Genomic DNA, 288358 nt, shown 5'->3' with positions numbered 1-288358 from the left:
TCTGTCTGTCTGTTGCCAGTCCGTCTTGTTTTGGCAGGTCTTACCAGCGTGTTTCCCGTTTCTACAGTTCTCTAGCTCTTGTTTTCTAGTCTTCCCGGTTCCGACCTTTCTGTCTGTCCTGACCCTGAGCCTGCCTGCCGTTCTGTCCTTGATTGACTCTGCCTTGGATTACGAACCTCTGCCTGCCCTTGATCTGCCCTTTGCCTGCCCCTTTGTTTATAATAAATATTCAGAGAACCGAACTATCCGCCTCCTGTGTCTGCATCTGGGTCATATCCTGAGTCGTGATAGAAAGGGCCTTCCCCAAACTGTTGCCACAAAGTTGGAAGCACAGAATTGTCTAGAATGCCATTGTATGCTGTAGCATTAAGATTTCCCTTCACTGGAACTAAGGGGCCTAGCCCAAACCATGAAAAACGGCCCCAGACCATTATTCCTCCTCCACCAAACTTTACAGTTGGCACTATACATTGGGACAGGTAGTGTTCTCCTGGCATCCGCCAAACCCAGATTCGTCCATCGGACTGCCAGATGGTGAAGCGTGATTGATCACTCCAGAGAACGCGTTTCCACTGCTCCAGAGTCCAATGGCGGCGAGCTTTACACCACTCCAGCCAACGCTTGCGCATGGTGATCTTAGGCTTGTGTGCGGCTGCTCAGCCATGGAAACCCATTTCATGAAGCTCCTGATGAACAGTTCTTGTGCTGACGTTGCTTCCAGAAGCAGGTTGGAGCTCGGTAGTGAGTGTTGCAACCGAGGATAGACAATTTTTATGCGCTTCGCACTTCAGCACTCGGGGTCCCGTTTTGTGAGCTTGTGTGGCCCACCACTTCGTGGCTGAGCCGTTGTTGCTCCTAGACGTTTCCACTTCACAATAACAGCACTTACAGTTGACTTGGGAAGCTCTAGCAGGGCAGAAATTTGACAAACTGACTTGTTGGAAAGGTGGCATCCTATGCCACGTTGAAAGTCACTGAGCTCTTCAGTAAGGCCATTCTACTGCCAATGTTTGGCTATGGAGATCGCATGGCTGTGTGCTCGATTTTATACACATGTCAGCAATGGGTGTGGCTGAAATAGCGGAATCCACTAATTTGAAGGGGTGTCCACATACTTTTCTATATATAGTGTATGTACATATAGGTAGGGATAAAGTGACTAGGCAACAGGATAGATAGTTAACAGTAGCAGAAGCGTATGTGATGAGTCAAAAGAGTTTGTGCAAAAAGGGTAAATGCAGATAGTCTGGGTAGCTATTGGTTAACTATTTAACTAACTATTTAGCAGTGTTATGGCTTGGGGGTAGAAGCTATTCAGGGTTCTGTTGGTTCCGCTTGCCGTGCGGTAGCAGAGAGAACAGTCTATGGCTTGGATTGCTGGTGTCTTTGACATCTCTTAGGGCCTTCCTCTGACTCTGCCTGGTATAGAGGTCTTGGATGGCAGGGAGCTCAGCCTCAGTGATGTACTGGGCCGTATGCACTACCCTCTGTAGCACCCTGCGGTCGGATGCCAAGCAGTTGCCATACCAAGCGGTGATGCAGCCAGTAAAGATGCTCTCAATGGTGCAGCTGTATACGTTTTTGAGAATCTGAGTGCCCATGCCAAAGCTTTTCAGCCTCCTGAGGGGGAAAAGGAGTTGTCTTGCCTTCTTCACGACTGTGTTGGTGTGTGTTGACCATGATCATTCCTTAGTGATGTGGACACCGAGGAACCTGAAGCTCTCGACCCGCTTCACTACAGCCCTGTTGAAGTGAAAGGGGGCATGCTCGGCCCTCCGTTTCCTGTAGTCCACGATCAACTCCTTTGTCTTGCTGACGTTGAGGGAGAGGTTGTTGTCCTGACACCACACTGCCAGGTCACTTACCTCCTGCCTATACGCTGTCTCATCATCGTGGGTGATCAGGGCAACCACCCTCGTGTCGTCAGCAAACTTAGTGATGGTGTTGGAGTCGTGCGCGGCCACGCAGTCATGGGTGAACAGGGAGTACAGGAGGGGACTAAGTACGCACCCCTCAGGGTACCCTGTGTTGAGGGTCAGTGTGGCGGATGTGTTGTTACCTACCCTCACCACCTGGGGGCGGCCTGTCAGAAAGTCCAGGATCCAGTTGCAGAGGGAGGTGTTCAATCCCATGGTCCTGAGCTTAGTGATGAGCTTGGATGGCACTATGGTGTTGAACGCTGAGCTGTAGTCAATGAACAGCATTCTCACGTAGGTGTTCCTCTTGTCCAGGTGGGAGAGGACAGTGTGGAGTGCAATAGAGATAGTGTAATCTGTGGATCTTTGGGGGCGGTATGCGAATTGGAGTGGGTCCAGGGTGTCTGAGATGATGGTGTTGATCTGAGCCATGACCAGTCTTTCAAAGCATTTCATGGATACAGATGAGAGTGCTACGGGGCGACAGTCATTTAGACATGATCTTGGGCACAGGGACTATGGTGGTCTGTTTGTAACATGTAGGTATTACAGACTGGGTCAGGCAGAGGTTGAAAATGTCAGTGAAGACACTTGCCAGCTGGTCAGCGCATGCTCTGAGTACGCGTCCTTGTAATCCGTCTGGGCCCGCAGCCTTGTGAATGTTAACCTGTTTAAAGGTCTTACTCACATTGGCTATGTATAACGAGATCACACAGTCATCCGGAACAGCTGGTGCTCTAATTCATGGTTCAGTGTTGCTTGCCTCGAAGGGAGCATAGAACAAATGTAGCTCATCTGGTAGGCCTGCGTCACTGGGCAGCTCGCACCTGGATTTTCCCTTTTTAATCTGTGATAGTTTGCAAGCCCTGCCACATCCCTGCCATAGTCCTGTATTGACGTTTTGACTGTTTGATGGCTCGTCGGAGGTTGTAGCGGGATTTCTTGTAAGCGTCCGGATTAGTGTCCCGCTCCTTGAAAGCGGCAGCTCTAGCCTTTAGATCAGTGCAGATGTTGCCTGTAATCCATGTTTTCTGTTTGCGATGTGTACATACGGTCACTGTGGGGACAATGTCGTCGATGCACTTATTAATGAAGCTGGTGACTGATGTGGTAAACTCCTCAATGTTATCGGATGAATACCGGAACATATTCCAGTCTGTGCTAGCGAAACAGTCCTGTGGCTCAAGGTTACCCAATGAGCAGTACATCCACAGCTGCCGAGTCGTTCAAGTAGAAATCTTCGTCCAAATCGAGGTTAGTGATCGCTGTTCTGATGTCCAGAAGCTGTTTTCGATCATTGGAAATATTATGTACAAAAAAAGTGAAGATCAGTGTAAAAAAACACAAAACAGCAGAATTGGTCAGGAGCCCGTAAGACGGCAGCTATCCACTGCGGCGCAATCTTCTTATTTTGTGTGTGTATGTGCGTGTGCACGTGTGTGTGTGTGTGTGTGTGTATGTGAGGGAGGGAATGAGGGCAGGGGAAGCCTGTCATTAGCTGGGCAGTAAAGGCCCTGCATATGTGGCTCCTCAGTTATAGTCAGGCTTTAGCACCAAGCCAAGCTCCATATCCACAGTCTGACTGTCCCCATGCCAGCAGCTCCCAATGGAGATACCATACACACATACACAAACAAACACACACACTTGCACGTACACACTCAAACTAAAGTTCCTCAAGGAATGGTAAGTGTATAACAGGTTGGAGTCCCTCCTGCAATCTCAGCATTACAGTGAATTTGTTTCAAACTGCCCCGTACATCATAAGTCAACCCTAAGATATGACATTCCTTCCTTCCTTGTCTGTGTGTGCGTGCGTGCATGCGTGCTTTCCTCCCTGCATGTGTTTTCATAGCATTTTTGCCGTTCAATTGTGTGGTCATGTGGCATATCTATGTATACAGTAACAAGCAGTGCTTTGAGTGGCTGTCTTAGGAGAGTAGATGCGAGCTATAAACAGAGCTGTTGAAAGCAACATTTATGGTAAGTAAACACTATCAAGACCTAAAATATTACTTAAGACATAAAAAAAATATGTTTAAACCTCTCGGCAGGGTCATTGTGGATTTTACATGCAGTAAACCAGTGTCTCTGTGGAGCGTGGAGAGAGTTGGGTCTCTATATAAGGAGGCCTCCTGTGCCTCACTCTGTTTTTGTCCCAAATGGCACCCTATTCCCTATATAAGGCCCTGGTCAAAAGTAGTGCACTATATAGGAAACAGGGTACCATTTGGGACACAGATTCTCTCTCTGGCCCTGGCCTCAGGGTAAGTAAGGAATGCTACCCAGTGATGGCTGGGCCTGGGCAGAGAGCCATGCAGAGACCGGCTGTCACAGCACAGCAGTAGGACTACCACAGTCTCCTCTCAAGGCTAGTCCACATCAGGCCCTGTCTCTGTCTCCCTGTCCTGGCATCATCCCTACACCACCATCTGTCTCTCTGAGAATACAGCAATACAGAGACCAGTACAGACTAGAAGAGATACCAGCACAGATCAGTACAGATACCAGAGTGGACTAGTTAGAATAGCAAAGACCAGCATGGAACTTCACATACTAGACAGACCAGACACAAAGACCAGAACGGTCCACTTCAGAGACCAGCATAGAAGAGTGAACAGCAGCACATACCAACCAGCACAGAAAAAGCCCAGACCACAGTGACCCATTGGATGAAGATAACAAGTCCAGCTGTTTGTTTCTCATGGCAACAAAACTTCTGTTGGTTGTTGCTATAATTCTGGAAATCAAGGAGCTTTTAGCGCTGTGTTCTTGAATAGAAAAATGGCCAATCTCTACCCCTCCACAGAATGGGTGACCGCATGCTTCTATTTCCACACTTACATGCCTACTGTCACAAACACACACTCTACTATTAAGATGCCACTCTTCACCACATGTTGAGTACTAATTACTCTGAGGTGAATACAAAACACACACAGACACCGTCTCCAAAAACAGAATGGGAGAGAGTGTTATCCACATGTTGACCGACATACAAACACACACATTACATTTCAGTATGTTTCATGTCTTTTGCACGCAGGGAGGAGTCAAGAGTGTGTCTGGTGTGTGCGTGTGTGTGTGTTTGCCACTGTGCATGCTATGAGGAATGTCTGTGATCATGACCTTCCTGTGGACCACTGACCTGAGAGGCTAACCCTTTATGTGTCTGCTCCACGCCTGGCTTCACACACACACACACACACACACACACACACACACACACACACACACACACACACACACACACACACACACACACACACACACACACACACACACACACACACACACACACACACACACACACACACACACACACACACACACACACACACACACACACACACACACACACCCACACACCCACACACACACACACACACACACACACACACACACTGCTCCACTCCAGACACAGACACACACACACTCTTGACCCTTCCTGTCCCCTGCTCCTCGGATATACACCACAAACGGCTCAAACTAAATAAACACACATACAGTTTATGTAGCTAAGCTCCCCTGCTCTCTGTTATCACATGGGCAGATACAGGCTTAGAGGACAACATTGGCTTTTTCCATAATATCCCTGATAACTGAGACCCAGAGTCTCAGCTTAGTCACCTTTACAACAAAAGAGAGGAAGGTTGGGGCTGGGATGATCAATTTGTTTAGGATGGGTAAGAAAGGATGAAAAATCTTTAGTGGGAGAGATCCAAAGCTATTTGGAGACTGAGGTATGTCAGAGGATTGCTGTTTGTGAGTGTGTGGGTCTTTCGAGAGAGAAAAAGAGAGAGAGAGAGTGTGTTAGTGTGTGTATGTGTGTGTTTCAGTACGTTTTCCTGTTTTAGTCTTGCATGAGCATAAAGCTGGACCTTATAATAGCCCATTGTCTCTGGTCCACGCCACATTTCCTTCCAGGTCAGAATTCACGGAAATAGGGACACAGTCCAAACAAATACCAACAGCTACACCTCCATCCCTAACTCACTACTGCATCACTGGAGGAACTCTGTGCCTACAGGGGTCTTGTTCCCCAGAGGAAGCTAATCAACATCACACCCTGACCTGAGAAAAAGCCACATGCAATTGTGCCTGGGTTTGGGTACATAGAGATAAATGGGCGGATGAGGGTTATAAAATGAAACCAAGACTGTGATATTCAATAGTAGCCCATGTAGCATGTTTGGTCCTAATCCAGGGTAAGGATTTGAGGAAGGTAAAGTGATCCTAGATCTGTGCGTACAGGCACCATCCACCCAGAGAGGTTCCACAGCAGATTACTGGACTCAGGGATATAGACTGGGTACCAGGGATACAGGCCCCTCCTGTTGGGCTCCCGAGTGGCGCAGCGGTCTAAGGCACTGCATCTCAGGGCTTGAGGCGTCACTACAGACCCCCTGTATCACAACCGGCCGTGATTGGGAGTCCCATAGGGCTGTGCACAATTGGCCCAGCGTCGTCCGGGTTTGGCCGGTGTAGGCCGTCATTGTAAATAAGAATTTGTTCTTAACTGACTTGCCTAGTTAAATAAAGGTTTTTAAAAAATAAAATAATAATCCCCTCCACCTCCCTCCTTCCCTTCTGAAGGCAACAGCTGGGACTTATAATAACCATATCCAGCTCTGCTCTCCAGCTCCTAATAGAGCTCAAATACCGCGGCTGCATGGCCAAGGGTCTCTAGGTCTATGCTTTGGCTGCTCTGGCTGCTCCATTACATAAATATTTGCTTTCTGGGAAAACAAAAGAAGGAGACAATTACCCGACATGTTAACTGTTGATGTCCCTGCTGTTCAGAGACTAGAAAAACAGAAAGTGGATATAGAGAAGTTTCTTTTATGATGTGAATGTAAACATATAAACACACACAAACCTTTCCTCTACTAAGCCCATAGCAGTATAGGAAAGGAAAGAGTAGGTCAGGATACAGACTTCATGAAAACAAGATGTTTGGGATTTTTCCTCTGGCCACTTAGATTTCACTGCTACTGCAGTCAGTCACTCCAAAACATATCAAACCCTGTGCCATACTCCTGGAGAAAGTGTACCTGTGTCTACGGCTCCTTCCAGACTTCTCCCTCCCTCAGATGGCTGAAAAACACAGTAGCTGCTGCTATTTTAGGAGTCAAATTAGTTTGGGCCTCAACATGGAACCTCATTGCAGCTCTAGATGAGTAATTCAAAAGAGTTCAACCAATGGGAATAAGTTCAATAGTAACTGAGAGTATTATTTACAGTTGTTAAGCCCCCAATTAAGCATTCACTACAATAAAACTAGGAGGATATTGGTTAGCTGGATAGTTAAGTTACATTTGTGTGTAAATTGCACTTTAAAAGGATAGTCTTATCATTGCACTTATTAGTGGTAGACCCAGTCTACTGTGTGTCTATGTTATTAGCAAACTGTTGCTGGACCATTTACAACGCCACCTTTTTTCAAACCATTAAATATACATTTGTGAAGTTGTTTATTACCTGAACATTTTAAATGATGCAGTAAGATAAGCATCCTGCTAAATCCTGAAGTAAATCATTAAATTTAATAAAACATGTGAGGAGGAGTTTGGTAAAAGGGTTTCAACATAGCTGGCAGACCTTCTACACTGTGTGAAAGTCATTTCCTGGAAAGACATCCTTGTTCTGTCTGGGAAATATTCATAATGTTTTACTGGCCCCCTTGAAGAACGTAATAATATCCAAACTGTTCTTCTATCCAATTACAATGACACAAACTCAAGACACAAATCACAAGCAAAGGTTTGCAAAAAGATTGGCACAATTTCACTTCCAGGCACAGAACTCAAGAGACATTAGGAGACAACAAGGGGTAATACTATGAACAAGACATACAGAGAGAGAGAGAGAGAGAGAGAGAGAGAGAGAGAGAGAGAGAGAGAGAGAGAGAGAGAGAGAGAGAGAGAGAGAGAGAGAGAGAGAGAGAGAGAGAGAGAGAGAGAGAGAGAGAGAGAGGAGGTATAGAGACGTAGACACGGAGAGAGAGAGGGAGAGAGGAGACAGAGGTATAGAGATGTAGACACAAGACAGAGCGGAGCAAAAGAGGGAGAGAGGAGTCAGAGGTATAGAGACATAGACACAGAGACAGAGAGGAGAGAGAGAGGGAGAGAGGAGACAGAGGTATAGAAATGTTGACACAGAGAAAGAGAGGAGAGAGACGAGACAGAGGTATAGAGATGTAGACACAGAGACAGAGAGAGAGAGGGAGAGAGGAGACAGAGGTATAGAGATGGAGACACAGAGAAAGAGAGGAGAGAGAGGAGACAGAGGTATAGAGATGTAGACACAGAGACTGAGAGAGAGAGGGAGAGAGGAGACAGATGTATAGAGATGTAGACACAGAGACAGAGAGGAGAGATAGAGGAAGAGAGAAGACAGAGGTATAGAGATGTAGACACGGAGAGAAAGAGGGAGAGAGGAGAAAGAGGTATTTTGATGTAGACACAGAGACAGAGAGGAGCGAGAGAGGGAGAGAGGGAGAGAGGAGACAGAGGTACATAGAAATGTACACACAGAGACATAGAGGAGAGAGAGAGGGAGAGAGGAGACAGAGGTATAGAGATCTAGACACGGAGAGAGAGAGGGAGAGAGGAGACAGAGTATTAGGGATGTAGACACAGAGACAGAGAGGAGCGAGAGAGGGAGAGAGGAGCAGAGGTATAGAGATGTAGACACAGAGACAGAGGAGTGAGAGAGGATGCAGATGTATAGAGATGTAGACATGGAGAGAGAGGGAGAGAAGAGACAGAGGTATAGAGATGTAGACACAGAGACAGATAGGAGTGAGAGAGGGAGAGAGGATGCAGATGTATAGAGATGTAGACACAGAGAGAGAGAGGAGAGAGGAGACAGAGGAATTGAGATGTAAACACAGAGACGGAGAGAGAGATGAAGAGAGGAGACAGAGGTATAGAGATCTAGACACAGAGACAGAGAGAGAGAGGGAGAGAGGAGACAGAGGTATAGAGATGTAGACACAGAGACAGAGACGGAGAGAAAGGGAGAGAGGAGACAGAGGTATAGAGATGTAGACACAGAGACAGAGAGGAGAGAGAGGAAGAGAGGAGACAGAGGTATAGAGATGGAGACACCGAGACAGAGAGGAGAGATAGAGGGAGAGAGGAGAAAGAGGTATATAGAGATGTAGACACAGAGACATAGAGGAGAGAGAGAGGGAGAGAGGAGACAGAGGTATAGAGATGTAGACACAGAGACAGAGAGGAGAGAAAGAGGGAGAGAGGAGACAGAGGTATAGAGATGTAGACACAGAGACAGAGAGGGAGAGAGGAGACAGAGGAATTGAGATGTAGACACAGAGACGAAGAGAGAGAGGGAGAGAGGAGAAAGAGGTACAGAGATGTAGACACAGAGACAGAGAAGAGCGAGAGAGGGAGAGAGGAGACATAGGTATAGAGATGTAGACACAGAGACAGAGAGGAGCGAGAGATGGAGAGAGGAGACAGAAATATAGAGATCTAGACACAGAGACGGAGAGAGAGGGAGAGAGGATACAGAGGTATAGAGATGTAGACACAGATGGAGAGAGGAGAGAGAGAGGGAGAGAGGAGACAGAGGTATAGAGATCTAGACACGGAGAGAGAGAGGGCGAGAGGAGACAGAGGTATAGATATGTAGACAGAGACAGAAAGAAAGGGAGAGAGGAGACAGAGGTATAGAGATGTAGACACAGAGACAGAGAGGAGAGAGAGAGAGGGAGATAGGAGACAGAGGTATAGAGATGTAGACACAGAGAGGGAAAGAGAGAGACGGAGAGAGGAGACAGAGGTATAGAGATGTAGACACAGAGACAGAGAAGAGCGAGAGAGGGAGAGAGGAGACATAGGTATAGAGATGTAGACACAGAGACAGAGAGGAGCGAGAGATGGAGAGAGGAGACAGAAATATAGAGATCTAGACACAGAGACGGAGAGAGAGGGAGAGAGGATACAGAGGTATAGAGATGTAGACACAGATGGAGAGAGGAGAGAGAGAGGGAGAGAGGAGACAGAGGTATGGAGATCTACATTTTACATTACATTTACGTCATTTAGCAGACGCTCTTATCCAGAGCGACTTACAAGTTGGTGCATTCACCCTATAGCCAGTGGGATAACCACTTTACCTAAAAAAATTTTTAGGGGCGGGGGGGTAGAAGGATTACTTTATCCTATCCCAGGTATTCCTTAAAGAGGTGGGGTTTCAAATGTCTCCGGAAGGTGGTGAGTGACTCCGCTGTCCTGGCGTCGTGAGGGAGCTTGTTCCACCATTGGGGTGCCAGAGCAGCGAACAGTTTTGACTGGGCTGAGCGGGAACTATGCTTCCGCAGAGGAAGGGGAGCCAGCAGGCCAGAGGTGGATGAACGCAATGCCCTCGTTTGGGTGTAGGGACTGATCAGAGCCTGAAGGTACAGAGGTGCCGTTCCCCTCACAGCTCCATAGGCAAGCACCATGGTCTTGTAGCAGATGCGAGCTTCAACTGGAAGCCAGTGGAGTGTGCGGAGGAGCGGGGTGACGTGAGAGAACTTGGGAAGGTTGAACACCAGACGGGCTGCGGCATTCTGGATGAGTTGTAGGGGTTTAATGGCACAGGCAGGGAGCCGAGCCAACAGCGAGTTGCAGTAATCCAGACGGGAGATGACAAGTGCCTGGATTAGGACCTGTGCCGCTTCCTGTGTAAGGCAGGTCGTACTCTCCGAATGTTGTAGAGCATGAACCTGCAGGATCGGGTCACCGCCTTGATGTTAGCGGAGAACGACAGGGTGTTGTCCAGGGTCACGCCAAGGCTCTTCGCACTCTGGGAGGAGGACACAATGGAGTTGTCAACCGTGATGGCGAGATCATGGAACGGGCAGTCCTTCCCCGGGAGGAAGAGCAGCTCCGTCTTGCCAAGGTTCAGCTTGAGGTGGTGATCCGTCATCCATACTGATATGTCTGCCAGACATGCAGAGATGCGATTCGCCACCTGGTTATCAGAAGGGGGAAAGGAGAAGATTAGTTGTGTATCGTCAGCGTAGCAATGATAGGAGAGGCCATGTGAGGATATGACAGAGCCAAGTGACTTGGTGTATAGGGAGAATAGGAGAGGGCCTAGAACTGAGCCCTGGGGGACACCAGTGGTGAGAGCACGTACACACGGAGAGAAAGAGGGCGAGAGGAGATAGAGGTATAGAGATGTAGACAGAGACGGAGAGAAAGGGAGAGAGGAGACAGCGGTATAGAGATGGAGACATGGAGCGAGAGAGGGAGCGAGGAGACAGAGTATTAGAGATGTAGACACAGAGACAGAGGAGAGAGAGAGGGAGAGAGGATACAGAGGTATAGAGATCTAGACACGGAGAGAGAGAGGGCGAGAGGAGAAAGAGGTATAGAGATGTAGACAGAGACGGAGAGAAAGGGAGAGAGGAGACAGAGGTATAGAGATGTAGACACAGAGACAGAGAGGAGAGAAAGAGGAAGAGAGGAGACATATGTATAGAGATGGAGACACAGAGAGGAGAGGAGAGATAGAGGGAGAGAGGAGACAAAGATATAGAGATATAGACACAGAGAGAGAGAGGAGAGAGAGAGGGATAGAAGAGACAGAGGTATAGAGATGTAGACACAGATGGAGAGAGGAGAGAGAGAGGGAGAGAGGAGACAGAGGTATAGAGATCTAGACACGGAGAGAGAGAGGGCGAGAGGAGACAGAGGTATAGAGATGTAGAGAAAGAGACAGAGAAGAAGATAGGAGACAGAGGTATAGAGATGTAGACACAGAGACAGAGAAGAGCGAGAGAGGGAGAGAGGAGACAGAGGTATAGAGATGTAGACACAGAGACAGAGACGAGAGAGGGAGGGAGAGAGGAGACAGATGTATAGAGATGTAGACACAGAGGGAGAGAGGAGAAAGAGAGGGAGAGAGGAGACAGAGGTATAGAGATCTACACACAGAGAGAGAGAGATGAGAGAGGAGACAGAGGTATAGAGATGTAGACACAGAGAAAGAGAGTAGAGAGAGAGGGAGAGAGGAGGCAGAGGTATAGAGATGTAGACACAGAGACAGAGAGGAGATATAGAGGGAGAGAGGAGACAGAGATATAGAGATGTTGACACAGAGACAGAGAGGAGAGATAGAGGGAGAGAGGAGACAGAGGTATAGAGATGTAGACACAGAGACAGAGAGGAGAGATAGAGGGAGAGAGGAGAAAGAGGTATAGAGATGTAGACACAGAGACAGAGAGGAGAGAGAGAGGGAGACAAGAGACAGAGGTATAGAGATGTATACACAGAGACAGAGAGGAGTGAGAGAGGGAGAGAGGATGCAGAGGTATAAAGATGTAGACACGGAGAGAGAGAGGGAGAGAGGAGACAGAGGTATAGAGATGTAGACACAGAGACAGAGAGGAGAGAGAGAGGAAGAGAGGAGACAGATGTATAGAGATGGAGACACAGAGACAGAGAGGAGAGATAGAGGGAGAGAGGAGAAAGAGGTATAGAGATGGAGACACAGAGACAGAGAGGAGAGATAGAGGGAGAGAGGAGAAAGAGGTATAGAGATGGAGACACAGAGACAGAGAGGAGCGAGAGAGGGATAGAGGAGACAGAGGTGTATAGAGACAGAGACGGAAAGAGAGAGGGAGAGAGGAGACAGAGTTATAGAGATGCAGAGAAAGAGACAGAGAAGTAGGTAGGAGACAGAGGTATAGAGATGTAGACACAGAGACAGAGAAGAGCGAGAGAGGGAGAGAGGAGACAGAGGTATAGAGATGTAGACACAGAGACAGAGAGGAGAGAGGGAGGGAGAGAGGAGACAGAGGTATAGAGATGTAAACACAGAGACAGAGAGGAGAGATAGAGGGAGAGAGGAGACAGAGGTATAGAGATGTAGACACAGAGACAGAGAGGAGAGAGAGGGAGAGAAGAGACAGAGGTATAGAGATCTAGACACAGAGACAGAGAGGAGAGATAGAGGGAGAGAGGAGACAGAGATATAGAGATGTAGACACAGAGACAGAGAGGAGAGATAGAGGGAGAGAGGAGACAGAGGTATAGAGATGTAGACACTGAGACAGAGAAGAGAGAGGGAGGGAGAGAGGAGACAGATGTATAGAGATGTATACACAGAGGGAGAGAGGAGAGAGAGAGGGAGAGAGGAGACAGAGGTATAGAGATCTAGACACGGAGAGAGAGAGGGAGAGAGGAGACAGAGGTATAGAGATGTAGACACAGAGAAAGAGAGGAGAGAGAGAGGGAGAGAGGAGACAGAGGTATAGAGATGTAGACACAGAGACAGAGAGGAGATATATAGGGAGAGAGGAGACAGAGATATAGAGATGTTGACACAGAGACAGAGAGGAGAGATAGAGGGAGAGAGGAGTCAGAGATATAGAGATGTAGACCCAGAGACAGAGAGGAGAGATAGAGGCAGAGAGGAGACAGAGGTATAGAGATGTAGACACAGAGACAGAGAGGAGAGATAGAGGGAGAGAGGAGACAGAGGTATAGAGATGTAGACACAGAGACGGAGAGAGAGAGGGAGAGAGGAGACAGAGGTATATAGTGATGTAGACACAGAGACATAGAGGAGAGAAAGAGGGCGAGAGGAGACAGAGGTATAGAGATGTAGACACAGAGGGAGAGAGGAGAGAGAGAGGGAGAGAAAGGGAGAGAGGAGACAGAGGTATAGAGATGTAGACAGAGAGATAGAGAGGAGAGAGAGAGGAAGAGAGGAGACAGATGTATAGAGATGGAGACAGAGAGAGAGCGGAGAGAGAGGGAGAGAGGAGACAGAGGTATAGAGATGGAGACACAGAGACAGAGAGGAGCGAGAGAAGGATAGAGGAGACAGAGGTATATAGAGACAGAGACGGAAAGAGAGAGGGAGAGAGGAGACAGAGTTATAGAGATGCAGAGAAAGAGACAGAGAAGAAGATAGGAGACAGAGGTATAGAGATGTAGACACAGAGACAGAGAAGAGCGAGAGAGGGAGAGAGGAGACAGAGGTATAGAGATGGAGACACAGAGACAGAGAGGAGATATAGAGGGAGAGAGGAGACAGAGATATAGAGATGTAGACACAGAGACAGAGAGGAGAGATAGAGGGAGAGAGGAGGCAGAGGTATAGAGATGTAGACACAGAGACAGAGAGGAGTGAGAGATGGAGAGAGGAGACAGAGGTATAGAGATCTAGACACAGAGACGGGGAGAGAGAGGGAGAGAGGATTCAGAGGTATAGAGATGTAGACACAGAGACGGAAAGAGAGAGGGAGAGAGGAGACATAGGTATATAGATGTAGACACAGAGACAGAGAGGAGTGAGAGAGGGAGAGAGGAGACAGTGGTGTAGAGATGTAGACACAGAGACGGAGAGAGAGAGGGAGAGAGGAGACAGAGGTATAGAGATTTAGACACAGAGACGGAGAGAGAGAGGGAGAGAGGACACAGAGGTATATAGAGATGTAGACACAGAGACATAGAGGAGAGAGAGAGGGAGAGAGGAGACAGAGGTATAGAGATGTAGACACAGAGACAGAGAGGAGAGATAGAGGGAGAGAGGAGACAGAGATATAGAGATGTAGACACAGACAGAGAGAGGAGAGAGAGAGGGAGAGAGGAGAGAGAGAGAGGAGTCAGAGGTATAGAGATCTAGACACGGAGAGAGAGAGGGCGAGAGGAGACAGAGGTATAGAGATGTAGACAGAGACGGAGAGAAAGGGAGAGAGGAGACAGATGTATAGAGATGGAGACACAGAGACAGAGAGGAGAGATAGAGGGAGAGAGGAGACAGAGATATAGAGATGTAGACACAGACAGAGAGAGGAGAGAGATAGGGAGAGACGAGACAGAGGTATAGAGATGGAGACACAGAGACAGAGAGGAGCGAGAGAGGGATAGAGGAGACAGAGGTATATAGAGACAGAGACGGAAAGAGAGAGGGAGAGAGGAGACAGAGTTATAGAGATGCAGAGAAAGAGACAGAGAAGAAGATAGGAGACAGAGGTATAGAGATGTAGACACAGAGACAGAGAAGAGCGAGAGAGGGACAGAGGAGACAGAGGTATAGAGATGTAGACACAGAGACAGAGAGGAGAGATAGAGGGAGAGAGGAGACAGAGGTATAGAGATGTAGACACAGAGACAGAGAGGAGAGAGAGAGGGAGAGAAGAGACAGAGGTATAGAGATATAGACACAGAGACAGAGAGGAGAGAGAGAGGGAGAGAAGAGGGAGAGGTATAGAGATGTAGACACAGAGACAGAGAGGAGTGAGAGAGGGAGAGAGGATGCAGAGGTATACAGTGGGGGAAAAAAGTATTTAGTCAGCCACCAATTTTGCAAGTTCTCCCACTTAAAAAGATGAGAGAGGCCTGTAATTTTCATTTTCAAATCACATTGTAGGATTTTTAATGATTTTATTTGCAAATTATGGTGGAAAATAAGTATTTGGTCAATAACACAAGTATCTCAATACTTTGTTATATACCCTTTGTTGGCAATGACACAGGTCAAACGTTTTCTGTAAGTCTTCACAAGGTTTTCACACACTGTTGCTGGTATTTTGTCCCATTCCTCCATGCAGATCTCCTCTAGAGCAGTGATGTTTTGGGGCTGTCGCTGGACAACACAGACTTTCAACTCCCTCCAAAGATTTTCTATGGGGTTGAGATCTGGAGACTGGCTAGGCCACTCCAGGACCTTGAAATGCTTCTTGCGAAGCCACTCCTTCGTTGCCCGGGCGGTGTGTTTGGGATCATTGTCATGCTGAAAGACCCAGCCACGTTTCATCTTCAATGCCCTTGCTGATGGAAGGAGGTTTTCACTCAAAATCTCACAGTACATGGCCCCATTCATTCTTTCCTTTACACGGATCAGTCGTCCTAGTCCCTTTGCAGAAAAACAGCCCCAAAGCATGATGTTTCCACCCCCATGCTTCACAGTAGGTATGGTGTTCTTTGGATGCAACTCAGCATTCTTTGTCCTCCAAACACGATGAGTTGAGTTTTTACCAAAAAGTTATATTTTGGTTTCATCTGACCATATGACATTCTCCCAATCCTCTTCTGGATCATCCAAATGCACTCTAGCAAACTTCAGACGGGCCTGGACATGTACTGGCTTAAGCAGGGGGACACGTCTGGCACTGCAGGATTTGAGTCCCTGGCGGCGTAGTGTGTTACTGATGGTAGGCTGTGTTGCTTTGGTCCCAGCTCTCTGCAGGTCATTCACTAGGTCCCCCCGTGTGGTTCTGGGATTTTTGCTCACCGTTCTTGTGATCATTTTGACCCCACGGGGTGAGATCTTGCGTGGAGCCCCAGATCGAGGGAGATTATCAGTGGTCTTTTATGTCTTCCATTTCCTAATAATTGCTCCCACAGTTGATTTTTTCAAACCAAGCTGCTTACCGATTGCAGATTCAGTCTTCCCAGCCTGGTGCAGGTCTACAATTTTGTTTCTGGTGTCCTTTCACAGCTCTTTGGTCTTGGCCATAGTGGAGTTTGGAGTGTGACTGTTTGAGGATGTGGACAGGTGTATTTTATACTGATAACAAGTTCAAACAGGTGCCATTAACACAGGTAACGAGTGGAGGACAGAGGAGCCTCTTAAAGAAGAAGTTACAGGTCTGTGAGAGCCAGAAATCTTGCTTGTTTGTAGGTGACCAAATACTTATTTTCCACCATAATTTGCAAATAAATTCATAAAAAATTCTAAAATGTGATTTTCTGGATTTTTTTTCTTCAATTTGTCTGTCATAATTGATGTGTACCTATGATGAAAATTACAGGCCTCTCTCATCTTTTTAAGTGGGAGAACTTGCACAATTGGTGGCTGACTAAATACTTTTTTTCCCCACTGTAAAGATGTAGACACGGAGAAAGAGAGGGAGAGAGGAGACAGAGGAATTGAGATGTAGACACAGAGACGGAGAGGAGAGAGAGAGGGAGAGAGGAGACAGAGGTATAGAGATGTAGACACAGAGACGGAAAGAGAGAGGGAGAGAGGAGACATAGGTATAGAGATGTAGACACAGAGATGGAGAGAGAGAGAGAGGGAGAGAGGAGACAGAGGTATATAGAGATGTAGACACAGAGACATAGAGGAGAGAGAGAGGGAGAGAGGAGACAGAGGTATAGAGATGTAGACACAGAGACGGAGGGAGAGAGGAGACAGAGGTATAGAGATGTAGCCATTTGCTACAGCCTGTCAACTATGCCTCTGCCTATCCCTGTTCTCTCCTCTCTGCACAGGCTACACAAACGCCTCACACCGCGTGGCTGCTGCCTCTCTAACCTGGTGGTCCCTGCACGCACCCCACACCTGGAGTTCCAGGTCTCAGGCAGCCTCTGGAACTGCCGTTCTGCTGCCAACAAAGCTGACTTCATCCCAGCCTATGCTAACCTCCAGTCCCTCGACTTCCTGGCGCTGACGGAAACATGGATTACCACTGAAAACACTGCTACTCCTACTGCTCTCTCCTCGTCTGACCATGTGTTCTCGCATACCCCGAGAGCATCTGGTCAGAGGGGTGGTGGCACAGGAATCCTCATCTCTCCCAAGTGGTCATTCTCAATTTTTCCCCTAACCCATCTGTCTATCTCCTCATTTGAATTCCATGCTGTCACAGTCACTAGCCCATTTAAGCTTAATATCCTTGTCATCTATCGCCCTCCAGGTTCCCTTGGAGAGTTCATCAATGAGCTTGACGCCTTGATAAGTTCCTTTTCTGAGGATGGCTCACCCCTCACAGTTTTGGGGGATTTCAACCTCCCTACGTCCACATTTGACTAATTTCTCTCTGCCTCCTTCTTTCCACTCCTCTCCTCTTTTGACCTCACCCTCTCACCGTCCCCTCCTACTCACAAGGCAGGCAATACGCTTGACCTCATCTTTACTAGATGCTGCTCTTCTACTAATCTCACTGCAACTCCCCTCCATGTCTCCGACCACTACTTTGTTTTCTTTTCTCTCTCGCTCTCCTCGAACACTACTCACTCTGCCCCTACACAGATGGTAATGCGCTGCCGCAACCTTCGCTCTCTCTCTCCCACTACTCTCTCCTCTTCCATCCTATCATCTCTTCCCTCTGCTCAATCCTTCTCCCTCCAATCTCCTGATTCTGCCTCCTCAACCTTCCTCTCCTCCCTTTCTACATCCTTTGACTCTCTGTGTCCCCTATCCTCCCGGCCGGCTCGGTCCTCCCCTCCAGCTCCGTGGCTTGATGACTCATTGCGAGCTCACAGAACAGAGCTCCGGGCAGCGGAGCGGAAATGGAAGAAAACTAAACTCCCTGCCGACCTGGCATCTTTTCACTCCCTCCTCTCTACATTTTCTTCATCTGTTTCTGCTGCTAAGGCCACTTTCTACCACTCTAAATTCCAAGCATCTGCCTCTAACCCTAGGAAGCTCTTCGCCACATTTTCCTCCCTGCTGAATCCTCCCTGGGATAGGATTACTTTATCCTATCCCAGGTATTCCTTAAAGAGGTGGGGTTTCAAATGTCTCCGGAAGGTGGTGAGTGACTCCGCTGTCCTGGCGTCGTGAGGGAGCTTGTTCCACCATTGGGGTGCCAGAGCAGCGAACAGTTTTCACTGGGCTGAGCGGGAACTGTGCTTCCGCAGAGGTAGGGGGGCCAGCAGGCCAGAGGTGGATGAACGCAATGCCCTCGTTTGGGTGCAGGGACTGATCAGAGCCTGAATGTACGGAGGTGCCGTTCCCCTCACAGCTCCGTAGGCAAGCACCATGGTCTTGTAGCAGATGCGAGCTTCAACTGGAAGCCAGTGGAGTGTGCGGAGGAGCGGGGTGACGTGAGAGAACTTGGGAAGGTTGAACACCAGACGGGCTGCGGCATTCTGGATGAGTTGTAGGGGTTTAATGGCACAGGCAGGGAGCCCAGCCAACAGCGACTTGCAGTAATCCAGACGGGAGATGACAAGTGCCTGGATTAGGACCTGTGCCGCTTCCTGTGTAAGGCAGGGTCGTACTCTCCGAATGTTGTAGAGCATGAACCTACAGGATCGGGTCACCGCCTTGATGTTAGCGGAGAACGACAGGGTGTTGTCCAGGGTCACACCAAGGCTCTTCGCAATCTGGGAGGAGGACACAACGGAGTTGTCAACCGTGATGGCGAGATCATGGAACGGGCAGTCCTTCCCGGGAGGAAGAGCAGCTCCGTCTTGCCGAGGTTCAGCTTGAGGGGGTGATCCGTCATCCACACTGATATGTCTGCCAGACATGCAGAGATGTGATTCGCCACCTGGTTATCAGAAGGGGGAAAGGAGAAGATTAGTTGTGTGTCGTCTGCGTAGCAATGATAGGAGAGGCCATGTGAGGATATGACAGAGCCAAGTGACTTGGTGTATAGCGAGAATAGGAGAGGGCCTAGAACTGAGCCCTGGGGGACACCAGTGGTGAGAGCACGTGGTGCGGAGACAGATTCTCGCCACGCCACTTGATAGGAGCGACCGGTCAGGTAGGACGCAATCCAAGAGTAAGCCGCACCGGAGATGCCCAGCTCGGAGAGGGTGGAGAGGAGGATCTGATGGTTCACAGTATCAAAGGCAGCAGACAGGTCTAGAAGGACAAGAGCAGAGGAGAGAGAGTTAGCTTTAGCAGTGCGGAGAGCCTCTGTGACACAGAGAAGAGCAGTCTCAGTTGAATGACCAGTCTTGAAACCTGACTGGTTTGGATCAAGAAGGTCATTCTGAGAGAGATAGCAAGAGAGTTGGCTAAAGACGGCACGCTAAAGAGTTTTGGAGAGAAAAGAAAGAAGGGATACTGGTCTGTAGTTGTTGACATCAGAGGGATCGAGTGTTGGTTTTTTTGAGAAGGGTGCAACTCTCGCTCTCTTGAAGATGGAAGGGACATAGCCAGCGGTCAAGGATGAGTTGATGAGCGAGGTGAGGTAAGGGAGAAGGTCACCGGAGATGGTCTGGAGAAGAGAGGAGGGGATAGGGTCAAGCTGGCAGGTTGTTGGGCGGCCGGCCGTCACAAGTCGCAAGATTTTATCTGGAGAGAGAGGGGAGAAAGAAGTCAAAGCATAGGGTAGGGCAGTGTGAGCAGGACCAGCAGTGTCATTTGACTTAACAAATGAGGATCGGATGTCGTCAACCTTCTTTTCAAAATGGTTGACGAAGTCATCCACAGAGAGGGAGGAGGGGGGAGGAGGATTCAGCAGGGAGGAGAAGGTGGCAAAGAGCTTCCTAGGGTTAGAGGCAGATGCTTGGAATTTAGAGTGGTAGAAAGTGGCTTTAGCAGCAGAAACAGATTAAGAAAATGTAGAGAGGAGGGAGTGAAAAGATGCCAGGTCCGCAGGGAGTCTAGTTTTCCTCAATTTCCGCTCAGCTGCCCGGAGCCCTGTTCTGTGAGCTCGCAATGAGTCATCAAGCCACGGAGCAGGAGGAGAGGACCGAGCCGGCCGGGAGGATAGGGGACATAGAGAGTCAAAGAATGCAGAAAGGGAGGAGAGGAGGGTTGAGGAGGCAGAATCAGGAGATTGGAGGGAGAAGGATTGAGCAGAGGGAAGAGATGATAGGATGGAAGAGGAGAGAGTAGCGGGAGAGAGAGAGCGAAGGTTGCGACGGCACATTACCATCTGAGTAGGGGCAGAGTGAGTAGTGTTGGAGGAGAGCGAGAGAGAAAAGGATACAAAGTAGTGGTCGGAGACATGGAGGGGAGTTGCAGTGAGATTAGTAGAAGAACAGCATCTAGTAAAGATGAGGTCAAGCGTATTGCCTGCCTTGTGAGTAGGGGGGACAGTGAGAGGGTGAGGTCAAAAGAGGAGAGGAGTGGAAAGAAGGAGGCAGAGAGAAATTAGTCAAAGGTAGACGTAGGGAGGTTGAAGTCACCCAGAACTGTGAGGGGTGAACCATCCTCAGGAAAGGAACTTATCAAGGCGTCAAGCTCATTGATGAACTCTCCAAGGGAACCTGGAGGGCGATAAATGACAAGGATGTTAAGCTTGAATGGGCTAGTGACTGTGACAGCATGGAATTCAAATGAGGAGATAGACAGATGGGTCAGGGGAAAAAGAGAGAATGTCCACTTGGGAGAGATGAGGATTCCTGTGCCACCACCCCGCTGACCAGATGCTCTCGGGGTATGCGAGAACACATGGTCAGACGAGGAAAGAGCAGTAGGAGTAGCAGTGTTTTCAGTGGTAATCCATGTTTCCGTCAGCGCCAAGAAGTCGAGGGACTGGAGGGTAGCATAGGCTGAGATGAACTCTGCCTTGTTGGCAGCAGAACGGCAGTTCCAGAGGCTGCCTGAGACCTGGAACTCCACGTGGGTGGTACGTGCAGGGACCACCAGGTTAGAGAGGCAGCAGCCACGCGGTGTGAGGCGTTTGTATAGCCTGTGCGGAGAGGAGAGAACAGGGATAGACAGAGGCATAGTTGACAGGCTACAGAAAATGGCTACAATAATGCAAAGGAGATCGGAATGAAATGAACTAAACATCTGGGAAAGGAGAGAGCGGGGCCTCCCTCACTTACGTTTCACTGAAACACTCAAATATAACTCTCCCAACTTCCACCTCAGAAACTATAATTGTTGTAAACTACAGCGGTTCAATGTTTTCTAGGAATAGACTAACTTAGTTTATTCAGCTAGCTAACTTGGTACAGTATTCTTCCGTGAAAATTGTCCAGGGCACCTAGTCATATGACGCCACAGCCAACTAGCATGCCGGACTCCAACAACACGGTTTAGCACCAATACTCGGCCACAACAAACCACCAGTGTGTCAACACGCCAAGCAGATCATTCGTGTCCGTGTCTAACGTTGTGGGTTAGTCCCGACAGCTTGAGCGAGACCGTCGTCATCTTATTCAGCCAGTTAGTTAGCTAGAATAGTTAGCATACTAGCTAGCCATTGCTTTCAGACAAAGAAGAAACCCCTCCTCCCACGGCACGAACACACAGAGAGAGCCAAGCTAACGTTAACTAGTCACCCATGTCCCGAATTCCCTTGAACGACTCTGGCTACCAGTATGTAAAAACAAAACACAAATGTAGGTTATAACTTACCCCTAGCAGCTACTGTTAACTAGCCAAGTGCAAAGCTAGCCACTGAATTGACTCAGCCAGTTCGCGTCTGTTCGCTAGGTCGTTCCAGCCATTGTTTAGTAGCTATCCAGGTAGCAACAAGCTAGCTAAATTTCAAGCACAGTAGCCACTTACTACCTAACGTTAACGCTTCAGACAATGAGGTTAGAAAAACAGCTGAATGGTAGGCATTATTGTATGTAACTATTGTAGGCAGCTAGCTGGCGTAATTACAGGTACTCTCAGGCGTGAAACAACTATCCACAGTTGCAAATAGTTACCAGTAGCTACCCGCCAGCTAGTCCAGGTAGTGGGTTAGCTAGCTTCGTGCTTCACCGGGCTCAGCCGAATACAATACTAACCCACAATAATTACATACAACAACCCACAATAACTACCTACAATACCTAACTACAATCTAAATACATACAGTGGGGAAAAAAAGTATTTAGTTAGCCACCAATTGTGCAAGTTCTCCCACTTAAAAAGATGAGAGAGGCCTGTAATTTTCATCATAGGTACACGTCAACTATGACAGACAAAATGAGAAAAAAAAATCCAGAAAATCACATTGTAGGATTTTTAATGAATTTATTTGCAAATTATGGTGGAAAATAAGTATTTGGTCAATAACAAAAGTTTCTCAATACTTTGTTATATACCCTTTGTTGGCAATGACACAGGTCAAACGTTTTCTGTAAGTCTTCACAAGGTTTTCACACACTGTTGCTGGTATTTTGGCCCATTCCTCCATGCAGATCTCCTCTAGAGCAGTGATGTTTTGGTGCTGTCGCTGGGCAACACAGACTTTCAACTCCCTCCAAAGATTTTCTATGGGGTTGAGATCTGGAGACTGGCTAGGCCACTCCAGGACCTTGAAATGCTTCTTACGAAGCCACTCCTTCGTTCCCCGGGCGGTGTGTTTGGGATCATTGTCATGCTGAAAGACCCAGCCACGTTTCATCTTCAATGCCCTTGCTGATGGAAGGAGGTTTTCACTCAAAATCTCACGTTACATGGCCCCATTCATTCTTTCCTTTACACGGATCAGTCGTCCTGGTCCCTTTGCAGAAAAACAGCCCCAAAGCATGATGTTTTCACCCCCATGCTTCACAGTAGGTATGGTGTTCTTTGGATGCAACTCAGCATTCTTTGTCCTCCAAACACGACGAGTTGAGTTTTTACCAAAAAAGTTCTATTTTGGTTTCATCTGACCATATGACATTTTCCCAATCCTCTTCTGGATGCACTCTAGCAAACTTCAGACGGGCCTGGACATGTACTGGCTTAAGCAGGGGGACACGTCTAGCACTGCAGGATTTGAGTCCCTGGCGGCGTAGTGTGTTACTGATGGTAGGCTTTGTTACTTTGGTCCCAGCTCTCTGCAGGTCATTCACTAGGTCCCCCCGTGTGGTTCTGGGATTTTTGCTCACCGTTCTTGTGATCATTTTGACCCCACGGGGTGAGATCTTGCAGGGAGCCCCAGATCGAGGGAGATTATCAGTGGTCTTGTATGTCTTCCATTTCCTAATAATTGCTCCCACAGTTGATTTCTTCAAACCAAGCTGCTTACCTATTGCAGATGCAGTCTTCCCAGCCTGGTGCAGGTCTACAATTTTGTTTCTGGTGTCCTTTGACAGCTCTTTGGTCTTGGCCATAGTGGAGTTTGGAGTGTGACTGTTTGAGGTTGTGGACAGGTGTCTTTTATACTGATAACAAGTTCAAACAGGTGCCATTAATACAGGTAACGAGTGGAGGACAGAGGAGCCTCTTAAAGAAGAAGTTACAGGTCTGTGAGAGCCAGAAATCTTGCTTCTTTGTAGGTGACCAAATACTTATTTTCCACCATAATTTGCAAATAAATTCATTAAAAATCCTACAATGTGATTTTCTGTAAAAAAAAATCTCAATTTGTCTGTCATAGTTGACGTGTACCTATGATGAAAATTACAGGCCTCTCTCATCTTTTTAAGTGGGAGAACTTGCACAATTGGTGGCTGACTAAATACTTTTTTTCCCCACTGTAGTTTAAGCTTTACTCGACAAAGCCCAAACTATGTATATAAGCCATATAAGCCATGCTTACCTCCTTAAAGTCACCAGGGCTATATCCTCTCCTTAAAGACACCAGGGCTATGAGGAGAGATAGAGGGAGAGACGAGACAGAGGTATACAGATGGAGACACAGAGACATAGAGGAGAGAGAGAGAGGGAGAGAGGAGACAGAGGTATATAGATCTAGACACGGAGAGAGAGAGGGAGAGAGGAGACAGAGTATTAGAGATGTAGACACAGAGACAGAGAGGAGCGAGAGAGGGGGAGAGGAGAAGGAGGGAGAGAGATGTAGACACAGAGAAAGAGAGGAGAGAGAGAGAGGGAGAGAGGAGACAGAGGTATAGAGATGTAGACACAGAGAGGGAGAGAGGAGACAGAGGTATAGAGATGTAGACACAGAGACGGAGAGGAGAGAGAGAGGGAGAGAGGAGACAGATGTATAGAGATGTAGACACAGAGGAGCGAGAGAGGGAGAGAGGAGACAGAGGTATATAGAGATGTAGACACAGAGAAATAGAGGAGAGAGAGAGGGAGAGAGGAGACAGAGGTATATAGATCTAGACACGGAGAGAGAGAGGGCGAGAGGAGACAGAGGTATAGAGATGTAGACAGAGACGGAGAGAAAGGGAGAGAGGAGACAGAGGTATAGAGATGAAGACACAGAGAGGGAGAGAGGAGTCAGAGGTGTAGAGATGTAGACACAGAGACAGAGAGGAGAGAGAGAGAGGGAGAGAGGAGACAGCATTATATAGAGATGTAGACACAGAGACATAGAGGATAGAGAGGGAGAGAGGAGACAGAGGTATAGAGATCTAGACACGGAGAGAGAGTGGGGTTGGGGGAAAAACATACGACATTATAAAATCCATGTACACAAACAACAAGTGTGCGGTTAAAATTGGCAAAAAACACACACATTTCTTTCCACAGGGCCGTGGGGTGAGACAGGGATGCAGTTTAAGCCCCACCCTCTTCAACATATATATCAACGAATTGGCGAGGGCACTAGAACAGTCTGCAGCACCCGGCCTCACCCTACTAGAATCTGAATTCAAATGTCTTCTGTTTGCTGATGATCTGGTGCTTCTGTCACCAACCAAGGAGGGCCTACAGCAGCACCTAGATCTTCTGCACAGATTCTGTCAGACCTGGGCCCTGACAGTAAATCTCAGTAAGACAAATATAATGGTGTTCCAAAAAAGGTCCAGTTGCCAGGACCACAAATACAAATTCCATCTAGACACCGTTGCCCTAGAGCACACAAAAAACCATACATACCTCGGCCTAAACATCAGCGCCACAGGTAACTTCCACAAAGCTGTGAACGATCTGAGAGACAAGGCAAGAAGGGCCTTCTATGCCATCAAAAGGAACATAAAATTTGACATACCAATTAGGATCTGGCTAAAAATACTTGAATCAGTTATAGAACCCATTGCCCTTTATGGTTCTGAGGTCTGGGGTCCGCTCACCAACCAAGAATTCACAAAATGGGACAAACACCAAATTGAGACTCTACATGCAGAATTCTGCAAAAACATCCTCCGTGTACAACGTAAAACACCAAATAATGCATGCAGAGCAGAATTAGGCCAATACCCGCTAATTATCAAAATCCAGAAAAGAGCAGTTAAAATCTATAACCACTTAAAAGGAAGCGATTCCCAAACCTTCCATAACAAAGCCATCACCTACAGCGAGATGAACTTGGAGAAGAGTCCCCTAAGTAAGCTTGTCCTGGGGCTCTGTTCACAAACACAAACAGACCCCACACAGCCCCAGGACAACAACAACAACAACAACACAATTAGACCCAACCAAATCATGAGAAAACAAAAAGAGAATTACTTGACATATTGGAAAGAACAAATAAAAAAACTGAGCAAACTAGAATGCTATTTGGCCCTAAACAGAGAGTACACAGTGGCAGAATACCTGACCACTGTGACTGACCCAAACTTAAGGAAAGCTTTGACTATGTACAGACTCAGTGAGCATAGACTTGCTATTGAGAAAGGCCGCCGTAGGCAGACCTGGCTCTCAAGAGAAGACAGGCTATGTGCACACTGCCCACAAAATGAGGTGGAAACTGAGCTGCACTTCCTAACCTCCTGCCAAATGTATGACCATATTAGAGACACATATTTCCCTCAGATTACAGCGATCCACAAAGAATTCGAAAACAAACCCAATTTTGATAAACTCCCTTATCTACTGGGTGAAAAACCACAGTGTGCCATCACAGCTGCAAGATTTGTGACCTGTTGCCACAAGAAAAGGGCAACCAGTAAAGAACAAACACCATTGTAAATACAACCCATATTTATGTTTATTTATTTTCCCATTTGTACTTTAACTATTTGCACATTGTTACAACACTGTATATATACATAATATGACATTTGAAATGTCTTTATTATTTTGAAACTTCTGAGTGTAATGTTTACTGTTAATATTTATTGTTTATTTCACTTTTGTTTACTATCTACTTCACTTGCTTTGGCAATGTTAACACACGTTTCCCATGCCAATAAAGCCCTTAAATTGAATTGAATTGAATTGAGAGAGAGGGCGAGAGGAGACAGAGGTATAGAGATGAAGACACAGAGACTGAGAGGAGAGAGAGAGGGAGAGAGGAGACATAGGTATAGAGATGTAGACACAGAGAGAGAGAGGAGATAGAGATGGAGAGAGGAGACAGAGGTATAGAGATGGAGACACAGAGACATATAGGAGAGATAGAGGGAGAGACAGAGGTATAGAGATGTAGACACAGAGACAGAGAGAAGAGAGAGAGGGAGAGAGGAGAAAGAGGTATAGAGATGTAGACACAGAGACAGAGAGAAGAGAGAGAGGGAGAGAGGAGAAAGAGGTATAGAGATCTAGACACGGAGAGAGAGAGGGAGAGAGGAGACAGAGGTATAGAGATGTAGACACAGAGACAGAGAGGAGAGAGAGAGGGAGAGAGGATACAGAGGTATAGAGATCTAGACACGGAGAGAGAGAGGGAGAGAGGAGACAGAGGTATAGAGATGTAGACACAGAGACGGAGAGGAGCGAGAGAGGGAGAGAGGAGACAGAGGTATAGAGATGTAGAGAGAGAGACGGAGAGAGAGAGGGAGAGAGGAGACAGAGGTATAGAGATGTAGACACAGAGACATAGAGGAGAGAGAGAGGGAGAGAGGAGACAGAGGTATAGAGATGTAGACACGGAGACAGAGAGGAGAGATAGAGGGAGAGAGGAGACAGAGGTATAGAGATGTAGACACAGAGACGGAGAGAGAGAGGGAGAGAGGAGACAGAGGTATAGAGATGTAGACACAGAGACATAGAGGAGAGAGAGAGGGAGAGAGGAGACAGGGGTATAGAGATGTAGACACAGAGACATAGAGGAGAGAGAGAGAGGGAGTGAGGAGACAGAGGTATAGAGATCTAGACACGGAGAGAGCGAGGGCGAGAGGAGACAGAGGTATAGAGATGTAGACAGAGACGGAGAGAAAGGGAGAGGAGACAGAGGTATAGAGATGAAGACACAGAGAGGGAGAGAGGAGACAGAGGTATAGAGATGTAGACACAGAGACAGAGAGGAGAGAGAGAGGGAGAGAAGAGAAAGAGGTATAGAGATGTAGACACAGAGACATAGAGGAGAGAGAGGGAGAGAGGAGACAGAGGTATAGAGATGTAGACACAGAGAGGGAGAGAGAGAGGAAACAGAGGTATAGAGATGTAGACACAGAGAGAGAGAGGGCGAGAGGAGACAGAGGTATAGAGATGTAGACAGAGACGGAGAGAATGGGAGAGAGGAGACAGAGGTATAGAGATGAAGACACAGAGACAGAGAGGAGAGATAGAGGGAGAGAGGAGACAGAGGTATAGAGATGTAGACACACAGAGAGAGAGAGGAGATAGAGATGGAGAGAGGAGACAGAGGTATAGAGATGTAGACACAGAGACAGAGAGAAGAGAGAGAGGGAGAGAGGAGACAGATATAGAGATGTAGACACAGAGACATAGAGGAGAGAGAGAGGGGGAGAGGATACAGAGGTGTAGAGATGTAGACACAGAGACAGAGAGGAGAGAGAGAGGGGGAGAGGAGACAGAGGTATAGAGATGTAGACACAGAGACAGAGAGGAGAGAGAGAGAGGGAGAGAGGAGACAGAGGTATAGAGATGTAGACACAGAGACATAGAGGAGAGAGAGAGGGAGAGAGGATACAGAGGTGTAGAGATGTAGACACAGATACAGAGAGGAGAGATAGAGGGAGAGAGGAGAAAGAGGTATAGAGATGTAGACACGGAGACAGAGAGGAGAGAGAGGGAGAGAGGAGACAGAGGTATAGAGATGTAGACACAGAGACAGAGAGGATAGAGAGAGGGAGAGAGGAGAAAGAGGTATAGAGATGTAGACACAGAGACAGAGAGAGGAGACAGAGAGGGAGAGAGGAGACAGAGGTATAGAGATCTAGACACGGAGAGAGAGGGAGAGAGGAGACAGAGGTGTAGAGATGTAGACACAGAGACAGAGAGGAGAGATAGAGGGAGAGAGGAGACAGAGGTATAGAGATGTAGACACGGAGACAGAGAGGAGAGAGAGAGGGAGAGAGGAGACAGAGGTATAGAGATGTAGACACAGAGACAGAGAGGAGAGAGAGAGGGAGAGAGGAGACAGAGGTATAGAGATGTAGACACAGAGACAGAGAGGAGAGAGAGAGGGAGAGAGGAGACAGAGTATTAGAGATGTAGACACAGAGAAAGAGAGGAGCGAGAGAGGGAGAGAGGAGACAGAGGTATAGAGATGTAGAAACAGAGACAGAGAGGAGAGAGAGAGGGAGGGAGGAGACAGAGGTATAGAGATGTAGACACAGAGAAAGAGAGGAGCGAGAGAGGGAGAGAGGAGACAGAGGTATAGAGATGTAGACACAGAGAAAGAGAGGAGCGAGAGAGGGAGAGAGGAGACAGAGGTATAGAGATGTAGAAACAGAGACAGAGAGGAGAGAGAGAGGGAGGGAGGAGACAGAGGTATAGAGATCTAGACACAGAGACGGTGAGAGACATGGAGAGAGGAGGCAGAGGTATAGAGATGTTGACAGAGAGACAGAGGAGCAATAGAGGGAGAGAGGAGACCGAGGTATAGAGTTGTAGACACTGAGAAAGAGAGAGAGAGAGAGAGAGAAAGAGAGAGAGAGAGAGAGAGAGAGAGAGAGAGAGAGAGAGAGAGAGAGAGAGAGAGAGAGGGAGAGAGGAGACAGAGGTATAGATATGTAGACATACAGAGATTGTTTAAAGTCAAGCCAAGTACCAAAGATAACCAAGAAAAAAATCAAGACAATTATTCAAACCTAAAAGAGAATGTAGTGTGTTACCTCCAACTGTGTTATTAAAGTGTGTGTGTGTGTGTGACTGTGTGTGTGTTCGTGCATATGTATGTGTGCTCTTGTGGGACTTTACTGAAGTTTAGCCATAGCTTTGAAGCCTGAAAACCAGACGTTTTCCCCTTATGCTAATTTAGGGAGAGTGTTGAAACCTCTGGACAGCCATTGAAACATATCAGTGATGGTTAAACATTGAGGGAGAGGGGGACTTGATACAGTAGAACTGCTGGGCTATAGAGAGGGTGTGCGGGTCAAATGTAAGGGTGCCAGTACGACGGTACTGGGTGTGATAATTACTCAAATTTTGAGTCCACAGGGCCCTTTGAATGATTGACTAAAACCTCATGTGAGAGAGTGAGGGAACGAAAGAGTTAGTCAGACAAAGGGAGATCGAGAGAAACATAGAAAGCACTACATATGTAATCTTGCCTCCCTGTGGGGACCCATATATCTGAACAGTGTCCAAAATCTGTGGGCTTTTTTGGACAAATAGCTGGCATGCTTCAGCAGGGGGTTGTTTATCTTGGGACGGAGAGGAGGGTTAGTACGGAGGGATTCAGTGAAAGCCTGTGAGAAAAGAGGAGAAAACAGACCCAAAGAGATGGATTTGAAGATACAATATGAGCTTATACAAAGGCAACAGAAGAAAGAAAGATGGAGAGGGAGAAATGAGAGAGATGAGAGAGAAAGATTAAGTAGTAGGCCTAAACCTGATGCTATCCCTTCATCCATCCCGTGTTAAACCAGATTGGAAAGCCGGATCGGTTTGTTTCAAATTGCTGATGTAACAGCAGTGAAAAATGCTCTTTGTCACAAGATAGATCACAATATCGATCAGGCATTGAACCTAGTCAGGGGGTGAAACAAAGACCCATTTGGGCTATGGCACTGAGAGCTGTGCACAGAAAGTGGTTTGTATAATTACCAGCCTTATCAACGCCTCATGCCACACCATTTGAATCAGAGAAGCGTGGGTTGAGGTGGCAGCTGAACACAGCACAGACCATATACAGCCCTGCCATCCTCACATGCCCTGCTCTACTTGTTTATACTGATACAGGTTTGTGTTGGTGTTTGTGCGTGCGTGTGTGTGTGTTGGGGAAGAGGTAAAACATGAAGAGGGGGTGTCATCATCACTCTAACAGCCTTGCCAGAAGCTCAGGCCACCTGGGAGTTGTAACTACTTAGCGGCCGACACATGAAATACTTTGAGGACCGTCTGAGGATACTTCTGTGTTCCTGTCGATAAGAACGTAGTATCCTGTTGAACAGGTCAGCATTGGAAACTGCTCTCTTTTAACCCACAGCGTCAGTGGGCTTTGGCTGCCTCTCTGGTGCTTTCTAAAGAGGTACTGGAAATCGGTTTCATTACTGTGTGTCATGAAAATTTAATGAGGAATTATAGAAATCAATCATCAATTTTGTATAATCTGTTGAAGACTTCTTAGACAGAGGATAGAAGCAGACTTAATAGTTTAATTTGACATCAGGCGAGGGGCACCTGTCATGATCGTTGAGAGACGGGTCAGACCAAGGTGCAGCGTGGTATGCATAAATATTTATTAATGACGATAAATACTTGACAAAACAACAAAAGCAACGTAACGTGAAGCTCAAACAATGGCTACACACTAACAAGCCAAACACGAGTCAAGATCCCACAACTAAGGTAGGCAACATGGCTACCTAAGTATGATCCCCAATCAGAGACAACGAGCGACAGCTGCCTCTGATTGGGAATCACACCCGGCCAAACATAGAAATATACATTCTAGATCCTAAACATAGAATCTAATAACATAGAGCTCAACCTGAACTCACACCCTGACCCAACCAACAAGAGTTCTCTCGATCAGGTCGTGATAGTACCACCCCCCAAAGGTGCGTATTCCGGCCGCACCAACCTGACTCATTAGGGGAGGGTCCGGGTGGGCATTCAGCCTCGGAGGCGGATCCGGCTCCGGGCGTGATGACCTCTCCCTCTCTGCCTCCCCGTTGCGCCCCTGGTCTGGTCTGGACCTCGGCGCGATGCTTCCCCTCTCCTTGCTCCCACGATGCACCAAGCCCTGTTTGGACCCTGGTGTGGGAGACCCCGAACCTGGAGAGGGGCTGACATCTGGGCCTGGATCGGCAATCCTCCCGCGATGTACCTAGCCCTGTCTGGACCCTGGTGTGGGAGGCCCCGACCCTGGAGAGGGGCTGACTTCTGGGTCTGGAGTGGAGCCGCTGACCGGAGCTGGACTAGGCACCGGTGGAGCGGACTGCTCTGGCTCCGGAGTGGATCCGCTGACCGGAGCTTGACTGGGCACCGGTGGAGCGGACTGCTCTGGCTCCGGAGTGATCCGCTGACCGGAGCTGGACTGGGCACCGGTGGAGCGGACTGCTCTGGCTCCGGAGTGGAACCGCTGACCGGAGCTGACTGGGCACCGGTGGAGCGGACTGCTCTGGCACTGGACTGGAGCAGCTGACCGGGGCTGGACTAGGCACCGGTAGAGCGGACTGCTCTGTCTCCGGAGTGGAACCGCTGACCGGAGCTGGACTGGGAACACGCACCACTGGTCTGGTGCGAGGAGCAGGCACAGGTCATGCCGGACTGGAGACATGCACCACTGGTTTGGTGTGGGGAGCCGGTACAGGCCGGACTGGACTGGATACGCGCACCACTGGTTTGGTGCGGGGAGCAGGTACGGGCCGTACCGGGCTGGAGACACGCACCACTGGTTTGGTGCGGGGAGCAGGTACGGGGCGTACCGGTCTGGCGACACGCACCACTGGTTTGGTGCGGGGAGCAGGTACGGGGCGTACCGGGCTGGCAACAGGCACCACTGGTTTGGTGCGAGGAGCTGGCACAGGCCGTACCGGGCTGGTGACAGGCACCACTGGTTTGGTGCGAGGAGCTGGCACAGGCCATACCGCAACTAACTAAGGTAGGCAACATGGCTACCTAAGTATGATCCCCAATCAGAGACAACGAGCGACAGCTGCCTCTGATTGGGAATCACACCCGGCCAAACATAGAAATACACATTCTAGATCCTAAACATAGAATCTAATAACATAGATCTCAACCTGAACTCACACCCTGACCAAACCAACAAGAGTTCTCTCGATCAGGGCGTGACAGCACCTGAGGGGTTAAAATGGTAGCTATACCTACAGTCAGATCAATGGATAACTAGTTTTAGCAGATTAAGCGTTTCCTATATGAAGGGACAGATAACGAACAATTCCTCATAAAATCATAAAATAAATAAACTTGTATTCGTCACATGCTTCGTAAACAACAGGTGTAGACTAACAGTGAAATGCTTACTTACCGGCCCTTCCCAACAATGCAGAGAGAAAGAAAATAGAGAAATAATAGAAAAGAAATAAAAGTAATAATAAAAGTAATAATAAATACACAATGAATAACGATAACTTGGCTATATACATGGGGTACAAGTACCGAGTCGGTGTGCAGGGGTACGAGGTAACTGAGGTAGATATGTACATATAACTTGGAATAAAGTGACTAGGCAACAGGATAGAAAATGAACAGTAGCAGCAGCGTATGTGATGAGTCAAAAAAGTTAGTGCAAAAAGGGTCAATGCAGATAGCATTGATTAACTATTTAACTAACTATTTTGGAGTTTTATGACTTGGGGGTAGAAGCTGTTCAGGGTAGCAAAGAGAACAGTCTATGACTATACTGTAAGCCAACCCTTTGTAGTGTATTAGGATTATGTCTTTGTTAATGTTTTTCATGTGGAACTGAACGGATGTTTATTTTAGTTCAAAAGTAGCCATTTGTAGGGTGACGCCCCAGGGGAGACAGGTGATTGGACAGCAGAGGGAGCAACCCATATTTTTGCATTGTTTATAAGTATATGCTGGAGGCAGAGGGGGTTAGAGCAGACATTACAATTCGAGGACACTGCTCTCCGGGTGTCATGACATCCGTCACTTATGCTGAAATCTTGTGATATGAATAAAACTTATGATCAAAGGTTCAGTATGAGCGGACTCCTTTGTTTGACAGCAATGAGCACCAGCAGCGACAAGATACACTACAAATGGGGGCTCGTCTGGGATTGGTCTGCAACTTCCCTTTGTTTCATTCATGAGCCACGAGGTGACTCCCGCTATAAGGTGAGATTCCTCACAAAGTTTGGGCGTTAGTTGTTTGGCTTATGGATGTGCGCTGGTGAAGGTGTACCATGTAAAATTACTTGGGTGTGTGCTGATGTGGTGTTATTGCTGTCGACTAGGGGTCTGTCATAATTATTCTAAAATTGTACAGCAATTGATGATAGTGAATAAAGGCAGATGAATAAGGCAGATATACAGTGGGGAGAACAAGTATTTGATACACTGCCGATTTTGCAGGTTTTCCTACTTACAAAGCATGTAGAGGTCTGTAATTTTGATCATAGGTACACTTCAACTATGAGAGACGGAATCTAAAACAAAAATCCAGAAAATCACATTGTATGATTTTTAAATAATTAATTTGCATTTTATTGCATGACATAAGTATTTGATCACCTACCACCCAGTAAGAATTCCGGCTCTCACAGACCTGTTAGTTTTTCTTTAAGAAGCCCTCCTGTTCTCCACTCATTACCTGTATTAACTGCACCTGTTTGAACTCGTTACCTGTATAAAATATACCTGTCCACACACTCAATCAAACAGACTCCAACCTCTCCACAATGGCCAAGACCAGAGAGCTGTGTAAGGACATCAGGGATAAAATTGTAGACCTGCACAAGGCTGGGATGGGCTACAGGACAATAGGCAAGCAGCTTGGTGAGAAGGCAACAACTGTTGGCGCAATTATTAGAAAATGGAAGAAGTTCAAGATGACGGTCAATCACCCTCGGTCTGGGGCTCCATGCAAGATCTCACCTCGTGGGGCATCAATGATCATGAGGAAGGTGAGGGATCAGCCCAGAACTACACGGCAGGACCTGGTCAATGACCTGAAGAGAGCTGGGACCACAGTCTCAAAGAAAACCATTAGTAACACACTACGCCGTCATGGATTAAAATCCTGCAGCGTACGCAAGGTCCCCCCTGCTCAAGCCAGCGCATGTCCAGGCCCGTCTGAAGTTTGCCAATGACCATCTGGATGATCCAGAGGAGGAATGGGAGAAAGTCATGTTGTCTGATGAGACAAAAATATAGCTTTTTGGTCTAAACTCCACTCGCCGTGTTTGGAGGAAGAAGAAGGATGAGTACAACCCCAAGAACACCATCCCAACCGTGAAGCATGGAGGTGGAAACATCATTCTTTGGGGATGCTTTTCTGCAAAGGGGACAGGACGACTGCACCGTATTGAGGGGAGGATGGATGGGGCCATGTATCGCGAGATCTTGGCCAACAACCTCCTTCCCTCAGTAAGAGCATTGAAGATGGGTCGTGGCTGGGTCTTCCAGCATGACAACCACCCGAAACACACAGCCAGGGCAACTATGGAGTGGCTCTGTAAGAAGCATCTCAAGGTCCTGGAGTGGCCTAGCCAGTCTCCAGACCTGAACCCAATAGAAAATCTTTGGAGGGAGCTGAAAGTCCGTATTGCCCAGCGACAGCCCCGAAACCTGAAGGATCTGGAGAAGGTCTGTGTGGAGGAGTGGGCCATAATCCCTGCTGCAGTGTGTGCAAACCTGGTCAAGACCTACAGGAAACGTATGATCTCTGTAATTGCAAACAAAGGTTTCTGTACCAAATATTAAGTTCTGCTTTTCTGATGTATCAAATACTTATGTCATGCAATAAAATGCAAATTAATTACTTAAAAATCATACAATGTGATTTTCTGGATTTTCTGGATTTTTTCTGGATTCCGTCTCTCACAGTTGAAGTGTACCTATGATAAAAATGACAGACCTCTACATGCTTTGTAAGTAGGAAAACCTGCAAAATCGGCAGTGTATCAAATACTTGTTCTCCCCACTGTACGTACAATTAGGGCATTGTGAATCTGAAAAGACCTCGAAACGAGGCCATCATAGGATGGGCCATAAAATCATCTAACGCATTAGGTGTTGGAGGTCAGTCTGGGACTGGGGTTTTTGGAATATATTCAATTGCATGTTACCGCTCAGCGGGTGGTTGACGAAGCATTTTGTTTGATGTAACCTCTCATAGGATATCCATGAACTCACGGCAGCATAAAGTTAGTGGTAAAGGAAAAATAATTTAGGCACAATGCAGGTTCTTGTTGCATGTTGCACGCCACATGATAAATGCTAATGCTAAATGCTAATGCTAAATGCTAAATGCTGATTGTGTTTCATGCCACATTGTACATAAAGGCTAATGCTAAATGCTAATGCTAAATGCTAATGCTAAATGCTAATTGTGTTGCATGCTACATGCTAACGTGTGACCTTAGAGGGCCATTGCGATGGAATAAAGCCTCTTAAATTATGTTTGTGTGTGTAGAATTCAAGTTCTATGCGTTGTGAGCTCTGTTAAGTGTTATTGTTTGACTATAAGGGGTAAAAGAGAGGAGCTGTGGCAGAATGCTAACGTTCTATTGTCTGGAAATCGTATCGTTGAATGTATTGCGCATGCGTTTAATTTTACGACACTACACTACAACACGTTGGAGTTTACGGCACTAGATTATGACACGTTTGTTTTACGGCACTAGACTACAACACGTTGTTTACTAAAACTACAACACGGGGGATTTTGGGTAAATCGGTCATACTTCTGTTGGACTGTGCTGCAGGGGGAGACAGAGAAACAGACGAGAGGGAACAAAGAGAAAAGATTTGAAAATGAATGGAATCTTCTAGTTGTTAAAGCGGCTGTTGGTTAAAGATGAAACTGGTTTTGTGACCTATTGAATTTATAAATTAGATATATGTTGACGGATTAAAATAAATAAAATAAAATGACGGATTAAAATAAATAAAAATGTTATTGAGCTATTTAGTCCTGAGTTGATTCTTAGAGCGAATGGGAGTGGAGGAATATTGAATGGTTGAAGTGACTCAGTGACTGCATAGACTGCTAAATTCTTTTTCTGTGTCTCTGTTCTTTTGTCATATGAGAGGAACGATGGGGCGAGAGGAGAGAGAGAGGGAGAAAGAGAGGAGGTGCTGACGTGTACATCACGTGACGCGACAGAGGATCGAGTCAAAAGGTTTCTTTGGTGCTGTTCTGTTTACAAAATCTTCCCCTACAGGATATTTGATGTTATGACAATTTCACAGAGGCTTGGCAACAGACTGATCAATTTGAATAAAATTTGCATTTTGGAGTTTCTGTGCATCACTTGGGTTGATTAGGGTTGTGTTGGAAATCGAGTACTGACATTATTCTGTAAAATTAAGATAATTAGGTGCTTATAGAGCAAGGGGTTTATGGGTATTGTAGTGATTGTAGGGTTAGAGGGCTTTGTTTTTAGGATTGCTGTGAAGTTGACTACTTGCATTTACTTTCCTGATGGGTTGTGGTAAGATAGCCACTAATTGATAAATTGGTAAGATAGGATATAGAAATAAAAAATTGGTTTTAATTATTCATAAATTTTAATTTATTTTTTAATTTATTTTTTATTTTAATTAAAAATATTTTTAGAATAAAAATTTTTTTATTTATTTTTTTATATTCATATTTTTGTTGATTGATTAAAAAAAATGGTTGTTTGGTTTATATTAATAATTAAAGGGGGGAAGCCATAGGCTATATAGTCTAAAATAAAATAATTCACAATAAAGGAATATAAAAGGGTTGTTACAATGGGGAAAAACGACATCAAGGCTATGAAGGTAATTACACCTGTTGATATAGTACAAAATAGTAATCCTTTAACTAAAGTATTGCTAGGTTATCCAGCAAATGAAACAAAAGTTGCCCTTCATTCTCAAACAAAAACTGATAAAAGATTCCAGCGATAAGATAAACAAAGGTATAGAGAAAAGGCTAAAGGAAGAGAAGGCGACAGAAAAACTAATGGCAGAAGTTAGTACACCTTTCTCACACACGGATTCAGCAAAAAGACACCCACCTTATGAGAAGGAAGTAGAGCTTAGGGATGTTTATCCTCAGCTTCCAGTGATCATCCAGGAGGGTGATTATTGCATCAGAGATGAAGATGAACGAATAATAGATAGAGGACAAGCAGAAACGACCAGAAAGATTAATCCAAAACTCCAAAAGTAAGAAAAACCGAGATGTCTGGAAACTAAGAGAAGAATACAGTGAGGCCAAGGAAAAAGGCCACTAGTAAGAAGATGATGGAAGATGATATTTCGAGGACAGAACTTAGAATATAAGCTGTTGAAGAATCCTGATATGTCAACAACAAGAAAGAACAGGACGAAGAAACTCTCAGAAAACTCAATCAAATACAACTGGTGAGAAGGAGAAGAGAAGCTTTGGTTATGAAGAATCAGGGTGAACCAAATCAACAATCACTGCTACAGCTTCAACTGAACAAGGTCAAATGCAATTGTACCAACCACCAAGGGCGGTACCAGTTGTTTCATATCCACAGCCAGTTTCTGGACAGACACAGAATTGGAGAGGAAGAGGACGAGAAGGCTTAGAAGGAGGAGGAAGATTCCAGCTACACTTCCAGCAACTTTCAGAAGAGTGTTATAATTGTGGACAGATTGGTTACTTTACCTGTGATTGCAATGCGCCAGGAGGAAACAACAGAGGAAATTTCTGAGGAAGATAAAGGAGCAAGTGAAGATCACCTGTTCTCTAGGTGAACCCTTCAAGGATTCTAGAGTGCCTAGAAGATACGAAGGGGGGTGTCAGCTGATAGCACCGATTAGAGAAGAAGAGAAAATATCTAACAATTGAAGTAAAAACAAAGGACTAGGAGAGGTGAATAGTGGAAAAGCTTTTATCTGTGTTGAGCCTAAAGAGGTTAAACATCTCATTATGTAAAATTAACTAATTAGGATAGGGATTTGAGGTAGTAAAACAGCTGATTACTCTTAAGGAACCAATTGGGCTCTGCTATAAAAATCAAAGACAAATTAAAATAGACATACTAATATTAGAACATATACCTATTGCATTGTTGGGAAGAGATGCATTGTGTAAATTGAACTGTACAATAAGATGTACACTAAACGGCTGTCTGGTAGAATATTTTAAAAGAGTAGGGTTTTTGGGAATCTATTAGACTGCCTATTAGACAATCTGTCTGAAAAATAAAGTTAAAAGGGGTGATTTATTCTGGGTTACATTCCTACACCAAGAGATTTCAGGCTGGGCTAAAAGATGTTTAGTCGTTTGCCAAGTCTGTGTGTGAAGAAGTCAGAAGCAGGTGGGGACTTCCCGATCACATATTCTAAAAATTGGTGGTAAAGGGATTTTGTGAATAAATCAGTGGAAAAGGTTTTTAAAGGTTAGGAGAAAAGATTAGATTAAAAAAGTTAGGAGAACTAGGGTTGAAGGAGCTCTAGGGTAGTAAGCTAAGTTTCAAAGTTAGTAGTAAAAGAGAGAACAGTGGTGAAGGACATTTTAGAGTTTAGTGGGAAGATAGATATGGTAGGAGTTTAGATCTGTTAGGAGCAGATGCATTGAGAAAGTATGCGTTGCTGAATGATAAGAGAAGATTGAGGGTGATTGAGTATCTATACTTACAGTTCCCAGCAGGAAGATCAAGGTAATTGTAGGTGTATTTTTTAAAAACAAAAGTTTGAAAGGCAGGGATTTAGAGGTAGGACTGAGAGCTAAAAAAAGTGACACTAGTGGTGATAGAGGGAAATACAAGTAAGGAGTTAAAAGTCTTAGGGAAAATAGATGAAGTAACAACAATGACATTAACACTTCAGCATATTAAAACAACAGTGAGAAGCAATTTAACTCTTTCAACATTGATAGTTATTAAAGCCATAAATATATCGCATTTGATTATAAGGGAACCAATAGCTCCAGCACCAATTTTAGGGGGAAAAAGACTGTTATTAGGGTTAGGATGGGGACGTTCCTCCCACATGGAGAGATAATTATGGAGAAGAAGTATTGTTATCAGGACCAGAAGTAGAAGCTGTTGCACCTAGTCAAAGGAAGTATATTTTGTACAACGGTATGAAGTGGAAGAGGGTTATGAGTGATTGTTCATTTATTTTGCGTAATGTTACAGAGAAAGATCAGGGAGAATATATGTGTACTTATCTAGTGCAAGCATTAAAATGTGTTCCGTTTAAGAATTATTGGTTAAAAGGCTATGTAATTCGTAAAGTGACGCTTATCAGGAGAAGTATATTACAGTAGTCACTCCAACAGTAAATAATACACAGAGGATATCGGTAGATTTCCCACTAGAAGTAGTTAAGGGTGTTAATACATCAACTAAATCAACTACTTTAATGGTAACTTTGAAAGGGATTAATGGTACGACGGCAATAGCAAATGTAGGAAGTATGACACAGACATCAACAACAACTTTTCTAAAATTAAAGCATGTAGCAAGAGTGACTCGGGAGTTTATGGTACGGATGGAGAGTGCTGTCAATGATAGTAAGGATAGGGTTAAAATAGGAGAGCAGATAGTGGTAGAGAACAATATAGATTCATCTGAAATAGTGAAGGATACTATCATGGAGGTACAGGATGAGGTCTTTGATTTTAATGACAGACAAGGAGAGGTATCTGATCAGTACCGCTCGTTAGGGAAGAGAGAAACTAAATGGAAGGCATATGGTTTGATTCTTCTGTTGTGAAAATTAAAGATGGATGGGCAGGTAGGAATCTTTGGTTCCAGCAGCTAGCTCATTCTGTAAGATCAGGGAGGAATCTTGAGGGTCCATGTCTGTTGAGAATTCCAGCACCAGACACGTGGGGTTCGACCTCTATCGAGTATGTGTCAATCTTATGCTTTGTCATGGCTGTTGTATCAGCAACAATCATTAACAGATAAAATAATGTCGTTGTCAAAACATTTGTTTAAGCCTAGGTTTAGGTGTTCTTGGTTAAATGAATTAACTTATGTGAATTTGTTAGATGGGAAGGAAAATCAGGTAACAGCGAACCCTGAAGCATTGGAGGTGAAACCAGTGAGGGCTAAAAGTTGGTTTTGTTCTAATAAAACATATGATGTAAGGGGTATGTTTATGGGAATATCAGATTGTGATGATTATATGATGACTTTGGGTAAGCATTAACATAAGGTTAGTAATGAGAAATATAATGTTACTTTTTATGTTCCAGTTAGTAAGAAGAGCAGGACTTTGATGGTGAAAGATTAGCTTTTGCCTGGCAATGTGACTATTGGGAATTTTAGAGATATTTGGAGGGTTTGTGGTGATAAAGCGTATATATTTTTACCCTATGGATGGACAGGATGTTGTTACATGTCAACGTTGAAGCTTCCATATGAGGCTTTTACCATTAAAAGAGGGGTAGCACCGGACACAGATAAATCTGAATCTAGGTTTGGAAGTAGGGTGAAAAGGGACATGGCGACATGTCATAGTCTTGAAGCCTATCATTGGAGGATAAGTCTAAGAGAGAAGGGGGGACTTTTTCCATGGTATGGTGTAACATTTTTGGCAGATCATATTGATAATATTACCTATACTTTGATTCCAGATAGTTATAGTTGCATTGAAATATATAAGGGATGCGTTTGGTAGATCTGAAGGAGCTGGATGGTCAGCGAAGTCTTGGTTGCAAGATCAGTTAGGCCCAGTAGGAGCAGTGATGGATTAGATTTTAATGGCAGTTTTGATAGCACTGTGTGTGATGTTTGTAATTTGTTACTGACCTTTGAGAAAGCTATGATATTGAGATAGGTTGGAGTTGTGATGCCTGGAGACAACGCTCAGATGCCGTTGTTGACTGTTCCTGATCTGGATGAAGATGGACAAGTGGGACTGGATTGATGGATAAATATCCTTTTTGATTATTTGATCATTTTTCAAATTTTTTTTTTCAATATTAGTGTGATTTTAGTATGATGTTATGAATCAAAGGGGGGAAGTGTATGAATGAATCACATTATCCTATTTCATTATTCTATCATTTATATTGATTCATACATCATTTATATATAATTTTTATATTCTTAGTTGATATTGATGTTTAATTTGAAAGTGTTGTTTTGCAAAAGATACTGTTTGGTCTTTTCTTTTCTTCCAGAAGCATTTGGGGGAATATGTAGAGATTGAAATACTCAAACAAGGACAATATGAAGGGACAATATGAAAGGAGAATGACTGGAGGAGATGGAACAAGGAAGGGGTAGAAAGGTTCCGATTCCATTATCAACAATGCATTGGAAGAGGAGACTACGGAGGAGATGAAGTGTAGTGGACTACATTCCAGTGTCTGCAATGAAATATAGACATATTTGCATGTGTAATGCATAATTTGTGCCATATTCTTAGGTATTAATTTTTGTAGAATGATATTTGATGTTATTGGATACATGTGGGGATCTTAGATGTTTTTGTTTATTTCGTGAATGCTTAGGGACAGGGAGTCAAGGCAGGGATAGAGGTCCACGGTAGGGTCCGATGGGTTGACCAGCCTTAGAGTGGACATTTTGGATAGTATTTTGTTTGCAGGGGCTTACATGTGTATTTAATTGCATCATAGTTTCAAATGCATTGATAAAGATTTATGAATTCATCGGGAGTACCTAGGTGGTTGCCTGGGGCAGAGGGACCGTGAGAGAATTTTACTGTCTTGATTGATGGATGGATATCTGGAAAGATGGCTGCCAGACAGTTTTTTGCTCTCACACTCCATAAAGATTTGTTCATATTTCATAGTAATGTATTCACACTTCATAAACATTTATTCATATTTCATGGAAAGGTATTTACACTCTAGAGAATAATGTTTTTTGGTTTAATGTTAAAGATACTCAATAAGATAAATTGTTACTTGTCATAATCCTGTTTTGTTTGTTTTCGAGACTTTTAGTTCGTCTCGAAGGGGGGAATGTAGTGTATTAGGATTATGTCTTTGTTAATGTTTTTCATGTGGAACTGAACGGAAGTTTATTTTAGTTCAAAAGTAGCCATTTGTAGGGTGACGCCCCAGGGGAGACAGGTGATTGGACAGCAGAGGGAGCAACCCATATTTTTGCATTGTTTATAAGTATATGCTGGAGGCAGAGGGGGTTAGAGCAGACATTACAATTCGAGGACACTGCTCTCCGGGTGTCATGACATCCGTCACTTATGCTGAAATCTTGTGATATGAATAAAACTTATGATCAAAGGTTCAGTATGAGCGGACTCCTTTGTTTGACAGCAATGAGCACCAGCAGCGACAAGATACACTACACCTTCTAAATCTTTGCATAGATATCTATATTTAGATACAGACCATTTATGTCATACATTTAGTAGCCTCTTCAGAGTCCCCAAGAACCGGATGTTCCGGTTTCTCGGGAAAATGGAAAGAAAGCCAGTGACATGACTTCACTGTTATTCTATAATGTAGAAAATAGTAAAAAATAAAGGAAAAAAAACCTGGAATGAGTAGGTGTGTCCAAACTTTTGACTGGTACTGTACAGTCGTGGTCAAAAGTTTTGAGAATGACACAAATACTAATTTTCACAAAGTCTGCTGCCTCAGTTTTGATGATGTCAATTTGCATATACTCCAGAATGTCATGAAGAGTGATCAGATGAATTGCAATTAATTGCAAAGTCCCTCTTTGCCATGAAAATGAACTTAATCCCCAAAAAACATTTCCACTGCATTTCAGCCCTGCCACAAAAGGACCAGCTGCCATCATGTCAGTGATTCTCTCGTTAACACAGGTGAGAGTGTTGACGAGTACAAGGCTGGAGATCACTCTGTCATGCTGATTGTGTTAGAATAACAGACTGGAAGCTTTAAAAGGAGGGTGGTGCTTGAAATCATTGTTCGTCCTCTGTTAACCATGGTTACCTGTAAGGAAACACATGCCGTCATCATAGCTTTGCACAAAAAGGGCTTCACAGGCAAGGATATTGCTGCTAGTAAGATTGCACCTAAATCAACCATTTATCGGATCATCAAGAACTTCAAGGAGAGAGGTTCAATTGTTGTCCAAGAAAGTCCAGCAAGTGCCAGGACCGTCTCCTAAAGTTGATTCAGCTGCAGGATCGGGGCACCACCAGTGCAGAGCTTGCTCAGGAATGGCAGCAGGCAGGAGTGAGTGCATCTGCACGCACAGTTAGGCGAATACTTTTGGAGGATGGCCTGGTGTCAAGAAGGGCAACAAAGAAGCCACTTCTCTCCAGGAAAAACATCAGGGACAGACTGATATTCTGCAAAAGGTACAGGGATTGGACTGCTGAGGACTGGGGTAAAGTCATTTTCTCTGATGAATCCCCTTTCCGATTGTTTGGGGCATCCGGAAAACACCTTGTCCGGAGAAGACAAGGTGAGCGCTACCATCAGTCCTGTGTCATGCCAACAGTAAAGCATCCTGAGACCATTCATGTGTGGGGTTGCTTCTCAGCCAAGGGGGCGGGCTCACCCACAATTTTGCCTAAGAACACAGCCATGAATAAAGAATGGTACCAACACATTCTCCAAGAGCAACTTCTCCCAACCATCCAAGAACAGTTTGGTGACGACCAATGCCTTTTCCAGAATGATGGAGCACCTTGCCATAAGGCAAAAGTGATAACTAAGTGGCTTGGGGAACAAAACATCGACATTTTGGGTCCATGGCCAGTAAACTCCCCAGACCTTCATCCCATTGAGAACTTGTGGTCGATCCTCAAGAGGCGGGTGGACAAACAAAAACCCACAAATTCTGACAAACTCCAAGCATTGATTATGCAAGAATGGGCTGTCATCAGTCAGGATGTGGCCCAGAAGTTAATTGACAGCATGCCAGGGCGGATTGCAGAGGTCTTGAAAAAGAAGGGTCAACACTGCAAATATTGACTCTTTGCATAAACTTAATGTAAATGTCAATAAAAGCCTTTGACACTTATGGAATGCTTGTAATTATACTTCAGTATACCATAGTAACATCTGAAAAAAATATCTCATAACACTGAAGCAGCGAACTTTGTGAAGACCAATACTTGTGTCATTCTCAAAACTTTTGACCACGACTGTATATATACAGTGGGGAGAACAAGTATTTGATACACTGCCGATTTTTGCAGGTTTTCCTACTTACAAAGCATGTAGAGGTCTGTAATTGTTATCATAGGTACACTAAAACAATCATAGGAATCTAAAACAAAAATCCAGAAAATCATATTGTATGATTTTTAAGTAATTAATTTGCATTTTATTGTGTGACATAAGTATTTGATACATCAGAAAAGCAGAACTTAATATTTGGTACAGAAACCTTTGTTTGCAATTAGAGATCGTTTCATACGTTTCCTGTAGGTCTTGACCAGGTTTGCACACACTGCAGCAGGGATTTTGGTCCACTGCTCCACACAGACCTTCTCCAGATCCTTCAGGTTTCGGGGCTGTCGCTGGGCAATACGGACTTTCAGCTCCCTCCAAAGATGTTCTATTGGGTTCAGGTCTGGAGACTGGCTACGCCACTCCAGGACCTTGAGATGCTTCTTACGGAGCCACTCCTTAGTTGCCCTGGCTGTGTGTTTCGGGTCGTTGTCATGCTGGAAGACCCAGCCACGATCCATCTTCAATGCTCTTACTGAGGGAAGGAGGTTGTTGGCCAAGATCTCGCGATACATGGCCCCATCCATCCTCTCTTCAATACGGTGCAGTCGTCCTGTCCCCTTTGCAGAAAAGCATCCCCAAAGAATGATGTTTCCACCTCCATGCTTCACGGTTGGGATGGTGTTCTTGGGGTTGTACTCATCCTTCTTCTTCCTCCAAACACAGCGCAGTGGAGTTTAGACCAAAAAGCTCTATTTTTGTCTCATCAGACCACATGACCTTCTCCCATTCCTCCTCTGGATCATCCAGATGGTCATTGGCAAATTTCAGACGGGCCTGGACATGCGCTGGCTTGAGCAGGGGGACCTTGCGTGCGCTGCAGGATTTTAATCCATGACGGCGTAGTGTGTTACTAATGGTTTTCTTTGAGACTGTGGTCTCAGCTCTCTTCAGGTCATTGACCAGGTCCTGCCGTGTAGTTCTGGGTTGATCCCACACCTTCCTCATGAGGTAAGATCTTGCATGGAGCCCCAGACCGAGGGTGATTGACCGTCATCTTGAACTTCTTCCATTTTCTAATAATTGCGCCAACAGTTGTTGCCTTCTCACCAAGCTGCTTGCCTTTTGTCCTGTAGCCCATCCCAGCCTTGTGCAGGTCTACAATTTTATCCCTGATGTCCTTACACAGCTCTCTGGTCTTGGCCATTGTGGAGAGGTTGGAGTCTGTTTGATTGAGTGTGTGGACAGGTGTCTTTTATACAGGTAACGAGTTCAAACAGGTGCAGTTAATACAGGTAATGAGTGGAGAATAGGAGGGCTTCTTAAAGAAAAACTAACAGGTCTGTGAGAGCCGGAATTCTTACTGGTTGGTAGGTGATCAAATACTTATGTCATGCAATAAAATGCAAATTAATTACTTAAAAAATCATACAATGTGATTTTCTGGATTTTTGTTTTAGATTCCGTCTCTCACAGTTGAAGTGTACCTATGATAAAAATTACAGACCTCTACATGCTTTGTAAGTAGGAAAACCTGCAAAATCGGCAGTGTATCAAATACTTGTTCTCCCCACTGTATATATATATATAATATACACTACATGACCAAAAGTATGTGGATACCTGCTCGTCGAACATCTCATTCCAAAATCATGGAGTTGGTCCCCCCTTTGCTGCTATAACAGCCTCCACTCTTCTGGGAAGGCTTTCCACTAGATGTTGGAACATTGCTGCGGGGACTTGCTTCCATTCAGCCACATGAGCATTAGTGAGGTCGAGCACTGATGTTGGGCGATTAGACCTGTCTCGCAGTTGGCATTCCAATACATCCCAAAGGTGTTCGATGGGGTTGAGGTCAGGGCTCTGTGCAGGCCAGTCAAGTTCTTCCACACCGATCTCAACAAACCATTTCTGTATGGACCTCGCTTTGTGCACGGGGGCATTGTCATGCTGAAACAGGAAAGGGCCTTCCCCAAACTGTTGCCACGAAGTTGGAAACACAGAATCGTCTAGAATGTCATTGTATGCTGTAGCATTAAGATTTCCCTTCACTGGAACTAAGGGGCCTAGCTCGAACCATGAAAAACTGCCCCAGACCATTATTCCTCCTCCACCAAACTTTACAGTTGGCACTATGCATTGGGGCAGCTAGCTTTCTCCTGGCATCCGCCAAACTCAGATTCGTCCGTCGGACTGCCAGATGGTGAAGCGTGATTCATCACTATAAATACAAAACTGAAATAATAACACAGTAAAAGCAATAACGAGGGTATATATACAAGGAGTACCAGTACAGAGTCAATGAGCAGGGGTACGAGGTAATTGAGGTAATACAGTATGTACATGTTGGTAGGGGTAAAAGTGACTAGGCAATCAGGATATATATTAAATAGAGTAGCAGCAGCATATGTGAAGTGTGTGTGTGTGTGTGGAGTGTCAGTGCAGTATGTGTGAGTGTGTGGGTAGAGTCTAGTGAGTGTGCATAGAGCCAGTGCAAGGGAGTCAGTGCAAAACAATTAAGATAAATACATATATAATAAAGGGGGTCAATGTAAATTGTCTGGGTAGCCATTTGATGAACTGTTCAGCAGTCTTATGGCTTGGGGGTAGAAGCTGTTCAGGAGCCTTTTGGTCCCAGACTTGGCGCTCCGGGACCACTTGCCGTGCGGTAGCAGAGAGAACAGTCTATGACTTGGGTGTCTGGAGTCTTTGACACTTTTTAGGGCCTTCCTCTGACACGGTACTGGGCCGTACCCACGACGCCTTGCGGTCAATGCCGAGCAGTTGCCATAGCCAACAGCGATGCAGCCAGTCAAGATGCTCTTAGTGGTGCAGCTGTATAACTTTTTGAGGATCTGAGTGTCCATGCCAAGTCTTTTCTGCCTCCAGAGGGGGAAGAGGTGTTGTCGTGCCCTCTTCACAACATTGCTGGTGTGTTTGGACCATGATAGGCCCTTAGTGATGTGGACACCGAGGAACTTGAAGCTCTCAACCCTCTCCACTACAGTCCCCATTTTCCTGCCCATTCCCAAAAGCATTTGGCGTTTGGCATGTAGGCTGTTTGGCATGGGTACAGTTAGGCCCTAAAGCTCAGGCTTAAGCACTAATGCCAGATATCCTACAAATAATGAAAGAACCTCAATGTAGCCTATAGATATAAATTGCACAATAATTATACATTTATGGATGTTTTTAAATATTGTTTTATCTTTATTCAACCCCCTTGCCACCCACCCATCTGCCCTTCATCCACACAATACTTAATGACCCTAAACCCGCCTGCCCCGCGGATATAACTGCGGGACTGCAGGTTATGAGTCAACCCGTGTATCACTAGCTCCTTCATACAGTAAATTCCCCTTGACTGTTTCGCTGCTGCTGATTCGATGATGGCCTCGTCATCAGTTTTTGACTAGCCCGCCCCCTTCTTCACTGCCTACTCAAACTCATTCTAGTGAAGCTGAACGCACTAGCGGCACTTGTCCCGCTACAAGACCGGCGACTAGAAATCACAATACTTCATGATACTACGGATTTTGTGGGTTATCATAAAAAGTACTGGTTTTTAATCGTATCCTGTCTGTGTGAACGTCTCTTAGTCTACTTGCCCAGGTAAGTTTTTCTTTACACTCAACTTTTTTATTTTGCTCATGTAGCCTCTCATTTCATTAGGCTATTTGTTTAATTATTACGTCTATTAATTAGCCTTCTATAAATGTAATCTCTCAAATATCAATAGACTCTGTGTCAACTGAAAGTAAAGTATGGAGGAAAGCTTTTTTTTTGTTAAAATGTTTGATGTTCTCTTGCTGTCTATTCACAATCAAGTCTTCATATTTGATATCCGAAACTATGAAGGCTGCCTATGTATATGGTTCTATGGCTCTGTAGCCTAACTGTAGCCTAACATGCACATTTGTTATTGTGGTAAAAGTGTTGTGGGTGACTGTCCATAGATCATTTGGCATGAAACATAATCTGTCATGCATTATATTTAGGGTTGCTTGTGTTGCAATATATCACTGGTCTATGCTTAGGTCTTAGCAGATCAACAATATTGTCCACAAATTATATTAATCTATCCTCTCCTGTGGTCTGCATTCAGCATATATGTTCATCTGATGTTTAATGGGGTGAATCAGAAAATGTACCATTGAGGATTCAACAATTAATCAAAATGACTTGTGTAACAGCACTGTTATTAAACTGTAGGGGGACCCCCTAACTCACATATCAACAAGTTAATGATGTAGCCCCTGCTCCAAATGTCAAGGGTAGCAACACTACATAACAGAGGTCTCATTACTCTGACCTCATTAGGGAGATCAGACAATACAATTGATTGGAGAGCTTGTTAGCTTCACACACCAGGCAGATCAATGGAGAGAGCAGGCTCTGTGATAACGTGTGTGTTATTCAATAGCAATGTTTTCCTGGCGCTCTGCCTGCAACACCAGGCAGGTCTGATTGATCTACTCTAGCTTACGCATGGCCACAGTAGACCTGTTTGACCATCTCATGCCTCTATTGATTTTGGGTTTTCAATTTTGTCCTGCAGCCGGCTTTACTCGTGCATATTTAACCAGAATAACCATCAAACACCTAGAATCAGAATCTGATGATGCGGTATTGGAATGTAGAGTTGGGGCATTCCTTCCCTGTTGGCCTCATCCAATGAGATTCCTTAATTTTAACTCTGGACAATTGTACCTGTGCCCCACAATCCTCCCATGTGACCCCTGTGTCATTGACGCCAGAGACGGAAGAAGAAGCGAGACACCCCACTCGCAGGTTTTTTCTGGTTACATTGAATTCAATTACCTAATCAGACCAGACCCAGCTGCTATCGTATTTGTGTCTATGGGAGAGCCATCCCATTAAGCAGAGAAAAAAATCCAATGGTAAATGGTCTGGGTGAACTATCTTCATTTATCCACCATCTTTGTTTGACGCAACCAGGAAAGAGGTCAGTTTAGGAGGTGTGAATTCCCAGTATGGACGCACTGTCTGTTTTAACACCTGAGGCTACTTGTTGTTGGTGTCTTGGTTGCCACACATAAAGAGCAAAGGGATACATGCTCCATCATGACCTGTCAACGTCACCAAATGGGCCTGACTCATTCCCTCCCTGACCCCTTCAAAGTCTGTCCACAACAGCATGGCAAATGCCAAATGGAGAGAGAGAGAGAAAGAGGTGTAGAGAGAGAGTGAGGGGGGAGGGTGGGAGAGAGAGCGATGAAAGGGGGGCAAAGAAGGACAAAGGATAAAGGAAGGATAGACGCTTCAAGAACCTATGCCTATGGATGTTTGTTGAAGAAGCATTACAAAAAAATATTGTCTTAGGGGAAGTGTTGCTCTAGTTTCCTTGGATTCAAATAGAGTACAGCTAAGAGGAAGAACAATTATTTGGATGTTGCAGGGGGAGTGAAAAAATGCAGCCTTATCTTGTATGTTTGTTCACCTGGTTAACTTAGTTAGTGAGTAAGTGACTTAAAATAGGACTGGAGTTTGGAAAGGAGGAGAGGGGTCAAATGAATACTGGTTGGTATACCCAACAAAACATAATTCTGTATAAAATCCTGACTCATTCAATTCAATAAAATATTATTGATAGTACAGTACAGTATCTCTCCAGTCCATTGATCTAGCCGTGTGTTTTTTGCATGTGTGTGTGCCAGCTGTATCTTTCCAAACCATGAGATCTTCATACAGTACTGTAATATAGCCAACCAGCCTCAGAGAAGGAAAGGGGGATTAGACTTAAAGGTGTTTCTAATCAGGGATGTGGTTGGGTTCTTCTCTTCTCTCTCTGATGTGATGGTTGTAATGGAGAGAGAGAGTCCAGTGATGTTGTTCCCAGGAATGTGTTCACACACACGGCTCCTATTAGAGCCTGGCTTCTCTGGGTAACATCTAGAGTGTGTCCCAAATGGCACCCTATTCACTACATAGTGCACTACTTTTGACCAGAGACATATGGACCCTGGTCAAAAGTAGTGCACTATATAAGTTATAGGCTGCCATTTGGGATGAAAGCATACCATACCTCACAGGCCAGGCAGTGAACATCTACCATACCTCACCTTGGCTCACAGGTATGGCAGCTACATGGTGGAGGGGGTGGATTGGCTGGATGGGTCTGTGATGTAGCCTACAGAAGAGATATTTGGGAAACCCCCTTAATACTCAGCTTGTGTAATTTTGGAGTTTTGCCGTTATGAGATTTGTTTAGAAATGTTGAGCCAGTTGAATTACAATCAAACATAATCTATTATATAGTTACTACTTGGGTAGTGGCAGGAAAAGGAGTGGAAAAAATGTGGAATACAAATGAAACGTTTAATTAAACTTTGAAAACAACTGTCAGTAACAGCTGCACTCCAAATACCAGAGGATTTATGTTTCATTATATTTCTATGTCTGCCTTACCTATGTACCAGTACCATGCCCTACCATGTCTAACTCCCTGTGTCCCCCTCTCTCTCTCTCTCCCACAGCAGACAGCATGTTTTCAGTGAGGCCAAGGTAGCCTCTCAGACCCAGATAACCAGCAGATAACCAGCAGGTCTGGCTGAGAGAACCAGTACAGACCCAGAGAGCGTGAGGTCAGAGCCAGGACAGAGCCCAGAAAGAGGGAGGAGAGAGCCCAAAAAAAGAGGGAGTCTGGACGGACGGGCAAGGAGAAGAAGAGATCCAGGGATTAGGGGCTAATCTAGGCCACGACCAATCCCCTGAGGAGACCCCCCTTTTTCCTTCTGAAGACACAGACAGCTGCCCGGATTACTGCATTAAACTTATTACCTTTTAGAGACTTAACTTCTGTTTTTGTTATTTTTTCTGAAACCAACCAGTGCTCGGTTTCAGCCCTGCTCTATCAGATGCCTGGAGTGTGGGCGGCTGGATTTGCGTAACTCTGAAAACAAAGGATCAGAAGGAGAGGAGGAGGACAGGGCATGGGGGGGATGCTGGAACGTATAGGAGACATATAGGACCATTCCGTAAAGACGTGTGGGGATAAACCTTCTGGCTCCAGCTGTGTCTGCGGGAGTCAGACGAGAGGTCAAAAAGTCTCTCTCTCTCTCTCGCTCTCTCTCTCCGTGCCCCTCAGGACAGTAAGGACAGACTCGACCCCCACTGAGCATGGGCCAAAGATCCTCCGACTGACACAGGATTACAGTAAAACAGAGCTCCATGCCCTTCTGTTAGTACAGTGTGACGGGGGTTGAGGTATCTCTCCTCCACTTGAAATACATGGTTGAAACTGAGGAGTATCTGCTTTGCCTCACATTCACACACAAGCTGACCAGTGCATGATTGCTTTTGCCTTTGCAGCTCACAGTCACACAGGAGAGTTAGTAAGGGATGTTGAGGTGGTGGCTTGAACTCTCAGTATATGAAGTCTGGTTATGAGTGTCTGGTTCATGCTCTCTAGAAGTTAAGACTATCTCAAATTCAACATTACACCTAATAGTTACACACACCTAATAGAAGTCTGTTGGTCTGGTAAGTGAACCCCTGGTACTGCTCTCTCTCTCTCTCTCTCTCTCTCTCTCTCTCTCTCTCTCTCTCTCTCTCTCTCTCTCTCTCTCTCTCTCTCTCTTTCGCTCTCTTTCCAGTCTGTGGTATGAGGCATACTTCCTCCCTCTGTGCTGCTCCCAGCTTCCCCTCTTAAAACGCCAGCCAGTGGAGACCTAAAGGAGAGGGCCTGGGACTGTGGTCAGGAGCAAACTAAAAGGCTGCTTTAACCCTGACGCAATCCCATTCAGAGGTCTGCTTCAAGTCATTAATAAAGCCAGGCTATCGCGCGTTGGAGGGCCTCGGCAGTGGAAAGCTCTTAAAAGAACAGTGTACGTTACACTATCAAATTATTACAGAAAGCGATATCCATTACTTTGCTGGCTAAAGAGAACAAAGGAAAAGTCCATTATTTGTACACCTCCTGCCAGTGTTGACTTACTGGGGTATTTTGTGCAATAAAAGTCGGCTAAGTGATTTTCTTATCAGGATATTTGTCAGTATTTTATGCATTTATGGCAAAAAATAGAGCAGTATGTTTTTATCTGGTGGCACATACTTTGCATGTTTGTAAACAAGATTTGGGGCTTCTGGTCAGATCAGTTTGAAGTGTTGAATGAGGGTCTCTGCTCTGCTTTTGAAGACAGATAAAAAGTATTTTGGGGAAATATGTGATATGATTAAGTAGCACTCGTGTTGTAGCTAAGCGCAGGATGAGAGAGAGACAAAATATCCTTAAACTCTCAGACAAAAAACAGACTTACATTGAATTTGTTCTCGAGAGAAGTGTCAGGAGAGTTACTGTGGTCTACATTTAGAAGGTTCCAGAACAGTGGACTTTGAAACCCGGAACATTGAGGACTAACAGAAGGCAAGGGTCTGTAGAAAAACCTGATCCAGTTACTTTATGACTGAATGTTCCAGATAGTGATGTGTTCTGCCAGACCCCTTACCTGGTTCTATATCAATACACCAAATCAGTCTCTAGCAAAGAAAGTCCCCTCAAGGTTACTGGACTGTTATAGCTGCATTTGAGCCTCTCCTAGATGGAGAATTGAATACATTTTTGTGCTTTCTTTTAATAAATGGTTCCAGTGTACAACCGCAGGAGGGATATTTGCAGCTGGAACTGGGGTTATTCCTGAGCTGATGTTTTATAAACCCAAAGCCTAAAACAACTGTCGAGCCCAGCGTCTCTGACCACACTCAAACTGTCAGTGGATTCCAGGAACTGAGCTGCATACTTTTTTCCTCCATTTCTCTTGATTTAATCCAGCTGGATATGGATGACAACAAACAGCAGAAAATGGGACTGAAATTGCAAACAGCACATGATAACAAGAGAATACAATAGACTGCTCCATTACTGAAGTTGACTCTACAAGACCTGGTGGTGGAATTCTATTCAAAACCTAAACGATCACAATCATTACTTTTGAGGCACACAATCCCCCTGGGAGCATTTCTAAAGCAAATCTCCACTAACAGTTTCGCCAAAGATATTTAAATTCCATATCCATCCCCACTTTCAGTGGATTTAAACAGATTTTTGTAATTTTTTAGAAGACCATACCCTTGGCCATCGCCATGAACCTGGGTAAGATCCCTGGGCTAAAGGGCCTGGTGGCCGGCTCTCAGGGTAAACGTAGTTTCAAAGGTGACCTCACCTTGGACATGATCAGCCCTCCGCTGGGAGACTTCCGCCACACCATGCACGTGGGCCGCGGAGGGGATGTGTTCGGGGACACTTCATTCCTTAGCAACCACGGTGGGGCCGCCAACGGAAACGGGGATGATGATTCCGTCACAAGTCCTGACAACAAGATCGGGGCTTTCTTCTCTCGGACCCTCCGGCATGTTCGGAAGACACCAGAGCGTCCCAGGGGGGGGTCGAAGGACCTGTCCCCGACACCCCCTCCCATCTCCCCCATCATCAAGAACGCAGTGTCCCTCCCCCGGCTGGATGTGGACGGCTGCCCTATTAAAAACCTCTTCCACACCTCTCCTACCTCCCTGGAGGAGACCACTTATGGTTATGGTGAGTCTTACTGTACACCCACACACATACACAAACATATGGACGCATCCACACAATAAGTGAACATGCAACCGTACCTGTGAAGACTTGCAGTATGTCCTGGACGTAAGGTCTAGGCTTAAGCTCAGCAGGCTAACACCGTCTTGTGGCATACATGAGACTTGGATTTGATACATGGTCATGTATCAAACATAGAAGCAGGAGCTGCCATTGGACATGCTGTGAAAACATGCTCTCATTTACACAGTAATTCAGACAGATTTTCCACAGCTGTCATGATGAATCACCTTGACTGACACACAACAACCCTCACACTCTCTCTAGCTTGTTATGTGATGATAAGAGAGAGACGCATTACTGTGCTGTTGTGTGTCTTTTCTGAGGCCCTGTGTGACTGACTGCCCCACATTAATATCCTCATGTTTCACTGTCTGACCTCTCTGCTGTATTATTATTATATATTTTTTTACCCCCTTTTTCTCCCCAATTTCGATCTTGTCTCATCGCTGCAACTCCCCAACTGGCTCGGGAGAGGCGAAGGTCGAGTCAGACTGCCTTAGGCACTCTTTCCGAATAGTTAAGGTAAGGGTTAAGGTTTGGGATAGGGTTAAAACCCCAAAATAAAAAAACAGTGTCCACGACTGGGATCGAACATACAACCTTCTGATCCAGAGTCATGGGAGAGAGGTTAAGGTAAGGGTTAACGTTTGGGATAGGGTTATAACCCCAAAATAAAAAAACAGTGTCCACGACTGGGATCGAACATACAACCTTCTGATCCAGAGTCATGGGATAGAGGTTAAGGTAAGGGTTAAGGTTTGGGATAGGGTTAAAACAAACTAATTTAAAACCAGTGTCCATGACTGGGATCGAACATGCAACCTTCTGATCCAGAGTGGCCGGTTTTGATGGCATTTCCCGATGGCCTCAGGACATGGATAGACGATCTCCCCTGACATCAAGTTCTTATACATGTGTAGTAAGTAGTTGCAACATTGTTGTTACATAGGACTTTGGAAATTGCTTTATAATTGCTAAGCATTCAATGTGCTGTTTGCAATGTTTGCAAACATAGCCACGGGAAGTAGGGGTGCTAAGGGTGCTGCAGCACCCCCTGAAAAATCCCTCGCAATTTTATATATATATATATATATATATATATATATATATATATATATATATATATATATTGGGGACCACCACAGGAATGGAAGACCCAGAGTTACCTCTGCTGCAGAGGATAAGTTCATTAGAGTTACCAGCCTCAGAAATTGCATCCCAAATAAATGCTTCACAGAGTTCAAGTGACAGACACATCTCAACATCAACTGTTCAGAGGGGACTGTGTGAATCTGGCCTTCATGGTCGAATTGCTGCAAAGAAACCACTACTAAAGAACACCAATAAGAAGAAGAGACTTGCTTGGGCCAAGAAACACGAGCAATGGACATTAGACCGGTGGAAATTTGTCCTTTGGTCTGGAGTCCAAATTGGAGATTTTTGGTTCCAACCGCCGTGTCTTTGTGAGATGCGGTGTGGGTGAACGGATGATCTCCAATTGAGATGGTTTGGGATGAGTTGGACCGCAGAGTGAAGGAAAAGCAGCCAACAAGTGCTCATCATATGTGGGAACTCCTTCAAGACTGTAGGAAAAGCATTCCAAGTGAAGTTGGTTGAGAGAATGCCAAGAGTGTGCAAACCTGTCATCAAGGCAAAGGGTGACTACTTTGAAGAATCTCAAATATAAAATAGATTTTGATTTGTTTAACACTTTTTTGGTTACTACATGATTCCATATGTGTTATTTCATAGTTTTGATGTCTTCACTACTATTCTACAACGTAAAAAATAGTACAAATAAAGAAAAACCCTTGAATGAGTAGGTGTGTCCAAACTTTTGACTGGTAGTGTATATTCATCTTTTTTACTTTCTTTGCTTTCAGGCCCACGGGGGAACGGGTGGTATAGGGAGGGGTTTTACTCGTCGCCGAGAGGGGGAGCAAGGGGTGGTGGGTGACTTATAAGCAACCCTAGTCGCTAGGTGGGGTGGGAAGGGGTGGGAAACATGGTTTCCAGGAGTGGGGGGAGGTTGTGGGTGGAGGTTGGGGGTGGAGGTTGAGGGTGGAGGCCCACTTCTTTTTTGTTTTCTTTTCCTGTTTATGTGGAATTCATCACTTAAACTCTGTATGTATTTGTGGCAGCCTACGGGTACATGTTTAATAAACAAATCATTTTAAATGAATAATGTATATAGTGTTTTGGAACTAAATGGTTCAAATATGACTGTCAGATCGATTGCAATAGTATAGGAGATTGTGTGTGCTCTATTCATTCTATTTATCTTCAACATGCAGTTCCAGATACAGCCCTGCCATTAGTTCAAAGCAGCCAATCCGATAGTTTCCTGAGTCACTTCCTGAGATCTGTATTCAAGTATTTTACAAAAGTAGTTAATTTCTGAGAACTGTATTCAAATATACTGAACAAAAATATAAACGCAACATGTAGTTGGTCCCATATTTCATGAGCTGAAATTAAATATCCCAGAAATGTTCCATACACACGAAAAGCGTATATCTTTCAAATTTTGTGAACAAATTTGTTTACATCCCTGTTAGTGAGCATTTCTCCTTTGCCAAGATAATCCATCCACCTGACAGGTGTGGCATATCAAGAAGCTGATTAAAACAGCATGATAATTGCACAGGTACACCTTGTGCTGAGGACAATAAAATGCCACCCTAAAATGTGCAGTTTTGTCACAAAACACAATGCCACAGATGTCTCAAGTTTTGAGGGAGCGTGTAATTGGCATGCTGACTGCAGGTATGTCCACCAGAGCTGTTGCCAGAGAATTTAATGTTCATTTCTTTACCATAAGCCGCCTCCAATGTCGTTTTAGAGAATTTGGCAGTACGTCCAACCGGCTTCACAACCGCAGACCATGTGTAACCAAGCCTGCCCAGGACCTCCACATCTGGCTTCTTTATCTGCGGGATCGCCTGAGACCAGCCACCCGGACATCTGATGAAACTCTGGGTTTACACAACCGAAGACTTTCTGCACAAACTGTCAGAAACCGTCTCAAGGAAGCTCATCTGCGTGCTAGTAGTCCTCACTAGGTTCTTGACCTGACTGCAGTTCGGCGTTGCAACTGACTTCAGTGAGCAAATGTTCACCTTCGATGGCCATTGGCACACTGGAGAAGTGTGCTCTTCACGGATGAATTCCGGTTTCAACTGTACCAGGCAGATTGTGTAGTGTGGGCGAACGGTTTGCTGATGTGAACGTTGTGAACAGAGTGCCCCATGGTGGGGTTATGGTATGGGTAGGCATACGGACAACGAACACAATTGCATTTTATCGATGGCAATTTGAGTGCACAGAGATAGCATGACGAGATCCTGAGTCCCATTGTCGTGCCATTCATCCGGCGCCATCACCTCATGTTTCAGCATGATAATGCATTGCCTCATGTCGCAAGGATCTGTACACAATTCCTGGAAGCTAAAAATGTCCCTTTTCTTCCATGGCCTGCATACCCACCAGACAGGTCACCCATTGAGCAGGGATGTTTAGGTATGCTCTGGATCGACGTGTACGACCACTTGTTCCAGTTCTCGACAATATCCAGAAACTTCGTACTACCATTGAAGAGGAGTGGGACAACATTCCACAGACCACAATCACCAGCCTGATCAACTCAATGTGAAGGAGAATGCCTGTCACACCAGATACTGACTGTTTTCCTGATCCACACCCCTACCCCTTTTTTTAAAGGTATCTGTTACCAACAGATGCATATCTGTATTCCCAGTCATGTGAAATCCATGGATTATGGCCTAATGATTTCCTTATATGAACTGTAACTCAGTAAAATCTTTGAAATTGTTGCATGTTGCGTTTATATTTTTGTTCAGTGTAGTTTTGAAAAGTATTCACTTTCTGAAATCTGTATTCAAATAGCTTTAAAAAGTAGTTATTTTTCTGGATTTGTATTCAAATAGTTGTAGTCACCTCCAAAGTAACTATTTTTTCCCCCGGAAACAAATGTTACCATCCACAAAGAATAGTTAAAACTATAGTTATCCCAGGTCTGGTTTCAGCTATGGAAGCAGTAGGTCATGAGGGCACTAGTGTGTGACATGTCATGTGAGTAACCTGTCCTGGGAACAGCATGCCTGAGAGATGATGTCTAACTCAGAGATAGAGATAGAGCTGGAGTTGTCAGCATTTTGAAACTGTCAGGACTCACTATTTGATGACATAGTTTACACTGCCCTCTGTTGGTGATTGGAGAGCATCTACAGTGCGTTCAGAAAGTATTCACACCCCTTGACTTTTTCCACATTTTGTTGTGTTACAAAGTGGGATTAAAATGGATTTAATTGTGGGAATAAATACTAACATTTGTAAAAAATTATAATAACAAATAAAACACTAATATACAGTATGTTGATTAGATAAGTATTCAACCCATGTTAGAATCACCTTTGGCAGCAATTACAGCTGTGAGTCTTTCTGGGTAAGTCTCTCTTAAGAGTTTTCCATACCTGGATTGTGCAACATTTGCCCATTGTTCTTCAAAAAAGTATTTAAGCTCTGTCAAATTGGTTGTTGATCATTGCTAGACAACCATTTTCAAGTCTTGCCATAGATTTTCAACCAGATTTAAGTCAAAACTGTAACTCGGCCACTCAGGAACATTCACTGTCTTCTTGGTAAGCAAATCCAGTGTAGATTTGTCCTTGTGTTTTAGGTTATTGTCCTGCTGAAAGGTAAATTCATCTCCCAGTATCTGGTGGAAAGCTGAATGAACCAGGTTTTCCTCTAGGATCCTGTGCTTAGCTCCATTCCGTTTCTTTTTTATCCTGAATAACTCCCCAGTCCTTAACAATTACAAGCATACCCATGATATGATGCAGCCACCACTGTGCTTGAAAATATGGAGAGTGTTTTATTGGATGTGCCCCAAATATAACACTTTGTATTAAGGACAAAAAGTTAATTGCTTTTCCACATTTTTTGCAGTATTACTTTAGTGCCTTGTTGCAAACAGGATGCATGTTTTGGAATATTTGTATTCTGTACAGGCTTCCTTCTTTTCACTCTATCAATTAGGTTAGTATTGTGGAGTAACTACAAAGTTGTTGATCCATCCTCAGTTTTCTCCTATCACAGCCATTAAACTCTGTAACTGTTTTAAGTCACCATTGGCCTCATGGTGAAATCCCTGAGCGGTTTCCTTCCTCTCCGGCAACTGAGTGTATTGATACACCATCCAAAGTGTAATTAATAACTTCACCATGCTGAAAGGGATATTCAATGTCTACTTTTTTATTTTATTTTACCCATCTACCAATAGGTGCCCTTCTTTGCGAAGCATTGGAAAATTTCCCTGGTCTTTGTGGTTGAATCTGTGTTTGAAATTCACTGCTCGACTGAGGGACCTTAAAGATAATTGTATGAGTGGGGTACAAAGATTTAAAAATCATGTTAAAAACTATTATTGAACACAGAGTGAGTCTATGCAACTTATTATGTGACTTGTTAAGTACATGTTTATTCCTGAATGTATTTAATGGTAAAACTAGGGTGCCAACTGAAATTCCATGTATTATTTTAAATTATTTTAAACTCCCTGTCTCTGCTCCACCTCAGGTCTGGAGTCAGGTTTCGTCACTCTGCCTCGCCTCTCCTGCTCAGCGGAGCGTCAGTTGCAGCAGGGAGGCTCCTGTACCCCCAACACCCACGGCGGCTCGCTCACCGACGTCTCCGCCCTCCTGTCCTCCTCTGCTGACCCGACCCTGACCTCTGACCCTGGTCACATGACCCGGTTCGACTCCTTGTCCTCCATGGCATCCTTCACCTTCGACCTGGGGCCCTCCCTCATGAGCGAGGTGTTCGGTTTGATTGACAGTCCCAATGGCCACCCAGAGCCCAGCCACGCCTGGGAGGCAGAGGAGGCGGAGGAGCCAAGCGGCTCTGCGTTCGGGTTTGCGACCAATGAAGGCTCGGAGATGGACTCGGAGATGGATGCCACCACTGCCTCATTGGTGGATTCTCTGCTTCGAGAGGACTGTAGTAGTAGCAGGAAGAGTCCATATGGGATGGAGTGGGAAGAGGAGGAAGAGGAGGCTAGGAGAACGAATGTGGATGGAGGTGAGCAGCATCTTAAAGGGGCGGTGCCTGATTTAGTGATGGGCTCCCCCTCTAGACAGAGGCCTGCTATGGAGAGTGAGAGGTTCCAGGGTTCCACTGATGTGCTGGGGGTGCTCTACGAGGGTTGGAGGGCTCCTGAAGGGGCAGCAGAGGATGGATCTGGAGGGAAAGGTGACCATGTGCCAGACCATGAAGAAAACCCCTTACATTTGCATTACACCTGATGAGGAGGAGGAGGAAATCAAAGTCTGAACTATAATGACAGCCTAAATTGTGTTTAACCAGAAGTACCTACTACAGATTTCCCACTGGGCACACACTGGTTGAATCAATGTTTTTTCCATGTCATTTCAATTACATTACGTTGAAACCAACATGGAATAGACGTTGAATTGATGTCTGTGGCCAGTGGGTTGTGATTATTGGTTAATTCCTTGTAAAGTCTTTTGTCTTAAGAAACTGCCTCTATTGACCCTTCTTCTTCATAATTTTCAAATATTCCTTGGAGAAATTGAATGTTATGTCGTCAGAAGACTCACTTAAAGAATTTGATATTGTTCCCGAATTCTCCCAAATGTGGTGGAAAGTATATTTGTTGAAAGACTCATTGAAAGATGATGGATGCTGAAAGTTCCCCAAGCAAACATACATTATGGAAGGAGCTAGAACAGGCTAATAATAGCTAACTACATGTGCTTTTAAAAGAGGTCACTGGAACCAGTGGCGAACAAAGAAACAAAGAGATGGGGTAGAAAGTGTGAGAATATACCACAGAAAGTGGTCTGATGCAGAGGAGTTACCATGGAAACCACCGGAGGTTGGTGGCACCTTAATTGGGGAGGACGGGCTCGTGGTAATGACTGGAGTGGAATAGGTGGAATGGTATCAAATTCATCAAACACATGATTTCCAGGTGTTTGATGCCATTCCATTTGCACCGTTCCAGCCATTATTATGAACTGTTCTCCTCTCAGCAGCCTCCTGTGATGGAAACACCAAAGACGTTGCACAACAATGTGTAAGTCTGTTAACAGCTGGTTAAATATACTGTGTGCTTTCTAAGAAAACTGCTCAATGTGTGATTTCATATAACTATCCAAGGCAACAAACAGGACACGAAGACAAGGCAGTAGCGGTTTCAACCCAACTTCATCTTTCCCTCACCACCAACCAGTCCCATGGAAACACACTACACCAAGAGAGAGATCTTAACTCTTAGCACGTGACGTTAACTACAGGAAAACAATCCTCTTTTGCCTGAAGATTACACCCAAGACAAACACTTCATTTCTGCTTATTCTACAGATACAGTATGAAGCACAAACCATGAGAAATTTACTCAGAAGTTAAATGGAAGAAGATAATTTTGTACAATGTAATATTCACAAGTATAATGTTTTTACTGTAAGTTTGTTAATTCACATATTTACATCATACCCCATTTAGACATGTTTCCCAAATTCATTATGGGTCTAGCTAACTCTCATATTGCTTTTCGATATGATAGTCACCTGCTTGTCTGCTATTGTGTCAACCAATGGTTGAATCCTCTTTTTAGACTATATTATGAAAAGCAGTGTCCCCCATCCGCATAAATGTGCTGCTATTGATACCAATGATATTTCTATAATGATAAATGAAATAAAATGTTTTTAATAAGCATGGGCATTAATACTTTATTTACGTGTCTGAAAACGTTCATACAACTGTAATACAAAACATGCACTAAATAAATCACAACATATAATGGACGTATGATAGCTCTCAAACCACAGAGCAGGCTGAACTGGCTGCAGAAGCCCAATACATCTCTGGCCTTGATATGCAACCCAAAACAGGTTACACTAAATGTCAGGTTACAGTCAACATAAGCATAAGAAAACTTCTTTACACAGGCTTAGATGATACACTATACACTAATGTATGCACACGACTGTAAGTCGCTTTGGATAAAAGCATCTGATAAATGGCATATTAATATTATTAATTACATGACCAAAAGTATGTGAACACCTGCTCGTCGAACATCTCATTCCAAAATCATGGGTATTAATATTGAGTTGGTCCCCCCTTTGCTGCTATAACAGCCTCCACTCTTCTAGGAAGGCTTTCCACTAGCTGTTGGAACATTGCTGCAGGGACTTGCTTCCATTCAGCCAAAAGAGCATTAGTGAGGTCAGGCACTGATGTTGGGAGATTAGGCCTGGCTTGCAGTCTGCGTTCCAATTCATTCCAAAGGTGTTCGATGGGGTTGAGGTCAGGGCTCTGTGCAGGCCAGTCAAGTTCTTTCACACCGATCTCGACAAACCATTTATGTATGGACCTCGCTTTGTGCACGGGGGCATTGTCATGCTGAAACAGGAAAGGGCCTTCCTCAAACTGTTGCCACAAAGTTGGAAGCACAGAATCGTCTAGAATGTAATTGTATGCGGTAGCATTAAGATTTCCCTTCACTGGAACTAAGGGGCCTAGCCCGAACCATGAAAAACAGCCCCAGACCAAACAGCCTCCTCCACCAAACTTTACAGTTGGCACTATGCATTCGGGCAGGTAGCATTCTCCTGGCATCTGCCAAACCCAGATTCGTCCGTTGGACTAACAGATGGTGACGCGTGATTCATCACTCCAGAGAACGCGTTTCCACTGCTCCAGAGTCCAATGGCGGCGAGCTTTACATCACTCCAGCCGACGCTTGGCATTGCGCATGGTGATCTTAGGCTTGTGTGTGGCTGGAAACCCATTTCATTAAGCTCCCGACAAACAGTTATTGTGCTGATGTTGCTTCCAGAGGCAGTTTGGAACTCGGTAGTGAGTGTTGCAACCGAGGACAGACGATTTTTACGTGCTACGCGCTTCAGCACTCAGCGGTCACATTCTGTAAGCTTGTGTGGCCTACCACATCGTGGCTGAGCCATTGTTGCTCCTAGACGTTTCCACTTCACAATAACAGTACTTACAGTTGACCGGGGCAGCTCTAGCAGGGCAGAAATTTTACGAACTGACTTGTTGAAAAGGTGCCACGTTGAAAGTCACTGAGCTCTTCAGTAAGGCCATTCAACTGCCAATGTTTGTCAATGGAGATTGCATGGCTGTGTGCTCGATTTTATACACCTGTCAGCAATGGATGTGGCTGAAATAGCCGAATCCACTAATTTGAAGGGGTGTCCACATACTTTTGTATATATAGTGTATCTCTAACCCCTCACTACGCTATAGAGGTCACCTGTTTGCTTTCCAGTACTGGGGGCTTGGGTGGTGGGATTTGGGGGGGCCTGATTGCACCCTTTTTGCTTGGGGTTTTCTTCAGGACCGGAGTTAGGGGCTTGGGTGCAGGTTGTGGCTGGGTTTTGGGTGCCTCTGCTGGGGCTAGAGGTGCTGGGGCCCTGGGTTTGGAGTATGTAATGGCCACCTGCTCTTTACTCTGGATGGGCGGCTTGTGTTGAAGGAAGGATCTCCTCGCTGTGAAAAGAGAAAAAGGAGAAAGGGGTAGTTGGGTGTTGAGGATAAGTCTTATTGGGACTATAGATGTGTATCATTATATTAGAGTATTTGGGGTATGTATTTACATCTACTTGAAACTACACTGCTCAAAAAAATAAAGGGAACACTTAAACAACACAATGTAACTCCAAGTCAATCACACTTCTGTGAAATCAAACTGTCCACTTAGGAAGCAACACTGATTGACAATACATTTCACATGCTGTTGTGCAAATGGAATAGACAACAGGTGGAAATTATAGGCAATTAGCAAGACACCCCCAATAAAGGACTGGTTTTGCAGGTGGTGACCACAGACCACTTCTCAGTTCCTATGCTTACTGGCTGATGTTTTGGTCACTTTTGAATGCTGGTGGTGCTTTCACTCTAGTGGTAGCATGAGACGGAGTCTACAACCCACACAAGTGGCTCAGGTAGTGCAGCTCATCCAGGATGGCACATCAATGCGAGCTGTGGCAAGAAGGTTTGCTGTGTCTGTCAGCGTAGTGTCCAGAGCATGGAGGCGCTACCAGGAGACAGGCCAGTACATCAGGAGATGTGGAGGAGGCCGTAGGAGGGCAACAACCCAGCAGCAGGACTGCTACCTCTGCCTTTGTGTAAGGAGGAGCAGGAGGAGCACTGCCCTGCAAAATGACCTCCAGCAGGCCACAAATGTGCATGTGTCTGCTCAAACGGTCAGAAACAGACTCCATGAGGGTGGTATGAGGGCCCGATGTCCACAGGTGGGGGTTGTGCTTACAGCCCAACACCGTGCAGGACGTTTGGCATTTGCCAGAGAACACCAAGATTGGCAAATTCGCCACTGGCGCCCTGTGCTCTTCACAGATGAAAGCAGGTTCACACTGAGCACATGTGACAGACATGACAGAGTCTGGAGACGCCCCGTGGAGAACGTTCTGCTGCCTGCAACATCCTCCAGCATGACCGGTTTGGCGGTGGGTCAGTCATGGTGTGGGGGGGCATTTCTTTGGGGGCCGCACAGCCCTCCATGTGCTCGCCAGAGGTAGCCTGACTGCCATTAGGTACCGAGATGAGATCCTCAGACCCCTTGTGAGACCATATGCTGGTGCGGTTGGCCCTGGGTTCCTCCTAATGCAAGACAATGCTAGACCTCATGTGGCTGGAGTATGTCAGCAGTTCCTGCAAGAGGAAGGCATTGATGCTATGGACTGGCCCGCCCGTTCCCCAGACCTGAATCCAATTGAGCACATCTGGGACATCATGTCTCGCTCCATCCACCAACGCCACGTTGCACCACAGACTGTCCAGGAGTTGGCGGATGCTTTAGTCCAGGTCTGGGAGGAGATCCCTCAGGAGACCATCCGCCACCTCATCAGGAGCATGCCCAGGCGTTGTAGGGAGGTCATACAGGCACGTGGAGGCCACACACACTACTGAGCCTCATTTTGACTTGTTTTAAGGACATTACATCAAAGTTGGATCAGCCTGTAGTGTGGTTTTCCACTTTAATTTTGAGGGTGACTCCAAATCCAGACCTCCATGGGTTGATAAATTTAATTTCCATTGATAATTTTTGTGTGATTTTGTTGTCAGCACATTCAACTGTGTAAAGAAAAAAGTATTTAATAAGATTAATTCATTCATTCAGATCTAGGATGTGTTATTTTAGTGTTCACTTTTTTTTTGAGCAGTGTAGAACTGTAGGTTGTGGTAGTGCTTGAAACTAGAACTGTAGGTTGTGGTAGTGCAACAGTTATTTACTAGGACATTTTTGTCATTAGAAGCCGTTGGTTATTTTAGCCACTGCTGCTGCGGATCGCAGCTTCCTTGTACTAAAGTGGGGCAGTGGTTTGTCACTTATGCTGGGTGGACCGTAACGCAACATGAGTGCTATGAGGGACTTTAGTACCGTCTAAATAAGTATTGTCTTCCCTACTGTCTAAGCATTAGATATCATTAGCTAGCATGAGTTACAGCACCAGTCAAAAGTTTGGACACACCTACTCATTCAAGAGTTTTTCTTTATTTTGACTATTTCCTACATTGTAGAATAATAGTGAAGACATCAAAACTATGAAATAACACATATGGAATCATGTAGTAACCAAAACAGTGTTAAACAAATCAAAATATATTTGAGATTTGAGATTCTTCAATGTAACCACCCTTTGCCTTGATGACAGCGCTGCACACTCTTGGCGTTCTCTTAACCAGCTTCACCTGGAATGATTTTCCAACAGTCTTGAAGGAGTTCCCACATATGCTGAGCACTTGTTGGTTGCTTTTCCTTCACTCTGCATTCCAACTCATCCCAAACCATCTCAATTGGGTTGAGGTCAGTGGATTGTGGAGGCCAGGTCATCTGATGCAGCACTTCATCTCCTTCCTTCTTGGTCAAATAGCCCTTACACAGCCTGGAGGTGTGTTGGGTCATTGTCCTGTTGAAAAACAAATGATAGTCCCTCTAAGCGCAAACCAGACGGGATGGCGTATCGCTGCAGAATGCTGTAGTAGCCATGCTGGTAAAGTGTCCCTTGAATTCTAAATAAATCATTGACAGTGTCACCAGCAAAGCACCCCCACACCATCACACCTCCTCCTCCATGCTTCACGGTGGGAACCACACATGCGGAGATCCTCCGTTCACCTACTCTGCGTCTCACAAAGACACAGTGGTTGGAACCAAAAATCTCACATTTGGACTCATCAGACCAAAGGACAGATTTCCACCGGTCTAATTTCCATTGTGTTTCTTGGCCCAAGCCAGTCTCTTCTTATTATTATTGGTGTCCTTTAGTAGTGGTTTCTTTGCAGCAATTCAACCATGAAGGCCTGATTCACACAGTCTCCTCTGAACAGTTGATGTTGAGATGTGTTACTTGAACTCTGTGAAGCATTTATTTGGGCTGCAATTTCTGAGGCTGGTAACTCTAATGAACTCTGCAGCAGAGGTAACTCTGGGTCTTCCTTTCCTGTGGCGGTCCTCATGAGAGCCAGTTTCATCATAGCGCTTGATGGTTTTTGCAACAGCACTTGAAGAAACGTTCAAAGTTCTTGAAATGTTCCATATTGACTGAACTTCATGTCTTAAAGTAATGATGGACTATTGTTTCTCTTTGCTTATTTGAGCTGTTCTTGACATAATATGGACTTGGTCTTTTACCAAATAGGGCTATCTTCTGTATACCACCCCTACCTTGTCACAACACAACTGATTGGCTCAAACGCATTAAGAAGGAAAGAAATTCCACAAATGAACTTTTAACAAGGCACACCTGTTAATTGAAATGCATTCCAGGTGACAACTTCATGAAGCTGGTTGAGAGAATGCCAAGAGTGTGCAAAGCTGTCATCAAGGCAAAGGGTGGCTATTTGAAGAATCTCAAATATAAAATATATTTTGATTTGTGTAACACTTTTTTGATGTCTTCACTATTATTCTACAATGTAGAAAATAGTAAAAATAAAGAAAAACCCTGGAATGAGTAGGTGTGTCCAAACTTTTGACTGGTACTGTATGTGCTTTACATTTTAGTAATTTAGTAGATGCTCAGATCCAGAGGGACTTACAGTGGTGAGTGCATACATTTTAATACTTTTTCGTACTGGTCCCCCGTGGGAATCGAACCCACAAGTCTGGCGTTGCAAGCGCTGTGCGCTACCAACTGAGCCAGGCGGCACTGTTCACATGTCATGGACCTGTCGTGGACAGCCACCTACGTTTGTATGATGAGGTGATCTTCAGTATAGCTCTGGGGGAGTCCGGTGGGGCCTCTAGGATGGATTCTAGTGAGCCCGATTCAGGACTCTGCTTCTGGGTCGGATTGCAGACAGACACTGGTGGTAGGGAGGGAACCAGGCTTGGGCCAGGTGCCAGTTTGGGGCTGGGTAGTGGGGATGGGTTGTGAACCAGTGTCGGGCTTGGGACAGGGGACGTGTTCTGGGTCTGGACTGGGGTAGGGTTAAGTGGGGTTGAGCATGGTGGGTCTGAGGCAGGGTTCCCCCAGGTGGTGGTTCTACGACCAATGGAGCCTGACTTGATGATGAAAAGACCTCCACTGTCCTGAGACGCTGAGCTGTGGAGGAGACAGTCGGTGTTAGATAACACACTGTTATAATAGAAAGTGAACATACAAATTCTGTTCAAATGCCATTTCTTATGAATATTGGAAATGTTTCATTCCTGTTCAGTCTGTGTGTGTGGTACCTGACTGTTTTACAGAGAGAGGAATGCGAAGAGGAAGAGGAAGCACATGATGAAGAGGAGGAGGTAGTTCTGGCAAGGTTCTCTTTCCCAGTCTCTGAAGGTTGAGGTTCTGACATTTTCAAATCTGGGACCCCAGGAAGCTCAGGAATCTCAAAGTCCACCTCTGGAGAGGAACACAACATAGGCCTACTCTCAGAAACTGTGTTGCATAAAAAATCCATAGACCTACCTAACATACAGTAGCTCAACATAGTAAGAAAAATTAGTGAATTAATAAAAATACTATCCAAAGGGGTTCAGGCAGCTCTCTCAGTTATCTAGTGGCTAACTTCCACACATTTCATGCAAATCAACTGATCACTAAAAGGACTCCCACTGCTCCTCCCTCGAACACACAAACATCACATTGAAGGTGGTACTGTACCTTCTGGAAACAGGCTGCTGGAGTTTTGTATGAGAGGCTCAACCACTCCCATCACTTGGACGGAGGAGGCAGATGCCATGTCCAACAACGCTGCCTCCCTGAAAGAGAGGGAGAGAGATTGATGGAGAGATGTGAAGAGGAAAATGTATGATGGTACAGAATTGGACGGGGGAGAGGGAAATTGAAAGGAAGAAAGAGAAGTGGGATGAGGGGTGAGAGATGAGAAAGTGAGACGGAAAGAGAGGGAGAGAGAGAAAGAAAGAAACATAGGTTAAAGTAAAGTACTAAAGAACACAGAGACATAGCTAAACAGAGACCTAATCAGATTAATAACAATCATGTAATAATAGAAAGTGACACCAGGAACAACATTGAGACATAGGGCTATTATGACAGACTAATAGAGTGGTTCAGTTTCCTCTCTCTGTCAGTATGTCAGTAGTACCCACCCCTCCATGCGAGGCCACAGCAGGTTGGGACCCAGTACTATGGCAATGTTCCTGGGACTCATCCTGTTAACCGCCTGCTGCTCTGACAGACAAGACAGGAACTGTACCAGGTACCTAATAGGGGTGTGTGGGGGGAGAGGCAGATACAGTGGTGTGTATTCATGGATGCCAAGGGGAGCCAGGCTTCCCCAAAAAATGTACAAAGAAAAAAAGACAAAAACATACAAAATCATTTATCTTTCGTCTCTCTGTGTTTCATACATTTCCTTCAATTCTGATTCTGTCTGGTCAAAAATAGTATGACATTGTTGCTGCCCGTAGCATTGAATGCAAGGGAAGCCAGTGAACATTTGGCCTCCCTTGACAAAAAAAGATAAAATAATAGCCAATCAGCGTTGAGCTAAACTGAGTGAGCTCAGCTGTAAAATGGTCCCGGCACACCAAAAAAAAGTGTCAAGGGAAGCCAGTTTGGATTTGGCTTCAGACCAATCACATCACATCAGAAGCCATCTCGTTGTGTCATTGTCCTCCGGTGGCTAGCTAACTAGCTAAAATCAACCTTTCCTAAATTAGCCATGGATGGAGATAGGGATTTGGACGTGTGGTTTTACTTAACTTTCCGTACTGGCCAATGATTATAACGGTGATTCAGATCCAACCAAAAATGCATACATTGTGCCCCTGGCCTGAGAGGATGGAAGTTCAACGTGTAGCTAGATGTAGTATGCTAATGTTAACTAGCTGGCCTGGCGTATCGTTGCCCATGAAAGGAAGTTAGGCTAGCGAGCAAGCATTTTAGCCAGGTAGCCTAGGACAACAAAAACTAAAAGAGTGTACTGTATGACAGAGTCATAGACCGTTTAGGCAACATGAGGAGGATTGCATTGGCGTTTCTCTATAAGTAGGGTGAGTCAACATGTTTTTCTACTTGCACACACACACACCACACACACAGAAATCAGTACCATGGACAGCCACATCATATTTAGCTTACATTGGTTGAACTAAATAGTTTTTGGCATTTTTGGCATAGGTGATTAGATGATGTTGAAATGTTGAAGTTGAAATGGTACAGGAATAGTGGAGGCAGCTCCTGTTTCTTTGCGACAACTCTCCGTGGTTCTAAATCAATAGTTGTTTAGTAGTCCGAAAATGTCGGAAACATTACCTTGCTTGACCGTGCTCTAGGTCATGTAACTGTTTGTTAGATGCAATATGTTTTGTGGACTTCACCGGACAGATGTTGCTCTCCGGTTTTGTAATGAAACAAATGTGTGGTTGAATTTGTTCTGCCACTGTGTCTTCTAATTGTCTCGACCTTAGGCCTATATATCACGGTGTCAAGGCATATGAACTAACAGGTTATAGAGCAAGCAACACAATTATCACAACACATAGCTTTTTTTGGGGGGGGGGCTTGGATTCCGCAGTGATTTTCCCCAAGCACCGCTACTGGGCAGATAGGGAGATATTCACAATCACACACCCTGCATCATTCTTGAGTGTTTATAACTTCACACACGAATCGGTCAAGATCAGAGAGAGCTATGGGTTACAGAGATATGGACATACCGGAGGTTGTTGTAGTTTTCTGATGGTAACTTCTTCAGCACAATTTTAAACTGCTCAAGTTTGTCTGTCAATTCTTTCTCCCTAAATAAAGAGAGGAACAGAGAGATATTTAATGAGGAGAAATTAGGGGGGAGCGAAATCATGTAATGACACTATGTACTGTATGCTTTTAAGATGTAGACCAATCAAGGACCTTACCCTGCTGCTTGAAACCAATCATTGTAGAGTTCAAAGGTCATGAGGGGTTCAGGCAGCTCTCTCAGGTAGCTTTTCAAAGCCCCTACATGGATAAAAGAGAAAATGCTGCTTAGTGCCTACGTGTTGTTTAACTGTCAAGTAAAGACATTTGAAACTTGAAAACCTTGAATAAGGGGTACTGTCAACAGGGACGGTCTCTCTGACCTGCGACTGCATGAGGGTCATTGAACTCGCTGTGGTTCACGACCCCTCCATCCAGACTGCTCTTCAGTCTCTTCACTACCGAGGCTGCTGCCGCCAGACGAAACAGACCCTGGGAGAGAGATGGAGGGAGAGATAGACTGATTTTATCCAAGCGGGCAAACATTATCGTAGACTGACTACAGAGTCCTTTCACCTGCTCAGTTAATTAAAAATATCCCATTCACACGAATACCATGTAATAGATGAATAATCCCAGTCCTCACCTCCTCCCTCATGCCGGTGTGCAGCAGCATGTGAACACACTCCTGGATGGGAACAGCGATCTCCCTGCCGCTGTTGTACAGATGAGTCAGCAGGGGCTCCCCGTAGACCTTCTGCTTAGAGTTATTCTCCTGGGAGTCTGTGTTAACACACATACTGGTGACACACTGGACAAATACTAGGCAAGTGGGTGCTACACATTGGATAGGGGGAGTTACCCATGTACACTAAGTATGGCCTGGGTATTGTAATTGCAAATACACACACACATACATACAGTACATACATACACACACCCTATTCACCTGTTTGACTGTGGTTCTCTTTCAGCTCACTGATGTTTCGTTCGAGGAAGTCATGGGAATTCTTATGATGTTCTGCTTGTAGTTCCAGCAGCTGAGAGAGCACAACCCAGGCACTTATCAATTATACTTTTTGTGATTTTATCAAGTCTAATTCCTAATAGCTAATAGCACATGATAATTAACAAAAGTACAGCTTGAAAGAGAGGACAATTAGTAGGCCACACTCACACGAATGAAGTAGTTGGCATAGTCATCTTCTTTAGTGGCGAAGAGATACAGATCTGCAGAGTATTGGTCCTGCAGAGAACGTATAGCCATACAAACAGTTATTATGTAAGAGGCTGAAACTACTGCATAAAACAACAAAGTGTCTGAAACAGTAACATCCAACATCATCCAACACCTTGATGCTCTCCAGTTTCCTCCAGGCCTCTTCCACTTCCTCTTTCAGCCCATTATGCTTTGCCTGAGGGCCCGTACTGGCCTGGGACCTGAAGGGGCAAAGTCATCCATGATCAGAAGCCACAAAGCAAAAGAATGGACACAATGGAGATACTGACTAAAGGTAGTTATTATATATGTATAAAGGAACTGTGTACTTTCTGTAGCATATAGGGTCTGTCAAATACAAACACAAAGAATGTGTGACCCACTTGTTGCGTGCATTGTGCCAGTCCATTGTGAGTTTGGCAAACTGCTTCTTGTTTTTGAGAATCTCTGGAAGGTCTTCCTACAGATAGAAACAGTTAGTATTCGTATGTAATTAAACCTCTCACTAAAAGCTTCACTAATACATAAGTTATTCTCCAGTAGATTACTAAGAAAGGCTCATCCTTTGTTAAAAAATGGCCTTTTTGCCTTTATACAGATTACAACTTCTCATTTTTGGTTAATTGAAAATGAAACCGTGTTCAAATATCGCCCTTCCTTAAACAAGTCATACAAAGCTGGTTACAATTTCAATATTATCCTCCAGAAAAGACAGAACAAATATTAGAACAAATATTATGGTTCAACACAAATATACTGATTGAAAAAAAAACATTTTCCTGCATTTTTTAAAATGGTATTATATATATTAAAGATATTATGAATAGGAATGGTGTAGTTCTCTTTCAGCTCACTGATTTGCAGCTCACATTTGCAGCTATCGAAAATATATGGAAATGTTTGCTCAATCCAAAGTTATACTGATTGCAGCATTAACTCAAAAATTGAGGAGACAAGTGGAAGGGGGAGAAGGTAGGGAACTTGTCTGTCTGCCATACTGTATATTAAAGACCAAAATTGGTTGAAAAAGGTTGGCATAAATAGAAAAATATAACAGTTTCATTTGAGGACAAATATATTGACAGCTGCGCCATACAAGTTTCAAAAATAGCTAGGAAGAGATTTTCGGTGTACCGATTCCATGCACATGGTGTATGAATTGATATACAAAACAACGCTTGATTCAACATTGGGTTTTTCAATTTAAATTATTATACAAAATTCTTGCCACTAACAGAATGTTATATATATGGGGCACACAACAATCTCTGCTCTGCATATTTTGCTGTGAAGAAACAGAATCCTTAGATAATTTATTCTGGTATTGTCCCCATCTAGCTTGTTTCTGGTCACATTTTCAGGAATGGCTGAAAAATCACTACATTCTTTTAAAATTATCCTTACAAATAGCAGTGTTGGGCGATTTGGAAAGCCATAGTCAATCAATCAACAATATAATAATACTCTTAGGAAAAATGTTCCTCTTTAACTCACAGTCTGTGGATACTATGCGATTAGAAAGGTTCAAAATTCATGTAAAACGTCACAGCACAGTTGAAAAATATATGGCACGTGGAAATCAAAAGAGGATGGTCTACGGAGATAGGTGGGATGGGCTGAGAGTAGCCCAAAATGTAATATGTATAATCAAAAAACAATATCTTCGTTGTGTAATTACTGTGTGTAAAAGTACCATGTATGTAAAATGTGTGTAAAATGTACACTACCGGTCAAAAGTCTTAGAACACCTACTCATTCAAGGGTTTTTCTTAATTTTTTACAATTTTCTACATAGTGAAGACATCAAAACTATGAAATAACGCATATGGAATCATGTAGTAACCCAAAAAGTGTTAAACAAATCAAAATATATTTTATATTTGAGATTCTTCAAATAGTCACCCTTTGCCTTGGTGACAGCTTTGCACACTCTTGGCATTCTCTCAAACAGCTTCATGAGGTAGTCACCTGGAATGCATTTCAATTAACAGTTAATTTGAGGAATTTCTTTCCTTCTTAATGCGTTTGAGCCAATCAGTTGTGTAGTGACAAGGTAGGGGGGTATACAGAAGATAGCCCTATTTGGTAAAAGACCAAGTCCATATTATGGCAAGAACAGCTCAAATAAGCAAAGAGAAACAACAGTCCATCATTACTTTAAGACATGAAGGTCAGTCAATAGGTGTTACGGATACAGGTATCCTGTGTTTTTGTGTGTTCCTACTCTTTCTGCCCTAATCACAGGTGTCCTGTATGTTCCTGATTGGTGGTCGTTGAGGTGTCTGCTGATTGGACCAATCAGTGAACATTCCTGTTAATTGCACCACCTGTTATTCGTTTGTTCAATCACACATCCCATTTTATAAAAACTAGACTTGTGTTTGTTGAGAGAGAGAGACTTTTGCCATATGTGAGTATGGACACGGTGGTGTCCTGTGTGTTGTGTACTCGCTAGTTGATGATTACCCTGTTTAGTAGCTTTGTGTGTTTTTTTGGGAAAGGGGGGTTTAAGCTAGATGCCCTTGGGCGTACATTACCCGTAGGACGAAATCTGTCTATAAACACCAGTTAGACCTGAGCGGACCACCCACTGTATTTTTGTATGGTAGCAGTAGCCTAGCGGTTCTTTAGGCAGGCTAGATCAGTTTAGGGGTTTTACACTATTGTTTCATTTCTTGGGTCCTGCTCAGCCCTTTTTCCCAAACCCTTACCGTGTGTTCATAAATAAACACTTTGTGTTTGACGGTAGTTCATGGTAGTTGTGTCTTATTTGTTCTCACTATTCCATGTCACACTTATAATTTACATGAATTTATGTTACGGGTCTCATGTCCATCCACCCTAGATGTTTAGAGCCACGGGGTTCGTAACATAAAGTGGGGGCTCGTCCGGGATCCTATCTATCCCATGCTACTCATGTAAATTAGTTAGTGTCTGGTTCAGTGTTGAGCTTAGCAGCTGTAACTACCTGTTTTTTTTTGTGTGTTCAGTAGTCGAGCGGCTCGTGTTGCTAGTAGGATGGCTACTTTTGAGTTGGAGGCATTTTTGGAAAACCCCTACGTGGGAGGTTTTTGATAATTGCCGTAGAGTGGATCTACAGGCTTTGGCTGACCACTTTTCTGTACCCATACCAGGGGTTTAGTGAAAGCAGAAGTTAGGGGAAGTAGTGTTAGCGATATTGTTAAACGAGCGAGTGCTTGAGTTACCGCCGCCTGAGTCTGCTGCTCCTGTAGGGGATGTGGTTGCTGTTCCTGTAAGCCCATCAGTGTCTGAGGACGAGGCTAAGGCTCCAGCCACATTGCCCCGTTATGACCCACTCTCCCCACTGACTGACAGTGATGCCAGGATGGATGTCCGCTCGACACGGCTCCAAATAGAGGCGGAAGAGCGGGGCACAAATCAGGCAAGACAAGCTGGAGATGCGTAAATGGAACTAGAGGCAGAACAGGAGACGCGTAAGATAGAACAGGAGACGCGTAAGCTAGAGGCAGAACAGGAGACGCGTAAGCTAGAGGCAGAACAGGAGACGCGTAAGCTAGAGGCAGAACAGGAGACGCGTAAGATGGAACTGGAGACGCGTAGGCTTGATCAAGAACTGGAGACGCGTAAGATGGAACTGGAGATGCGTAAAATGGAACTAGAGGCAGAAACAGCGAGGTTAGTCTCTGCTCATACTATGCCTGCTAGTGAGCCAGCCTCACCAGCGGTGTCGTCTGCTACATTTGATATTAGTAGACAGATCACCTTGGTACCTGTGTTTAGGGAGTCAGAGGTTGATTCCTATTTCAGTGTGTTTGAGCGTATAGCGGTAGCATTGAAATGGCCCGACGAGGTATGGTGCCTATTACTTCAGTGTAAGCTAACAGGTAAAGCCCAAGAGGTTCTGGCAGCGCTACCTCTTGAAGACAGTTTGAATTATGAAGTGGTCAAAGCTACTGTTCTTCGTGCCTATGAGCTTGTTCCTGAGGCATATCGACAGAGATTTAGGTCTCATAAAAAGTCTCCTACTCAGACTTATGTGGAGTTTGCTAGAGACAAAGGAAATCTGTTTGACAAATGGCACAGTGCTAGTAAGGTAACTGATTTTACCTCTCTCACGGGAGTTAATCTTGTTAGAAGAGTTTAAAAATTGCTTACCGGAACGCATTGTAGTTTATCTGAACGAACAGAAAGTATCCTCACTGTCGGAAGCGTCTGTATTGGCAGACGAGTTTGTGTTGACGCATAAGAGCGTGTTTTCGGCTCGTACGGAGAGCAGGGCTGCGGAGTTGCTAACTTCTAGTCCTAGTCGACCAGCAGTACATCCAGCACGCCCAAAAGATGTGCGTCACTGTTTCTATTGTCATAAGGTGGGACATATAGTTAATGATTGCTTTCTGCTAAAACGCAAACCGGGGATGCCTCAGCACGCCAGGCCGCCAACGGGTGTTGGGCTGATTCGACGCGGTTGTAGGGCCGAATCAAGACAGAAGCCTCATAGTGAATGTGGGTTGAAAGTCCCTGTCCCAGATCACAGTTATGAACCGTTCATTTTTGAGGGGTTTGTTTCTATATCAGATGACGAAGCGTCTCAGCGTCCAGTTAGAATCCTCAGAGATACTGGTGCGGCGCAGTCGTTCATACTAGCTGATGTGTTGCCCTTGTCCAGTAATACATATTGTGGTTCCAGTGTGTTAGTACAAGGAATTGAAATGGGTTTCGTCCCAGTGCCATTGCACTTTGTGAACGTACACTCTGAGTTAGTCAGTGGATTGTTCAGAGTGGGCGAACGTCCCTATGTTGCCAGTAAAAGGTGTGACATTTATAATGGGCAACGATATTGCCGGAGGAAAGGTAATACCCATATTGGAGGTATTGGATAAAAGTGACCAGTCTCTCTCCGAGGAGCTGGCACAGGGTTATCCAGATGTGTTCCCCGCTTGTGCTGTCACACGTGCTCAAGCACGACAAGTGGGTGAAGTGGTAGATTTGTCAGACACGATTCTATTCAGAGAGTGTGACCCAGAGGATAGTTCGGGTGCTACCTCTGGTAAGCTGGTGCAGTCTGACCAACAGCCCAGAGAAAGGAAGAAGGATGTGGAACTTGTTGCTGAAGCAATACAGTTACCAGTTACTCGTGAGCAGCTGATCGCTAACCAACAGGTTGACATTAGTCTGGCTAAATGTTTTCTAGTGTTGTCTCAGAGGACGAGCTAAAGAAGAAAAACATGGCATACTTCATTGATGGTAATCTCCTCATGCGTAAATGGACATCCCATGTTGACGCTGGCGGAGATTGGAATGCTGTTTACCAAATAGTGATTCCTACAGCCTTTCGACAAAATGTTTTATCCCTCGCTCATGATCACCAGTGGTCCGGACATCTGGGAGTCACCAAGACTTATGATCGTGTTTTGCGACATTTCTTTTGGCCTGGTTTAAAACAAGATGTGGCTCAGTTCTGTCGGACTTGCCACACCTGTCAAGTAGTTGGGAAAACGAACCAGGTTATTTCCCCCCGCGCCTCTTTGTCCCATACCGCCATAGGTGAACCATTCGAACATGTGATGGTTGATTGTGTTGGACCATTACCAAAAACAAAATCTGGTAACCAGTTTATGTTGACAATTATGTGTGTGGCCACCAGGTACCCAGAGGCCATTCCTCTGCGAAGGATTACTGCTCCGGTGGTGAGTAAAGCGTTGATCAAATTCTTCTCAACTTTTGGATTACCTAAGGTGATACAAACTGATCAGGGTACGAATTTCCTTTCTAAACTTTTCAAACAAGTGTTAAAATCCTTGTCAGTTACACACCGTGTGTCAAGCGCATATCACCCAGAGTCTCAGGGTGCGCTTGAACGTTGGCATCAGACCCCGAAGTCTATGCTCCGTAAATATTGTTTGGAATCTGAGAAAGATTGGGATGAGGGAGTTCCTCTAGTGTTGTTTGCTGTCCGTGAGACAGTACAGGAATCCCTTAGGGTTCAGCCCAGCTGAACTGGTGTTTGGACACACCATGAGAGGACCTATGAAAGTCCTTAAGGATCAGTTTTTGTCACCAGAGTTGTGTGTGAAAGAAAATGTGTTGGACTACGTTAGTCGCTTTCGTGAGCGCCTACATGCTGCCTGTGCTCTAGCAAAGGAAGCGCTGTCTTCCTCACAGAAACGGATGAAACGACACTATGACACACAGGCTGTTTCTCGTTCACTGCAGCCAGGTGACCGAGTTCTTGTGTTGTTGCCTGTGCCAGGAGCGTCATTGTCAGCACGTTTCTCTGGTCCTTATGTCATTGAAAAGAAACTAACTGAAACTGACTATGTGATACAGACTCCTGATAGAAAACGCCAATCTCGTGTGTGCCACGTTAACATGTTGAAGACATACCACAACAGACCCGTTACTCAGGTAGACAGTCCAGAGAAACTGGCCGAGTCGGCTGTCTCTGTTGCTGCTACGGCTGTAGTGGGAGGTCATGTTAATGATGTGGACGGAGATGGTTTGGAGTTGCGCAATACTCAGCAGCAGTGTGCTAGATTGCCCAATTCAGAGATGCTGCTGTCTCTCCCCGTCAAGCCTGATTCATTTAACGGACAGACAGGCAGATGATATTGTGAGACTATTACACAGCTTTCCATGTCTTTTTAATGATGTTCCTACATGTACAAATGTGTTAGAACATGACATTAATGTTGGAAACGCTGCACCTATCAAGCAACATCCTTATCGTGTCAACGTCGCTAAGAGAAAGATAATGAGGGGTGAGGTCGGTTATTTGCTGGAGAATAACCTGGCTATGCCAAGTTCAAGTCCTTGGAGTTCTCCGTGCATTCTGGTTCCTAAACCTGATGGGACATCCAGATTATGTACGGACTATCGGAAAGTCAATGCTGTCACAGTGCCCGACTTCGTTCCCGTTACCCAGACTGGATGACTGTATTGATACTGTTGGTGCTGCTACCTATGTAACCAAATTAGATCTTCTAAAAGGTTACTGGCAGGTGCCGTTAACCCCACGTGCCTCCGACATCTCTGCTTTTGTGACCCCAGATCACTTCCTACAATATGCTGTCATGGCATTTGGGATGCGGAACGCACCAGCCACTTTCCAACGCCTGGTTAACACAGTATTGGCTGGAGTTCCTAATTGTAGTGCTTACCTGGATGATCTGGTAATTTATTCAACTGAGTGGTCTGATCATGTTAACACTCTAAGGGTAGTGTGTGAACGTCTAGCAACCGCTTCTCTAACCCTGAACTTAGCAAAGTGCGAGTTTGGGAAGGCTACTGTTACTTATCTTGGTAAACAGGTCGGCCATGGTCAGGTGCGCCTGTAGATGCCAAGGTCTCAGCTATAAACGCATTTCCCGCACCTACCACCAGAAGAGAGCTACGCCGTTTTTTAGGGATGGTTGGCTACTACCGTAGTTTCTGTAAAAATTTCTCTGCGGTAGTTGCTCCATTAACGGATTTGCTCAGTCCGGCGAGAAAGTTTGTATGGTCTGAAGATTGTTGTACTGCTTTCAACACTGCTAAAGCACTCTTGTGTAGTACTCCTGTTCTTGCTGCGCCAGATTTTGAGCGGCCGTTTAAACTGGAGGTAGATGCAAGTGCCAGAGGTGCTGGTGCTGTTCTACTGCAGCAAGACCAGAGTGGAGTGGACCATCCTGTCTGTTATTTTTCACGGAAATTTAACAAATGTCAGACAAACTATTCCACCATTGAACAAGAAGCTCTAGCTTTGTTGTTAGCTCTGCAGTACTTTGAAGTTTATGTTGGTTCCAGTGCATTACCAGTGGTAGTGTATACTGACCATAACCCCTTAGTTTTTCTCCACCGGATGTACAACCAGAACCAACGCCTTATGCGTTGGGCACTTGTCGTGCAAAATTATAATTTGGAGATCCGCCACAAAAAGGGGTTAGATAATGTGTTGGCAGATGCTTTGTCTCGTGTGTAATGATCTAGGTTTTTTTTTGTTATCCCGATAGGATGATTTGTGAATTTGGGTGTTGTGATAATGCGTGTGTCGCAAACCATTTTGGTTTGCTCTTTTAAGTGGGAGTGTTACGGATACAGGTATCCTGTGTTTTGTGTGTTCCTACTCTTTCTGCCCTAATCACAGGTGTCCTGTATGTTCCTGATTGGTGGTCGTTGAGGTGTCTGCTGATTGGACCAATCAGTGAACATTCCTGTTAATTGCACCACCTGTTATTCGTTTGTTCAATCACACATCCCATTTTATAAAAACTAGACTTGTGTTTGTTGAGAGAGAGAACTTTTTGCCATATGTGAGTATGGACACGGTGGTGTCCTGTGTGTTGTGTACTCGCTAGTTGATGATTACCCTGTTTAGTAGCTTTGTGTGTTTTTTTGGGGAAAGGGGGTTTAAGCTAGATGCCCTTGGGCGTACATTACCCGTAGGACGAAATCTGTCTATAAACACCAGTTAGACCTGAGCGGACCACCCACTGTATTTTGTATGGTAGCAGTAGCCTAGCGGTTCTTTAGGCAGGCTAGATCAGTTTAGGGGGTTTTACACTATTGTTTCATTTCTTGGGTCCTGCTCAGCCCTTTTTCCCAAACCCTTACCGTGTGTTCATAAATAAACACTTTGTGTTTGACGGTAGTTCATGGTAGTTGTGTCTTATTTGTTCTCACTATTCCATGTCACACTTATAATTTACATGAATTTATGTTACGGGTCTCATGTCCATCCACCCTAGATGTTTAGAGCCACGGGGTTCGTAACAATAGGGAACATTTCAAGAACTTTGAATGTTTCTTCAAGTGCAGTCGCTAAAACCATCAAGCGCTATGATGAAACTGGCTCTCATGGGGACCGCCACAGGAATGGAAGACCCAGAGTTACCTCTGCTGCAAAGGATAAGTTCATTAGAGTTACCAGCCTCAGAAATTGCAGCCCAAATAAATGCTTCACAGAGTTCAAGTAACAGACACATCTCAACATCAACTGTTCAGAGGAGACTGTGTGAATCAGGCCTTCATGGTCGAATTGCTGCAAAGAAACCACTACTAAAGGACACCAATAATAAGAAGAGACTTGCTTGGGCCAAGAAACACGAGCAATGGACATTAGACCGGTGGAAATTTGTCCTTTGGTCTGGAGTCCAAATTTGAGATTTTAGGTCTTTGTGAGACGCGGTGTGTGTGAACGCATGATCTCTGCATGTGTATTTCCCACCGTAAAGCATGGAGGAGGAGGTGTTATGGTGTGGGGGTGCTTTGCTGGTGACACTGTCAATGATTTATTTAGAATTCAAGGCACACTTAACCAGCATGGCTACCACAGCATTCTGCAGCGATACACCATCCCATCTGGTTTGGGCTTAGTGGGACTATAATTTGTTTTTCAACAGGACAATGACCCAACACACCTCCAAGCTGTGTAAGGGTTATTTTACCAAGAAAGAGAGTGATGGAGTGCTGCATCAGATGACCTGGCCTCCACAATCCCCCGACCTCAACCAAATTGAGATGGTTTGGGATGAGTCGGACCGCAGAGGGAAGGAAAAGCAGCCAACAAGCGCTCAGCATATGTGGGAACTCCTTCAATACTGTTGGAAAAGCATTCCAGGTGAAGCTGGTTGAGAGAATGCCAAGAGTTTGCAAAACTGTCATCAAGGCAAAGGGTGGCTATTTGAAGAATCTCAAATATAAAATATATTTTGATTTGTTTAACACTTTTTTGGTTACTACATGATTCCATATGTGTTATTTCATAGTTTTGATGTCTTCACTATTATTCTACAAGGTAGAAAATAGTAAAAATAAAGAAAAGCCGTTGAATGAGTAGGTGTTCTAAAACTTTTGACCGGTAGTGTATATGTAACAAAAAAAGCTGTAAAAAAACAAAATGTAAAACAAAGTTACATTTGTCCTCCGAAGAGGGGGGGGTGGATGGGCCAATACATTTTTTTAAATAATAATAATAATATATATTTTTAAAGTATTCATATGTAATACTACATAATCACAAACTTCAATTTTAATCCAAAAGTGGCTGAATACCTCTTGCTAACGCAGCCCTTACCTCACTGAGTTTATTGAGAGGTTCCAAAACCTCCTTCTCCAGCTTCAGCTCAAAGTCAGCCAGTGTTGCGGCCAGATGACTCTCCATGAAGCAACACATCTCCAATACTTTCCTATCAGAGAGGAAATAGACTGATTGATTAATTGATGAATGTTCAACTGATAATTTGGATGATTGAATAAATGGTTTGGTTACTTAAAGTACCTGATAGAAGAGTCTGGATCAAATTCTTTAAAGCTCTCAGCCATGCTAACAGAGAGCAGCATGAGAGGGAGTTTTTTCTAAAAAGAGAGAGCGAGATAATTTTGTATTGATAATCATAATAGAGGGACGTCAAGTCGAGGGTAAGGGATGAAAGGTCAAAGAGCAGACTTTACCATTCGTCTCTCTGCGTCCAGCCCTAGTTGACTCTGCAGACAGCCCAGCAGCTTCTTGTGAATAACCTGCGCTGCCTTCTTGGCTGGCTCCACCCGCTGCTCCACCTTAGACCAATGAAAATGACAGATATAGAGCATGTCTTATGTTCACACTGAGCTCGGTACAAATGTATTCACTGAGAAAACTCTTCACGTAGTGAACTGAGCCACCACTATCCCCCTTTATCATCAGCCTTAACTCACCATAACCAGATCTTCTGTGAGAAGGTCAGTGGCATCCTGTGACCTGTTGATAAGAATAAAAAAGGCTGATGAGTGTTACTGCTCACGTTTAGGTACTCAACCCTCACCCTAACCAACTGTTTTAGGCTACTTACAGGTGGGGATGAGAGAGTGAGTGAGTGAGTGATGAGTGAGTGACAGGCAGAGAGAAAGAGAGAGAGAGAGAGAGAATGAAACAATGGCAATGAAGTTTCAGCAGCATCTCATAGAGAGCAGTTTTATAGCAGTGAAACAGCTGCAGTGTAGCCGTGAAGCCCAAGCATTTTCTAACAGTTTTTTTCTTCTTCAACTAAACAAAAGCCCATAGTTGTCTTTCTATCTGTGTGTTTTTTTATAGTTAAGGTCACATTCACTTATTCTGAACAAAGTGAGAACAGTGTAGGCAGGTGCTCCTCTACTGTGGTTAGAGCTCTGTTCTGTTGCAGCCGCCCTGTTTGTTAGCAGGGATTATTAATAGTCTGAAACACGTCAGTGGCAGAGAGGCCTGCAAACACACCACTTCCATGGTCTGTTGCAACCTGCTGCAGACACACTCAGCTATCAGCCAGGGTAGCGTGGGTATCAACAACCTGACGTGGGTGTCCAATTACATATTTTAGCTGATCTGCAGCATAATACACGTACATACAGTGAGGGAAAAAAGTATTTGATCCCCTGCTGATTTTGTACGTTTGCCCACTGACAAAGACATGATCAGTCTATAATTTTAATGGTAGGTTTATTTTAACAGTGAGAGACAGAATAACAACAAAAAAATCCAGAAAAACACGTCAAAAATGTTATAAATTGATTTGCATTTTAATGAGGGAAATAAGTATTTGACCCCCTCTCAATCAGAAAGATTTCTGGCTCCCAGGTGTCTTTTATACAGGTAATGAGCTGAGATTAGGAGCACACTCTTAAAGGGAGTGCTCCTAATCTCAGTTTGTTACCTGTATAAAAGACACCTGTCCACAGAAGCAATCAATCAATCAGATTCCAACTCTCCACCATGGCCAAGACCAAAGAGCTCTCCAAGGATGTCAGGGACAAGATTGTAGAACTACACAAGGCTGGAATGGGCTACAAGACCATCGCCAAGCAGCTTGGTGAGAAGGTGACAACAGTTGGTGCGATTATTCACAAATGGAAGAAACACAAAAGAACTGTCAATCTCCCTCGGCCTGGGGCTCCATGCAAGATCTCACCTCGTGGAGTTGCAATGATCATGAGAACGGTGAAGAATCAGCCCAGAACCCCAGAACTACACGGGAGGATCTTGTCAATGATCTCAAGGCAGCTGGGACCATAGTCACCAAGAAAACAATTGGTAACACACTACGCCGTGAAGGACTGAAATCCTGCAGGGCCCGAAAGGTCCCCCTGCTCAAGAAAGCACATATACAGGCCCGTCTGAAGTTTGCCAATGAACATCTGAATGATTCAGAGGAGAACTGGGTGAAAGTGTTGTGGTCAGATGAGACCAAAATCGAGCTCTTTGGCATCAACTCAACTCGCCGTGTTTGGAGGAGGAGGAATGCTGCCTATGACCCCAAGAACATCATCCCCACCGTCAAACATGGAGGTGGAAACATTATGCTTTGGGGGTGTTTTTCTGCTAAGGGGACAGGACAACTTCACCGCATCAAAGGGACGATGGACGGGGCCATGTACCGTCAAATCTTGGGTGAGAACCTCCTTCCCTCAGTCAGGGCATTGAAAATGGGTCGTGGATGGGTATTCCAGCATGACAATGACCCAAAACACACGGCCAAGGCAACAAAGGGTTGGCTCAAGAAGAAGCACATTAAGGTCATGGAGTGGCCTTGCCAGTCTCCAGACCTTAATACCATAGAAAATCTGAGGAGGGAGCTGAAGGTTCGAGTTGCCAAACGTCAGGCTGGAAACCTTAATGACTTGGAGAAGATCTGCAAAGAGGAGTGGGACAAAATCCCTCCTGAGATGTGTGCAAACCTGGTGGCCAACTACAAGAAACGTCTGACCTCTGTGATTGCCAACAAGGGTTTTGCCACCAAGTACTAAGTCATGTTTTGCAGAGGGGTCAAATACTTCTTTCCCTCATTAAAATGCAAATCAATTTATAACATTTTTGACATGCGTTTTTCTGGATTTTGTTGTTGTTATTCTGTCTCTCACTGTTCAAATAAACCTACCATTAAAGTTATAGACTGATCATTTCTTTGTCAGTGGGCAAACGTACAAAATCAGCAGGGGATCAAATACTTTTTTCCCTCACTGTACACATGTACAGATTGGCTTTTGTAAATGTGACATTACTGGGTCAAAGGACAGTCAGGGGCACAGTTAACTCTTTAAGGTACAGGGGAATCTCAAATAAAATTGTATTTGTCACATGCTTCATAAACAACAGGTGTAGACTAACAGTGAAATGCTTATTTACAGGCCCTTCCCAACAATGCAGAGAGAAAGATAATAACACGAGGAATAAATACACAATGATTAACAATAACTTGGCTATATTCATGGGGTACCAGTACCAAGTCGATGTGCAGGGGTATGAGGTAATTGAGGTAGATATGAATCTTGTTGGCGGGGATGTGCCCTCAAGTTTACCCTTTAACCCCCCAGAGCCATATATTTAGAGAGTTGGGACAACGTATTACTGCATTATCAATCACAATTGTTTATAGAGCCCTTTATATAACAGCAGTTGTCACAATGTGCACATACAGAAACAGAGTCTAAAACTCCAGAGCGCAAGCAGTGCAGATGTAGAGGCACGGTGGCTAGGAAAAACTCCCTAGAAAGGCAGGAACCTAGGAAGAAACCTAGAGAGGACCAGGCTCTGAGGGGTGGCCAGTCATTTTCTGGCTGATGCATTTATATGACACTTCAACATTCTATAGCAGCCATGTTAGCACCCCATTAACATTACATGGGGAATATTTAAACAATGCTATGTAACTGAATGTCTAGAATTAGAACAATATTCTACATTCTAAAAGTTGGCCTAACTCTCTTAAATATATGGCTCTGCTTTAACCCATTGTGTTACAGGCCACACACAAAGTAAGACATGATGCACGTTATCTCGCTGTGACACCTTCCAAAATAACTATTCAATGTTATGACTGTTCTCTCACTCATCAAGATGAACATCCACTATTCTCACTACACCATGCAACCCTGTCTTCTTCACTCTTTCTCCTACTTTCATACCAAGGGTGGCATGATGATCATAAACTCTGTGGTTGTCCTCAGACACCAAGGATACCCTGTCCTACGCAGAACTCAGATGGCTCTACCACAGGAGGCTGCTGAGGGAGGACGGCTCATAATAATGGCCGGAAGGGAGCAAATGGAATGGCATCTATGTGTTTGATGTATTTGATACCATTCCCCTGATTCTGCTCCAGCCATTACCACGAGCCCGTCCTCCCCAATTAAGGTGCCACCAACCTCCTGTGGACTCTACCAAACAGGCTCCCCACTCACCAAAAGCTTGTCTAAAGGTTATCCTTTCAACCACAGACGCTCATGGTGAAAATAACTAAGATTAGAACATAGAATCAGACTGGAGTTTAGATTGTCACAAAACTTGATAGCATTGGTTAGCGGTATAGTGTCTCATGATTGTATTCTCCATTCTATACAGTTAGTTCCAAGTTCTTTGAAAATAACTATTGTACTAGAACTGAAAAGGAATAGGCTATTGTATTTTCACAAATGTATACCCCAAAAACAAAACAAAAGTCCAAAATGGCACATGAAAGTACTTACTTCCCCACAGATCCAAGCTGCTTCAAGAGGTTGAAAGATTTCAGCATGGTTGCATAGGGGTCAACCCGCCTCTTACAAACTATCCCTCTGTCTTGACTCCAGCCAGGTCCTCAGTTATGTGTCACCAAGTCAGTGTCTGTATTATTTTGTTGAGCAGACACCACTGCAAGTGGTTTTCTTCTGTGTGTGTTATTAGTGTGCTGCTTTGTCATCCAGCAGTATTTGTTCTTGCTTCGGAAATGTGCTCTGTGACTGTGTTCAACCGCCTCTCAGTCACACATAGGTCTGAGAGAAGAGGAAGTTGCCTCAACTGAAGCAGCAGCAGGGGAAGAGGGGTTTTTCAATATCAATGTGAAACATTATCACATAATATATACAGTGCATTCGGAAAGTATTCAGACCCCTTGACTTTTTCCACATTTTGTTATGTTACAGCCTTATTCTAAAATGGATTAAATAAAAACATTTCCTCATAAATCGACACACAATACCCCATATTAACAATGCAAAAACAGATTTGTAGAAACTTTTGCAAATGTATTAAAAATAAAAAACTGAAATACATTATTTACATAAGTATTCACACCCTTTGCTAAGAGACTCGAAGTTTCCATTGATCATCCTTGAGATGTTTCTACAACTTGATTGGAGTCCACCTGTGGTAAATTCAATTGATTGGACCTGTCTATATAAGGCCCCACAGTTGACAATGCATGTCAGAGCAGAAACCAAGCCATGAGGTCGAAGGAATTGTCCGTAGAGCTCCGAGACAGGATTGTGTCGAGGCACAGATCTGGGGAAGGGTACCAAAACATTTCTGCAGCCTTGAAGGTTCCCAAGAACACAGTGGCCTCCATCATTCTTAAATGGAATAAATTTGGAACCACCAAAACTCTTCCTAGAGCTGGCCGCCCGGCCAAACTGAGCAATCGGGGAGAAGGCCTTGGTCAGGGAGGTGATCAAGAACCCGATGGTCACTCTGACAGAGCTCCAGAGTTCCTCTGTGGAGATGGGAGAACCTTCCAGAAGGACAACGATCTCTGCAGCACTTCACCAAACAGGCCTTAATGGTAGAGTGGCCAGACGGAAGCCACTCCTCAGTAAAAGGCACATGACAGCCAGCTTGGATTTTGCCAAAAGGCACCTAAAGGACTCAGACCATGAGAAACAAGATTCTCTGGTCTGATGAAACCAAGATTGAACTCTTTGGCCTGAATGCCAAGCGTCATGTCTGGAGGAAACCTGGCACCATCCCTACGGTGAAGCATGGTGGTGGCAGCATCATGCTGTGGGGATATTTTTCAGCGGCAGGGAATGGCAGACTAGTCAGGATCGAGGGAAAGATGAACGGAGCAAAATACAGAGAGATCCTTGATGAAAACCTGCTCCAAGAGTGCTCAGGACCTTAGACTGGGGCGAAGGTTCAACTTCCAACAGGACAATGACCCTAAGCACACAGCCAAGACAATGCAGGAGTGACTTCGGGACAAGTCTCTGAATGTCCTTGAGTGGCCCAGCCAGAGCCCGTACTTGAACCCGATCAAACATCTCTGGAGAGACCTGAAAATAGCTGTGCAGCGGCGCTCCCCATCCAACCTGGCAGAGCTTGAGAGGATCTGCAGAGAAGAATGGGAGAAACTCCCCAAATACAGGTGTGCCAAGCTTGTAGCATCATACCCAAGAAAACTTGAGGCTGTAATTGCTGCCAAAGGTGCTTCAACAAAGTACTGAGTAAAGGGTCTGACTACTTACAGTTGAAGTCGGAAGTTTACATACACTTAGGTTGGAGTCATTAAAACTTGTTTTTCAACCACTACACAAATGTATTGTTAACAAACTATAGTTTTGGCAAGTCGTTTAGGACATCTACTTTGTGCATGACACAAGTAATTTTTCCAACAATTGTTTACAGACAGATTATTTCACTTATAATTCACTGTATCACAATTCCAGTGGGTCAGAAGTTTAAACAGCTTGGGAAATTCCAGAAAATTATGTCATGGCTTTAGAAGCTTCTGATAGGCTAATTGACATAATTTGGGTCAATTGGAGGTGTACCTGTGGATGTATTTCAAGGCCTACCTTCAAACCCAGTGCCTCTTTGCTTGACATCATGGGAAAATCAAAAGAAATCAGCCAAGACCTCAGAAAAACAATTGTAGACCTCCACAAGTCTGGTTCATCCTTGGGAGCAATTTCCAAATGCCTGAAGGTACCACGTTCATTTGTACAAACAATAGTACGCAAGTATAAACACCATGGGACCACGCAGCCGTCATACCGCTCAGGAAGAACGCGTGTTCTGTCTCCTAGAGATGAACGTACTTTGGTGCGAAAAGTGCAAATCAATCCCAGAACAACAGCAAAGGACCTTGTGAAGATGCTGGAGGAAACAGGTACAAAAGTATCTATATCCACAGTAAAACGAGTCCTATATCGACATAACATGAAAGGCCGCTCAGCAAGGAAGAAGCCACTGCTCCAAAACCTCCATAAAAAAGCCAGACTATGGTTTGCAACTGCACATGGGGACAAAGATCGTACTTTTTGGAGAAATGTCCTCTGGTCTGATGAAACAAAAATATAACTGTTTGGCCATAATGACCATCGTTATGTTTGGAGGAAAAAGGGGGACTTGCAAGCCGAAGAACACCATCCCAACCGTGAAGCACTGGGGTGGCAGCATCATGCTGTGGGGGTGCTTTGCTGCAGAAGGGACTGGTGCACTTCACAAAATAGATGGCATCATGAGGAAGGAAAATTATGTGGATATATTGAAGCAACATCTCAAGACATCAGTCAGGAAGTTAAAGCTTGGTCGCAAATGGATCTTCCAAATGGACAATGACCCCAAGCATACTTCCAAAGTTTTGGCAAAATGGCTTAAGGACAACAAAGTCAAGGTATTGGAGTGGCCATCACAAAGCCCTGACCTCAATCCTATAGAAAATGTGTGGGCAGAACTGAAAAAGCATGTGCGAGCAAGGAGAAAATGTATTTAATCAATTTTAGAATAAGGCTGTAACGTCACAAAATGTGGAAAAAGTCAAGGGGCTGAATACTTTCCGAATGCACTGTATATCTGCCTAGATATAGTAATTTGCACCTTTAATTGAGGATGATCAGTTTGATGGAAGATATTACTGTACTATACAGTTATAGGATGTAAACTTCCATATGTATGATTGATGATATAAACTAATGGTCTGAGTCATATACACTGAGTATACAAAACATTAGCAACACCTGCTCTTTCCATGACATAGACTGACCAGGTGAATCCAGGTGAAAGCTATGATCTCTTATTGATGTCACCTGTTAAATCCACTTCAATCAGTGTAGATGAAGGGGAAGAGACAGGTTAGAGAAGGATTTTTAAGCCTTGAGACAATTGAGACATGGATTATGTATGTGTGCAATTCAGAGGGTGAATGGGCAAGACAAAATGTTTAAGTGCCTTTGAACGGGGTATGGTAGTAGGTGCCAGGCACACCGGTTTGTGTCAAGGAACTCGCAACGGTGCTGTGTTTTTCATGCTCAACAGTTTCCCATGTGTATCAAGAATGGTCCACCACCCAAAGGACATCCAACCAACTTGACACGACTGTGGGAAGCATTTAAGTCAACATGGGTCAGTATCCCTGTGGAATGCTTTTAACACCTTGTAGAGTCCACGCCCGATGAACTGAGGCTGTTCTGAGGGCAAAAGTATTTTCATTTTTTTTATCCAGCCACAGTCCCCACAGGAGGCCTTTTGCCTTTTGGTAGGCCGTCATTGTAAATAAGAATTTGTTTTTAACTGACTTGCCTAGTTAAATAAAGGTTAAATAAAAAAAATAAAAAAGTGGGTGCAACTCAATATTAGGAAAGTGTTCCTAATGTTTTGTACACTCAAAGTATACTGTATACCAGGGTTCCCCAACTGGCGACCCACGGGTTGGTTTTATGTGGCCCCCCATGTTTTACGAGCAAAAATAAAAAATAAAATGTTCCTTTTTAGAATTTTCATTGTTGGACATAATAGACTGTAAAAACTCCAGGAAATCAGCTCCAAGTGATTTTAATTTAGGAAATGTGTTCCCAAGTATTCCCACACATAATAGAGAGACACGTGATCGTATACAAATGTAAGCAAGGTTTGAAATGACTATGTTTTAGTCAAATATTATATCTGTTTGGGCTTCTTGCGGTCAATTTGCAAACTAGAAATTAATTGTAATTATGTTCCGGCCCCCCGACCATCTGCTCAAGAAACAATCAGCCCGTGGCTGAATCTAGTTGATGATCCCTGCTGTATACTGTATGTCTGCCTAAATGTAGTATTCTGCATCTTTAATTTTGGGTGTGCTGCTTGAGGATGCACCATGCATAGTACAGTCGTGGTCAAAAGTTTTGAGAATGACACAAGTATTGGTCTTCACAAAGTTCGCTGCTTCAGTGTTATGATATATTTTTGTCAGATGTTACTATGGTATACTGAAGTATAATTACAAGCATTCCATAAGTGTCAAAGGCTTTTATTGACAATTACATTAACTTTATGCAAAGAGTCAATATTTGCAGTGTTGACCCTTCTTTTTCAAGACCTCTGCAATCCGCCCTGGCATGCTGTCAATTAACTTCTGGGCCACATCCTGACTGATGGCAGCCCATTCTTGCATAATCAATGCTTGGAGTTTGTCAGAATTTGTGGGTTTTTGTTTGTCCACCCGCCTCTTGAGGATCGACCACAAGTTCTCAATGAGATTAAGGTCTGGGGAGTTTCCTGGCCATGGACCCAAGATTTCGATGTTTTGTTCCCCGAGCCACTTAGTTATCACTTTTGCCTTATAGCAAGATGCTCCATCATGCTGGAAAAGGTATTGGTCGTCACCAAACTGTTCTTGGATGGTTGGGAGAAGTTGCTCTCGGAGGATGTGTTGGTACCATTCTTTATTCATGGCTGTGTTCTTAGGCAAAATTGTGAGTGAGCCCACTCCCTTGGCTGAGAAGCAACCCCACACATGAATGGTCTCAGGATGCTATACTGTTGGCATGACACAGGACTGATGGTAGCGCTCACCTTGTCTTCTCCGGACAAGGTGTTTTCCGGATGCCCCAAACAATCAGAAAGGGGATTCATCAGAGAAAATTATTTTACCCCAGTCCTCAGCAGTCCAATCCCTGTACCGTTTGCAGAATATCAGTCTGTCCCTGATGTTTTTCCTGGAGAGAAGTAGCGTCTTTGTTGCCCTTCTTGACACCAGGCCATCCTCCAAAAGTCTTCGCCTCACTGTGCGTGCAGATGCACTCACACCTGCCTGCTGCCATTCCTGAGCAAGCTCTGCACTGGTGGTGCCCCAATCCCACAGCTGAATCAACTTTAGGAGACGGTCCTGGCGCTTGCTGGACTTTCTTGGGCGCCCTGACGCCTTCTTCAAAACAATTGAACCTCTCTCCTTGAAGTACTTGATGATCCGATAAATGGTTGATTTAGGTGTAATCTTACTAGCAGCAATATCCTTGCCTGTGAAGCCCTTTTTGTGCAAAGCAATGATGACGGCATGTGTTTCCTTGCAGGTAACCATGGTTAACAGAGGAAGAACAATGATTTCAAGCACCACCCTCCTTTTAAAGCTTCCAGTCTGTTATTCTAACTCAATCAGCATGACAGAGTGATCTCCAGCCTTGTCCTCGTCAACACTCTCACCTGTGTTAACGAGAGAATCACTGACATGATGGCAGCTGGTCCTTTTGTGGCAGGGCTGAAATGCAGTGGAAATGTTTTTTGGGGATTAAGTTCATTTTCATGGCAAAGAGGGACTTTGCAATTAATTGCAATTCATCTGATCACTCTTCATGACATTCTGGAGTATATGCAAATTGCCATCATCAAAACTGAGGTAGCAGACTTTGTGAAAATTAGTATTTGTGTCATTCTCAAAACTTTTGACCACGACTGTAGATTGTGCAAGGGCCCTTGATAAATATTGTAGTAGCTAGTAACAAGGATTTGCCAAGACACACACCTACACATTTATTTTCAAAACACGTCACTGAATACAGGCCTGTCTGTGTCAACATCAGTCACCCCTGAGGACTTGAGGACATGCATGATACTTTTACTTTACAGAATAATCTAAATACAATGTATCTGGTGATATTATGGGCTAATAATACTGGGCAATCTGACATTCATGTCTTCTGTTCGGTCTCTGCTTCTGTAAATGTAAGCTGTCTGTCCACAGCACACACAGGAGCGGGATGTGAGAGAGAAAAGGGGAAACACCATCTATTGAGTCTAATAATTATGGTATGTGAGTGGTGATACAATAACGATACAGTACTCACTCAAACTGTCAAAACTAACCCAAAACTTTACACAACGTTAGACACGGACACGAATGATCTGCTTGGCGTGTTAACACACTGGTGGTTTGTTGTAACCGAGTATTGGTGCTAAACCGTGTTATTGGAGGCTGGCATGCTAGTTGGCTATGGCGTCATAGGATTCGGTGCCCTGGACGGTTTTCACGGAAGAATACTGTACCAAGTTAGCTAGCTGAATAAACTAAGTTAGAGTCTATTCCTAGAAAACATTGAACCACTGTAGTTTACAACAATTATCATTTCTAAAGTGGAAGTTGGGAGAGTTATATTTGAGTGTTTCAGTTAAACATAAGTGAGGGAGGCCCCGCTCTCTCGCTTTCCCAGATGTTTAGTTCATTTCATTCCGATCTCCTTTGCATTATTGTAGCCTTTTTCTGTAGCCTGTCAACTATGTGTCTGTCTATCCCTGTTCTCTCCTCTCTGCACATGCCATACAAACCCTTCACACCACGTGGCTGTTGCCACTCTAATCTGGTGGTCCCTGTGCGCACGACCCACGTGGGGTTCCAGGTCTCTGGGAGCCTCTGGAACTGCCGTTCTGCGGCCAACAAGGCAGAGTTCATCTCAGCCTATGCTACCCTCCAGTCCCTCGACTTCTTGGCGCTGACGGAAACATGGATTACCAAAGAAAACACTGCTACTCCTACTGCTCTTTCCTCGTCTAACCATGTGTTCTTGCATACCCAGAGAGCATCTGGTCAGCGCGGCGGTGGCACAGGAATCCTCATCGCTCCCAAGTGGACATTCTCTCTTTTCCCCCTGACCCATCTGTCTATCTCCTCATTTGAATTCCATGCTGTCACAGTCACTAGCCCATTCAAGCTTAACATCCTTGTCATTTATCACCCTCCAGGTTCCCTTGGAGAGTTCATCAATGAGCTTGACGCCTTGATAAGTTCCTTTCCTGAGGATGGCTCACCCCTCACAGTTCTGGGTGACTTTAACCTCCCTACGTCTGCCTTTGACTCATTTCTCTCTGCCTCCTTCTTTCCACTCCTTTCCTCTTTTGACCTCACTCTCTCACCGTCCCCCCCTACTCACAAGGCAGGCAATACGCTTGACCTCATCTTTACTAGATGCTGTTCTTCTACTAATCTCACTGCAACTCCCCTCCAAGTCTCCAACCACTACTTTGTATCCTTTTCTCTCTCGCTCTCCTCCAACACTACTCACTCTGCCCCTACTCAGATGGTAATGGGCCTTCGCAACCTTCGCTCTCTCTTTCCCGCTACTCTCTCCTCTTCCATCCTATCATCTCTTCCCACTGCTAAATCCTTCTCCCTCTGATCTCCTGATTCTGCCTCCTCAACCCTCCTCTCCTCCCTTTCTGCATCTTTTGACTCTCTATGTCCCCTATCCTCCCGGCCGGCTCGGTCCTCCCCTCCTGCTCAGTGGCTTGATGACTCATTGCGAGCTCACAGAACAGGGCTCCGGGCAGCCGAGTGGAAATGGAGGAAAACTAGACTCCCTGCGGACCTGTCATCTTTTCACACCCTCCACTCTACATTCGCTTCCTCTGTTTCTGCTGCTAAAGCCTCTTTCTACCACTCTAAATTTCAAGCATCTGCCTCTAACCCTAGGAAGCTCTTTGCCACCTTCTCCTCCCTGCTGAATCCTCCTCCTCCTCCCCCTCCCTCTCTGTGGATGACTTCGTCAACCATTTTGAAAAGAAGGTTGACGACATCCAATCCTCATTTATTAAGTCAAATGACACCGCTGGTCCTGCTCACACTGCCCTCCCCTCTCTCTCCAGATGAAATCTTGCGACTTGTGACGGCCGGCCGCCCAACAACCTGCCCGCTTGACCCTATCCCCATCTCTTGAGCGTGCCGTCTCTAGCCAACTCTCCTGCTATCTCTCTCAGAATGACCTTCTTGATCCAAACCAGTCAGGTTTCAAGACTGGTCATTCAACTGAGACTGCTCTTCTCTGTGTCACGGAGGCTCTTCGCACTGCTAAAGCTAACTCTCTCTCCTCTGCTCTTATCCTTCTAGACCTATCCGCTGCCTTTGATACTGTGAACCATCAGATCCTCTCCACCCTCTCCGAGTTGGGCATCTCCGGCGCTGCTCACTCTTGGATTGCGTCCTACCTGACAGGTCGCTCCTACCAGGTGGCGTGGCGAGAATCTGTCTCCGCACCACGTGCTCTCACCACTGGTGTCCCCCAGGGCTCAGTTCTAGGCCCTCTCCTATTCTCTCGATACACCAAGTCACTTGGCTGTGTCATATCCTCACATGGTCTCTCCTATCATTGCTACGCAGACGACACACAATTCATTTTCTCCTTTCCCCCTTCTGATAACCAGGTGGCGAATCGCATCTCTGCATGTCTGGCAGACATATCAGTGTGGATGTCGGATCACCACCTCATTGTGTCCTCCTCCCAGAGTGCAAAGAACCTTGGCGTGACCCTGGACAACACCCTGTCGTTCTCCGCTAACATCAAAGCAGTGACCCGATCCTGCAGGTTCATGCTCTACAACATTCGCAGAGTACGACCCTACCTTACACAGAAAGCGGCACAGGTCCTAATCCAGTTACTTGTCATCTCCCGTCTGGATTACTGCAACTCGCTGTTGGCTGGGCTCCCTGCCTGTGCCATTAAACCCCTACAACTTATCCAGAATGCTGCAGCCCGTCTGGTGTTCGACCTTCCCAAGTTCTCTCATGTCACCACGCTCCTCCACACACTCCACTGGCTTCCAGTTGAGGCTCGCATCTACTACAAGACCATGGTGCTTGCCTACGGAGCTGTGAGGGGAACGGCACCTCCTTACCTTCAGGGTCTGATCAGACCCTACACCCAAACGAGGGCACTACGTTCATCCACCCCTGGCCTGCTAGCTCACCTACCTCTACGGAAGCACAGTTCCCACTCAGCCCAGTCAAAGCTATTTGCTGCTCTGGCACCCCAATGGTGGAACAAGGTCCCCCACGACGCCAGGACAGCGGAGTCACTGACCACCTTCCGGAGACACTTGAAACCCTACCTCTTTAAGGAATACCTGGAATAGTATAACGTAATCCTTCTACCCCCTCCCCTCCCCCACATAAGAAAATAAAACAGTGGTTGTCCCACTGGCTATCATAAATTGAATGCACCAATTTGTAAGTCGCTCTGGATAAGAGCATCTGCTAAATGATGTAAATGTATCCTTTCTGATAGGCTTATATTATAGTTTACACCACTGGTTAAATACAGATGTCATGCTGTTCTAAAAATGTCCAGTTTATCTACAACATCAGTACAGTTGCATGTAGGCCCATGGGCAGATTGGCTGTTTTGGCCTTATCAAATACTGCAGCCTGGTGGTCACAGTGAAATTGCAAAGAGATATGAGTCACAGGTATGGTGTGATGGGTAGATTGGTGAACGGTGTGGAAAATTAGCAATAAGCTATTGCCAAAGCATATGGTCTTCAGCTACCATCTGTCAAAAAATATATATAATCATTTATTGGACCTATATGTATTATAGCGACCATCAGTGCTGTCCCCCAAATCCACTACAGTATCATAATCTTGTGCGTCATCACTCTGTTCCACGACACCATAGAAGCCAAGCAGTGGAGTCAACGTTTTTCACAATGTATTAAAAGTACATTCAATAAAAATAAAAACACACAATGGTTATTAATTTATTAATGTATTTATTTCTATACACAAATTAATTCAAATACAGACAAAAATCAAAAAATTATCTGGCAATCCTGTCAGTCCTGGAGAGTCCTTTTTATAAACATTAAAACACTTTGTATATACTATGTTTTCAAGAGAGAAATGAGTTTCAGCCACCTCCATTCAGAGAATATTGCTTTCCTGTTAAAGGCATCTCAGGTTCCAACCATCTCACTATAGCATAGCATCCTCATGACTACCAGAGAGTGGGCGCGTTCCTCTGCCCAGGTGTTGCTTACGCATGCCAAATCTTACAACGCCCGGAAGGGTATTTTACCCATCAGCTAGCCACATTATGTTATAGCAATCTGGTGCCCGACCACACAGTCGATGAGGTGGCACGCAACCATTGGTTGATGCAACCAACTTCTGAGCAGGGGAACGCGACCATTGACATTGTCCTGTGTAAAACTGTCAAAGGCAACAAAATTAGAGAAGAGAAACCCAGTGACCCATAACACTGAGAAAGAGACTTACAGTATGAAGCCCCAGCAATGCTTTTTCAGTGTTGAGAAATATAATTAGCACAATTAATTTTTATGCCAACAGATCTCCTTTTTGATTAGCAGATGTTACGCTGCAAGGTGGTTCAATCAGAAGTTAGAGGCAGGTGGCGGCTCAAACGCGCTGAACGTGTCTGGGCAGAAACACCAACAGAATAATGGGTAAAAACTCCAGAAAATTCAACACCTAACGTTAAGTGGCATAAAGGCTGATTGATTCCTTTATACATGTTTTGTCTGAGACACTACTGCCTATGGGACCTTTATTTCCCACATGTTTCCTTTGGAGGCAAAGGCCTTTGAACTGTCAGGTTATGAATGAAGACAACTGGTAGAGATGGAACAGAACAGAAAATAAAGAGCACATAGATTTCCTGTATAATGTGGATCTTAGTGTTCCTCCGTCCCAACCACCTCCTGATTCACCTTAAAAACAGGTCAGATGAAAGTATACAAACCCCTACTCATCCTCCCCAAACACTTCCCATTCATAAGTAAACCATGTTAAAATGCAAAAAATATAAATCAAAGAATTATCTCCAGCAGCTTTAGAACTAGAACACAGGGGAGGAGTGAGGAGGGAAGACACTAGAACACCTGCCGTTGTGACCTCACAGAATACGGAGGAAACCTGAAGTGCCCCTTTCCCGTCTCCTCCAAAACGCCCGGCTCACACCCTTCCCTCATCAGAGATGAAGGGCAGGAGCCCAAGCATACGTTACCCCTGAGCTGACAACCCTCGTATTGGTACCCTCCCTTCTACAGTCTTCTCTCGTCTCTCCATCCTCCCCAGAATGTTTTCCAGGCCAAGTCCTCGGGAGACAGAGGACTAACGCTTGGACTTGGAGTCTTCAGCTTCTTTTTCTAGGAAACCATCAGATAAAGACAGTCAGGCACTGAATTCAAAAGGAGCAACCACAGTCTGTCTGAATAAACACAACGGTGCCCATATGACCTTCTCTGATTAGCCATTTAAGTCCTATGTTGCTGTCAGACAGTATAGCACAAAGGACAAGCACAGTTTATAAGAGATTCCTTATCCCTCACCTTTTTTGATGCCGTCCCTCTTCTTTTGCGCGTCCTCTCTCTGCTTCTTGATTATGGCCAGCCTGGCGAGGTCGGCCCGTGCCTGGTCTGTCTTCCCCTCTAGGTGCAGCTTCATGTAGCGTTCCTTAGCTTTCTGCTTCTCGATCTCCTCCCTGAGACAGAGAAAGCGAGACGGTCAAACAGGGTCCTGCTTTCAAGATCTAATAACATTTGCCGTTATCATTTCCATCTGAATAATAAAGTATCCTTGCCTACACCCACTCCCAAGACCTTCACTAACCCAAGGCTATTCCTGAATTTACTGACTTCAAATATTTTCATTTTAGGCATTAGGCCTGAGACTTGAAGGAAAAGTGAGATCCTCACCTCTCTCGGCGTGACAGCTCTTTGGGTGCGTTGACATCTAGCTCTGTCACCTTCTTACTTTTCTGGGATATGCGGTTGGGATTCTCAATCTCGATCAATCCTTCCACTCCACTCTTCTTCTTGTTCTGTAATAACAGACAACGTTAAGACATTGAACAGAGAGTCAACAATGCAGTTCTGACTAAGGTAGTGTTGGCAGGTGACACTTTGAAAGTGAGTAGGAGCATCTTGACGAGCGAGTCATTAAAACCACAACACTTCTAATTCCTTGGCGGATGGACTAGACATTAAAAGGAGAACCCGCACTCACAACGTCCTCCTCTTCACTGCTGCTGTCGTCAGATCCTGATGATTTCTCCTCCTCCTTCTCTACTCCGCCGTTCGCCTCCTATCACACATACACCTGTTAGATCATGTTCAAGCCGTCATGTCTGTTTGAAATGTATTTCACACACACACCTTTGAATATATAGATAAATGTTACTAGCTAAATTAGCTGGTGCAGGTCTAGCAGCTGGGTTATAGACTGCATGGTAAACATTTTCAAACATCCTTGACAATACCGCCATTCTTGAGAACAGGTGGAACTCCAAAAACCAGAGAATTCAGAAAAATAAGTAAGGAGTTCCCTCGCCATTTAGTTGCCGGACATCTCGATCTTCCCAACATCATTGCTGGAACTAGTCATTTCTAAGTGACGTGGCCACATGTAGAAGAACATGACAGTGCTTTAAGCAGCTTGACCCAAACAAAGATCTACACATATTCGTAAGGCATTTCACACTCAGTACAAAAAGTGGATTTAATATATTTCTGAATATTTCCTCATTCTCAGAGTTACACCTTCAACGGGAGTAAGTCACGGGTGCCTTCCAAATCGAGAATTAATTAAAATATCGCCAAGTAAAGGTAGGTTGAAAATATCTCTCCCATGCATTGCACTTGCGAAGCTGGAACCCCGTATGGAAGGTCTATAATACAGGTATCTGTTTAGAGCTATGTTAATCACAAGGTGCAAAAACTAGATAACGCCTCAGAGCCATGGATCCTTTACTCACCAGCTCTCTCTGTGCTTTCATCTGTCTGTCGATCTCTTCTGGATTGCTGAACTGCTTTCCCCGGCCCTTGTGACCTTTTTTACCTAAAAAACCCAAATGAGAGAGCGAGGCATGTTGTAGAAGATCAGATAACGAGAGATGAATCAGACATGACGTTCACTCTGCGGCATGGTTACAGATGTCAGAATCCAATCCATATTAAAAGTTAAAGTGATTGAACTTCTTTGCTGTCAATGGATGAAATCAACTGGGTGCACATGGTGCTCGCCAGACCAAGTTTAGCTAACATTAGCTACTACTGTAGTGACAGTAGCCTAGCTAGCAAGTTAACTAGCTAATTAGTTAGCTAATAGCTGTAACTACTTAACTTGCTAGTTAGCTAACGTTACGTCAGTTCTCACGAAACGTGGCTACTCAAGTAGAACATAAAATTTGACCAGATCCTCCAAGTAGCTAGCTAGCCAGCTATATTCCTTGAGGTAATGTTACGTTTGCTGGCTAGCTTGGATAGCGAACAGTTACATTTGGAACGTTAGCAAAAATAACGGCGCTGGATACTCACCGCCTCTTGGCATATTTGGTATAGGAACTTGAACGACTAAGACCGAAAATAAACAAATAAGTTCACTGTTTCCAGCTAAACAGAGGGTTTATTTTCCAAAGAAAAGGCCTTCACGACACAGTCCTCGTCCAGCTAGACAAGAACACTATCTTTTACCCGCTTCCTGAGAGCAACAAGAGTGAAAGGCATTAAGAGTGCAATGACGCAATATTCAGCCAATCGCTACCCAGAGATTTTGACAGACTTGTCAACAGACCATTAATATCAGGAAAATACATGCGCAGTGTCCGGAAAGTAAAAATAGCCAATGGAAAACACAGGTATGTAAGTGCGTTGCTTTAACTAAGCACCGCCCTAATTACTTTTGTGGCGGTCATTTTTTAACATGCACATTTGGTTCCCTACCAGTCAAGTAGAATAAACTCTCGTGGACCGATTACGCTTGGTTAATCGAGATTAGATAAATACAAAAAGTACATTTTGAAGACGAGTGTTGATAAATGAACCAAATATAGCTACTGGTTGAATGAAGAGTGTAGAGCAGGGTTTCCCAAACTAGGGGTCGCGACCCCATGCGGGATAGCCTGATTTGAAAATGGGGTGGTGAGAGAAAATTTGCTGCTTAGTTCATATAACCGGGGTTATGTCAGTAACCTACGGTAGCCACTAGTTGTGGTTGTAATAAACCAAGCGGTTTCTGTTTTCTTCCTACAAATGTGTCTATCTTTTGAATGGTTTATGCTACAAAATAATATGACCCCCTCATTGAAAGATAACTCTCAGGAACACGTACGTACGTACTGTTTCCCTCTACTATGCCCACAAGCTATTATAACCGAGTGGGCACCAGGCACTAAATCAGACTGGGAGGAAAATAATGTCATTAATGATTATGTTATTTTCTACACAGAAAATCATACAACATGATTGCCTGATGATCTTCTGAACTTCCCAATACCTTTCTGATGCATTTCAGTCACTACAAACCATGTACTGTCTTCAGAGCAGAATACATTTTTATAGAAGTTATTTTAGTTTGCTTTCAGACCCATAACAATTACTAAAATGTGAAGTAGGCCTAGTGACTCTGCTCTTGTTGACTGCTTTGGTAATTGTGCAAATTGAATTTAGCAATGATATAGATCACAAGCCCTCTGTTACGGAACACTAATGTCCAGAAGCTTATTTTTCTGTGGCTTCTGATTCTGGGGGTTCTTTTCTATTTCATTCTTCTCCTTTCCTACTTTTGAAGGGAGCATCTCTTTCAGCTCTTGTGCATTCCCTTCTCCCGTCTCTTCCTCCTTACTCCTCTTCCTCTCCAGAGGTCTCATGACTGCTCCGCAGGTGCAGCAGTTTAGCAGCAGCCCTCCATGATGAAGAAGTAGTAGTCCAGTAGGACCTGACCCAGGGGGGACAGGACAGAGAGGAACACGGGGCTCCTGGCTGCAGCTAGGCCATTTGCCAGGGGGACGTCGCTTGTCGAAGTAGCTCCCCAACATGATGAGAGAAGGCTAGAAGTTCAGGGCCAGGCCCAGACCTGAGCATAGAGGGTTAGGGAGAGCATGAGTCATTGGGGGCCCGGGCCGAAATCGTATACAGGCTGTAGGAGGCTATAAGATAGAGTTGGATAGAGAGAGGGAGTGGATCAATAATAAATATGTGGTAAAGAATGATTGGTGTGAGATGTGTGTTGTGATATGTAGCAGGTACCTGTAATGACACCGGCGGTGAGGTAAAGCTGTATAATGTTAGTGGTGAAAGAAAATCCCACCATGCCTGCTGATGCCAGCAAACCTCTGACCAGCATCACGTGCCTGCAGCCAAACCTGTTCACCATGATACTGGACACTGGGCCTGGGCAGAAGTATACTGAACAAAAATATAAATGCAACATGTAAAGTGTTGGTTCCATGTTTCATGAGCTGAAATAAAATATCCCAGAATTTTTCCATGCGCACAAAATGCGTATTTCTCTCAAATGTTGTTCTCAAATGTATTTACATCCCTGTTAGTGAACATTTCTCCTTTGCCAAGATAATCCATCCACCTTACAGGTGTGGCATATTAAGAAACTGATTAAACAGCACGATCATTACACAGGTGCACCTTGTGCTGTGGACAATAAAAGGCCACTCTAAAATGTGCAGTTTTGTCACACAACACAATGCCACAGATGTCTCAACTTTTGAGGGAGCGTGCAATTGACATGCTGACTGCAGGAATCTCCACCAGAGCTGTTGCCAGAGTATTGAATGTTCACTTCTCTACCATAAGCTGCCTCCAATGTAGTTTTATACAATTTGGCAGTACGTCCAACCGGCCTCACAACCGCAGACCACGTGTAACCACGCCAGCCGAGGACCATCCGGCTTCTTCACCTGCGGGATCGTCTGAGACCAGCCACCCGGACAGCTGATGTAACTGAAGAGTATTTCTGTCTGTAATAATGCCCAGTCATGTGAAATCCATAGATTAGGGCCTAATTAATTTATTCAATTGATTGATTTCCTTATATGAACTGTAACTCAGTAAAACAATTGAAATTGTTGCATGTTGCGTTTATATTTTTGTTCAGTATAGTTCACAGACAGACAGGACATGTATATTTGTTAATGAAATGATGCAGAACTACGAGAGATAGAGAGAACTTGCATCTCCAGACAAAATACATTTCCAAGATGATCACATTTTCTATTTTGATTCTCCCATTGAATGCAGTACTTTTGTTATAATATAATAATAATATAATATAATAATAATAATATGCCATTTAGCAGACGCTTTTATCCAAAGCGACTTACAGTCATGCGTGCATACATTCTTTTTTTTGTGTGTGTATGGGTGGTCCCGGGGATCGAACCCACTACCTTGGCGTTACAAGCGCCGTGCTCTACCAGCTGAGCTACAGAGGACCTTGTTGTCATCTGACAGCTTTGTTTTTCGTGTAGGATTCAAGCTCAGAGGCCCCTATAGCATCACTTTGATCAACTTCTGACCTGAGCCATAGAGCATGGCCAGCATGATGGAGGAGATCCAGGCTTGTCGCTGTGTGCCAACATCAAAGTCCCTCATCAGCTCTTTGAAGTAGACACTGATGGCTTTGGGGAAGGTGTAGGAGCACCCAGTAACAACGAAACAGCTGAGCAGTACCATCCTGCCCCCAGCCACCATCAGGTGGTCCAGCCCCCATCCTCTTGGTTGTACTGACTCTCATTGTCCGTCAAGAGGATGTTATTTTCTACGAGGCAGGAGTGGGGTATGTTAGTGGGCCACTTGTGCAATGCTTACTCAATGAACAACTGACTAAGCCTTTGGATTATGATTGTATTTATTGCATCTGTTTACAGTGACTTGGCCTGTTTGTAAAAGCTAATCAGATTGAATTTGTCTGAGATTGTGTCTGAGATTGTTGTTCATCTCAGTGCGAGAAGCCTGTTACTATAGAATTGTCTCTTGCCACACAGAAGTCTGACGTAACTCTATATACTTGATTGGTGGGCTTTTTTGTTTAGGTCTTGAATTAAATATCTGCTTAGTTGCTGGTGTCTGATCTTGACATTCACTGACCCATTTCACCACAATCTTCTCAAGCATCCCCACCAATAAAAGTTCATTTTGAGTTAATGGAATCTACAGTTATCCTTCTTTAAGAAAAATGATCTGCTACTCAAACCTTTTCTCTTGCACACTTCTACATTGCTAAACACATGGCACAAACATTATTACTGGAATGTTACAGTAAATACGTTTTAGCTGAATAATAGTCTGCAGTGTATGCAGTATTTATAATGAAATAAACTGCTGGAGAAATCTGCTGATATCTCTGAAACCAGCTTGTTTTTGAGCTACAGAATTAAAATTGCCTACCTCTAATGAAATTCCTCACATTCAGCATCTGGTGTAACAATATTCTAGTAGTTACATTGTAATAACAACAATCTCACCTGACCTGTGAGTTCAAAGTCATCTGCATCCCTCTGCTGCCACCGAGTCCCTGTCAATCCTGGGTTTCCGACAATTCTAAGGACATGTTGCCTGCTATTACGTTGAATTAATCAGAAAGTTCCGGAAGTGTTGTCCATTCTGGTGCCAAATGTTTGCAAAACAACCCTTGTTCCAATACCAACCACTATAATCTATCTCCTGATAATACCCAATTTTCCTTTACCATTCTTGCTAGTTTCCATCAGAGGTTGGTCTAAGCTCGCATTAGTATGGGCACTTGTATACTAATAGACATGTATGCAAACAAAACATAACTTTATGAAATGTAGTTAAGATCTTTTAATAAAGTAGAAAGGATATGAAAACAAATATTCAAATACACACAGCTGCCAAAACCACACATACAGGGGGTTGAATAGAAATCATAGTATTCTAAAATAGTTCAGCACTGATATAATGCTTACAAAAGTTAATGAATCAAAGAAATTCATTTTTATAAAAGGACAGGGCACATTTAAACTCTCATACCTTCAATGATTTCAAATCCATTTAACAATTATTCTAATTTTACAGTCCATACAGTTGGTCACTAACACAGCCATCCATCACCATCCCTTATCTATCCCCTTCCTTTTAATTCATTCCTTTTCTGGTGTCACTGGGAACCCGTCTTCAGTTTTCTATTCATCACTTCTTCCTTCGACTGTGATTTTTCACCTCTTCCAGCTCCTTTTCCATCAGGTGAGTCTCTGCAGTGGTTTCCGACAACTTAAGGGAAAGGAAATCAGTTACTTAACCTCAGTCTAAGCCATTGTTTATTTTTTTAAGATGGTCATACCATCTATCATTTAGCTATTTGATTAAAAAAGATTACCTAAAGGGGTCCTAAAATTCTAAATTTACATTTGCTAAATGACGTAAATGTAAATTTAGAATTTTAGGACCCCTTTAGGTAATATTTTTTTAAATAATTGTATGATTTGATAAAATATTGAATTTGGTCTTTACTACTATAGCCCATAGAAACACATTGAATAACACATTCATAAATGGCAAAAATAGACAGTAAAAAATAAATTATAAGAAATAAGGTTTTGAAGTGTCTGTCCTATATCTAGGAGATATACAGTGGGGGGGAAAAGTATTTAGTCAGCCACCAATTGTGCAAGTTCTCCCACTTAAAAAGATGAGAGAGGCCTGTCATTTTCATCATAGGTACACGTCAACTATGACAGACAAATTGAGGTAAAAAAATCCAGAAAATCACAATGTAGGATTTTTAATGAATTTATTTGCAAATTATGGTGGAAAATAAGTATTTGGTCACCTACAAACAAGCAAGATTTCTGGCTCTCACAGACCTGTAACTTCTTCTTTAAGAGGCTCCTCTGTCCTCCACTCGTTTCCTGTATTAATGGCACCTGTTTGAACTTGTTATCAATATAAAAGACACCTGTCCACAACCTCAAACAGTCACACTCCAAACTCCACTATGGCCAAGACCAAAGAGGTGTCAAAGGACACCAGAAACAAAATTGTAGACCTGCACCAGGATGGGAAGACTGAATCTGCAATAGGTAAGCAGCTTGGTTTGAAGAAATCAACTGTGGGAGCAATTATTAGGAAATGGAAGACATACAAGACCACTGATAATCTCTCTCGATCTGGGGCTCCACGCAAGATCTCACCCCGTGGGGTCAAAATGATCACAAGAACGGTGAGCAAAAATCCCAGAACCACACGGGGGGACCTAGTGAATGACCTGCAGAGAGCTGGGACCAAAGTAACAAAGCCTACCATCAGTAACACACTACGCCGCCAGGGACTCAAATCCTGCAGTGCCAGACGTGTCCCCCTGCTTAAGCCAGTACATGTCCAGGCCCGTCTGAAGTTTGCTAGAGTGCATTTGGATGATCCAGAAGAGGATTGGGAGAATGTCATATGGTCAGATGAAACCAAAATAGAACTTTTTGGTAAAAACTCAACTCGTCGTGTTTGGAGGACAAAGAATGCTGAGTTGCATCCAAAGAACACCATACCTACTGTGAAGCATGGGGGTGGAAACATCATGCTTTGGGGCTGTTTTTCTGCAAAGGGACCAGGACGACTGATCCGTGTAAAGGAAAGAATGAATGGGGCCATGTATCGTGAGATTGAGTGAAAACCTCCTTCCATCAGCAAGGGCATTGAAGATGAAACGTGGCTGGGTCTTTCAGCATGACAATGATCCCAAACACACCGCCCGGGCAACGAAGGAGTGGCTTCGTCAAGAAGCATTTCAAGGTCCTGGAGTGGTCTAGCCAGTCTCCAGATCTCAACCCCATAGAAAATCTTTGGAGGGAGTTGAAAGTCCGTGTTGCCCAGCGACAGCCCCAAAACATCACTGCTCTAGAGGAGATCTGCATGGAGGAATGGGCCAAAATACCAGCAACAGTGTGTGAAAACCTTGTGAAGACTTACAGAAAACATTTGACCTGTGTCATTGCCAACAAAGGGTATATAACAAAGTATTGAGAAACTTTTGTTATTGACCAAATACTTATTTTCCACCATAATTTGCAAATAAATTCATTAAAAATCCTACAATGTGATTTTCTGGAATTATTTTTCTCATTTTGTCTGTCATAGTTGACGTGTACCTATGATGAAAATTACAGGCCTCTCTCATCTTTTTAAGTGGGAGAACTTGCACAATTGGTGGCTGACTAAATACTTTTTTCCCCCACTAAGAACGCTCAGAAAAGATTTACGTTTTTTTGGAGACATATATAACCCCTTATTATTGTTGGCACAAAACTACCTCCATACTTCCATTGATTTATATGGGTTACCTTGATTTGTATGAGTCCTGTGACACTTGTGGGGGTCGTAGAGCAAAACAGAGAACACCATCGAGTTTGTTCGAGTCTCATCTACGAACTACATATTAGTTAGTATGCCAAACCGTTCGGATGCTACAGACGTTTTCATGAGAAGACCTGGTTTTCGGGACGTCTACTGGTCTGACAAACACCGCTGTAGCTCTGCCACTTTCCACTGCAGATGCAGAAGGGCGACATAGGCGGATGTGGTGGATTGAGACTCAGCCAATGCAAAACATTTTTTGGATAGATATATATATATATATATCTATCTATCTCTAGCTCAAACTGACAGATTTTGATGGGGATTTTTGTATTATGTTAATTCGATTTTAAAAGTGAGTGTAGCACTTATTTCTCAATGCCAGAAATGCATATTATATTAACTTAATTGTAAACGAACAAATAATTTTTCAAGTTAGAAACCATGTACAGTGCATGCGGAGAGTATTCAGACCCCTTGACTTATTCCACATTTTGTTATGGTACAGCCTTATTCTAAAATTGATTAAATACATTTCCCTCCCTCATCAATCTACACACAATACCCCATAATGACAAAGCAAAAACAGGTTGAGGTTTTTGCAAATTTATAAAAAATTTAAAACTGAAATATCACATTTACATAAGTATTCAGAACCTTTACTCAGTACTTTGTTGAAGCACCTTTGGCAGCGATTACAGCCTTGAGTCTTCTTGGGTATGACGCTACAAGCTTGGCACACCTGTATTTGGGGAATTTCTCCCATTCTTCCTCTCAAGCTCTGTCAGGTTGGAAGGGGAGCGTCACTGCACAGCTATTTTCAGGTCTTTCCAAAGATGTTCGATCGGGTTCAAGTCTGGGCTCTGGCTGGGCCACTCAAGGACATTAAAATAAAATAAAATTGTATTGGTCACATACACATGTTTAGCAGATGTTATTGCGGGTGTAGCAAAATGCTTGTGTTTCTAGCGCCAACAGTGCAGTAATATCTAACAATTCACACAAATCTTAAAGTAAAAGAATGGAATTAAGAAATATATATATAGACGAGCAATGTCAGAGTGGCATAGACTAAAATAGAGTAGAATGGAATACATATGAGATGAGTAAAGCAAAAATATGTAAACATTATTAAAGTGACTAGTGTTCCATTATTAAAGTGGCCAGTGATTTCAAATCTATGTATATAGGGCAGCAGCCTCTAAGGTGCAGGGTTATGTAACCGGGTGGAAGCCGCCTAGTGATGCCTATTTAACGGTCTGATGGCCTTGAGATCGAAACAGTTTTTCAGTCTCTCGGTCCCAGCTTTGATGCACCTGTACTGACCTCGCCTTCTGGATGATAGCGAGGTGAACAGGCAGTGGCTCGGGTGGTTGTTGTCCTTGATTATATTTTTGGCCTTCCTGTGACATCAGGTGCTGTAGGTGTCCTGGAGGGCAGGTAGTTTGCCCCCGGTGATGTGTTGGGCAGACCGCACCACCCTCTGGAGAGCTCTGCGGTTAAGGGCGGTGCAGTTGCCGTACCGGGCGGTGAATTGCTCTCAATTGTGCATCTGTAAAAGTTTGTGAGGGTTTAAGGTGCAAAGCCAAATTTCTTCAGCCTCCTGAGGTTGAAGAGGCACTGTTGCGCCTTCTTCACCACACTGTCTGTGTGGGTGGACCATTTCAGATCGTCAGTGATGTGTACGCCGAGGAACATGAAGGTTTCCACCTTCTCCCCTGTGTTCCAGTCGATGTGGATAGGAGTGTGCTCCCTCTGCTGTTTCCTTTGTTTTGTTGACGTTGAGTGAGAGGTTATTTTCCTGGCACTACACTCCCAGGGGCCTCACCTCCTCCCTGTAGGCTGTCTTGTCATTGTTGGTAATCAGGCCTATTATTGTTGTGTCTTCTGCAAACTTGATGATTGAGTTGGAGGCGTGCGTGGCCACGCAGTCATGGGTGAACAGGGAATACAGGAGAACGCACCCTTGTGGCGCCCCTGTGTTGAGGATCAGCGAAGTGGAGGTGTTGTTTCCTACCTTCACCACCTGGGGGCGGCCCGTCAGGAAGTCCAGGACCAAGTTGAACAGGGCGAGTTTCAGACCCAGGGTCCCGAGATTAATGATGAGCTTGGTGGGTAATATGGTGTTGAATGCTGAGCTATAGTCAATGAACAGCATTCTTACATATGTACAGTTGAAGTCGGAAGTTTAGATACACTTAGGTTGGAGTCATTAAAACTAGTTTTTCAACCACTCCACAAATTTCTTGTTAACAAAGTCATTTTTCCAACAATTGTTTACAGACAGATTATTTCACTGTATCACAATTCCAGTGGGTCAGAAGTTTACATACACTAAGTTGACTGTGCCTTTAAACAGCTTGGAAAATTCCAGAAAATGATGTCATGGCTTTAGAAGCTTCTGATAGGCTAATTGACATCATTTGAGTCAATTGGAGGTGTACCTGTGGATGTATTTCAAGGCCTACCTTCAAACTCAGTGCCTCTTTGCTTGACATCATGGGAAAATCAAAAGAAATCAGCCAAGACCTCAGAAAAGAAATTGTAGACCTCCACAAGTCTGGTTCATCCTTGGGAGCAATTTCCAAACGCCTGAAGGTACCACGTTTATCTGTACAAACAATAGTACGCAAGTATAAACACCATGGGACCACACAGCCGTCATACCGCTCAGGAAGGAGACGCGTTCTGTCTCCTAGAGATGAACGTACTTTGGTGCGAAAAGTGCAAATCAATCCCAGAACAACAGCAAAGGACCTTGTGAAGATGCTGGAGGAAACCGGTACAAAAGTATCTATATCCACAGTAAAACGAGTCCTATATCGACATAACCTGAAAGGCCGCTCAGCAAGGAAGAAGCCATTGCTCCAAAACCGCCATAAAAAAGCCAGACTACGGTTTGCAACTGCACATGGGGACAAAGATCGTACTTTTTGGAGAAATGTCCTCTGGTCTGATGAAACAAAAATAGAACTGTTTGGCCATAATGACCATCGTTATGTTTGGAGGAAAAAGTGGGTCGCTTGCAAGCCGAAGAACACCATCCCAACCGTGAAGCACGGGGGTGGCAGCATCATACTGTGGGGGTGCTTTGCTGCAGGAGGGACTGGTGCACTTCACAAAATAGATGGCATCATGAGTAAGGAACATTATGTGGATATATTGAAGCAACATCTCAAGACATCAGTCAGGAAGCTTGGTCACAAATGGGTCTTCCAAATGGACAATGACCCCAAGCATACTTCCAAAGTTGTGGCAAAATGGCTTAAGGACAACAAAGTCAATGTATTGGAGTGGCATCACAAAGCCCTGACCTCAATCCTATAGAAAATGTGTGGGCAGAACTGAAAAAGCGTGTGCGAGCAAGGAGGCCTATAAACCTGACTGAGTTACACCATCTCTGTCAGGAGGAATGGGCCAAAATTCACCCAACTTATTGTGGGAAGCTTGTGGAAAGCTACCCGAAACGTTTGACCCAAGTTAAACAATTTAAAGGCAATGCTACCAAATACTAATTGAGTGTATGTAAACTTCTGACCCACTGGGAATGTGATGAAAGAAATAAAAGCTGAAATAAATCACTCTACTATTATTCTGACATTTCACATTCTTAAAATAAAAGTGGTGATCCTAACAGACCTAAGACAGGGAATGTTTACTAGGATTAAATGTCAGGAATTGTGGAAAACTGAGTTTAAATGTATTTGGCTAAGGTGTATGTAAACTTCTGACTTCAACTGTATTCCTCTTGTCCAGATGGGATAGGGGATAGGGCAGTGTGCAGTGCGATGGCGATTGCATCGTCTGAGGATCTACTGTGGCGGTAAGCATATTGAAGTGGGTCTAGGGTGTCAGGTAAGGTAGAGGTGATATGATCCTTAAATAGCCTCTCAAAACACTTCATGATGACAGAAGTGAGTGCTACGGGGCGATAGTCATTTAGTTCAGTTACCTTTGCTTTCTTGGGAACAGGAACAATGGTGGACATCTTGAAGCAAGTGGGGACAGCAGACTGGGATAGGGAGATATTGAATATGTCTGTAAACACTCCAGCCAGCTGGTCTGCGCATACTCTGAGGACGTCGGTGTCCGCGACGTGGCTGGTTTTCCCTTTGTAGTCCGTGATTGTCTGTACACCCTGCCACATACAGTACCAGTCAAAAGTTTGGACACACCTACTCATTCAAGGGATTTTCTTTATTTTTACTATTTTCTACATTGCAGAATAATAGTGAAGACATCAAAACTATGAAATAACACATATGGAATCATGTAGTAACCAAAAAAAGTGTTAAACAAATAGCCACCCTTTGCCTTGATGACAGCTTTGCACACTCTTGGCATTCTCTCAACCAGCTTCACCTGGAATGCTTTTCCAACAGTTTTGAAGGAGTTCCCACATATGCTGAGCACTTGTTGGCTGCTTTTCATTCACTCTGCCATCTGACTCATCCCAAACCATCTCAATTGGGTTGAGGTCGGGAGATTGTGGAGGCCAGGTCATCTGATGCAGCCCCTCATCACTCTCCTTCTTGGTAAAATAGCCCTTACACATCCTGGAGGTGTGTTGGGTCATTGTCCTGTTGAAAAACAAATGATATCCCATCTGGTTTGGGCTTAGTGGGACTGGCGTATCGCTGCAGAATGCCATGGTAGCCATATAGGTTAAGTGTGCCTTGAATTCTAAATAAATCACAGACAGTGTCATCAGAAAAGCACCCCCACACCATAACACCTTCGCCTCCATGCTTTACGGTGGGAACTACACATGCAGAGATCATGCGTTCACCCACACCACGTCTCACAAAGACACAGCGGTTGGAACCAAAAATCTCCAATTTGGACTCCAGACCAAAGGACAAATTTCCACCAGTCTAATGTCCATTGCTCGTGTTTCTTGGCCCAAACAGGTCTCTTCTTATTATTGGTGTCCTTTAGTAGTGGTTTCTTTGCAGCAATTCGACCATGAATGCCTGATTCACACAGTCCCCTCTGAACAGTTGATGTTGAGATGTGTCTGTTACTTGAACTCTGAAGCATATATTTGGGCTGCAATTTCTGAGGCTGGTAACTCTAATGAATTTATCCTCTGCAGCAGAGGCAACTCTGGGTCTTCCATTCCTGTGGTGGTCCTCATGAGAGCTAGTTTCATCATAGCGCTTGATGGTTTTTGCGACTGCACTTGAAGAAACTTTCAAAGTTCTTGAAATGTTCTGTATTGACTGTCCTTCATGTCTTAAAGGAATGATGGACTGTCGTTTCTCTTTGCTTATGTGAGCTGTTCTTGCCATAATATGGACTTGGTCTTTTACCAAATAGGGCTGTCTTCTGTATACCAACCCTACCTTGTCACAACACAACTGATTGGCTCAAACGCATTAAGAAGGAAAGAAATTCCACAAATGAACTTTTAACAAGGCACACCTGTTAATTGAAATGCATTCCAGGTGACTACCTCATGAAGCTGGTTGAGAGAATGCCAAGAGTGTACAAAGCGGTCATCAAGGCAAATATAAAATATATTTTTATTTGTTTAACACTTTTTTGGTTACTACAAGATTCCATATGTGTTTTTTCATAGTTTTGATGTCTTCACTATTATTCTACAATGTAAAAAATAGTATAAATAAAGAAAAACCCTTGAATCAGTAGGTGTGTCCAAACTTTTGACTGGTAGTGTAGATCTCCTGTCTGAGCCGTTGAATTGCGACTATACTGACTATACTTCTATACTGACATTTTGCCTGTTTGATTGCCTTACGTAGGGAATAACGCTGTTTGTATTCGGCCAAATTCCCAGTCACCTTGCCATGGTTAAATGCGGTGGTATGCACTTTCAGTTTTGCGCGAATGCTGCCATCTATCCACGGTTTCTGGTTTGGGTAGGTTTTATTAGTCACAGTGGGTACAACATCTTCTATACACTTCCTGATGAACTCAGTCACCGTATCCGTGTATTCGTCAATGTTATTCTCAGTGGCTACCCAGAACATATCCCAGTCCACGTCATCAAAACAATCTTGAAGCATGGATTCCGATTGGTCAGACCAGCGTTGAATAGTCCTTAGCACGGGTACTTCCTGTTTGAGTTTCTGCCTATAGGAAGGGAGGAGCAAAATGGAGTTGTGATCAGATTTGCCGAAGGGAGGGCGGGGGAGGGCCTAGTAGGCATTTCGAAAAGCTGAGTAGCAGTGGTCTGTTTTCTCAGAGCGAATGTTACAGTCAATGTGTTGGTAGAACTTCGGTAGCTTTTTCCTCAAATTTCGCTTTGTTAAAATCCCCAGCTACAATAAATGCGGCCTCAGGATATGTGATTTCCAGTTTGCATAAAGTCCAGTGTAGTTCTTTGAGGGCCGTCGTGGTATCGGCTTGAGGGGGAATAGACACGGCTGTGACTATAACCGAAAGGAATTATCTTGGGAGGTAATACGGTCGGCATTTGACTGTGAGGTATTCTAGGTCGGGTGAACAAAAGGACTTGAGTTTCTGTATGTTATCACAATCACACCATGAGTAGTTAATCATGAAACAAACACCCGCCTTTCTTCTTTCCGGAGAGTTATTTATTCCTGTCTGCGTGATGTACTGAGAACCCAGCTGGCTGTATGGACGAAGACAGTATATCCCGAGAGAGCCATGTTTCCGTGAAACAGAGTATGTTACAATCCCTGATGTCTCTCTGGAAGGAGATTCTCGTCCTGAGCTCGTCTACTTTATTATCCAGAGACTGAACATTAGCGAGTAATTTACTCGGAAGCACAAAATTCTGGGCTAATAATGTAAGAAATAACACAGAAAAAAACAAAATACTGCAAAGTTGTTTAGGAGCTAGAAGCAGAGCTGCCGTATCTGTCGGCGGCATCTTGTCCTAAAGCCAATCCTGCGTTGTCTTGGCTGTGTGCTTAGGGATATTGTCCTGTTGGAAGGTGAACCTTCGCCCCAGTTGGAGGTCCTGAGCGCTCTGGAGCAGGTTTTCGTCAAGGTTCTCTCTATACTTTGCTCTGTTCATCTTTCCCCTCAATCCTGACTAGTCTCCCAGTCCCTGCCGCTTAAAAACATCCCCACAGCATGATGCTGCCACCACCATGCTTCACCGTAGGGATGGTGCCAGGTTTCCTCCAGACGTGACGCTTGGCATTCAGGCCAAAGAGTTCAATATTGGTTTCATCAGACCAGATAATCTTGTTTCTCATGGTCTGAAAGTCCTTTAGGTGCCTTTTGGCAAACTCCAAGTGGGCTGTCATGTGCCTTTTACTGAGGAGGGGCTTCGGTCTGGCCACACTACCATAAAGGCCTGAATATGAATGTTGAATGAATATTGTCTGAGCTGCCTTGTTGATACAAAATGTTTCAATATTCTCCTAGCCGCCATGTTTGTTGATACAATGTTTCAATATTCTCAGAGCCACGTTGTTGATACAATGCTTCAATATTCGCAGAATGTTTCTCTTCCCTGGCGAATAATGCAGACAGGCAAATGCAAAAATGTGTGGGAAGCGCATGAGACAATGGCAGTCATAGTACACTGTATGCACCGTTCAACAAGGGTGGCTTCATTTACAGTAGCTTATAGCAGGGGGTCGGTAACCTTTTTCATGTGGAGTGCCAATTTACAATTGATCCTACCATTTCTAAAGATCTGCGAGACAGTTATGATTTAAATATAGGCGCATGGTAGGCTACTTAACTGCGCCACAAAAAATGTGTAACTGCCCACAAACTAAATAATGATACATCTGGCTACTAGTCAGAGGCGCCGTCCATTCAGCACCAGGCCACGGAGCTCCACTATGCCTACCTGTACTGAGCCGCTGTCCATTCAGGGTGCGGAATCATTGGCGGGGCCTTAGCTTCCTTTAAAAAAGGCACGTGTAGGTTTCCCTTTGTATTTCGTGATTTTCGTCATTCTTTGGTCGAGTTTGTTTTTCTTCATGCGTCCCTGTCTATTGTAGGCCTAAGTAGGCTAAATCCTTTGATGTATGCATTTTATTTAAATGCATGTGTAGGATTAATCTGGCATAGTTTGCATTCACAGTCAGCTGTTTTATGCACTGGTTACTTTCACATGGATGTTGGCATTTGAAGTCAGCTTTGTGACTTGATAGCAAGTATTATGCATCTACACTGAACAAAAATATAAATGCAACATGTAAAGTGTTGGTCCCATGTTTCATGAGCTGAAATAAAAGATCCCAGAAATTTTCCATACGCACAAAAACATCCATTTTTCTTGATTTTTTTGTTGTTATTCTGTCTCTCACTGTTCAAATAAACCTACCATTAAAATTATAGACTGATCATTTCTTTTTCAGTGGGCAAACGTACAAAATCAGCAGGGGATCAAATACTTTTTTTCCCTCACTGTAGATATGTATAGGGGTAAGGTGACTAGGCATCAGGATATAAGATAAACAGAGTAGCAGCAGCTTGTATGTGAGTGGGTGACTCTACACACCCACACACCAATGATCATGCTGTTTAATCAGCTTCTTCATATGCCACACCTGTCAGGTGGATGGATTATCTTGGCAAAGGAGAAATGCTCACTAACAGGAATGTAAACAAATTAGTGCACCAAATTTGAGAGAAATAAGCTTTTTGTGCATATGGAAAATTTCTGGGATCTTTTATTTCAGTACACGAAACATGGGACCAGGGCATAAAATTTACTTTTTGGTCCACCAGCCACTGTGGCATGTAAATTTTAAAAATCTACCAGCCACTCAAATTTCTTACCAGCCAAAATATTTTTTTATGCTAAAATTACACCAACAAAACACCAAAAAAACTGATGAGCATGCTTTGTAATGTTTCTAAAACAAATGTATTACTAGTAAGAAGTAGTGTGGTATATTGTTTAATTTCATGTTTTGTGATGTGAGTCTTAACCAAAATATCACAGATGAGACAAAAAATGTCACCAGTCCCTTTAAGGGCAGGAGGTTACCGAGCTAACTTGACTCAAGTAATGTTTATGCCTGTGAGATTAAGTCTGACTAGTAGAATCATTGTCTTCCCTTCCCAACAGCTGAAACTCAAACATAGAAAAACAACCTAGCTTGTGAACAAAACAATGTAAATAGCCAAAACACACAAGGCCAAAGTCTCACTTCAGTAGACTTTCGTTTCAAGTGGTTCTGTAGCTCAATTGGTAGATAATAATAATAATAATAAATAATAATATGCCATTTAGCAGACGCTTTTATCCAAAGCGACTTACAGTCATGTGCGCATACATTTTTACGTATGGGTGGTCCCGGGGATCGAACCCACTACCCTGGCGTTACAAGCGCCATGCTCTACCAATTGAGCTACAGCATGGCGCTTGTAACGCCAGGGTAGTGGGTTCGATCCCTGGGACCACCCATACGTAAAAATGTATGCACACATGACTGTAAGTCGCTTTGGATAAAAGCATCTGCTAAATGGCATTTTATTATTATATTATAAGTAAATTAGACCAACTTTTAAGCATCTTTCACAGTATTTTTTTTGTATGTGTTTTATTTCTTACATAATTAGCCCAGAACGTTTTTTGGGTATTACATACAGCCGGAAATAACTTTAGGATGTCAGAGTGGCGGTAACTCACCAGCATTCCGACCAGAAATACAACATTAAACAAATTGGATCCTTTGTTCATACCCCCCAATTGAACTTATCCATTAGGCTGCTCCAAGACGCCACCAGTGGAGAAGAGGTATTCGGAGGCGTGCACACCATCCACCGCTTCCGATTATATTAAATCGCTAATGTTCAGTCCCTGGGCAATAAACCAGACGAGCTCAGGGTGATTTGATTTGACCACCCGCCAACGTGGCTGGTGAAATAGACATCTTACACGCCAATGCCAAAATCTACCCGCATTTGGGCCCTGCATTGGACCAACACTTTACATATTGCATTTATATTTTTGTTCAGTGTACTTAAAAAACACTTCAACCAGTAAAATGGCTCTTTGAATAGCTTTGCTACAGCCTATGTCAATGACCGTTAGCATTCTAACGTAGCTAACAATTGCTGCATCCAAATAGGTATTTTGCAACGATCACAAACAAATATAATCTTAGCGACTGTTCAAGCAATAATCAAAACAACATATTAAGCCTATGAAAATTCCAAAACGTTTTATTTGTTTAAGTAATAACTACGTAAATCTGGGCTATGTTAAATGGGCGCAGATGGCGAAGGGCAGTTGTTTTCCTCCACAGTGGCTGTTGTACTTGTTTATGACGTGAATAGAGACTCAGAGTATAAAAAAGGGAGTCCCTTTTTCAATCTGCAACTGTATTCAGTGGGATGCTTCAGGCTGATAACTCACCATGTCCAACAGGAGGTCAATCTTCAGCCTTAGTAAGTTGTTCTCCTCTTCAAGCTGTAAGTTCCTCTTTTTTAGTCTCTGCACCTCCTTCCCTGATACATTCCATCCGGACTCTGTGGTCAAGAAAATAACCACATGAAAAACAAAAAGGAAACACCAGTGGTGATCAGACAGATCAGACTTCTTACAGTAGCAGTGCAGACAGTGCAGTTTCTACTGCATTTAAATTAAGATCAGTTACCTGCAATCCATTGTCCCTCTTCAAATTTCAAGCTTTGCCCCCCGATGTTCATTACAGGGGCTCCATACTCAAGACCCAACTCTATTTCCCTTGTAGACCGATCCAACTAGACCCATCAAATGGAAAGGGGTGATTACACAGACTAACTTCACATAACCACAACAGATGCACATAGAGCTCCACAGTGAAGGTGTCATAATACCCAGAAAACCTAGCGATCAAACAGGGAAATGGTTCCTATCGTTTTCCACCATTTATTTTTTTCCTTAGGGGATTTTTAGAAACACTTAAAATAAGGGCTGTGTTTTATGTAGGCTTATGCTGGCGTGACGTTTTGATAACCTTGTAAATCTTTCTCGGACAAGGCGACTTTTATCAATATATTTGGCTCTATTTACTCTCAGATTTGAAAATGCTAATTAGCATCAAAGTAGACAATGTAAAACTACAAATCCCTGCAAGCTCCTGCACGAACAGGTATTGTTTCAATTTAAAACTTGCACAAGACTGTTCACAGAATTGTCCATTTAAAGAAATGTATCCTATTTATTCATCACTACATTTAGCTAACATTAGATAGTTCATCCAGAGATTCTTACCTTTGCCTCGATTAGGCAGTCTCGTCCAGATCATCATGGCATTTGTAGTTCTTTATGATAGCCACATTAGCATTTCATTTGAGGTGTAAATACAGGCAAATATATTGATAAAAGTCACCTTGTCCTAGAGAGATTTACATGGTTATCAAAACGTCATGCCAGAGTAAGCCTACACGAAACACAGCCCTTATTTTAAGTGTTTCTAAAATCCCCTATGGGAAAAATGAATTTTATCAACTCACCGTGTGCAGATTGGAGAGCGAAACAGACTTGCGAGGAGGAGTCTTCTTTGGACTGAAGGTGTTGCCAAAAAGCGGCATCTTCTTCATCAGCGACTTTATGGATAGCTCTGAAGTGAGACAAATAGAGATTGTGGATGATTAATGTTGGATTCATAACTTCTTATTTTGCAGCTTTGGAAATAGTCAAGTAACGTTAGCTAGCTACGTAACGGCCTAGCTTACTAATAGCATTGCCAGCTAGCCAAGGCTACCAACAGCTAACGTTACGCAACTATCTTTGTTGTTTTGATGAAGTATCTAGCTTAATCTGCTATGAAATAGCTAGCTTAATTAGCTACTGTACAGAGCTAATATTTACCTAATTCCTTATCATTGGTTAGCAGAGGCTTCCCTTCTCTTTTTCGCCCAGCTAGTTGATGTTTACCAGTTTTTTTTACTCACATGCAGTTTACTGCGCAAGATCCAATTTGCCCCAAACGGGTAATAATGGAATAATCTACAAATGGCAGCACAGCATTTGAGTTGGATTATATTAAATAATGTTGCATTGCTATGAATGTTTACTGTAACTACATACAATTCGATTCTATATAGTTTGACAAAGTCTAGGTTTCATCCTTGTAATAATGTAAATACTTGATCAATACCCCTGCTGTTGAGTTTAAGTGGGATAGTCCATCAACATGAACGCATCACCATGGTGATAGCGTCGCTTCGATCGAACTGTTTTCCCCGATAAATAGTTTGTCATTACTCGATTGTAAACAGATTTATCATCCGATACAAAAAAGTCGTTCCCGTCATTGTTACTATATTTCCCCTGGTTATCACGTATATTCATTTGATAAAGGCCTAACCCCGCTCATTTCACATCTAGCCCCAGTGGCCTAATGGATAAGGCACTGGCCTCCTAAGCCAGGGATTGTGGGTTCGAGTCCCATCTGGGGTGAATCATTTTTGTCCATGAAATTGTTCAAAGCAGTGTCAAAAACTAAATGTAATGCTTATAAACATAGCAAATAATAGCCTTCTTAACGCTTTTCCAATCAGATCTCTCGGTTATTATCTATCCAGGTCGTACCTGAATTTAAGTCGATTGCCCCAGTTGAACTGCAATTTGACGCTGTAGTGACCAGCAAGTCATTATGTTATTGGCATTGGAATATGCACTTTGATCCACTTCAAACGTATGACTCTATCAACTTTAGAACCGATCAATTACGAAATGGTTTTGAGTTGGGAGCAGAGAGACTTCCTTGTTATTTTGTGTGTCTTGGCTGCAGCCTCCGTGCAAACTTACCTTAAGTCTTTTTTCAATGTTTTTCAACTTTGCATTTCGATATTCATAAAGTATCCAAATTATGGTGAAAGTAGGGTGTTCATTCATTGCAACCAAGAACCTAAAAAATAGCAAGCAGAGATAGTTCGGCGCGCTACAACCTGCTATGCTTGTTTACACTTAGGGATGGATCGAAATCTACATAATAAGTACCTGGAGGAAAATGGGGGAGGGTAATGTTTTTTCAATATCAGTCAAGGGGAGGGTTTAGTATTTTTTTTGGCTCGAGTCCAGGGGATGGTCATGTAATTGATTAAACATTTACATTTCTCAGTGTTTTAGAATTAGTTGCTTATTCCGCCCCTCATCTCTGATTCTCCACTGGGCGTGCAATATCAACTGTGCCTATAGGCTATTTAGTATAGTCTCAATCAAATGATCCATAGCCTATAGACTACGGAATGCATGCTCGGAGAAGCACAGAGCAAAGGTGCAGAGAATTTTTTAAAAGCTCATTTACTGCATTTCTACACAATTTAAAAACTCTAAAATGCAATTAGGAGAACAGCAAAAACAAGAAAAGTTGACTCCAGAAATCACTGTGTTGCCGTAGCTTCAGTTAATAGGGGATTTAACATTCTACAAACACGTCATGCAAGAATTAGCTGTCTGCTACACACTAGCTCAGCACCGGGATTAAAATAGTTTAGTTTCATGTCAAGTCAAACAGCAGTTACCTAGCCAAAGCCATCTACTACAGCCATCTTTACCTCTGCAATGTGTTGAGAAAAAGTCCCGCTGGTCCCTGCAGCTGCGTCAACGCTCTCTACACAGAGAGGAAGAAGTGAAGCGAGAGGCTGCTCTTTCGCCAAAATCTGTCCAAAATAAGGCCAATGCATTTCTATGGGCTTATTTTGTACCTTAGATTGTCACCTGCCTTCTCGCCTTTGAGACGACTCCCATTGTTAGGGTGGAGACATGCGCATCTCGTCATTATATACAGGTCTCTGCTCTCCATAAACCAGCCAGCCATACAAACAGCCTTCCCTCCTGCTCCCAGGCGTTTGCATGGTCCTAAAGTCACCCTCAGATACCGCTAAACTGCATTTGCCTTTTAATCGGGGTTGGAATGATTTTACTACCTATTTTAAATTGTTGGTGTTGAGCTAGGGTATGGCGACACCCCTGAGCGCAATCAATTGGACATGGACAGCTCATGGTGCTGAAAGTAGGCAAATTCGAGGTATAATTCATTTCAACAGTCTTCATTTGAATTAGACTTTACTAACAACAAGAGGGCTTTGTGTTGCAGCCTATTTAAGAAATAATAGGTAGGCCTACCTGTTTGACAGACGAAATTAGGCTATAGGCTGCTATATCCATAGATTTGTCGGTCAATGCGTCCACCCACCATGCACTCTTTAAATAGCCTACCTCCGTCAGTGAAGGTCTGATAAAATTAAACCAATACTTGAATTGAGGGGGTATGACAGGGTATGCCATAGGCCTACTTTTTATTAAAGATAATGGCAAACGGATCCGATTATATAGTGATCTATAACAGCGCTTTGGTCCGAGTATATATGTATATTTCTTACATATTCATATTATTATTAGGTGGGACTTGCGAAGCAAAAGTCCCGACTTTAAATCTTCCATACTTCTTCTTCTTATTATCATTATTCTTATGCACGCTACTCCTCTTACAATGTTTAAGATTGAAACACCTTTCAAACTTTATAAGGTGTAGACTGATCTGGATTAGGTTGCTTGCATACAACTTTTTGATATCTTTTATATATTTCTTTAACTTTTTTATCATTTTGTCCATCTTCATTCACTTAATGGGCCTTTTTTCAACATTCTAAAGCTCCCCATTATGACATCATCATTTCCAACATTCACTGTAAACAATGTAACTTTTGACATACTTTAACCACTTTGCCAACAACTTAGTCAAAAAGTTAGAGGGTATGACATCTTTGTCTACTACTCTGCTATTTAAAAATATCCGCTATGGCTCTAACGATACAGCTGTTTTAGTAACTGTGTTAACCATTTTCCTCCCAACTTTTTCCAAACAACTGCCGTTTTGTCCACTCCCCCAACTAGTCAGACAAAAACGTAGAGCGAATGGCATCTTCCTCTACTTCTCTGCTGTTCAAATCTGGACTCAACAGAATTTTCTTCTACCAATAAAAAGTTTAAGCGGTTTGTAAGAGTTTACAGTGACGAAAAGCAGCCAGCTAACATCAGCTAACAGCTCTCTCATTTTGCATCATTGAGGAGCCCAAACAGAGCCATTGCTATGGATACCAATGCATTTCAATGGCAAAAAATGACCAAAACTAGAATGGTTTAAAACATCAAAAATTTCACAAACCAACGCTGAGATGTTTAGACCGACCCTACTTAGATTGCTTGTCAAAATACTTTTGTTACTATATATAATTTTGAACTTTAATAATTTAAAATGTACATAAATTAACATGGGTTTGAATGTGAACCATAGGAATACAGAGGTAGCAATTAAAAATAGTCCTGCTCCTTGGCCAATTAAGCTACAAAACCAACTTTAAAACATTCAGGCTATCAAATTCTTTAACACTTTTATCAACTATAACTAAAGAAATGTGCATACATTTGCATAAAATACCTCACCAACAGTAATTCTTGAACCGTTCATGCTAGGGACACCAAACCAACTTTCACATGTTCAGGCTATCCTATCTTATCTCAATCAATAAATCAATAAATCTTTCCATCTACCTACTTTTTCAACTATAACCAGTCACTACCATTACTACTAAAGTCACTACCACTACTATAACTTATTTCACAACCATATATACTTTAAAACAAGCTATCAAGCACACCACATTTTCTTCAGGAAATGTACTTTTCTAGTTTAACCTTGTTTTGTGTTTTTTGAAAATTATTTTTGGCTGATATGAACGATACGTTCCTTATGTTTCCAAAAACATACTGCAAGCGATGCATGTTAATCTTTAGAGCTAGTGTCGGGGCTCTTAACAAAACTCCTCGGTCTGAAGATACTGTCGTCAATAGACGCTAAAGCAATTAGCGTCTATGAATGAGCTGCACTGGGGTTGTAACACAATCATGGTTACATTAAGACACCATGGAGCCGGTGCGAGATATGGGTCGGAAACATACCTCATTGCAGGGATGGGATATGCCACTGTACTCCAAATTTGACCTCTATCCACACTGCTCCATCGAGAAGATTGAAATACTGCTAGTTTTCCCATAGAAATGCCATTTTCGTCCTCATGCTAGCCACCGCAGCCATCATGGACCGCGTTTAACAACAAAGGAGCTGATTGGCTGACACTGCCATTCCAAAATGGCTGCGGTGGCTACTGCTAGTTAGCATGAGGACGAAAAGGGCAGTTTTACGGGAAAACAAGCAGTATTTCAATCTTCTCGATGGAGCAGTGTGGATAGAGGTCAAATAGCTCTTGTTTGGTATTGCTGATCACTGTTCTTAAAACTTGTCATTGCACATCTCACACTACAAGAGCATTTTGTGCCAATATCGGGACATCTGGGACGGCTCAAAGACTGGCTCGGTAGCCCTCAGATTGGGTCTCTGACCCACTCACATTAGATGAGCATCGGTGATGGCCGCGCACCCCGTGTAGGCAACATCTACATTTACATTTACGTCATTTAGCAGACGCTCTTAGCAAGCGACTTACAAATAGGTGCATTCACCTTATAGCCAGTGGGATAACCACTTTACAATGTTTTTTTTTTTTTTTTTTTCATGTTGTTGTTGTAGCAACAACATGGGATTTTGTCTCCGATCTCAAAAACTTGTCTGGGACAGCTAAATCGGGGCCAAAACCGGGTAGTGTACATCCGGCTTTAATGTAACCATTATTGCGTTCCGACCCCAGTGCAGCTGTGTGAACAAGCGTAACGGTAGGGTCGTTATCATCTGGCAATGGCACAGTTTGATTGACGTGTCATGTCAGACAGCTATAATGCATGCACTTGTAGTAGCAGAAAACCCCCAGAGTGAACATTTTGGGTGGTGCATAGGTGTCACGCCCTGGCTCTGGGGACTCTGTTATGTTGAGCCAGGGTGTGTAGAGTCTATGTTTTGTGTTTCTATGTTCAGGATCTAGTTCATTGTGTTTCTATGTTGGCCGGGGTGGTTCTCAATCAGAGGCAACGAGAATCAGCTGTTGCTTGTTGTCTCTGATTGGGAACCATACTTAGGCAGCCTTGTGTGCATTTGGTATTTTGTGGGATCTTGTTCCGTGTATGGTTAGTGTTTGTTACCAAGGACTTCATGTATCGTTTTGTTGTTTTTGTTCGTGTGGTGAATATAATAAAGTATGTTCTCATTCCACGCTGCGCATTGGCCCGTTTCTTCAAATGACGATCGTGACAGAAGATCCCACCATAACAGGACCAAGCAGCGTGTCCAGGAGCAGACAGCCTGGACTTGGGAGGAGATATTGGATTGGAAAGGGTCCTGGACTTGGGAGGAGATCCAGACCGGTATGGATCGCCGTCCGTGGGAGGAGACGGTGGAGGCGCGCCGTAGAGAGGAGCAGCGGCGCCAACCGGGCCGACGTCGGACACGCAAGAGGCAACCCCAAGACATTTTTAGCGGGGGGCACACGGCATGGACGACGGGGCTGCTGGAGGCAGCTACAGGGCGAGTTTGGGGATTAGGAGAGGAGGCCACCGGGTTTGGGGGGCCGGAAGGGAGGTTGGCGGAGCCTAGAGGTAGAGCAGAGCCAACTCCCCGTACTCAGGCTAGGCAGCGTGAGACAGGGCAGGTTCCGAGATATGCGGAGCTGCGTACTGTGCCGCGAGTGGTCCGGCACAGTCCGGTACGTCCTGTGCGAGCACCACGCACGTGTCGTGCTAAGGTGGGCATGCAGCCAGGACGGAGTGTGCCGGCTCAACGCTCGTGGCCTCCAGTACCCATCCTCGGTCCCGGATATCCTGCGCCAGTGTCACGTGCTGTTGTGCCAGTACGTGTACACAGCCCTGTACGTCCTGTGCTGATGCCTCACACAGAGTGTGTTAAGATAGGCATTCAGCCAGGACGGGTTGTGTCAGCTCTTCGCTCCAGACCTCCAGTCCATCTCCACAGCCCGGTCCGGCCTGTTCCTGCCCCTCGCACCAAGCCAATGGTGCGCGTCGCCAGCCCGGCCCGGTCTGTTCCTGCTCCCCGCACCAAGCCAATGGTGCGCGTTGCCAGCCCGGCCCGGCCTGTTCCTGCCCCTCGCACCAAGCCTATGGTGCGCGTCGCCAGCCCGGTCCGGCCTGTTCCTGCTCCCCGCACCAAGCCTATGGTGCGCGTCACCAGCCCGGCCCGGCCTGTTCCTGCTCCCCGCACCAAGCCAATGGTGCGCGTCGCCAGCCCGGCCCGGCCTGTTCCTGCTCCCCGCACCAAGCCAATGGTGCGCGTCGCCAGCCCGGCCCGGCCTGTTCCTGCTCCCCGTACCAAGCCTATGGTGCGCGTTGCCAGCCCGGCCCGGCCTGTTCCTGCTCCCCGCACCAAGCCAGGGGTCCGCGTCGCCAGCCCGGTCCGGCCCGTTCCTGCTCCCTGCACCAAGCCAGGGGTGCACGTCGTCAGCCCGGTCCGGCCCATTCCTGCTCCCCGCACCAAGCCTGTGGTGCGCGTCGTCAGTCTGGCACAGCCCGTGCCCGTTTCACCGGTGCCTGGTCAGGTACCGGTCAGCTGCTCCACACCGGAGCCTAAGCAATCCGCTCCACCGATGTCCAGTCCAGCTCCAGCCAGCGGGGCCAGACCAGACCAGGGGCACTACGGGGGGGTTATTAGAGGGTGGTGGTCACGCCCGGAGCCGGAGCCGCCTCCGAGGAGGAATGCCCACCCGGCCCTCCCCTGTTCGGTTTATGTTTGGCGCGGTCGCTGTCCGCGCCTTTGGGGGGGGGTACTGTCACGCCCTGGCTCTGGGGACTCTGTTATGTTGAGCCAGGGTGTGTAGAGTCTATGTTTTGTGTTTCTATGTTCAGGATCTAGTTCATTGTGTTTCTATGTTGGCCGGGGTGGTTCTCAATCAGAGGCAACGAGAATCAGCTGTTGCTTGTTGTCTCTGATTGGGAACCATACTTAGGCAGCCTTGTGTGCATTTGGTATTTTGTGGGATCTTGTTCCGTGTATGGTTAGTGTTTGTTACCAAGGACTTCACGTATCGTTTTGTTGTTTTTGTTCGTGTGGTGAATATAATAAAGTATGTTCGCATTCCACGCTGCGCATTGGCCCGTTTCTTCAAATGACGATCGTGACAATAGGCTACATTGTCAAACACCTTTTTTATTTCTTGGTGACGCAGATTTAAAAAATCATACAAAATCATTGAATTCTGTATTCTACAAAGTATTTCTATTCAATGTGAAAACTCAGTCAAATGTATTTATGAAATACAGATTTACATTATAATTATTTGAACATACACTCTAAAGTAAAAATGGCCCGGTAATAGGCCTATTGTATGCTGTATACACTTGCTCAAAAGAACATTAAAAAATTTTTAAAAACATTTTAGTCATTTAGCAGACGCTCTTCTCCAGAGCGACTTACAGTTAGTGAGTGCATACATTTTTCATACTGTAGAATAAGAACTCACATTAGCTCTATTCATGGCATTTCTATCTGCAACGTTCGACAACGTTTGGAAACTGAACGTGGCCTTGAATTCTACCCAGCGACAGTGCATGAAGGAAAAACGTCCCTGATTGGTTGAAAGAAAATAAAAACATTTTACATTATTACAATATCTATATTGCCCTAGTTCTTAAAATAAAATAGGTCAAAATAAATAAGATTGATGTAGATAGTTACAATAGATTGTTGGTGGTGATGTCTTAATAACAATAATGATTTTACCAAATTAATGATCTGACCAACACTGCAAGCAGAACGTTTACCCCGCTATGAACAGAGTAGGGTCGGGTGAAATTGGTATCATTCAGGACAGTAATATTAAGACCTGCAATGATCCCCAAAACAATTCATCTTAAAGTTGATGCATTGTTTTATATTTTAATTGCTCTACTGTACTGTCTAAAGCATGTAAGCAAAGCTTGCATCCAAAATGCATATTTTCTAAACATTTCAGATGGTCTACATTACAGCTCTGAATCATTATCTTAAAGCCTTGTCATAAAACAAGTCATTTAATATTGGCCTGAAAGCCATTGACGACAATTCCAACACATTGAAAATCCTGCCCCGTTAGCAAAAAACAAAGTTTTCCAACCCAAAATGTTTCTTCTCTAATATTACAGCTCTTTTAAAAACAAGCGTATTACCTTTCCATGTAGTATATTGTATATCAAGCATTCAATATCTTTATCTAACAGCAAATAAGACTTCCTCTGGTCAATGGATCATAGCGTAATTAAAACCAACACTCCTTGGTCTCACAATATGATCAATAGAGAAGAACCATGTATTTAGCGAGTGGGCCAATGCGGTTTCTGCATTATGATGCATTTACATGACCATTTTAGCTCCCCATTAACATTACATGGGGAATATTTTAAAAAATACTATAAAAATGAATGTCTTAAAATGATCATTATGATACATTTATATGACACTACAACATTCTATGGCAGCCATGTTAGCTCCTCATTAACATTACATGGGGAATATTTGAACAATGCTATGTAACTGAATGTCTAGAATTAGATCAATATTCTAAAAGTTGGTCTAACTCTCTAAATATGTGGCTCCTGTCGTGTATTGGGATTATGCTGTTGTTAAATGTTTTTAAGTGGAACTGAAAGAATGTTGATTTTAGTATCAAGAGGGAATGTTTTAGTGTAACGTCACATACAACAGACAGGAAGAGTGTTGTAGACAGGGGAGACTGGTGATTGGCCAGAAGAGGGAGCCACCCATCTTTTTGCATTGTTTATAAATAGGGGCTAGACACAGAAAGGGCAGAACGGCCATTCCAATCTGAGGCGCCGTTCTCCGGGTGTCATGTCACCTGTCACTTATGCTGAAGCTTGTGATCTGAATAAACTTATGATCAAGGATTCAGTATGAGCGGACTCCTTTGTTTATCAGCAATAATTGCCACCACTCACTCGATACGACACTCCGAATAGACCTATTCTTCAGGAGATCTACAATCCATTCAGCTGAATACACAGACAAGACACGCTTTCCAAGTTTTTATCCACCACCCATGTGAATGTTCTTCTAATATTACGTAAGGTGTGGTATTCATCCCTATCCCCCTGTGGTAGAGATCCAAGAGGCCACTGTGTACTGGGATGCTGCCCAGAAGTGTGATTCTGAAGGAGGGGGTGTTGGAGAAAGAGGGGGGGAGATATATATGTGTGAGAGCGTGAATGTTCTCTTCTCTCACATGGTGTGAAGAGAATTGTGTTTGAAGATCATTTTCTCTCTGTGTGTGTGTGTGTGTGTGTGTGTGTGTGTGTGTGTGTGTGTGTGTGTGTGTGTGTGTGTGTGCGCGCCTGTGTGTGTGTGTCAGCACCAGCTTTTCCTCCAACCTAATGGGATCTATAGATTCAAAACCCCTAATTCCAAACAAAAACAGTTCCCAGTGCAAATCACAACTGACCCTTTCCTTCCATCTCTCCACCTCCTAGCCTCTGTCCATGTTTGCGCTGCAGTTTCTGAATGAGGTTGGAGATCTAATCTTCAGAAATTACTTTGTCAAAGCAACAAAATAAATAGGGCTTTACAATGATGGTGAAGTTTGAGAAATTATTGGGTTAAAGGTAGAATCAGCGATATGACGTAGATGCAGAAAATAAATAACAAAGTGGGTAAATGTCCACAACACCTAAAAGCGTTGAAGCGCAAGGCTCAACTTCTCCTGTTTTGGTGCCCTGGTTACCAAGCTGTACACAGCGGGATACATGCGCAGATACTGTACAGTGGGGAAAAAAAGTATTTAGTCAGCCACCAATTGTGCATGTTCTCCCACTTAAAAAGATGAGAGAGGCCTGTAATTTTCATCATAGGTACACGTCAACTATGACAGACAAAATGAGAATTTTTTTCTCCAGAAAATCACATTGTAGGATTTTTAATGAATTTATTTGCAAATTATGGTGGAAAATAAGCATTTGGTCAATAACAAAAGTTTCTCAATACCAAAAAATGTTTGCATTGGCTGAGTCTCAATCCACCACATCCGCCTATGTTGCCCTTCTGCATCTGCAGTGGAAAGTGGCAGAGCTACAGCAGTGTTTGTCAGACCAGTAGACGTCCAGAAAACCAGGTCTTCTCATGAAAACGTCTGTAGCATCCGAACGGTTTGGCATACTAACTAATATGTAGTTCGTAGATGAGACTCTAACAAACACGATGGTGTTCTCTGTTTTGCTCTACGACCCCCACAAGTGTCACAGGACTCATACAAATCAAGGTAACCCATATAAATCAATGGAAGTATGGAGGTAGTTTTGTGCCAACAATAATAAGGGGTTATATATGTCTCCAAAAAAACGTAAATCTTTTCTGAGCGTTCTTACAGTGGGGAAAAAAAGTATTTAGTCAGCCACCAATTGTGCAAGTTCTCCCACTTAAAAAGATGAGAGAGGCCTGTAATTTTCATCATAGGTACACGTCAACTATGACAGACAAAATGAGAAAAATAATTCCAGAAAATCACATTGTAGGATTTTTAATGAATTTATTTGCAAATTATGGTGGAAAATAAGTATTTGGTCAATAACAAAAGTTTCTCAATACTTTGTTATATACCCTTTGTTGGCAATGACACAGGTCAAACGTTTTCTGTAAGTCTTCACAAGGTTTTCACACACTGTTGCTGGTATTTTGGCCCATTCCTCCATGCAGATCTCCTCTAGAGCAGTGATGTTTTGGGGCTGTCGCTGGGCAACACAGACTTTCAACTCCCCTCCAAAGATTTTCTATGGGGTTGAGATCTGGAGACTGGCTAGGCCACTCCAGGACCTTGAAATGCTTCTTACGAAGCCACTCCTTCGTTGCCCGGGCAGTGTGTTTGGGATCATTGTCATGCTGAAAGACCCAGCCACGTTTCATCTTCAATGCCCTTGCTGATGGAAGGAGGTTTTCACTCAAAATCTCCGATACATGGCCCCATTCATTCTTTCCTTTACACAGATCAGTCGTCCTTGTCCCTTTGCAGAAAAACAGCCCCCAAAGCATGATGTTTCCACCCCCATGCTTCACAGTAGGTATGGTGTTCTTTGGATGCAACTCAGCATTCTTTGTCCTCCAAACACGACGAGTTGAGTTTTTACCAAAAAGTTATATTTTGGTTTCATCTGACCATATGACATTCTCCCAATCCTCTTCTGGATCATCCAAATGCACTCTAGCAAACTTCAGACGGGCCTGGACATGTACTGGCTTAAGCAGGGGGACACGTCTGGCACTGCAGGTTTTGAGTCCCTGGCGGCGTAGTGTGTTACTGATGGTAGGCTTTGTTACTTTGGTCCCAGCTCTCTGCAGGTCATTCACTAGGTCCCCCCGTGTTGTTCTGGGATTTTTGCTCACCGTTCTTGTGATCATTTTGACCCCACGGGGTGAGATCTTGCGTGGAGCCCCAGATCGAGGGAAATTATCAGTGGTCTTGTATGTCTTCCATTTCCTAATAATTGCTCCCACAGTTGATTTCTTCTGCTTACCTATTGCAGATTCAGTCTTCCCAGCCTGGTGCAGGTCTACAATTTTGTTTCTGGTGTCCTTTGACAGCTCTTTGGTCTTGGCCATAGTGGAGTTTGGAGTGTGACTGTTTGAGGTTGTGGACAGGTGTCTTTTATACTGATAACAAGTTCAAACAGGTGCCATTAATACAGGTAAGGAGTGGAGGACAGAGGAGCCTCTTAAAGAAGAAGTTACAGGTCTGTGAGAGCCAGAAATCTTGCTTGTTTGTAGGTGACCAAATACTTATTTTCCACCATAATTTGCAAATAAATTCATTACAAATCCTACAATGTGATTTTCTGGAAAAAAAATTCTCAATTTGTCTGTCATAGTTGACGTGTACCTATGATGAAAATTACAGGCCTCTCTCATCTTTTTAAGTGGGAGAACTTGCACAATTGGTGGCTGACTAAATACTTTTTTCCCCACTGTATGTGACTGTGTGAGAGTGAAGTGTTGCATCTCGCTCATCTCAATATCTCCGTTGCTGCTCGTGGCAACGTAATTTTGCTGAGTCTACTTATAGATCTTCCTAGAAGTCACAGAGGGTGCACGGAGGGACATGTCAAAATGCAGAATTTTGGCACTTAAGCATATTAATCTTTATTCATATTAAAAATCAGATTTATTGAATTTTCCATGTGGTCTATATTAAAGGTCACTTCATTTAATATATCAGGCTTTGAAAATGGTATTGGGGAGAACTCTCCTCATTCACTACCATTGTGTAGCACCCACCTACCTAATATGGCTGAACCAAGCAGCCTGGTATTATTATATTTTACACTTCACAGACTCCACCAGTCTTGAAAATGGGGAAGTTTAGTTCTAATGAACACAATTATAAACGCAACATGCAACTGTAGTGTCGAGTCAATGTTGCTAATTATTGCTGTTAAACAAAGGAGTCCGCTTATACTGAACTTTGATCATAAGTTTTATTCATATCACAAGATTTCAGCATAAGTTTACAGATGTCATGATCACCCGGAGAGCAGTGTTTTCCAAATTACAATGTCCGCTCCGCTCTTCTTTGTTTAAACCCAGTACTTATAATTTTCCCAAGATATGGGTGGCTCCCTCTACTGTCCAATCCCCTGTCTACAACACACAGACTTCTCTGTCCCATCTGGGGTGTCACTACAAAATGGCTCCCTCTGAAACTGAATAAACATCCTCTCAGGTTCCACTTTAAACATTAGCAAAGTCATAATTCTTCATATACTACACAACAATTTCAAAGATTTTACTGAGTTACAGTACATATAAGGAAATCAGTCAATTGAAATAAATGAATTAGGCCCTAATCTATGGATTTCACATGACTGGGATTACAGATACGCATCTGTTGGTCACAGATACAGTACCTTTAAAAAATAACATTTAGGGGCGTGGATCAAAAAAGCAGTCAGTATCTGGTGTGATCACTATTTGCTTCATGCAGCGCGGCACATCTCCTTCGCATAGAGTTGATCAGGCTGTTGATTGTGGCCTGTGGAATGTTGTCCCACTCCTCTTCAATGGCTGTGCGGACTTGCTGGATATTGGCATGAACTGGAACACGCTGTCATACCCATCGATCCAGAGCATCCCAAACATGCTAAATCGGTGACGTCTGGTGAGTATTCAGGCCATGGAAGAACTGGGACATTTTCACCTTCCAGGAATTGTGTACAGATCCTTGCAACATGGGGCCATGCATTATCATGCTGAAACATGAGGTGATGGCGGTGGATGAATGGCACGACAATGGGCCTCAGGATCTCGTCACGGTATCTCTGTGCATTCAAATTGCCATCGATAAAATGCAATTGTTGTCGTTGTCCGTAGCTTATGCCTGCCCATACCATAACCCCACAGCCACCATGGGGAACTCTGTTCACAACGTTGACATCAGCAAACCGCTCATCCACAGAATGCCATACACGTGGTCTGCGGTTGTGAGGCCGGTTGGACATACTGCCAAATACTCTAAAACGACGTTGGAGGCGGCTTATGGTAGAGAAATGAACATTCAATTATATGGCAACATCTCTGGTGGACATTCCTGCAGTCAGCATGCCAATTGCACGCTCCCTCAAAACTTGAGACATCTGTGGCATTGTGTTGTGTGACAAAACTGCACATTTTAGAGTGGCCTTTTATTGTCCCCAGCACAAGGTGCACCTGTGTAATGAACATGCTGTTTAAACAGCTTCTTGATATGCCACACCTGTCTGGTGGATGGATTATCTTGGCAAAGGAAACACTTTCAGTAACATGGATGTAAACACATTTGTGTACAGAATTTGAGCTAAATAAGCTTTTTGTGAGTATGGAACATTTCTGGGATCTTTTATTTCAGCACATGAAACATGGGACCAACACTTTAGATGTTGCATTTATATTTTTGTTCGATGTACACTACCGTTCAAAAGTTTGGGGTCAATTTCCTTGTTTTGGAAAGAAAAGCAAATTTTTTGTCCATTACAATAACATCAAATTGATCAGAAATACAGTGTAGACATTGTTAATGTTGTAAATGGCTATTGTAGCTGGAAACGGCTGATTTTTTATGGAATATCTACAGTTGAAGTCTGAAGTTTACATACATCTTAGCCAAATACATTTAAACAATTCCTGACATTTAATCCTAGTAAACATTCCCTGTCTTAGGTCAGTTAGGATCACCTCTTCACTGTTGACGTTGAGACTGGTGTTTTGCCGGTACTATTTAATGAAGCTGCCAGTTGAGGACCTGTGAGGCGTCTGTTTCTCAAACTAGACACTCTAATGTATTTGTCCTCTTGCTCAGTTGTGCACCGGGGCCTCCCACTCCTCTTTCTATTCAGGTTATAGCCAGTTTGCGCTGTTCTGTAAAGGGAGTAGTACACAGATCTTCAGTTTCTTGGCAATTTCTCGCATGGAATAGCCTTCATTTCTCAGAACAAGAATAGACTGACGAGTTTCAGAAGAAAGTTATTTGTTTCTGGCCATTTTTAGCCCATAATCGAACCAACAATTGCTGATGCTTCAGATACTCAACTAGTCTCAAGAAGGCCAGTTTTATTGCTTCTTTAATCAGCACAACAGTTTTCAGCTGTGCTAACATAATTGCAAAAGGGTTTTCTAATGATCAATTAGCCTTTTAAAATGATAAACTTGGATTAGCAAACACAACGTGCCATTGGAACACAGGACTGATGGTTGCTGATAATGGGCCTCTGTATGCCTATGTAGATATTCCATTAAAAATCAGCCGTTTCCAGCTACAATAGCCATTTACAACATTAACAATGTATTTCTGATCAATTTGGTGTTATTTTAATGGACAAAAAAAATGATTTTCTTTTGAAAACAAGGACATTTCTATGTGACCCCAAACTTTTGAACGGTAGTGTATATGCAACTGCAATGGAAGGATGATTCACATAAACTGGTAGCCTGGTTTCTCATTTTCAAGTCAAGGAGGTTAAGTGATGTCGTTATCGAAGATTTGCCATCGTCCCTGTTCCTTGTCATAAAAATTATCTTACAGGCCCCATCACCATTAAAACTGAAGTGGCTTAAAAGTGCTATTTTTAGAGCTAAGTACGGAATTTTATCTCGCTCTCAGTGCAGAAACCTACTACATTACAAAGGACTAAAATACACTCCGGGTGCTAGGAATTGAATCCCTCTTTCCCCTTATCCTAAGCCCTTCTTCTGTGCACAGGCTTACCACAGTCTCCTAGGAATAAAACCTTCTACATTATAATGACATTTTTAATTACACTATGGTGCTAGGAATGTTACACCCACATATGTCCTTGCCATTAGCCCACCTTCTCTTCTCTCTACACTATGGTCCAAGGGATGGTAGGCTATACTACTACCACATGTCCTCTCCCCTGCCCTACCCCTCCATGCCCTCTAATCCCCTCTACTCTCCTAACCAGCCATGCACTGATCTCCCTCCCCCTCTCCTCTCCCTTCCACCTCCATGCCCTGATCTACCTCTCCTCTCCTCTAACCCTCCATGCTCTCTCCTCTCCCCTCTCTCCTCCCATGCTTCCTGACATTCCTGAAAGACTTCTACCTGTTGGTCAGTGGGCTACTGATGACCCAGATAACCAACAGTGTGTTTAACACCTCCCTGTTCACCCTGGTCATGCCACACAGCCTGCTAGCCTGGCAGAGGGTGCGGCTGGCACACGCTCTGGCATGCACCAAGGAGCAGTGGGCACATGTCTTCTCTAAGTACAACTCCAGTGAGGCCTGGGGTGTGGTGGACGTTTCTGGGAATGGGTTTTGTAATTTGTGTAACAACCTGTACATGCATGAATAACCTATGAGCTTGTGTTTAGGTGTGGTGTGCGGATAGATATTGTGATTTGTGTGCTACTGTACATGTTAATGATTACATGATTTCTGTGTAATAACGATAGATAGTTTGTCTTGAATTGATTGTTGCATAGTATGATAAATGGTAGAGTATGGTACGCACCAGCTGTGTGATGTATCGCCTAAGGCCCTGACCACAGATGACAGAGTTGTCCTGTTCTCTGGGGTGTATTGTAATTGGTCTCTGTTAATAAGTCGCTCTGGATAAGAGCGTCTGCTAAATGACTAAAATGTAAATGTAGAGCCACTGCAGCAGGAGACGACATAACGTGTTGCTTAGGAGGAACAGTACAGCTTGTTCTCACTGAGGGGACTGACTGGCCATAGCCTCTCTGTCTCTGGAACCTAAAATAACCAGAAAGTACAATCTGACTGACACCTGAGATGTGCACATGATCGTATATGTGCGAACTCTGCTCATCAGTGCCTAATTCAAACACCCTCTTTTGACTTTTTATGGGTATCCACATGCTCCAGTGTAGTACATGTGTTCACCACAGTCCCAAGCCATTACATACTGTATTTGAGGAGGTGACTAGTTTCTCCTGTCTTTCAAGGACCTGTAATAACCAGTAGATAATAAACAACAAACCAAGTTACCACAACTAATAACACAATTACATTTCCCCTCCCTCCCTCCTCAGGAACCTACAGTGAGGGAAAAAAGTATTTGATCCCCTGCTGATTTTGTAAATTTGCCCACTGACAAAGAAATGATCAGTCTATAATTTTAATGGTAGGTTTATTTGAACAGTGAGAGACAGAATAACAACAAAAAAATCCAGAAAAACGCATGTCAGAAATGTTATAAATTGATTTGCATTTTAATGAGGGAAATAAGTATTTGACCCCCTCTCAATCAGAAAGATTTCTGGCTCCCAGGTGTCTTTTATACAGGTAACGAGCTGAGATTAGGAGCACACTCTTAAAGGGAGTGCTCCTAATCTCATCTTTTTACCTGTATAAAAGACACCTGTCCACAGAAGCAATTAATCAATCAGATTCCAAACTCTCCACCATGGCCAAGACCAAAGAGCTCTCCAAGGATGTCAGGGACAAGATTGTAGACCTACACAAGGCTGGAATGGGCTACAAGACCATCGCCAAGCAGCTTGGTGAGAAGGTGACAACAGTGTGCGATTATTCGCAAATGGAAGAAACACAAAATAACTGTCAATCTCCCTCGGCCTGGGGCTCCATGCAAGATCTCACCTCGTGGAGTTACAATGATCATGAGAACGGTGAGGAATCAGCCCAGAACTACACAGGAGGATCTTGTCAATGATCTCAAGGCAACTGGGACCATAGTCACCAAGAAAACAATTGGTAACACACTACGCCGTGAAGGACTGAAATCCTGCAGCGCCCGCAAGGTCCCCCTGCTCAAGAAAGCACATATACAGGCCCGTCTGAAGTTTGCCAATGAACATCTGAATGATTCAGAGGACAACTGGGTGAAAGTGTTGTGGTCAGATGAGACCAAAATCGAGCTCTTTGGCATCAACTCAACTCGCCGTGTTTGGAGGAGGAGGAATGCTGCTGTGGTGGTCCAAGACAACAATGCTGATCTATGCTGTGATGATAAGAAGTCCGCCGACACTGTACTTTGTTTATAAAGGTTTATTATAACAAAGAGTTTCAGCGTCACATTTACAGATACCTGCAGATATCTGAAGAACAGCAAGAGCCAATTCTGTAATTCGCTATTCTCCCTTTTCTCTCTTCAAGACATGGTATTTATATCAGTTATGACATAGTATGGCCTGATTCTAATATCCAATCCCTGGTCTTTTTCACATCTCTCCCCATATCATTTTTTCCAGGACCTTTAGTAATGCTTTCCAGATGTTTCAGCAAAGTAGAGTAAAGTTCATCTGTTACACCATTTGCAACATCAGCAAAATCCTAGACTCTAAGACACTACATATTTCCCCCCTTCGAGACTAATTAAGTCTCGAAAACAAAAAGAATAGGATTATGACAAATAACAATTCTTATTCTTGAGTAACTTTAACAATAAACCAAAATTTATGGAGAGTAAACACATGTTTATATAGACACATTTTTGTATGTAGTGTAAATACATTATTATGGAGTGTAAATAAATTGTTATGGAGTGTAAGAGCGAAAAACCTGTCTGGCAGCTTTCATTCCAAATATCCATCAGTCAGTCAAGACAGGAAAATTCTCTCACGGCCCCTCTGCCCTAGGCGACCACCTAAGTACTCCAGATCAATTTATACATCTTTATCAATACATTTTAAGCTATGATGCAATTGAATACATATGAAAACCCCAGCAAACAAAATACAATCAAAATGTCCACATTCAGGCTGGTCGACCCATCGGACCCTCCTGTGGATTCTCTCTGTCCTTGCCTAGACCCCATATCCCTAAACTTCAACGAAATAAACAAAAACATCTGAGGTCCCCACATGTACCCAACAACAGAAAACATAATTCTTCAAAAATTAATACAGAAAGAATATAACACTGGAATGTAGTCCACTACACTTCATCTCCTCCACAGTGTCGACTTTCAATGCGACGTCGATGATGGAATCGGAACATTTCCACTCCTTCCTTGTTCCACTTCCTCCAGTCCATTCATATTGTCCATGTTTGAGTATTTGAGTCTCTCTACATATTCCCCCATATGCTTCTGGAAGAAAAGAAAATACCAAACAGTATCTTTTGCAAAACAACACATGCAAATTAAAACATCAATATCAGCAATAATATAAGAATGTATATATAAAATTAATCACATTCCATTTCCCCCCTTTGATTCATCACAATAATATAATCGTCCCACAATCAGATATTCCAAATTTCCTAGAGTTATTTCAACCCTAGTTTTCATAACATTTTAGTCTGACTTTTACCAAATTTTTTTTTCTTTCTCTAATTTTTCAAAAACCATTTCACTGATTTATTCACAAAACTCTTTCCCATTTTCTGAGGATATTAAAATCGGGAAATTCCCACCTGCTTATGACTTCTTTACACAACAACTTTGCAACCGACTGAGCATCTTTTCGCTTAGTTGAACATCTTATGCACCTCTTGGTATATGAATGTAGCCAAGAATAACAGTCACACATTATTCAGACAGATTATGCACCTGCCTATGACATAGTCAATCTATTCAAGAAAATATTATTCCAAAAACCATACTCCTTTGTGATCTTTCTCCTAAACTCCCCTTTTACAACATAAGCTAACCCATAGCTTCCTAAATCATCATGGTTTCTCCAAAACAGTAATTGATTGCTACTCTAACGATTTTTTCTATTGTCTTCAAAACACTTGCTTTCGAAAGTCCTTCAATTCCTGGTTCAATCCCTTGAATTGCTTAATCTTTCAATGGATACTGATTCTTCCAAGGAGGTCTGGCTCCTGGTCGAAGTTCAACTTTCACCGGTTGGGCTGATTTCACAAGTCCAATATCGGTACTGTGTTGAGACCACAAAAATTCTGGAACTTGTTGCAACATCTCCTCTTTCATAGGGTCTGAATCCATCTTCACACTGCAAATAGATTCGTGTGTAATCCGTACAGTTTGTGGCTCTCCTTGCCCTTGAGCCGAAATCATCATTTTCAGAAATCGCTGATCTTCACTCCTCCAAATCCTTCTCATAATTAGTTGATTTGACATCGTGAGATGTGTAACCTCTTCAGGCTGAACACAGATAAAAGCCTTTCTGCTATCCATCATCACTTCCCATAGTCCATTGTTTATTTTCATTTCATTTGTTGGATCTTTTTCCCTAACTGGTGCTACCAGCTGAAAACTCCTTTCGGATCTTCTAGGCACCTCTAGAGTCCTTGCTCCTATAGGGGTTCACCTGTCCTCCAGATGATCTTCACTTGCTCCTGTATCTTCCTCTGAAATTCTTTCTTTCCAGAAACTATCTATGGATATGAAACAATTTATACCACTTGTTGTGGCTGGTATAATTGCCTTTGACCTTGTTCAGTTGAAGCTGTAGCAGTGATTGTTGATTTGGTTCACACTGATTCTGCATAACCAAAGCTTCTCTTCTCCTTCTTCTCCACCAGTTGCATTTGATTGAGTTTTCTGAGAGTTTCTTGGTCCTGTTCTTTCTGGTTGTGTTCCTTTTTCCGGTACAGATCCACTTGATGGGCTATATGATCTGTATAGACACCTTTTGTCATGCTCCCAAGTCCAACCACTTCTGCCAGTTTGCTCCTTACCGGTAAGGGCAGTCCCATCTGTAGTTTAGTTCTCAAGATTGACTGCTCAATTTGACTCACATCTGGATCATTTCCGGTAATATTTCTCCACACTTGATGAACTCTTGACACGTAGGCTCTCGGATTTTCTTGTTGTCCTAGTGGGTCAATCAGAATGTTGTCAGGATGCACATTTGTTGGAAACGTATCTCTCAGTGCTCTCCACAGCCGATTTCTACTTGCAGCCAACAATTCAGGGTCGTTCACTGCAGTCCCCACATATCTATGAAGTCCAGCTCTCTGAAAAATTTCTTCCATGCCTGGAATCCCAAGGAGATTAGCCAAAAGTCTCTTAATGTCTCCTATGGCAGACTGTGTTCCCACCGTAATTTCATCCAACTTTGAAATCCAAGGATATGCTCCATCTTGAAGAGTAGGCAGCTTCTCAAGTATATCTGACATATCGGTATTCTGCAAAGGCTTATATTCTAGGTTTTGTCCTCGAATGATCACCGGCATAATTTTCTTACTAGTGCCCTCTTTTCTTGGCCTCAATGTATATTTATTCTCAGATTCTTGGGATTCTTTTCTCAGCAGCTTCTTTTTCTTTATCTTCAGCTTCTGGAGTTGTTCCTCCAGTTTTTTCACTTCTTCTAAACTAGTCACTTTATCCAGGCATGAGACGCATCGGTCTATATCTCTTTCTATTTCTTCTGTGCTAGTCATTGTAGGATAAAATCCTCTTGAATATGAAGCACCTTTAATCTCCAAACCTTCATCATTGTCTCCATCTTCATTTTCATCAGCACTCGAATCACTTGTATTCTTCTTCTTCCAACTTCCATCACCCCTTCTTTCCGCTCTGGCCAACCTCTGTCTGATGACAGGGTCATATCCACCCATGATCTCTTCTGAATCACTCTGATCATCATCATCGTCATCATCATCATCATAAAGTTCCATCCTCCTGAACCTCGCTCTACCAGACATCTCGTTTTCTTCCTGCTTTTGGGGTTTGGATTCATCTTTATGGTCGTTTCTGCTTGTCCTCTCTCTATTATTTGTTCATCTTCATCTCTGATGCAATAATCACCCTCCTGAATGATCACTGGAAGCTGAGGATAAACGTCCTTAAACTTGGCTTCTTTCTCATAAGGTGGGGGTGTTTTTGCTGAATCCATATATGAGAAAGGTGTATTGACTACTGCCATTAGTTTTTCTGTCACCTTCACCTCTTTTGCCATTTTCTCTGTACCTCTGTCTCTCTTATCTTTTGTATCTTTTATCAGTTTTTGTCCTTCATTTTCAAACAGCTTAAGAACACCCAGCTCTCTTTGTCTTTTTTTCTTTGCGTAGTTTTCCTTTCTTCCCCTTCTTTTGATCTGCCTTATACGTGGATACAAGCACTTGCATTATCTTGATGACGTCTGGGTTAAGAGTCCCTTCCACTGGCCATGGTTGTTCAATGTTAGGCCAACGTTTATTCCATTTTTCAGATAATTTTGCTATACCATTAACTAGAGGATTACTATTCTGTACTACATCAAGAGGAGTAATTGCTTTTGTAGTTTTGATGTCCTTTTTCCCCATTGTAATGGCTATGTTATGTGTTCCCCTCTTTTTTTTATTTTTTTTATTAAAAATAATTAATTAATTAATCAAATTAATCAATTAACCAATTAAATCAAACAATCAATCAACCAATTATTTCAATCAATCAATCAACCAACTAATCCAATCAATCAATCAAGTAACTAAATCAATCAAACAATCAATCAATCCAATCAATCAATCAATCAACTAATTACTTCAATCAATCAATCAATTAAATCAATCAATCAATCAATTTATCCAATCAATCAACCAATCAATTAAAATCAATCAATCAACTAAATCAATCAATCCAATCAATCAATCAACCAATTAAATCAACCAATCAATCAACTAAATCAATCAATCAATCCAATCAATCAATCAACCAATTAATCCAATCAATCAACTAATCAATCAAATCAACCAATCAATCAACTAAATCAATCAATCAATCAAGTAACTAAATCAATCAAACAATCAATCAATCAACTAATTATTTTGTGAATTTTATTTTACCAAATTATTGATTAGTGGCAGTCTTACCACATCCGATCAGGAAAAGTAAAGGAAAATAGTCAACTTCAGAGCAATCAAAAAATAAAAGACCTGTACCAACTCACAACCAAATTGCTTAATAAGCACCTAATTACCTTAATTTTACAGAATAATGTCAATGCTGGATTTCCAACACAACTCTAATCAAAACAAGTCATTGACAAAAACTCTAATGTGCAATTATCAATTACATCAATTCATCAGTCTGTTGCCAAGTTCCTGCGAAATGGTCACAACATGAAATATTCTATGTAGACACAATGTATCAATTATATCCTGTAAGGGAAAGTAGGTTTTGTGGATAAGAACAGCACTGGCCTTGATTGGGCTGGGTTGTTGTCACTGATGTCAGCTGAAGTCAGCACCTCCTCTCTCTCTCTCTCTGTCTCCTCCTTCTCGTCTCTCATATGACAGAAAGACAAAAGAACAAACAAGAATTTAGTATATATTTTTTTACATTCACGGTAAGAAATAAGCAAACAGCTTAACTCAGGAATATTATAAATAGCTCAATAACATTTTATTTTATTCATTTATTTTATTATTATTTTTTTTTAATCCGTCAATATATCTCTCATTCACCAACTCAACCGATTATCAACCAAACAGTTTTACAGTCAAGCAACAGTTAATTCAACAGAACATTTCACTTGTCTGCTCTGAGTCTGCTTCTCCCAGCAGTTCAGTGCAGGGGAGTGGCACATCTGTTGTACGTAACTCTAAACTCATAAAATCCTACGCGTGCGCAGTTCAGTCACCAATGTGATTTCAGAGTGAAAGGAACAGACAGACCCGCTGTCGCTCCGTTCTCTCCTCCCATAGACAATAACAGTTAACAGAGCTCACAGACGAACACGGAACACATAGAACATAGAACACAAATCCCACTTCCAAGTTTGTTATCTTTCACTTATCCTAATCTGCAGATTTATAGTTATGTTGTTATCAATTACAAAGCATCTCTATACACTCTTTAAAAAATCCTCCCTGTAGGGTCATGCTATTCTAATAGTTAATGAACATTCTCTTTTTATAGAGACTCATAAGGTTTTAACCTTAACTAACATATTTCCTTACAAAAGACTAAAACCCCTGTTGTCATAGCCTTAGTCGACACACAGCTGGAAGTCATCAGGCACGCTCTCTCTCTGTTTCACACAAACACACACACACACAGGATCAGTTTATACAAAGCATGCTTATCGCCGTTCCTATTTTCTTTTATATTCCTTTTACTAAATTTCTGCTACCTTCAGGTTGTAGACATTCAAAAGAGAGGATTACTTCAGACAAATACTTCGTCAAATAAATTCTGAGCGGTAAACATACAATTGAACATATATTGTACAACCTGCAGTTCCCAGAACTGACTTGAGAGTTAATCTAATAACTATCAAGATTTATGGCCCATCATATTGATCGCCTTGTGTTTCAAGGGCTTCCTTAAATTAACGGCGTCCTAAAAGTATACTGTCTTTTATTCCTTCATGCCTTATTTCTTCATAATTTACCTGGACACTCCTTTTCCTTTTATTAAAGCTAAATATATGTGTGCCCTATTGGTGTGCCCTATAGACACTCCCCACTTTTTGCGTTGTTCTCAACGCAAACTAATTTAGAAAATTTAGAACGGAATTCCTATCACACAGCAAAAAAAAAAAAACAGCAAAACGCACGCACAGATTCTTTGACGGTACATCTTGAACGCACACACTCTCTGGACTCACAAAACGGCCAGCACCCAATGTTTGTGAGAAAGCTCACCTTTATCTGTCGGCCTCTTGAGCGGGAGTCACTTTGTAGCCCAGGAATGGAATGCAGAAAAAAAGATGTATCACGGCCCAAAAAAATAAAACAACCTCGTCGCCATTAATGTGGTGGTCCAAGACAACAATGCTGATCTATGCTGTGATGATAAGAAGTCCGCCGACACTGTACTTTGTTTATAAAGGTTTATTATAACAAAGAGTTTCAGCGTCACATTTACAGATACCTGCAGATATCTGAAGAACAGCAAGAGCCAATTCTGTAATTCGCTATTCTCCCTTTTCTCTCTTCAAGACATGGTATTTATATCAGTTATGACATAGTATGGCCTGATTCTAATATCCAATCCCTGGTCTTTTTCACATCTCTCCCCATATCATTTTTTCCAGGACCTTTAGTAATGCTTTCCAGATGTTTCAGCAAAGTAGAGTAAAGTTCATCTGTTACACCATTTGCAACATCAGCAAAATCCTAGACTCTAAGACACTACACTGCCTATGATCCCAAGAACACCATCCCCACCGTCAAACATGGAGGTGGAAACATTATGCTTTGGGGGTGATTTTCTGCAATGGGACAGGACAACTACACCGCATCAAAGGGATGATGGACGGGGCCATGTACCGTCAAATCTTGGGTGAGAACCTCCTTCCCTCAGCCAGGGCATTGAAAATGGGTTGTGGATGGATATTCCAGCATGACAATGACCGAAAACACACGGCCAAGGCAACAAAGGAGTTGCTCAGGAAGAAGCACATTAAGGTCCTGGTGTGGCCTAGCCAGTCTCCAGACCTTAATCCCATAGAAAATCTGTGGAGGGAGCTGAAGGTTCGAGTTGCCAAACGTCAGCCTTGAAACCTTAATGACTTGGAGAAGATCTGCAAAGAGGAGTGGGACAAAATCCCTCCTGAGATGTGTGCAAACCTGGTGGCCAACTACAAGAAACGTCTGACCTCTGTGATTGCCAACAAGGGTTTTGCCACCAAGTACTAAATCATGTTTTGCAGAGGGGTCAAATACTTATTTCCCTCATTAAAATGCAAATCAATTTATAACATTTTTGACATGCGCTTTTCTGGATTTTCTTGTTGTTATTCTGTCTCTCACTGTTCAAATAAACCTACCATTAAAATTATAGACTGATCATGTCTTTGTCAGTGGGCAAACGTACAAAATCAGCAGGGGATCAAATACTTTTTTCCCTCACTGTATAACATCCAGTACATGGTGTTTGACCTGAGTAGGGTGTCATTGGAGAGGAGCATAACATTACATTACATTTACATTTTAGCAGACGCTCTTATTCAGAGCAACTTACAGTTTGTGAGTGCATACATTATTATTATTTTTTAATACCAACTGAGCTACATCCCTGCCGGCCATTCCCTCCCCTACCCTGGACGACGCCGCACACGACAGAGCCTGGATTCAAACCAGGATCTCTAGTGGCACAGCTAGCACTGCATGCCTTAGACCACTGCGCCACTCGGATAGGGCTCTGACAGTGGTGGAGCAGATACCAGGGCTGGCGCTACACTCTGGCCAGACATAGGCCCTGTGACAGGGTAAAAGACAGTCATGTCAGTCTCTTCAATGATATAAAGCTAAACTGGTGGTATCTGATGGGTTTTATTCCATGCTAATTGACCCTCTGGGATTAATAACGTTTTATAGGATTGAACTACAAATGCCTCCCCCAAATGTAATTAAATGAATGGCAAGCTGATATGTTGCTCAATTTAATTCCAAAGCCTGGGGGAGTAGGATAAATGTATAAGCCCATGTCAGCTGGGTACCAATAGTTGTATGACACTTAAATAAAATGTTTCAATTAATCAATCTGTCAATTAATCAATCTGTCTCTCCACATCTGATATGTCCCTACTTCACCCTTTCTACATTATTCTTGTCTTTCTCCTGGTCCCTCCACCAGACTACTGACCATTCTACAGTGTGCCCTTCCATGAAGACATCTACAACCTGAGTGGCTATGGGGTGATGTGGAGGAAGCATGCAGAGGACTTCTCCTACGACCTCTGTCCCAGAGCCAAGATCTTCCGCAGGGACCAGGCCAGGGTTAAAGACCTCGCCTCCATCAAGCACATCATGAGATACAACAGTGAGTGCTGCTATATGATTTTTTATCAGACATGGATTGGTAACTCTAGTCCTTTTATACTTAGGCAGATACAGGCAACACCAGGCCTGGAGGACCGCTGGCCCTGTAGTGTCTGTAGGCTTTTGCTGCAGCCGTAATCTGGCTGGAAAATAACGGGCCTTTCATTCTGGTCTGCTCAAACTATCCCTATAAATAGAATGAGAATTCAGACAGAGATTAAATTATTCAAGGAGGATAGATCATTTTGCTGTGTGGATGTACTGTATTCTCATGTCTGCTGTTCTAACCTCTGAACTCAGTGCTTTTGAACTGTGTCTCCAGACTACAGGAAAGACCCGTACTCCCAGGGCCATCCCTGTAAAACCATCTGCTGTCGGAACGACCTGAGGCTGAAAAGGTTGGGTTTCAATTACCACCATGTCCAGTCCAGACATTCATTCACTCATTCATAAAATAACAATATCAAAGGGAACATGATGGCGCAATTTATAGTTTTACAGTACATCACAATACTAGAATAACATTCAAGTAAAACAAATTGGCACTTTTAATTCTCTCTCTCTCTCTCCTTCCCTCTCCATGGTAAACAGACTTCCACCTGGCCCAACAGTTAACAGCGGAGGCTGTGAACGGTCCCACCATTCAGGGGGGCCTGCTTCCGTTCTCCTGGAGCCACATCAACAGCACAGCCCACCAGGATCTGCCACAGTCATATACAGTGCATTCGGAAAGTATTCAGGCCCCTTGACTTTTTCCACATTTTGTTACAGCCTTATTCTAAAATGGATTAAATAAATAAAAATCCTCATCAATCTACACACAATACCCCATAATGACAAAGCAAAAACAGGTTTTTAGATGTTTTTACATAAGTATTCAGACCCTTTGCTATGAGACTGAAAATTGAGCTCCGGTGCATCCTGTTTCCATTGATCATCCTTGAGATTTCTACAACTTGATTGGAGTCCACCTGTGGTAAATTCAATTGATTGGACATGATTTGGAAAGGCACACACCTGTCTATATAAGGGCTCACAGTTGACAGTGCATGTCAGAACAAAAACCAAGCCATGAGGTCGAAGGAATTGTCCGTAGAGCTCCGAGACAGGATTGTGTCGAGGCACAGATCTGGGGAAGGGTACCAAAACATTTCTGCAGCATTGAAGGTCCCCAAGAACACAGTGACCTCCATCATTCTTAAATGGAAGTAGTTTGGAACCACCAAGATTCTTCCTTGAGCAAACTGAGCAATCAAGGGGAAGGGCCTTGGTCAGGGAGGTGACCAAGAACCCAATGGTCAGTCTTACAGAGCTCCAGAGTTCCTCTGTGGAGATGGTTGTCCTTCTGGAAGGTTATCCCGTCTCTGCAGCACTCCACCAATCAGGCCTTTATGGTAGAATGGCCAGACGGAAGCCACTCCTCAGTAAAAGGCACATAATAGCTCACTTGGAGTTTGCCAAAAGGCACCTAAAGACTCTCAGACCATGAGAAACACGATTCTCTGGTCTGATGAAACCAAGATTGAACTAGTCTCTGAATGTCCTTGAGTGGCCCAGCTAGAGCCTGGACTTGAACCCGATCAGACATCTCTGCAGAGACCTGAAAATAGCTGTGCAGCGATGCTCCCCATCCAACCTGACAGAGCTTGAGAGGATCTGCAGAGAAGAGTGGGAGAAACTCCCCAAATACAGGTGTGCCAAGCTTGTAGCGTCATACCCAAGAAGACTCGAGGCTCTAATCGCTGCCAAAGGTACTTCAACAAAGTACTGACTAAAGAGTCTGAATACTTATGTAAATGTGATATTTCAGTTTTTCAATTTTTATAAATTTGCTCAAATTTATAAAAAACTGTTTTTGCTTTGTCATTATGGGGTATTGTGTGTAGATTGATGAGGGAAAAAAGCAATTTAATAAATTTTAGAACAAGACTGTAACGTAACAAAATGTGTAACAAGTAGAGGGCTCTGAATACTTTCCGAATGCACTGTAACTTCAGCTTCATCCCCATGAAGCCAACCCTGTCACTATACCAGCCATGAGAGGGGTCTGGGGTCTGGGTTGTGTTCATTAGGGCAAACAACATATTCTTTTTTTTGCAATGGAAGATGAAAATAAGGGTTTCTTATTGGACAAGTCCAGGTAGTCCCTTTCTATTGCATTCAGTTTTCTTCCATTTGGTGCCTAATGAACATGACCCAGGGGACTGAAAGCCCAGAGGGGCTGGGGAGTAGGGAGTAGGATGAAGTGGCCACTAGATACAGATCCAAGGTCAATTTTGTGGTTTAAGTTGTTAGCAAAACTGTTAGATGCACTGAAAATACAGTATCTTTATTATGTGATTGTGTCTTTATGTTTGTATAATGTGTGTTCATTTGTGTGTCTCCTTTGCCAAGATAATCCATCCACCTGACAGGTGTGGCATATCAAGAAGCTGATTAAACAGCATGATCATTACACAGGTGCACCTTGTGCTGGGGACAATAAAACACCACTCTAAAATGTGCAGTTTTGTCACACAACACAATGCTACAGACGTCTCAAGTTTTGATGGAGCGTGCAATTGGCATGCTGACTGCAGGAATGTCCACCAGAGCTGTTGCCAGAGAATTGAATGAATTTCTCTACCATAAGCTGCCTCAAACGTCGTTTTGGAGAACTTGGCAGTACTTCCAACCGGCCTCACATCCGCAGCCCAGGACCTCCACATCTGGCTTCTTCACCTGCGGGATCGTCTGAGACCAGCCACCTGGACAGCTAATGAAACTGTGGGTTTGCACAACCAAATAATTTCTGCACGAACTGTCAGAAACTGTTGATTTGCACAACCGAATAATTTCTGCACGAACTGTCAGAAACCGTCTCAGGGAAGCTCATATGCATGCTCGTCGTCCTCACCAGGGTCTTGACCTGATTGCAGTTCAGCGTCATAACCGACTTCAGTGGGCAAATGCTCACCTTCGATGGCCACTGGCACACTGGAGAAGTGTGCTCTTCACGGAAGAATCCTGGTTTCAACTGTACAGGGCAGATGGCAGACGTGTGGGCGAGTGGTTTGCTGATGTCAACATTGTGAACAGAGTGCCCCATGGTGGTGGTGGGTTATGGTATGGGCAGGCATAAGCTACGGACAGCAAACACAATTGCATTTTATCGATGGCAATTTGAATGCACAGAGATACCGTGACGAGATCCTGAGGCCCATTGTCGTGCCATTCATCCGCCGCCATCACCTCATGTTTCAGCATGATAATGCATGGCCCCATGTCGCAAGGATCTGTGAAACATTTCTGGAATCTGAACATTTCCCAGTTCTTCCATGGCCTCCATACTCACCAGACATGTCACCCATTGAGCATGTTTGGGATGCTCTGGATCGACATGTACGACAGCGTGTTCCAGTTCCCGCCAATATCCACCAACTTCGCATTGAAGAGGAGTGGGACAATATTCCACAGGCCACAATCAACAGCCTGATCAACTCTATGCAAACGATATGTGTCGCGCTGCATGAGGCAAGTGGTGGTCACACTAGATACTGACTGGTTTTCTGGTCTACACCCTTACCTTTTTTTTTTAAGGTACCTGTGACCAACAGATGCATATCTGTAATCCCAGTCATGTAAAATCCATAGATTAGGGCCTAATGAATTTATTTAAATTGACTGATTTCCTTATATGAACTGTAACTTAGTAAAATCTTTGAAATTGTTGCATGTTGTGTTTATATTTTTGTCTGTACAATCTAATAATGATATTCTCAGGTGTGATTTTTTTTGTGAGTCATTTGTGAACCTTTTGATGAAAGGTGTGTATAGAACTAATAACAATCAGCCCAATCCTGTGTAATTAAACTACATGTATTACACTTTGTCTAATAAAAAATGTATGTTTCTCACTCCCCACAATTTACACAACAATGCAGTTGAAAATAATTGCAGTCTTGGCTCAGATAGTTATTGAATAATAAGTTATTGAATAATATTAGGCTATCATACAATTTTAATATTATTTTGACATGATTGTCTTTAGGATACAAGGAGTGGACGGTATCGTCACAGATTTTAGAACTACAAGATCCACAGTTCTTGGCGCACGGCAACAGCTTGGACATGACGCTCCGGTTGCTTAACCGGGGGAAGACTAGGCGGAGCTCGAGTCAACGCGGTACACTGTTGTCGTAGAGAGACGTTGTTGAAAAAGAGAGGAAGCTGAAACGGCAGTTGGTACGCACGCTATTGCTTGTTAACGTTGCTTGCATCCATTGCTATTTCCTAATGGCAACGGAGGATAAAAGGAAATCGGTGCCGCAGGCTGAATCAGAAGTCGGTTCGTTACCGACACCTCAGGGCTACAATAATAATAATAACAACAACAACAACAATAATAACAAAGATAGCGAGGGAAGCGAGAATACGAGCACGGCAACTTCGAGCACTACCGCATCGAGCGGGACGGGAACGCACAGCATCGGGAACGGCTCTGGAGTCAACCCTACAGTGGGAAATAACGGGAAATGGGTCCGGTTGAACGTCGGCGGCACAGTATTCCTCACAACGCGGCATACCCTACTCAAAGAACAAACTTCCTTTCTCTATCGGCTCTGTCAACAACAGGACTTACATTCGGACACGGTAAGGCAAGAATTGATCAAGCGCTTGGCTTCGATCAAGATAACACATCAGAATTAATTAATTTAATGAATGAATGGATGGATGGACGAATTAATTACATTTGAATGGTACCACTAGATATGGCTCTGTGGTACCCATACCCGCCACCAGATATGGCTCTACCCATTACCCAGTGAGTCAGATGGATGTGCACTGGCTGCCTCATTCAGACCTGTGCGGAGGGTGTATTCTGGCAGGACAGAGGGAGAGGAGGGTGGTGGGGTAGTAGAAAAATGTCTATAGATAGGTTGGCAATATGTGACTGATCTGTTTGTGAAATACAGTACATCACTAATGCAGTAAGCCTATAATAGGATTTATTTCAGTGTCTGTCTCTTTCTGTCTGTGTGTGATCACAGATGGTCTTGTCCCTTGGCCACGAACATAGCCCTATTGTAGGCTGCTATAATTGATTTGTCCTCCTGCACCACTGGTTACAGTGAGTAGATAAGGTGCATTATCTTTGTGTGTGACCTTCATTAATGCACCAGTGTCCATTAGTCTTGTTCCTACTCTCTCTCTTTCTCTCTCTCCCTCTCTTTCTCTCTTTCCATAGAAGAAGTAAAGAGATTGTATGTGTGACTGTCTCTGTGTTGAGACAAATAACACCTCTGTTTGCCTAACATATATTTCCTGTGGGACCCAGTGAGGCCCCCATAGGGACCTGGCACAAGGCTAGGCACACTGTGTAGTTCCTTGGGTAAACTATTAACACACCAGATGAGGGTTGACTTTTCCTGACCGGAGGCAGTGTGGCTGAACAGACAGGCCAGGATGACAGGAGATAGAGAGACAGAGAAGCTCATTTTTAATCTTCACCCTCTGTGTGTGTGTGTGCACCTCTGTCTTTGTCCTCCTGCACCACTGGCCACAGTGAATAGATAAGGCGCAAAATCTTTGTGTATGACCTTCATTCCTCCTCTCTCCCCCCTTTCTCTTGCTCTCTCTCTCTCTTGCTCTATCGCTCTCTCTCTCTTTCTCTATGCCTCTAGTCAAACCCCATCCACACACTCTCCCTCCTCCTCTCCTCTGTTATCTCTCAACCCTTCTAGGGACCCTCTCTCCTTTCTCCCCTCTTTCTTTTCATCCCCTTCTCACACTTGAGTCATCTTATTCCTCCCAGGCTACTGTCATGTCATTGCCTGTTAACTGTTTCCAAAACAATACTAACAGTCTACTTATTTTTCTCCCCACTAATTTACTGTTAGTCCCTTCTTGTAACCTGGCTTGTGATGAAAGGCCCCATAGAGTCCTCAGGAATACAGAGTACCCAGTCCAACATTATATCCACAGAAGAAGTACTAGGCCACTAGCTGTATTTTTCTATTTCCCAGGTGTCTGTCTGATTCTATCTTCACAGGAGCTACAGTTGAAGTCTGAGTTTACATACACTTAGGTTGGGGTCATTAAAACTTGTTTTTCAACCACTCCACAAATTTCTTGTTAACAAACTATCGTGTTGGCAAGTCGGTTAGGACATCTACTTTGTGCATGACACAAGTAATTTTTCCAACAATTGTTTACAGACAGATTAATTCACTTATAATTCACTGTATCACAATTCCAGTGGGTCAGAAGTTTACATACACTAAGTTGACTGTGTCTTTAAACAGCTTGGAAAATTCCAGAAAATTATGTCATGGCTTTAGAAGCTTCTGATAGGCTAATTGACATCATTTGAGTCAATTGGAGGTGTACCTGCTGATGTATTTCAAGGCCGACCTTCAAACTCAGTGCCTCTTTGCTTGACATCATGCGAAAATCAAAAGAAATCAATCAAGACCTCAAAAAAAAATGTGTAGACCTCCACAAGTCTGGTTCCTCCTTGGGAGCAATTTCCAAACGCCTGAAGGTACCACGTTCATCTGTACGAACAATAGTACGCAAGTATAAACACCATGGGACCACGCAGCCGTCATACCGCTCAGGAAGGAGACACGTTCTGTCTCCTAGAGATGAACGTACTTTGGTGCGAAAAGTGCAAATCAATCCCAGAACAACAGCAAAGGACCTTGTGAAGATGCTGGAGGAAACGGGTACAAAAGTATCTATATCCACAGTAAAACGAGTCCTATATCGACATAACCTGAAAGGCCGCTCAGCAAGGAAGAAGCCACTGCTCCAAAACCGCCATAAAAAAGCCAGACTATGGTTTGCAACTGCACATGGGGACAAAGATCTTACTTTTTGGAGAAATGTCCTCTGGTCTGATGAAACAAAAATATAACTGTTTGGCCATAATGACCATCGTTATGTTTGGAGGAAAAAGGGGGTACTTGCAAGCCGAAGAACACCATCCCAACCGTGAAGCACGGGGGTGGCAGCATCATGCTGTGGGGGTGCTTTGCTGCAGGAGGGACTGGTGCACTTCACAAAATAGATGGCTTCATGAGGAAGGAAAATTATGTGGATATATTGAAGCAACATCTCAACACATCAGTCAGGAAGTTAAAGCTTGGTCGCAAATGGGTCTTCCAAAATGACAATGACCCCAAGCATACTTCCAAAGTTGTGGCAAAATGGCTTAAGGACAACAAAGTCAAGGTATTGAAGTGGCCATCACAAAGCCCTGACCTCAATCCAATAGAACATTTGTGGGCAGAACTGAAAAAGCGTGTTCGAGCAAGGAGGCCTACTAACCTGACTCAATTACACCAGCTCTGTCAGGAGGAATGGGCAAAAAAATCACCCAACTTATTGTGGGATGCTGGTGGAAGGCTACCCAAAACATTTGACCCAAGTTAAACAATTTAAAGGAAATGCTACCAAATACTAATTGAGTGTATGTAAACTTCTGACCCACTGGGAATGTGATGAAATAAATAAAACCTGAAATAAATAATTCTCTCTACTATTATTCTAACATTTCACATTCTTAAAATAAAGTGGTGATCCTAACTGACCTAAAACAGGGAATTTTTACTAGGATTAAATGTCAGAAATTGTGAAAAACTGAGTTTAAATGTATTTGGCTAAGGTGTATGTAAACTTCCGACTTCAACTGTATATTGTAATCCGCTGGTTTGCGCTCCAGTCTGCAGAGGGTTGCCGCAGTGTTTAGAACACACCAACTGTGTATTACTATTTTAATAAGATTATGGTCTGTCTGGCACCTACAGGCTTGCCACCCCTCTCTGTCCCAAAATACCCCCTGGTGCCTGCTGTCACCCCTGCCCTGACTCCTACTCCCTTCTGACCTCCTCCTGTCCCTTCCTGTCCTCCTCCTGCCCCTCTTTCACTCATTATAATCTCCTCCTGTCCCTTCCTCCTCCTGCTCCGGCAAGGTGAAAAAATATGCTGTTCTGCTCTTTAGCAAGGCAGTTAAACACAACAACAACTGTTCCCCGGGTGTCGATGACATAGATGTCGATTAAATATATTTTTCTTCTGATGATCATATCTAAATCTGAAATGTCAAAGACTACAAATTGCAAGAACAGATCACTCTGGAGTCAGATATTTACAGAATGTGTAATTTAGTCTATAAAACAAGTGAGAATTAGGCAGGTCTGATGCAGCAGTGTTGTTGGCAGAGTGATTAGGAGTTTACAATGTTAGAGGCTGGTGTTATGTGCTCTTGTGTGTGCTATTTGACTCCCACAATCCAAAATAGACCGAGCACTGGAGTAGCACAGTTGCAGATCTGTATGTGCTTCAGCCAACTTTATCGTGTATGTTGTCATACATGAACATGATAAAGGCAGTTCACTAAAACACTTGCAGTTCTGTGACGGGCAATTAAAAAACCATTGATTTCAAAGTTGAACAAACCCTACAACTCTATGCACAAGCACTACTTTTTAACAATTTACACATAACATTTTACAAAAACACATTTACTGAAAGAACTGTGCAAATGCAAAGTTTGGTAACAGAATTTCGATAAAGTCTCCCTCCGTTTTTTATGTGTCCACGTTTGACAAAATCTGTTAAATATCTGCTCCGAATTAACATTCAACTATGTCTGCAGAAATAATGGGGTGTCAGCTATGACATGACACATTGAATTAGAAAAAATCTATTTTTGTTATTGAACTACATTAAGTGAAGTGGATTTACACCCGGTAACAGAATTGCAGTAACGTAATTTCATCAAGGGTCTACACAGTATTGCATAATTATGGATATTAATGTAATTCTCTTCATGGTGATGTATCCTAAATAGGTACACAAAGGTATACATTTGCAATATCCTCCTTCGCATATTTGGGTATTATTCTACACATTTGGTTATTTTAATGAGCTCTGCCCCCAAACAAGACCAAACTTGGTTGGTCCAGAACGGACCAAATCTGAACCAATCATAGACTTCTATGTTTCACAAGTTTGGACATCAAAGTACAGCTCAGTAGAGTACAGTATAGCACAGAACAGTACAGTACAGTACACTAGAGTTCAGTACAGTAGAGTAGAGTTGAGTTCAGTTCAGTACAGTACAATATAGTACAGTAGAGTACAGTAAAGTTGAATATAGCACTCAACTCTAGTGTGCTCTACTGTGTATTGTACTGAACTCTACTGTACATAACTATACTCTACTGTTCTTTACTGTACTGTGCAGTACTGTACTGAACTATACTCTTATTTACTGTACTGTACTGGACTCTACTGTGCTGTCCAAACGTGTGACCCAACTGTGGTTTGTGACTACTATGATTTCCCATTGTAGCCAATTCAATTGCAGAAATTCTGTTTCCGATTTTTAGGGAAATTCTGAGTTTTAATCACTTAATAATTCATAAACAAAATCGATATAATTAAAAACACTATAACTAATTTATAGGTCTACAGTGGGGAGAACAAGTATTTGATACACTGCCGATTTTGCAGGTTTTCCTACTTACAAAGCATGTAGAGGTCTGTAATTTTTATCATAGGTACACTTCAACTGTGAGAGACGGAATCTAAAAAAAAATCCAGAAAATCACATTGTATGAATTTTAAGTAATTCATTTGCATTTTATTGCATGACATAAGTATTTGATCACCTACCAACCAGTAAGAATTCCAGCTCTCACAGACCTGTTAGTTTTTCTTTAAGAAGCCCTCCTGTTCTCCACTCATTACCTGTATTAACTGCACCTGTTTGAACTCGTTACCTGTATAAAAGACACCTGTCCTCACACTCAATCAAACAGACTCCAACCTCTCCACAATGGCCAAGACCAGAGAGCTGTGTAAGGACATCAGGGATAAAATTGTAGACCTGCACAAGGCTGGGATGGGCTACAGGACAATAGGCAAGCAGGTTGGTGAGAAGGCAACAACTGTTGGCGCAATTATTAGAAAATGGAAGAAGTTCAAGATGACGGTCAATCACCCTCGGTCTGGGGCTCCATGCAAGATCTCACCTCGTGGGGCATCAATGATCATGAGGAAGGTGAGGGATCAGCCCAGAACTACACGGCAGGACCTGGTCAATGACCTGAAGAGAGCTGGGACCACAGTCTCAAAGAAAACCAATAGTAACACACTACGCCGTCATGGATTAAAATCCTGCAGCGCACGCAAGGTCCCCCTGCTCAAGCCAGCGCATGTCCAGGCCCGTCTGAAGTTTGCCAATGACAATCTGGATGATCCAGAGGAGGAATGGGAGAAAGTCATGTGGTCTGATGAGACAAAAATAGAGCTTTTTGGTCTAAACTCCACTCGCCGTGTTTGGAGGAAGAAGAAGGATGAGTACAACCCCAAGAACACCATCCCAACCGTGAAGCATGGAGGTGGAAACATCATTCTTTGGGGATGCTTTTCTGCAAAGGGGACAGGACGACTGCACCGTATTGAGGGGAGGATGGATGGGGCCATGTATCGCGAGATCTTGGCCAACAACCTCCTTCCCTCAGTAAGAGCATTGAAGATGGGTCGTGGCTGGGTCTTCCAGCATGACAACGACCCGAAACACACAGCCAGGGCAACTAAGGAGTGGCTCCGTAAGAAGCATCTCAAGGTCCTGGAGTGGCCTAGCCAGTCTCCAGACCTGAACCCAATAGAAAATCTTTGGAGGGAACTGAAAGTCCGTATTGCCCAGCGATAGCCCCGAAACCTGAAGGATCTGGAGAAGGTCTGTAAGGAGGAGTGGGCCAAAATCCCTGCTGCAGTGTGTGCAAACCTGGTCAAGACCTACAGGAAACGTATGATCTCTGTAATTGCAAACAAAGGTTTCTGTACCAAATATTAAGTTCTGCTTTTCTGATGTATCAAATACTTATGTCATGCAATAAATTGCAAATGAATTACTTAAAAATCATACAATGTGATTTTCTGGATTTTTGTTTTAGATTCCGTCTCTCACAGTTGAAGTGTACCTATGATAAAAATTACAGACCTCTACATGCTTTGTAAGTAGGAAAACCTGCAAAATCGGCATTGTATCAAATACTTGTTCTCCCCACTGTTCCTTCTGTCAACTTTAATTATCCTTCCTCTTCATGAGGGAGAGAAATGAGAAAATATCTGAAAGATATGTGGGTTTTTGGTAAAGGAATTTCAAGGCACAAGGCAATGTTTCTTAAAGTTACAGAAGGCAGAAAAATGTATCCAAAACTAAATATAAGTGTTGATATTACTCTTTACTTCAACATTATTGTGTTTCGATGCATTTCTTATACCTTTTTACGATTTTATCTCGTTGATGTTTTCTAAGACCCCTTTTCCATCTGTTTGACCAGAAATCAAAGCCTTTGCTTATTCTTAATTTTTTGGATGGAAAATGGTTGAAAATGTATATAAATAAAATACTCTTAGCTTTCATTTGACACTCAATTTGATATGCTCCTATGAACTTCACATGTTGGTGCTCATGAGTCCTTTTACATAGAAATGACCTGACCAGACTAGCATTAGGCTGGTTCAGTTTGGTCGCAGCCAGTGTTTTCACCCCAGAAGAGATTGTATGTGTGTCTGTGTCTTTCTCTGTTTCTGTGTTGAGACAAATAACACCTCTGTTTGCCTAACATATATTTCCTGTGGGACCCAGTGAGGTCCCCATAGGGACCTGGCACAAGGCTAGGCACACTGTGTAGTTCCCCTTTCACCCAGCACCTCTACCTCTGCCCCTGTCTAGACCCCTTTCCCCCAGCACCTCTCCCTGTGCCCTTGTCTGTCCCCTGTATCTCTCTCTTTCTGTCTCTCTCTCCCTCCCCCTGTTTGAGTCCTCCTCTCTCCAGTGTCTGCCAGCTCTCATCTCCAATCGATTCTCATTTTCTCTGCCTGGCTTCCCAGTCCCTTCTTCATTCAGCTGAGTGCCTCACATACCATCCATCCCTCTGCCCATCTCTTTCTCTCTCTCGCTCTATCTCTCACTCTGATCTGCAGGCTCTCATTCCTTTCCCTCCATTCCTATAATTTTGCAGCACTTCTTCGATTCAGATTCAGAGCTGTGCCCTCTATTAACACAGCCTCTCCATCCCTCCCCTCTTCTCCATCCCTCCATCCCCCTCTCCATCTGCTCCTTAATCAGCTACTTCTCTCTTTCTGCTCCTCTGCTATCTAGCTCGCTCCATTCTGCCACTTGTTCCTGTTCCTGAATCCCTCACTCCCATTCTCATCTTTCTGAACTCCGTGGCCTCTCTGTCCTCCTCCTTCTCATCTCTCTCTACCTCCCTCTCTCTGTCTAGTGTCTCTTCGTCTCTGTGTTTGAAAATGGGTGCCTGGGGCTGGTTTAGTAATCGGCATGCAGGGAGCGCTTTATGGAGATGCTGTAAAGGCTAGGCACTGATATGCCGTCAGCCAAGAAAGGGCCAAGCCATGTGAATGTAACAGGCTCTCTTTTCTCGCCCCTCTCTCCATATCTCTCTGCATCTCTCTCTCTCTTCACTTTCAGTCCCTCTCTATCTATCCCCTCTCTCTCCATCTCTCTATCCCCCCCTCACACTCTCTCTGAATCTCTCTCACACTGGCTGTAATATAGAACCACTAGGCTCTAATAGTGCCGCTCTATCACTCTGAAAAGAGGACTTTTCTGTTACAGTGTGTAACAAGTAATCACAAGGGGGTTTCCAAGCATAGATCTTGACCAAAACCCAATAGAATAGAATAGCACAATAGAATAGCACTTAATATTGATCTCATATTCATACCTTTATTAATTCTTATGGTCGTTCTCTCCCTTCCTCTGTTGTAGGACGAGACAGGGGCCTATGTGATAGACAGAGACCCCACCTACTTTGGCCCCATCCTTAACTACCTGCGACACGGCAAACTGGTCTACAACAAGGAGCTGGCTGAAGAAGGTACTAGATTACTTTTTGTATTTTTAACATGTATTAGATTGTGCGTTATGATGCCATTATAATGTATTGTAAGACTTGTAATTAGAATGTAATAACACTTTGATTGAACGTGTGCGTGTGTGTGTGTGTTGTGCTCTCTCCCAGGTGTGTTGGAGGAGGCTGAGTTCTACAACATCACTCCTCTGATCAAACTGATCAAGGAGAGGATCCTGGAGCGGGACTGTAAAGTCACACAGGTCACACACACACACACACACACACACACACACATACACATCCACATACACATGCACATGCACATACACATACACATACACACACACTCTGCTTTGTTTTTGTGAATTTTCAGTATAATTTCTTTCTTCATAATCCTATTTTCCCTAAACCTAAACTTAACCTAACCTTAACCCTAACCTTAACTCCTAACCCTAACCCTAAACCTAACCTTAACCCAAATCCTAAACCTTTAAGCCTAAAATACTATTTGAACAAATTCAGGGCATGAAAAACATCATGACTTTTCAAAATTGTTCTTGTTTTCCTACCTTGTCAAGACATTCTGGTAACTTGTCAGGACATTGTGGTCCTGATAAGGTAGGGAAACATGAACACACACACACACACACACACACACACACACACAATACATAAAATACAGGGATATACACAAATACAAGATGGCTACAGGTCTGCTAAAACAAAAACAGACTTGTGCATGTGCCAAGCAGAAAGACTGTTCAGCCATGTGTTTCACTCTTTCTGTATTTTCTAGTTATTTTCAGTATATTTCACCCATCCTGTCTATGATTTCCGTTATGTAACTTTCAATCTTCCTCCTACTCTCTCTGTATTATACGCTTTACTGTACCCTCCATCTCTGCCCTTCGGCTACACACATGCTCATGCACACACACACACACACACACACACACACACACACTGTGGGCTGTGGGGGTGCGTGCTACACCACTGCTTATAACTACATCTAAGATGTGTCAAATAAATTATATCAATCTCAGGGCACCAGCTATGCATTTGGCTAGTGGCTAGATGTAAAAATCAAGCTTCTTGGTTACAGCAGACTTTCAATCCCCTCCTGGATCAATACCCTCCTGGATGCGAACATAAAAAAAAAGGTTTCCTTTTTTAAATGTATTTATTATTATTATTAAACAGCGCCCCTTGTGTGCACTTCTGGTAGTACCATATACCCCAGTATGGTACAGAAACGTTATGGTCCCAGTATGGTACAGAAACGGTTTGACTGTATGAAAATCTGGATACCACCCAACCCTAACACTCACTCTCACTATCATTCTTCTTCCAAACATCACTACCTCTTGCTAACCTCACGCTCTCCCTGTCCTCTTTCTCTCTGCTAACAAATGCCTTTTCTTTCCTTTCCTTACAAACATCTCATCTTCTCCAACTATTGGTTACTCTCTCAATGTCTGTTTTCTCTTCTGTCTCGTTCTCTCCCTTCCTAACACCTCTCTCTCTCTCTCTCTCTCTCTCTCTCTCTCTCTCTCTCTCTCTCTCTCTCTCTCTCTCATTCTACAGCCAAACACCTTTCCCACCTACCCATATCTGTACATTCCCTCCCTCTCTTCCTCCTCCTCCTCCTTCTCCTCTCTTTACACCCTCTCTCCATCCATCAGCAGGTGCCTCCTAAACATGTGTACCGGGTGCTGCAGTGCCAGGAGGAGGAGCTGACCCAGATGGTTTCCACCATGTCAGACGGCTGGAAGTTTGAGCAGGTCAGCGTGCGCACCTGCAGAAAGCCCCGCACCGGACTGCTCTGGACTGTGGGTTGGACTCACGCTGTTGCTCTGCTCTACTACCCTCCCAACCAATAAACCCCTTTCCTGCTCTTTGTTAGCCAATCAGAGCCTCAGAGTCAGACCAATTAGACCAATCAGAGACCAAGGCCCAGTCCCAATCTGCTCATAAAAACGACCTCCATTTCACATTTCCTTCCCCTCAGAAGAAGACTGATCTAAATGGACACGTTGCAGACACAGACCAGTGATCATAAGGGGAAGGAGATGCAAAAAGGAAGCAGAGCTAAGGAAGCTTCAATGGAAGCTACCATATGTTGGCACATCGCCAGTTCAGTAAAGTGTTTTGAGTAATAATGTAATGCTAAACATTGGCATCACTGCTTTAGGGTGTACAGTTCAGTCTCACTGCCCACAGTAGAGTTGTAGTTGACATGTAGTGCTGCTAGGTTGTCCTTACCCTCTGTCCCTCCTCCCTGCATGAGCATCCATGGGTTTACCTGCTGTGATACGGGGCCACCTTTCTTTCTCTCTCCATCTTTCTCCCTCTTTCTCTCTCTTTGTCTCTGTCTCTGATAGATGGTAAACATTGGTTCGTCGTATAGCTATGGGACAGAGGACCAGGCAGAGTTTCTGTGTGTGGTGTCCAAGGAGCTACACACACCTGGCTCAGGCCTGGGCACCGAACAGAGCCACAAGACCAAGGTGAGACTGACACACAGGAAACATATATATACACACACACACACAGACACACACAGACACACACAGGAGCACGTGCAGATGCGTCAGAGGGATATACTCATACATCGTACATCACACACCATTCACCATTCACTTATCACCACCATTCACTTCCACAAAGGTCTGAAGTAGCAGGATACGGATCTGTCACTGTGTGTCTCCATGGGACATTTCTTCTCATCCAAGATGATCTGAGTATCCTTTGATCTTAGTGTCTGCATTTTCCACTCAAACATTCAAAATGTCACACACACATCTCCCAAATGTCATTCACAAGCACATTCACATTCACTCCATCATCCACACTTCTTCCCTCTCCCTCTCTCTCTCTCTCTCTCTCTCTCTCGCTCTCTCTCTTACTCTCTCACTCTCTCTCTCTCTCTCCCTCTCCCTGATACTCAATCTGTTCATTCTTTTTTGTTGTTGTCGTGCTGTCTCATTTTTTTATTCTCCGTCCTTTTAATCGAGTGAAGGCTTCAGAGGTGCAGCAGGAGAAAGGAGGAGCGCAGGATGAGGTGGAGGGAGGAGAGAGAAATACCACCCCGAATGAGTGGATAAGGGAATGACAGTCTTGTGTCAGTGTTCCAAAGACATGAATGGGTGAGGATCCATGCTAGTGTTGGGTAGCAGCGGTAGTAGACTGTGTAATCAAAAGGGATCCAGGGCTGTTCCACAGCATTGCATTGCCTTGCCCCAAACTCCATAGTGTATTCAAAGGCCAAGGAGAGACTGTAACTTTTATTAAAGTTTTTTTTGATTTACAAATATGTAGAGAGAAAAAAATAGGCCTTGCACTTTTGCTCCCCATCTAAAATAGTTGGCTTCTATTTGTTTAAAACACCAATTGTGATGCCGGAGAGCTCAATACTGCTCTGGGGCCATTGTGTCCTGCCTCGGAAATGATCTGATCAGCAGCATAACCCAGCTGGTCTGATGATGAGCTAGTCTCACTAGGCAGGCGGGTTGCCTCTCACATTAACAATGCCCTAGATCTGGGATTTCCGAGACTAATGATGAGCTGACGCTGCTGTGCTGTCATTGATCCAAGCCGACACCTAAAGGTCTCTCATTACCAATGCAATGACATGGAATAGCCCTGACTTTTTGTGTAGTAGTAGTATTAGTGTGTTTCACATTTTACATTAAAAGAGACACACCTACACACACACACACAATCTTACTTGTACATGTGGAAAGGGGATATAGTTTGGCAGAACTGTACAAAGGGGGGATGCAGCGTTTATGTTTATTCAAAAACCAATTAATCAAGTGCCAAGTAGGGCCAAAGAAACAATACAAGCGCATGTTGTTGTTTTTTCCATTCACAACAAAGGGAGAGAGTCCTGGATGTCACAAACACTATTACTTTATCATTCTGTCCCCATCGTCACCATCAGCATCAAACATCAAAAATACAACATTTACTGTATGTGTTTAGATTGTTTCACGTCACCCAGTTGTTCCCCAGTTGTAAAATAGATGTTCCCCAGTTGTAAAATAGATGTTCCCCAGTTGTAAAATAGATGTTCCCCAGTTGTAAAATAGATGTTCCCCAGTTGTAAAATAGATGTTCCCCAGTTGTAAAATATTGTGACATGTAACCCATCAACTCTGAAATACAACCCTGAGAATCTGTCTTCAAAGATGCCATCCTCTGATGTTTCTCCTGTCTGTGCTTGTCTTCCAGCTTTTTCAGATCCATGGATCCCGGATGTACTAGAGAGAATAGTATTTTTTTAGCTTGACATTTCATTTAGTGTTTGTTTATATATGTTTTGTTATTGTTGTGGCTTGAAAAAAAAAAAAAAAAAGAGAGAGAAGTGCTCAAATATTATTTTCACCGGCAGCGAAACGCCAACATTTCAAAGTGTTTAGAGACAGATATGATTAAAAAAACACATTTTTTATTATCTTCTATAATTTTTAATGTATTTTAGTTCTAATCATCACTTAAGCCATGGAAGTTAGTGAATCTTAGTAAAATACATTTGACCAAAGATAATGATTAAAAGCACTGCAAATCAATGTGCTCATCCAAATGTGAACATTTAATGAAATTCACATGAAATATGTGGAATATGACTCATAAGTAAATTGTTGTTGTTTGCACTAGTTCTCACTTGTATGATGCTTGATACAGTACTGAGACATGGGCCTGAGTCAGTGATGTGGCAATGTCCTGTCTCTTTGATACTGCTCTGCTGCAGTAGAGATTGACAGTGAGACTAACACAGAAAGACAGACAGATGTCAACTAACCGGCCACAGTCAGCACCACAAAAACTCTTCCCCCTTACACACACTCCCTTACTCTCTCTCTCTCTCTCTCACATACACACACACACTCTTGTATAACTAACCTTGTGGGGACACACAATTCAGTCCCATTCAAAATCCTATTTTTCCGAACCCTAATCTTCTGGTCCCCACAAGTATAGTTAAACACAAACACACACACACACACACAAACACACACTCTCTATCTTTATCTCTCTCTCTCACTCACTCACTCACTCACTCACTCACTCACTCACTCACTCACTCACTCACTCACTCACTCACACACACACACACACACACACACACACACACACACACACACACACACACACACACACACACACACACACACACACACACACACACACACCCATAGCAGTGCTTCCTGACATGCGTGTTCCCTGAGGCGTGTGCGTGCTCAGCAGAGCAGAACTCTCAGCCTGTCGCCCTGGCGCTAGGCCCTGGCAGGAACATGAAGAGAGGTCTGCGTCTGAAATGGCACCCTATTCCCTATATAGTGCACTACTCTGGCCAAAAGTATTGTACTATGTAGGAAATAGGGTGCCATTTTGGATGCAGCTCTGTTCTCTGCTCATGTTGTAATGATAGGCCCTGATAGGCCCTTGCACCTTGAGGCCAGGCTGTTGTCCTTACACGTTTAGCTAGAACTATGATGGTACCCCCCTTTCACATGGCACATATATTGTTACAGAATTTCATTTTTTAAATGTATTTCACTGTAAATGAGGAGAAATTAGATAAGACCTTGTCAAATCAACTGTAAAAGCCTCAAGGCAGCATGCACTGGCCAGAACCTTAGAACATAATTATTTCGCAACTGAATTAGAAGGTTTTGGCACGGGCCATTATCACCTCCCTGCAGCCCAATACTGTCACAGTCAGTAGAGAGAGCCTGTCTCTGCAACCTTCAAATACTGCAACTATACTCATTCTAGTCTCTGCATGTCAACATACCCACAGATCACAATTTGAGTTGATTTCAGTTAAAAGATTTCATGGAGGCAATCTTGCATTTTTGTGCACTTGAGTTGTGAATAGAATGTTTGGCTTTGGTCATCAAAAAAGAGCATAGCATATGGATTAAGATAACTTTATTGGTAAATTGCACACAAGGTCCAACCAAAATTTGATATCTGCTTTTTACCCAACCCCTCCAAAGGATACATACAGTATACAGGTGTGGGGTGCTGGGGTGCTGCCCCACTGGGTGCTGTTGTTGTGGGGGGTTAAGTGCCTTGCTCAATGGCAGGCAATGGCATCTAGGATTTGATACCAGCAACCCTCATGTTGCCAGCTCACTTCCCACAAGATTTTTATAGTCGGACACAGGATTCGGACTGGCAAACTTCCAGTTGCTGGCTCGCCTCTCTAACTGCTAGGCTTGGGTGCCTTGATTTCAAGCAAAAACAACGCCATATAGGCATGTACAAAGTCTCTGGGAAGATTTGTTTGAGTTGGTCAATGGACTGCAAAATTACAAAGCTTTTGCTCTATACTACATTTGTTTTGTACATGTGTTTTAGTTATTTATTTTCATGACATTGCATGTTTTTTTTTTCAATATCATGAAAAATGTTTCCTAGCCATGTGCCTGGCATAGACCTCATGTTTTGGTGGTGTTGCATCAGAAGACGTCCCCCTTAATGAGGCTACTCTGGTTTGTAGCCTGAGCTCAAACTGTTTGTGCTTTTCGAAGACATCATTACTTGAGCTGAAAACCTGGTATTCCTCAGCATGTTTAATTAAAATGTTTCTACTCATCCATGAGCATTACAGATTTTAACTATTTTTATATATATATATATTGTTTAACTGTATATATGGGTTTCACTGTAGTTAATTTCTTGTTCCCGGACAATAAACTTAATTGTTTTTCTTAGGCATCTAACGCTGTTACAATAGCCAGGGTTGATTTGCTTTACAGTACATTATCTTTATACAGGCAGTAAAAGCAGTCATGCTACATTCTTGTTAAAAAAAATTAAAAACAGAATGTAAATATGTGTTAGACAATCGTGCATAATCATTCATAATTCACTGTAGAAAATCAGCGAGAGTGAGAACTTCCTTCCTACTCCCTTTAACTAAAGCTTCAATGTACTCAGATATACCCCCATAACTTCTCATACATCAGTGACATAGGAATTGTAATGTCTCAATATACTGTAACAGGCTCAATGAAACATGGATCAATGTTTTCAGTCCCGTCAACTACATTTGTAACATGCTGTACAGGAATGATTCCAACAACTGTAAAGTACAGTGCATAATATAATCACAAAATAAATAAAGTTTCAATGTCATTTGTTTTTAAACCAGAAATGATTTTTGTTTTTATTTTTCAGGAGAAAAAATAATCACAACAATAGTCTCCATATATTGCAATCAGTTAAAAGGAATACATGTATAAGGATTAATAATTTTTGTATTTGATTATAGACAACACAATTATTTAACACTTAACACCTGAAGGTACAATAACTACTTTTTGCTATTTGCAGTTCTACCTGAGGTCAGCATTTTCTTCTCAGTATTTTTGACATTTCTAGTGCAGAGGTTGTGGAGGGGAAGGTTTCCAATATACAGTTGAAGTCGGAAGTTTACATACACCTTAGCCAAATACATTTAAACTCAGTTTTTCACAATTCCTGACATTTAATCCTAGTAAAAATGCCCTGTCTAAGGTCAGTTAGGGTCACCACTTTATTTTAAGAATGTGAAATGTCAGAATAATAGTAGAGAGTGATTTATTTCAGCTTTTATTTCTTTCATCACATTCCCAGTGGGTTTACATACAGAAGTTTACATACACTCAATTAGTATTTGGTACCATTGCCTTTAAATTGTTTAACTTGGGTCAAACGTTTCGGGTAGCCTTCCACAAGCTTCCACAATAAGTTGGGTGAATTTTGGCCCATTCCTCCTGACAGAGCTGGTGTAACTTAGTCAGGTTTGTAGGCCTCCTTTCTCGCACACGCTTTTTCAGTTCTATAGGATTGAGGTCAGGGCTTTGTGATGGCCACTCCAATACCTTGACTTTGTTGTCCTTAAGCCATTTTGCCACAACTTTGGAAGTATGCTTGGGGTCATTGTCCATTTGGAAGACCCATTTGCGACCAAGCTTTAACTTCCTGACTGATGTCTTGAGATGTTGCTTCAATATATCCACATAATTTTCCTCCTCATGATGCCACCTATATTGTGAAGTGCACCAGTCCCTCCTGCAGCAAAGCACCCCCACAGCATGATGCTGCCACCCCCATGCTTCACGGTTGGGATGGTGTTCTTCGGCTTGCAAGCGACCCCCTTTTTCCTCCAAACATAACGATGGTCATTATGGCCAAACAGTTCTATTTTTGTTTCATCAGACCAGAGGACATTTCTCCAAAAAGTACGATCTTTGTCCCCATGTGCAGTTGCAAACCGTAGTCTGCCTTTTTTATGGCGGTTTTGGAGCAGTGGCTTCTTCCTTGTCGATATAGGACTCGTTTTACAGTGGATATACAGTGGGGAGAACAAGTATTTGATACACTGCCGATTTTGCAGGTTTCCTACTTACAAAGCATGTAGAGGTCTGTAATTTTTATCATAGGTACACTTCAACTGTGAGAGACAGAATCTAAAACAAAAATCCAGAAAATCACATTGTATGAATTTTAAGTAATTCATTTGCATTTTATTGCATGACATAAGTATTTGATCACCTACCAACCAGTAAGAATTCCGGCTCTCACAGACCTGTTAGTTTTTCTTTAAGAATCCCTCCTGTTCTCCACTCATTACCTGTATTAACTGCACCTGTTTGAACTCGTTACCTGTATAAAAGACACCTGTCCTCACACTCAATCAAACAGACTCCAACCTCTCCACAATGGCCAAGACCAGAGAGCTGTGTAAGGACATCAGAGATAAAATTGTAGACCTGCACAAGGCTGGGATGGGCTACAGGACAATAGGCAAGCAGGTTGGTGAGAAGGCAACAACTGTTGGCGCAATTATTAGAAAATGGAAGAAGTTCAAGATGACGGTCAATCACCCTCGGTCTGGGGCTCCATGCAAGATCTCACCTCGTGGGGCATCAATGATCATGAGGAAGGTGAGGGATCAGCCCAGAACTACACGGCAGGACCTGGTCAATGACCTGAAGAGAGCTGGGACCACAGTCTCAAAGAAAACCAATAGTAACACACTATGCCATCATGGATTAAAATCCTGCAGCGCACGCAAGGTCCCCCTGCTCAAGCCAGCGCATGTCCAGGCCCGTCTGAAGTTTGCCAATGACCATCTGGATGATCCAGAGGAGGAATGGGAGAATGTCATGTGGTCTGATGAGACAAAAATAGAGCTTTTGGTCTAAACTCCACTCGCTCGTGTTTGGAGGAAGAAGAAGGATGAGTACAACCCCAAGAACACCATCCCAACCGTGAAGCATGGAGGTGGAAACATCATTCTTTGGGGATGCTTTTCTGCAAAGGGGACAGGACGACTGCACCGTATTGAGGGGAGGATGGATGGGGCCATGTCGCGAGATCTTGGCCAACAACCTCCTTCCCTCAGTAAGAGCATTGAAGATGGGTCGTGGCTGGGTCTTCCAGCATGACAACGACCCGAAACACACAGCCAGGGCAACTAAGGAGTGGCTCCGTAAGAAGCATCTCAAGGTCCTGGAGTGGCCTAGCCAGTCTCCAGACCTGAACCCAATAGAAAATCTTTGGAGGGAGCTGAAAGTCCGTATTGCCCAGTGACAGCCCCGAAACCTGAAGGATCTGGAGAAGGTCTGTATGGAGGAGTGGGCCAAAATCCCTGCTGCAGTGTGTGCAAACATGGTCAAGACCTACAGGAAACGTATGATCTCTGTAATTGCAAACAAAGGTTTCTGTACCAAATATTAAGTTCTGCTTTTCTGATGTATCAAATACTTATGTCATGCAATAAAATGCAAATTAATTACTTAAAAATCATACAATGTGATTTTCTGGATTTTTGTTTTAGATTCCATCTCTCACAGTTGAAGTGTACCTATGATAAAAATTACAGACCTCTACATGCTTTGTAAGTAGGAAAACCTGCAAAATAAGCAGTGTATCAAATACTTGTTCTCCCCACTGTAGATACTTTTGTACCTGTTACCTCCAGCATCTTCACAAGGTCCTTTGCTGTTGTTCTGGGATTGATTTGCACTTTTCGCGCCAAAGTACGTTCATCTCTAGGAGACAGAACGCGTCTCCTTCCTGAGTAGTATGACGGCTGTGTGTTCCCATGGTGTTTATACTTGCGTACTATTGTTTGTACAGATGAACGTAGTACCTTCAGGCATTTGGAAATTTAACCAGACTTGTGGAGGTCTACCATTTTTTTTTCTGAGGTCTTGGCTGATTTCTTTTGATTTTCCCATGATGTCAAGCAAAGAGGCACTGAGTTTGAAGGTAGGCCTTGAAATACATCAGCAGGTACACCTCCAATTGACTCAAATGATGTAAATTAGCCTATCAGAACCTTCTAAAGCCATGACATCATTTTCCTGAATTTTCCAAGCTGTTTAAAGGCACAGTCAACTTAGTGTATATAAACTTCTTACCCACTGTAATTGTGATACATTGAATTATAAGTGAAATAATCTGTCTGTAAACAATTGTTGGAAAAATTACTTGTGTCATGCACAAAGTAGATGTCCTAACCGACTTGCCAAAACAAGAGATTTGTGGAGTGGTTGAAAAACGAGATTTAAGGACGCCAACCTAAGTGTATGTAAACTTCCGACTTCAACTGTATCAGTAAAGTGCTTAGTTGGTCTACAGCTTTGTGGTTCCTCCAAAAGGCCAGAATTCTAACTCAAGATCTGCATGTGACTTTAGTTTTCACACAAATCTTCCATTGACAACCAAGAATGATTGATGCAGAAGTTGGGAGAAGACTCGCATCAATAGACAAAAGAACAACAATATAATAACCCTAATCCTCCTTATCAAAATAACTACAAGAAAGTACTGAAGTTGTCGACCGTAGCCAGATGGAGGTACTCCGGCTGGTCATCGTGATCCTCCTCCTCTCCCCTCTGCTCCGCTCCATCCCTCCCCACCCTCCTCTGCCTCATGGACAGGGTATTCCTCTTCTCCATGACCTCTGACCCCAGCGAGCGGTTCTCCAGACACTCCTGGATCATCTGGGCCAGGTCCTGCTGCAGACGCTGGCAGTTCTCCCTGCAGGGAGGGACAAGGACATAGGAGTTAATTATATAGATATGTAGCTCTAATTATATATGTTTACTCTACAAAATGGAAGAAGGACATAGAATGTACAAGTTAATAATATAGATAGATCTAAAGATGACGTGTAGCTCTAATGATGTACATTCTCTTTACTAAGTTATAGGGGAGCATATAAATTAGCAGCTGGTTAACTCACGCTGTCGGTGGCATTGGCAGGTTGTAGTCCTCTCCTGTTTCACCTGTCAACCAGTAGGTCAACTCTGTGCCTTTACCCTGGGATATATATACACACACACAATCGTATATGATATTCAACACAGTAGATAAGAGTACTACATAGTACAAATGGCATCAAATAAATCTGTATGACTCTATCATGACAAACAGCAAAGCGGCATGTGCCATGTCCATACCTTGAGGAAAGTCTCCCCTCTCTTCTCGTACTCAAACTTGCAGTCTGTCCTCTGTAGGATGCTGATGGTGGGCTGACTGACGTGGATTCTCAGGGCTGGATGGAGAGAGACAGAGTTGTATTTTACTCACCTGCCATGATAGTTGATATGAACATGAAATGTTTGTATAGAGTTGGTATGGATATTTCTAGTGTTCCTGAAGCCTGCTTACGATGTCCCGTTGACTCCATGCTAGAGGCAGTGTTGATTGTGTCTCCAAACAGGCAGTATCTGGGCATCTTTATCCCCACCACTCCTGCTGCACAGGGGCCTAGGGAACAAGTAGCGAGACTTAAGGTGGGTATTGATGACAGACAGAGGGAGGGGAGAGTGAGGGAAGTTACAGGAAAGAGCAGAGACCAAGGTGTCACGATCGCTTACAGACGGGACGGACCAAGGCGCAGCGTGATATGCGTACATGTTTATTAAATATTAACCACAACGACACAACAACAAACAAACCGAAACGTGAAGTCCAAGGCAACACAACATACCTTACACGGAACAAGATCCCATAACCCACTAGTGCCAATAGGCTGCCTAAGTATGGTCCCCAATCAGAGACAACGAGCGACAGCTGCCTCTGATTGGGAACCACACCGGCCAACATAGATCTAGAAATACTAGATTCACAACATAGAACAAAACACAGCAAGGAAAATACACACCCTGACTCAACATACAAGCGTCCTCTGAGTCAGGGCGTGACAGTACCCCCCCCCAAAGATGCGGACTCCGACCGCACAACATAAACATAACAGGGTAGGGGCCGGGTAGGCATTCCGCCTCGGAGGCGGATCCGGCTCCGGGCGTGACGACCTCTTACTCTCCGCCTCCCTGTTACGCCCCTGGTCTGGTCTGGACCTCGGCGCGCTGCTTCCCCTCTCCTTCCTCCCAAGATGTACCAAGCCCTGTCTGGACCCTGGTGTGGGAGACCCCGAACCTGGAGAGGGGCTGACGTCTGAGTCTGGACTGGAACCGCTGACTGGAGCTGGACCCGACGACGGTGGAGCGAACTGCTCTGGCTCCAGAGTGGAGCCGCTGACCGGAGCTGGATCAGGCACCGGTGGAGCGGACTGCTCTGGCTCCGGAGTGGAGCCGCTGACCGGAGCTGGACTGGACTCCGGTGGAGCGGATTTCTCTGGCTCCGGAGTGGAGCAGCTGACCGGAGCTGAACTGGGCACCGGTGGAGCGGACTGCTCTGGCTCCGGAGTGGATCCGCTGACCGGAGCTGGACTGGACCCCGGTGGAGCGGATTGCTCTGGCTCCGGAGTGGAGCAGCTAACCGGAGCTGAACTGGGCACCGGTGGAGCGGACTGCTCTGGCTCCGGAGTAAAGCAGCTGACCAGTGCCGAACCAGGCACCGGTGGAACAGGCACGGGCCGTGCCGGACTGGACACACGCACCACTGGCTTGGTGCGAGGAGCAGAAACAGGCCGGACCGGGCTGGCGACGCGCACCACTGGCTTGGTGCGAGGGGCAGGAACAGGCCGGGCCGGGCTGGCGACGCGCACCACTGGCTTGGTGCGAGGGACAGGAACAGGCCGGACCGGGCTGGCGATGCGCACCACTGGCCTGGTGCGGGGAGCAGGAACAGGCCGGGCTGGCGACGCGCACCACTGGCTTGGTGCGAGGGGCAGGAACAGGCCGGACCGGGTGGCGACGCGCACCACTGGCTTGGTGCGAGGACAGGATCAGGCCGGACCGGGTGGCGACGCGCACCACTGGCTTGGGTGCGGGAGCAGGAACGGGCCGTACCGGACTGGCGACGCGCACCACTGGCCTGGTGCGGGGAGCAGGAACGGCCGTACCGGACTGGCGACGCGCACCACTGACCTGGTGCGGGAGCAGGAACAGGCCGGGCCGGGCTGGCGACGCGCACCACTGGCTTGGTGCGAGGGGCAGGAACAGGCCGGACCGGGCTGGCGACGCGCACCACTGGCTTGGTGCGAGGGACAGATCAGGCCGGACCGGTTGGCGACGCCGCACCACTGGCTTGGTGCGGGGAGCAGGAACGGGCCATACCGGACTGGCGACGCGCACCACTGGCCTGGTGCGGGAGCAGGAACGGGCCGTACCGACTGGCGACGCGCACCACTGGCCTGGTGCGGGGAGCAGGAACAGGCCGGGCCGGGCTGGCGACGCGCACCACTGGCTTGGTGCGAGGGGCAGGAACAGGCCGGGCCGGTTGGCGACGCGCACCACTGGCTTGGTGCGAGGGACAGGATCAGGCCGGACCGGGCTGGCGACGCGCACCACTGGCTTGGTGCGAGGGGCAGGAACAGGCCGGACCGGGCTGGCGACGCGCACCACTGGCTTGGTGCGAGGGGCAGGAACAGGCCGGGCCGGGCTGGCGACGCGCAACACTGGCTTGGTGCGAGGGGCAGGAACAGGCCGGACCGTACTGGGAACACGCACCACTGGCTTAGTGCGGGAAGCAGGAACAGGATGGGCCGGACTGGCGACGCGCACCACTGGCTTGGTGCGAGGGGCAGGAACGGGTCGGGCCGTACTGGGAACACGCACCACTGGCTTAGTGCGGGAAGCAGGAACGGGCCGGACCGGACTGGCGACACGCACCACTTGCTTGGTGCGAGGAGCGGGACTGGGTTCCTTTATTAACCCCCGCTCCTTCTGCTGCCTAACCAGCTCCTCTCGCCGTGCCTCTACACTTTCCTTCTCCCTTATAGCCTCCTGTAGCGCCTCCCTCTGACCGAATAACTCCTGCTCCCTCTGAACCAATAGCCCCCGTAACATGGTGGCCTCCTCTCCTAACCTGCAGACCCGCCCTTTAACGGCCTCCTGCTGCCTCGTCGTCCACACCGTGTTCCCCCCCCCCCAAAATGTTCTTGGGGTTGCCTCTCGGGTCTCCGTCGTCGGCACTCCTCTTCCTGTGAGGACTCCTCCGGAAGCCCCCACGAGTTAGGGAACAGAACCTCGTCGTCGTCATCCTCCGACTCCTCAGTATAATACTGTTCCCACTCCTCTTCCCATGGTCGTAGGGAACCAATCTGAAAACCGACCGGGTGCAGTGGTCGGGGCTCTTCTCTCTCGCTCCCCGACCACCCCTTTAGCCCCCAATTTTTTTTTTCTTGAGGCTGTCTCTCGGGCTTCCTCCTCGACCGGCGTCCTCTGCATTGCCGTTGCTCCTCTCCTGCCTGGGTATCTACCTTCGCCCATGGCCCTTTCCCCGCGAATATCTCTTCCCATGACCACAATTTGCCCACCTGGGACATGGCTATTCGCTCCTCCTGGGCACGCTGCTTGGTCCTCGTTTGGTGGGATCTTCTGTCACGTTCGTTTACGGACGGGACGGACCAAGGCGCAGCGTGATATGCGTACATGTTTATTAAATATTAACCACATCGACAAAATAACAAACAAAACGAAACGTGAAGTCCAAGGCAACACAACATACCTTACACGGAACAAGATCCCACAACCCACTAGTGCCAATAGGCTGCCTAAGTATGGTCCCCAATCAGAGACAACGAGCGACAGCTGCCTCTGATTGGGAACCACACTGGCCAACATAGATCTAGAAATACTAGATTCACAACATAGAACAAAACACAGCAAGGAAAATACACACCCTGATTCAACATACAAGCGTCCTCTGAGTCAGGGCGTGACACAAGGAGGTTTTGTATTGATAAGATAGAGAGGGGAGAGAGGGAGGTGTTATGAATTCAGGATAGGGCTTAGGGAGCTAGGGATACCTGAGTGCATCCCAATGCGGATCCACACAGGTAGCCCCGGCAGGTGTCTGAGCTGGAAGGTCCCCATAAATGCCAGAATGTCCAGGGCCATGCGGGAGATGTCCACCGCGTGCCTGTTTCCGTTCCGCTGCGGCAACCCCGACGCCACCATGTACGCATCACCTATCGTCTCCACCTGACACAGGACGAGAAGGAAGACATAGAATCTATACATCTGCTATTGGACTAGATGTTTTGGTTTACAGTAAGCCTCAACCCTAACCTTAAGCCTAGCTTCATGTCCACATCCCAGTTCAACCCTAACCCTAGCCTGAACCACAACCCTATCCCTAACCCTAACCTTGTATACGTCATGGTGGTCGAGGATGCTGTCAAAGCCCTTGTAGATGTCGTTGAGCATGTCCACCACTTCCATGGGGGTGCTATACTGGCACAGGGTGGTGAAGCCCACGATGTCGCTGAAGTACACCGTCACCTCCTCAAACAGCTCCGGCTCCACGATGCCTGTCTCCTTCAGAGAACGCACCACAGGACTGGAGCGAGAGAAGGAGAGAGAGAAGTAATTTGCTGGTCTTAAAGTGGTTTTCTGGTTGCGCAGTCTGACAAAGACCTTCTGGTCGAAACATTGCACTTAATAAAACAACAAGAACATTGAACTGTGTGCGGGTGTGCGGGTATCTGTTTATTTTTGTTGTTGTTGTTGTTGTCGACTGACCGAGGCAGCAGCATGAAGTTGAGGCAGTCGGCCCTGTCTCTCTCAGCCTTGTACAGAGCTGTCCTCTCCTCCACCAGGTGCTCCAGGTTCCGGGAGTACATCTGTAGACGACGGATCAGGTTGTCCATGTAGCTCTCATTAGCCTGGTTGTGCAGGTTACTATGGAGAAAAGAACAGAGGATCAGTCACACACACATACACACACACATGCGCACACACACACCACCTTTCAATGTAGGTGCTGCCCTTGTGAGGTGTTTCTCAAATGTATCTTAAATGAAAGAGAAGGGTGTAGCTCTACAGCAATTAAATGTGAATGTTATTTTGTAACACTGCAAACCATAACCATGCTCCCTCTCACTCAAATCTCTATTTATTTTGACCATTTGTCATGTTACAGAGACATTTGACCATCTTTGTACAATGATTCTTCACCTTTCTGATAAAATGGCTAAGTCCTGGCAAGTATTTAGCTCTATCCAATAAAAGTAGGTAGCTGGTACCTGAAGATCTTCCCCAATGAGCTCTCTATCTTCTTAAAGTCAGGCCTTCGCTCTGGGTCCTCATCCCAGCAGATCTTTATCAGCATGTACACCTGTGGGCATGGAAGAAAAAATTGCAGACTCTATCTCCATATCTGTCTTTCTCTATACTGTAAGTCCACCCCCCCCCCCCTTCTCTCTTTCTCTCTGTTACACACAAACAAATGCCAATCTTACCTCCAATTCCTTTTCTCCTGCAGTCTCAAAATTCAGATCAGGTCTGAAATAGGTTATTTTGCTGGGGTACTGCACTCTGGACATTTTCTCTGATGAAGACAGAACAACGTGTGTGAGTGTCTTGTTTTTCTGCTACAATATGTTGTGCTCAACTGAACAATTCTACAGTTGACCATTACATTTTAAATAAGGGTAATAACTACAGTATAGCAAAGCTAAGGCATTGATTCTGTTACGAGTTTCTATATAAGGTGTTATATAGGAATGTGTCTAACCTGTGCGGTCAGAGTATGCCTCGGTGTAAAAGGTGCTCCTCCTGAGAACTATCTCCTGGGCGATGATGGCAAAGCTGTAGACATCTCCCTTCTGGGAGATCCCCTTTCTACGCAGGTGCTCTGGAGCTGTCCACAGGTCTGATGGGGGAGGGAAGGGAGGGGAAGGATGGAGAGTGGGGATACGGGATAGGGGAGGATAGGTTAAAAAAAAACTGTTAAGAAATAAGTGGCAGAACAGGGATAAGACAGAAAGAGACATATCCTGGGACAGACAGACCTCAGGGGATGTGTATGGTGTGTATGGCATGAATGCTAACTATGCTAGCAAGCTAGCCCTACAGAAATAATAGTTCCTACCTCTGCCTGGGTTTAGAATGGTGTTGCAGCCAAAGTCAGTGATCTTGACCACCATGCGGTTGTCCACTACACAGTTAGTGGACTTGAGACGGCCATGGACCTGGATGTCACTGGAGTGGAGGTAGGACATACCCTGCGGATATGAAGAAAGGGGAGGAGGTTTTGTCTTTGAATGTAGGCCTACTGTATTTCAATGACTCAATGTTGTCAAACGGATCAAAGCATTTTCGGAAATGTATATCAATATTGACAAGATAAAAAACTTTTGGAAAAGGTTTTAGCATCTTATGGTAAATTGCTCTGAGTTGGCATTTTCTGAGCTCATACAAACCAACAGCAGTGTAGACTAGAGTTGTTGCCAGCTCACCTTGGCGATGTCATACATTACAGAGATCTTAAACTCCCAGTCCATAAAGGTCTCCTCCGGGTACGAAATATTGTTATTCAGCACACACTGAGGATGGAAGAATTTAAAAGTTCAAATGTGAAAGTGTGTGTGTGCATGTGTGTGTGTGCTTGCATGTGTGTTTCTCACCCTTAGGGATCCCCTCTCGCCATACTCGAACACCCCAAACACACCATGATCATACTTGACTGTGCCATAGAACTTAGTCAGGTTGTAGTAGTCAATGTGCAGAAGCTGTAAATCAGGAAGGATGGGTGTAATAAGCAATAGGAGTTATAATCAAATCAAATATAAAAAACGAAACAAAGATACCACATGAACGCGTGTAAAATTGCATACTTGATACCCTCGAGTAGTCTACCGGACGTTGACAAACTTGCAGTATAATCGGTGACTCACCGAGTTGAGCTCTATCCTCTGACTCTTGTTAAAGTTCCCGTCCGAGTGCTTCAGCTCCTTCAGGATCACAATCTGAAACCATGACAGCAACAGTATCCTCAGTACACCGGACCTTCATCACTATGACAACAACAGTAGCCTTAGTACACCTAACCATATCCAGCTCCCTCAAGATCCTGCTTCAATTGTCAAAGTGAAGGAGTCTGCAACATGAGTCTACAATACACCTGACCAGACCACTGTATCGGTCCCTGAGCCGTGGTAGTTGTAAGTCAAGGGGGATGAATACTTTCTGAAGGCATTGTATATGACTCTTTATATGTATGTATGTATGTATATATACAGTACCAGTCAAAAGTTTGGACACACATTTAAGGGTTTTTCTTTATTTTTACTATTTTCTACATTGTAAAATAATAGTGAAGACATCAAAACTATGAGATGACACACATGGAAATGTAGTAACCAAGAAAGTGTTAAACAAATCAAAATATATTTTATATTTGAGATTCTTCAAAGTAGCCACCCTTTAGCTTGATGACAGCTTTGCACACTCTTGGCATTCTCTCAACCAGCTTCATGAGGTAGTCACCTGGAATGCATTTCAATTAACAGGCGTGCCTTCTTAAAAGTTAATTTGTGGAATTAATGCATTTGAGCCAATCAGTTGTGTTGTAACCAGGTAGGGGTGGTATACAGAAGATAGCCCTATTTGGTAAAAGACCAAGTCCATATTATGGCAAGAACAGCTCAAATAAGCAAAGAGAAACGACAGTCCATCATTACTTTAAGACATGAATGTCAGTCAATACGGAACATTTCAAGAACTTTGAACGTTTCTTCAAGCGCTATGATGAAACTGGCTCTCACCTCTGCTGTAGAGGACAAGTTCATTAAAGTTACCAGCCTCAGAAATTGCAGCCCAAATAAATGCTTCACAGAGTTCAAGTAACAGACACATCTCAACATCAACTGTTCAGAGGAGACTACGTGAATCAGGCCATCATGGTCGAATTGCTGCAAAGAAACCACTACTAAAGGACACCAATAAGAAGAAGAGACTTGCTTGGGCCAAGAAACATGAGCAATGGACATTAGACTGGTGGAAATCTGTCCTTTGGTCTGATGAGTCCAAATGTGAGATTTTGGATTCCAACCGCCGTATCTTTGTGAGACACAGAGTAGGTGAACGGATGATCTCTGCATGTATGGTTCCCACCGTGAAGCATGGAGGAGGAGGTGTGATGGTGTGGGGGTGCTTTGCTGGTGACACTGTCAGTGATTTATTTAGAATTCAAGGCACACTTAACCAGCATGGCTACCACAGCATTCTTCAGCGATACGCCATCCCATCTGGTTTGCGCTTAGTGGGACAATCATTTGTTTTTCAACAGGACAATGACCCAACACACCTCCAGGTGTAAGGGCTATTTGACCAAGAAGGAGAGTGATGGAGTGCTGCATCAGATGACCTGGTGTCACGGTTTCGGCCGAGGCTGCCTCTCTTCCTTGCTCGGGCAGGCTTCGGCGTTCGTCGTCTCCGGAATACTAGCTGCCACCGTTGTATGTTTCTATGTTCGTTTGGTCTTGTCTGGAATTGTACACCTGTTGTCGTTTAGTGTCATTAGTGTCCTATAAGTTCTCGTTGTGTTTGTCAGGTGTTGTGTGTGATTGTTTCCTATGTCGTGTTGGTGCGCTACCCTTTTCGGTGCGCTATTTGTAGCTTGCCTCCTTTGTATTTAGGAGAGGATTTTCGCACATGTTTAGTGCGCCCTTTTGTTTACGCCTGTGTGCGCATTTTCTCGCCTCCGGGCTGTTGGATTGTGTTTTTGTGTGTGCTCTACTAAAGTCTTTGTTGGACTTATCTTCTGCGTCCTGCGCCTGATTCCACACCACACCCACCTACAGCACCTACTGACAGAATCACACACCATCTGAATGGAATCAGCAGGAGCCGCAGCAGCACAGGAGACGTTGGAGGATCGGGTTCGGGAGCAGAATGACCAGATCCTGCGGATCGGGACCGCCCCTGCAGGATGTGATCAACACGCTCCAACGCTGGGAGACCCGAGGAACACCCCCAACGCCACCGTCCCTACCATCACCATCAGCAAGTCAGCCCATTCCCGCTCCAGAACCCAGAGGAGTTCGACTCTCGCTCCCGAGGGCCTACGATGGGACCGCTGCCGGGTGTCAGGGCTTCCTTCTCCAGGTGGAGCTTTACCTGGCCACCGTGCACCCGGCGCCCTCGGGACACGAGAGCGTGTCCGCCCTTATCTCCTGCCTTTCCGGCAAGGCGTTAGAATGGGCCAACGCCGAGTGGAGGAGGATAGACGCTACCACCATCACTTACGCTGAGTTCTCCCGCCGCTTCAGGGCGGTGTTTGACCATCCACCAGAGGGGAAAGCGGCGGGGGAGCGTCTGTTCTGCCTCCGGCAGGGGAAGAGGAGTGCCCAGGAGTTCGCGTTGGAATTCCGTACTCTAGCGGCGGATGCAGGGTGGAATGAGCGGGCCCTCATCGATCACTACCGCTGTAGTCTACGTGAGGACGTCCGTCGGGAGCTGGCCTGTCGGGACACCAGCCTCTCTTTCGACCAGTTAGTCGACATGTCCATCAGGCTGGACACCCTGCTGGCTACCCGCGGACGTCCCGAGGGAGGTCCGTCCATTTCACCCTCCAGCGTCTCCGAGCCGAGCCCCATGGAGCTCGGGGGCGCTGGCGCTAGAGAGAGGAGGGGTCGGAGTACGAGGGGGTCCATCTCCTGCACCAACTGTGGTCGGGGAGGACACACCGCGGCTAGGTGCTGGGGATGGCCTCCTAGGGGAGAAGACGACAGGTCCCGCACTGGGGAGTCCTTCCAGGTGAGTAGGCGCCCCACTCACCCAGAGCTCTCTGTTGCGCATTTCTGTATACCTATGCGTTTTCCACAGGTAGCAACTCATTCCCAGCATAAGGCGCTGGTAGATTCAGGCGCGGCTGGGAATTTTGTTGATAAGAAATTTTGTTTAGCCTTAGGGATTCCCCTTCTCCCTGTTGACGTCCCCTTCCCCGTTCATGCCCTAGATAGCCGTCCGTTGGGATCGGGCTTGATCAGGGAGGTCACAGCGCCACTTAGGATGTGTGCGCAGGGGGGTCATCAGGAGATGATCCAGCTATTTCTGATCGACTCGCCTGCGTATCCGGTGGTGCTGGGCATGCCCTGGTTGAGTACCCATAACCCGTCTATTTCGTGGCAGGAGAGGGCTCTGATGGAGTGGTCTGCCCAGTGTGTGGGTCGATGTTTAGGCGTTTCCGTGAGGGGCTACCTCGGTGGAGAGTCCAAACCAGGTGCCCGCATTGCACGTTCCCCCTGAGTATGGGGATTTGGCTATTGTGTTCAGTAAGTCGAGGGCGACGCAGTTGCCTCCCCATAGGCAGGGAGATTGTGCGATAGACCTCCAGGCAGGAGCTGCGCTCCCACGGAGCCACGTGTATCCTCTGTCTCAGGAGGAGAAGAGAGCTATGGAGACTTACATAGACGAATCTCTGAGACAAGGATACATACGGCCCTCCACTTCCCCTGCGTCCTCTAGTTTCTTTTTTGTGAAGAAAAAGGATGGTGGGTTACGCCCGTGCATTGATTACCGTGGTCTCAATCAGATCACGGTGAAGTACAGTTATCCACTCCCGCTGATTGCGACCATGACGGAGTCATTGCACGGGCGCGTTTCTTCACTAAATTAGATCTCAGGAGCGCGTACAACTTGGTGCGCATTAGGGGGCGATGAATGGAAGACAGCCTTTAGTACCACCTCGGGCCATTCACGAGTATCTTGTCATGCCATACGGGTTGATGAACGCTCCTTCAGTTTTCCAATCATTCGTGGATGAGATCTTCAGGGACATGCAGGGGCAGGGGGTGGTCGTGTACATAGATGACATTCTCGTGTACTCGTCTACCCGAGTCGAGCATGTGGCACTGGTGCGCCGAGTGTTGCGGAGGCTGTTGGAGCATGACCTGTATGTCAAGGCAGAGAAGTGTCTGTTTTTCCAGGAGTCGGTCTCCTTTTTGGGTTATCAGTTGTCTGCGTCAGGGGTGAAGATGGAGGTAGACCGGGTGTCAGCCGGGCGTAATTGGCAAACGCCAACCACTGTGAAGGAGGTGCAGCAGTTTTTGGGGTTTGCGAATTACTACCGGAGGTTTATCCGGGGTTTTGGACAGGTGGCAGCTCCCATAACGTCTCTTTTGAAGGGGGGTCCGGTGCGTCTGCAGTGGTCAGCCGAGGCGGACAGGGCGTTTGGGAGGCTGAAGGACCTGTTTACCTCGGCTCCGGTGCTGGAGCATCCGGATCCCTCTTTACCATTTCAGGTAGAGGTGGACGCGTCAGAGGCCGGTATAGGAGCCGTGCTTTACGCAACGGTCCGGCACGCCACCTAAACTCCGCCCCTGTGCTTTTTATTCCAAGAAGCTCAGTCCGAGCGGAGCGAAACTATGACGTAGGGGACAGGGAGCTGTTAGCCGTGGTACAGGCCCTAAAGGTGTGGAGGCACTGGCTTGAGGGGGGCTCAACACCCTTTCCTCATTTTGACGGACCACCGTAACCTGGAGTACATCCGGGCAGCTAGGAGACTAAACCCTCGCCAGGCGCGGTGGAATATGTTTTTGACCCGGTTCATATTTAAGATCACATACATCCCTGGGTCACAGAACGGTAAGGCAGACGCGCTGTCTCGGCGGTATGACACGGAGGAGAGGTCCGTGGAGCCCACTTCCATACTGCCGGAGTCTTGTCTGGTGGCACCGGTAGTGTGGGAGGTCGATGCTGAACTCGAGCGGGCGCTGCGCACCGACCCTAGTCCACCTCAATGCCCGGAGGGTCGGAAGTACGTTCCGCTCGAGGTTCGGGATCGATTGATCTATTGGGCTCACACGTCACCCTCCTCTGGACATCCTGGTATCGGCCGGACAGTGCACTGCCTTAGTGCTAAGGACTGGTGGCCCACGTTGGCGAGGGATGTGAGGGTTTATGTCTCCTCCTGCTCGGTGTGCGCCCAGTGTAAGGCGCCTAGACATCTGCCTAGGGGTAAGTTACTTCCCCTGCCCGTTCCACAACGACCATGGTCTCACCTCTCGGTGGATTTCATCACTGACCTTCCTCCCTCACAGGGGAATACTACTATACTGGTCGTTGTGGACCGGTTCTCTAAGGCCTGTCGTTTGCTCCCTATGCCGGGCCTTCCTACGGCCCTACAGACCGCCAAGCGCTATTCACCCATGTTTTCCGGCACTACGGGGTACCCGAGGATATTGTGTCTGATCGAGGTCCCCAATTTACCTCCAGAGTCTGGAGAGCCTTTATGGAGCGGTTGGGGGTCTCGGTGAGCCTCACCTCGGGTTACCATCCGGAGAGTAATGGGCAGGTGGAACGTGTGAACCAGGATGTGGGTAGGTTTCTTAGATCATACTGCCAGGACCGGCCGGAGGAGTGGGCACGGTACGTTCCCTGGGCAGAAATGGCCCAGAATTTCCCTACGCCATTCCTCCACTAACCTAACCCCTTTCCAATGTGTGTTAGGTTACCAGCCGGTTCTGGCACCTTGGCAGCAGAGCCAGATCGAGGCTCCTGCGGTGGATGAGTGGGTGCGGCGCTCGGAGGAGACGTGGAACGCTGCACACGTCCACCTGCAGCGGGCCCTCCGTCGTCAAAAGGCGAGCGCCCGATCTCCACCGCAGTGAGGGACCGGTGTACGCACCTGGTGATCGAGTCTGGCTCTCTACCAGAAACCTGCCCCTCCGCCTGCCCTGTCGGAAACTAGGTCGGGCGGTTTGTGGGGCCATTTAAAGTCCTGAGAAGATTGAACGAGGTGTGTTACAGATTACAACTACCTGTTGAGTATAAAAGTATTAACCCCTGCGTTCCATGTGTCTCTTCTCAGGCCGGTGGTAGCTGGCCCACTCCAAGAAAATGAGATCAGGGAGACTCCTCCGCCCCCATTGGACATCGAGGGGGCACCGGCGTACTCCGTGCGGTCCATCTTGGATTCGAGACGTCGGATGGGGGGTCTCCAATATCTGGTGGAGTGGGAGGGTACGGCCCGGAGGAACGGTGCTGGGTGCCGAGGGGAGACATTTTGGACCCGTCTCTCCTGACGGAATTCCATCGTAGTCACCCGACGCGCCCTGCTCCGCGTCCTCCTGGTCGTCCCCGAGGCCGGAGTCGGCGCACGTCTGGAGCCGCGCGTCAAGGGGGGTACTGTCACGGTTTCGGCCGAGGCTGCCTCTCTTCCTTGCTCGGGCAGGCTTCGGCGTTCGTCGTCTCCGGAATACTAGCTGCCACCGTTGTATGTTTCTATGTTCGTTTGGTCTTGTCTGGAATTGTACACCTGTTGTCGTTTAGTGTCATTAGTGTCCTATAAGTTCTCGTTGTGTTTGTCAGGTGTTGTGTGTGATTGTTTCCTATGTCGTGTTGGTGCGCTACCCTTTTCGGTGCGCTATTTGTAGCTTGCCTCCTTTGTATTTAGGAGAGGATTTTCACACATGTTTAGTGCGCCCTTTTGTTTACGCCTGTGTGCGCATTTTCTCGCCTCCGGGCTGTTGGATTGTGTTTTTGTGTGTGCTCTACTAAAGTCTTTGTTGGACTTATCTTCTGCGTCCTGCGCCTGATTCCACACCACACCCACCTACAGCACCTACTGACACCTGGCCTCCACAATCCCCCGTTTTCAACCCAATTGAGATGGTTTGGGATGAGTTGGAATGCAGAGTGAAGGAAAAGCAGCCAACAAGTGCTCAGCATATGTGGGAACTCCTTCAAGACTGTTGGAAAAGACTACCTCATGAAGCTGGTTGAGAGAATGCCAAGAGTGTGCAAAGCTGTCGTCAAGACAATGGGTGGCTACTTTGAAGAATCTAAAATATTAAATATATTTGGATTTGTATAATACTTTTTTGGTTACTACATGATTCCATATGTGTTATTTCATAGTTTTGATGTCTTCACTATTATTCTACAATGTAGAAAATTTTAAAAATAAAGAAAAATCCTTGAATGTGTCACGACTTCGGCCGAGGCTGCCTCCCCTCCTTGTTTGGGCAGGCTTTGGCGTTCGTCGTCACCAGAGTACTAACCACTTCCGCCCCAATCATCATCATAATTGTCTTGTCTCGTTATCGCACACACCTGGTTCTAATCCCCTAATTAGTCCATGTATAAGTGTTACCTCTGCCCCCTTGTCCTTGTGGGTGATTGTTTATTGTGAAGGTTAGTGAAGGTCGGTGGAGCTCGTGTATTTTGTTCGACGTGAGTATTTTCCAGTGCACCTGTTTTATGCCCTGGAGTGTGTTTGACGTAGTTCTGCGTAAACCTGTATTTTGCGGATTAAAGCCTGTTATTCGGTGATTTACCCTCTGCGCCTGACTCCTTCAACACCACCTTATCACAGAATGAGTAGGTTTGTCCAAACTTTTGACTGGTACTATATATATATATATATATATATATATATAAGAGCCATATACAATGCATTCAGAAAGTATTCATACCTCTTGACATACAGTGCATTCGGAAATAATTCAGACCCCTTCCCTTTTTTAACATTTTGTTGTGTTATAGCCTGAATTCAAAATGGATTACATTTGTAAAAAACCTCTCACCCATCTACACACAATACCCCATAATGACAAAGTGAAAACTTGTTTTTAGAAATTGTAGCACATTTATTGAAAATTAAATACAGAAATATCTAATTTACATAGGTGTTCACACCCCTGAGTCAATACTTTGTAGAACCACCTTTGGCAGCGATTACAGCTGTTAGTCTTTCTGGGTAAGTCTCTAAGAGCTTTTCACACCTGAATTGTACAACATTTGCCTATTGTTCTTTTCAAAATTCTTCAAGCTCTGTCAAATTGGTTGTTGATCATTGCTAAACAACCATTTTCAGGTCTTGCCATGTATTTTCAAGCCGATTTAAGTAAAAACTATAACTCGGCCACTCAGGAACATTCACTGTCTTCTTGGTAAGCAACTCCAATGTAGATTTGGCCTTGTTTTAGGTTATTGTCCTGCTGAAAGGTGAATTCATCTCCCAGTGTCTGGTGGAAAGCAGACTGAACCAGGTTTTCCTCTAGGAATTTGCCTGTGTAAAATCCACTCCATTCTGTTTATTTTTTATCCTGAAAAACTCCCCAGTCCTTAACGATTACAAGTATACCCATAACATGATGCAGACCCCACTATGCTTGAAAATATGGAGAGTGGTATTCAGTAATGTGATGCATTGGATTTGCCCCAAACAAAGTGATGAAATCTGTTGGTATCATCAGAAAGATTAGTGGTTTAGTTCATCAGGCTTGCTTCCTAACTCTATACTATTGTCACGGCCGTCTACGGAAGGAGTGGACCAAAGCGCAGCGTTTGTAGCGAACATGACTTTATTAAAGTTAAAGTGCACGAACGAGAAAACAATAAACAATGACGGATAGTGAAGTCCTCAGTACACAGACTGAAACATGGAACAAAAACCCACCACCCTAAGGTGAACACTGACAGTTTAAATATGGCTCCCAATCAGAGATAACGAGCCGACAGCTGACACTCGTTACCTCCGATTGGGAGTCACATGACGAGACAAGACACTACAACCAAAACCAAACACAACCAAATGAACACACCCTATACCCAACACAACCAAATGAATACACCCTGGCTCAAACTACACAGTCCCGGAGCCAGAGCGTGACAGTACCCCCCCCTAAAGGGACTGCGACCGCGCCTCAATAAGGGCTAAACAAGGGAGGGCTGGGTGGGCATACCTCCTCGGCGGTGGTTCTGGCTCCGGCCTAGATCCCCACTTCCTCTCCAACCCCCCAAAGTACCCCTGGTCCTGTCTAGCCCCGCTGGCCGGAGCCGGACTGACGACACGCGCCCCTGGCTTGGTGCGTGGAACAGGGACAGGCCGGGCAGGGCTGTCGACGCACACCGTAGACTTGGTGCGTGGAGCAGGAACAGGCCGGACCGGGCTGGCGACGCACACCGTAGACTTGGTGCGTAGAGCAGGAACAGGCCGGGCAGGGCTGTCGACGCACACCGTAGGCTTGGTGCGTAGAGCAGGAACAGGCCGGACCGGGCTGGCGACGCACACCGTAGACTTGGTGCGTAGAGCAGGAACAGGCCGGGCAGGGCTGTCGACGCACACCGTAGGCTTGGTGCGTAGAGCAGGAACAGGCCGGGCAGGGCTGTCGACGCACACCGTAGGCTTGGTGCGTAGAGCAGGAACAGGCCGGACCGGGCTGGCGACGCACACCGTAGACTTGGTGCGTAGAGCAGGAACAGGCCGGGCAGGGCTGTCGACGCACACCGTAGGCTTGGTGCGTAGAGCAGGAACAGGCCGGGCAGGGCTGGCGATGCACACCGTAGGTTTAGTGCGTGGAGCAGGAACAGGCCGGGCAGGGCTGTCGACGCACACCGTAGACTTGGTGCGTGGAGCAGGAACAGGCCGGACCGGGCTGGCGACGCACACCGTAGGCTTGGTGCGTAGAGCAGGAACAGGCCGGGCAGGGCTGGCGATGCACACCGTAGGTTTAGTGCGTGGAGCAGGAACAGGCCGGGCTGGGCTGGCGACGCACACCGTAGGTTTAGTGCGTGGAGCAGGAACAGGCCGGGCAGGGCTGTCGACGCACACCGTAGGCTTGGTGCGTGGAGCAGGAACAGGCCGGGCTGGGCTGGCGACGCACACCGTAGGTTTAGTGCGTGGAGCAGGAACCGGCCGGGCAGGGCTGTCGACGCACACCGTAGGCTTGGTGCGTAGAGCAGGAACAGGCCGGGCAGGGCTGGCGATGCACACCGTAGGTTTAGTGCGTGGAGCAGGAACAGGCCGGGCTGGGCTGGCGACGCACACCGTAGGTTTAGTGCGTGGAGCAGGAACAGGCCGGGCAGGGCTGTCGACGCACACCGTAGGCTTGGTGCGTGGAGCAGGAACAGGCCGGGCTGGGCTGGCGACGCACACCGTAGGTTTAGTGCGTGGAGCAGGAACCGGCCGGGCTGGGCTGGCGACGCACACCGTAGGTTTAGTGCGTGGAGCAGGAACAGGCCGGGCTGGACTGGCGACGCACACCGTGGGCTTGGTGCGTGGAGTAGGAACAGGCCGGTCCGTACCGGAACACACACCACTGGCCTTAACTGGGGATCAGGAACGGGCCGGACCGGACTGGTAACACACATCAGTCTCTCACGCCGTACCACAACAACTTCCCTCCCTCTACTCGCCAATGGCTCCCGTAATCCGATAGCCTTCTCTCCACATCTCCCTGTGGCAGCCTCCTGCTGCCCAGTCGCCCATGCCGTGTGCCCCCCTAAAAAAATTATTGGGGGGTGCCTCTCGTCCCTTCCGACGATGGCCCTGCTGACGCCGTTGCTCCTCTCCTGCCAGGTTCTCCCCCTTCATCGCCCTCCGGTACCGGACGGCCTCCTCCTGCGTAATATGTCCCCAGCCGAGGAGGACATCCACCAGCGTTCTCTCCTGCGGGTGTTCCTGTATACGCTGCTTGGTCCTTTTGTGGTGGGTTTTTCTGTCACGGCCGTCTACGGAAGGAGTGGACCAAAGCGCAGCGTTTGTAGCGAACATGACTTTATTAAAGTTAAAGTGCACGAACGAGAAAACAATAAACAATGACGGATAGTGAAGTCCTCAGTACACAGACTGAAACATGGAACAAAAACCCACCACCCTAAGGTGAACACTGACAGTTTAAATATGGCTCCCAATCAGAGATAACGAGCCGACAGCTGACACTCGTTACCTCCGATTGGGAGTCACATGACGAGACAAGACACTACAACCAAAACCAAACACAACCAAATGAACACACCCTATACCCAACACAACCAAATGAATACACCCTGGCTCAAACTACACAGTCCCGGAGCCAGAGCGTGACAACTATAGCTTAATTTACCCATATCTCATTTACTGTAATATTGTCTGGCCCAGTACATATGCCTCCTACCTACACAAATGACTCATCATTCAAAATACATTTGCAAGACTAGCCACCTGCTCTAATTACCTGGCTCCATCTGCACCTTTGTTTAAGAAACTCAATATCTTGTCTATTTACGACATGAATGTACGCCAATTATGCACTTTCATCTACAAATACTCATAACTCCCAGAGAGTTTACCTAAACCCTTCAATGGATTCTTCCAGGTTAATTCTGAAATCTACCTATATAACACAAGACACTGCAATAACCTTCACGCTCCCCGCTGCTGCACCTCACATAGTCAATTGTCTATCAGATACAGAGGTACCGTACTCTGGAATTCTTATCTTCACATTGCCAAAACCTCATCATCCCTCAGTAACTTCCAGCAAAGACTGGGGGTCAGCCTGATGAACCAAACGACCCAATAATCCCCTCCATGTAGCCTAACTCTCACACTCACACACACACACACATACACATAATCAAACATGGTTTTTATTGTATAGTGAGTATATCACGTACAATTATAATGAATATGCTTTGTTTAACTGATTGAAAAAATTTTGTACTCATATTTGTGGTGTGGTTTTCATATACTGTAAGCCCTTTTGGGCTTCCAACCTCATCTGCACTCCGTTTTTACAAGTTTTGTCTTTCACTTATTTTCTTTGGTGCGAATAAATACAACCTAAATAAAACCTAAAACACTTTGCCAATTGTTTTGCAGTATTACTTTAGTGCCTTGCTGCAAATAGGATGAATGTTTTGGAATATTTGTATTCTGTACAGGCTTCCTTCTTTTCACTCTGTCAATTAGGTTAGTATTGTGCAGTAACTACAATGTTGTTGATCCATCCTCAGTTTTCTCCTATCACAGCCATTAAACTCTGTAACTCTTTTAAAGTCACCATTGGCCTCATGGTGAAATACCTGAGCGGTTTCCTTCCTCTCCGGCAACTGAGTTAGGAAGGACACCTGTATCTTTGTAGTGACTGGGTGCATTGATACACCATGCAAAGTGTAATTATTAACTTCACCATGCTCAATGGGATATTCAATGTCTGCATTTTTGTATTTTTACCCATCTACCAATAGGTGCCCTTCTTTGCGAGGCATTGGAAAACCTTCCTGGTCTTTGTGGTTGAGTCTGTGTTTGAAATTCACTGCTCGACTGAGGGACCTTACAGATAATTGTATGTGTAGGGTGCAGAGATGAGGCAGTCATTCAAAAATCATGTTAAACATTATTATTGCACACAGAGGGAGTCCAACTTATTATGTTACTTCTTAAGCAAATGTTTACTACTGAACTTATTTGGGCTTGCCATAACAAAGGGGTTGAATACTTATTGACTCAATAAATTTCAGCTTTTCATTTTTTATTAACTTGTAAAAATGACATTATGGGGTATTATGTGTAGGTCAGTGAAAAAACATCTCATTTTAAATTCAGACTGTAACACCACAAAATGTGGAAAAAGTCAAGGGGTATGAATACTTTCTGAAGGCACTGTATAAGTTTGAGTTACCTTTTTATCGTAGCGTCCTTGGCGGATCATATAACTTTTGTTTGTCCTGTGGTCTTCGTCAATCTGACAGACAAACGGACATAGACAGGAATTAGAAGACGTACTGGAGAATGTGACTTAACTTTGAGATTGCACAATGATGACATGCTTAGGGGTCGCCGCACACTGATGACAAGCTGACCTTGAGGGAGATCAGGCTATGTTCGTTGTACTCCAGCGGGGTGATGAGGTCAGAGTGGATGTGAGACCATCTCTTCCTCACCTGGCGCTCTCTCCTGTTCTGCCTGGTAACAGATAGCAACACAGTGTAAGAGGTCTCCCTCATAAAAATAGTTATACTTGAATGGGGATTCCTGTTCTAGTAATTATATTTCTATGGTCACTCTGAACATACCATGATAGATAAAACAACCCTCTGAGGAATCAGGCACCAAAATGGTGAATCTAATTTAAGGTGAATCTATCTTGTGTCTTACCTGTAGAAGATGAAAGCGATGTTAGCTACCACCACCACAGTGACACCTAAGACAATGACAGTGATGTCCTGCACTCTCAGACCTGGAGTGGGGGGCATGATTACGATGAGGAGACCAATAAAATGGACTGCATTAGAACGATACAATTTCTCAATGAGTGTTCAGGCAACGGGGTAATTGAGGTGATATCACTGTACATTGAAGTTGGATTGTATATTTTAACAGACACTTTTATCCAGAGCTACTTGCTCAAGATCGCTGTGTCGAATCCCCAAGCCATCTAGGTGAATAATCTAGTTGGCTTGGGGTTTCGAAACAGTGACCTTTCGATTACTGACCCAACGCTCTTAACCCCTACGCTACCTGCTGCCCTGATCTCACAACACTGGTTCTTGTCCGATATCTGTCTTATCGATCAGAGGACGATAAACCGAAAATGAAAGACACCAACCATACTGATCACTTATCGCAGGCATTGTGGTGAAATCGTCCATAATGATAAATACAGTGCATTCGGAAAGTATTCAGACTCCTTCACTTTTTCCACATTTTGTTACGTTACAGCCTTATTCTGAAATGGATTCAATTGTTTCCCCCCCCCTCATCATTCTACACACAATACAACATAATGACAAAGCAAACGTATTAAAAACAGGATTTTAGAAATTTTTGCAAATGTATTACAAAAAACAGAAATATCACATTTACATAAGTATTCAGACCCTTTACTCAGTACTTTGTTGAAGCACCTTTGGCAGCGATTACAGCCTTGAGTCTTCTTGGGTGTGACGCTACAAGCTTGGCACACCTGTATTTGGGGAGTTTCTCCTATTCTTCTCTGCAGGTCCTCTCAAGCTCTGTCAGGTTGAATCAGGAGCGTCGCTGCAAAGCTATTTTCAGGTCTCTCCAGAGATGTTAGATCGGGTTCAAGTCCAGGCTATGGCTGGACCACTCAAGGACATTCAGAGACTTGTCCCAAAGCCACTCCTGCGTTGTCTTGGCTGTGTGCTTAGGGTCATTGTCCTGTTGGAAGGTGAACCTTCGCCCCAGTCAGAGGTCCTGAGCGCGCTGGAGCAGGTTTTCATCAACGATCTCTCTGTACTTTGCGCCGTTCATCTTTCCCTCGATCCTGACTAGTCTCCCAGTCCATGCAGCTGAAAATCATAATAATAATATGATAATATGCCATTTAGCAGACGCTTTTATCCAAAGCGACTTAGAGTCATGCGTGCATACATTTTTGTGTATGGGTGGTCCCGGGGATCGAACCCACTACGCTGCCGTTACAAGCGCCGTGCTCTACCAGCTGAGCTACAGAGGACCACAGCATGATGCTGCCACTACCATGCTTCACCGTAGGGATGGTGGCAGGTTTCCTCCAGACGTGACGCTTGGCATTCAGGCCAAAAAGTTCAATATTGGTTTCATCAGACCAGAGAATCTTGTTTCTCATGGCCAGAGTCCTTTAGGTGCCTTTTGGCAAACTCCAAGCTGGCTGTCATGTGCCTTTTACTGAGGAGTGGCTTCCGTCTGGCCACTCTACCATAAATGCCTGATTGGTGGAGTGTTGCAGAGATGGTTGTCTTTCTGGAAGGTTCTCCCATCTCCACAGAGGAACTCTGGAGCTCTGTCAGAGTGACCATCGGGTTCTTGGTCACCTCCCTGACCAAGGCCCTTCTCCCCCGATTTCTCAGTTTGGCCGGTTGGCCAGCTCTAGGATGAGTCTTGGTGGTTCCAAACTTCTTCTGTTGAAGAATGATGGAGGCCACTGTGTTCTTGCAGACCTTCAATGCTGCAGACATTTTTTGGTACCCTTCCCCAGATCTGTGCCTTGACACAATCCTGTCTCGGAGCTCTACGGACAATTCCTTCTACCTCATGGCTTGGTTTTTGCTCTGACATGCACTGTCAACTGTGGGACCTTACATAGACAGGTGTGTGCCTTTCCATGTTTTTCCATGGAATTTACCACAGGTGGACTCCAATCAAGTTGTAGAAACATCTCAAGGATGATCAATGGAACAGGATGCACCTGAGCTCAATTTTGTGTCTCATAGCAAAGGGTCTGAATACTTATGTAAATAAGGTTTTTTATTTTTAATACATTTCTAAACATTTCTAAAAACCTGTTTTCGCTTTGTCATTATGGGGTATTGTGTGTAGATTGATAAGGAAAACAATTAATTTAATCCATTTTAGAATAAGGCCTGTAACAAAATGTGGAAAAAGTCAAGGGTCTGAATACTTTCCGAATGCACTGTAGCCCATACTAGAGAAATGTGAAGTTTGAAATGAAATAAGTTTGCTAAAATGGGTGATTGTTAATGGGACAATTGATGGCTACAACCATCAAACTAGTAGTTGTAGTTTAAAGGATCATTAAAAAAACTGTGGTGCACATTAATGTTATAAACGTATCATTCTATTTATTGTTACTGAATCAATTCAGGCAATTTATTGTGATATGGATTTCTGTGCATATCGCTCAGCATTAGTTTAACCCGTACCCTGGTCTGGAGTGTCATCTGGGAGATGTTTGCCCCAGATGAAGGATGGGTTTCTGTTGACGATGTTGGTGTAGTTGTAGACGGTGTTGAATACAAATAAAGTTTCATACTGCGGAGGAGACAGGGCAAGTGTTTGAACATTAAAATTGACACGATAGAATCATATAAGTAATCTGCTGTATGATAGCTGACCTACCTTGTTGTCAGTGGTGGTGTAAATGACTGAAAAATTCACGTCTCTGTCCCCATAGTTATCCAGCTTGTAGTGGCCTGCGATGCCTTCATAGAAACACATACACACAACTTACACTAAACAGAACTACAGAACTACACAAACACACACACACACACACACATAGGTGGCCACATCTCCAGGCCAGACCACACGGCTTTATGTGTTGTTTCCTGGTCTCTTACCGTCGAATGAGATGTTTCTGAAGTGGTTGATATTGACTACCTCTGTGTGGTTGAGCTCAGACTCTGGCTTGCTCCAGACCTTCCTCATCACCTGACCAAACAGCAGCACTGCATCATGGTACGCTGCCATGTAGTCATTCATCTGGAGAGAGCAGAGATTGATTGGGCCCTGGTCAAAAGTAGTATACCACACAATAAGAAAAGAGGGTTCCTCAAGTGTTCTTTGGAAGGGTGGTGGTTCCATGTGGAACCATAATGACTCAAAGAACCATTCGAGCCCTTCAATGGTTCTTTGCTATTCACAAAAAGGTTATTTGCTCTTTTAGTGATAATTAAAATGTAGGAGCAATGACTCATTATAATATTCTGGGGCGTGGATTGCTCACAGCTCTTTTTGTGCAACTGTGAGTGAGTGTCATTCCAGTTTATGTAATCTGTTTTGTTATGCCATTACATGTTATATATGACTATGGCCAGTGACGGTGTCTTGTGAAAGACTCACGTATGACTTTGTGTCAACTGAGAACAGTTGACTAAATCAGTGGTTCTGGATTCTCTCCTTAGGGACCCGAAGCCGTTCCAGAGCTAGAACTCCTGATTCAACTTGTCAATTAACACAATAATAACACCTATGGAATTTTAACAATATAATATGGCTAATCAGAATAAAAAACCCTGTATTGTTCTTCAAAATGATCTACAAAGAACCTTTGAGATTGGTCCTATAAAGAACCTTTCTCATTCTCCATAAAGTAGCCCCAAAAAGGGTTGTAACCATAGTGGAACCCTTTTTTGGTGCTATATAGATTATTTTTTTAATGGTTCTTTGTAGAACCTTAGGAAATGGTTCTTTATAGCACAATACAGGTTACATTTAGAACCTTATGAGCATGGTTCTTTATAGAACCTTCAAAAAAAGGCTCAATATAGCCCCAAAAAGTGATCTGCTATGGTTCCAGCCCAGCAGGGAGTCTCACCGTCATGTTGTTGCCCAGGTCTGTGTCCACAGTATAGTTCCTAGTGTTGGGCATGGTGAGAACCAACACGTTCTTCATAGCAGGGATAGAGGACTTATTGGTGTAGTACTTATCACTGTGGGGAGTCATGGGTGCATTGTCAATGACACTGCGAACACTGTTGCTCTCAGACAAGCGATTACAGTATTAAGCGAGAGAGAGAGAGAGAGAGAGAGAGAGAGAGAGAGAGAGAGAGAGAGAGAGAGAGAGAGAGAGAGAGAGAGAGAGAGAGAGAGAGAGAGAGAGAGAGAGAGAGAGAGAGAGAGAGAGAGAGAGAGAGAGAGAGAGAGAGAGAGAGAGAGAGAGAGAGAGAGAGCGCAGAGAGAGAGAGAGAGAGAGAGAGAGAGAGAGAAGGACTAACTTGTAAAGATCGACCAGGATGAAAACAACACTAGGATCAACCTCCATAGTTCCATTCTTCAGGTCCACGATATCTTCTGGTGTCCCACACACTATGAACACTGCACAGTCAGCGAAGAGGAGAGAGAGAGAGAGAGTGGTGTCTGTTCAATGGCGTGTCTGATAGGTCTCTGAATATTTTTTATAATTTTGACCAAGACAGACACTAATCAACACAGTAAGACTAATCAATCTCACCGGAGAAAGCATCTGAGCGAGCGAAACTGAACCCTTCTGTCTTAGTATGTGTAGCCCATGTATCTGCTGCTGTCTGGTCAAAAAGAGTATGACATGCTGTCTTGCCAAAAATAGTATGACATGTCATATTATTTTTGGCCAGACAGCATCAGATAAACTACATGTCCAAGGTGTGGACACCCCTTCAGATTAGTGGATTTGGCTATTTCAGCTACACTCGTTGCTGACAGGTGTATAAAATCGAGCACACAGCCATGCAATCTCCATAGACAAACATTGGCAGTAGACTGGTCTGTACTGAAGAGCTCAGTGACTTTCAACGTGGCACCGTCATAAGATGCCACCTTTCCAACAAGTCAGTTTGTAAAATTTCTGCCCTGATAGAGCTGTAAGTGCTGTTATTGTGAAGTGGAAACTTCTAAAAGCGACAACGGCTCAGCCGCAAAGTGGTAGGCCACACAAGCTCACAGAATGGGACCGGCGAGTGCTGAAGCGCATAGCGCGTAAAGATTGTCTGGCCTCGGTTGCAACTCTCATTACCGAGTTCCAAACTGCCTCTGGAAGCAACATCAGCATAAGAACTGTTCGTCCGAAGCTTCATGAAATGGGTTTCCATGGCCGAGCAGCCGCACACAAGCCTAAGATCACCATGCACAATGCCAAGCGTCGGCTGGAGTGGTGTAAAGCTTGCCGCCATTGGACTCTGGAGCAGTGGAAACGTGTTCTCTGGAGTGATGAATCACACTTCACCATCTGGCACTCCGACAAACAAATCCGCGTTTGGCAGATGCCAGGAGAACGCTACCTGCATGAATGCAGAGTGCCAACTGTAATATTTGGTGGAGGAGGAATAATGGTCTGGGGCTGTTTTTCATGGTTCGGGCTAGGCCCCTTAGTTCCAGTGAAGGGAAATCTTAACGATACAGCATACAATGACATTCTAGACGATTCTGTGCTTCCAACTTTGTGGCAACAGTTTGGGGAAGGCCCTTTCCTGTTTCAGCATGACAATGCCCCCATGCACAAAGCGAGGTCCATACAGAAATGGTTTGTTGAGATCGGTGTGGAAGAAATTGACTGGCTTGCACAGAGCCCTGACCTCAACCCCATCTAACACCTTTGGGATGAATTGGAATGCCAACTGCGAGCCAGGCCTAATCGCCCAACATCAGTGTGCGACCTCACTAATGCTCTTATGGCTGAATGGAAGCAAGTCCCCACAGCAATGTTCCAACATCTAGTGGAAAGCCTTCCCAGAAGAGTGGGGGACCAACTCCATTTTAATGCCCATGATTTTGGAATGAGATGTTTGACAGACAGGTGTCCACTTACATGGGCTACAGATACTAAGACAGAGGGGAGCTGTTTGCCTCGCTCAGATACTTTCTCTGGTTTGAAGGAACATTATGAAACACGGATAGACACAAATGAGAAATAATTTTCTAAGTTTGAATATTTTTTATTGGATACATTTTTTTTCATTAATGCACGTCACTTTGTAGGCTGAACGTCAATACACTTATGGTGTTTGTAAAATATGTCTCTTTCCATTCAAATGGCGGGTGCACAGTGCACTGTTCGGATGTTGGACTTATTTTGGAGTAGATGAACGTGCGCAGGTAACCTACTTAACCTACTTTTTGAAATGATTTATTTGACAATCAGATGAAAACATAATGACTGGTTGTGTTCATGACACATTAAAATGAAAAACATTTTTACAGTTAAATTACGTCTTTACTATAAACCCATTAAAAAAAATTGTGCATGTGCGTGCGCATAGGAGGTCCAGAAAAATAGAGAGCCCCCGAATATCACGGTATAACTCTCACTCGGGATGGCACTTTCAAGGGAATTTACTGCTGTATGCTAATACCCTTTTATAAAATCCTGACCTTGAATGCAAACACTGTAACAAGACTTTTGGAATTGATTTATGATTTTTTTGAACAGGAAAATGTACCAAACCTAAGCTGAAGCATTTAATGCGTTGAACCATCATAATTATATTACTTACAATTGCTTGTCCTCTTTTTGGAGTTTAATTCCTTTCTAAGGTCTTCCGCTTTGCTTATAACTTGGGTATTTTTGACATGTAAGGAAAAGTGGGCTGAGCCTGTACCAAGTGCATTGATATACCTGAAGAGGGATGGGGAGATACAATGATATCAGTATCAACATCACATCTAAGCAAATATAATATACACAAATACATCATCTCAGTCATTAAAGTGTCCATTAGCCTACGGAATCACTTGTCTAATTAATGTCCACCTTCACCCTTTTCCAGCATATTACACCTACAGAACTGACAAGTCAGGACACAAGTGACTCAAAAGCAACTCAAAGGAAACTCACAAACAGCTCACAAACGTCTCACAAGCGATCCACAAGTGAATCACTCACCAGAAGCAGTCCTCAGTGTTCTCCGGCTTCTTATAGAGGAAGGCTGTGGACCACTTGGGTTTGATATCATTTTTGAAGTCCCAGAACTTCGTGAAGAAGGTGGAGATCTTGCGTGCAGGGGGCAGTATGCGGGTCAGGTTGTCTTGGTAGTCACAGGACAGAGCAAAGCTGCCTGCTGAGATGATGGGCATGATGAGCTTCAGACCAACCTCTTGACTGGAACATTGAGAGAGAGAGAGAGAGAGAGAGAGAGAGAGAGAGAGAGAGAGAGAGAGAGAGAGAGAGAGAGAGAGAGAGAGAGAGAGAGAGACGGGCAGAGGGTATGTGAGACAGAAAGACATACAGACACACACAGGGGAGAGTGGGAGAGTGACACTACAGTATGTAATGAATTACTGTGTTATTACAATGTAACTACAAGAGTAAACGGGTTGAATAAAGGTGAGAGCGATATATATAGAGGTAAGTAAAGGAGAAAGGGTGTCACGGCAACACAACACTTACTCAACCATCTGAAAGGTTGCATGGGTGCAGGTGGGCCCCAGCAAAACCCAGCCCTCCTGGCCTGTTTTCTGAAACAAAGGAGAAGCAGCTTAGATATGTGAATATTTGGGTCCAAAAGACTTCTCAACAGCTTCTACCCCCAAGCCATAAGACTCCTGAACAGCTAATCATGGCTACCCGGACTATTTGCACTGCCCCCCCACCCCCATCCTTTTTACGCTGCTGCTACTCTGTTAAGTATTTATGCATAGTCACTTTAACTCTACCCACATGTACATATTACCTCAACTACCTCAACTAGCCGGTGCCCCCGCACATTGACTCTGCAACGGTACCCCCCTGTATATATAGCCTCCCTACTGTCACTTTATTTTACTTCTGCTCTTTTTTTCTCAACACTTTTTTTGTTGTTGTTTTATTCTTACTTTTTTTTGTTTAAAATAAATGCACTGTTGGTTAAGGGCTGTAAGTAAGCATTTCACTGTAATGTCTGCACCTGTTGTATTCGGTGCATGTGACCAATAAAATTTGATTTGATTTGATTTGATTTGTTTGTGTATGTGAGTGTGTGCGTGCGTGTGTGTATTTGTGTGTGAGTTGGTTAACACTCACAGTTAGGTTCTTCAAGGTCTCCACCACCTCACAGGTGCTGCTTTGGCAGCCTTTCTTGCTGTACAAACTAGTCTCCAGCCCTAGGAAGTTTGCCGTCAGGTTTGGCTTCACTCCTTGGAAAAGAAAACGCCAATACACCATAATGATGGCAACAAAGATTATGGATCCACAGATAGTCATTCAGCAGAACATCAAAACTCAGCTGATAAGATAAGTTATAACACAAGAAAGTAAGCTAAAAATGTTTAGGTTAGGCTAAGGTCCTTACAGCTATAACACAATGTAGGCCTAGTATATCCTTATAAACCAATGTTTTTTGTTTTTTTTATAGCCTGCTATACTTGATAATTGTACACTACCAATTAAGGGGCTTCAGCCGCAGTTGGACTTGAACCAGCAACCCTTGCAAACTCTATTAATTTACAGTTTTTAAATTATGATTACATTTACCGTTTGGACAACTTTTACATTTGAGTTCAGCGTCGAGCTGGATCGCTCTCTCCACAGCACTACGGACAAATGTCATACTCCAGGGAGAGATGTCGTCATCCAGCAGAACCACGTTCATCATGATCCCATCCAGACAGTGGGGGTAAGTCACCTCACATCGGCCTGCGATCAGCACCAGCCAGCAGACACATAGCCACCAACCTTTATAAGCCATTCTGAGGACTGAATGTATAAGCTATTGAGTGTTCCTATTTTTCATAAGGTGAGTCTTTGGATTTTCCAGTCTAGATGACCTCTTCTAATACCATTTATGTTGAGGAGATGTTCAATGACAAGACATTTGAGCTGTGGGTTGGCAAAATACTAATCCATTTGCCAGAAATGTTCTTTTAATTCCAATAAATTCAAAGTTAACAAAAAATATTGTTACTTGTCATCCCAAATATCCAAATACCTCAATATTCTCACGCAATATTCCGTTCATATGTTCCATTCAGTCCATACACTTTTTCCAGTTGGAAAATAAAAGAAAATCGGTGTGTAAAAAACAGCCTATAAAAATGTAGTTCCTTCCCTGAATGTCTCAAACTTTTTTATTAATGACTGACTATGAAATCTTTCATTAATCGACTGCTTTGTTTCAAAACAAGGATATATGGATTCACACACCTGCTTTGTTCCGCTTAGATTCAGCAACTCACCTGTGCTTTCCTAACTCACCTGTTAATGAACAACTGGAATCGACGCATAGTCTGAGGGATGGGTTGGTCAGCCAATAACTTCCTCACCATTCATTGTTCAAGGTCTGTATAAACCAATACTCAGACACACTGCACACTTCACATCACACAACCACCATATGGACAACACACACAGGCCAGTACACATCCATTGGTCTGTAGAGGACATGTAGGCCTATAGGGTAAAATGACTGGAGTCAACAGCATCATATGGGTCATGTGGCATCCACCTGACTTCACTTCGAACAATGCATGGACCAGCCCTTCCATCTTATATAGCGCAAGTGAACAGCAAACCTGGTTTAAGAAAACAAATAAAGCAACACCTCATGGTACAACGCCTCTCCCCCATGTGACCTACTTGTTGTGTGTATGTACTGACATGTATTGTATGTGTAACGGATAGATGCACACACACACACTACATGTTCTTGTTTTTAAATGTATGTAAATTGTAAAGTGTTTTGTCTTTTTTGTTGTGTGTTGGGCCCCAGTAAAACTAGCTGTCTGTTCTATTTGGAAAGTCTGGTAATTCTAAATTCTGTTTCAAATGGCAGCCGAGAGAGAGAGAGAGAGAGAGAGAGAGAGAGAGAGAGAGAGAGAGAGAGAGAGAGAGAGAGAGAGAGAGAGAGAGAGAGAGAGAGAGAAAAGAGGAGGAACGAGACCCATGAACAGACCAAAGGTTTATAGGGCCATAAACTGCATCACAGATAACTTCTCCTCCTGGTAATAAAAGCGGCCAGATTTTGTGTTCCATCCAATAAAAGATTTAGCTATGTTTGTCTGCATTCACCTACGTAGAAACAAATGTAATCACCCAAACTACTCGTCTTCTCAAGCCAGTCACACTGTTATTGCGCTCCCTTTAATGGGGTAATCTTCCCTGCAACTTTAATGACTGCCCAGCTAACAACTCTAGGGAGAAAGATAGTTTTTGTAATGTTACCCATAATGTTCTCCGTAATGTTCCCCTAATGTTTGATTGTCCAGCTTTCTGTTAGTTAGGGGAACATTCTATCTATGTTAGAAAAAACCTTCTGAGAACCTTTTAGCATGTTTTGGCGTTAGAGTTAGGAGAACATTCCCTTAATGTCAAACAGAACATACCCAGAACGTGGTTACCATGTTTTCAGAATATACAATATTAATGTTCTAGACACGTTTTATGGGAACGTTGCAAGAACATTCATGTGTTCAGTTTTCTGAGGGCTAGGAGAATATTCCATCAACGTCCCACAAAACATACACAGAACATGGTTGCCATGTTCTCAGAACATCAGATATTAATGTTCTAGACAAGTTTAATGGGAACGTTGCAAGAACATTTCTGTGTATCAGTTGTCAGGACGTCGCCTGAAGGAAGCAAAGAAACGTTCTCCCCCGAAAGAAATTGTTTAAATATACATCATGCCTTATTACTGTTGCCAAGCCAATCAACGCCCTGATTGGTGAACCACTGATAGCTCTTTGTCTGTTGGCAAGGGATACTCACACAGTGCTTTTAACATACAGTGCATTCAGAAAGTATTCAGACCCCTTGATTTTTTCCACATTTTGTTACGGTACAGCTTTATTCTAAAATTGATTAAATAAAAACAAAAATCCTCATTAATCTACACACAATACCCCATAATGACAAAGCGAAAAACTGTTTTTTTGAAATGTTTGCACATGTATTAAAAATAGAAAACAGAAATAGCTTATTTACATAAGTATTCAGACCCTTTGCTATGAGACTCGAAATTAAGCTCAGGGGCATCCTGTTTCCATTGATTATCCTTCAGATGTTTCTACAACTTGATTGGAGTCCACCTGTGGTAAATTCAATTGATTGGACATGATTTGGAAAGGCACACACCTGACTATATAAGGTCCCATAGTTGACAGTTCATGTCAGAGGAATTGCCCGTAGAGCTCCGAGACAGGCTTGTGTCAAGGCACAGATCTGGGGAAGGGTACCAAAACATTTCTGCAGCATTGAAGGTCCCCAAGAACACAGTGGCCTCCATCATTCTTAAATGGAAGAAGTTTGGAACCACCAAGACTCTTCCTAGAGCTGGCCGCCCGGCCAAACTGAGCAATCGGGGGAGAAGGGCCTTGGTCAGGGAGGTGACCAAGAACCCGATGGTCACTCTGACAGAGCTCCAGAGTTCCTCTGTGGAGATGGGAGAACCTTCCAGAAGGACAACCATCTCTGCAGCACTCCATCAATCAGGCCTTTATGGTAGAGTGGCCAGACGGAAGCCACTCCTCAGTAAAAAGCACATGACAATCCGCTTGGAGTTTGCCAAAAGGCACCTAAAGGACTCTCAGACCATGAGAAACAAGATTCTCTGGTCTGATGAAACCAATATTGAACTCTTTGACCTGAACGCCAAGCGTCACATCTAGCGGAAACCTGGCCTCATCCCTACGGTGAAGCATGGTGGTGGCAGCATCATGCTGTGGGGATGGTTTTCAGCGGCAGGGACTGGGAGACTAGTCAGGATTGAGGGAAAGATGAACGGAGCAAAGAACATAGATATCCTTGATGAAAACCTACTCCAGAGCACTCAGGACCTCAGACTGGTGTGAAGGTTCACCTTCCAACAGGACAACGACCCTAAGCACACAGCCAAGACAATGCAGAAGTGGCCTCGGGACAAGTCTCTGAATGTCCTTGAGTGGCCCAGCCAGAGCCCGGACTTGAACCCGATCGAACATCTCTGGTGAGACCTGAAAATAGCTGTGCAGCGACGCTCCCCATCCAACCTGACAGCGCTTGAGAGGATCTGCAGAGAAGAATGGGAGAAACTCCCCAAATACAGGTGTGCCAAGCTTGTAGCGTCAAACCCAAGAAGACTTGAGGCTATAATCGCTGCCAAAGGTGCTTCAACAAAGTACTGAGTAAAGGGTCTGAATACTTATGTAAATGAAATATATTTCAGTTTTTCATTTTTAATACATTTGCAAAAATTTCTAAAAACCTGTTTTTGCTTTGTAATTATGGGCTATTGTATGTAGATTGATGAGGGGGAAAAAACAATTGAATACATTTTAGAATAAGGCTGTAACGTAACAAAATGTGGAAAAAGTGAAAGGGTCTGAATACTTTCCGAAGGCACTGTATCCTAATGTCATTATTTGGCAACAGTTACAACACACCTTTCACATCTAATTAAAATGAGTTTGTCATTGAAATATGGGAATCTGTAGGATTTCCCCTTGAGCACGAATTATGACCACATTTCCACTACCTTATCAGTATTTATTAATTCTATATATCTGAGCATCTCAAAGAGAACTCTATCGTCTTTTTGAAATCTACACCACATATACAATGTAGAACAAACGTGTCATTGACAAACTCATTTTAATTAGATCAGATAGGTGTGTCTTAAACCAAGGCCACCAGCACCAATGTCGAATGCCCTAACCACTGTCCCAATAAGGGATTTCTATAGGGCGTGTGCTTATTGGGCCAGTATAGTTAGGCCTTGTCCAGAAGAAACCCTGACTCCTCCTCCCTAGGTACTTATGTAGATTAAACAACTTCATAAGTGTAAGAAATAGGGTGACTGCATGTTGAAGTAAATGTCAGCTCTGTTAAAAGTACACTCAAGACAAACTATTTTATTGATCATAGTGATTCAGGATTATCATTAAAACAGCTTAACATGCCCCACCAACATTAGACAACTATAAAGAAAGCCCTCAAAATGGCTGAAATAAGCAAATCAAGTCAATGATGAGACTAGTCAGCTTAACCAATACCAGACATGCACAGGAAAATCAGAGTACTGTGAACCAAGAGGTTGTGAGTTCAAATCCCAGGTGAGAACATGTTGAATAATAATTACTGTATGTTAAAAGCAGTGTGTGTGAGTATCCCTTGCCGACAGACAAAGAGCTATGAATGGATCAGTGGTTTACCCATCAGGGCCTGGATTGGTTTGGCAACAGTAAGGCATGATGTGCACTCTAAAAATAAAAGGATCCTTCAGGATAATTTAAGGTAAAAAAATTAACCTTAAGGTTCCTGTAGGATTATTTAGGATATTATAAGCTTACAGAAAGAACCTTAAGGGGCCTCCTGAGTGGCGCAGCAGTCTAAGACACTGCATTGCAGTGCTTTAGGCGTCACTACAGACCCGGGTTCGTGACCGGGTAGTCCCATAGGGCGGTGCACAATTGGCCCAACATTGTCCGGGTTAGGGAGGGTTTGGCCGGTGGGGCTTTACTTGGCTCATCACGCTGTAGCGACTCCTTGTGGCGGGCTGGGCTCCTGCAGGCTGACTTTGGTTGTCAGTTGAATGGTGTTTCCTCCAACACAATGGTGCAGCTGGCTTCCGGGTTAATCTGGCGGGTGTTAAGAAGTGCAGTTTGGCGGGTCATGTTTCGGAGGACGCATGACTCGACCTTGGCCTCTCCCGAGCCCGTTGGGGAGTTGCAGCGATGAGACAAGATCGCAAGGGGGTAGAAAAAACGTATGGTTAATTTAAGAACCTATACTCTCCCATCAGTTCCTTTTTTAACCTTTGTAGACTTAAGGGGTGCTTTGAAGAACCCTTTTCAAAAGAGGGGTTCGTTTTGGAACCAGCAGTGCGCTCATGAGTAAAGGGCGCTCGTGCGTATAATTCTAATTGAGAATGTTGGTCAAAAGACAACTGGAAGCGCACGGATGGTTGGAGAGATCAACAGATATTAGATGACTTGCAACTGATAAGAGATGACTTGCGATCGAAGTGAAAGGTGAGAGAACCTTAACTATTTGCTAGCTAAGATAATAGATCATCAAACTACTATCAAATAACCAAAAAACAATACATAATGTAATACCCTATTAAAACATGTATGTAGAACTATGGTATTAATAATGATAATATGTGGATGTATATTTTGTATACCTTGTATACATTTAATCAGATTTGTTTCATTTTCATAAGCGCTACATTTTACTACAGCATTCGCTGTTGGGCCTATGTTGGTTAAATTATTATGTACTGTTACTTTAAATATGTTGAGACGGTTTCTGTTCACTTGAAGGATGTGTGATCGTTTGGGCCAATCATGATGGACTTTGGGTGGTTTGCAGAGGGCTTCGCAGGTTTTTCGTTGTTGGTGGGAAGAGAGCAGTGTTGCCAACTTAGCGACTTTGTCGCTATATTTAGTGAGTATTCAGACCCCTCTAGCGACACATTTTCAAAAAATCGACTAGCGACAAATCTAGCGACTTTTTCTGGTGTTATTGGAGACTTTTGGAGACTCTGACGTGAAAGCATGTATCGTTCTTACTCTTCTCAACAAGCAGCGGGTGCTGCCGTGGGCCCCACCCCCATCCCAAAGCACTCACAGGCGGCCCAGTCCTCGTGCAGCAGTCCCTCCCAGCTGCAGTCAGAGCAGGAGATGTTCACCCCTCCGCGTCCAGACTGCAAATTAATCGCACATGCGGGAAGCCGCCGCTGGCTGATCCCGCCCTGGCTTACATTCAGGGCGGGATGTAAATATAAAATGTTCTTTGTCTAAAATAAATCACTGCACAAAAATAAATCACTGCATTTGACTCACACAACCTCAGTCACTTACTCACCTCATCCACTGTGTGTGTGTGCCTCTCTGTGACATAAGCTAAACATCTAGCTGGCTAGCTCATCATGTCTCAGTCTAAACTGTACACTCAAAAATAAAGAAAGGAGTGGGAATCAAACCCCTGAATTCAAAGGCTGGTTGAAGCCGTTTATTGGAGATGATACACGGGCATACTGCCTGTATTGTAAGGCTGATTTCTACGCCAAACTTAGTGATGTAAAAAAACACATGACAACTCAAAAACATACTCAAAAGGCAAAGCCTTATAACAGTTCCACCCAAAACAAGCTGCCATTTATGGTTTAAAAAATTGACTCTGCAAAAAAGGCTGAGGCCACCATGGCATTAGCTATCGCTGAACACTGTTCCATGCTGGCATGTGATCACATTGGAGAAGCATGTAGAGCTGCTTTCTCAGACTCCACTGCTGCTACCCACTTCAAAATGCACAGGACAAAGTGCACAGAATGATTAATGGTGTTCCAGCACCATACTTTCTGAAAAAGTTGGTCGCAGATGTGGGTGACCAGCGTTTCAGCCTCCTCCTCGATGAGTCCACGGATGTAAGTGTTTCTAAGTACCTGGGGGTTGTGATAAGGTACTTTAGTGACACCAAGCAGACAATTCTATCAACATTTCTGGGGCTTGTTGAGTTGGAGGGAGGAGATGCCAAATCTATAGCCTGTGCTGTTGTGGCTTTCCTCGAGAAGTGTTGTCTTAAAAAAGAGAAACTCCTGGGAATAGGGACTGACAATGCCTCTGTTATGACGGGGATTAACAATGGGGTCCATAAAGTGCTGAAGGAGGAGTATGGCCTCAAAGATCTGGTTCTTATTCGCTGTGTGTGCCACTCTCTGCAGCTTGCTGTAAGTCATGCTTCCAATGACACCATCCCCCGTAGTGTGGAGTACTTGGTACGAGAGACTTATAACTGGTTTTCAGTGTCTCCAAAGCACAGGGAGGCCTACAAGGCCATATATGAGACCATCAACTGTGGGGAGAAACCTTTACAGATAACCAAGGTGTGTGCCACACGTTGACTCTCCATTGAACCCGCGGTTTCACACATTTTGGACCAGTGGGAGGAGCTTAGGCTGCATTTCACAGTCACGAAGTCCACTGAACACTGCTACATGGCTGAGGTTTTATACTCCATGTACAGTGATCCTCAAAACATATTGTATCTGACTTTTTTGAAGTCAGTGCTGGGTGAGGTACAGTTGGCCATCAAGGCTTTTGAGGGAGAGCAAGTAGATCCTCTTAAGCTATTTCACAGCTTGGTTAGCCTGATCAAGTCTGTGAGCAGCAGGGTGCTGAATCCACTGACAAATGTTGATGTACTCAAAGGGCCAATAGATGGATACATCAGTCCCAAACTGTACCTTGGTTACCTTTTTGAGTCAAAGCCAGCTGAGCTCCACCTTGCACCTGAGAATGAAAACAATGTCCGAAAGCGGTGTGTAGCCTTCACCATCTCCCTCACTAATGAGCTGAGGGTGAGACTGCTGGACAACATCGAAGCATTGTTAGTTTTCAATGTGGAGGAAACTCTAAAGCACAATAAGAGCCCTGGAGAAATATAAAAAATAGGGTTACTGAGCACACTACGAGTTCATCCTGTTATCAAAGAGGCTTAGGAGAAGATGAAAGAGATCCCAACAGAAGTTGATGACCAGAAAAGAGGAACAGTATGGTTTTCACACACAAAACCTGTAACATTGCCCCCTGGTGGACTAGCAAGAGTCACCGGGATTCCGAAGTTTCCTTGATCACCTTGTACTCAGACCATTTTGGTAGATAGGCTTGATGAATCCCAGTGTCCAGAAGATTCCCGGTTTCCAGAATAAATTATTGTGAGACCTGAAATTCAGACGTCTACGGTTGTGTCATCTAGAAGATTAACAGTTACAGTCAGGAATGTATCGTCAAGGGAGAACCTTAAAATGTGGTATGCCCATTGCTTACCCATTTCCTGTAGATGTAGCTGCTGCCCCTGAGAGGAGTAAGTGCAACTTACCTGAAAAGCTGACTTCTTTATTCAACTTCGGTGACTCACCTTTATCTGAAGAATGGAAGAGGAGGTTAACTGACAAGATGATGGAACGAAAGTCAAAGCATGCCCTACCCTATGCTTTGACTTCTTTCTCCCCTCTCTCTCCAGATGAAATCTTGTGACTTGTGATGGCCGGCCGCCCAACAACCTGCCCGCTTGACCCTATCCCCTCTTCTTCTTCTCCAGACCATCTCCGGAGACCTTGATAAAGAAATGTGTGAGTAAGATATGACTAAAATATCACACCCTCAGTTAAACTAATAATGTATGACTAATTAGTAGACTAGAGCTTAGAGAATTAATCAAATGTGTTTATATAAGATGCATATTTGCCCAGCAACAGAGTATTTGTGTCTTGTAATTAGGCAAGCAGAAGTGCAAAATGATTGAAACCAATAACAGGAGACCTGTTCCCACACAGGGAGGGGGAGTGAAAAAGGCTTGCAGAATATTGTGAGAACAGCGATAAACTATGTATGGGAGTAGAGAAAAAATGCAGCCTGCCTGAGCAAGGAGTAGACTATGATAAGAACATGTGTGTGTGTGGGTGTATGTGTGACCTGATGGTCAGGAGAGCAGAGAATAACAACATGAGCTAAACCCAGGTGTGAGTTTACAGGATGTGTACGGTGGAAAAATACAGCCCGCCTAAAGCGGGGTGGGATTTTTCCTCTGACGTCTGTGTATAAAAATATTGTACGTCCATTTTGTGGCAGAGCGCTCTCAATGAATAAACCGACTGACCATTGCAGAATTGGGTCTTTGTTTTATTTATTTAAACTAGAGATTTACAACCTTTGGGAATTATTCAAAGATTTAAGAAGTGTTTGACTTCAACCATTGAGATAACAAAATTCTCGTGACAGACCTTCTCCCTTACCTCACCTCGCTCATCAACTCATCCTTGGCCATGTCCCTTCCGTCTTCAAGAGAGCGAGAGTTGCACCCCTCCTCAAAAAACCTACACTCGATCCCTCCTATGTCAACAACTACAGACCAGTATCCCTTCTTTCTTTTCTCTCCAAAACTCTTGAGCGTGCCGTCTCTAGCCAACTCTCCTGCTATCTCTCTCAGAATGACCTTCTTGATCCAAACCAGTCAGAGACTGCTCTTCTCTGTGTCACGGAGGCTCTCCGCACTGCTAAAGCTAACTCTCTCTCCTCTGCTCTTATCCTTCTAGATCTGTCCGCTGCCTTTGATACTGTGAACCATCAGATCCTCCTCTCCACCCTCTCCGAGTTGGGCATCTCCGGCGCTGCTCACTCTTGGATTGCGTCCTACCTGACAGGTCGCTCCTACCAGGTGGCGTGGCGAGAATCTGTCTCCGCACCACGTGCTCTCACCACTGGTGTCCCCCAGGGCTCAGTTGTAGGCCCTCTCCTATTCTCTCTATACACCAAGTCACTTGGCTCTGTCATATCCTCACATGGTCTCTCCTATCATTGCTACGCAGACGACACACAATTAATTTTCTCCTTTCCCCCTTCTGATAACCAGGTGGCGAATCGCATCTCTGCATGTCTGGCAGACATATCAGTGTGGATGTCGGATCACCACCTCAAGCTGAACCTCGGCAAGACGGAGCTGCTCTTCCTCCCGGGGAAGGACTGCCCGCTCCATGACCTCGCCATCACGGTTGACAACTCCATTGTGTCCTCCTCCCAGAGTGCAAAGAACCTTGGCGTGACCCTGGACAACACCCTGTCGTTCTCCGCTAACATCAAAGCGGTGACCTGATCCTACAGGTTCATGCTCTACAACATTCGCAGAGTATGACCCTACCTTACACAGAAAGCGGCACAGGTCCTAATCCAGGCACTTGTCATCTCCCGTCTGGATTACTGCATCTCGCTGTTGGCTGGGCTCCCTGCCTGTGCCATTAAAACCCTACAACTCATCCAGAACGCTGCAGCCCGTCTGGTGTTCAACCTTCCCAAGTTCTCTCATGTCACCCTGCTCCTCCGCACACTCCACTGGCTTCCAGTTGAGGCTCGCATCTACTACAAGACCATGGTGCTTGCCTACGGAGCTGTGAGGGGAATGGCACCTCCTTACCTTCAGGCTCTGATCAGACCCTACACCCAAATGAGGGCACTACGTTCATCCACCTCTGGCCTGCTAGCTCCCCTACCTCTACGGAAGCACAGTTCCCGCTCAGCCCAGTCAAAGCTATTCGCTGCTCTGGCACCCCAATTGTGGAACAAGCTCCCCCACAACGCCAGGACAGCGGAGTCACTGACCACCTTCCGGAGACACTTGAAACCCTACCTCTTTAAGGAATACCTGGAATAGTATAAAGTAATCCTTCTTCCCCCACCCCCCATAAAAAAATTTAATAAAAAAAGGTGGTTGTCCCACTGGCTATCATAAGTTGAATGCACCAATTTGTAAGTCGCTCTGGATAAGAGCGTCTGCTAAATGTTGTAAATGTAAATGTAAATGTACTGAGGTATGACACATCTGGAGTTCCTAGAGTGGTGTATGTTCCTATAGTGAGATATATCACCTCTATATGCAAGTGGATTGGGTAGTACTATGTGTAGGCCTATCCCTTATTCCCTTTGAGTTATTCTAAGAAACAGAACAGAAGGGTTAACACATTTCCTGTGTTTGTACATACTATGTTCTTTACCCTGGTTTACTTGTCATGAGGACATGCCTATTTTTGGTAGGGGGAGTGTGTACTACCCTGTTAAATCATGTATTTAGAACTATGGTTTAATAATAATAATAATATGTGGATGTATATTTTGTATACATTTAATCAGATTTGTTTCATTTTCATAAGCGCTACATTTTACTACAGCCTTCGCTGTTAGGCCAATGTTGGTTAAATTATTATGTACTGTTACTTTCCATTTGTTGGGACAGTTTCTGTTCACGTGAAGGGTGTGTGATCATTTTGGCCAATCAAGATGGACTATGGGTGGTTTGCAGAGGGCTTCGTGGGTTTTTCCTTTTGTTGCTGGGACGAGAGTGATAGAGGAAGAAAGGAAAGATGCTCTTGTGAAGTGGAAAGACATTTTGTGTACTAAAAATAGTTTGGGTTTAACTGCACTCAACCTTACTCACCATAACAAAATAAGATTTATAGTTTAATATTTTAGCGAGAGAGTCATCTTAATTTGCTTCCTTTTTATTTATTTATTTTTTACCCCCTTTTTCAATCTTGTCTCATCGCTGCAACTCCCCAACGGACGCGGGAGGTGGAGGTCGAGTCATTAAACATGACCCGCCAAACCGCGCTTCTTAACACCCGTTTCTTGTAGTTGGCAACCAAGTTTGCACACATCTCAGGAGGGATTTTGTCCCACTCCTCTTTGCAGATCTTCTCCAAGTCATTAAGGTTTCGAGGCTGACGTTTGGCAACTCAAACCTTCAGCTCCCTCCACAGATTTTCTATGGGATTAAGGTCTGGAGACTGGCTAGGCCACTCCAGGACCTTAATGTGCTTCTTCTTGAGCCACTCCTTTGTTGCCTTGGCCATGTGTTTTGGGTCATTGTCATGCTGGAATACCCATCCACGACCCATTTTCAATGCCCTGGCTGAGGGAAGGAGGTTCTCACCCAAGATTTGACGGTACATGGCCCCGTCTATCGTCCCTTTGATTCGGTGAAGTTGTCCTGTCCCCTTAGCAGAAAAACACCCCCAAAGCATAATGTTTCAACCTCCATGTTTGACGGTGGGGATGATGTTCTTGGGGTCATAGGCAGCATTCCTCCTCCTCCAAACACGGCGAGTTGAGTTGATGCCAAAGAGCTTGATTTTGGTCTCATCTGACCACAACACTTTCACCCAGTTCTCCTCTGAATCATTCAGATGTTCATTGGCAAACTTCAGACGGGCCTGTACATGTGCTTTCTTGAGCAGGTGGACCTTGCGGGCGCTGCAGGATTTCAGTCCTTCACGGCGTAGTGTGTTACCAATTGTTTTCTTGGTGACTATGGTCCCAGCTGCCTTGAGATCATTTACAAGATCCTCCTGTGTAGTTCTGGGCTGATTCCTCACCGTTCTCATGATCATTGCAACTCCACGAGGTGAGATCTTGCATGGAGCCCCAGGCCGAGGGAGATTGACAGTTCTTTTGTGTTTCTTCCATTTGTGAATAATCGCACCAACTGTTGTCACCTTCTCACCAAGCTGCTTGGCGATGGTCTTGTAGCCCATTCCAGCCTTGTGTAGGTCTACAATCTTGTCCCTGACATCCTTTGAGCGCTCTTTGGTCTTGGCCATGGTTGGAATGTGATTGATTGATTGCTTCTGTGGACAGGTGTCTTTTATACAGGTAACAAGCTGAGATTAGGAGCACTCCCTTTAAGAGTGTGCTCCTAATCTCAGCTCGTTACCTGTATAAAAGACACCTGGGAGCCAGAAATCTTTCTGATTGAGAGGGGGTCAAATACTTATTTCCCTCATTAAAATGCAAATCAATTTATAACATTTTTGACATGCGTTTTTCTGGATTTTTTTTGTTATTCTGTCTCTCATTGTTCAAATAAACCTACTATTAAAATTATAGACTGATCATTTCTTTGTCAGTGGGCAAACGTACAAAATCAGCAGGGGATCAAATACTTTTTTCCCTCACTGTATAAGTTTCTCAATTATTAATCATAATGCGTGTGTGTGTGTGTGTGCGTCACCCTGAGCCCTTCTCATGTCTCTGTCCTCCATACTGTTGTCATAATCACTGCAGCTGATAGCATAGCACATTCTCAACTTTTACATGATGATAATCGACGCCATCAATCAATGTCATTTTAACTACAAACAGACTTGTTAGTCTAATTCACACTAATAACTTTTTTACACCATTGTGCCTACCCAGACCATAATTTGCTGGCTTGGATATTTTCTTCTCACATTGTTAAACCATCACATTTTCAGCAGCATAACAAGACCATCTCTAGTCTGCTCCTCTGACCTCAGTCCCAATAATCCGTCATGACATTTCTCCTCTCCACATTTTATTTTTTAAGGAGTCATGGCACGGCATGATAAAAAAATAACGGCAGCCGCTTGCTCATGTTGCAGAAGTACAGGAAATGCAGAAGAGGTTTGGGAGGCAAGGGTTAAAAAATATGCCCAGATGACACCAAAAAATGAAGACCCAACCAAAATTGCCAAGGTAACTGCATACAAATAATGGCCCATATTCAGTCAGTGTGTCAAAGTCAAACCGCTGATCCCGGATCAGTTTTTAAGATCATAAATAATATTGTATGGACAGGTGGGGACCTGATACAAGATCAGCACGCAGATGCTTTGTGAATACGGAACAGTTTGCCTTTTTCTATAGACTTTGATCGTTTTTGATGCTGTATGTATCAATATATGATCATATTTATTTTTGATTTTTAGTTTGAGACTGGTGAGGATTCCTTCAGTCAGAAGTTACATGTTGAAAAGATGCAGGTGGAGTGCCAAAAAAGGGACCGAACATAAGTTCCCTACAAGACAAAATGAAAAGGACTGAAAAAGAGAGAACATTTTATGAAACAAGGCACCAAGGACATCTTAAAACAGTATCCAGCACTCCGTTTGTCAGCCATTGTAAGTAGACAAAAAGTCTGATAGAAAGAAATTGTAAAAAACACAACTAATGTAACATAGCCAAGTATAGTCATCTGAATCCAAGATATATTGATGATGCATTATAAACAAATTTACTCAGATTTCCTCCGAGATGAGATGTGGACCGATGGATGTGGACAGAAACATTCTGTCCGGATTTGGCACAATGGCCGACAAAATCATTGCAAAAATGGAGAGGAGGGGTATGGCTGTGGAGTTGCTGAATCTCTACAAGACTGCACTTCTCTCACACATGGAGGAGGCTCACAAAGTTTTTTTGAAATCAATGTTACTGCATGTAAAATGTACCCTTAAAATAATGGATCCGTTCTAATTCTATTGATTCTAATGCATCCTTTTTATTACACACCCACCAATTTAAGGTCTGAAGATCACTGCAGCCATTTTGCTCCTCCCCTACCTCTTCAAAGAAGATCCAAGTGGGCTGTATGTCACAGACAGGGTATGTATTTCCCAGAAGAGAAATAAATAAATGCATAGTTAGTAATACTGTAATGTGTACTGTGCTCAGTTGTTAATTTACTGTTTGAAATATGACTTGAGTAATCTTAATCTTAACTTACAGTGTGTAAAGTTCCCATCACCTACCATAAGAATAGAGGGGAATCCCTTTGCGGATGAGAGCCAGGGGACATCTCCATGGGATTGGGAGTGGCAATGAGGGTCCATTTCCTTTTTAATATTGAGTATGCAGCATCAGTGAAAAGCACTGCTGTTCATTCAGAAATGTGTTCTGGGAATTGATGAGGGGGATAAATTACCAACAAATGTTGTACGAATGGCAAACTTTTTGCTGTAGAGAGCGATAAGGGAGACCAGAGATTTCTGTAACTTTTAAAGTCAATAAAATGAATTTGTGAATTCACAAGTTTGCCACTCAATGTTATTTGTATTATTATTGTTAATAATATTATTATTATTATTCATAATATAATACATGGGACATAAGGTTCCTATAGGAACCTTAACGCCCTAAAAGGTTCCTCAGGGAAAAGGTTCCTGGAAGCACCTTTAGGGGTTCCGCTGGTGTTGCAATCTGAGGAACCCCTAAAGGTGCCTCCAGGAACCTTTTCTTTTTAGAGTGTGTAATTAAACCGTTTTTTTTTGGGGGGGGGGTGTTTCTTTGGGACAATCAGGTGACATCCTGACAACTGATACACAAAAATGTTCTTACAACGTTCCCATGAAACGTGTCTAGAAAATTTATATCTTATATTCTGAGAACATGGCAACCATGTTCTGTGTATATTTAGTGTGATGTTGATGGAATATTATCCTAACCCACAGAAAACTGGACACATGAATGTTCTTGCAACATTCCCATGAAAAGTGTCTAGAGAATGTAAACTCAGCAAAAAAAGAAACGTCCTCTCACTGTCAACTGCGTTTATTTTCAGCAAACTTTAACATGTGTAAGTATTTGTATGAACATAACAAAATTCAACAACTGAGACATAAACTGAACAAGTTCCACAGACATGTGACTAACAGAAATGGAATAATGTGTCCCTGAACAAAGGGGGAGTCAAAATAAATCAAAAGTAACAGTCAATATCTGGTGTGGCCACCAGCTGCATTAAGTACTGCAGTGAATCTCCTCCTCATGGACTGCACCAGATTTGCCAGTTATTGCTGTGAGATGTTACCCCACTCTTCCACCAAGGCACCTGCAAGTTCCCAGACATTTCTGGGGGGAATGGCCCTAGCCCTCACCCTCCGATCCAACAGGTTCCAGACGTGCTCAATGGGATTGCGATCCGGGCTCTTCGCTGGCCATGGCAGAACACTGACATTCCTGTCTTGCAGGAAATCACGCACAGAACGAGCAGTATGGCTGGTGGCATTGTCATGCTGGAGGGTCATGTCAGGATGAGCCTGCAGGAAGGGTAGCACATGAGGGAGGAGGATGTCTTCCCTGTAACGCACAGCATTGAGCTTGCCTGCAATTACAACAAGCTCAGTCCGATGATGCTGTGACACACCGCCCCAGACCATGACGGACCCTCCACCTCCAAATCGATCACGCACCAGAGTATAGGCCTCGGTGTAACGCTCATTCCTTCGACGATAAACGCGAATCCGACCATCACCCCTGGTGAGACAAAACCACGACTCGTCAGTGAAGAGCACTTTTTGCCAGTTCTGTCTGGTCCAGCGACGGTGGGTTTGTGCCTATAGACGACGTTGTTGCCGGTGATGTCTGGTGAGGACCTGACTTACAACAGGCCTACAAGCCCTCAGTCCAGCCTCTCTCAGCCTATTGCAGACAGTCTGAGCACTGATGGAGGGATTGTGCGTTCCTGGTGTAGCTCGGGCAGTTGTTGTTGCCATCCTGTACCTGTCTCGCAGGTGTGATGTTCGGATGTACCGATCCTGTGCAGGTGTTGTTACGTGGTCTGCCACTGTGAGGACGATCAGCTGTCCGTCCTGTCTCCCTGTAGCGCTGTCTTAGGCGTCTCACAGTACGGACATTGCAATTTATTGCCCTGGCCACATCTGCAGTCCTCATGCCTCCTTGCAGCATGCCTAAGGCACGTTCACGCAGATGAGCAGGGACCCTGGGCATCTTTCTTTTGGTGTTTTTCAGAGTCAGTAGAAAGGCCTCTTTAGTGTCCTAAGTTTTCATAACTGTGACCTTAATTGCCTACCGTCTGTAAGCTGTTAGTGTCTTAACGATCGTTCCACAGGTGCATGTTCATTAATTGTGGTCCTCTGTAGCTCAGCTGGTAGAGCACAGCGCTTGTAACGCCAGGGTAGTGGGTTCGTTCCCCGGGACCACCCATACACAAAAACAAATATGTATGCACGCATGACTGTAAGTCGCTTTGGATAAAAGCGTCTGCTAAATGGCTTATTATTATTTATGGTTCATTGAACAAGCATGGGAAACAGTGTTTAAACCCTTTACAATTAAGATCTGTGAAGTTATTTGGATTTTTACAAATTATCTTTGAAAGACAGGGTCCTGAAAAAGAGACGTTTCTTTTTTTGCTGAGTTTATATCTTATGTTCTGAGAACATGGCAACCATGTTCTGTGTATGTTTGGTAGGACGTTGATGATATAGTCAGCTAACCCTCTGAAAACTGGACACATGAATGTTCTTGCAACGTTCCCATGAAACGTGTAAAGAACATTCATATCTTAAATTCTGAGAACAGGGTAACCACATTCTGGGTAAGTTCTATTTGATATTAAGGGAATGGTCCCTTGAAAACATTCCTTGCACATCACAGGAACATTCCTATGAAAACGTTGGTTAGTGACCAAATAAGACTCTTAAGGGAACGTTCTCTAAAGTTGTGGGAACATTTGTTTTTAACTGGGTGTAACCACCTATGCAACTACAAAGTCTACAAATGCATGAATGACTGCCAGTAATGAAATTGTGGACAATTAAAAGTATGCTTCCTGTAGGCTACTGTGCTGGTACAACCAGAGGCCTGAATCCCTCCCAAACACTATTGGTCATTTTTCCTTCCATTTGGACATTATGAAGTCATCTGATCATATTATACACATACTTGTTTACTCAGTCACAGAACACACAAATGCCTGGCTATTGCCAAAAGGTGAGAACTCATCATTGTTATCAGCTCATCTCGTTGTAGATCATTGTGTCTGGCTATGACTTTATTTCCCACGCCCCCATTACCTGCAGAAACACAGCTCATGCATCAATATGACAAGTCAAGAGGACAGACCATTGGATTTCACGTTACTTAGTTCTTCTGTCTTAACTTTTGTGTGTGCGTTGTTCGTTCGTTCATGCATAAGTCCGTGTGTGTGTGTCAGAACATTGTTATCGTATACCTGGGGCACGATGTCCTTATCTATTAGGTTAAATGCATAATAGCAGGTTTAAAGTCTGATTACTGACCACCAGTATATCTCATCAGCTGTTTCTGTTGTGCTCTTTATGTGTGTATTTATTTTTTCATTAAAATGTTTGTTGGCTTGGAGGATAGATTACACAGAAGCAAAGTTGACATCCTTGTAAAAAAATGAAAGATTTAGATCTATACCGTGTTTTCAACCGAAGCTGTGTCATCACGGCTTATCTATCTTGGGTTTACAGTGCAAAAAGGTGGAACGGCCCATATACTGCATGATGCAAAACATCTATATGGTCAGGGTTAACCATTACTTCACCCCAAAGTTAGAGGTTGACACACCTCCACACAGTTCACCTGTTTAGTGAAGTACTGTGTTGTGTGTGTGTGTGCCTTCGAGTTTCTCCAAAATTGGTTGAGGATTACTTGTCCTTGTCTGCCCTCTAATGGACTATCGATGTTGCATACCGTTCTAATAAGCAATTTCTGAAGCCATATTTGAACTGCTAATAACCTATTTTTGACCACAGGTTAATTTATTAATGAAAATAATCAACACATTTTCACACAGGTATGTGAATAATACAGTCGTAACTTTTTATCCTAATGACAACACGCTAGTCACAGTGATTCGACAGAAAAAGTGATCTTGAACACAATGAAACTTCAAACAGTTTCCTAACATAAGAAAAGAGACAGTACTATATATATTTTAGTCACAAATAAAACATGGTATTAACAATGCATAGAAACCTAATTATGTTTACAAGGTCACTGCATGATGAAAGTACTTGACTATTGACAACAGTGCATGTTCATATCTTGTCTATTAGTATGGATAACATGTGTTTTAATGATTAAAAAAAGGGGGTTTGAACCTCATAGTAATCATCAATAACTGTTACAAAGATTAATAAATGGTCATTGGTCAACATTAGACTGAAGGAGTAGGCGTTACCAGGGCAGTATCATCAGAGTGAATTGTGCGATGGGTTAGACTAGGCATATATTGGCATTAAAACACACATTTATAATAATATCAACAATATCTACCTCACCTGTCATAACGAAAAAATAAATAAATAAATAAATCAAAAGTATTAATAAAAACATAATTTAGGAAGGTTTGTTGTTTTTTGTTTCAGTATTCCCTACAGCAGTGTCTTATTAAACTTACTAGGCTTCTGCTATCTTAAATAATCTTAAATAAACCATCAACCTTTAATCCAACTTAACCTTGACCCTTTTCTTAACTTAAATAATTAACTTTTCCTCATTCACATTCCAACTGAAACCTACTTAATGCCATCTTAAGACTTATATTACCACATTCCAACCCCCAGGTTACACCTTTACATAATCACTCCTTCCACTGCTCCCTGTGCTTGTTTACTTCCTCCTTCCTCCCCCTTTACCTCTCCTCTCTAGGCTTCTTCCCACCTTCCCTCCCAACCCCCACTCTTCCCAACACTGCCTCTTTCCAGGTGGAGGTCTAGGAGCTGATGATCTGTCCAGACCAGGTCTCATGCTTGGTTCCTGGGGCCAAGTGGGTGATGACAACCTCCATTGCCTGGATCTTCTGGTTCTTGGGGGGGATGGAACAGACTTTGTACGTGACCTCGTCACCTTCCATCGGCACGTATTCTCCATCGATACTAAAAAGGGAGAGGGGGAGAAAATTATTATGAGAGAATCCAGGCCTCTCTAGGACATTAAAGTTTATAAATATATGATAAAGCAATAAGGTGGATTGTGATGATAAAATATGATATTAGGTACAACGCATATTGGCATAACACTTCTCAGTCCCAAAGTGTGTTGTAGATTATTATTTAATCTTAATGCTTCAGAATCACTCACTCAGAGATGTGTACAAATATGTCCTCTCCACCGTTGGAGGGCTTTATAAAGCCATGACCCTGGGACCTGTAGAAGGTCTTACACACACCTTTATACACTGGGCCTGATCTGGCCCGCACCGTACTGAGAAAGACACACAGGAGAGAAACAAACAACATTAACCCATGCAGGCTATTCTCAGGGCTTGCATCCAAAATGGCTCCCTAGTCCCTGATAGTGACCAGAGCCTCATAGATCACACTCAAGGCCATGCACAAACACACACACACTCACTCACTCTACCACCACATATTATTCCTACTCACGCTGAGTATGTGCGGGTGCGTTTGGTGGGCAGAGGGCTGGGCAGCTCGCCTGGCATCAGGGGGGGTTTCCTTTCCCTCTCCCACACCCGACTTCCCTCCCTGAGGAAGGGGAAGGACAGGGAGAGAGGGGTGCGTGGGGAGCTCAGCGGCCGTGGGGGATCGGAAGGGGACGAGGGGTCTGAATCAGCCATCTCTGTGGGGCTCCCGCTGGGGGTGTGGAGCTCTGTGGGAGAAGCTGCCTCAGCCTCGGGTGGGTCACAGCTGGGGAGACAGACCTAGACTGCCTGCATGATAAGGGTGATGGGTGGTGTGTCTGTGGTGGTGGTGGTTCAGGATGCGTCTGGAAGGCGGGATAATGGCGGAGCTTGGTGGTTTCCTGGAGAGAGCGAGAGAAGAAAGTAAGAAAGAAATAAACTCAGCAAAACAATAAAGTCCCTTTTTCAAGACCCTGTCTTTCAAAGATAATTTGTAAAAATGTCCCATGCTTGTTCAATGAACCATAAACAATTAATGAACATGCACCTGTGGAACGATCGTTAAGACACTAACAGCTTACAGACGGTAGGCAATTAAGGTCACAGTTATGAAAACTTAGGACACTAAAGAGGCCTTTCTACTGACTCTGAAAAACACCAAAAGAAAGATGCCCAGGGTCCCTGCTCATCTGCGTGAACGTGCCTTAGGCATGCTGCAAGGAGGCATGAGGACTGCAGATGTGGCCAGGGCAATAAATTGTTGTTGCCATCCTGTACCTGTCCGTACTGTGAGACGCCGCTAAGACAGCGCTACAGGGAGACAGGACGGACAGCTGATCGTCCTCGCAGTGGCAGACCACGTGTAACAACACCTGCACAGGATCGGTACATCCGAACATCACACCTGCGGGACAGGTACAGGATGGCAACAACAACTGCCCGAGTTACACCAGGAACGCACACTCCCTCCATCAGTGCTCAGACTGTCCGCAATAGACTGAGAGAGGCTGGACTGAGGGCTTGTAGGCCTGTTGTAAGGCAGGTCCTCACCAGACATCACCGGCAACAACGTTGCCTATGGGCACAAACCCACCGTCGCTGGACCAGACAGGACTGGCAAAAAGTGCTCTTCACTGACGAGTCGCGGTTTTGTCTCACCAGGGGTGATGGTCGGATTCGCGTTTATCGTTGAAGGAATGAGCGTTACACCGAGGCCTGTACTCTGGAGCGGGATCGATTTGGAGGTGGAGGGTCCGTTATGGTCTGGGGCGGTGTGTCACAGCATCATCGGACTGAGCTTGTTGTCATTGCAGGCAATCTCAACGCTGTGCGTTACAGTGAAGACATCCTCCTCCCTCATGTGGTACCCTTCCTGCAGGCTCATCCTGACATGACCCTCCAGCATGACAATGCCACCAGCCATACTGCTCATTCTGTGTGTGATTTCCTGCAAGACAGGAATGTCAGTGTTCTGCCATGTCCAGCGAAGAGCCCGGATCCCAATCCCATTGAGCACGTCTGGGACCTGTTGGATCGGAGGGTGAAGGCTAGGGCCATTCCCCCCAGAAATGTCTGGGAACTTGCAGGTGCCTTGGTGAAAGAGTGGGGTAACATCTCACAGCAAGAACTTGCAAAACTGGTGCAGTCCACGGGGAGGAGATGCACTGCAGTACTTAATGCAGCTGGTGGCCACAGCAGATACTGACTGTTACTTTTGATTTTGACCCCCCCTTTGTTCAGGGACACATTGTTCAATTTCTGTTAGTCACATGTCTGTAGAACTTGTTCAGTTTATGTCTCAGTTGTTGAATCCTGTTATGTTCATACAAATATTTACACAATAAGTTTGCTGAAAATAAACGCAGTTGACAGTGAGAGGACGTTTCTTTTTTTTCTCAGTTTAGAGAGAGAAATATATGAATAAATCCGAAAGACTGCAAAACAATAACAAGTGGGACAACAACACAATAAGACGCTCAGTGAAATAACAATAAGAAAGTCAGTGTTGGGGAGTAGTGAACTAGGCCACATGTAGTTCAACTAGTAATATAACTACATTTTGCAGAAGCTTGGTGGGAGTTGAAATACATTAAATCTTGGTATTGTTTTCAATAGTTAATTACTTTTCTGCCATGTACCGGTGTAGCTAACTACCACAGGAGGTTGGTGGCACCTTAATTGGGGAGGACGGGCTCATGGTAATAGCTGGAGCGGCATCAGTGGAATGGTATCAAATACATCAAAACACATGGTTTCCATGGTTTCCATGTGTTTGATGCCATTCCATTAACTCCGTTCCAACCATTATTATGAGCCGTCCTCCCCTCAGCAGCCTCCACTGTAATAGTAACTACTGGAACCAGTGGTGGAAAAAGTAGTCTATTGTCGTGCTTGAGTAAAAGTAAAGCTACCTTAATAGAAAATGACTCAAGTAAAAGTGAAAGTCACCCAGTAAAATACTTATTGAGTAAAGTCTATCTGGTTTTAAATATACTTAAGTACAGTGGTGGAAAAAGTACTCATACTTGACTAAAAGTAAAAAGTTTCATACTTGAGTAAAAAGTAAAAGCTATACATCAAATTCCTTATATTAAGCAAACCAGATGGCACAATTTTCTTTTTTCTTTACGGATAGACAGGGGCACACTCCAACACTCAGACATAATTTACAAAAACGCAGTATTTGTGTTTAGTGAGTCCGCCAGATCAGAGGCAGTAGGGATGACAACGCATTATATTGATATACAGTGCATTCAGAAAGTATTCAGACCCCTTCACTTTTTCCCAAAACATTTTACGTTACAGCCTTATTCTAAAATGGATAAAATTCATTTTTTTCCAATCAATCTACACACAATACCCCATAATTACAAAGCAAAAATAGTTTTTTTTGCCAATGTATTAAAAATAAAAAAACGAAATACCTTATTTACATATGTGTTAAGACCCTTTGCTATGAGACTCGAAATTGAGCTCAGGTGCATCCTGTTTCCATTGATCATCCTTGAGATGTTTCTACAACTTGATTGGAGTCCACCTGTGGTAAATTCAATTGATTGGACATGATTTGGAAAGGCACACACCTGTCTATATAAGGTCCCACAGTTGACAGTTCATGTCAGAGGAATTGTCCGTAGAGCTCCGAGACAGGATTGTGTCAAGGCACAGATCTGGGGAAGGGTACCAAAACATTTCTGCAGCATTGAAGGTCCCCAAGAACACAGTGGCCTCCATCATTCTTAAATGGAAGAATATTGGAATCACTAAGACTCTTCCTAGAGCTGGCCGCCCGGCCAAACTGAGCAATCAGGGGAGAAGGGCCTTGGTCAGGGAGGTGACCAAGAACCCGATGGTCACGCTGACAGAGCTCCAGAGTTCCTCTGTGGAGATGGGAGAAACTTCCAGAAGGACAATCATCTCTGCAGCACTCCACCAGTCAGGCCTTTATGGTAGAGTGGCCAGACGGAAGCCACTCCTCAGTAAAAGGCACATGACAGCCCGCTTGGAGTTTGCCAAAAGGCACCTAAAGGAATCTCAGACCATGACAAACAAGATTCTCTGATTTGATGAAACGAAGATTGAACTCTTTGGCCTGAATGCCAAGCGTCACATCTGGAGGAAACCAGGCACTGCTCATTACATGGCCAATACCATCCCTGTGGGGATGTTTTTCAGCGGCAGGGACTGAGACTATTCAGGATCGAGGGAAAGATGAACGGAGCAAAGTACAAAGATCCTTGATGAAAACCTGCTCCAGAGCGCTCAGGACCTCAGACTGGGGCGAAGGTTCACCTTCCAACAGGACAACGACCCTGAGCATACAGCCAAGACATCGCAGGAGTGGCTTCGGGACAAGTCTCTGAATTTCCTTGAGTGGGCCAGCCAGAGCCCGGACTTGAACCCAATTTAACATCTCTGGAGAGACCAGAAAATAGCCGTACAGCGACGCTCCCCATCCAACCTGACAGAGCTTGAGAGGATCTGCAGAGAAGAATGGGAGAAACTCCACAAAAACAGGTGTGCCAAGCTTGTAGTGTCATACCAAAGAAGACTCAAGGCTGTAATCGCTGCCAACGGTGCTTCAACGAAGTACTGAGTAAAGGGTCTGAATACTTATGTAAATGTGAATCCGTTTTTTTATTAATTTTTTATACATTTTCAAAACAAATTCTAAACCTGTTTTTGCTTTGTCATTATGGGATATTGTGTGTAGATTGATGAGGGAAACAATGTAATCAATTTTAGAATAAGGCTGTAACTTAACAAAATTTGGAAAAAGTGAAGGGGTCTGAATACTTTATGAATGCACTGTATGCATGAATTGGACCATATTGCTGTCCTGCCTGAGCATATGAAACGTAACGAGCACTTTTGGGTGTCGGAAAAATGTATCAGAGTAAAAAGTACATAAAAGGTACATAAAAGACATACCCCAAGAGTGGAGTAAAAGTAAAAGTTGTCAAAAATGTAATAGTAAAGTACAGATACCCCAAAAAACTACTTACAGTGCCTTCAGAAAGTATTCACACCCTTTGACTTTTTCCATATTTTCTTGTGTTACTAACTGAATATAAAATGGATTAATTTCAGATTTTTTGTCACTGGCCTACACACAATACCCCATAATGTCACAGTGGAATTATGTTTTTAGATTTGTTTTTAAATGAATAAAAAATGAAAATCAATCAGTTAATAAGTATTGAACCCCTTTGTTACGGCACGCCTAAATAAGTTCAGGAGTAGAAATGTGCTTAACAAGTCACATAATGAGTTGCATGGACTGTGTGCAATAATAGCATTTAACATGATTTTTTTTATGACTACCTCATCTCTCTACCCCACATACAGATAATTGTAAGGTCCCTCAGTCGAGGGATTCAACCACAAAGACCAGGGAGGTTTTCCAATGCCTGGCAAAGAAGGGAACATATTGGTAGATGGGTCAAAATAAAAAAGCAGACATTAAATATCCCTTTGAGCATGGTGAAGTTATTAATTACACCCAGTCACTACAAAGACACAGGCGTCCATCCTAACTCATTTGCAGGGAGGAAGGAAACCGCTCAGGGATTTCACCATGAGGCTAATCGTGACTTTAAAACAGTTAGAGTTTAATGGCTGTGATAGGAGAAAACTAAGGATGGATCAACAACATTGTAGTTACTCCACAATACTAACCTAATTGACAGAGTGAAAAGAAGGAAGCCTGTTCAAAATAAAAAATATTCCAAAACATGCATCCTATTTGCAACAAGGCACTAAAGTAATACTGCAAAAAATGTGGCAACGCAATTCACTTTTTGTCCTGAATACAAAGTGTTTGATGTTTGGGGCAAATCCAATAAAACAAATTACTCTCCATATTTTCAAACATAGTGGTGGCTGCATCATGTTATCATTAAGGACTGGGGAGTTTTTCAAGATAAAAAAAGAAAGTGAATGGAGGCTGGAGGTAAGCACAGACAAAACCCTAGAGGAATACCTGGTCAGTCTGCTTTCCACCAGACACTGGGAGATGAATTCACCTTTCAGCAGGACAATAACCTAAAACAAGGCCAAATCTACATTGGAGTAGCTTACCAAGAAGACAGTGAATGTTCCTGAGTGGCCGAGTTACAGTTTTGACTTAAATCTACTTGAAAATCTGTGGCAAGACCTGAAAATGGTTGTCTTGCAATGATTAACAACCAATTTGACCGAGCTTGAAGAATTTTGAAAAGAACAATGGGCAAATGTTGCACAATCCAGGTGTGGAAAGCTCTTAGAGACTTACCCAGAAAGACTAACAGCTGTAATCGCTGCCAAAGGTGCTTCTACAAAGTATTGACTCAGGGGTGTGAATACTTATGTAAATTAAATAGTTCTGTATTTAATTTTCAATAAATGTGCTACAATTTCTAAAAACAAGTTTTCACTTTGTCATTATGGGGTATTGTGTGTAGATGGGCGAGGGAAAAAAACTAAGACATTTTGGATTCAGGATGTAACAAAACAAAATGTTGAATAAGTCAAGAGTTATGAATACTTTCTGAAGGCACTGTAAGTAATAATTTCAAGTATGTTTTACTTAAGTACTTTACACCACTGACTGGAACTACACACAACTGTTTTTGCAAAAATAGGTGAAATAGGCAAGAATTTCCTTTCTTTTTCTGCCTCAGACCTGCCTAATTTTCACTTGAATTATAGTTCTTTTTTAATAGACTAAATTACACATTCTGTCAACATCTGACTCCAGAGTGATATGTTCTTGCAATTTGTAGTCTTTGACATTTCAAATTTAGATATGATAATTTTGTACAAAGTAGTTTGGATGTAGTGAATTGTTTTTTTCAAAGTAACTTTAGTTAAGTAAACAATATTTTTCTTAAGTGTACCTTAACTTCTTCCAGTTTTGAAGTAATTGGTAGCTTGGTAAACTATATTTTCAGAGTAGCTTCCCCAACACTGAAGAAAGTGATTTGGTTTAAAGCACCAGCACTGATGTCACTGGCTTTGAAAACATCCCAAGACTGTCTATATAATCCAGCAATGCCGAGCAGAGCCTTAGCTCAGATATTTAATACATTATTATCATATTACACCCCCCCCCCCCCCCAAACTGAGGCAGTGCAACCAGCAGATAACTTTGACTGAAAAAGCCCTAGACAATATTCAATTATTTTGCCATTGAGAGAATCATTGTCATTTTGAGACCTATTACAATAGCCCTCCCCTCTTAGAGACTGCATACTGATGTCTTTCTATGCAGTGTTGGGGAGTAGTGAACTACATGTGGTTCAACTAGTAATTAAACTACATTTTGCAGTAGCTTGGTGGTAGTTCAACTAAATTCAAATCTTGGTAGTGTTTTCAGTAGTTAATTACTTTTTTTGCCATGTAGCAGTAACTTAATACTGGAACTACCCCGTGTAGCTCAGTTGGTAGAGCATGGTGTTTGCAACGCCAGGGTTGTGGGTTCGATTCCCACGGGAGGCCAGTATGAAAAAATGTATGCACTCACTAACTGTAAGCCGCTCTGGATAAGAGCGTCTGCTAAATGACTCAAATGTAAAAAAAAACTACACAATAAAATATGGTGAAGTAGGCAATAATTTTCTTTTTTGGTATCAGACCTTAATTCTCATTTGAAACATATACAGTGCCTTGCAAAAGTATTAATCCCCCTTGGCGTTTTCCTATTTTGTTGCATTACAACCTGGATTTCATGTAATGGACATACACAAAATAGTCAAAATTGGTGAAATGAAAAAGTGAAATGAAAAAAATAAACTTGTTTCAAAAAATTCTACAAAATAAATAACGGAAAAGTGGTGCGTGCATATGTATTCACCCCCTTTGCTACGAAGCCCCTAAATAAGATCTGGTGCAACCAATTACCTTCAGAAGTCACATAATTAGTTAAATAAAGTCCACCTGTGTGCAATCTAAGTGTCACATGATCTCAGTATATATATACACCTGTTCTGAAAGGCCCCAGTCTGCAACACCACTAAGCAAGGGGCACCACCAAGCAAGCGGCACCACGAAGACCAAGGAGCTCTCCAAACAGGTCAGGGACAAAGTTGTGGAGAAGTACAGATCAGGGTTGGGTTATAAAAAAATATCTGAAAATTTGAACATCCCACGGAGCACCATTAAATCCATTATTAAAAAATTGAAAGAATATGGCACCACAACAAACCTGCCAAGAGAGGGCTGCCCACCAAAACTCGCGGACCAGGCAAGGAGGGCATTAATCAGCGAGGCAACAAAGAGACCAAAGATAACTCTGAAGGAGCTGCAAAGCTCCACAGCGGAGATTGGAGTATCTGTCCATAGGACCACTTTAAGCCAGACACTCCACAGAGCTGGGCTTTACGGAAGAGTGAACAGAAAAAAGCCATTGCTTAAAGAAAAAAATAAGCAAACACATTCGGTGTTCGCAAAAAGGCATGTGGGAGACTCCCCAAACATATGGAAGAAGGTACTCTGGTCAGATGAGACTAAAATTGATCTTTTTGGCCATCAAGGAAAATGCTATGTCTGGCGCAAACCCAACACCTCTCATTACCCCGAGAACACCATCTGTTTTTCCCAATCGGTAAGGACTGGGAAACTGGTCAGAATTGAAGGAATGATGGATGGTGCTAAATACAGGTAAATTCTTGAGGGAAACCTGTTTCAGTCTTCCAGAGATTTGAGGTTCACCTTCCAGCAGGACAATGACCCTAAGCATACTGCTAAAGCAACACTTGTGTGGTTTAAGGGGAACATTTAAATGTATTGGAATGGCCTAGTCAAAGCCAAGACCTCAATCCAATTGAGAATCTGTGGTATGACTTAAAGATTGCTCTACACCAGCGGAACCCATCCAACTTGAAGGAGCTGGAGCAGTTTTGCCTTAAAGAATGGGCAAAAATCCCAGTGGCTAGATGTGCCAAGCTTATAGAGACATACCCCAAGAGACTTGCAGCTGTAATTGCTGCAAAAGGTGGCTCTACAAAGTATTGACTTTGGGGGGAATAGTTATGCACGCTCAAGTTCAGTTTTTTTTGTCTTATTTGTTGTTTGTTTCACACAAGGAAATATTTTGCATCTTCAAAGTGGTAGGCATGTTGTGTAAATCAAATGATACAAACCCCCAAAAAGTCCATTTTAATTCCAGGTTGTAAGGCAACAAAATAGGAAAAATGCCAAGGGGGTGAATACTTTCGCAAGCCACTGTATTTTTTGTGTTTTAATAGGCTTAATTGCACATTCTGTGAACATCTGACTCCAGAGTGATCTGTTCTTGCTAGTGCTGAGCGATTAACCGAAATTGTGTTTATTTTTTCCGACATCGGTTCAATTACTTGAATTCCATTTAGTTCGTTTTTTTGTGAGCCCAAAGCACTGTTTCTCTAGAAAAATTAAATAAATCACGAGAGAAATCAAGTCAAGAACTATGTGGGACGCTGGGCTGAAGGGAGTTGTAGTTTTCATTAAGCAAATATTCAACCTAGTTCAGCACAGAAACGTGGCAATTATCTACAATGCCCATAATCCATTGTGCTGGTTCTTTCCGGCTCCGACAGAGATGGAAACACTTTTATGCTTGCTATGTTAGGTTAGATACACACCGACTGCATGAGAGAGGAATGTACACAACACAAGGAGGTGAGGGATAGAGACAGTTCGTGAAAGTAGGCCTATGCCTTATCTACTTTGAAGAACTAGTAAAATGATTGTCAGACAGCTCTGCAGCATACTTAGGCAGACTAGCCTAGCTAAATAGGATGATGTCTACCCAATGTGGACTTGACAGAGACAATGGAATATTTACAACATTTTGGCAATTGAATGTTCACTATTTTAGGCTTTGGAATTTATTTAAAAAGCATATTTTTTTTACTTTTTCAAAGTAGCTTTGGTTAAGTAAACTATATTTTTATTAAGGGTAGCTTAACTTCTTTCAGTGTGAAATAATTGGTAGTTTGGTAAACTATGATATCAGAGTAGCTTCACCAACACTGTTTCTATGTAAAAGATAAATGAGTGAAATGTGTGGGACTGCATCCCTAGGGCTGCTCTCTCTCTATGTGACAAGTGGCACCATCTAAATATAGCTGCCTGCATGGTGGAGTAGAGCAGAGTCTGCCCTTTATTGACTGGAGGGTCAGGGTGGAGACAGGGTGGCGACCAGGGTTTAGGGAGGAGGGTTCAGGGCGGTAGGGAACCGTAATGATCCAATAAAGAGGAATAGGCACTCTTTATTCTTTATTGGTAAGAGGCAGTGTAATCTCTTATCCCAAAACTAATTTAAGAGAAAGGGATTCATAAAATGTCCCCCATCCATGTGTCAAAGAAAGGTGGCAGGTTTTATCCTGATGACATCACAGAGGCTGGTGGAATGTTGACTTGATGGTGAGTACACCACAGGAGGTTGGCGGCACCTTAATTGGGGAGAACGGGCTCGAGCTCATGGCTGGAGCGGCATCAGTGGAATGGTATCAAATACATCAAACACATGGTTTCCATTTGTTTGATGCCATTCCATTCCATTCGCTCGGTTCCAGCCATTATTATGAGCCGTCCTCCCCTCAGCAGCCCCCACTGGTTTACACACATCTGTTGTCACAGAAAAAAATATGGTTTGAAAACTAGTATGAACTATTGGCTATTACATACATTGACAACAAGTCCTTTAATCTAACAATACAGTTAATCCATTTTATGTGTCTCATTTGATATATACCGCTTGTAAAAGTAGTGAGTGACTGTAAGCCTATTAAAGAGATAATGGGATTATTATAGGCTGTAAAATTATATTTGCCTAGTTTTGGAGCAGTGTAAACACCAGGGCGGACCGGGCTCCTTCAACTAGACAAAGGCTGTCTCAACTCGCCCTGCACTTCCCAAAATCTGCAGGGCACTGTGGCTGCTTGTCCTCAGCATTATCAGCATGTGAGACACGTAAATATTCAGTAGGCTACACACAGACAGTCACACTCACGACGCTGCTCTTTTTTGGCGGCCTTTGTCTAATCCCTTTTAACTTTAAATACCCTTAGTTGTCTAATTGCGATTTAACATGTGGTGTCTTGACTCTCACTCACTCCCCAAATCAAACCCACTGGCATCTTGATTCCAGAACATTCTTATGTGAAACAGCTGAGACAACAGGAGAATACATCGATCGCTCAAAATAAGGTAGAAACTGCACGAGACTAAACAGTTTAAAGGCTAGGCTACTCATCACACAATACATATTTATCCAAATAAGTTTACATAGAATATAAAAATGTCACCTGGATGGTGGTAGCTAAGTTGTTCAAAAATAGCTCCTATAAGAAAATATTTATAGCCTAAAGCGCACTATCAAAATGTAGGCTAGCCGCTATTGATAAATCGAGCTCTTACCTTAAAATGTTAAGCTGTTTTCGGTCAAATGTGTTGATGTCTTGACTATTAACTGTTATATAACGATAATTATATAATGAAATATCAATAAAAATACACAGATGTGGAGAGAATACCTATCGGCTGTTATGTGGATTCGCTGCACAAGCTGGTCTGTCTGGGGAAAGGGAAAATAACAGAGAGAAGGGCGGGGGTACTAGTGATGCGAACGATTCGTTCTTTTTGAACGACTCTTTTTACTGACTCGAGAGTCATGATTCGTTTTTCCGTGGGACTCGTTCAGTTTAGTAGTTCGTTTGGAATGGTGGCAGCAATGTTTTCTATAGCAAGATTAATTCGCGCTCCTCCGGCTCAGCCAATTGTACACCGCAATTCGGGGCGTTTCTTGATATGGGCTTCCTTGATTATCAGGTAACGCCCCTTGATGCCCGCCATTGGTCAGTCCATTAATATCAAGAAACGCCCATTGGTGCCTGCCATTGGTCGGTCGATTGATACCTGCCATTGGTCAGTTCAACCTGTTTGTATCAAGGAGCCTTCCGTAAATCTTATGTGTCATGTGCTGAAAACAACTGGTGTAGACTTTACCTTGAAATGCTTGCTTATGAGCCCTTACATTTTTGTCATTTAGCAGAGGCTCTTATCCAGAGCGACTTACAGTTAGTGAGTGCATACCATCTTTTTTTGTTGTCATACTGGCCCCCCGTGGGAATCGAACCCACAACCCTGGCGTTGCAAACGCCATGCTCTACCAACTGAGCTACAGAGTTTAAAAATGATACAAATAAAATAGTAACACGAGAAATAAAATACAGAAGAATGGAGCTACAGTACATACAGGGAGGACCAGTTCCAGATCACTGTGCAGAGGTATGAGGTATTTGAGGTAGATATGTACATGAAGGCAGGGTAAAGGGACTAGGCATCAGGATATATAATAACAAGGTGAACCTTTGCCCCAGTCTGAGGTCCTGTGCGCTCATCAAGGATCTCTCTGTACTTTGCTCTGTTCATATTTGCCTCGATCCTGACTACATTTACATTTACATCATTTAGCAGGCGCTCTTAACCAGAGTGACTTACAAATTGGTGCATTCAACTTATTATTTTTTGTGGGGGGGGGGGTAGAAGGATTACTTTATACTATTACAGGTATTCCTTAAAGAGGTAGAGTTTCAAGTGTCTCCGGAAGGTGGTCAGTGACTCCGCTGTCCTGGTGTCATGGGGGAGCTTGTTCCACCATTGGGGTGCCAGAGCAGCAAATAGCTTTGACTGGGCTGAGCGGGAACTGTGCTTTCGTAGAGATAGGGGAGCTAGCAGGCCAGAGGTGGATGAACGTAGTGCCCTCGTTTGGGTGTAGGGTCTGATCAGAGCCTGAATGTAAGGAGGTGCCGTTCCCCTCACAGCTCCGTAGGCAAGCACCATGGTCTTGTAGTAGATGCGAGCCTCAACTGGAAGCCAGTGGAGTGTGCGGAGGAGCGGGGTGACATGAGAGAACTTGGGAAGGTCGAACAACAGACGGGCTGCAGCGTTCTGGATAAATTGTAGGGGTTTAATGGCACAGGCAGGGAGCCCAGCCAACAGCGAGTTGCAGTAATCCAGACGGGAGATGACAAGTGCCTGGATTAGGACCTGTGCCGCTTTCTGTGTAAGGTACGGTCGTACTCTGCGAATGTTGTAGAGCATGAACCTGCAGGATCGGGTCACCGCTTTGATGTTAGCGGAGAACGACAGGGTGTTGTCCAGAGTCACGCCATGGTTCTTGGCACTCTGGGAAGAGGACACACTAGTCTCCCAGTCCCTGCCGCTGACCCACAGCATGATGCTACCACCACCATGCTTCACCGTAGGGATGGTGCCAGGTTTCCTCCAGACGTGACGCTTGGCATTCAGGCCGAAGAGTTCAATCTGGGTTTCATCAGACCAGAGAATCTTGTTTCTCGTGGTCTGAGAGTCTTTAGGTGTCTTTTGGCAAACTCCAAGCGGGCTGTCATGTGCCTTTTACTGAGGAGAGGCTTCCATCTGGCCACTCTACCATAAAGGCCTTATTGGTGGAGTGCTGCAGAGATGGTTGTCCTTCTGGAAGGTTCTCCCATCTCCACAGAGGAACTCTCAAGCTCCATCACGTTCTTGGTCACCTACCTGACCAAGGCCCTTCTCCCCCGATTGCTCAGTTTGGCAGGGCGTCCAACTCTAGGAAGAGTCTTAGTGATTCCAAACTTCTTCCATTTAAGAATGATGGAGGCCACTGTATTCTTGGGGACCATCAATGCTGCAGAAATGTTTTGGTACCCTTCCCCAGATATTCTTTACATTTTTAAATAATGGATTTAATGGTGCTCCGTGGGATGTTCAAAGTTTCAGATATTTTTGTATAACCCAACCCTGATCTGTACTTCTCCACAACTTTGTCCCTGACCTGTTTGGAGAGCTCCTTGGTCTTCATGGTGCCACTTGCTTGGTGGTGCCCCTTGCTTAGTGGTGTTGCAGACTCTGGGGCCTTTCAGAACAGGTGTGTATATATACTGAGATCATGTGACAGATCATGTTACACTTAGATTGCACACAGGTGGACTTTATTTAAGTAATTATGTGACTTCTGAAGGTAATTGGTTGCACCAGATCTTATTTAGGGGCTTCATAGCAAAGGGGGTGAATACATATGCATGCACCACTTTTCCGTTATTTATTTTCTAGAATCTTTTGAAACAAGTTATTTTTTTCATTTCACTTCACCAATTTGGACTATTTTGTGTATGTCCTTTACATGAAATCCAAATAAAAATCAATTTAAATTACAGGTTGTAATGCAACAAAATAGGAAAAACGCCAAAGGGGGATGAATACTTTTGCAAGGCACTGTAACTCTTCAGCTATCCCTAGCTACAAACCTCACAATCTTAAAACATGATCTCTACCAGTGATGTAGTGGTAAACTCTGATCGCCGTCCTGTGTGAATTAAGTAACTGTCCCTATACTTTTAATGCATATTGCCACAAAAGGTGGATAAACCCTCAAACAAACTGTGTTTACCCTCCACTACACCACTGATCTCTACTGTATAGAAATATAAATATACATATATAAAACACTACTTAAAAGCACTAGTTCTGAGATTCGTGGTGAAGCAGGAGCAGGAAAATGCACTCACCTACCTGGCATCAAATCAAATCAAATTTATTGGTCACATACACATGGTTATCAGACGTTATTGCGAGTGTAGCGAAATGCTTGTGCTACTAGTTCCGACAGTGCAGCAATATCTAGCAAGTAATATCTAACAGTTCCACAACAAAAACCAAATACTCACAAATCTAAGTAAAGGAATGGAATAGGAATATATAAATATATACAGTCGTGGTCAAAAGTTTTGAGAATGACACAAATACTAATTTTCACAAAGTCTGCTGCCTCAGTTTTGATTATGGCAATTTGCATATACTCCAGAATGTCATGAAGAGTGATCAGATGAATTGCAATTAATTGTAAAGTCCCTCTTTGCCATGAAAATGAACTTAATCCCAAAAAAACATTTCCACTGCATTTCAGCCCTGCATCAAAAGGACCAACTGACATCATGTCAGAGATTCTCTCGTTACCACAGGTGAGAGTGTTGACGAGGACAAGGCTGGAGATCACTCTGTCATGCTGATTGAGTTAGAATAACAGACTGGAAGGTTTAAAAGGAGGGTGTTGCTTGAAATCATTGTTCTTCCTCTGTTAACCATGGTTACCTGCAAGGAAACACTTGCCGTCATCATTTCTTTGCACAAAAAGGGCTTCACAGGCAAGGATATTGCTGCTAGTAAGATTGCACCTAAATCATCCATTTTTTGGATACACAAGAACTTCAAGGAGAGAGGTTCAATTGTTGTGAAGAAGGCGACAGGGCGCCCAAGAAAGTCCAGCAAGCACTAGGACCGTCTCCTAAAGTTGATTCAGCTGCGGGATCGGGGCACCACCAGTGCAGAGCTTGCTCAGGAATGGCAGCAGGCAAGTGTGAGTGCATCTGCACGCACAGTGAGGCGAATAATTTTGGAGGATGGCCTGGTGTCAAGAAGGGCAGCAAAGAAGCCACTTATCTCCAGGAAAAACATCAGGGACAGACTGATATTCTGCAAAAGGTACAGGGATTGGACTGCTGAGGACTGGGGTATAGTCATTTTCTCTGATGAATCCGCTTTCCGATTGTTTGGGGCATCCGGAAAACACCTTGTCCGGAGAAGACAAGGTGAGCGCTACCATCAGTCCTGTGTCATGCCAACAGTAAAGCATCCTGAGACCGTTCATGTGTGGGGTTGCTTCTCAGCCTCACTCACAATTTTGCCTAAGAACAGAGCCATGAATAAAGAATGGTACCAACACATCCTCCGAGAGCAACTTCTCCCAACCATCCAAGAACAGTTTGGTGACGACCAATGCCGTTTCCAGCATGATGGAGCACCTTGCCATAAGGCAAAAGTGATAACTAAGTGGCTCTGGGAACAAAACATTGAAATGTTGGGTCCATGGCCAGGAAACTCCCCAGACCTTAATCCCATTGAGAACTTGTGGTCGATCCTCAAGAGGCGGGTGGACAAACAAAAACCCACAAAATCTGACAAACTCCAAGCATTGATTATGCAAGAATGGGCTGCCATCAGTCAGGATGTGGCCCAGAAGTTAATTGACAGCATGCCAGGGCGGATTGCAGAAGTCTTGAAATAGAATGGTCAACACTGCAAATATTGACTCTTTGCATAAACTTAATGTAATTGTCAATAAAAGCCTTTGACACGTATGGAATGCTTGTAATTATACTTCAGTATACCATAGTAACATCTGACAAAAATATCTCATAACACTGAAGCAGCGAACTTTGTGAAGACCAATACTTTTGACCACGACTGTAGATGAGCAATGTCATTATCAAAGTGACATAGGCTAAGATGCAATAGATAGTATTGAATACAGTATATACAGTGAGGGGAAAAAAGTTTTTGATCCCCAGCTGATTTTGTACGTTTGCCCACTGACAAAGAAATGATCAGTCTATAATTTTAATGGTAGGTTTATTTGAACAGTGAGAGACAGAATAACAACAACAAAATCCAGAAAAACGCATTTCAAAAATGTTATAAATTGATTTGCATTTTAATGAGGGAAATAAGTATTTGACCCCCTCTCAATCAGAAAGATTTCTGGCTCCCAGGTGTCTTTTATACAGGTAACGAGCTGAGATTAGGAGCACACTCTTAAAGGGAGTGCTCCTAATCTCAGTTTGTTACCTGTATAAAAGACACCTGTCCACAGAAGCAATCAATCAATCACATTCCAAACTCTCCACCATGGCCAAGACCAAAAAGCTCTCCAAGGATGTCAGGGACAAGATTGTAGACCTACACAAGGCTGGAATGGGCTACAAGACCATCGCTAAGCAGCTTGGTGAGAAGGTGACAACAGTTGGTGCGATTATTCGCAAATGGAAAAACAAAAGAACTGTCAATCTCCCGTGGCCTGGGGCTCCATGCAAGATCTCACCTCGTGGAGTTGCAATGATCATGAGAACGGTGAGGAATCAGCCCAGAACTACACGGGAGGATCTTGTCAATGATCTCAAGGCAGCTGGGACCATAGTCACCAAGAAAACAATTGGTAACGCACTACGCCGTGAAGGACTGAAATCCTGCAGCGCCCGCAAGGTCCCCCTGCTCAAGAAAGCACATATACAGGCCCGTCTGAAGTTTGCCAATGAACATCTGAATTATTCAGAGGAGAACTTGGTGAAAGTGTTGTGGTCAGATGAGACCAAAATCGAGCTCTTTGGCATTAACTTAACTCGCCGTGTTTGGAGGAGGAGGAATGCTGCCTATGACCCCAAGAACACCATCCCCACCGTCAAACATGGAGGTGGAAACATTATGCTTTGGGGTGTTTTTCTGCTAAGGGGACAGGACAACTTCACCGCATCAAAGGGACGATGGACGGGGCCATGTACCGTCAAATCTTGGGTGAGAACCTCCTTCCCTCAGCCAGGGCATTGAAAATGGGTCGTGGATGGGTATTCCAGCATAACAATGACCCAAAACACACGGCCAAGGCAACAAAGGAGTGGCTCAAGAAGAGGCACATTAAGGTCCTGGAGTGGCCTAGCCAGTCTCCAGACCTTAATCCCATAGAAAATCTGTGGAGGGAGCTGAAGGTTCGAGTTGCCAAAAGTCAGCCTCGAAACCTTAATGACTTGGATCAGATCTGCAAAGAGGAGTGGGACAAAATCCATCCTGAGATGTGTGCAAACCTGGTGGCCAACTACAAGAAACGTCTGACCTCTGTGATTGCCAACAAGGGTTTTGCCACCAAGTACTAAGTCATGTTTTGCAGAGGGGTCAAATACTTATTTCCCTCATTAAAATGCAAATCAATTTATAACATTTTTGACATGCGTTTTTCTGGATTTTGTTGTTGTTATTCTGTCTCTCACTGTTCAAATGAACCTACCATTAAAATTATAGACTGATCATGTCTTTGTCAGTGGGCAAGCGTACAAAATCAGCAGGGGATCAAATACTTTTTTCCCTCACTGTACATGAGATGGGTAATGCAAGATATGTAAACATTATTAAAGTGGCATTATTAAAGTGACTAGTGTTCCCTTTATTAAAGTGGCCAGTGATTTTCAAGTCTGTATGTAGGCAGCAGCCTCTCTGTGCTAGTGATGGCTGTTTAACAGTCTGATGGCCTTGAGATAGAAGCTGTTTTTCAGTCTCTCGGTCCCAACTTTGATGCACCTGTACTGTCCTCGCCTTCTGGATGATAGTGGGGTGAACAGGCAGTGGCTCGGGTGGTAGTTGTCCTGGAGGGCAGGTAGTTTGCCTCCGGTGATGCGTTGTGCAGACCGCACCACCCTCTGGAGAGCCCTGCGGTTGTGGGCGGTACAGTTGCCGTAGCAGGCGGTGATACAGCCCGATAGGATGCTCTCAATTGTGCATCTGTAAAAGCTTGTGAGGGTTTTAGGTGACAGGCCAAATTTCTTCATCCTCCTGAGGTTGAAGAGACGCTGTTGCACCTTCTTCACCACACTCTCTGTGTGGGTGGACCATTTCAGTTTGTCAGTGATATGTACGCTGAGGAACTTAAAACGTTCCACCTTCTCCACTGCTGTCCCGTTGATGTGGATAGGGGGGTACCCCCTCTGCTGTTTCCTGAAGTCCACGATCATCTCCTTTGTTTTTTTTACATTGAGTAAGAGGTTATTTTCCTGACAACACACTCCGAGAGCCCTCACCTCCTCCCTGTAGGCTGTCTCATCGTTGTTGGTAATCAAGGCTACTACTGTTGTGTCGTCTGCAAACTTGATGATTGAGTTGAGGCGTGCATGGCTACGCAGTCATGGGTGAACAGGGAGTACAGGAGGGGGCTGAGAACGCACCCTTGTGGCGCCCCTGTTTTGAGGATCAGTGAAGTGGAGGTGTTGTTTCCTACCTTCACCACCTGGGGGCAGCCCGTCAGGAAGTCCAGGACCCAATTGCACAGGGCGGGGTTGAGACCCAGGGCCTCAAGCTTGATGATGAGCTTGGAGGGTACTATGGTGTTGAATGCTGAGCTATAGTCAATGAACAGCATTCTTACATAGGTATTCCTCTTGTCCAGATGGGATAGGGCAGTGTGATGGCGATTGCATTGTCTGTGGATCTATTGGGGTGGTATGCAAATTGAAGTGGGTCTAGGGTGACAGGTAAGTTGGAGGTGATATGATCCTTCACTAGTCTCTTAAAGCACTTCATGATGACAGAAGTAAGTGCTACGGGGCGATAGTCATTATGTTCAATTACCTTTGCATTCTTGGGTACAGGAACAATGGTGGCCATCTTGAAGCATGTGGGGACAGCAGACTGGGGGATAGGGAGAGATTGAATATGTCCGTTAACACACCAGCCAGCTGGTCTGCGCATGCTCTGAGGACGCGGCTAGGAATGCCGTCTGGGCCGGCAGCCCTGCGAGGGTTAACACGTTTAAATGTCTTACTCACGTCGGCCACGGAGAAGGAGAGCCCACAGTCCTTGGTAGCTGGCCGCGTCAGTGGCACTGTGTTATCCTCAAAGTGGGCAAAGAACTTGTTTAGCTTGTCTGGCAGCAAGACGTCGGTGTCCGTGAGGTGGCTGGTTTTCCTATTGTAGTCCGTGAATGTCTGTGAACCCTGCCACATACGTCTCGTGTCTGAGCCGTTGAATTGCGACTCTACTTTGTCTCGACATTGGCGTTTTGCCTGTTTGATTGCCTTGCGGAGGGAACGACCACTCTGTTTGTATTCTGCCATATTCCCTGTCACCTTGCCATGGTTAAATGCGGTGGTTCATGCTTTCAGTTTTTCGTGAATGCTGCTATCTAACCAAGGTTTATGGTTAGGGTAGGTTTTAATAGTCACAGTGGGTACAACATCTCCTATACACTTTCTTATAAACCCACTCACCGAATCACCGTATACGTCTATGATCAAAACAATCTTGAAGCGTGAATTCCGATTGGTCAGACCAGCGTTGAATAGTCCTCAGCATGGGTGCTTCCTGTTTGAGTTTCTGCCTATAGGAAGGGAGGAGTAAAATGGAGTCGTGGTCAGATTTGCCAAAAGGAGGGCGGGGGAGGGCCTTGTATGTATAGCGGAAATTAGTGTAACAATGGTCCAGTGTTTTTCCAGCACGAGTGCTATAGTCAATATGCTGATAGAATTTAGGTAGCCTTTTTCTCATGGTACATTATTAGCTCTCATGCACACAGACTTCTCCAGAGTCATCAGACACAAGCACTATTATGGTTGTTATTTTAACAAATAATACATTTTATTTTAAGAGCTTTTCAAGCCAACTTTATTGATTAAGTCAAATCACGTCAAACTGTATTACAATCTTTCAGTCTTTCAGTCCACACAGATGCTTCAGTTTCATAGTGCTTGGATCAGTATCCTCTCCTCATGGAGAGAGTCAGGGACTCAGAGAAAGAGAAGGAGAGGAAGAGAGCAGGAGGCGAGACAAATAGACTACCATTTCTGTTCCCTTTTCCTATGATGGCGTTATTACTTGCAGTCTGGTGGTGTCTCTTATGTTTATCTAGTCAAAGTGCAACAATAGCATCTGGATCAGAGGAACGTAATACCTTCAAACAGTCATAAACCTTAAAAACAGAGAGACATACTTGGTTTAACACCACCCCACCACTCCCCAACCTTGGTCCTGGAGAGCTATAGGGTGTACAAGCTTTGTAAGTTACATATAAGCATTAATACACCTGATACAGCTTATCAAAGTCTTGACGAGAGATTGATATGTTGAATCAGAAGTGTTAGTGCTGGGCTAGAACAAAAGCGTGCCCAATGCAATTCACCTCAGTATCAGGAGAATACATACCAACTCTGACCTAAAACTACATATTATACGCTATCCAGTACATATTGTGAATAAATACCAGTGACATCACAGGGTCAGAGGTGATGAACTAGTTTGGAATGCTGCTACAGACTGAATTCTTACCTACAAGGTCATGATCTCATATCCTATTGTGCGTTTAGAGAACTAATGAGAGAAGGAGGAGAGGAGGAGTAGACTTTCACCCAGGGGTTGGTGTCTCAAAGGGTCGGAGAGGATGTGTGACTGATGGACTGTAGTTTGGTCCAGGTGTGTGTGTCTAGCTGACAGACTTTAGTTTGACCCAGGCGTAGTCCTGCGGACCTCCATGGGCGTTTCGTTGGCGAAGCTGTGGTTGCAGAGCTCGTCCATTGGCGGTTCAGGGTCAGAGACCACATCCTCGTTCACCTTCCTGATATCTACACTATATATACAAAAGTATGTGGACACCCCTTCAAATTAGTGGATTCGGCTATTTCAGCCATACCCGTTGCTGACAGGTTTATAAAATCGAACACACAGCCATGCAATCTCCATAGACAAACATTGGCAGTAGAATGGCCTTACTGAAGAGCTCAGTGACTTTCAACGTGGCACCGTCATAGGATGCCACCTTTCCAACAAGTCAGTTTGTCAAATTTCTGCCCTGCTAGAGCTGCCCCGGTCAACTGTAAGTGCTGTTATTGTGAAGTGGAAACATCTAGGAGCAACAATGGCTCAGCCACGAAGTGGTAGGCCACACAAGCTCACAGAAAGGGATCAGCGAGTGCTGAAGCGCATAGCACGTAATAAAATTGTTTGTCCTCGGTTGCAACACTCACTACCGAGTTCCAAACTGCCTCTGGAAGCAACTTCAGCACAAGTACTGTTCGTCCGAAGCTTCATGAAAAGTGTTTACATGGCCAAGCAGCCGCACGCACACAAGCCTAAGATCACCATGCGCAATGCCAAGCGTAGGCTGGAGTGGTGTAAAGCTCGCCCCCATTGGACCCTGGAGTAGTGGAAACGCGTTCTCTGGAGTGATGAATCACGCCTCACCATCTGGCAGTCCGACGGACAAATCTGGGTTTGGCGGATGCCAGGAGAACGCTACCTGCCTCAATGCATAGTTCCAACTATAACGTTGGGTGGATGAGGAATAATGGTCTGGGGCTGTTTTTCATAGTTCGGGCTAGGCCCCTTAGTTCCAGTGAAGGGAAATCTTAACGCTACAGCATACAATGACATTCTAGACCAGGGGTGTCAAACGTACGGCCCGCGGGCCGAATCAGGCCCGCAAAAGGGTTTAATCCGGCCCGCGAGATGATTAAAAAAAAATAAAAACAATATTTAAAAATAAAAAATAAAAATAAAAATTTAAGTATAAAAATGCGCTGCAATTTTTCAATAAAATAAACTGCTGTTCCAATTGCGTCCACTGGATGGCGCAATAGCAATTGTGTTAAGCAAGCAAACTGTTTATACCGGGGCAGAGCAAGTAGGTCAAGCACGTGCAGCCAATGAGCTACTTTGTTTTGCCCGCGATATTTATTACGGCTTCTACTTTTAACATTATGTGCTTTGGCACCCTCATTGCCCCAATATGTCTCTGCCAAAAAAGAGAAAAGTGGACGCAGAGTGTTCCAAGAAAAATGGTCATCCTATTTAAATCACGGAATTGAATGGGAAAGCTGTATGTTTGGTGTGTTCAGAGCATGTTGCAGTGCTGAAAGAATATAACCTTCGTCGCCACTATGTGAGTCTTCATGCCGACAAATATGACAACTTTCAAGGACAGCGGAGATGAGAGAAGGTGAATGAACTGTTGGCGGGTCTGAAGAAACAGCAGTCTGTGTTTACTCACAGCCGAGACATCAGTGACGCTGCAGTGAAAGCTAGCTACCTCATTGCTAATGAAATCGCAGTGGCTTCAAAACCATTTAGTGAGGGTGAATTTGTAAAAACATGCATGATGAAGGCAGCGGAGATTGTGTGCCCTGAAAAGCGGCAGGCTTTTGCAAATATCAGCCTGACAAGAAACACAGTTGCAGACAGGATTTCCGATCTTTCAGTGGATTTGGACAGCCAGTTGAAGCAAAAAGTAAAGTCATTTATTGCGTTTTCGGTTGCAATTGATGAAAGCACGGACATTACAGATGTTGCACAACTGGCCATTTTTTCATCCGCGGAGTTGATGACACATTGACCGTCACCGAGGAGTTCGTGGAGTTGGTGCCGATGACAGATACAACGACAGCAGCTGATATTTTTACCGCACTCGTCGGCGCGCTGGACAGGGTCGGAGTGGACTGGTCCCGCGCTGTCAGCCTGGCTACAGATGGTGCGCCCTCAATGATCGGGAAAAAAGCAGGCGTTGTGACAAAGTTCAGAGAGAAAGTGCAATCTGCAAATGGAGGACGTGATTTTTTGACTTTTCACTGTATTTTGCACCAGGAGGCTTTGTGTTGCAAGTCATTAAAGATGGATAACGTCATGAAGGTGGTCATCCAAACTGTTAATTTCATCCGATCCAGAAGCCTGAATCACCGTCAGTTTGACAGCCTTCTCAGAGAGAAAGACCACATCTATGGCCTGCCATACCACACTGAGGTAAGATGGTTAAGCCAAGGTGCTGTGCTGAGGCGTTTCTTTGATTTACGAGAAGAAATTGAACAGTTCATGGAAGAAAAGGGCAAACCAGTGTTAGAATTTCATTCTGCAGAATGGATGCCGGACCTTGCATTTATGGTGGATGTTACAGAGCACCTGAATAAATTGAACAAACAGCTGCAAGGGCGCAACAAAGTTGTCACGCAGTTTTATGACAGCATACGTTCTTTCAAGTTGAAGCTGTCATTGTGGGAGACGCAACTTGCCGGTGGTGATGCAGCTCACTTCCCCTGTCTGAAAAATGTGTGCGCGACCCAACATGTGGCAGACATGAAGCGGTTCAAAGATAAAATAACTGGACTGTTACGGGAGTTTGAGCAACGCTTTCAGATTTATGTTTATATGTTTTTATGTTGATGTGCTATTGTTTTTAATTGATTTTATTTTATTTGTATATTTAACCTATTCTTGACTCTGTTTCTTGCACTTGTTTGGGGAACAGGATTTCATTATTTTTTATCTACATTTCTGCCTGAGAAATGACACCCTGATATAGTTCTGTGATCTGTGATATACTTCTGTGAATCACTGAGGCATTGTGTGTTTGTGTGTTCTTTGTCCTCAGAACTTTCAAATAACTTGAGGTGTTTTATGATTAATAGTGATGTTGTGCTTTTGGACACTGTCCTCGGGCTCCAGCTTTATGTTTATATGTTTTTATGTTGATGTGCTATTGTTTTTAATTGATTTTATTTTATTTGTATATTTAACCTATTCTTGACTCTGTGGTTCTTGCACTTGTTTGGGGAACAGGATTTCATTATTTTTATCTACATTTCTGCCTGAGAAATGACACCCTGATATAGTTCTGTGATCTGTGAAACAGTTCTGTTAATCACTGAGGCATTGTGTGTTTGTGTGTTCTTTTTTTTTTCGAATTTTCAAATAAACTTGACGTGTTTTATGATTAATAGTGATGTTGTGCTTGTACTATTTTGGACACACTGTCCTCAGGCTCCAGCTTTATGTTGTATGTTGATCGTATTAAAACAAAGAAAACAATCTGAAGTTGTTGTTTTTAAGTTATATATACCATGATTTTTCCGGTCCGGCCCACTTGGGAATAGATTTTCCTCCATGTGGCCCCTGAGCTAAAATGAGTTTGACACCCCTGTTCTAGACGATTCTGTGCTTCCAACATTGGGGCAACAGTTTGGGGAATGCCCTTTCCTGTTTCATCATGACAATGCCCCCGTGCACAAAGCGAGGTCCATACAGAAATGGTTTGTCAAGATCGGTGTGGTAGAACTTGACTGGCCTGCACAGAGCCCTGACCTCAACCCCAATCTAACACCTTTGGGATGAATTGGAATGCCGACTGCGAGCCAGGCCTAATCGCCCAACATCAGTGCCCAACCTCACTTATGCTCTTGTGGCTGAATCCCCGCAGCAATGTTCCAACATCTAGTGGAAAGCCTTCCCAGAAAAGTGGAGGCTGTTATAGCAGCAAAGGGGGGACCAACGCCATATTAATGCCCATGATTTTGGAATGAGATGTTCGACGAGCAGGTGTCCACATACAATACATGACCAAAAGTATCTCCTTGTAGGGAGGGAGGAAGGATGGAAGAAAGAAAAGGAGGGAAGGAAGAAAAAATACAAAATAAAGAAAGATTTGGATAAGTTTGACCACCTGTGTGTGTGTTGGTGAAGGTGTGTGTACCTTGATCTCCTCCACAGAAGCAATGTTGTTGGACATCATGTGTTCCTTCTGCATAGTGATGGGGTCACTCTTACTGCACACTTCCTGGGTCTCCTCACAAGTACGGTAGCTACAGGAAGTTACATCACACACAGGACGAGGGGTTAGACCTGATTAGCAGGGTTCAGCTCTAGCCCTTGGTCGATGAGAGAGAAAGACACAGAGCCCTGGAAAGGAAGCGGTGCTAGAGTATTGGGATGCATCCCAAACCAACACTGCACTACACTGAAGGGTGTCTAGACAGGCTAAAATAGGGAGTGAAGGAGAGTGGCAACACAAAGTGGTGGGTACGGCTAAAACAGAACAGAGTAAGGGAGGAGAGAGAGAGCAAGAGAGAGGAGGTGTGGGTGGGCAGTGAGGGGGCGGAGAGGGACCGGGGGTCAGGTGACGGTCACAGGGTTAGGGGTCAGAGATATCGTCTCACCTATCCTCAAGGTCGCTCATGCTGTGTCCATGGTAACGTTAGGTCTCCAGCTCCATGTGACAATAGGACCCTGCCAGAGAGGTTGCCAAACAAAAAGACTCAACAAGGTAGCCAACGCCGCCATGACATTGCTGAATAGCCTGATCAGGGATTTCTATTGGGGCAGCAGTTTCTCAGCATTTATGCTCTCTGGCCGTGCAGCGCACCAGGAGTGGTTAAACTGGGACGAGTTGCAGCTCTGTGCTGGAGTCTCTTCCACAGAGTGTCTATGCTGGTCAAATATCCTTCCTCTGTCAGGGAAGAGACACTGGTGTGATACTAGAAGCTGATCATCACTCTGAGATTAGATTATCCGAGACAAAGTTATACTTAACGCTCTTCAATCTCTTAAACTAGTTATAACTTTCCCATCTCTGCACCAATCAGAACTCCTCTTCTCCAGCTCTACCTTCCAGGCTCTGCAGTGGTCTGCAACTAACTTCATGGCCTCCCTCACACACAGAACATCCATGCCTTCAACCTACACCAAGAGCCAGGAAGGTCAATAAAGCAGAGATACTGTACACTCACTGACTGTGTGTGTCCTACCTTGAGGCCAGGAATATAGTCTCCCTCTCTTGAAGTACTCAGTGCTAGCAGAGGTCCTCTCTACAGACGTCTCAATGCCCAACTTTTTGTTCTCACAGATGAAGATACACGGCAGCTTCCACAGAGCAGCCATGTTGAAAGACTCAAAGATCTGGCCATGATTGGATAAGTGGAAGCGAGTCGATGATGATGAGGATTAGATAGATATACTGAACAAAAATATAAATGCAACATGCAACAATTTCAACGATTTTAATGAGTTACAGTTCATATAAGGAAATCAGTCGATTTAAATAAATTCATTAGGCCCTAATCTATGGATTTCACATGACTGGGCATAGGCCCACCCACTGGGGAGCCAACCCCAGCCAATCAGAATGAGTTTTTCCCATTTACATTACATTTACATTTTAGTCATTTAGCAGACGCTCTTATCCAGAGCGACTTACAGAGCCACAAAAGGGCTTTACTACAGACAGAAATACTCCTCAGTTTCATCAGCTGTCCGGGTAGCTGGTCTCGGACAATCCCGCAGATGAAGAAGCCAGATGTGGAGGTCCTGGGCTGGCATATACAAGTGATCTGCGGATGTGAGGCCAGTTGGACATACTTTCAAATTCTCTAAAACGACGTTGGAGACGGCCTATGGTAGAGAAATTAACATTACATTATCTGGCAACAGCTCTGGTGGACATTCCTGCAGTCAGCATGCCAGTTGCACGCTCTCTCAAAACATCTGTGGCATTGTGTTGTGTGACAAAACTGCACATTTTAGAGTGGCCTTTTATTTTGCAAAAACTAAAGCAGGAAGCACCAGTGACTCGGTTAATAAAAAAGTGGTCAGATGACGCAGATGCTAAGCTACAGGACTGTTTTGTTAGCACAGACTGGAACATGTTCCGGGATTCTTCAGATAGCATTGAGGAGTACACCACATCAGTCACTGGCTTCATCAATAAGTGCATCGATGACGTCGTCCCCACAGTGACCGTACGTACATACCCCAACCAGAAGCCATGGATTACAGGAAACATCCGCACTGAGCTAAAGGGTAGAGCTGCCGCTTTCATGGAGCGGGACTCTACCCCGGACGCTTATAAGAAATCCCGCTATGCCCTCTGACGAACCATCAAACAGGCAAAGAGTCAGTACAGGACTAAGATTGAATCGTACTACACCGGCTCTGACGCTCGTCAGATGTGGCAGGGCTTGAAAACTATTACAGACTACAAAGGGAAGCACAGCCGCGAGCTGCCCAGTGACACAATACTTCCAGACGAGCTAAACCACTTCTATGCATGCTTCGAGGCAAGCAACACTGAAGCATGCATGAGAGCACCAGCTGTTCCGGATGACTATGTGATCACGCTCTCCGTAGCCAATGTGAGTAAGACTTTTAAGCAGGTCAACATTCACAAGGCCGCAGGGCCAGACGGATTACCAGGACGTGTACTCTGAGCATGTGCTGACCAACTGGCAAGTGTCTTCACTGACATCTTCAACATGTCCCTGACTGAGTCTGTAATACCAACATGTTTCAAGCAGACCACCATAGTCCCCGTGCCCAAGGACACTAAGATAACCTGCCTAAATGACTACCGACCCGTAGCACTGACGTCTGTAGCCATGAAGTGCTTTGAAAGGCTGGTCATGGCTCACATCAACACCATTATCCCAGAAACCCTAGACCCACTCCAATTTGCATACCGCCCGAACAGATCCACAGATGATGCAATCTCTATTGCACTCCACACTGCCCTTTCCCACCTGGACAAGAGGAACACTTACGTGAGAATGCTATTCATTGACTACAGCTCAGCATTCAACACCATAGTGCCCTCAAAGCTCATCCCTAAGCTAAGGATCCTGGGACTAAACACCTCCCTCTGCAACTGGATCCTGGACTTCCTGACGGGCCGCCCCCAGGTGGTAAGGGTAGGTAACAACACATCTGCCACACTGATCCTCAACACGGGGGCCCCTCAGGGGTGTGTGCTCAGTCCCCTCCTGTACTCCCTGTTCACCCATGACTGCATGGCCAGACATGATTCCAACACCATCATTAAGTTTGCCAACGACACAACAGTGGTAGGCCTGATCACAGACAACGATGAGACAGCCTATAGGGAGGAGGTCAGAGACCTGGCCGTGTGGTGCCAGGATAACAACCTCTCCCTCAATGTGACCAAGACAAAGGAGATGATTGTGGACTACAGGAAAAAAAAGAGGACTGAGCACGCCCCCATTCTCATCGACGGGGCTGTAGTGGAACAGGTTGAGAGCTTCAAGTTCCTTGGTGTCCACATCACCAACGAACTATCATGGTCAAAACACACCAAGACAGTCGTGAAGAGGGCACGACAAAGCCTATTCCCCCTCAGGAGACTGAAAAGATTTGGCATGGGTCCTCAGATCCTCAAAAAATTATACAGCTGCACCATCGAGAGCATCCTGACTGGTTGCATCACCGCCTGGTATGGCAACTGCTCTGCCTCCGACCGCAAGGCACTACAGAGGGTAGTGCGTACGGCCCAGTACATCACTGGGGCCAAGCTTCCTGCCATCCAGGACCTCTATACCAGGCAGTGTCAGAGGAAGGACCTCAAAATTGTCAAAGACTCCAGACACCCTAGTCATAGACTGTTCTCTCTGCTACTGCACGGCAAGCGGTACCGGAGTGCCAAGTCTAGGTCCAAAAGACTTCTCAACAGCTTCTACCCCCAAGCCATAAGACTCCTGAACAGCTAATCATGGCTACCCGGACTATTTGCACTGCCCCCACCCCCCACCCCATCTTTTTACGCTGCTGCTACTCTGTTCATTATTTATGCATAGTCACTTTAACTCTACCCACATGTACATATTACCTCAACTCCCTCAACTAGCCGGTGCCCCCGCACATTGACTCTGCACCGTTACCCCACTGTATATATAGCCTCCCTACTGTTATTTTATTTTACTTCTGCTCTTTTTTTCTCAACACTTGTTTGTTGTTGTTTTATTTTACTTTTTCATTTAAAAAAATTAATGCATTGTTGGTTAAGACTGTAAGTAAGCATTTCACTGTAATGTCTACACCTGTTGTATTCGGCGCATGTGGCCAATACAATTTGATTTGATTTGAAATTCAGGCAGAGCTATGGATGCAAGGACATCCATGATACCAAATTATAGTTTTAACCATGTTTTGAAGCTATACAGTGTTTGTTTACAATTACATCATTTACAAACAATGGCGTAAACAAGTTTATATTTTGGGTTATGACGGGGTAAGACAGTTGATAAGCTTATAAGTTACATTCAAGAATCAATGTCTATATTGCCGGGCTGCGGTATTCTGGATGAGTTGTAGGGGTTTAATGGCACAGGCAGGGAGCCCAGCCAACAGCGAGTTGCAGTAATCCAGACGGGAGATGACAAGTGCCTGGATTAGGACCTGTGCCGCTTCCTGTGTAAGGCAGGGTCGTACTCTCTGAATATTGTAGAGCATGAACCTACAGGATCGGGTCACCGCCTTGATGTTAGCGGAGAATGACAGGGTGTTGTCCAGGGTCACGCCAAGCCTCTTCGCACTCTGGGAGGAGGACACAACGGAGTTGTCAACCGTGATGGGGAGATCATGGAACGGGCATTCCTTCCCCGGGAGGAAGAGCAGCTCCGTCTTGCCGAGGTTCAGCTTGAGGTGGTGATCTGTCATCCATACTGATATGTCTGCCAGACATGCAGAGATGCGATTCGCCACCTGGTTATCAGAAGGGGGAAAGGAGAAGATTAGTTGTGTGTCGTCAGCATAGCAATGATAGGAGAGGCCATGTGAGGATATGACAGAGCCAAGTGACTTGGTGTATAGCGAGAATAGGAGAGGGCCTAGAACTGAGCCCTGGGGGACACCAGTGGTGAGAGCACGTGGTGCGGAGACAGATTCTCGCCACGCCACTTGGTAGGAGCGACCGGTCAGGTAGGACGCAATCCAAGAGTGAGCCGCGCCGGAGATGCCCAGCTCGGAGAGGGTGGAGAGGAGGATCTGATGGTTCACAGTATCAAAGGCAGCAGACAGGTCTAGAAGGACAAGAGCAGAGGAGAGAGAGTTAGCTTTAGCAGTGTGGAGAGCCTCTGTGACACAGAGAAGAGCAGTCTCAGTTGAATGACCAGTCTTGAAACCTGACTGGTTTGGATCAAGAAGGTCATTCTGAGAGAGATAGCAAGAGAGTTGGCTAAAGACGGCACGCTCAATAGTTTTGGAGAGAAAAGAAAGAAGGGATACTGGTCTGTAGTTGTTGACATCAGAGGGATCGAGTGTTGGTTTTTTTGAGAAGGGGTGCAACTCTCGCTCTCTTGAAGACGGAAGGGACATAGCCAGCGGTCAAGGATGAGTTGATCAGCGAGGTGAGGTAAGGGAGAAGGTCACCGGAGATGGTCTGGAGAAGAGAGGAGGGGATAGGGTCAAGCGGGCAGGTTGTTGGGCGGCCTGCCATCACAAGTCGCAAGATTTTATCTGGAGAGAGAGGGGAGAAAGAAGTCAAAGCATAGGGTAGGGCAGTGTGAGCAGGACCAGCAGTGTCATTTGACTTAACAACGAGGATCGGATGTCGTCAACCTTCTTTTCAAAATGGTTGACGAAGTCATCCACAGAGAGGGAGGGGGATTCAGCAGGGAGGAGAATGTGGCAAAGAGCTTCCTAGGGTTAGAGGCGGATGCTTGGAATTTAGAGTGGTAGAAAGTGGCCTTAGCAGCAGAAACAGATGAAGAAAATGTAGAGAGGAGGGAGTGAAAAGATGCCAGGTCTGCAGGGAGTCTAGTTTTCTTCCATTTCCGCTCAGCTGCCCGGAGCTCTGTTCTGTGAGCTCGCAATGAGTCATCAAGCCACGGAGCTGGAGGGGAGGACCGAGCCGGCCGGGAGGATAGGGGACATAGAGAGTCAAAGGATGCAGAAAGGGAGGAGAGGAGGGTTGAGGAGGCAGAATCAGGAGATTGGAGGGAGAAGGATTGAGCAGAGGGAAGAGATGATAGGATGGAAGAGGAGAGAGTAGCGGGAGAGAGAGAGCGAAGGTTGCAACGGCGCATTACCATCTGTGTAGGGGCAGAGTGAGTAGTGTTGGAGGAGAGGGAGAGAGAAAAGGATACAAAGTAGTGGTCGGAGACTTGGAGGGGAGTTGCAGTGAGATTAGTAGAAGAACAGCATCTAGTAAAGATGAGGTCAAGCGTATTGCCTGCCTTGTGAGTAGGGGGGGACGGTGAGAGGGTGAGGTCAAAAGAGGAGAGGAGTGGAAAGAAGGAGGCAGAGAGAAATGAGTCGAATGTAGACGTAGGGAGGTTGAAATCCCCCAGAACTGTGAGGGGTGAGCCATCCTCAGGAAAGGAACTTATCAAGGCGTCAAGCTCATTGATGAACTCTCCAAGGGAACCTGGAGGGCGATAGATGACAAGGATATTAAGCTTAAATGGGCTAGTGACTGTGACAGCATGGAATTCAAATGAGGAGATAGACAGATGGGTCAGGGGAAAAATTGAGAATGTCCACTTGGGAGAGATGAGGATTCCTGTGCCACCACCCCGCTGACCAGATGCTCTCGGGGTATGCGAGAACACATGGTCAGACGAGGAGAGAGCAGCAGGAGTAGCAGTGTTTTCAGTGGTAATCCATGTTTCCGTCAGCGCCAAGAAGTTGAGGGACTGGAGGGTAGCATAGGCTGGGATGAAGTCTGCCTTGTTGGCAGCAGAACGGCAGTTCCAGAGGCTGCCTGAGACCTGGAACTCCACGTGGGTCGTGCGTGCAGGGACCACCAGGTTAGAGAGGCAGCAGCCACGCGGTGTGAGGCGTTTGTGTAGCCTGTGCGGAGAGGAGAGAACAGGGATAGGCAGAGGCATAGTTGACAGGCTGCAGCAGATGGCTACAATAATGCAGAGGAGATCGGAATAAAATGAACTAAACATCTGGGAAAGGAGAGAGCGGGGCCTAACCTCCCCACAACTCCCAAATATAACTCTCCCAACTTCCACCTCAGAAACTATAATTGTTGTAAACTACAGCGGTTCAATGTTTTCTAGGAATAGACTAACCTAGTTTATTCAGCTAGCTAACTAGGTGCAGTATTATTCCGTGAAAAACGTCCGGGCACCTCGTCATAAGACGCCACAGCCAGCTAGCATGCCGGTCTCCAACAGCAGGGTTTAGCGCCAATACTCAGCCACAACAACCACCAGTGTATCAACACGCAAGCAGATCGTTCGTGTCCGTGTCTAACGTTGTGGGTTAGTCCCGACAGCTTGAGCGAGTCCGTCGTCAACTTATTCAGCCAGTTAGTTAGCTAGAATAGTTAACAAACCAGCTAGCCATTGCTTTCAGACAAAGAAGAACCCCTCCTTTCACGGCACGAACACACAGAGAGAGCCAAACTAACGTTAACTAGTCACCCATGTCCCGAATTCCTTGAGCGACTCGGGCTATCAATATGTAAAAAACAAAACACAAGTGTAGGTTATGACTTACCCCTAGCAGCTACTGTTAGCTAGCCAAGTGCAAAGCTAGCCACTGAATTGACTCAGCCAGTTCGCGTCTGTTCGCTCGGTCGTTCCAGCTATTGTTTACAAGTAGCTATCCAGGTTGCAACAAGCTTGCTAATTTTCAAGCACAGTAGCCACTTGCTACCTAACGTTAACGGTTCAGACAATGAGGTTAGAAAACAGCTGAATGGTAGGCAGTTATTGTATGTAATTATTGCAGGCAGCCAGCTGGCGTAATTACAGGCACTCTCAGGCGTGAAACAACTATACCGTTGCTAATAGCTACTCGCCAGCTAGTCCAGGTGGTGAGTTAGCTAGCTAGCTAGCTTCGTGCTACACCCGGCACCGCCGAATACAATACTAACCTACAATAATTACATACAATAACTACCTACAACAACCCACGATACCTAACTACAATCTAAATACATAGTTTAAGCCTTACTCGACAATGCCCAAGCTATGTCGAACAATGTGAAGGAGAGGGTGAACTCACCTTGAAGTGGTGTAGAATCCCTTCGGTAGAATTGCTGCAAAGAAACCACTACTAAAGGTCACCAATAAGAAGAAGATACCTGCTTGGACCAATAAACAGGAGCAATGGACATTAGACCGGTGGAAATGTGTCATTTAGTCCAAATTGGAGATTTTTGGTTCCAACCGCCGTGTCTTTGTGAGACGCGGTGTGGGTGTACGGATGATCTCCGCATGTGATACACCTATGATGTACCACATATTTTCCTATACTAACAAAACCAGGCTAATATGCTGGCTGGTGCTCATGAGTTTATAAAACATATACTTTATACATTTGTCATAAATTACCTGCAATGATGGGACACACACAGTATGGATGAATGATCAGTAGTCGACGGGATATAAATTGCACTCCTAAAAGAAGATGCATTTTCGAGTTAGCTACCAACTTGAAAGATGGAACTTTAGCTAGCATAAAACCCACATGGAAAACTGAGATTCGGCAAATAACATAGAGTGGCTTATCTGAAGCCAAACCAACAACAGTAGTTACTAATAACATAAATTGCTAATGTACGATGTAAAAGGTGGATTTTATGATGTCATGTCAAGTTTATACATTCATATTATTTTATTATTATTTATATTAATATCCCGGGACCATTCCATTTTCTACTCACCCACAGCAATTCTCCATAAATCTGCTGTGGATATTTCTTCTTCTTTGATGAGGTTTAATGGCAGTTGGCATCCAATAAATGTTGCATTACCGCCACCTACTAGACTAGAGCATAACTCCCTTATACTTTGCTTTAAAAATAATAATAATAAAACATTCAGTAAAAAAATATATTATAATAACACTAAACTCACAAAACATTTTTTTTTTTAATAATACCATACTCCACTATTTTAATCTATTTAGTCCTACTTCAGGCCAACAGCCTGAAAGGATGGGACACCGCAACTGAACACACCTTGTAACTCTTCTGATGTCAAGTCTCACACACCCAAATACCTCTGTGCAGCTGCCGCCACAACCTCAATTTTCTGCGACTTATGTTCCATCCCTGCAGTACAGTTGATAATCATTGCTATAAATGCCAAAAATCCAATCTTACTGAAACATATATTACTTGTTCTACTACTCACACCACTCCTCTCAGGATCACTCCCCCTTGACCCATCTTCCTCTATTTTCTTCACTGCCTCAGCATATGACAACTTCTGCACTACTCTAACCCTGGAAACCTCAACCTGCCTCTCTCGCATGGGACAATTCTGATCCCCAGCCACATGGGAACCCCTACAATTAACACATACCACTACTTTTCCCAATGCTACACATTTCTTTGTCTCATGCCCTTCTGCACACTTCTCACACCTATGAACCTCCCTCCTACACACTGCTGCCACATGCCCATAAGCTTGACACCTGTAACAACGTAATGTATTTGGCACAAAAGCTCATACAGGATAACTTATATATCCTAACATCACTTTGTCGGGCAAAGATTCAACATCAAAACTCAAAAGAACAGACAATGACTTTTCTGTTTCTCCACTCACACCACCCTGTCTGCGTCGCACCAAACAACGAGCATCACAAACACTGAGAATCTTCCCCTTCAGTTGGTCAGCTTTCACATTTACTGCTACCCCAGTAATCACTCCTTTCAATGGCGCCCTTTTCTTGAGAGCAAAACAATTCACATCTCTTTCCCCCATTCGTTTAACACGGAGCGCCTGCTCCATCTGACCAGCAGAAACACAAACAATTATCACACGACCACTTCTGGTTACCCTCACCGATTCCACAGCAGCCAACTCTGTTTTCACCCACCCTGAAACCACAAATGGATCAGCCAAAAGGCAAGGGTCCACTTTTTCCAAAAACTTCACTCCTACTGTCACAGACTCATCTTTATCCTGACCCTCGGTGCAAGCCCCGGGCTCCGAGAACTTCACCACACCTACCACCTTCGATACTTTGCAAACATTCACTTCCATTTCTCCTCCTGTCTTCAGCTCACTCTGCTTACACTTTCTACCATTCTTCTTTAACAAACCATCTCCCTTTCCCCCGCCATTTTTAACCGACTCAAGCTCACCCTCTTCCTCCCTCTCTCTTAGACCTCCTCTGCCTCTCTTTTTCCCTCCATTCCTCCTCCGTATTCCAAGTATAACTCTCCTTATGATAATACTGCACTTATCCTGACATACATCTTTGTTATTGCCTTGTCAAGGGATGCCATTTAATCGGCTGTCACAATCTCCGTACAATCAGCACGAATCCCTCGGGATGTAGCGCTCAACAGCGCATCCCACTTGTAAATCAGCTGCTTCGTCTTGATGTTTTTCTTTATCAATATCTACCGCGACGCTTTTTCATTTCAAACAAGCGCGTTCTCTTTCTCCTGTATCTCTGAACAATATTGCTGCTGGACTGCAGCAATCAGCTACGGAGAATGATAGTGGACAAACAGTTCCAGTCCCAATTAATGACAGTAAGAACAGTCGATGTTTAAGAATGCAAATGTCAATCGATTTGATGTTGCGTTTTCTTGTGTCTCATTTATTATATACAACCTTAATTAGTTGAGTCTTTGATCAAATTCCATTGATAAAGTGTATTAGACAATGTAACCACACTAATCTACCAAGAGGTGGCATAATACCCATTTTGTACAGGAATTTAACTTAATTACACCGTTATACAAACAACAAATGCCTTAGTATTCTATAAGTTTAACTTGTAGCAAATACAAAATACAGTCAGCACAAAACGCTTATAACAGTGTACAACTTAATCTAATTAGCTACAGTTGAAACCAGTTTAAAAGGTCTAGCGTAGATCAGCTGAGTGACTGGAGCTGGCTAGCAACTTCTACAGCCTAGTGGCATTTGTTATGCTAACTTGAAAGCTTGTGACTTGTACTCTTCGGGAACGTTAATTTCAATATCAAGTAGCTAGCTACAGCTTCCCAGTTATAATAATAATATGCCATTTAGCAGACGCTTTTATCCAAAGCGACTTACAGTCATGCGTGCATAAATTTTTTTTTGTGTATGGGTGGTCCCGGGGATCGAACCCACTACCTTAGCGTTACAAGCGCCGTGCTCTACCAGCTGAGCTACAGAGGACCACAGTTATCTGTAGCTATCCGATTATGTCGCCTTCAAATAAAGAATGAATTGGTTAGGCAAAGTATCTAATTGAACACTTTGAGAAGTAACAAAGATAGGGGTTGCTATGTGGAAGTATGTACCGACATTGTCGAAATCTAATGACTACAGCGTTCTTCAGCAGCGGAGCATCAATAGGTATAACTTGATACCAAGAAACGCCCATACCAGAAAACGCCCCGAATTGCGGTCTGCAATTACACCCTTCTCGGCTCAGCGGCCAAGTGTGACCAACTGTCTATAATAATATAATAATATGCCATTTAGCAGACGCTTTTATCCAAAGCGACTTACAGTCATGCGTGCATACATTTTTGTGTATGGGTGATCCCGGGGATCGAACCCACTACCTTGGTGTTACAAGCGCCGTGCTCTACCAGCTGAGCTACAGAGGACCACAGTTATCATGTGGTCTATCATGTGCATGTCTATCATGTGCATGCAGTAAAATAGATCATGCTGCAGGCAGCATAGAGAAGGAAAATACAACTGATAAATAATCGCATGGTGCAAAAATGAGTGCAATCAATTGATTGAATGTTATCGATAGACACAGCTTTGTAGAACCAAAACATACACAGCCTGTCTATGCTCAACACTCGAACTGGAGAACGAATCGTTTGGGTGGCTGCTGCAGTTTGCGAAAGATAGCCTATTAGGCAAATCTAGTCCGGTTGCGGTCGCATCTAGACCTCGTTTCAAAGGTATCAATAAATAATCTTATTTGTATACCTAGCAATCACAATTTACATTGTTTGAAGCACAGTTTAATACATTTCAGTCACAGATGACAGCTCAAATAAGGCCTCTATCGGGTGAACGAGAGGCTTGTAGAATAATGATTATTTCGAGTTTTTAGTTGATCGTTCGCCAATAGGGGTTCCTGCTTGCTCTGGGCATAACTTACTCAAATGAACGAAATGAGTCGAACGATTCGTTCATTTGACTAAACATGTGTTGTTTTGTGTTGTAATAGGCGGCTCTACATTCCTAGTAGTCCTAATCATAGAATAAGTAACCCAATGGGCACAGGCGTGAATTCAACGTCTATTCCACGTTGGTTCAACGTAATTTCATTGAAATTACGTGGAAACAATGTTGATTCAACCAGTGTGTGCCCAGTGGGAACATATCATATGTGCTGTGGTTCACTGAATGTGAACATCCATGAGCTCTGATCAGAAATATTGTTGAAAAACAACATATAAACTGTATGAGAGCGGTAAGATAAGATGCTGATCTATTCACTGCGAGTGAAAACATTTAAGAGAGCAGGGTTTCCCAAACTCTGTCCTGGGGCCGCCCCTGGGTGCACCTTTTGATTTTTGCCCTAGCACTACTCAGCTGATTCAAATAAGTTTGGGAAACCCTGTCCTAGAGGGTTGTCTCTCTCCCTCCCTGTCTCACACACACACACAGAGAGAAAAAATTCAAAATTCCAGCCATACAACTAACTTAACCAACAGAGGCAATTGTCTATATTAATTGAAATGTCTGTTTATTTTACAACCCATTTTGACTGAATAGCACTAATTTCTGCAATACAGAAGAAGAAAAAACACCATACATTTCCATACTGTAGACCGGAGGAGGGTAGTGATGATAGTATATTATGAGTTATTGAGATTGTTTGGCTTGTGTGTGTGTATTCTGTCTAGGGGGTTCATGGCTAGAAAGGATTCAGCTTTTGTCAAATTAACATCAAAAGTAGATTTTCCCCCCCTTAATTTTAACTAACCCTAACCCTTTTCCTAACCTTAACCTAATTCTCCTAACCTGCTGCATAAATTGTAACTTGCAACGAAAAGTCCAATCTGACAAAAGCTGGATCCCATCTAGCCCTGACCTGTCTGGGGGGTATTATATCTAACAGACATGGGAGCGGGCTTTATATCTAACAGACATTGGAGTCCATGGCATAATGTCTCCCATTGCAAAGCAGAACACACCACAACAGACTCGGAAAGCTGCTGCACTTTATCACTCAACTTTAATGCAGTTGGATTCGATGTTTCAATGTGGTCTATAAAAACAATTTAATTACAGAAAAATTCATAAAATGTGTAATTCCCTGCTCAAATGTTTCTAGGCAGAGTTAGCTAGTATGTTTGAGAGAGTTCCCATACACTGCTAAGCAATGGGTTTTAAGTGTCTATCTTTGACACATGGGTTCACTTCTGTGGTAAAGACAATGAAAAACACAAGGGCTAGGATTTTAACATGTAAGATTACAAGAAAGGGCGCAAAAAAATACACAGGACAGTGCGAAAGAGTCTGGTAGTATAATCAACACTGTTCTCTATGAGGAGGCTGCATAAAACATATTTTAATGCACATCCAAGCTTTCCGAGAGGAAAAATACAATCACTCAAATATTTTAAGCTTTGACCTGTGTAGTATTATTATTATTACTCGGTGGTGGTGGGATGTTGTTACAAAGAGGTACAGCACACACACACACACACACATATATATATATATATATAGACAAGTCAATTTGCCTTGTATTAAACCGGCAAGTGTATTCTATTCTTTGTATTTTTGAGAATCTACAACAAAATTAACAAAACACATGGTACGATGTGTGTGGATAGAGCAGAAAGGACAAAGCAGCCACTTGATCACACAATCACTAAAGCAGATAGCTCGTGCAGCATACAACAGATACAGTGCTAGACTAGTGCAACTCAGAGACAAGGTGAGTGACTACAGAACGGACTGACAGACTTCAAGCCTCACCAATCAGTTTGAACAGCTGTGATAACAGGAGGAGCTGCAGTTGGCAGTGTGTTAGGTTACCGTTCTGCTCAAAGTAGAGCATGTTGGTTTGTATGTGTGACAATCAACGGTAAGCTTCCCTTTGTATAAAGTATCTGTGAGCCAACATTCATGCCTGACTGACAGTTACTTATCGGTCTACCACAGCAGCTCACAGTACCATAAACAACTGTACAGTAGTACCCGTTTTGTGTGTATGCACTCCTGCTATCTGTACTGCAAGGTTTGACATGTGTTTCTTACATATGAAAAGTTATGTGTTTCGTGTTTGACTTGTCTATACAGTGCGGGGCAGTGGATGTCACATGCAGCGGTTGATGATTGTACTGGACCGGAATCATCATATTGGAGGGGTGTGGCTTTTATTCTTTACAACGGCTCAAAACTCTTAAATGGCTTCCTCTCCTCTGCTCCTTTCCCTGATCACTGATTGGTTAAACGGAGTGGATAGAGTCATCATTAATTTACTTTCACCTTACAGATCAGTGGTAACAAACATAAGGAGCGGGAGGAAGCCATTCAAGACTATTGAGACATCCCATATCTTTAAAACACGGCAAACCTGCCCCCTCTCTGCCTGACCCATGTCCCCTTTCCTCTCAACCCCTCCCCCTGTATCCGTAGCTCTTCTTCCCTCTCTTTCTCAAGTTACTGGAGCTCCTTCATCCTGTTGAGGGCCGAGCCGGCCTGAAACCATTCGATCTGTGTCTCGTTGAAGGTGTGGTTCAGCTGGAACTCATCTTTGGTGCCGTCACTGTGCTTCACTACCGTAGACAGGGGCTGGAGGGACAGGGATTCACCGTTAGATATACATACATGGTGGATTAGTGAAAAACTATATGAACCTTAGCTATCTGGAAACTAAGTCCCAGCCCCTACACTGGAGGTGGGCGATTCTGATCCTGGACAGTCTTTCATTTAGACCATGATTAGTTAAATACGGTTTGTTCATGATGAGCTGGAACAAAAACCTACAGATTGGTTTAAGTGCCACTCACCTTTCCTGGGGCGAAGGTTGCAAGTCCTTTGATGGAGATCTTGTCGTCTGGGCGGATCTTGTCGTAGTCAGCAGGGTTCTGGAAGGTCAGGGGCAGCATTCCCTGTTTCTTCAGATTCGTCTCTGCAGTGAGGAGCAAAGAAAAAAGGTTAGTTGGGTGGATGTTGAAAATGAAGTTGGTGAGGGAAGCAATGTAGATGCAATGTTCTGCGGGCGCATGCGCATACACAATCTGTCACTTTTGGCCTGTACATAAATTACCGTGGATCCTGGCGAAGCTCTTGACAATGATGCATCTTCCTCCCAGGTGTCTGGGCTCCAGAGCCGCATGCTCTCTGCTGGATCCCTCACCGTAGTTGTCATCTCCCACAACCACCCACGACAGACCGTTGGCCTGGGACAGAGGAGGAAGGTGAGGAGAGTAAAAGGAAACTTAAAATCCCTAATCAATTGCAGTTTCTTACACTGATGGCCAAATGCTTAAATCGATATCAAGCACTCTTAGAAAAATCTATAAAAAGGGCTGAATATTAACTAGAGACACAAACAACAGACTTTCAAAGGGAAATTTGAGCAAAAAGTACCCTGGTTGATCAAGTGAGGATGTGGTTTGAGATAGGGGTCAAGGGTCATTTTCATCATCTGGGGCGCTTACCTTGTAATGGCGGGCGACATCAGGCACACCGCCGTACTCTCCCGTCAGCTGGTTCTTGATCTTGTTGACGCCGTCGTTCTCGATGTTGACTGCTCCAATTAGCATGTTGTTGGAGATGTTGTCAAGGTGACCACGGAACTTGAGCCAGGGACCAGCGGCGCTGATGTGGTCTGTGGTGCATTTCCCCTTTACCTGGAGAGAGAGCACAAATTGTGGAATGGGAAAAGGAGAAGAGTAAGGTTGACTGGAAATGATCCTTCAATGAGTCTTCAGTTACAAAATACATTTCTATCTGAACGTTCTGTAACGTTGCACCCTCCTGAACAGACCCCAGTTTGTCCTTTGACCCCTGACCTTGATGAGGACTTGCAGGTCCTCCAGGTCACCTCCGGCCCACTTGTCGAAGGGCTCCAGCAGCTGCAGCCGGGTGCTGGTGGGGCTGACGTCCACCCTCAGCTTGGAGCCACCCTCGGCAGGGGGGTGCTGGTAGGTGTCCTGACCGGGGTCAAAATCCAACTTGGGAAGCTCGTCTGCACTGGGGGGCTCCAGCTTGAACTTCTCTCCGTTGGCGGCAGTGAGGTAATCAACCTCAGGGTTGAAATCCAGGGTTCCTGCAATGGCCAGGGCTGTGACGATCTGGAGGAGGAGAGGACAAGGGAGAGAGGTGTGTGTGTGTACCAGTGTGCAAGTGTATAATATTTCTATGCGAGTGAGAAAAGAGAGAAAGAGTCAGCAAAGCTGGGTGTATTCAGCGTCCTAACAGTACCTCAGGGGAGGCGACAAAGGCGTGTGTGGCTGGGTTGGCGTCGTTCCTGGCGGTGAAGTTCCTGTTGTAAGATGTGACGATGGTGTTCTTCTCTCCCTTCTTCACATCACGCCTGAACAGAAACATCAACTTAACACTTTGTCCCAAATGGCACCCTATTCCCTATATAGTGCACTACTTTTGACCAAAGCCCTATGGGCCATGGTCAAAAGCAGTGCACTACATAGGGAATAGGATGCCATTTGATACACACACAGTATCTTCAGAAATTTTTAATAGGAGATTTAAGTCCAAATGAATAACAGAATGAACATGAATAGGGCTGTGGCAGTCATGAAATGTGTCAGCTGGTTGTCATGCAAAAGACTGCCCGTCTCACGGTAATTGACGTTAATTAACATAAACACGTTTAGCATCGCCAGGCCTCCACACATAAAAGCTGCTGATGCGCGCCTTTGGAACATGTACATACAAAATTAAATAATAATAATAATAATAATAATAATCTTGGTCGACCGAGAGTAGTCTGTTCTTTTGACCAATCAATTGGTAAACATTTTTAAAGGTGTAATTTTCATAGACACATCCTATGTGTTTTAATCAAAATCAGCTATATGCACTGAGCTTGTCTGATGCTTTAAGTGCACTGTTTGATGAAATAATTAAAAAGACACACGACTAGAGCTATTCCGACCGCAGTTGATTTGATTATGCTGGGCAGGCTCAGACTTGCTGCGCTGTGTCTAGCACCTGTTGTCTCTCCCCCTTGCTGCAGCGACCACCACAAAACATCAACAGTGTTTATTACGCTGTCCATGTAGCTGAACCAGCAAAATAATTACAGCCATTTCTGACTGAAAAGTTGTTACCGAAATCCCTCACTTGTTTAGGAAAAAAACATTCCCTACTCCCTCAACCCTTGCTCTCTTTACGTGACACATGTACAGTGAGGGAAAAAAGTATTTGATCCCCTGCTGATTTTGTACGTTTGCCCACTGACAAAGAAATGGTCAGTCTATAATTTTAATGGTAGGTTTATTTGAACAGTGAGAGACAGAATAACAACAACAAAATCCAGAAAAACGCATGTCAAAAATGTTATAAATTGATTTGCATTTTAATGAGGGAAATAAGTATTTGACCCCCTCTCAATCAGAAAGATTTCTGGCTCCCAGGTGTCTTTTATACAGGTAACGAGCTGAGATTAGGAGCACACTCTTAAAGGGAGTGCTCCTAATCTCAGTTTGTTACCTGTATAAGAAGACACCTGTCCACAGAAGCAATCAATCAGATTCCAAACTCTCCACCATGGCCAAGACCAAAGAGCTCTCCAAGGATGTCAGGGACAAGATTGTAGACCTACACAAGGCTGGAATGGGATACAAGGCCATTGTCAAGCAGCTTGGTGAGAAGGTGACAACAGTTGGTGCGATTATTCGCAAATGGAATAAACACAAAATAACTGTTAATCTCCCTCGGCCTGCGGCTCCATGCAAGATCTCACCTCGTGGAGTTGCAATGATCATGAGAACGGTGAGGAATCAGCCCAGAACTACACGGGAGGATCTTGTCAATGATCTCAAGGCAGCTGGGACCATAGTCACCAAGAAAACAATTGGTAACATACTACGCCGTGAAGGACTTCAATCCTGCAGCGCCCGCAAGGTCCCCCTGCTCAAGAAAGCACATATACAGGCCCGTCTGAAGTTTGCCAATGAACATCTGAATGATTCAGAGGAGAACTGGGTGAAAGTGTTGTGGTCAGATGAGACCAAAATCAAGGTCTTTGGCATCAACTCAACTCGCCGTGTTTGGAGGAGAAGGAATGCTGCCTATGACCCCAAGAACACCATCCCCACCGTCAAACATGGAGGTGGAAACATTATGCTTTGGGGGTGTTTTTCTGCTAAGGGGACAGGACAACTTCACCGCATCAAAGGGACAATGGACAGGGCCATGTACTGTCAAATCTTGGGTGAGAACCTCCTTCCCTCAGCCAGGGCATTGAAAATGGGTCGTGGATGGGTATTCCAGCATGACAATGACCCAAAACACACGGCCAAGGCAACAAAGGAGTGGCTCAAGAAGAAGCACATTAAGGTCCTGGAGTGGCCTAGTCAGTCTCCAGAACTTAATCCCATAGAAAATCTGTGGAGGGAGCTGAAGGTTCGAGTTGCCAAACGTCAGCCTCGAAACCTTAATGACTTGGAGAAGATCTGCAAAGAGGAGTGGGACAAAATCCCTCCTGAGATGTGTGCAAACCTGGTGGCCAACTACAAGAAACGTCTGACCTCTGTGATTGCCAACAAGGGTTTTGCCACCAAGTACTAAGTCATGTTTTGCAGAGGGGTCAAACACTTTTCCCCTCATTAAAATGCAAATCAATTTATAACATTTTTGACATGCGTTTTTCTGGATTTTTTTGTTGTTATTCTGTCTCTCACTGTTCAAATAAACCTACCATTAAAATGATAGACTGTTCATGTCTTTGTCAGTGGGCAAACGTACAAAATCAGCAGGGGATCAAATTATTTTCCCCCTCACTTTATATACATACACACACATATATACACACAGTTGAAGTCAGATGTTTACATACACTTAGGTTGGAGTCATTAAAACTTGTTTTTCAACCACTCCACAAATTTCTTGTTAACAAACTATAGTTTTGGCAAGTTGGTTAAGACATCTACTTTGTGCATGACACAAGTAACCTTTCCAACAATTGTTTACAGACAGATTATTTCACTTATAATTCACTGTATCACAATTCCAGTGGGTCAGAAGTTTACATACAGTGGGGAAAAAAAGTATTTAGTCAGCCACCAATTGTGCAAGTTCTCCCACTTAAAAAGATGAGAGAGGCCCGTGGGGTCAAAATGATCACAAGAACGGTGAGCAAAAATCCCAGAACCACACGGGGGGACCTAGTGAATGACCTGCAGAGAGCTGGGACCAAAGTAACAAAGCCTACCATCAGTAACACACTACGCCGCCAGGGACTCAAATCCTGCAGTGCCAGACGTGTCCCCCTGCTTAAGCCAGTACATGTCCAGGCCCGTCTGAAGTTTGCTAGAGTGCATTTGGATGATCCAGAAGAGGATTGGGAGAATGTCATTTGGTCAGATGAAACCAAAATATAACTTTTTGGTAAAAACTCAACTCGTCGTGTTTGGAGGACAGAGAATGCTGAGTTGCATCCAAAGAACACCATACCTACTGTGAAGCATGGGGGTGGAAACATCATGCTTTGGGGCTGTTTTTCTTCAAAGGGACCAGGACGACTGATCCGTGTAAAGGAAAGAATGAATGGGGCCATGTATCGTGACATTTTGAGTGAAAACCTCCTTCCATCAGCAAGGGCATTGAAGATTAAACGTGGCTGGGTCTTTCAGCATGACAATGATCCCAAACACACCGCCCGGGCAACGAAGGAGTGGCTTCGTAAGAAGCATTTCAAGGTCCTGGAGTGGCCTAGCCAGTCTCCAGATCTTAACCCCATAGAAAATCTTTGGAGGGAGTTGAAAGTCCGTGTTGCCCAGCGACAGCCCCAAAACATCACTGCTCTAGAGGAGATCTGCATGGAGGAATGGGCCAAAATACCAGCAACAGTGTGTGAAAACCTTGTGAAGACTTACAGAAAACGTTTGACCTGTGTCATTGCCAACAAAGGGTATATAACAAAGTATTGAGAAACTTTTGTTATTGACCAAATACTTATTTTCCACCATAATTTGCAAATAAATTCATTAACAATCCTACAATGTGATTTTCTGGAAAAAAATTCTCACTGTCGTCTGTCATAGTTGACGTGTACCTATGATGAAAATTACAGGCCTCTCTCATCTTTTTAAGTGGGAGAACTTGCACAATTGGTGGCTGACTAAATACTTTTTTCCCCCACTGTACACTAAGTTGACTGTGCCTTTAAACAGCTTGGAAAATTCCAGAAAATTATGTCATGGCTTTAGAAGCTTCTGATAGGCTAATTGACATAATTTGAGTCAATTGGAGGTGTACACCTGTGGATGTATTTCAAGGCCTACCTTCAAACTCAGTGCCTCTTTGCTTGACATCATGGGAAAATCAAAAGATATGAGCCAAGACTTCAGAAAAAATGTTGTACACCTCAACAAGTCTGGTTCATCCTTGGGAGCAATATCCAAACGCCTGAAGGTACCACGTTCATCTGTACAAACAATAGTACGCAAGAATAAACGCCATGGGACCACGCAGCTGTCACACCGCTCAGGAAGGAGACGCGTTGTCTCCTAGAGATGAACGTACTTTGGTGCGAAAAGTGCAAATCAATCCCAGAACAACAGCGTCTATATCCACAGTAAAACGAGTCCTATGCGCTATTGCTCCAAAACCACCATAAAAAAGCCAGACTACAGTTTCAAATCAAATCAAATTTTATTGGTCACATGCGCCGAATACAACAGGTGCAGACATTACAGTGAAATGCTTACTTACTTAGTTTGCAACTGCACATGGGAACAAAGATCATACTTTTTGGAGAAATGTCCTCTGGTCTGATGAAACAAAAATAGAACTGTTTGGCCATAATGACCATGGTTATGTTTGGAGGAAAAAGGGGAACGCTTGCAAGCCGAATAACACCATCCCAACGGTGAAGCACGGGGGTGGCAGCATCATGCTGTGGGGGTGCTTTGCTGCAGGAGGGACTGGTGCACTTCACAAAATAGATGGCATCATGAGGAAGGAAAATTATGTGGATATATTGAAGCAACATCTCAAGACATCAGTCAGGAAGTTAAAGCTTGGTCGCAAATGGGTCTTCCAAATGGACAATGACCCCAAGCACACTCCCAAAGTTGTGGCAAAATGGCTTAAGGACAACAAAGTCAAGGTATTGGAGTGGCCATCACAAAGCCCTAACCTCAATCCTATAGAACATTTTGGGCAGAACTGAAAAAGCGTGTGCGAGCAAGGAGGCCTACAAACCTGACTCAGTTACACCAGCTTTGTCAGGAGGAATGGGCCAAAATTCACCCAACTTATTGTGGGAAGCTTGTGGAAGGCTACCCGAAACATTTGACCCAAAGTTAAACAATTTAAAGGCAATGCTACCAAATACTTATTGAGTGCATGTAAACTTCTGACCCACTGGGAATGTGATAAAAGAAATAAAAGCTTAAATAAAATCACTCTACTATTATTCTGACATTTCACATTCTTAAAATAAAGTGGTGATACTAACTGACCTAAGACGGGGAATTTGTACTAGGATTAAAATGTCAGAAATTGTGAAAAACTGAGTTTAAATGTATTTGGCTAAGGTGTATGTACACTTCCGACTTCAATTGTATGTTTTTCTGCCAAGTATATTATGCGGTAGGCTATGTATTGTATAAAGATACAATCATTATTTTAATTCAGGTTTTTTATTTTTGGGGGTCTTGGGCTCATATATAGGCCTATGCTTATGCATAAGCTCTAATATGCATATGGCTGTTTTGAATTAATCATCACCTTAGAAAACACTGTCCATTTCATTGGGTTAGCCTTTGAAACATACACAACGACCGTGTTTTCCACTCAGTTTCAACCTGTTGAACTTCAAATTGATCAATCACAGTGAGGTGAGTTTTAAAAGTGTTTGATGTGATTTTCGATTTAATTTGCATTGATGTCAGAGTGGTTAGAGGGACAGTAGAGCCCTGAGTACCAGGCCATTAGCAACCTGATGATAGTTAATGAGTTGGCTACCACTAACACATGTACAGACTGCATAAAAGGAGATTACAGTGACTCAGCGGTCACATTGAATTTTAATGCAGTCATGACTCATGATTGCTGGTAATACAGTCCCCCCAAAAGCCCTTAACATGAATGAGTATGTCAACTCAGTATTACCTGTCCCACTGTCCAATGCAGGGTCCACAGGCATTGGCCAGGACCATTCCACCAACGTCACCGAGGATCTTGGACTACAGAACAACATACAGCTTCAGTTAGGAGCAGCTAGTAGTAGTAGTTCCTGCTGAAGATATCAACATCCAGAGTTTAAATTCCAAATTGGCTACTTATGATGCCCTTAAAATAGAGCGCAGAGCCAATGTTAACATCCTTGATTCTTAGGAGGATGTCAACAATATTCTACAACAGTTATCCTGTTGCCCTGATTTGTTAGGGGAGTGACCAGCACCCCAGACATCCCTGGTCATATCCCCTTCCCCTATCCTAGACATCTGCCCATGCCCAGGGACTCACATATCCATCTCGCTCGATTGTGGCACGGATCTGTTCAGACCCGGGGGTGATGGTGAATGCAGCCTTGCACTTCAGCCCTTTGTCCAGGGCCTGTTTGGCCACAGAGGCAGAGCGGCCCATGTCCTCATAACTGGAGTTGGTGCAGCTGCCAATCAGACCTGAGGGGAGGGGACAGAGAGCTTAACGAGCCACCTGCTGTATGTCTTTCTCAATAGAAAATCTATAGTTCAGTATATAAGGCTAAAGCCAGATATGTATAGTTTATAGATATTCATAATATACACTGCTCAAAAAAATAAAGGGAACACTTAAACAACACAATGTAACTCCAAGTCAATCACACTTCTGTGAAATCAAACTGTCCACTTAGGAAGCAACACTGATTGACAATAAATTTCACATGCTGTTGTGCAAATGGAATAGACAACAGGTGGAAATTATAGGCAATTAGCAAGACACCCCCAATAAAGGACTGGTTTTGCAGGTGGTGACCACAGACCACTTCTCAGTTCCTATGCTTCCTGGCTGATGTTTTAGTCACTTTTGAATGCTGGCGGTGCTTTCACTCTAGTGGTAGCATGAGACGGAGTCTACAACCCACACAAGTGGCTCAAGGTAGTGCAGCTCATCCAGGATGGCACATCAATGCGAGCTGTGGCAAGAAGGTTTGCTGTGTCTGTCAGCGTAGTGTCCAGAGCATGGAGGCGCTACCAGGAGACAGGCCAGTACATCAGGAGACGTGGAGGAGGGCAACAACCCAGCAGCAGGACCGCTACCACCTCCTTTGTGCAAGGAGGAGCACTGCCAGAGCCCTGCAAAATGACCTCCAGCAGGCCACAAATGTGCATGTGTCTGCTCAAACGGTCAGAAACAGACTCCATGAGGGTGGTATGAGGGCCCGACGTCCACAGGTGGGGGTTGTGCTTAGAGCCCAACACCGTGCAGGACGTTTGGCATTTGCCAGAGAACACCAAGATTGGCAAATTCGCCACTGGCGCCCTGTGCTCTTCACAGATGAAAGCAGGTTCACACTGAGCACATGTGACAGAGTCTGGAGACGCTGTGGAGAACGTTCTGCTGCCTGCAACATCCTCCAGCATGACCGGTTTGGCGGTGGGTCAGTCATGGTGTGGGGTGGCATTTCTTTGGGGGGCCGCACAGCCCTCCATGTGCTCGCCAGAGGTAGCCTGACTGCCATTAGGTACCGAGATGAGATCCTCAGACCCCTTGTGAGACCATATGCTGGTGCGGTTGGCCCTGGGTTCCAAGACAATGCTAGACCTCATGTGGCTGGAGTGTGTCAGCAGTTCCTGCAAGAGGAAGGCATTGACGCTATGGACTGGCCCGCCCGTTCCCCAGACCTGAATCCAATTGAGCACATCTGGGACATCATGTCTCGCTCCATCCACTAACGCCACGTTGCACCACAGACTGTCCAGGAGTTGGCGGATGCTTTAGTCCAGGTCTGGGAGGAGATCCCTCAGGAGACCATCCGCCACCTCATCAGGAGCATGCCCAGGCGTTGTAGGGAGGTCATACAGGCACGTGGAGGCCATACACACTACTGAGCCTCATTTTGACTTGTTTTAAGGACATTACATCAAAGTTGGATCAGCCTGTAGTGTGGTTTTCCACTTTAATTTTGAGGGTGAAATCCAGACCTCCATGGGTTGATACATTTGATTTCCATTGATCATTTTTGTGTGATTTTGTTGTCAGCACATTCAACTATGTAAAGAAAAAAGTATTTAATAAGATTATTTCATTCATTCAGATATAGGATGTGTTATTTTAGTGTTCCCTTAAATAGCTATTTAAGGTCTAAACAGAGAGATGGCTGTGATGGCCAGCTGTGATGTCAAAAGGATCTGAAGGCTGCACTGACCCACTTTGACCTCCAGGGGCCAGCCATTTTTCACTGCAGTGGCCCCGATGTCTGCCATGGAGTGGGCCAGGTCGGGGGTGAAGGGCCCGTTGATGTGGGGCTTCAGCTAGGAGGGACAGAGAACGGTAGCATGTTTAGGTTGTGTGTGTGTGTGTGTGTGTGTGTGAGAGAGAGAGAAGAAAGAGCAGGGGAGGGCACTCACCTCATCTAGGTTGATCTCGACCATCGAGTCATACTCACAGCCCGTGTCAGGAACCAGCAGGTCAGCGTAATCGTCAGCCAGGGCAGCAATGTCTGAGATGAGAGGGAGGGCAACGGGTCGGATAAATGGATCAAACATCTCTTTGAAAGAAATGACAAACCTTCCAGGTGAGCGTCCAAAATGGCACCCTATTCCCTTTATAGTGTATTATATAGGGAATAGGGTGCCATTTGGGATGCAATCACAGAACTTCCAAACATATTCAGCACATAACCTGAGAGATCATTGCACATCACACACACACAGACGTGTTTGATGACATGAACTGACTGACCTCCACGACCAGTCTTCTCCAGGTAGGTCTTCATGCGGTGGTTGTAGGGGAACACAGAGGTAGTGGCTCCAATCTCAGCCCCCATGTTGCAGATAGTGGCCATTCCTAAAACACACAATAGGCTGTAGGTTACTACGGGCATTTCTACAACACAAAATGTACTACAATGTGGCTTGATAGTAAACACTTGATTGATGATTGTGCTCCTCACACCATACATAGAAAAACAGAAGTACAGTACATTAGACCAGAGATTAGCAGTGGTCAGCTGGTCACCATCCTAGATAGATTATGAACTGTCTTATTGACGGCATAACCCCTATGAAGTGTGCAGTAGTAAACAAGTCCTCCCTCTCTCTGACCTGTGCAGGAGATGGAGTCCACCCCAGGTCCATGGTACTCCACAATGGCTCCAGTACCTCCCTTCACTGTCAGAATCCCAGCTACCTTAAGGATCACATCCTTGGGGGATGTCCACCCTGACAGCTTGCCTGTCAGCTTCACCCCAATAACCTGACAGGGGACAGGAGGAGAACATGGTTAAGTGAAGTTTATGTAGTATCAGTTGTAGAAATGCATTATACCACTGTACTATATTACTGGGACATCGGAAAAAGGTGTTTTAAATATAAACTGTGAATCACTTACCTTGGGACACTTGAGCTCCCAGGGGATGCCAGCCATGACATCAACAGCATCAGCCCCTCCCACTCCAATGCAGATGGAGCCCAGTCCGCCACCATTGGGTGTGTGAGAGTCTGTGCCAATCAGCAACACCCCTGGGTAGGCATAGTTCTCCAGGATGATCTGAATGGGTGAGATATAATAGTCAGATATGGTACTGCAAACAGATAGCTCTTCATTATAAATGTGCAATATCTTATGTGAACGTATAATGAAAATCTGGACATACATTCATACAATTTTTATAGGAATGTAATTCTATAAGGACATCTTGTCTATAATCAAGTGAGTGCATTACCAGCAACTTTTGTGCCTTCAAAAGTGTAATTTCAGAGTAGCCTTGTTACTGTACCTGATGGATTATGCCAGAGCCTGGTTTCCAGAAGCCCACTCCATATTTAGCTCCAGCACTGGCCAGGAAGTTATACACCTCCGCATTAATATCCTAAGGACCAAGAGAAAAGGACAAATATTATTACCGGTAGTTTATTCTCTAGTCCTGCCTCCATCCCCCAGGCCAGACGATTTTACATTTTAGTCATTTAGCAGACGCTCTTATCCAGAGTGACGTACATTAACAATTAGGGTTAAGTGCCTTGCTCAAGGGCACATCGGCAGATTGCTCACCTAGCCAGCTCTGGGATTTGAACCAGCGACCTTTCGGTTACTGGCCCAAAGCTCTTAACAGCTAAGCTACCTGCCTCCATCCCCCTGTCCAGGCCTTCCCTGATCAGGCCTGGAACTTCATGATTTTAGGGGCAAGGCCATTTGGCCTTCAAGGTGCCCAATCTGCTAGCGCACCAAGGTCATTAACCAAAATAGCCAATAAAATGCATTTGAAAACCAAAAAAAACTCCAGCTATTCTGTTAAGAAAACATGTACATATATAATTTGCCTACATGTCAAAGTGTAGGTGATAGGCTATGTGTATTGGCTACAGCCTCTGTCCACACTGATGCTGACATGAGGGAGGCACCAGAAAATGTAGCCAAACGTTAATGAGACTTTTAATGGAAAATATGTAGGATAATTCATATTAACGTCTAAAGGCTTGATTCTGTCGACATACGAGGCACTGTTCATTCAGATAGGAAAGGCCAGTGCCTGTTGCGCACCACAACGTCACCCACCTTGCAATCTGAGCGGAGTCAGTCAGAATTTTGGAACCATAAACGTAATTGTTTAAAACCTGGACTTTTTATTTTATGAGGCATGTCTTACCTTACTTTAAAGTAGCCTAGTCAAATTCTGGCCATAGGAATGTTGAGGGAATTATTTTATAAACCCTTCCTCATACCATTGAAACCAGTAGGCTATTTCTCTCATGTTCAACATTCTTTCATTGTCCAGCAGCCAAAGACACAATCCTAGTCATATTAACAGCCCATGCTCGTTGTTGCAGCTTTTGATCTTCCTTCTTTCTAAAGGATATTTTCATCTTCGTCACATTTTCCCACTAATTGCATTTTGGAAGATTGGCACGTATAGCCTACTGCCGTTTGCACTTATACTGTGAGGAAATAGTTTATCACCATTTTAAAGCTAAACATTCTGATCTGTTGCATCAGCCAAACTGCTTTTAAACAGGTTTTTTATGTACAGTGGTTGTATGAATTTGGGATCCATCGTCCCACAACTGTCCCAGATACTGTTTGGAATATTTAAGCTGACCAATAGAGAAGGTATATTTTTGTACTATGGGGAATAGTAGATTGACATAGGCTAGTGTTGTCGCTGTTCGTTACTCATCTTGTTGACTGAGGAAAAGTAAACGTGGACAGTTCTAACTTATTCAATGTGCGCCTCGGAATTAGATAAGAATGATGCGCACCGTTGCATCCCCGATGTGTCGGTCTTCACTTGTAGCCTACTACAGAGCTGCGAGGCCTGTGATAAGGACCAGATCACGTGATGGACATTGGCCAATAAGAACTGAGATATCTGAGAGAGCCATGTGAGTGAAAGGTGCTTCGGAGCACAGCGATTGGCAGCTGGGAGATTATTATAGTCAGCCACTTTCACCGCAAGGCATGGATTTTATTAGGGGGCATTACGACCACACAAGGGGGCAGACGGCCATCGCTGTTGCCGGGAAATTCGAGGCCTGCCCCTGACTTCTCACCTTTGCCCTCGCCAGGTCCTTGGCTCCTCCGATCTGGGCCTCGATCAGATGATCGCAGTGGATGGTGGAGGGCACGGCCACCTGGGGCAGGCCACTGCTGATGAACTGCAGCATGGCCATCTGGGCTGTGGCGTCCTGCATGGCCACGCGGTCCGGATGCAGACGCAGGTACGTACGGCCCCTGGCGATGTCCTGCCCCACAGGGTCATCCAGATGGCCGTACACAATCTTTTCTGAGAGGGTGAGGGGACGGTTGAGTCTGAAAGGGAGGAGTGCAGAGTGTGCTGAGAGTGTAAATGGCTACAAATAGCTCTAATTGTACAGTTGACACTGAACATAAAAAGTCTGCGTTACAGTCCCATCATTGCCTTGGCAAGACATTGAAGTTGGCTAAGTCAGAAACAGACTGGCACCACTCTAGAACAGGCCTTCCACACTGGCCTGTAAGCTATCTCAATAAGCATGGCATGAAACAGGGACATGTTCTAGTGTAAACAGAGGGGCATACTGACCTCTTGCGCACGATGTTAACATTTTCATTGAGCTTCTCATAGTTCACGTAGTTGCTGGGCTCAAAGCGGCTCATTGACACTTTGGCCTTGGCATTGAAGGCTGCAGACACGTGCAAGCGCCGCACACCCTGGCCCAGGGCAAGCTGGGGACAGAGATAATTCAACATAAAAAGTGTACATCAAAATAATTTGGGCCTAGATTTAGATAGCTCTTTGGGTGGTGTACTATAATAATAATAATAATAAGCCATTTAGCAGACGCTTTTATCCAAAGCGACTTACAGTCATGTGCGCATACATTTTTACGTATGGGTGGTCCCAGGGATCGAACCCACTAACCTGGCGTTACAAGCGCCATGCTCTACCAATTGAGCTACAGAGGACCATGAGTAGTCAACTTGGATGAAAAAGAGTGCCTGCACCCGCAAAGAAATAAATCATAAAAAGGGAAGGGTGGGTTTATTACAGAAAGTTATGCACAAGTGTGTATATAGAGAGCAGTATGTGGATGGGAGTGGCAAATAACCTCAACATTTTCTTGTTGAGCACATAGACTCATTCTAGCTCAAGGTGAAACAGCTCTTCCTGTGCCTCTAGATGGGAGCTGTGGAATTGTATGGAACCGGATGAGATCATATCATTGGCATAATGTGGGGTAAACAAGCATTTGAGAATGTATGCATGTGTGATTGCCAGCATACCAGTGTCAAATACGAGGACATCTGGAAAATTCTAATGTTTAGTCAATAATCAGCGCTAAATGAGTCCTTCAATGAAAATCCCTGAACCCTGTCATACAACTGACATCTACAACAGCTGAGACATACAGAAATCAACAGGTATTTTGTCTTTCCGTGTCACCAAATACGTACTGTCACTCAAAGGTATGGGGAGGAAACCAGATCTATGAACGTCAAACAGCTCTAAAAATGGCAAGATTTTTTTTTTTTAAACAAGACTTCAGCATAATGCCAATAAGTCAATTTTGACTTGAGATTTTAAAAAAACACAAAAGATCAGAAATAGTCAAGAATCGTATGACAAACTGCTTTCGAATGACACCTCTATTTAGGGACAGTATTCTGACCGTATTGTTTTCACTGGCCAGGCTGCGTCGTGCTTGCCAGCGCCCTGTGTGGTTGCTATGCGCCCTAACCTTGCGTTAACCTTGCAATCAATAAACGTGTCCTCGGTTGAAATGACATATAGAGCGCAATGACATCTTACAGTAGGCCACATTCTTCCAATTTTCAACATTACAAATGGCTTTAAAAAGCCATATATTTGTGTGGAAATGACAAACTTGAGTTCATGACGAAGCTTCGAGGCAACTGGACAAGATGACCTGAAAAGTCGGCAAGACTTTGATCGTACTCTCTCAGACAAACATCATATAAAGACATCAGGTCCACATCCAAAGTGCATTCACTTGTATTTGAGGGTGAATTCTCATACATCGATGGCACATAAATGCAATATAATGTGTGAAAAACTGTCACCTACCTGCAGCCGGGCAACGGTAAGACAGTAGGTCGCCATTTTGTTCACTGACAAAGATGTGTCGAGCAGATGTGACGTCAGATTTTGTAGCCATCAACGTCGCGTGTCTATGCAGGAAAATAGAAATAGAGGTTTTCTGGGTCCTACTCTAATTTTGAATTCAGAAATGTATATACAATATATTTTCTTAACTAATATAGGATATGGATGCCAAACATTAAACCCTGCTATTTTGTATTTAATATTTTGTATACGTAGCTGTAAGGACCCCGGAATTAATTATGTGGGGTTCATATTTAAAATTCTCCCTTTGAATTTAGCCAGATTAATTCACGAACATATCCATAGCCATAGTAATTTGAACTAACGTGAAATAATCTCAAATAATATGATCCGAAAAAGAAACTAAACGAAAATACGAAGTTGAAAGGTCACGTGTGTTTGTGGGTCAAAGTTCAAAGTTCAACATAGCTATCGCATGCCCTGCGTTCGCCGACAATGGCTAAACATCATCCAGATTTGATATTTTGTAGAAAACAAGCCGGTGTCGGTAAGCTGTTCATTTTATTTTCACTGCATAGGATTGTTTTAGTACTAACTTCTAGTCAGCAATTATCTGTGCTGTGAATGGGTTATTGCTGTGCTCAAGCCTTTTGTTGATAGTGGCTAGCTAGCTAAGCTAGTACAGTAACTAGCATGCTAGTAGGAGCAGTTAGCAAATGTTGTTCATTCATTTAGCTAGTTAACTTTACCATAACTTGCTTCTTCATCAACCCTTTGACTTGCCTTCTAACGTTATAGTTAGCTATATTGTAGCTAAGTTGACTCAGAACTGTTATTGATTGCATACTCGCTTAGCCAGCTTTATGAAACAATTCTCTGTTGGGTACTTTGTAATCATGTTCAATCACTGATTTGTTCTGTTTACTTTTCAGCTATTGGAAGATTGTGCGAGAAATGTAAGTTTCAATATCAAACGTTTACAACTCTACATCTGTCTGTCTCAAATAGGGTCCTGTCTCAAATGGGGGGTTGTTAAGAGCCGCGACGCTCGGTTTGAACATAAACACGCATTGCTTGCGGTACGGTTTTGAAAGTTTAAGGACCTTATCTTTCATAGTGGCAATAAATTATATATATATATATACACTTCTCAAAAAAATAAAGGGAACACTTAAACAACACATCCTAGATCTGAATGAATGAAATAATCTTATTAAATACTTTTTTTTTTTTACATAGTTGAATGTGCTGACAACAAAATCACAAAAAAATTATCAATGGAAATCAAATGTATCAACCCATGGAGGTCTGGATTTGGAGTCACCCTCAAAATTAAAGTGGAAAACCACACTACAGGCTGATCCAACTTTGATGTAATGTCCTTAAAACAAGTCAACATGAGGCTCAGTAGTGTGTATGGCCTCCACGTGCCTGTATGACCTCACTACAATGCCTGGGCATGCTCCTGATGAGGTGGCGGATGGTCTCCTGAGGGATCTCCTCCCAGACCTGGACTAAAGAATCCGCCAACTCCTGGACAGTCTGTGGTGCAACGTGGCGTTGGTGGATGGAGCGAGACATGATGTCCCAGATGTGCTCAATTGGATTCAGGTCTGGGGAACGGGCGGGCCAGTCCATAGCATCAATGCCTTCCTCTTGCAGGAACTGCTGACACACTCCAGCCACATGAGGTCTAGCATTGTCTTGCATTAGGAGGAACCCAGGGCCAACCGCACCAGCATATGTTCTCACAAGGGGTCTGAGGATCTCATCTCGGTACCTAATGGCAGTCAGGCTACCTCTGGCGAGCACATGGAGGGCTGTGCGGACCCCCAAAGAAATGCCACCCCACACCATGACTGACCCACCGCCAAACCGGTCATGCTGGAGGATGTTGCAGGCAGCAGAACGTTCTCCACGGCGTCTCCAGACTCTGTCACATGTGCTCAGTGTGAACCTGCTTTCATCTGTGAAGAGCACAGGGCGCCAGTGGCGAATTTGCCAATCTTGGTGTTCTCTGGCAAATGCCAAACGTCCTGCACGGTGTTGGGCTGTAAGCACAACCCCCACCTGTGGACGTCGGGCCCTCATACCACCCTCATGGAGTCTGTTTCTGACCGTTTGAGCAGACACATGCACATTTGTGGCCTGCTGGAGGTCATTTTGCAGGGCTCTGGCAGTGCTCCTCCTGCTCCTCCTTGCACAAAGGAGGTGGTAGCGGTCCTGCTGCTGGGTTGTTGCCCTCCTCCACGTCTCCTGATGTACTGGCCTGTCTCCTGGTAGCGCCTCCATGCTCTGAACACTACGCTGACAGACACAGCAAACCTTCTTGCCACAGCTCGCATTGATGTGCCATCCTGGATGAGCTGCACTACCTGAGCCACTTGTGTGGGTTGTAGACTCCGTCTCATGCTACCACTAGAGTGAAAGCACCGCCAGCATTAAAAAAGTGACCAAAACATCAGCCAGGAAGCATAGGAACTGAGAAATGGTCTGTGGTCACCACCTGCAGAACCACTTCTTAATTGGGGGTGTCTTGCTAATTGCCTATAATTTCCACCTGTTGTCTATTCCATTTGCACAACAGCATGTGAAATGTATTGTCAATCAGTGTTGCTTCCTAAGTGGACAGTTTGATTTCACAGAAGTGTGATTGACTTGGAGTTACATTGTGTTGTTTAAGTGTTCCCTTTATTTTTTTGAGCAGTGTGTGTATATATATATATATATATATATATATATATATATATATATATATTTTTTTTATATATACACACACACACACTGTCTTCCATCTGTTTTCCGTAAACGAGCGCTGTAACATGGAAATATGTCCGTTAGGGAACCCTAACTATATATATATAAGTTAGGGTTCCCTAACGGACATATTTCCATGTTACAGCGCTTGTTTACGGAAAACAGATGGAAGACAGTGGACTACCTATGCTAACGTTAATTAGCTACCATTATCTGCATCTCCGAACACCTGTGTGTAAATGGAAGATAGACGCCACAAACGTTTTGTCACTGAAAAATAATGTAGGCTAACTGTTTTAAAACAGTAAGTATGTATTTTGCATTTGTGAAATTATTGATGTGATATGAAAGTAGAGGGATTTTTGTTTCTAGAACCGTATCACAATCGAAAATCGATTCACGTTTAGATGGAGTATTTGGCTGTTTTGGCTTCTAGAGCCAATTCGCCCTTTAAAAGGAACATGTAAGATCCTTGGACTAAGGAGTAACGTTAGGCTCATTTAGTCCAATATTGGGCAAAATGAAACCTTTCATACAATGCTTGCCCGAAGTGGTGAGAAGGTGACTTTATGGACCTGAATGCCAAAACATTCAGGAGATAGAGGTACTCAAAGTTGACCCCGTTTTGCCTACCCTACCTAGCTACAGTTTGTTACGCAAGATATGTGATAACTATGTTTTCATACTTGACGATACTTAGTTTATACAAAACGCTGCCATAGATTTTTAAACTAACCTGCTCTTGGTGATACTTTATTCGTTCTCAATTTAGGAAAGGTTAAATGTCTGTGTCCAGTTGCAGGTGGTTCTACAAAAACCAGAGAACTCAGGAAGATATTAAATGATGTTTTGTACAGCGCGAGGAGGTTCCTAGCCATCTTAATTGCTGCACATCTAGCATTTCCCAGCATCTTTGCAGGAACTAGATTTCTATGCGCCGCAGCCATGTGTAGATGTCAGTGCGACTAAAACAAAGATCTACACGCATGCAAAGGGCATTTCTCACTTGATACGAAACATGGATTTAATATCTTTCTGAGTTCTCTGGTTTTTGTAAAACCACCTGCAACTGGACATGGATATTTATACGATTTTTTTCCCAGAATCGAGATTGAAGAAAGTATCACCAAAAGCAGTTTACTAGAAAAATCAGCGTTTTGTATAAGCTAAGCTGTAACATTGAGTATGGAAACATAGTTATCACAGCTTGCGTAACAAACTGTAGCTGCATCCTATCATGAGACGTCCATGTCTTCATCACTGTAAAAGATAAACGGTTGAGTTTGATATCCACTCACTACTGTAAGTCGCTCTGGATAAGAGCGTCTGCTAATTGACTAAAATGTAAACATTTTAAATAACATTTGGAGGCTTACAAACAGGGTTGTCAAACTATTCTATGGTTTCTTGAGAAAAATATTTTCTGTTTTAACCTCAATTATCTAAAAGTATAAACACTGTATTTATTTATTTAATTTTCACAAATGTTGTAGCTCTTAGACCAATCAATCAAATTGTATTTATAAAGCCCTTTTTACATCAGCAGATGTCACAAAGTGCTATACAGAAACCCAGCCTAAAACCCCAAACGGCAAGCAATGCAGATGTAGAAGCATGGTGGCTAGGAAAAACTCCCTAGAAAGGCAGAAACCTAGAGAGGAACCAGGCTCTGAGGGGTGGCCAGTCCTCTTCTGGCTGTGCCGGGTGGAGATTGTAACAGTACATGGCCATTAAGGCCAGATTTTTCTCCAAGAGGTTCAAATGTTCATAGATGACCAGCAGGGTCAAATAATAATCACAGTGGTTGTAGAGACCCTCTACAAATATGGTTGTGCCTGTCATCGGTTGAGACACAGTATACTCTTGAATACAGGGTGGGTGTCATTTTAATCATAGAAATACAATTCATAGAATGGACCTATCCCTTCAGACAAGGGTTGAATGGCGGGAAACCGGTTACTGAGATTTACCGGGATAAATATCTGCGAGAAACCAGTAAATTATAAGATATTATTTTTATGAACAGCATGGCGTGAAAAGGAACTGTTAAATTATATGCAATGTCTAAATCTGGCTTCTCTACAGCCTCTGCATGATGAATCAACGCTCAGGGTGGGGACAGACCCATCTCAGTATGGAGCAGTTCACATTGCATGTAGTAGACCTATCATCTCATCATGGTCATTTTTTTTTCTTGTGACAGGTAGGTCTACATTTGCTGTAGCATGGCCTAAGCTACAGTAATATAAAGACCGACTGCGCGTCTAATTTACACATCTCCATCTGGCTTTCGGGGGTCACCTTATTTTTTTATTGTAAAGAAAAGGGAAAAAATGCAGCTGCAGAGTTTTAAAACAGCCTATCAATCGAATATCGTTGCTTTAAATCAGTGCACACGTGAGCTCTCTCACTCCAACTCCATTCAAATTGCATCCAAAATAGATAATCCTGTTCTAGATTGATATATAGCCCTATATATAGATGTCCTAGCCTACCTCTTTCAGGTAATAAATTCAATGCAGTATTAGCCTTATATTTAGCTCATTAATGATGGGTTATGCATAATAAGCTTCTAACTTATAGCCTCTGTCTCTTGCGCAATACGCAAGCACCTCTCCTTAATAATAATATGCCATTTAGCAGACGCTTTTATCCAAAGCGACTTACAGTCATGTGCGCATACATTTTTAAGTATGGGTGGTCCCGGGGATCGAACTCACTACCCTGGCTTTACAAGCGCCATGCTCTACCAATTGAGCTACAGAGGACCACCTTAAAAATGCTCCTTAGCTCTTGGAGTCCCATGCAGGGAAAGCTAGACTAGAATAGCTTGCTGGACATTTTTTTTTTTAGCATTACTTATACCAATAATCTATTCGAAGAGTGACGCAAGCTCTTTTTTTCTGAATGTTAAACACAGCAGGCCAATAGAACTCACGGGTAGTTTGAAAGAAGAGCGAACGCAGTAGGCTATAGCAGTTATTTATTCAGACCCATAACCACTCAATATTCGTGAAGAGAAGTGAAAGCCTTCTGCATCTAAATCTAGTCCTATATTATTCAAGGATGTCATTAGAATGATTAAGATAAGGACAACAACTTATTTCATTTAACTGTTGAAAGCGAGGAAGGAATGAAGCAACAATAGAGAGAGAAAGAGGTAGGCTAATAACATTAGGGGAAATATTATGAAAGGTACAGTATATATGAGTCCGCCTACTAGTTATACAAAGAGGCCCTATTATATTTCAAAATTAAAATCAAATTCGCTAGCCTATACTTGTAACTTTGTAAGCCACATGTGCTGCACCAGAATCGCATGTTCTCTTCTGCTTTATCATGGTTGAAACGATGTGCGTAATTCCAGTCCATATAAAACAGTATAGTACAATACAGTACAGTAATACAGTTCACAGACTAGCCTACTGGAGCTAGTTTCATTTATTTACCCAGGAGAGCCTATAGCTAGTTACATCAATGGGCGTTTATGTTTTTCTGTCGTTTGTAATGTGCAATAGCCTATATCATATTTGTATTGTATAATGGCACAATCTTTTGGGCTCGGGCTCATTTAATGTCGTTAATGTAGGGCTCATAAAATGTATTTAATATATGGCTCAGGTAGCATCAGGTTTAAATTTTCATGATGCTCTAATCAAATCCAGACATTTTATGTGCTTTATAATGCTTTTGAATGACACTGCAGGTTTTGGAGGGAAATACCGGGTTACCCGGGAAAAATGTGATTTATTTTCGGGGTGGAACATATGTAAAATTCCGGGAAAATATTAAACTCTACTTAAGACACCTGTAATTTAGCTGGTACACCAATGACATTTAAACTGAATTGAAACTTTAACTTCCAAATATAGCTGCAAGCAGCAATGAAAGGGGTTCACAGGATGACAGATAGGACACAAGATATGTGCAATCAGTGAAACCATTACCATGTTTATCTCTCAATACGCAAGTGAAGTTTAATCTAGTGATGTAGGTTGCAGTAGCAGTGCGTGGGTAAAATCACCAGAGATGCCAATCCAGAAAAAAAAAAGCCATATTACAACCTGTGTGTTGTGATAATTGCGTTTGCTCTATAACCTGTTAGTTCATATGCCTTGACACCGAGACAATAAGACAATGGCAGAATAAATTAAACCACACATTTGTTTGATTACAAAACTGGAGAGCAATGTGTGTATGGTGAAGTCCACAAAACTTCTTGCATGTAACAAACAGTTACATGACCTAGAGCACGGTCAAGCAAGGTAATGTTTCCGAAATTTTTGGACAACTAAACAACTATTGATTTAGAACCACAGAGTTACTGCAAGTCGCAAAGAGAACAGGAGCTGCCTCCACTATTCCAGCACCATTTCAACTTCATCTAATCACTGATGCATAGTCTAATACCGTGATAACAAAAACGATATAGTCCAATCAACGTAAGCTAAATATGATGTGGCTGTCCATGGTACTGATTTCCGTGTGTGCATGCGTGCATGTAGAAATAAACATATGTTGACTCACCCTACTTGTAGAGAAACGCCAATGCCATCCTCCTCTTTCATTTTGCCTAAACGGTCTATGACTCTGTCATACAGTACACTCTTTTAGTTTTTGTTGTCCTAGGCTACCTGGCTAAAATACTTGATTGCTAGACTAACTTCCTTTCATGGGCAACAATACGCCAGGCCAGCTAGTTAACATTAGCATACTACATCTAGCTACATGTAGAACTTCCATCCTCTTAGGCCAGGGGCACAATGCATGAATGTATGGTTGGATCAGAATCGCCGTTATAATCATTGGCCAGTATGGAGAATTAAGTAAAACCACAAGTCCAAATCCCTATCTCCATCCATGGCTAATTTAGGAAAGGGCTGATTTTAGCTAGCTAGCCACCGGAGGACAACAACAAAATGAGATGCAACCATTCAAAAACAAAATCTGTCAAAAATTACATTTGGCTTGTGATGTGATTGGTCTGAAGCCAAATTCAAACTGGTTTCCCATTTTATTTTATTTTTTGTGCACCAGGACTACTCACATCATAGCTCACTCGGTTTCGCTCAACGCTGATTGGTTATTTATCTTTTTAATTAAAAAATGTTAAGGAAGGCCAAATGCTCGCTGGCTTCCCTTGCATTCAATGCTACGGGCGGCAACAATGTCATACTCTTTCTGACCTGACAGCGTCAGATAGATACGCTACACATACTGCAACTGAGGGTCGCTGTTTCGTTCGCTCGGATGCTTTAACCAGTGAGATACATTCAGCCTCTTGCGTATTGAAGGACATTTATGAAACAGAGAGATTAAGTAAATTATTTAGTATCTTTATTTTTTTTTCTTGGTACATTTTTTTGGGAAGCCTGGCTTCCCTTGGCATCCATGAATACACGCCACTGGTAGGTTGATTATCTTTGAATGCAACAGGTAATCATTCTTAAAGTCATTACTTAATGTATTGAGTTTATATACAAATTCTGGGGTTAATTTGACCAATGGTTTATGTTAAGATTTATGAATGACAGTGCCTTCGGAAAGTATTCAGACCCCTTTACTTTTTCCACATTTTGTTACGTTACGGCCTTATTCTAAAATGTATTAAATTAAAGATTTTCCTCATCAATCTACACACAATACCCCATAATGACAAAGCGAAAACGGGTTTTTAGAAAAAACGGAAATACCTTATTTACATAAGTATTCAGACTTTGCTATGAGACTCGAAATTGAGCTCAGGTGGATCCTGTTTCCATTGATCATCCTTGAGATGTTTCTACAACTTGGAGTCCACCTGTGTTAAATTCAATTGATTGGACATGATTTGGAAAAGCTCACACCTGTTTATGTAAGGTCCCACAGTTGACAGTGCATGTCAGAGCAAAAACCAAGCCATGAGGTCGAAGGAATTGTCTGTAGAGCTCCGAGACAGGATTGTGTCAAGGCACAGATCTGGGGAAGGGTACATAAACATTTCTGCAGCATTGAAGGTCCCCAAAAACACAGTGGCCTCCATCATTCTTAAATGGAAGAAGTTTGGAACCACCAAGACTCTTCCTAGAACTGGCCTCCCAGCCAAACTGTGCAATCGGGGGAGACGGGCCTTGGTCAGACTTTGAATGCAGCAACTAATCATTCTCAAATTCATTAGAGGCTAATTCAATTCAAATCTGGAGTCTGACTCATGGGCCTCGGCTAACATGTATGGAAGGTTTCGTGCAGTCAGAAAGGGATTTAAATCATATGGAACGACCCAATACACAGGGTAGTTATTACTTATTTCTCCACTTCCTCAGATTTACCCCAAACATCCTGCACGTAATATGTATTATAATCAACACTTTGATGTCTTTATCTGCATATGTGCATGGCTCAGTTCAAAATGGAATTAACACACTCATCCCTCTCTCCCCACTCTCCTAGGTGATGGAAAGTGTGTGATTTGTGATTCGTATGTGAGGCCGTGCACGCTGGTGCGCATCTGTGACGAATGCAACTACGGGTCCTACCAGGGGCGCTGTGTCATCTGTGGAGGTCCTGGTGTGTCTGATGCTTACTACTGCAAGGAGTGCACCATCCAGGAGAAAGATGTAGGTGTCCTACTCTCTCACCTCTTTCTCACACTTGGATTATAAAAGGAGTAGAAATACCTGCACACCGTTGAATGCGCCTGTATAGTTTATTGCAATGTTTCCAATAAACAACATTGGAATAAACTATACGGGATAATTCAACAGTGTGTGCAGGTACATTAATGTTGTGAACAAATTATAGCAGTCTAAGCAGACAATTGAAATGAAAGTGGTTCTATAATCCAGTTTATACCCATTGTCTCACGTCAGATAGCGCAACGATTCTGTCGGTTGAGGGACGAGTATCGCGTAGGAGTGACGCCACCTGTCAGAAGACAGAATATTATACCAGAAATATTAGAGAAAAGGAGATGACGCATATCCACATTTTCCCATTGAAAGAAATGGTCACGGTTCCGGTCTGTCAAAGTGGGCATTCCCCCTCTTGCCAGAGCATGCTTTCTCATAGTGTTGCACAGGTATACCGGTACTATCACGGTATCAAAACGTCATGGTACTTATGATACCAACATTTTAGAATACCGTAGTAATTTAATTTAATATGTCATACTGTTTCATATGATACTTTCTGGCCAACCGATCTAAAGAACCTGCTGGCTTCTGTTATACGATGTTTATAAAGTCAGTTTTGTTTATAAATTTAGTGGCGCAGCGGTCTAAGGCACTGCATCGCAGTGCTTGAGGCGTCACTACAGACCCGGTTTCGATCCCAGGCTGTGTCACAGCCGGCCGAGGCCCATGAGGCGGCCAACAATTGGCCCTGCCAACACTGTTTTGGTTACCACATGATTCCATATGTGTTATTTCATAGTTTTGATGTCTTCACTATTATTCATCAATGTAGAAAATAGTTATAAAAAATAAAGAAAAACCCTGGAATGAGTAGGTGTCCAAACTTTTGACTGGTACTGTGTGTGTGTGTGTGTGTGTGTGTGTGTGTGTGTGTGTGTGTGTGTGTGTGTGTGTGTGTGTGTGTGTGTGTGTGTGTGTGTGTGTATACAGTGGGGAAAAAAAGTATTTAGTCAGCCACCAATTGTGCAAGTTCTCCCACTTAAAAAGATGAGAGAGGCCTGTAATTTTCATCATAGGTACACGTCAACTATGACAGACAAATTGAGGAAAAAAAATCTAGAAAATCATATTGTAGGATTTTTAATGAATTTATTTGCAAATTATGGTGGAAAATAAGTATTTGGTCACCTACAAACAAGCAAGATTTCTGGCTCTCACAGACCTGTAACTTCTTCTCTAAGAGGCTCCTCTGTCCTCCACTCGTTACCTGTATTAATGGCACCTGTTTGAACTTGTTATCAGTATAAAAGACACCTGTCCACAACCTCAAACAGTCACACTCCAAACTCCACTATGGCCAAGACCAAAGAGCTGTCAAAGGACACCAGAAACAAAATTGTAGACCTGCACCAGGCTGGGAAGACTGAATCTGCAATAGGTAAGCAGCTTGGTTTGAAGAAATCAACTGTGGGAGCAATTATTAGGAAATGGAAGACATACAAGACCACTGATAATCTCCCTCAATCTGGGGCTCCACACAAGATCTCACCCCGTGGGGTCAAAATGATCACAAGAACGGTGAGCAAAAATCCCAGAACCACACGGGGGGACCTAGTGAATGACCTGCAGAGAGCTGGGACCAAAGTAACAAAGCCTACCATCAGTAACACACTACGCCGCCAGGGACTCAAATACTGCAGTGCCAGACGTGTCCCCCTGCTTAAGCCAGTACATGTCCAGGCCCGTCTGAAGTTTGCTAGAGTGCATTTGGATGATCCAGAAGATGATTGGGAGAATGTCATATGGTCAGATGAAACCAAAATAGAACTTTTTGGTAAAAACTCAACTCGTCGTGTTTGGAGGACAAAGAATGCTGAGTTGCATCCAAAGAACACCATACCTACTGTGAAGCATGGGGGTGGAAACATCATGCTTTGGGGCTGTTTTTCTGCAAAGGGACCAGGACGACTGATCCGTGTAAAGGAAAGAATGAATGGGGCCATGTATCGTGAGATTTTGAGTGAAAACCTCCTTCCATCAGCAAGGGCATTGAAGATGAAACGTGGCTGGGTCTTTCAGCATGACAATGATCCCAAACACACCGCCCAGGCAACGAAGGAGTGGCTTCGTAAGAAGCATTTCAAGGTTCTGGAGTGGCCTAGCCAGTCTCCAGATCTCAACCCCATAGAAAATCTTTGGAGGGAGTTGAAAGTCTGTGTTGCCCAGCGACAGCCCCAAAACATCACTGCTCTAGAGGAGATCTGCATGGAGGAATGGGCCAAAATACCAGCAACAGTGTGTGAAAACCTTGTGAAGACTTACAGAAAACGTTTGACCTGTGTCATTGCCAACAAAGGGTATATAACAAAGTATTGAGAAACTTTTGTTATTGACCAAATACTTATTTTCCACCATAATTTGCAAATAAATTCATTAAAAATCCTACAATGTGATTTTCTGGAGAAAAAAAATCTCATTTTGTCTGTCATAGTTGACGTGTACCTATGATGAAAATTACAGGCCTCTCTCATCTTTTTAAGTGGGAGAACTTGCACAATTGTGGCTGACTAAATACTTTTTCCCCCCACTGTATATGTGTATACAGTTGAAGTCGGAAGTTTACATACACCTTAGCCAAATACATTTAAACTCAGTTTTTCACAATTCCTGACATTTAATCCTAGTAAAAATTCGCTGTTTTAGGTCAGTTAGGATCACTACTTTATTTTAAGAATGTGAAATGTCAGAATAATAGTAGAGAGAATGATTTATTTCAGTTTTTATTTATTTCATCACATTCCCAGTGGGTCAGACGTTTACATACACTCAATTAGTATTTGGTAGCATTGCCTTTTAAATTGTTTAACTTGTGTCAAACGTTTTGGGTAGCCTTCCACAAGCTTCCCACAATAAGTTGGGTGAATTTTGGCCCATTCCTACTGACAGAGCTGGTGTAACTGAGTCAGGTTTGTAGGCGTCCTTGCTCGCACACGCTTTTTCAGTTCTGCCCACAAATGTTCTAAAGGAATGAGGTCAGGGCTTTGTGATGGCCACTCCAATACCTTGACTTTGTTGTCCTTAAGCCATTTTGCCACAACTTTGGAAGTATGCTTGGGGTCATTGTCCATTTGGAAGACCCATTTGCGACCAAGCTTTAACTTCCTGTCTGATGTCTTGAGATGTTGCTTCAATATATCCACATAATTTTCCTTCCTCATGATGCCAGCTATTTTGTGAAGTGCACCAGTCCCTCCTACAGCAAAGCACCCCTACAGCATGATGCTGCCACCCCCGTGCTTCACGGTTGGGATGGTGTTCTTCGGCTTGCAAGCCACCCCCTTTTTCCTCCGAACATAACGATGGTCATTATGGCCAAACAGTTATATTTTTGTTTCATCAGACCAGAGGACATTTCTCCAAAAAGTATGATCTTTGTCCCCATGTGCAGTTGCAAACCATAGTCTGGCTTTTTTATGGCGGTTTTGGAGCAGTGGCTTCTTCCTTGCTGAGCGGCCTTTCAGGTTATGTCGATATAGGACTCGTTTTACTGTGGATATACACTACCAGTCAAAAGTTTTAGAACACCTACTCATTCAAGGGTTTTTCTTGATTTTTACGTTGTAGAATAATAGTGAAGACATCAAAACTATGAAATAACACATGTGGAATCATGTAGTAACCAAAAAAGTGTTAAATAAATCAAAATATATTTGAGATTCTTCAAATAGCCACCCTTAGCCTTGATGACAGCTTTGCACATTCTTGGCATTCTCTCAACCAGCTTCATGAGGTAGTCACCTGGAATGCATTTAAATTAACAGGTGTGCCTTCTTAAAAGTTAATTTGTGGAATTTCTTTCCTTCTTAAAACGTTGTGTTGTGACAGGGTAGGGGTGGTATAGAGAAGATAGCCCTATTTGGTAAAAGACCAAGTCCATATTATGGCAAAGAGAAACGACAGTCCATCATTACTTTAAGACATGAAGGTCAGTCAATACGGAACATTTCAAGAACTTTGAATGTTTCTTCAAGTGCAGTCGCAAAAACCATCAAGCGTTATGATGAAACTGTCTCTCATGAGGACCGCCACAGGAATGGAAGACCCAGAGTTACCTCTGCTGCAGAGGATAAGTTCATTAGAGTTACCAGCCTCAGAAATTGCAGCCCAAATAAATGCTTCACAGAGTTCAAGTAACAGACACATCTCAACATCAACTGTTCAGAGGACACTGTGTGAATCAGGCCTTCATGGTCGAATTGCTGCAAAGAAACCACTACTAAAGGACACCAATAAGAAGAAGAGACCTGCTTGGGCCAAGAAACACGAGCAATGGACATTAGACCGGTGGAAATGTGTTCTTTGGTCTGGAGTCCAAATTGGAGATTTTGGGTTCCAACCGCTGTGTCTTTGTGAGACGCGGTGTGGGTGAACGGATGATCTCTGCATGTGTTTTTACCACCGTAAAGCATGGAGGAGGAGGTGTTATGTGTTGGGGTGCTTTGCTGGTGACACTGTCTGTGATTTCCTTAGAATTCAAGGCACACTAAACCAGCATGACTACCACAGCATTCTTCAGCGATACGCCATCCCATCTGGTTTGGGCTTAGTGGGACTATAATTTGTTTTTCAACAGGACAATGACCCAACACACCTCCAGGCTGTGTAAGGGCTATTTGACCAAGAAGGAGAGTGATGGAGTGCTGCATCAGATGACCTGGCTTCCACAATCCCCCGACCTCAACCCAATTGAGATGGTTTGGGATGAGTTGGACCGCAGAGTGAAGGAAAAGCAGTTCCAAATGTGGGAACTCCTTCAAGACTGTTGGAAAAGCATTCCAGGTGAAGCTGGTTGAGAGAATGCCAAGAGTGTGCAAAGCTGTCATCAAGGCAAAGGGTGGCTATTTGAATAATATAAAATATATATTGATTTGTTTAACACTTTTATGGTTACTACATGATTCCATATGTGTTATTTCATAGTTTTGATGTCTGCACTATTATTCTACAATGTAGAAAATAGTCAAAATAAGAAAAACCCTGGAATGAGTAGGTGTTCTAAAAATGTTGACCGGTACTGCAGATACTTTTGTACCTGTTTCCTCCAGCATCTTCACAAGGTCCTTTGCTGTTGTTCTGGGATTGATTTGCACTTTTCGCACCAAAGTACATTCATCTCTAGGAGACAGAACGCGTCTCCTTCCTGAGCGGTATGACGGCTGCGTGGTCCCATGGTGTTTATACTTGTCCTGACCGACTTGCCAAAACTATAGTTTGTTAACAAGAAATGTGTGGAGTGGTTGAAAAACGAGTTTTAATGACTCCAACCTAAGTGTATGTAAACTTCCGACTTCAACTGTGTATGTATGTATGATTTGTACATTTGTTACATTGGAGCAGCCCGCAAAGCTAGCAATGTTCATACATTGTAAAATGTAATCGCCTGTTATAACCAATAGCACAGACCAGACTGGGTAGACTTTGTAAATTCACTGTCATGCAATATCTGAGTGTCAGAGAGGGAAAATGGAGCACTGCTTCACGACAGGCATGCTTGCAGCTTTACAGCAAAGTAAATGGCTTGTCTCTAGTCTAAACGGTTCAAACAATATATTTATTTCTGGTGCTCCTTAAATTCTGTTTGGTGCCTAAAGTTTTAAAAGTTGGGAGCAGTGTGTTTGTGGGAGAGAGAGTGGTGTGTGTGTGTGTATTTATGAGAGTGAGGGAGACAGTGTGTGAGGAAGGGAGGGAGAGCGTGTGTGTGTGTATGTTAACTGAAGAGTTTAGAAGGTTTCATGCAGTGTTTTCTCCTTACTGACACAATGACATGCAGATCATTATGCATTCGGAAAGTATTCAGACCCCTTCCCCTTTTCCACATTTTGTTACGTTACAGCCTTATTCTAAAACGTATTAAATAAATGTTTTTCCTCATCAATCTACACACAATACCCCATAATGACAAAGCAAAAACTGGTTTAGAAATGTTTTGAAAATAAATTTAAAAACAGAAATACCTTATTTACATAATTATTCAGACCCTTTGCTATGACACTCGAAATAGAGCTCAGGTGCATCCTGTTTCCATTGATCATTCTTGAGATGTTTCTACAACTTGATTGGAGTCCACCTGTGGTAAATTCAATTGATTGGACATGATTTGGAAAGGCACACACCTGTCTATTTAAGGTCCCACAGTTGACAATGCATGTCAGAGCAAAAACCAAGCCGTGAGGTCGAAGGAATTGTCTGTGGATGCCTGTATCTTTGTAGGTACGGGGTGTATTGATACACCAGCCAAAGTGTAATTAATAACTTCACCATGCTCAAGGGGATATTCAATGTCTGCTTTGTTTTTTTCTCTCTCTACCAATAACTGCCCTTTGCGGGGCTTTGGAAAACGTCCCTGGTCTTTGTGGTTGAATCTGTTTTTGAAAGATTCACTGCTCGACTAAGGAACCTTACAGATCATTGTGTGTGTGTGGGGGGTACAGAGATGAGGTAGTCATTAAAAAATCATGTTAAATACTATTATTGCACACAGAGTGAGTCCATGCAACTTATGTGACTTGTTAAGCACATTTTTACTCCTGAACTTATTTAGGCTTATTTGGGTAACAAAGGGGTTGAATACTGACTCAAGACATTTCAGCTTTTCATTTTATATTAATTTGTAAACATTTCAAAAAACATAATTCCACTGTGACAGTATGGGGTATTGTGTGTGTGTGTGTGTGTGTGTGTAGGCCAGTGACCAATAAATCTAAATTTCACTAAATCTTTCATTCCGGCTGTAACGCAACAAAATGTGGAAAAAGTCTAGGGGTGTGAATACTTTCTGAAGTCTCTGTACTTATTGGAAAGATGTCTGTTTGGGCTCAGAATGTTCAGAACACGTTCGGCTTGTCATAAAATCTTCCCAATATGTACTACCCGTTAGTATGAAAAAATGAGCGTATGAGGTGTCTTGATTTCTATACCGTCTCTTGTTTATACCTGCACTAACAAGTTGCTACTCTCTCTACACTTCTCGGTTTGACCCTACAGCGAGACGGATGCCCCAAGATTGTGAACCTGGGCAGCTCAAAGACTGACCTGTTTTATGAACGGAAGAAGTATGGGTTCAAGAAGAGGTGAAGACAGGACAGTCTAACATGCTTTGCTTCAGGTTTTTTTTTTACTTTTCTTTTTGTAAACATGTTTTGACAATACAATAAAGCCTTTTATATTACTGCCGTGTGTGTGTGTATTTTCCTCAAGTTTTAGGGTTAATGATCTAGTGTTCGTACTTCTGAATCGAGCATTACACATTGAAATTCTCATTTATTGATATCATGAAACTAGAACTGGGGAATGTCCTGCAGGAAAGATTGACTAACAACTCTCATTGCCTGACTCAACAGTGGATTTAAGCGCCCTCTACTGGTTTGAGAGGTGATTCAGTGTTTTGTGTTCCATCGCCACTTGCAAATGTAATCAACACCTCTACATTGAAATTTGATAAAATAATTTGTGCATCCACAACACTGAGGTATTCACTATTTATGTAGTTACTGTTGGGTACAGCCCCTAACACACTCATCCATTGTTGGTCTTGGCCACTTCCTCTTTAAATTTCTTCCTCCAGATCTTCCCCACCAGATGGCATCTTTTCACGGTTTATCACAGTGGCTAATGCAACAGTGACTGTGTTATGCAACATCAGGGGTGTATTCACTAGGAACCAAATGAAACTGAGGGACCTACCTGACTTTCCAATAAACACATTTTTTGTGTTTTTCCGTTGCCATTTCAAAACGTTGTGGACTAATGATTAAACCCCAGGCATGGGCAAATTTTTTTTTTAGAAGAACAAGTTAAATGC

At 44.1% G+C, this 288358-nt stretch overlaps 9 protein-coding genes, 1 non-coding gene and 3 pseudogenes across 17 annotated transcripts; 5 read left to right on the top strand and 8 right to left on the bottom strand.

The window, feature by feature from the left end:
* Positions 1 to 47904: 47904 nt before the first annotated feature.
* LOC121547474 (cdc42 effector protein 1-like) lies at positions 47905 to 61043 on the top strand. Its single transcript, XM_041858790.2, has 3 exons — positions 47905 to 48051; positions 50937 to 53992; positions 59654 to 61043. The coding sequence occupies exons 2-3, from the start codon at positions 53542 to 53544 to the stop codon at positions 60376 to 60378; spliced, it is 1176 nt and encodes a 391-aa protein (XP_041714724.2). The 5' UTR covers positions 47905 to 48051; positions 50937 to 53541; the 3' UTR covers positions 60379 to 61043.
* Positions 61044 to 63276: 2233 nt separating this feature from the next.
* LOC121547473 (SH3 domain-binding protein 1) lies at positions 63277 to 86204 on the bottom strand. Its single transcript, XM_041858789.1, has 18 exons — positions 85940 to 86204; positions 82160 to 82202; positions 81917 to 82021; positions 81744 to 81820; positions 81540 to 81651; positions 71890 to 71966; positions 71640 to 71727; positions 71465 to 71533; positions 71237 to 71327; positions 70934 to 71070; positions 70671 to 70779; positions 70467 to 70548; positions 70269 to 70349; positions 68697 to 68810; positions 68248 to 68345; positions 67824 to 67986; positions 67337 to 67692; positions 63277 to 63613 (listed from the first exon to the last, which is right to left on the bottom strand). The coding sequence occupies exons 1-18, from the start codon at positions 85984 to 85986 to the stop codon at positions 63360 to 63362; spliced, it is 2103 nt and encodes a 700-aa protein (XP_041714723.1). The 5' UTR covers positions 85987 to 86204; the 3' UTR covers positions 63277 to 63359.
* A 9736-nt stretch (positions 86205 to 95940) lies between these two features.
* Positions 95941 to 99697, bottom strand: LOC121547472 (28 kDa heat- and acid-stable phosphoprotein). Its single transcript, XM_041858788.2, has 6 exons — positions 99525 to 99697; positions 98963 to 99045; positions 98215 to 98292; positions 97905 to 98029; positions 97539 to 97690; positions 95941 to 97355 (listed from the first exon to the last, which is right to left on the bottom strand). The coding sequence occupies exons 1-6, from the start codon at positions 99535 to 99537 to the stop codon at positions 97321 to 97323; spliced, it is 486 nt and encodes a 161-aa protein (XP_041714722.1). The 5' UTR covers positions 99538 to 99697; the 3' UTR covers positions 95941 to 97320.
* A 905-nt stretch (positions 99698 to 100602) lies between these two features.
* On the bottom strand, positions 100603 to 102738 carry LOC121547031 (annotated as a pseudogene).
* Positions 102739 to 103793: 1055 nt separating this feature from the next.
* On the bottom strand, positions 103794 to 119955 carry cby1 (chibby homolog 1 (Drosophila)). Of its 2 annotated transcripts, none has more exons than XM_041858787.2 (5): positions 119766 to 119955; positions 117717 to 117823; positions 116876 to 116981; positions 116635 to 116747; positions 103794 to 104237 (listed from the first exon to the last, which is right to left on the bottom strand). In XM_041858787.2, exons 2-5 carry the CDS (start codon positions 117801 to 117803, stop codon positions 104157 to 104159), a joined length of 387 nt encoding a protein of 128 aa, XP_041714721.1. In that variant the 5' UTR covers positions 117804 to 117823; positions 119766 to 119955; the 3' UTR covers positions 103794 to 104156. The 2 variants fall into 2 exon arrangements, with proteins under 2 accessions (XP_041714721.1, XP_041714720.1); XM_041858786.1 differs by lacking the exon at positions 119766 to 119955 and adding an exon at positions 118075 to 118182.
* On the top strand, positions 118593 to 118665 carry trnar-ccu. The gene has a single exon. It is a non-coding gene; the product is annotated as a tRNA-Arg (tRNA).
* Positions 119956 to 128189: 8234 nt separating the features above from the next.
* Positions 128190 to 148459, top strand: LOC121547030 (annotated as a pseudogene).
* LOC121547469 (BTB/POZ domain-containing protein KCTD5-like) lies at positions 148435 to 161494 on the top strand. 6 transcript variants are annotated; one of them, XM_041858783.1, is made up of 7 exons: positions 148435 to 148909; positions 157071 to 157179; positions 157324 to 157415; positions 158841 to 158936; positions 159537 to 159662; positions 160175 to 160301; positions 161389 to 161494. In XM_041858783.1, the coding sequence occupies exons 1-6, from the start codon at positions 148553 to 148555 to the stop codon at positions 160265 to 160267; spliced, it is 873 nt and encodes a 290-aa protein (XP_041714717.1). In that variant the 5' UTR covers positions 148435 to 148552; the 3' UTR covers positions 160268 to 160301; positions 161389 to 161494. The 6 variants fall into 6 exon arrangements, with proteins under 6 accessions (XP_041714717.1, XP_041714715.1, XP_041714716.1 ...); XM_041858781.1 differs by having other exon boundaries at positions 158841 to 158984; XM_041858782.1 differs by having other exon boundaries at positions 158838 to 158936.
* A 6217-nt stretch (positions 161495 to 167711) lies between these two features.
* Positions 167712 to 197179, bottom strand: LOC121547468 (heat-stable enterotoxin receptor-like). Its single transcript, XM_041858779.1, has 27 exons — positions 196736 to 197179; positions 196286 to 196398; positions 195674 to 195741; positions 195170 to 195385; positions 194781 to 194902; positions 192528 to 192627; positions 192128 to 192242; positions 191151 to 191292; positions 190930 to 191012; positions 190734 to 190842; positions 188227 to 188308; positions 187932 to 188034; positions 187751 to 187813; positions 175253 to 175324; positions 174983 to 175087; positions 174815 to 174901; positions 174448 to 174580; positions 174091 to 174228; positions 173816 to 173904; positions 173600 to 173691; positions 173097 to 173255; positions 172722 to 172914; positions 172382 to 172556; positions 168835 to 168933; positions 168624 to 168718; positions 168407 to 168483; positions 167712 to 168201 (listed from the first exon to the last, which is right to left on the bottom strand). Exons 1-27 carry the CDS (start codon positions 196947 to 196949, stop codon positions 167976 to 167978), a joined length of 3270 nt encoding a protein of 1089 aa, XP_041714713.1. The 5' UTR covers positions 196950 to 197179; the 3' UTR covers positions 167712 to 167975.
* A 17842-nt stretch (positions 197180 to 215021) lies between these two features.
* On the bottom strand, positions 215022 to 227759 carry LOC121547466 (cold shock domain-containing protein C2). 2 transcript variants are annotated; one of them, XM_041858777.2, is made up of 4 exons: positions 227546 to 227759; positions 216690 to 217065; positions 216385 to 216507; positions 215022 to 216179 (listed from the first exon to the last, which is right to left on the bottom strand). In XM_041858777.2, the coding sequence occupies exons 2-4, from the start codon at positions 216878 to 216880 to the stop codon at positions 216017 to 216019; spliced, it is 477 nt and encodes a 158-aa protein (XP_041714711.1). In that variant the 5' UTR covers positions 216881 to 217065; positions 227546 to 227759; the 3' UTR covers positions 215022 to 216016. The 2 variants fall into 2 exon arrangements, with proteins under 2 accessions (XP_041714711.1, XP_041714712.1); XM_041858778.2 differs by having other exon boundaries at positions 227662 to 227726.
* On the bottom strand, positions 225754 to 242467 carry LOC121547029 (annotated as a pseudogene).
* Positions 242468 to 253937: 11470 nt separating this feature from the next.
* Positions 253938 to 271207, bottom strand: LOC121547465 (aconitate hydratase, mitochondrial). The gene is made up of 17 exons (XM_041858776.2): positions 271130 to 271207; positions 269627 to 269769; positions 269115 to 269373; positions 267344 to 267436; positions 266956 to 267114; positions 266670 to 266820; positions 266308 to 266412; positions 265974 to 266065; positions 265772 to 265877; positions 263887 to 264044; positions 263530 to 263603; positions 257650 to 257761; positions 257238 to 257519; positions 256884 to 257075; positions 256490 to 256622; positions 256230 to 256351; positions 253938 to 256011 (listed from the first exon to the last, which is right to left on the bottom strand). Exons 1-17 carry the CDS (start codon positions 271163 to 271165, stop codon positions 255880 to 255882), a joined length of 2349 nt encoding a protein of 782 aa, XP_041714710.1. The 5' UTR covers positions 271166 to 271207; the 3' UTR covers positions 253938 to 255879.
* A 364-nt stretch (positions 271208 to 271571) lies between these two features.
* On the top strand, positions 271572 to 287725 carry LOC121547995 (PHD finger-like domain-containing protein 5A). The gene is made up of 4 exons (XM_041859399.2): positions 271572 to 271676; positions 272062 to 272085; positions 280316 to 280482; positions 287542 to 287725. Exons 1-4 carry the CDS (start codon positions 271625 to 271627, stop codon positions 287629 to 287631), a joined length of 333 nt encoding a protein of 110 aa, XP_041715333.1. The 5' UTR covers positions 271572 to 271624; the 3' UTR covers positions 287632 to 287725.
* The last annotated feature ends 633 nt before the right edge of the window (positions 287726 to 288358 follow it).

This window comes from Coregonus clupeaformis, chromosome 31, assembly GCF_020615455.1.
Source record: "Coregonus clupeaformis isolate EN_2021a chromosome 31, ASM2061545v1, whole genome shotgun sequence".
NCBI lineage: Eukaryota > Metazoa > Chordata > Actinopteri > Salmoniformes > Salmonidae > Coregonus > Coregonus clupeaformis.
This window is presented reverse-complemented; position numbering and strand designations above follow the sequence as displayed.

Excerpts from the sequence above, each read along its gene's own strand:
- LOC121547474 (XM_041858790.2), top strand. The coding sequence starts at position 53,542 with ATGAACCTGGGTAAGATCCCTGGGCTAAAGGGCCTGGTGGCCGGCTCT. Across the intron at positions 53,993-59,653 it reads GGAGACCACTTATGGTTATG|GTCTGGAGTCAGGTTTCGTC; the intron begins GTGAGTCTTACT and ends GCTCCACCTCAG.
- LOC121547473 (XM_041858789.1), bottom strand. The coding sequence starts at position 85,986 with ATGCTGAAATCTTTCAACCTCTTGAAGCAGCTTGGATCTGTGGGGAA. Across the intron at positions 81,652-81,743 it reads GATCCAGACTCTTCTATCAG|GAAAGTATTGGAGATGTGTT; the intron begins GTACTTTAAGTA and ends CCTCTCTGATAG. Across the intron at positions 71,534-71,639 it reads GGAAACTGGAGAGCATCAAG|GACCAATACTCTGCAGATCT; the intron begins GTGTTGGATGAT and ends CGTTCTCTGCAG.
- LOC121547472 (XM_041858788.2), bottom strand. Across the intron at positions 98,293-98,962 it reads TGAAAGCACAGAGAGAGCTG|GAGGCGAACGGCGGAGTAGA; the intron begins GTGAGTAAAGGA and ends TATGTGTGATAG. Across the intron at positions 97,356-97,538 it reads GAGGGACGGCATCAAAAAAG|AAAAAGAAGCTGAAGACTCC; the intron begins GTGAGGGATAAG and ends ATGGTTTCCTAG.
- cby1 (XM_041858787.2), bottom strand. The coding sequence starts at position 117,803 with ATGAAGAAGATGCCGCTTTTTGGCAACACCTTCAGTCCAAAGAAGACT. Across the intron at positions 116,982-117,716 it reads CGCTCTCCAATCTGCACACG|TTGGATCGGTCTACAAGGGA; the intron begins GTGAGTTGATAA and ends TGATGGGTCTAG. Across the intron at positions 116,748-116,875 it reads AGAGGGACAATGGATTGCAG|AGTCCGGATGGAATGTATCA; the intron begins GTAACTGATCTT and ends TCTTGACCACAG.
- LOC121547469 (XM_041858780.1), top strand. The coding sequence starts at position 148,553 with ATGGCAACGGAGGATAAAAGGAAATCGGTGCCGCAGGCTGAATCAGAA. Across the intron at positions 157,180-157,323 it reads CAAGGAGCTGGCTGAAGAAG|GTGTGTTGGAGGAGGCTGAG; the intron begins GTACTAGATTAC and ends GCTCTCTCCCAG. Across the intron at positions 157,416-158,837 it reads GGGACTGTAAAGTCACACAG|CAGGTGCCTCCTAAACATGT; the intron begins GTCACACACACA and ends TCCATCCATCAG.
- LOC121547468 (XM_041858779.1), bottom strand. The coding sequence starts at position 196,949 with ATGGCTTATAAAGGTTGGTGGCTATGTGTCTGCTGGCTGGTGCTGATC. Across the intron at positions 173,256-173,599 it reads TCATTGGGGAAGATCTTCAG|TAACCTGCACAACCAGGCTA; the intron begins GTACCAGCTACC and ends TTTTCTCCATAG. Across the intron at positions 168,202-168,406 it reads CTGCCAATGCCACCGACAGC|GGAGAACTGCCAGCGTCTGC; the intron begins GTGAGTTAACCA and ends CCCTCCCTGCAG.
- LOC121547466 (XM_041858777.2), bottom strand. The coding sequence starts at position 216,880 with ATGGCTGATTCAGACCCCTCGTCCCCTTCCGATCCCCCACGGCCGCTG. Across the intron at positions 216,508-216,689 it reads CGCACCCGCACATACTCAGC|TACGGTGCGGGCCAGATCAG; the intron begins GTGAGTAGGAAT and ends TGTCTTTCTCAG. Across the intron at positions 216,180-216,384 it reads ATATTTGTACACATCTCTGA|TATCGATGGAGAATACGTGC; the intron begins GTGAGTGATTCT and ends CTCCCTTTTTAG.
- LOC121547465 (XM_041858776.2), bottom strand. The coding sequence starts at position 271,165 with ATGGCGACCTACTGTCTTACCGTTGCCCGGCTGCAG. Across the intron at positions 265,878-265,973 it reads TCGAGATCAACCTAGATGAG|CTGAAGCCCCACATCAACGG; the intron begins GTGAGTGCCCTC and ends TGTCCCTCCTAG. Across the intron at positions 256,352-256,489 it reads GAGCTTCGCCAGGATCCACG|AGACGAATCTGAAGAAACAG; the intron begins GTAATTTATGTA and ends TCCTCACTGCAG.
- LOC121547995 (XM_041859399.2), top strand. The coding sequence starts at position 271,625 with ATGGCTAAACATCATCCAGATTTGATATTTTGTAGAAAACAAGCCGGT. Across the intron at positions 271,677-272,061 it reads TAGAAAACAAGCCGGTGTCG|CTATTGGAAGATTGTGCGAG; the intron begins GTAAGCTGTTCA and ends TTTACTTTTCAG. Across the intron at positions 280,483-287,541 it reads GCACCATCCAGGAGAAAGAT|CGAGACGGATGCCCCAAGAT; the intron begins GTAGGTGTCCTA and ends TTGACCCTACAG.